Raw genomic sequence first — 230,106 nt, forward strand, 5'->3', positions numbered from 1 at the left:
CTCTTTTGTGTTTTTTCATTGCTAGTAAAATAAATGAAGATATTACTACCAAAGCATTTTGAACTGCAATCATTTTCTGAGAGAAATTGAGCATTACCTGAAAGAATTGCAGGTGTGCCAATACTTTTGGCCAGCACTGTATTTGTACACATTATTCCCTACCTGTTAAATAACTTCACCGAGTCCCCTGTTGCTCCCCAAACACCATATTTGTCTAATTTTTCAAGTAAAATTGAATGATTTATCATGTGGAGAGTCACAATCTGAAAACTGTTGTTTGTAGAAGTTTTTTTATTTCACATTTAAAATGTATATGACACCAAAAAGCATGTTTATTTCATACATCGTTAACTTGTGAAGCAATTCAGTCTCCCGGCCAAGCCGCACGGAAACGGTGCTCCGCTGAGACCGCTCCGTGGGTGAACCGGGAGGATCCAAAATTATGCGCGTTCCCCTCCTGTGTTAACCCTTTGTACTGACTCCCATGTTCCAAAAGTCTGAAGAAGACTCACCGAACACAGGTTGACAATTTATTCGTTGACAGTGGTCAAAAAACAAGGCAAAACAGACAATGGAGAGTAAATTCTGGATCCAGGGTCGTCAAAACAACGACTACATGGAAATGTTACCGAGCAGCGACCGTTTGTTATCTCAGGGTCCAGTCTTTTTGAAAGCTGTGGTGGAGTGAGCCGTGCCGAAGGTGTGGCTGGGTGTTGTCTTGGAATCATCCCTCTGTGGCCGGTTGGGTTCGTGCGTCGTCCTTCGTGGCTAGGACGTGGTTGCCGCAGCGACCGATGCTGGTCTTGACGTCCCAAGCGCCCGCAATCAACTTGTTATCCTGGCTGGGCAAGATGCTACTTGTTTTAGGATAGAGCGCCCCATTCTTTGTCTTGGAGTGGCTGGGAGAACTGATTGCGAGAGTTGGTGCGTCAATCTGGCTCGTGACGCACATGTTAGGCTTCTGTCATAAGATGGCGTTGTGTATCTATTATGCTTCTTTTCATTAAACTATGGTGTAAGTGCTATTTATTTTATATTAGGTGTGTTAGAGTAGTACAAACAGTCCTGCAGTACATATGAGAAACGAAACTATTCCCTGATTGATTATATTAAGTGTGTTAGTGTAATGCAAACAGTTATAGACCCTACTCACATGACGTCACGACCACGCCTCCGCGCCATATTTTCCGTCAGCTTGTCACGTTTACGCATTACCGCTACGTAAATTCCTCCTATTATGGCGTGTTTTTCTGTTCATTAATGTTAATAATCAAAATGGTGAAGTCGTGTGTGGCGGTTGGTAGCAGTAACAGAGAAGATAGACGGAGAGACTTAAAGTTCTACCGTATTCCGAGAGACCCGGAGAGGAGAGCGAGATGGATTGCTGCAATTCGACGAGAAAACTGGGCACCAAACGATCACCACAGACTACGTAGTAGTCATTTTATACCTGGTAAGATGCATTAAATATATATTTTGAGGGTTTTGGGCTGACAACCACAATTAAGATAATTGCGAGGCTAATCGCCGAAAACATAGTTTCAAATTCAAGATGCTTATTTCTTCCACCATCATTATTTTTTGAATAATATTTAGCTGGTAACAAGTGAAAGAAGCTGGCCTCGTCTACGGATCATCAGTTAAACAGGGGTGTCCAAACTTTTTGCAAAGGGGGCCAGATTTGGTGTGGTAAAAATGCATGGGTTACCTTGGCTGATTTACATAGAACAATATTTTTAAACACATTTTAGCAAGCCCTTCTGTGTGTCACATTTGCTTTATTATTTTTTTAAATTCATAATTTCAACAGTCTCGTCTTTGTGGCGTTCTCTTTCGACACACAGGTTCTTGCTAAATACTGCTGCTGTGAAATTAAACTAGCTTCAAGTTGCTATAATTTCTCGCTGCGTATCTTCCTTGTAATGTTGTCGTACATGTCAGCGTGTCTTTGAAAACAGCGACTCTCTGCAAATGAGGCAGACACAGTTGTTGCGTATTGTATTGAAAAAATAGTCCGATATTCACCTATCCTTGAAGCGTCGGCCATCGCAGTCAACTTTTTTTTTAATTGATTGTCGCCATTTTAGAAAATTGAAAGTAAAGGGTCACACGGGGTAATGTTGCTTAGAGTGCTGCTCTTAAAGTTTTTCAAAGTTCCGTGAGAATAGGCTGAGTTTCTGTGGACAACATAGTTGTAGATATCAGGGTAGCAGATGTCAGGCAGAGACGGCGAATACAGCGGGTCGAAAAATATCGATTTAGGCATCAAATATGGATCTGGCGAATGGATAAACTGAAGTTTTTCCACATAACGCCTTTTATGCAACGCATCCAATGAGTTTACAGCGTCTGAAAGCACCCGGGCTTCCGTGAATTGCACTATAAATTGCACGACAAATTGAAACCATTGAGAATACGGATAAACAATGACGGACAATATGGCGGCCGGATACAGCGACACGTCATTCTGTGACGTTGGTGAGTAGGGTCTATATGGTGTGTGCGAGAAAGGTAACTATTCCCTTCACTTGAAATAGCTACCTCCAGGGTACTGCTGACCAAGAAGAGAGCAGGATGGAGGGTGAAAGGCTGTAAGAGCATGAACCAGAAAAACATAATTTTTAAAATTAAAAATCCGATCCTTTTTACCCAATTCCGATCTTCTGAAAAATGGCACGATCGTCCTGATTTCCAATCACGAGATCGGATCGGGACATCCCTAGTTTTAGTCAGTATTAAGAGCTAAAGAGACACCCTGGAGCACCCAGTGTGAGAGGTGTTGTGTAGTGAACAGATCAGCCTCAAAAACCAAACCCACGCCCATTGCATTCCTCCGTAGTGATGTAGTGTACACTGGTGTTCGCAATGTATTCTGTGGAGAAACAAATAAACATTAGGATAAAACAGGTTGTGTAAAAGTTAGCGCTGTCAAATTTATCGTGTTAACGGGCGGTAATTAATTTTTTCAATTAACCACGTAAAATATTTGACGCAATTAACGCATGCACGGAATGACACGTTCCGACTGTGGTTCTCCCAAGGTTTCTCATTTTTTCCAAAGGGTGTTTGGAGTTTTTCCTTGGCGACATGGATGGTCTAAGGATGAGGGATGCCCAGGACTTGGACTTTATTTAATTCATCTACTGTTTCTGACTGTGTATCATATTGGCTCTGCAAAGCCCTTTGAGACAACCTTGTTGTGATATAGGGCTATACAAATAAAATTGAATTAAATGTGTTAGTACAGTACAGACGTGCTTGTGAACGCGACCACCGTGTCCCTCCTTTGCACATTGTGTTGCAGGGACGTTTGTAAAAAATGCCTCTGTGATGCAAATTTGGGACGCCAGTGATGGAGAGCTGCAACCCGCCACATTGATATTGTGACCCGTCACACAAAGATGAATGAATATACCTGCAGTGTTGGGAAAGTTCATTTTCTACATGAACTAGTTCAAATTGCAGTCCACAAATTTTAAAATGAACTGTTCAGTTCATAGTTCATAATTCAAAATTTTGAACTAAAGTTCATGGTTCCAAAAAATGAACTTTTGTAGTTCAGTTCTTTTTGTTCGCCAAAAATTGTTGCAAGCTATTATTGGCAGTGTCCATATAGAACCACAGACAGCAATTCATGTATCCTTTTTAACACTGAAACTATGTGTCAGATTCATCTTCATATTCAATTTCAAATCCTTGTCCAACCAGGGTTAACACTAGCAGTGAGGGGGCAGCCCTCAGGTTACTGGGATTTCCATAATGCTTTGCTGCCACTCATTCAGTCCACACAATAGCAACTCTACAGCTTTTATCTACAGTATATTTTCATAAGCATAAGCAAAACCTTGCTGCTATTGTGCTGCCACAATATACTGCAGAACTAGGTTGTCTAGCTGCGGCTGTGAGAGACAGAAAACGGGGCCACTTTGGTATGCTGTTAGCGGTATTTGGGTGGCAGAGGTACTGCTCTGGCCAACCGTTGCCGTCTCTTTCTTAATCGCACATGCTCGCAGTCGCAGATACAGTGCCTTGCAAAAGTATTCCACCTGTGTGTAATCAAGTCTCCGTATAAATGCACCTGCTCTGTGATAGTCTCAGGGTTCTGTTTAAAGTGCAGAGAGCATTATGAAAACCAAGGAACACACCAGGCAGGTCCGAGATACTGTTGTGGAGAAGTTTAAAGCCGGATTTGGATACAAAAAGATTTCCCAAGCTTTAAACATCTCAAGGAGCACTGTGCAAGCCATCATATTGAAATGGAAGGAGCATCAGGCCACTGCAAATCTACCAAGACCCGGCCGTCCTTCCAAACTTTCTTCTCAAACAAGGAGAAAACTGATCAGAGATGCAGCCAAGAGGCCCATGATCACTCTGGTTGAACTGCAGAGATCTACTGCTGAGGTGGGAGAGTCTGTCCATAGGACAACAATCAGTCGTACACTGCACAAATCTGGCCTTTATGGAAGAGTGGCAAGAAGAAAGCCATTTCTCAAAGATATCCATAAAAAGTCACGTTTAAAGTTTGCCACAAGCCACCTGGGAGACACACCAAACATGTGGAAGAAGGTGCTCTGGTCAGATGAAACCAAAATTGAACTTTTTGGCCACAATGCAAAACGATATGTTTGGCGTAAAAGCAACACAGCTCATCACCCTGAACACACCATCCCCACTGTCAAACATGGTGGTGGCAGCATCATGGTTTCGGCCTGCTTTTCTTCAGCAGGGACAGGGAAGATGGTTAAAATTGAGGGGAAGATGGATGCAGCCAAATACAGGAACATTCTGGAAGAAAACTTGTTTGTATCTGCACAAGACCTGAGACTGGGACGGAGATTTATCTTCCAACAGGACAATGATCCAAAACAAAGTCAAATCTACAATGGAATGGTTCAAAAATAAACGTATCCAGGTGTTAGAATGGCCAAGTCAAAGTCCAGACCTGAATCCAATCGAGAATCTGTGAAAAGAGCTGAAGACTGCTGTTCACAAACACTCTCCATCCAACCTCGCTGAGCTCGAGCTGTTTTGCAAGGAAGAATGGGCAAGAATGTCAGTCTCTCGATGTGCAAAACTGATAGAAACATACCCCAAGTGACTTGCAGCTGTAATTGGAGCAAAAGGTGGCGCTACAAAGTATTAATGCAAGGGGGCCGAATAATATTGCACGCCCCACTTTTCAGTTTTTTGTTAAAAAAGTTTAAATTATCCAATAAATTTTGTTCCACTTCACAAAAAAATTAAAATTTTATATCTTTATGTTTGAAGCCTGAAATGTGGCAAAAGGTTGCAAGGTTCAGGGGGCCGAATACTTTTGCAAGGCACTGTACCTAGCAAGGCTTGTCGCATGCTTTATTTCGATGTGCCGTTTAAGGTTGGCTAAAGACTTACCGACGTACGGACGGTCTTCTTCAATCCAGGTGGACAAAGTTTACAAGTAAACATTATATTTTTGCCATCCGGGTCGGTACTGACTTTTTCGTAAAACTCTTTTAAATGCTGGTACTGTGTAGAAAGTTGCTCTGAGCGGGCCGGGTTTCGAGAGCTGCCAGCTTCTGTGTCCATGCTGCCGTTGTTGTGATGATGTATTTGGTTAAACAATACGGCCGTGACTGGCAGCTTGGGTTGCCAGGTTGGATAATTTTCCGCTATTAAGGTTAATTTTTTTATTGTGTGTTTTTAGCCTATGGCTTTATATGCAGTTTTGTCGGTAAGGCTCTAAATGTGATGAACTCATGAACGAAGTTATGCGCACCGCTCACAACCGCTAGAATGAGCGCGTTCACAGTAACGGTCATGAGACAGAAATATGATGCGTTCAATTCACGTTCGCCCAAAATATGAACGTGTTCATGAACGATCGTTCATTGAACGCGCTCATGCACAACACTGTATACCTGTAACCTCAGGCGTTGCATCTCTATGGGGATGACCCTGAGAATAGGCAGCTGCACCTCAAGAATCTTTGGTTTGCTCCTTACTAGGCAGCCCATTTCCATATCCCAGTCAGCTCCTTCCAAGTACAAACCAGACACAAAAAAGCCTGAAAGAAATGGCACATGAACGCTTTCAAGGAAGGCTCCAATTTAACTGTAGACGCACTAAAGTTGAATTAGTGACACACGATGTGAAGTGTTTCGGACCATTACCCTGCGCAGGTCGGTCAGAGACTTCTTCCTCTTCGCGGTAGCGGGATACTTCAGTGTAAAGTGTGGAAAGATCTAGAGGCCAACCATTTTTTCTGCATGTAGCTTGAACTTGGGCAGTAAGGTAGGATTCTGGGATGTGGAGTCCTGACAACCACATGACCTTTGGCTCTGCTGCCTCCACCTTTGGATAAACAGAATTGTTAAAATGATTTTGTAATGTACACAAATGGTGATAACATCGAAATTCGTCCTCACCCATGATTTATACTGCTCAAATCGCCTCTTGAAATGTATCATCCAGTTGCCCAGGGACTTAAGCGTGTCAGGTGCCAACTTCTTCCAAATATTAGGAATCTTGCCATTGAAAAGGGCCCGAGCAACTTCATCCAACTCACTGCTCATGCCCACTTCCCCAGCCAAGGCCTACACACACCAGTCCATCAAAACCACGGTAAGTACCAACTGTGCGTGCTTCTTTCTCACCCTTTGAAGCTCAGCCAGAGCTCGCTTCATGCGGACCAATAGCTTGTTGAAGCGCCCCAGTTCTTGGAGAAGCACTACAGATGTTGGCGAGATCTCAACACCAAATTTCTTACGGATAACATCCAGGTCAAATATTGCAGGCAATCTGTTCTGAATGTCCTGGGCCACTTGAGTGATGTATTCATCTCTGCTGATGCTTCCACTAGACTCACCTGGGGAAGACAGAAGTGGTGGTGAAATAGCAAGGAGCAATAGATAACACAATTGAGATCTGAGCCATCATACCTGTCTGAGGTTGCAGGTCTATCAGATGCAACCACATGTCTTTAGCCGCTTGTGTGTTGTATCCTATCTCTGCATTGGAATGAAGGCCCATCACCTCCGGGGTGTTTGCCAATGGCAGAGACTCAATTTCATCTGTAACCAGTAAACATTGCTGAGGTCCTAAAACTAAGGGCGCTTTCACACTGTTTGGTCGTTTTAAACGGAGCAGAGTTGTTTTTCTCAGACAGTCCGCTTCGTTTCGCAAGGGCGCTTTCACACTGGACTTAGGCTACGTTCATACTAGAGCAGGGCGGTTAACCGAAAATTTACCGTTACCGAAATTCTTCACGATGACCGACGTAATTCTGACCATGTCGGTAAATTCGGTAATTTAATAAAAGAAGAAAATATAGTCTTTTCATCCCGCTCTGACTCTGTTGTTCGGCTATGTTCATTCCCCTTTAAGAAAGTAGACAGTGTGCTTACGTTTGGAGTCACATGGTTTTCAGGAAGCCAATCAAACAGAAGCCCAGTAGGCTAACGCTAGCTGCTAACGCTAGCGGCTAACGCTACAAGTAAACGGGATGAAGTCGGGCTTAAGTTAGCTTCGCCAAACTTTCACCCGACATTAAGTAAACTCTTGACGGGTTCCAGATAGGGATGGAAAAACCGAGGCTTTCTGAAACAATGAACCACTTTTAAGACAATTGCCCTAAATTGAATCACTGTTTGACACACTGCAAGAGCCCCATCTACTGGATAAATAGTGCACGTTTCTTTTTAAAAGTAAAGTTGACAAATTGCCTCAGCATTACATACAGTATCTTCAATGGAATTAAGTGGATGTCGTCTATTTCAACCAGGAGATCGTGTCGTCATTAAGTGTGATTTACACCATTAAAGTTGACCTCTTTAAGCCTGTGTCATTGCTTATCTGTGAAGATGTGTTCAAAGCAGTATTTGTAATACACGACAGTGCTAGTCTTGTAAGTGGCTCGTCCTAGATGACGGGGAGTAACTATGTATTGTTTATTTTTTGTAAAAATTTACAGTACAGTAAGCACAGTGCTTGGGAACAGGAATATTATTTATTGAATACTGTAAGGATTTCCAAAATCATGAGATGTAAATAATTGAGCCGAATAAAAGAAAGGAAAGGTTTGTGAAACATTTTATTTTTTAATTAAGTATAATTTCTGGGGGGCGAGTGAATGTGTCGTATTTGTATCTATTCTAAATATCTAAACGTATGCCACTATCTAGTGTATAACAATGCGGAATGAATTTAATGAAATTCAAGTGATGATATTTTTCAAGTCATACAAGCTGTTATAAATGTTCACACAAGAATTCTTATTGTTTTCCAAGATTTTTTTAAATACTTAATGTTTAGACTGCATGTGCAATTGTTAAATTGAAAGCTGGTAAATAAATTTAACGAGAAACTGTTAATTTGTATTCCATGCATTGATTCAAATTTTCAAATTATATAACAGTTTGCTTGGGCGAATTTATCGTCATTTATCGTTATCGAGGTAAATCTGCTCAATTTATCGTGATACGTACTTAAGGCCATATCGCCCAGCCCTAGTTCATACTACAGGTCTTAATGCACGAATCCGATTTTTTCTCATATCCGTTTTTTGGGCGTGCCCGTTCAGACTGCCTTTATCCATTGAGACCGTTCAAGTATTACGCATGCGCACTAATTCGCAGTCCGACACGCGCTAAGCAAGAAGAACCGCATGCGCAGAAGCATCAAAACAAATGACACACGTCATCCGTCATTCCAGGGATATCATATTTTGCTTTTCAAAAGGAGGACACAAATAACAAACATAAATAATCCCCGTTTAGGCTTATATTCAAAGTAGGGCTGTCAAAATTATCGCGTTAACGCGCGGTAATTAATTTTTTTTTAATTAATCACGTTAAAATTTTTGACGCAATTAACGCACATGTCCCGCTCAGACAGTATTCTGCCTTTTGGTAAGTTTTACAGCTAGACTTTTTGTGCTGTGTAAAAGCGAACTCTTGTGGTCGCTTTGCGACATGGTTTTTTGTTTTCTTGCCAGTTCAATATGGCTGCAGGACGTCTCGGGCTGACGCCTACGTTGTAATGTTGTGCTTATATGATCCTTGGACAAGATTTGTCCGTAAGTATGGTCATTGTAAAGAATGTACATATTATGTTAGTAAGCGAAATGTTATATTTTTTGTATGAGACGCTTTTTGTTCATGTTTAGTGAAACTGTATAGCGTGCTAAGCTAACGTTGTTGCTAATGCAATGCTTGTGTACTTTTTTTTTTTGTAGTTTTACGACGGTCTATAGAGGACAATGGTTTGAGGCCATTTTATTAATAAATCAGATGAAAAAGGAAGAAGTCTGATTATTAAGGCGTCGTTCACTAGCTGTCTGGCTTTGGAAAAAGTACACGCTTCGGAGTGAGGACAGCATAGACAGACTAAATGACAGTAGAGTGAAATGTTGAATGTATATATCCATCTTGTGTCTTATCTTTCCATTCCAACAATTTATTTTACAGAATATATATAGAATTTACAGAAAAATATGGCATATTTTATAGATGGTTTGAATTGCGATTAATTATGATTAATTAATTTTTAAGCTGTAATTAACTCGATTAAAAATTTTAATCCTTTGACAGCCCTAATTCAAAGTTTATATGGATCGATAGCATGCACGCACTGTCCGTGCACGTCACACACGGGCAGTTTGCCCCGACTCTCTCTCGGCCGTGTAAGCAATGTTGAAATATTGCTCACTTGTAACAGAGAAAACTGAGCATTCTCAGGCTTATCCTCAACCCATTTTTATTTTTTATGACTGTTGTGAAGCCCAGCCCTTCCCCAAAAGCCGTGTTTACTGCAAGCTAGGCGCTAATAACGCACAGGTGCATCGCTACGGTAACGACTCTATCGCTATTTGATGACGTAATTGCTGCATGAAATCCGATTTGCGAGACTGGACAGTACAGACCGCCGCGACAGTCTGGAAAAATGTGGCCCAGATCGGATTTAGACCACATACGAAAGTGACCCAGATCGGATTTGAAATGGTCCCGTTCTATGCGACTTGTCACGTTCAGACCGTCAAGTTAATGCCTCACTCGAGTCGGAAAAACACGAAAAAATTGGATTCGTGCATTAAGACCTGTAGTATGAACGTAGCCTAAGAGGACTAGGGTCCGGTTGGGGAACTACTTCGCAGCAACAGTTGAAAATTAGTTGTTGAAAAAGTTCAGCACTCCCACTGCGCCAACCGAACTTTCCGAGTAGCATCTCGTGGATGAAAGGCGGACTCATTGATTGGGCAAATAGAAGAGGAAATACCTCCTTCCTGGGAGGGGAAGGAGCGTGGAGCTTTACAGTGTGGTGCTGTGACACTGCACGTAATGTAGCATAGCATTATTTTTACATGTTAAACTGTACTTTTTTTTTTTTTTTTTATCACTCTCTTAAAGGGGATGTTGCGGCAAAGGGGGTGTGAGACATCAATAGAAGCGTTATGCGCCAAGATAACAAATATTGATAAAGTTCACAAAAAAATCAATCACATTAATGAGCAATTATCGAAAATAGATCGAAAATGACGAACATTACCGAAAGTGTTCCGGAAACAGCCGAATGGGGCGGCGACGTCACGACAAGTGATTGAAAGTCGAGGCGGAGCTAGGTGCCATTGTTTTTTAACGACGAGAGAGTAGCGTTGGGGTTTGTTTGACCAAAACATCACAACAATGGTTCAAAATTGTTATGCCAACCAGCAAGACTCATGACATAATCACCAAACGTTACAGACACACCTCCTTATTTGTACAAGCAAGGCCGAGCCATCTGTTTAGCGTGCATTTCTCTACACAACTTTTGTTCTGTCATTGAATGCACCCAGAAATTTCTGAAATTAAAACTGCACAGTATTGATCTCTTGCCTCCAGTCTTTATTTTGCAATCCAGTCTAGCCGTCCCACCTGAAAACGAACACGCAGAGGACCTGAAAGACTGCCTCCAACAGCAGGAAGCTGTGCCTTGACTTTAGCCTTTTTACTGTTGGCTCATGATTGTAGCGTTGGTGGCCAGTGTCAGTCTCTTGTCTCAGCTTTTCCTTCTGGGATGCAACTTTCTTCCGGATGCTTGGTGGAGCAATCTCACTAAGTAGGTATAGGTCATCAACCTTTGTAGGCTTCAAGCAGCCAGTGATTGCACGGCAAGCAGAATTTAGCGCTGCATCCATCCTGGTGGCATGGACCGAGATATGTAAGCCAGCAAGCTACTAATATAGCAAATCTCCATTCAAAATTCTACTCTATGCATTTTTTATAAGCAGGTCAAAATTTGAGACCACGCTGCCCTTTGGTCTGTTGTATTCCCTCATACCAAGTGCGAGTCAACCTTCGACTGAGCAAACCAGATCCTCCTCCCATCAGATCGAGGACTAGCAGTTAAAAGAGAGGGATTAAGCCTGTAAATTTGGAGCAAACCAGTCCAAAAGCTGGTTTAAAAAGCCACTTTGCCTAGATTTAATCAGCATACGAAAATAGAGCTTTGGTTTCTTTACATTCGCCAAACCCCATAGATTTACTCACCCTTGGGTTCGATTGAACCCGGGTAAAGAACCACTGGTCTAATATGAAAGTGCCCTTAGGTCAGTGCCTAATTTGTAAATCATAAGGTGCCGGAACGCAAAGTACATATGACAGCGCAGGGATGACGACACGGTCACAGGGCCCGGAACATACACAGAAAACGGTGCTGAAAACAAAACGCAAATGTCCACTTGCCATGCTGAGGGACTTTTTTTTTGTGCTTTTCTGACTCATTTTGAACCATCTTCTTTCTTTTTGAAAAACCATTTGATCCTGGCTGCTTGCTCCCCAGATGCCGCAAATTTCAAAAGTTTTTTTTCCTTCTTATGATAACGATAACAATATTAATAACACATTTTATTTGAAAGCGCCTTTCTCATTTAAAAAACAATTAGACAAAGACTACAAAGAGTAAAAATAAGTATAAAACGTTCAAAACAATAAGAATACTAATGTATGAAAATAATTTGCAGAACAGTAAAACATAAAGAAATCAGGGATTATTATGGATATGCGAGTCTGAACAGGTGAGTTTTGAGTTTGGATTGAAAAAAAGGGGAGTGAGTCTGTGTTCCTGTGTTTCTTATGTCAGGGGCGTGATTTGTTGGTCCAGCTTTTCAGTGCATCAACAAATCTCCGACTCTTTCAAATGACGTTAAATTTTTATAAACAACATGCAATTATTGGGATTTGTTCTGTAAATGAATTTATGCATATTCTTATTTTATTTCATACTGTAATGTCCGTAACTATGTGGAATATTCTGTTTTCCGAGGCACGCTGAAGTGCACACAACGTGAGGCACAGCCTGGCGAGAGCCCCAAGCTGTATTCGTGCTGTTAGCTCCATGTGTTAATAAAGAAAGTTGTCAACACGTCGTGTGTTCGATACCTTTGTCAACAAAAAGCTCAAAACAAGACATTTAAGAGACGCTGGGACTGGAGATCTGTGAGCAGTAGGAAGCGAGGGGGAGACGGGCGAGAAGCAAAAGTTTGCGGTCGAATGTGACGGCAGTCCGCTGTTATTTTGTTTATTGTTTTCTTATTGTTGCCACAATAAAGTTGAGAAAGCCATAAAAAACGCCTCTCCTTCTTTCCCAACGTTTTTTTATCATTATTTTTATTTTCTATGCACGAGAGGTGCCGGATCTGCCCAAATAAGTCCAGGAACACAGGGAGGCCAAAATCAAGAGGTGCCGGATCTTGTTCCGGCATGATCCGGCTCAAATTAACCCCTGCTTTAGGTTATCTAGAACAATGCAAATAAATGCTTACCCGTGTATACTGCCTTTGGTCCGTTTGGTGGAATTTTGTAGTGTACATCATTGTTTTTGAAAAAGTGAAACTGGCAAAAGTCATAAAAGAGGAAGTCTCCAAAATACTCATCCATGTAGACATTGAGGATCCTGCGGTCAAAACTATCAATGACTCGTCCACCGTACATCACCTGTGAAGTGTAAACATTTATAGTATAATATACAAAAAAATATATACGTATATATTTAGTAAGTTTTTCTTTACCTCGCCTATTAGGTACTTGATACTTCTCCAAGGAATGCTGTTCCCTCTTTGTTTGTGAGCTTTGGTCAGGTAGGTGTTCAAGATCTCCAAACACACCTGTTAGGCACAATTTCAATACTGAGGCAATTCAACCCAGTTCCGACAAGTCCAATTCATTTTTAATACCATTTACCGAGAAATCAGATTCGCTGAAGTCATAGGGGACATTCCAGCCAATTTTACCATACTTGCGCCTCTCTTGCACCACAGCGTGGAAGAAAGACAGCACATAGACCAGACTACAAAAGGCAGGGTGTGGGCATCCAGCCATCATTTCATGGGAGATTTTAGAGTAGGTGGCTCTCATGTTGAGTTTGATGCCATTGGGAGCCTCAGTGACAACCTGCAACAGCACATCGTCATATACAATGTATTACAAAAGTGAGTACACCCCTCGCATTTCTGCAGATATTTAAGTATATCTTTTCATGGGATAACACTGACAAAATGACACTTTGACACAATGAAAAGTAGTCTGTGTGCAGCTTATATAGTAGAGGTAATGTATTTTCCCCTCATAATAACTCAAAACATAGCCATTAATATCTAAACCCCTGGCAACAAAAGTGAGTACACCCCTAAGTGAAAGTTGTCAATATTAACAGACAGTACAACATGTCAACTGTCAATATTTTGTGTGGCCACCACTATTATCCAGAACTGCCTTTACTCTCCTAGGCATGGAGTTGACCATAGCTTCACAGGTTGCTGCTCCACGACGACGTTGCGGAGCTGCCGGATATTTGAGACTTTGCGCACCTCCACCTTCTACTTGAGGATCCCCCATAGATGTTCTATTGGGTTCGAGTCTGGAGACATGCTTGGCCAGTCCAATGCCTTTACCCTCAGCCTCTTCTGTAAAGCAGTATTCATCTTGGAGGTGTGTTTGGGGTCATTGTCATGCTGGAACATTGCCCTGCGACCCAGTTTCTGAAGGGAGGGGATCATGCTCTGCTGCAGTATTTCACAGTACATGTTGGAGTTCATGTTTCCCTCAATGGAATGTAACTCTACAACACCCGCAGCAATTATGCAGCCCCAGACCATGACATTCCCACCACCTTGCTTGACTGTAGGCATGACACACTTATCTGTCTACTCTTCACCTGGTCGCCGCCACAGATGCTTGACACGATCGGAACCAAATAAATGAATCTTCATCTCATCAGACCATAGGACATGGTTCCAGTAATCCATGTGCTTTGTTGACATGTCTTTAGCAAACTGTTTGCGGGCTTTCTTGTTGAAGGGAATAGTTACCTTTCTCGCACACACCATATAACTGTTTGCATCACTCTAACACACTTAATATATTCAATCAGGGAATAGTATTGTTTCTCAGATTTCCGGTAGGACTGTTTGCATTACTCTAACACACCTAATATAAAATAAATACCACTTATACAATAGTTTAATGAAACAAAGCAGAACAGAGGGCATAAAAGATACACAACGCCATCTTATTACAGAAGCCCAACGCGTCATGAGCAAGATTGACGCACCAACTCTAGCAATCAGTTCTCAGTTCTCGCGGGCACTCCAGGACAAAGAGCAGGGCGCTCTGTCCTAAAACAAGTAGCATCGGCTCGGATCGGATGCCGACATGGGCAAAAAAAAAGTGCATCGGTATCGGATCGGCCAACACGGAAAAATTCCGATCCAGACTTCGGATCCAGTTTTTTAAAATTTTTTTGCAGCGCACCGATTTACATAATCCATTCCAGTTTTTGCTTCGGTTTCCCTAAACTCCGGTCCGTATTTTACGGCACACCTTCAACACACTACATTTACATTACCGTCTTCCAATTTACCGAGAGACTTTATTGGTAAAAATGTCAGCTGTGTGGGATCATTTCACCTTAAAGGAAGGCGAAGACGAAGACGAAGAGGCAGAGTGCAACATATGCCACAATAAAGTCAAGCGTGGTGGTAAAGCTGTAAGAAATTTTAATACAACCAACCTAATCAAGTATTTAGCGAAATACCACCACAAACAATACAAGAAGTATGTTAAGAAAACCGAAGACAAAAAGAAAGGTCCTACGCAACTAACACTGGCATAAACTTTTGCTATGCGTGACAAATGCGTGACAAATGCGTGGCACTCAACAGTCCGAAAGCCGAGGGAATAACAAGAGTCATTGCCGAAGAATTAATTCTGGATGACGAGCCATTATCTCTCGTGAGTAAAGACGCACCATCCAACACTTCGAACCACGGTACAACATGCCCAGCCGTCATTACATCCTTGAGCGATTCGGCCGTGGAAGATTCGAGAACGATTCACAAACATCCAAATTCCAATTATTGAAATATGTCAAGTAAAGCGGAACTAATACACAGCGCGGACTTCAGGACGCAATGAGAAACGGACCGCATTGCGTCCCGAGAGTAAACATCATGCTTGTCATAGACCCGGGTAATGCCAATGCTCAACTCACGGCTTTAGCTCAACTCATGCCACTGGATAAAAACCACAAGAATACCTGACTGCTGCTGACAGCTGCTACAAACGACGTCAACATCGTTTTACTGTAGATAATAGATATCATATGTATATAGAACTAGATGCATTGAAGTATTGAAAACTAGTTGCGTTAGTAAACAGCCGCTATCTTAAAGCAGGAGACTTCCCTAGTAGGCTGTTGTGAACCTTCCAAGCGAACCTAATTAACTTTTTATCTAAAATACTCCTAAATCGGCAAAATCATGACTTGAATCTATCTTCAAAACAGTTTTAAAACTTTCACATGTCGAAAGTAGACAGAAGGGAAACTATGGAATAATGGCAGCAATTTTAACAACTTTAACAGTTGATTCGCAAAATTAAATGAATTGAATGTAGTTTAAAGCTACTGATACAGAATGGAGACTTGAGTATTTTATTTACTATTTTAAAATGTTCACTTGATACTGAAATAGTCGTTTATTTAAACCTGAGAGGCTTTTTATACAATTTTTGTAACTAATGCACGAAACATTAATAGCATCTAGTAGCTTGGGGGGTTTGTGGGATTTTCCACTGAGGTTGTTTGTGTGTTTTGTTTTTTTAAGACAGTTTACAATATTATTTGCACGTTTTACTGACTGACTATGCCATTTCTGTTTGTTATTTATAAAGTTTTGTGTTTGTCACTGAATAAACAGGTCAGTTTCTTGTTACCAACCGTTGTGTGTTATTCAAACTCACCTAATTCAGCTGGCTAGTTGTTATCAAGAGTACTAAAACCTTTTTCAACATGAGTCTGACAACTAAGTAAGGAGGCTAAATAACTAAACTTTAACAGATGCTCAGATAGGCCGGTATCGGTATCGGCCAGTATCGGTATCGAATCGGAAGTGCAAAAACCTGGATCGGGACATCCCTAATCGGCCGCCCAACCAGGATAACAACTTGATAGCGCGAGCGGCTTGGATGTCAAGACCTGCGTTGGTCGCCGTGGGAACCACATCCCAACCACGAAGGATGACGCACGAACCTGACCTGCCACAGAGGGATGATCCCAAGACAACACCCAGCCACACTTTCAGCCCGGCCCACTCCACCGCAGCTTTCAAAAAGAACTGAACACTTAGATAACAACAGTCGCTGCTCGGGAACATTTCTATGTAGCCATGTTTTGCCGACATTGGATCCAACACTGCCTCCCGTCGTCTGTTTTTGCCTTGTTTTTGACCACTGTCGACGAATAAATTGTCAACCTGTTTTCGGTGAGCCTTCTTCAAACTTTTGAAACATGGAGTCAGTACAAAGGGGGGAGTGAACGAGTGGAACTTGGCCCCCACCGGTTGGCTTGCAGGAGCGGTGCCAGCAGAACAGCATTTCGTTCGGCTGGCGCTGTGTCCGTGGCTTGGCGCGGGGGCCAAATTCCTTCATTGTGTACAGTCTTCAGAAGAGGCTTCCTCCAGGGGTGACGGCCATGCACACCAAGTTGATGTAGAGGGCGGCGTATGGTCTGAGCACTAACAGGCTGACCCCCCACCTCTTCAATCTCTGCAGCAATGGTGACAGCACTCCTGCGACGAGCTTTCAAAGAAAGCATTTGGACGTGACGCTCAGCACGTGCGCGCAGCTTCTTTCGACGACCAACCCGAGGCCTCTTCTGAGTGGACTCTGCTCTTTTAAAACGCTGGGTGATCTTAGCGACTGTGCTGCACCTTAGTTTCAGGGTGTGGCAATCTTCTTGTAGCGCAACAATACGTCTTATAAGATCCTCAGAGAGTTCTTTGCCACGTGGTGGCTTGATGGAACTTTAAGTGACCAGTATGAGAGAGTGTGAGAGCTGCACTACAAATTTGAACACACCTATACACACCTGGACCTAGAAACACTAACGAGTCACATGACATTTTGGAGGGAAAATGACAAGCAGTACTCAATTTGGACACTTAGGGATGTCGTTTCTGAGGGGTGTACTCACTTTTGTTGCCAGAGGTTAGATATTAACAGTGTTGTCAGTAACGTGTTAGTTAGTAACGCGTTACTGTAATCTGATTACTTTTTTCAGTAACGAGTAATCTAACACGTTCATTTTTCTACACCAGTAATCTGATTAAAGTTAGTTTCCTTAGTGTCTCTGCGTTACTATTTTTTCATTGCCTCATAACGTATGTAGAATGAAGAATATTGTAGTCATGTATGAAGAGCATTTTGAATAGAAAATGCTAAAATAAAAGGTTCCCGGTACGTGTTTCCATGACAACCTCTTAGCTATTTCCTGTTTTGGTCTCGCTTCACGTGTTGTGGGACTTGAGGCGGGTGGACATTCGCGGCATGTGTTGAGACGTTGCAAGAGAATGTTGATCTGTGGATATCCATGAATGAAGGTGAGTATTTTTCCTTCATTCTGGAGGGTATCAGCAAAAGGTTGGACCCCCTTCATGCGCGGCCGTTTCGTAGTTTTGCCGTAGCAATGACGGGCAGTCATCGCTCCAAGTTGGCAAGCTTTGTTTACATCATATGCGTGTTGCACATTTATGCCGTGAGGTGTTGTGTTCGTTTGGCATCTGTGGGATGTGTTGTAAGTCCGAGTGAGTGTGAAGTGCTTAGTTGCTGCCACGTTTTGTGGCCAAATTGACCGCGTGTGTGTTGAGAGGAGTACTTCCGGGTTGTTAATGTGCACGGCTGCACGCGCATCCGCGCTTGCCACCACCTTTGTGTTTATTGCACTGTACAATCCACTTGTGTGTTGTTGATTATTGTGCCGTCAGTTTGCATTGTTTTACATTGGCACTGATATGCTGTTAACCATAACCCGAAATTCAGAAGTTTTGACATTACGCTTAATCTTAGAGTTAGCGGGGTTTAATTGGTCGGTGGAGTTGATTTCAACAAATTCCAAGCAGTTTGTCAGATATTTGTTAGTTTCAGGGCTCCGGAGTGGCTAAGCTAGTGCGAAATTCTGATATTCCCCTTTAAATTCAATCATCGGAAAGTCAATTACATGTGATGACATTTTTCTGTTGTCATTCTTATGTTTAGGCGGCAAAGGGAGAAAAATGGGTAAAAAGTAACTGATAGATTACTTTTAAAGTAACTTAGTTACTTTGATAATGAAGTAATCAGTAAAGTAACTAAATTACTTTTTTTAGGCATAATCAGTAATTAAATTACTTTTTCAAGTAATCTGTGACAACACTGGATATTAATGGCTATATTTTGAGTTATTTTGAAGGGAAAATAAATTAACTATTATATAAGCTGCACACAGACTACTTTTCATTGTGTCAAAGTGTCATTTTGTCAGCGTTGTCCCATGAAAAGATAAACTTAAATATCTGCAGAAATGCGAGGGGTGTACTCACTTTTGTGATACACTGTATTGTCTAATGGCTTTACTGTAAGTATAACTTCGAAGTACAGTGTGTAGGTAGGGATGGAAATTTATGTTTCAAGTACAGGTAGTCTTCGGGTTATGAACGAGTTCCGTTCCTATGCTGGCGACGTAACCTGAATTTCTGCGTAAGTCGGAATTAACCCTTTAAGTACCCCTACAAATAACTATCCAATAGTATTGTATTTTGTTTAATGATGGAGGATACACACCCCTCAGGTGGCAGCGTAGGGTCTGGCTGGACTGTTGCCTTATATGACTAAAGACTAGGGCTGTCAAAATTACCGCGTTAACGGGCGGTAATTAATTTTTTTAATTAATCACGTTAAAATATTTGACGCAATTAACGCACATGCCCCGTTCAAACATTAAAATGACAGCAGTGTCATGGCCACTTGTTACTTGTGTTTTTTGTCTCCCTCTGATTGCGCTTTGGTGCGACTGATTTCATGGTTTTAAGCACCATGAGAATTGTGTAATTATTGACATCAACAATGGCGAGCTACTAGTTTATTTTTTGATTGAAAGTTTTACAAATTTCATTAAAACGAAAACATTAAGAGGGGTTTTAATATAAAATATCTATAACTTACTCACATTTATCTTTTAAGAACTACAAGTCTTTCTATCCATGGATCGCTTTAACAGAATTTTAATAATGTTAACGCCATCTTGTTGATTTATTGTTATAATAAACAACTACAGTACTTATGTACAGTATGTTGAATGTATATATCCGTCTTGTGTCTTATCTTTCCATTCCAACAATAATTTACAGAAAAATATGTCATATTTTATAGATGGTTTGAATTGCGATTAATTGTGATTAATACATTTTTAAGCTGTGATTAACTCGATTAAAAAATTTAATAGTTTGACAGCCGTACTAAAGACTGATTTATGCTTCTGTGTTCCTGTGAGGGCGGAGTCATTGCGCATTCAAAGTTCCGGGTCAAGGGAGGGTGTTGCTCTGTAATTCACTGCCATGCCACTAGAGGGGTGTGGCTCTGTCTTTGTACGGTTTTGGGGGACTCTTGTCGAATTCCTTTAGTTTTCCTCCGGTCATTGACAGCAATGGCAACGGAGATGGAACGTGTGTATTTGCAGCTGCAGCTCATCAATATTGCACAACAAATGTTGTTAATACCCACTTTGAAGCGTAGGTGACACAGAAGACGATTGCGAATCTTTGAAAAAGGCGGTGTTGTTGTGCTGAACCGGAAACAACGTTCCGAGCAGACCAATTACAATCCTTCAACGTTGACCTGTTGTCAGGATTTTTTGGAGTTGCACATCAGGCTACAGCGTAGGGTCGTAAATCAGGTCTGCGTTAACGGCGTAGGTCCGCCGTTGCCGCTACGCAGAAGCATAAATCAGCCTTAAGAATCAGACTCAAACATCTGACATGGATTAAGGATAGCTCCGCTCTGGTTTGGCCCACATAAGGCTGTAAGTTGTTTCAGCTATTTATTTTGTCTGCATTTGTAATTGAGTTCACAGCTACAGTTTGGGGAGTTACGTGTGAGCAATTTGCTATGAGAATTATAAATACGTTAGCATTCGTAGCATTTAAGCTAGCGGACTTTTGTTTGGCAAATTTGGCTAATTCAGTCTACTAAAATTACATATTGATCAGACTAGATGGACGTTTGGAAAACCAGTTGCTTTGTGTCTAGTGTTTCATTGTTTGAACATAAGTGTGCGTGTGTATATTTCAGCTTTCAAATTGTCAAAAGTGAAGGAAGTAGAAAGCTTCAAAAAGCACAATGGCCTTGTTTACTGTCTGTACAGCTGAACTACTTCACGTTTAGTAAGAACAGAACATGTCATATTGATAAAGTGAAGTAAAAAATAAGATACTCTGAGGTACAATAAGGTACTGTTTATGCGACTAAAACAAAAAACACTGGAGACAAAATGGCGGACGAAACCTTGGCGGTGTAAAGTCAAAATCGCGTGAGTTGGGTACGTCGTAACTCGGGGACTACCTGGAATTGAAACAAAAGAGATTTGGTTATATCACCTTTAGAGACTTTTGAAGAATGCCTATGGGAAAGTCATCAATAGGGTTGGTTGTCAACCACAGGCGAAAGTTGGGGTGAGGTTTGGTGATCCTCTCTATGCACTTCTCCAGCTCTTTTAACCATTTCACCAGCAGGTGGCAGTTCTGGAGCATCAACCACTGACCACGATTTGCTGCCAGCTCCAGAAGATGCAATGCCACCTTTGAAAGAACAGTCATTTAATATTTTTTTTCATTCCATTTTGGTTGGCAAGGTTTTCGAACAGTGGTTCTTAACCTTGCTCAAGGTACCGAACCCTTCGGAATAGATAATACAGCAATTTTTTTTCAAATTCAAAAAACAAATCAAATCTCAGCAAGCGAGCTAATCATTTTGCAAATTCCCAATCAAAATTCTTCTCATTTTGACAGCATGTACTATAAATAAGTCAAGTTTGAGACCACGCTGCCCATTGGTCTTTTGTATTCGTTCATGCCAAGGGCGAGTCAACCTTCCACTGAGCAAACCGGTTCCTCCTCCCATCAGATCGAGGACTAGCAGTCAAAAGAAATGGATTAGGTCTGTAAACTGGGAGAAAACCAGTCCAAAAACCTGGTCTACAAGGCCACTTTGCCAAGATTTAATCGGCTTACGAAAATAGGGCGCCGCATTTCTTTACCTTCGCCGAACCCCTTAGACTAACTCACCGAATCCCTGAGGTTCGGTCGAACCCAGGTTAAGAACCACTGCTTTAGATAAAGGTGCAAGTTCTTAGGTCAGTTATTGCTGATTGCCATTTCATATACGATAAATCCCTCTCAGAGTGATGAGCCATAGACTTCATAATGTATTGACAATCGCGGTGCCGATTCATAGGGGGCCTATCGCCGTCAAAGCTGAAAGAGTGGAAACACAGACAAAGAGCTATTTACAGTGAGGTAAATAAGTATTTAGTCAACCACTAATTGTCCAAGTTCTCCCACTTGAAAATATTAGAGAGGCCTGTAATTTTCAACATGGGTAAACCTCAACCATGAGAGACAGAATGTGGAAAAAAAAAACAGAAAATTACATTGTTTGATTTTTAAAGAATTTATTTGCAAATCATGGTGGAAAATAAGTATTTGGTCAATACCAAAAATTCACCTCAATACTTTATGTACCCTTTGTTTGCAATAACAGAGGCCAAACGTTTTCTGTGACCCTTCACAAGCTTTTCACACACTTTTGCTGGTATTTTGGCCCATTCCTCCATGCACATCTCCTCTAGAGCAGTGATGTTTTGGGGCTGTCGCTGGGCAACACAGACTTTCAACTCCCTCCTCACCCCGTGGCATCAAAATGATAACAAGAACGGTGAGCAAAAATACCAGAACCACACGGGGGGACCTAGTGGATGACCTACAGAGAGCTGGGACTACAGTAACAAAGGCACACAATGCGCCGCCAGGGACTCAAATCCTGCACTGCCAGACATGTCCCGCTGCTGAAGAAAGTACACGTCCAGGCCCTTCTGCGGTTCGCTAGAGAGCATTTGGATGATCCAGAAGAGGACTGGGAGAATGTGTTATGGTCAGATGAAACCAAAATAGAACCTTTTTGGTAGAAACACAGGTTCTCGCGTTTGGAGGAAAAAGAATACTGAATTGCACCATACCCACTGTGAAGCATGGAGGTGGAAACATCATGCTTTGGGGCTGTTTTTCTGCATACGGACCAGGACGACTGATCTGTGTAAAGGAAAGAATCAATGGGGCTATTATCGAGAGATTTTGAGTGAAAATCTCCTTCCATCAGCAAGGGCATTGAAGATGAGACGTGGCTGGGTCTTTCAGCATGACAATCTCCCCAAACACACAGCGAGGGCAACAAAGGAGTGGCTTCGTAAGAACTATTTCAAGGTCCTGGAGTGGCCTAGCCAGTCTCCAGATAGAAAATCTGTGAAGGGAGTTGAAAGTCCATGTTGCCCAACGACAGCCCCAAAACATCACTGCTCTAGAGGAGATCTGCATGGAGGAATGGATTAAAATACCAGCAACAGTGTGTGAAAAGCTTGTGAAGAGTGACAGAAAACATTTGGGCTCCGTTATTGCCAACAAAGGGTACATAACAAAGTATTGAGATGAACTTTTGGTATTTGGTCAATACTTATTTTCCACCATGATTTGCAAATAAATTCTTTAAAAATCAAACAATGTGATCTTCTGTTTTTTTTCCACATTCTGTCTCTAATGGTTGAGGTTTACCCATGTTGACAATTACAGGCCTCTCTAATATTTTCAAGTGGGAGAACTTGCACAATTAGTGGCTGACTAAATACTTATTTGCCCCACTGTATATGGGCGTAAAAAGTCTCGACTCTTGGTTGAAAGCAAAAAAACCCCCCCCCCAAAAAAAACGGGGAATGTTAGCATTTATTCTCTGTAAATATGTCGAATGTGATGCTAGTCTGTTAGCCAATGTGGCGGCCCCCATAGCACAACAAAGAGCTTTTTGTGTTTAAAATTCTTGTGAATAAATGCTTGTGAATAAATGATTTAGGGCTGCAGCTATCGAATATTTTAGTAATCGAGTAATCGACTGAAAATTCTATCGATTAATCGAGTAATCGGATAAAACAAATATATTTTTGGTGAAGAGCAATTATAAATCTACATGAGAAAACAAGACATTTCATCTAATCTTGAACCATTTTCAGTCAATCAATGTCTTTATTTTCGATGTATATTGTTGAAAACAGCCAACAATTGCATCTCAGATGTAACTAGAATTTAAAAAAAAGACTAATTCACTGATTTCACTCAAAAAACTTTTAGATCTTATTTAAAAAAAAAAAAAAAATATATATATATATATATATATATATATATATATATATATATATATATATATATATATATATATATATATATCTTACCTAAAAATGCCGTTGCGCTTGATAACACACATCACTTAAAAGTTAGGATTTTTTCCCACATGTTTCAATTGAATTTCTCTTTGTGTCAAGCCATTTTTAAGTTCTAGTTAAGTTTTAAGTTTGTCTAAACTGTAAGTCCTGATAGGATTTTGAGTTTTTGCAGTGTTCAAAATAAATGTATGATACAGGCTGTATTGGAGCACATTAGGGACCAGTGCTACTTGGTGTTTTATCCAGCAATGACTACTGAGCTAAAATTGATAGTTAGCATGATTAAGTTTTTATTTTACTCCCTCATCACTCCACAATGCTATGTCATGTTAAAGCCTGTATGTAAGACACGTTAGCCACGCATCGACAGTGGTCATAATTAATTGAAACCTAGCCCTCCGCAGGGCTAACGTTACGTGAGCTAGTAGCGACAGTAACGTTAATCTTATTTATTAGCGCTTAGCGCTCTTTATTAGCGCTTAGCGCTCTACTGCTTTAAGATGGCGGCTGTTTACTAACGCTGCCCAGACGCGGCCGAGTCTGTCATTTGCATCTAGTTCAACATACATGTGATCTCTATGAGACGTATCAGAAGCTACCTGTACCAACGTAGCATCGTGCGGGCTAGTATTTAGCAACGTCGGCGTCGTTTGTGGCGGCTGTTGGCTAAAGTAAGTTTTTTTTTTTCCTTCTTCCTCTCCGCACGTGACAGCGCGTTGTCCCGCATTAAAAGTAGTCCGAGCAAAACGTGATGCTTAGAGCTGTCAAAATAAACGATTACTCGAGGTGAATAAAATTACTCGGATCAGTTTTTAAACTCGAGTTACTCGAGTTGCTCGAGTACTCGTTTCAGCTCTAAAATGCTTAAATCCCTGAATTCTTTATAGATATCGACGTAAAAAGTCTTAATTCTTGGTTAAGAGCAAAAAAAACCGGGCAGTTAGCATTTATTCTCTGTAAATATGTTGAATGTGATGCTAGTCTTTTAGCCAATGCGGCGTCCGCCTTAGCACAACAAATAGCTTTTTGCGTTGAAAATTCTTGTGAATAAATGCTTAACTCCCTGAATTCTTTGTAGATATGGACATAAAACAGTCTCGATTCTTGGTCAAAAGCAAAAAAATGGGCAGTTAGCAGTTATTTTACGTAAATATTGCAAAGTATAACGCCGATGCGGCTAATTCCTCCCATTGATTTATTCACATTTCAAAATGCATTCATATTATGAAAAATATAATAATTACCTCGAACAAATCACTCCTGAGACAATCCTTCCTGTTTTTATGCGGTACAGCTTTAGTACTTTTTCGACCTAAATCCGGCGTTGGGTCGCTGCATGTGTTTGAAAAGAACTAAGACCAACTGCAAATAACGACGAAACGAAAAGGCGTGCCGCAGTGTCTGGGGAATCTGTACCGTCAATACAATTATGAAGTCTATGGATGAGCGGTAAAGTAGATAAAACTACGGTACCTTTTGCTGGCCTTGACCCATAGCGAGGAACTTAAACTTGCCTCCAAAGCCAGTCTTTTCAGCCAGTTTCATTAGGTCAGCACCAGGATCAGAGCCGGGGCTCAGGATGAAGACAATGGGGGAGAATGGAGTGCTTTGCTCATAGATAACGTCTAAACAGATCACGGGAGGTTGAACATATCTGTGAAGAAAGACATGAAAAATGATTGACCAAAACTGCAAGTTACCCCGATTAAAGCGATAAAAAACAGTAGCTGAGTCTTTTCTTCTAGTGTTTAAATTGATAAAATAAAATAAACAGAAGGACACCTCTCCCCCATTGTGACAGTGACATAGTTGGTGATGGCTCTGTAGACTCTGTCAACACGGAAACAGCGAAGCAGTAGCAACTTCTGAAAGGCCGTCATCTTCTCGTCATATTTCATTGGCAGCGGAGATTGTTCTGGTACATCAACATCAAACCACTTTGGAGAAATAAAAGGACAGATAGTTTGTCAATTAAGTAAGTGTCTGTCATACTAAGTAGTCTTATGAAATCCCAAAAGGGTCCGAACTGAATAAATAAAAACAACATTTGGAAATACCATTTTTAATTGTGTCATATGGCCCTTAAATTGTAAAATAAAGCAATATTCAGGCATGAAAATGGGTCAGAGGTTAAAAAGGTGAGAACGGTGTGGAGGACATACAGTATGTTCCAGCGTTTTGCCAAAATGTCTACATCGGCGAAGCGTCCTACTGTATAGACCCTACCCACGTGACGTCACAACTCCTTCCTCCTGACTGGTGCCGCCCAATTGTCCGTCAACACATCATGTTTCCCTGTTACGGCTACGTACATTCCTTCTATTTACGACGTGTTTTTCTGCTCGTTAACATTAATAATCAAAATGGTGAAGGCGTGTGTGGCGGTCGGTTGCAATAACAGAGAAGATAGACGGAGAAGACGGAGAGACTTGAAGTTCTACCGGATTCCGAGAGACCCTGAGAGAAGAGAGCGAGATGGGCTGCTGCAATCCGACGGGAAAACTGGGCTCCAAACGATTACCACAGATTATGTAGTAGTCATTTTATATCTGGTAAGATGCATTTAATATATATTTAGAGGGTTTTGGGCTGACAACCACAATTAAGATCATTGCTAGGCTAATCGCCGACAACATACACGTATGTATGTAGTGAGAGTGCTATCGCTAAACCATATAAACATTAAAAGCCCTAACTCCATTGACAAACGACATGAAATACATTAGACTTGACAGTGGATGTTAGCAATAACAAAAGATTTTGAATTGAAAATTTCGTAACTCACCTTTCCAAGCACAAGGTAGATTCCTGCCGAATTTTCGTGGACGAGGACCTGTTTCAACCAACCAGCAACGAAGTATTTATAAGCCTCCAAGCTCTTAAAGTTTTTCAAACTTTCGTGAGAATAGGCTGATTTTGTGTGGACAAGATAGTTGTACAGTTCAGGGTAGCTAGCAGATGTCAGGCAAATACGGCGGAGACAGCGGGTGGAAAAACATCGATTTAGGCATCAAATATGGATCTGGCGAATGGATAAACTGAAGCTTTACCACATAACGCCTTTTATGCAACGCATCAAGTGAGTTTACGGCATCCGAAAGCACCGGGTCTTCCATGAAATGCATTATAAATTGCTCGATCAATTGAGACCATTGATAATACAAACACAAAATGACGGACAAGTGGGCGGAACCATACAGCGAGCACGTGATTTTGTGACGTCGGTGGGTAGGGTCTATATGAGGCAAATTTGACACCCAAAGTACTACCGTGTGCTCTCAACTTGTTTTGTTTAGATGCATACAGGCAGAACGTACTAAAAAATGCCTTAAGAAAGACTTAGGAATTTACTTAGGAAGGGCCAAACCAGTCAGGCAGGTTTGCAAGGAAGGTTTCGCCCAACCCCCTCCTGAGCCAATGGCTGAATATGCATGTAAAGAGAAAGTAGCTTGACTTAAGAAGGGCCAAACCAGTCAGGCAGGTTTGTATTTGTTTGAATACTCTCTGCATGTTAAAAACATTTTTGAAAAGATCAATTAACAATTTGCTGTGGATATATATTGATTTCCATAGATATTTAGAAATACTACAACTAAGCACACCAAGACACAGTGGTGAAACAAAGAGCACCACACATGAAATTTTTGGGAATAAAATATGCAAGATTAGTAAATACCACTCTTGGTTCAGAAACAAGCTATCATTCAGGTTTCATACAATGGTGTAAATATTACATTGAATTTGAAACCAAATTAAGAAAATTCTACAAAAAGATGGTGGCCATTTGTCACATTGCTTTACGTAACTTACTGATTTCCACTCCGATGAATTCTTGCTAACATCATCAGGCAAAGAGTCAAACTGCGCAGGGAAAAGCTCGGACAGTTTCACTATGTCTTCCCAGCTATGATCAGAAAGCCAGTCGCAAGTCTTTTTGCGTGTGCACTTTTCCATGGACAGATTACCTTTGCAAAGATAAAGAAAGACTATTGTGAATATGGGTGCTAAATGTGTTGCACAGCACCACAACATAGTGGTTCCTCATGTTTATCACCTTTAATGAAAAAATCCAGTTCCTTCTGAGGTACACGACCTTCTGCCTGCTCAATCTTGACCGTCATGTTGAATGAGAAGAGCAGCTTGTGTTTCTCAAAAAGACCTGTGTATAAAAAGTACTTCATTATAATGTGAAATAGTAATGAAATAAAAAGAGTTAAATAGTCAAATAGTTGACCCGTAGACTTCGTAATATATTGACATAACACATTTGGCATTCACTGCATCTCGCCTTCCTGTAGGGGGCTGTACCAAACTCCGCTTCATTGATTAGTAGTCGGTCGCAGTCAAGCCCAAGCCGGATTTAAGCCGGATTTTTCAAACAGTACGAAAGCTGTACCGCATACAAACAGGAAGGATTGTCTCAGGAGTGATTTGTTCGAGGATTCAAGGTAATGATTATATTTTTCGTACCATGCATGCATTTTGAAACGTTGTGGGAAAAAAATCAATAGGAGAAATTAGCCGCCGCAGCATTGGCATTATACCTCGCAATATTTACATAGAACGTGCCAACTGCCCGTTTTTTTGCTTTAAATCAAGAGTCGAGACTGTTTTACATTTATATCTATAAAGAATTCAGGGATTTAAGCATTTATTCACAAGAATTTAACGGAAAAAGCTCTTTGTGTACACATGGCGGGGGCTAATTTTCCTGACTAGCTTCATAATTTGCAATATTTACGCAAAATAAATGCTACCTGCACGTTTTTTTTGCTTTTAACCAAGAATCGAGACTGTTACATCCATATTTAGAAAGAATTCAGTGATTTAAGCATTTATTCACAAGAATTTTCAACGGAAAAAGCTCTTTGTGTACACATGGCGGGGGCCAATTTTCCTAACTGACTAGCTTCATAGTTCGCAATATTTATGCAAAATAAATGCTACCTGCACGTTTCTTTTTTGCTTTTAACCAAGAATCGAGACTGTTTTACATACATATCTAGAAAGCATTTAGAGATTTCAGCATTTATTCACAAGAATTTTCAATGGATATAGCTCTTCCTGAAACAAACGGCGGGGGCAAATTTTCCTAACTGACTAGCCTCATAGTCCGCAATATTTACGCAAAATAAATGGTACCTGCACTTTTTTGTTTTGCTTTTAACCAATAATCAAGACTGTTTTACATCCATATTTATCAAGAATTCAGGGATTTAAGCCTTTATTCACAAGAATTTAACAGAAAAAGCTATGTGTACACATGGCGGGGGCTAATTTTCCTAACTAACTAGCTTCATGGTTCGCAATATTTACGCAAAATAAATGCTACCTGCATGTTTTCTTTCGCTTTTAACCAAGAATCGAGACTGTTAACGTCCATATCTATAAAGAATTCAGTGATTTAAGCATTTATTCACAAGAATTTTCAATGGAAAAAGCTCTTTGTGTACACATGGTTGGGGATAATTTTCCTAACGGACTAGCTTCATAATTCGCATTATTTACGCAAAATAAATGCTACTTGTACGTTTTTTTTTAAATTTTGCTTTTAACCAAGAATCGAGACTGTTTTACGTCCAAATTTAGAAAGAATTCAGTGATTTAAACATTTATTCACAAGAATTTTCAACGCAAAAAGGTATTTGTGTACACATGGCAGGGGCTAATTTTCCTGACTAGCCTCATAGCTGGCAATATTTACGCAAAATAAATGCTACCTGCACATTTTTTTTGCTTTTAACCAAGAATCGAGACTGTTTTACGTCCATATCTATATGAATTCAGGGATTTAAGCATTTATTCACTAGATTTAACTAAAAAAGCTCTTTGTGTACACATGGCGGGGGCTAATTTTCTTAACTGACTAGCTTCATAGTTCGCAATATTTACGCAAAATAAATGCTCCCTGCACGTTTGTTTTTTTTATTTTATTTTTTTTGCTTTTAACCAATTTTCAGCTCTTTGTTGTACTAAGGGGGCGACCACAGTGACTTAATTAGAAGCACATTCGACATATTTACATAAAATAAATGCTAACTGCCTTTTTTTTTTTTTTTTTTTGCTTTTAACCAAAAATCATGACTTTTATGTCAATATCAAAAAGAATTCAGGGAATTAAGCATTTATTCACAAGAATTTTCAATGGAAAAAGCTCTTTGTGTACACATGGCGGGGGCTAATTTTTCTAACTGACTAGCCTCATAGTTCACAATATTTACGCAAAATAAATGCTACCCGCACGTTTTTTTTTTTTTTTTTTTGCTTTTAACCTAACCAATTTTCAGCTCTTTGTTGTACTAAGGGGGCGACCACAGTGACTTAACTCGCAGCACATTCGACATATTTACATAAAATAATTGCTAATGGCCTGTTTTTTTTTTTTTTGCTTTTATCCAAGAATCAAGACTGTTTTACGTCCATATCTATAATGAATTCTGTGATTTAAGCATTTATTAACAAGAATTTTCAACGGAAAAAAGCTTTTTGTGTACGCATGGCCGGGGCTAAATAAGGCCCCGTACGGATTGGCCCTGCGCCCATGTCAATATGTTATGAAGTCTTTGTTTGACTCATACCTGTACAGACATAATTATAAACGTTATACGTCAGACTGTTCATGATGTTATTCAGTCTTTCCGGTAGAACACAGTTTGGTGCCGACTTTTGCAGGGAAAAGTCAAACACTTCCAGGTAAGAGGTGAGAGAATACTGGTACATGCTGTTAACCAAAGCCATTTCCGTCAGTGCAAAGAATAAAATAGCACCGCGCTTGGCAGCAGGTCGGTATGCGTTTCGGAGGACATCAATGTCTACTGATGTTGTGACAGCCAACTTAAGTTTCTCAAATACCTGATGATCACAAAATTCTGAAGTCAAATATGATGACCAAGTTCAATTGACTCATATTTGGTGTTAGGCAAACTGACCTCACTAGATTTGGACTTGGTTTCCTCTAATGTGGAGACCAGCTCTGTGTTATCCAACATGTTGCCCGTGGACGTGGCCAGCTCCCTCAACAGAGTTTCACCAAGGTTTTTCAGCAACTTCTTATTGTCGCTCGTCTCTTGTATCAAAAGCTCACGCTGCTCTTCCAGCTCCTTCTTCTCAAATCCCATTATAACACTGAGCAACTGGTCCTCCAGACCTTTAAGCGTCACTACATGTGCAGTGTTTGATTAAAAAAAAAGCTGTTAGCTGATGACATGAACATTGTGCTTGTCAAAACAAATAGCCTTACCAGTATAGTTGATAACCATGGCTTTTCCGAACACAGATGGGGAAAATTTAGGGTTTCCCAGTTTAGTGTTGAGGTAAAGTCTGAAGTTGGGATCATAGTCCACCTCTTTGTCACCTAGCATGATAACCTGCCTGCCCTGTGCTCCCTTCAAATTTTTCTGCAGGACATGATCAATCACAGGGTCAATGTACTCATCCACATCTTGGAAAAGGAACGGGCATCCATATTTAATGGCCATCTCAAGGTGTTTGAGAAAATCTGGATCATTGAAGGACGAGATCTGAGGAGAAAGAAAGGTTAAACTGAATTAACACGTTTACGCATATCATTTTTGAAGGCTCGTCACACTGTAATTATGACATCAACGTGCCGCAAGTTGGTCTCATTTGATAGTGCGGAAGTTGAAGTCCACGCCCGTTTTAACATTGTTAGGTTTTGTGTTGGTTTTCTCCTAGTGTGACTTGTCCCTGTGATTGCCCATTGATTTCACCTGTTGTACCTGCTCCTAGTGTATCCTCCAAACTGCATCCTCCTGTGCTCACCTGTTCCTCGTTGTGTCGTTACCCCTTGTCTGTGTGTGTACGTATATAAGCTCCCAGTTTCTTTTCACTCCTTGTTGCGTCATTATCAATGTCAATGCCCCTGTGCTCGTCAGCGTTTGTTCTCCGCAGTTTTTGCCCTTCAAGCCCTTGTGTTCCTCAGTAAGTTTTTGATACCCAGTCTTTTGTTAGCAACAGTTTTGTTTGCCTCTGTACTTTCTTTGGATCATCACAGCATTTGTTTTGCACTTTGTTTTTTGATTGCTCTAATTAAACCATTTTTGCATGGTTCATCTGTCTCGCCTCCCTTTCCCTGCATTTGGGTCCACACTACCCGCGTATCGTGACAAACATGGAGTCGGTCGACCAAGTAAAACGGGAGATAATGTCACTTGAATAAATGAAAACGCTGCATGGATCATGTGTAGTATGTCCATATTTCCATTAGTTCTTGTTTTTCAAAACCGAAAGCACCACGAAAAACTACATATCCCAGGAACCATTGATAGGTCACGACTGTAATGTGAAAATTTTTCATAAATGGCCGAGGGAGGCGCCAGCTAAGGAGAGGTAGGAGAGGTGGGCGAGGTAAGGAGCAACGGCCGGTTGGATAGAGCGAGCGACTTTGAAACGTACGGAACGAATCGAACACTAAATTTAGCGCAAGCTAATGTATTATTTCAGTAGGATTTGTCGTTGTTTTCTTCGGATGAGTCGGCGAGTGATCTGTGTGATGTAGTGTGTGACCAGAAACAATCTGGTGCGCTCCAGAAACTATCTGGTAAACATGAGCATTATCTAGCATTTAAGCTAGCCGACGTTTGCTATGAAATTTACCCAATTGCAACAATGCAACAATTGGTTATGAAAATTAGCTAATTGCAACAATGCAACAATTGGCTAACTTGCATAGCAAAGGTCCACTAACTTAAATGCTATATAATGCTAATGTTTACCAGATGGTTTCTTGTGCGCACCAGCTAGTTACTGTTACTGGTGCGCACCAGATTGTTCATCGTGCGCACCAGGTTGTTCCTCGTGCGCACCAGATTGTTCCTCGTGCGCACCAGCTAGTTATTGATGCGCTTGAGAGAGTTCCTTGTGCGCACCAGATTGCTTCTAGTGCGCACCAGATGGTTTCTTGTGCGCACCAGCTAGTTACTGTTACTGGTGCGCACCAGATTGTTCCTCGTGAGCACTAGATTGTTCCTCATGTGCACCAGATAGTTTTTCATGCTCACCAGATTGTTTCTGGTGCTCACAATGTTGCTCCTCGTGCGTGCCAGATAGTGACTGGTGCACACCAGATAGTTACTGGTGCGCACCAGATTGTTCCTCCTGCGTACCAGTTAGTTACTGGTGCGCACCAGATAGTTACTGGTGTGGACCAGATTGTTCCTCGTGCGCACTAGATTGTTCCTCCTGTGCACCAGATAGTTCTTCGTGCGCACCAGATTGTTTTTGGTGCTCACAAGGTTGCACTTTGTGCGTGTCTAACAGTTAGTGGTGCGCACCAGATTGTTTCTAGTATGCACCAGATTGTTCCTCCTGCGCACCAGCTAGTTACTGGTGTGGACCAGATTGTTCCTTGTGCGCACCAGATTGTTTCTAGTACGCACCAGATTGTTCCTCCTGCGCAGCACATAGTTCCTCCTGGTCACCAGACAGTTACTGATGCGCACCAGATAGTTACTGGTGTGGACCAGATTGTTCCTCGTGCGCACTAGATTGTTCCTCCTGTACACCAGATAGTTCTTCGTGCGCACCAGATTGTTTTTGGCGCTCACAAGGTTGCACTTTGTGCGTGTCAAACAGTTAGTGGTGCGCACCAGATTGTTTCTAGTATGCACCAGATTGTTCCTCCTGCGCACCAGCTAGTTACTGGTGTGGACCAGATTGTTCCTCGTGCGGACCAGATTGTTCCTCGCGCGCACCAGATAGTTATTGGTGCGCACCAGATAGTTACTGGTGTAGAACAGATTCTTTCTCGTGTGTACCAGTTAGTTACTAGTACGCACCAGATTGTTCCTCCTGCGCACCAGATTGTTTGTGGTGCTCACCAGATTGTTTCTGGGGCTCAGCAGATTATTTCTGGTACTCGAAAGATTGCTTCTCGTGCGCACCAGATAGTTACTGGTGCGCACCAGAGTGTTTCTAGCACGCACCAGATTATTCTTCGTGCGCACCAGATTGTTTCTGATGCGCACCAGATAGTTACTGGTGCGCACCAGATAGTTACTGGTGTAGAACAGATTCTTTCTCGTGTGTACCAGTTAGTTACTAGTACGCACCAGATTGTTCCTCCTGCGCACCAGATTGTTTGTGGTGCTCACCAGATTGTTTCTGGGGCTCAGCAGATTATTTCTGGTACTCGAAAGATTGCTTCTCGTGCGCACCAGATAGTTACTGGTGCGCACCAGAGTGTTTCTAGCACGCACCAGATTGTTCTTCGTGCGCACCAGATTGTTTCTGATGCGCACCAGACAGTTACTGGTGCGCACCAGACAGTTTCTAGAGCACACCAGATTGCATAAATTTATTTTATTCCTTCCGATGTCCCTTTAGGGGCTCCGTATTTTTATGATTGAAAAGTGTTAAAACATTTTTTGCTTGCTCGCCAGTGCCCAGCTGTGCCCCAGTATTGTATTCGTCTAGTGACGCCCCTGCTGAAACATAACTACTTGTTGAAATTTAGCAGAGCAACCTGCATTACACATACTGTAAGAATAAAGCACCTTTTATTACCTTGAGGTTGTTGTGTGCCTCTTTCTTCTTAATCCAGTTGAGGGCTTGCTGTTGAGGGTCGATACACATTGGGAAACGGCTTCCTCTTGTTGTGAGGATTCCATTCTGCACTGACAGTTCATCTGGGGGCAATCCTTCTGAGCCCCATCTGTAACCCAAGGATGAAAAACAATATAATGCTAAAAAAGGTGGTTTTCCCATCCGTTTTAGCTCCTTCTCACCTGCTGATTTCCACCTCATCTGTTAGTAAATTGTCCACTTTAAAAGGCTGGCTCAAGGGAATGCCTCTCTCCTTTACGTCTTCAACCCATGTTTGGTATACCATCTCATTCCTGAAGTCCCAGCTGAAGGCTCCTTCGTAGCTCAGGAATGCAGCAGAGAGTAGACAATCTCCCAAAAGACGCACACGCCGCTGCTTTAACTCCTCTAAATCGTGCGTCCACCTGCAAACAGAAACCACAAAGATGACTGAAAAAAAAAAAAAAAATATGCATCTCATATGGAGTGATGCTTAGTTTCCATTGCTGTCTCACCTCACATTCTCAGAGCTCAAACCTGAGATAAGTTTGTCAGCAGCTATAAGTCGTCTTTCCATAAGTTCAGCCTCCTCTTGTAGTTTCTGTTTCTCCCAAATAGCAGTTTGATATTTGTCTCTTAGAGCCTTCAGTTCTGTCTGGATATTACTGAGTTCACTTTGAATGAGGTCCAGTTCCTTTTTACTTTGAAAGAAATTCCTTTCAAGACGCGCCACCTGGAAACATGAGCCATATTTACAGTGATATGAATTCCTTCACAGAAAACACACCTTAGAAATTCTCATTACTTTGTCTCTTTTGGGCTTTATCTCTCTGGCAACGTCACAGTAACCAACGACAGCCTCCACAAATTTAAACATTCCTGAACCCGCTTTGCTGATGGCTTGCATTTCTTCAAGGCTGGTTGAAAGGTTCTTCAAGAAGCCTATGAAGCAGAATGTTCAATCAAATCACTGAAGCAGAAAGAATATATAGCAACACAAAGATTTATTGTATTTGGTATAGAGATGTCCCGATCCGATATTTGGATCGGATCGAACACCGATATGAGCAAAAAAATGGGCATTGGTATCATATCGGCCGACGCGGAAAAATTTCAATCCAGACTTCCGATCCATTCCGGTCCGTGTTTTCCAGCGCACCGATTTACATAATCCATTCCAGTTTTTGCTTTGGTTTCTCTAAAATCCGGTCCGCATTTTACAGCACACATTCAACACACTACACGACCGTCTCCCAATTTACCGAGAGACTTTATCGGTAAAAATGTCAGCTGTCTGGGATCATTTCACCTTAAAGGACGACAAAGACGAAGAGGCAGAGTGCAACATATGCCACAATAAAGTCAAGCGTGGTGGTAAAGCTTTAAGAAGTTTTAATACAACCAACCTAATCAAGCATTTAGCGAAATACCACCACAAAGGAGTATGTTAAGAAAACCGAAGACAAAAAGAAAGGTCCTACGCAACTAACACTGGCAGAAACTTTTGCTATGCGTGACAAACTCTGGCTCTCGACAGTCCCAAAGCCCAGGGAATAACAAGAGTCATTGCCGAAGAATTCATTCTGGATGACGAGCCATTATCTCTCGTGAGTAAAGACGCACCATCCAACACTTAGAACCATGGTACAACATGCCCAGCCGTCATTACATCCTTGAGCGATTCGGCCATGGAAGATTCGAGAATGATTCACAAACATCCCAATTACGATTATTGAAATATGTCAAGTAAAGCGGAACTAATACACAGCGCGGTCTCTGGGACGCAATGAGAAATGGACCGCATTGCGTCCCGAGAGTAAACATCATGTTTGTCATAGACCTGGGTAATGCCAATGCTCAACTCACGGCTTTAGCTCAACTCATGCCGCTGGATAAAACACACAAGAATACCTGACTGCTGCTGACAGCCGCTACAAACTACGTCAACATCGTTTTACTGTAGATAATAGATATCATATGTATATAGAACAAGATGCTAAATGACAGACTCGACGGAGTTAGCAACATTGAAGTATTCAAAACTCGATGCGTTAGTAAACAGCCGCCATCTTAAAGCAGGAGACTTCCCTAGTAGGCTGTTGTGAACTTTCCAAGCGAACCTAATTAACTTTTTATCTATAATACTCCTAAATCGGCATAATCTTGACTTGAATCTATCTTCAAAACAGCTTTAAAACTTTCACACGTCAAAAGTAGACAGAAGGGAAATTATGGAATAACGGGAGCAATTTTAACAACGTTAACAGTTGATTCGCAAAATTAAATGAATGTAGTTTAGAGCTGCTGATACAGAATGGGTACTTGAGTATTTTATTTACTGTTTTAAAATGTTAACTTCATACTGAAATAGTCGTTTATTTAAACCTGAGAGGCTTTTTATTCAATTAATGTAACTAATGCACGAAACATTAAAAGCATCTAATAGCTTGAGGGGTTTGTGGGATTTTCCACTGAGGTTGTTTGTGTGTTTTGCTTTTTTAAGACAGTTTACAATATTATTTGCACAATTTACTGACTGACTATGCCATTTCTGTTTGTTATTTATAATGTTTTGTGTTTGTCACTGAATAAACAGGTCAGTTTTTGTTACCAACCGTTGTGTGTTATTCAAACTCACCTAATTCAGCTGGCTAGTTGTTATCAAGAGTACTAAAACCCTTTTCAACATGAATCTGACAACTAAGTAAGGAGGCTAAATAACTTTAAACTTTAATACATGCTCAGATAGGACGGTATCGGTATCGGCCAGTATCGGAATCGGATCGGAAGTGCAAAACAATATCGGTATCGGATCGGAAGTGCAAAAACCTGGATCGGGAACATGCCTAATTTGGTAGATGGGGCTTTCCGAAGCAGAGTCCCAGATAGTAAAATTCCTTTTGACCGACCTTCACCGTTCAATTATCAAAATAAAAGGAATTTTCGCGCCCATAATCGCAGGTTTTATGGTAGAATTTTTTTTTTCTCCAAAATGTATCTAGTCCTACAGTTTTTAACCAAATCACATAATTTACACACATACGGTAGTCTTCATCACCAATTGACGTGACACTTCGTCATTCTTTGCGTAACGCCTTAGCAGAGGGGGCCGAGCTTCATTTAGTGATAGCCAAAGACGGCACACGCTCATATCGGATTCAAGCTCGGATTTTTGAAGAACTACTCAAGCTGTACCGCGTACAATCAGGAACGATTGTCTCAGGAGTGATTTGTTAGAGGATTCAAGGTAAATATATTTTCCGTGCCATGCATGCGTGATTAAAGCATTTATTCGCAGGAATTTTCTTCTCTGTTTACACATGCAGTTAGATAATTTTCGTAACTGACTAGCCTCATAGTTGGCAATATTTACGCGAAATAATTGCTACCTACACATTTTTTATTGCTTTTAACCAAGAATCAAGACTGTTTAAGTCCACATCTATAACGAATTCAGGGATTTAAGCATTTATTCACAAGAATTTCACATGAAAAGCTGTTTACGCCAGGCTGCTGCTAGCAGAGTAGCATTGTACTTCAACAATATACGTAAAATAAACACTAACTGCATGGGTTCTTTGCTTTTAACCATGAATCGAGACTTTTTTACACCCATATCTATGAAGAATTCAGGGATTTAAGCATTTATTCACAAGACTTTTCGCGAGAAAAGCTCCTTTTACGCCAGGCGCTCGCTAGCCTCATTCGCTAACAGAGTAGCATAGTACTTCGACAATATATGTAAAATAAACGCTAACTGCTTGGTTTCTTTGCTTTTTAACCAAGAATCAAGACTGTTTTACATCCATATCTATGAAGAAATTGGGGATTTAAGCAATTATTCACAAGGATTTTTGCCAGAAAAGCTCTGTTTACGTCAGGGGGCCACTAGCCACATTCGCTAACAGTATATAGTGTATAATTTACTATAAAGGGCTTTTCTATTCTATAACAAGTTGTGATTGTATTTAGAATTTATTAATAATCTATTTACATATTATTTATAAATGATTCTGCATGTTTTCCTCAAGTATTAAGTTTCTGATGTTAAATTGAGTGATTTATTAGCTGTTGAAAACTTGCAGTAAATAGAAAAAAAATTGAGTTGGTATTTTGGTCAAAAACTTATATGTTAAATATTGCTGTTGGTCCTAAAAATATAGGTGATTATCTCTGCATTTGGTGATTTTTGTGCATCTATTGTAAAATCTAAGACTTTTATAGCCATTTTAAGTCGTGTTATATAAAAAATAATCGGGATTTTATAAGGGAACGACTTCGAATTTCTTGATGCCGCTGCTCATGTAGACTCATATGTGGCTAAGGTAGGTGCCTGTTTTGGTTTGAAGTCGGTAGCAGCTTTGGTTTTTAAAATATTTGAAGTTTTTTAATATAGGCCCCCTACGAATCAGCCCCGTTTCCCATATCATGTCAATAGGTTATGAAGTCCATGTTACACATAAAAAATTCCAGAAGAGAGCAGAATTTACCAAGAACCTACAGTTCCCCCCTAATTTGGCAAAAACTTGCCCATTCATTTCTAATGGGATGCCATTGATGTTCATGTATGTCCAAATTTCCCATTTATTTTCAATGGCAGGAAAACGTGTGGTTCTGATTTTTGATTATAAACTTATCATTACAACTCATTGACATTCAACTGGTTCACAAGTAAGTCGTTGTAATTGACAGCCATGAATGTCCAAATTTCTCATTCATTTTCAATAGCAAAAAAAAAAACTGTAGTTGTGATTTTTGACAATACACTTACCATTACAGCCCATTGACATTCAACAGGCGCCCACATATACATTCAAATATCAACAGGAAGTGACCTGATATTAACAAAAGGTGAACCAGAAATGCCCCCAAATCAACAGGAGGTGACCTGATATCAACAGGACATGTCCCAGAAATGTCCCCAAATCCACAGGAAGTGACCTGATAGATCTGTATCTACCACAGCAAAGCCCCATCGTAACTTCTCCAGAAATTGCAGTCTCTTGTTATAATGATACTGTGCAACTTTTTATAGTTATTGTTGGATGGGGCTTTGCAAGGTAAAATTCCATTTTCTTTTTTTTTTTTTTTGAATGGCGATCTCCAGCATTCCGCACAGCCAAAACCGTTTGACCAATCGGCACCGTTCAAATATCGAAATGACCGGAATTTTCGTGCAAAGCAGGGAATTTTTGGAATGACCCCCCCAAAAAATTTCCCGTTCGCCCGTAAACTCGGGTTTTTTGAACGATAAAAAATTTCTAAATGTATCTAGTCCTACAATCTATGACCAAATCACATAATTTAATCAAATATTCCAGGACGGTAAGGGGTATACAAGTTGTATACAGAATTTGCCAAAAATGTACGGTTCCCCAAAAATTCGCCAAAAACTTTCCCATTCATTTCTAATGGGATGCCACTGACAGCCATGTACATCCACAGGAAAACTGATTTTTGACTATTTACCATGACAGCCCAGTCGCATTCAAACTGGCACCCAAGTAAGTCAATGCCATGGACAGCCATGCACGTCCATGCCATTGACGGACATGTACGTCCATATTTCCCCATTCATTTCCAATGGCATTTACATTGCATTGACGCCAATGTACACAGATGCCAATGAGGGCTATGCTCGTCCATGCCATTGACGGCCATGTGTGTCCAAATTTCTCATTCATTTTCAATGGCAAAAAACCTGTGTGCCCAAATCTGTAGGAAGTGACCTGATAGCAATAGGACATGCCTCCAAAATGTCCCCAAATCAACAGGAAGTGACCTGATAGATCTGCATCTACCACAGCAAAGCCCCATCGTAATTTCTCCTGAAACCAGCTTCTAGTTACTTGCTAGTGTTATCCATTCATCATGAAATTGACTTACCTTTGACAGTCTTGATCTGGTTTGGACCTATAGCATCACAATCCATCTCCAGCAGTGAACGAAGAAAGCTGGGATCTGACATCATTGCCCTTGCGGCTTGCCAGCTAATTTCTTTTTTCTTGCACAGCACCAGGATGCACTCACACACAACTTGCACCTGTTTAGGTGGCTTGGCAAAGGATCTGAATAAAAGAGCAGCAGATTCAAAGGTGTCGTTTTACCTTATTTTGGAAAAAAATAGATTTTGACAACAAAAGGGTAAAAAAACCCCCCAAAAAACCCAAGAATTTACCTGATTTCAGTAACATCGGATTTATCGAGGTCTTGTAGGGCAATGCGAGCTGCTTCTAAAGCTGGCAGAGCTTCAGCCAGTGATGTTTCTGCTTCTGCCTTTTCAATAGCAATCACTTTGTTTTGCTCTTCAATCTCCTTGGCTTTGTCTTCTGCCAATGTCTTTTTCTCCTCAGCTAGAAGGTGGTGCATTCACCACAAGTGTTACAGTCGAGTTGTAGGCCTATGATGTTTTTTGTTTGTTTTCACTTACCCACAGTGGTATTTGAGGCAATCTCTATCAGCATGGTCTCACAGGCTGCAGATTTTTCAGCGAGGACCACCTTTTGTTCTGCCAGTTTGATGTTCAGCTCATCCAGCTGTATAGTGGCTTCCTTTAGTTTATCCAAACCTCCCTCGAGGTGTTTGCACTGCGCTGGAACCCATAAACAAACTTGTTGTCTTTTTCCCACAGTGAGATGCAACCCTGAACCCCCCTCCATTCTCTTACCCAGAATATACTGGTCCTTTTCCTGTAGAAGGCTCAAATATGCATGAATGAAGTCCAAGTAGTTCTTTGGAGTAACATAATTAGATCGTCTAAGTTTTTGCTGGAATAGTATGCTGTAATCGCCAACTGATTTATGGACCATGCAGACATGTTCTACAACAGCTTGAACATGTTGCTTTGAAACCATTTCACTTTCACCTGAACAAAGTACAACATCACAGAAGCGCTATTAGTAAAAATCACACACGATCAAATTAATAAAACAAGCGGCATAGCAAGTAGACCAGTGTTTTTCAACCGGTGTGCCACGGCACATTAGTGTGCCGTAAGAGATCGTCAGGTGTGCTGTAAGAAATCATCCAATATCGCATTTTTGTAAACGTTGTCAGGCGGAGTAACAGTAGGAAGGAAGGAGTAGGTAGAGTTCTCGGTCGTGTGCAGATGAGCGAGGTATTGCCCGTGTCACGTTCAAGAACTGCTCGGATTTCTGTCCATCGGCCACCTTGCTGTCCGCGACTTACAGTTGTGGTCAAAAGTTTACATACACTTGTGAAGAACATAATGTCGTGGCTCTCTTGAGTTTCCAGTTATTTCTACAACTCTGATTTTTCTCCGATAGAGTGATTGGAACAGATACTTCTTTGTCACAAAAACATTCATCAAGTTTGGTTCTTTTATGACTTTATTATGGGTTAACAGAAAAAGTGATCAAATCTGCTGGGTCAAAAATATATATACATGGATCTGAAAAAGCGAATCATTGACTTGAACAAGTCAGGAAAGTCACTTGGAGCCATTTCAAAGCAGCTGCAGGTCCCAAGAGCAACAGTGCAAACAATTGTTTGTAAGTATAAAGAGCATGGCACTGTTTTGTCACTGCCACGATCAGGAAGAAAACGCAAGCTATCACCTGCTGCTGTGAGAAAATTGGTCAGGAGGGTGAAGATTTGACCGAGAATCACCAAAAAGCAGATCTGCCAAGAATTAGAAGCTGCTGGAACACAGGTGTCAGTGTCCACAGTCAAGCGTGTTTTGCATCTCCATGGACTGAGAAGCTGCCGTGCAAGAAGGAAGCCCTTGCTCCAAAAGCGGCACCTTAAGGCTCGACTGAAGTTTGCTGCTGATCACATTGACAAAGATAAGACCTTCTGGAGGAAAGTTCTGTGTTAAAAATCGAGCTGTTTGGCAACAATGCCCAGCAATATGTTTGGAAGAGAAAAGGTGAGGCCTTTAACCCCAAGTACACCATGCCTACCGTCAAGTACAGTGGTGGTAGTATTATGCTGTGGGGCTGTTTTGCTGCCAATGGAACTGGTGCTTTACAGAAAGTAAATGGGATAATGAAGAAGGAGGATTACCTTCAAATTCTTCAAGATAACCTAACGTCATCAGCCCGAGAGTGTAAAACATTATTTCTGTAACGTTAAATACCATTAGAAAACAATTTAATTTAAAAATATATTATATATTAAAAAAAGGCATGTCCGATATTTTTTTGCCGATTCCGATACTTTGAAAATGACGTGATCGGACCCGATCGATCGGCAGACATCTCTAGTTTTTGGTCATTTAAAACTAAATTTACCGCGGATTGGAACATATTCTCGGCTCTCCCGTTCGCCATCTGTGTTGTTCTGGAGACGACTTCCGACTGGCAAGAGTGACGTTGCTCGTTAAGAACACGTCACGCAAATAAACAAATCTGATTGCATGGATGATTTTGTTCAGGTTTGAGAGGCCATTAAGGTGCTGGGTCCCAGACTCTTCTCACGGTGTTTAAAAAATACAGGGAGAACAGTCTGGCAGTGCCAGGCAAGTCCGTGACAATGTGGACCCCATCACCTTTACCGCTACACCGCTACAGAGTTGATGCAAATGACCCCTACAGGACCCTTCAGGGTACAACTCTCACCAAGCACGGGAAGTTTGGCACAGATATTTGGTATGTCTGACAAGTTATGACTGTTCAGAATTTGTGGCGAGACGAAATGGTGATGGTAATTTTCGCTTTCCTGTTTGGACCCCTCCGCTTCGACGGAACCTCAATACTTTTCATCAAGCACCCAGACATGTCTTAAGGTTTCCCTGAAACAGGTTTGAGGTCAATAGATATTTTTCCCTTGGAGGAGAGGAGCCTGTCTCATAAAAAGGGCATTTCCTGTTCCCACTAGGGGTAATATTTCAATGCAGTCGTGTTCAGGCTGGGATACCTCACATACATGCCAGATATGAAAAAGATTGAAGGTTGTATGAGGAAGTTATTAGTCATTTTCTGAATTTGGTGTTTTGCCCCAAAAAAATGACCGACTTTGGCACCCAGGTCAGGCCTGTGAATGAAAACTCAACAGTTTTGAGAACTTACGATCTCATATGTCTCATGAATATTCTCACCAATTTTGAGGAGGATCCAACTAACACTTTAGGCGCCAAGGTCCAAAACGTGCACCCTGTTAACCGATAAAAATTTCACATTCAATCCAAAATACCTGGTTTCCTGTTGGGTTTATATATGGGAATATGGGTGCAATGGAGTTTTTGGAGCAGTTTTGCACAATGTATCAACTCCTCACATTTCATTGCTCTACATTGAAAAAACTTAAATGGAGAGCCTTTTTTAAACATTCAAGGGGGCAAAACCGAGCCATTTTGTAACATTTTTCGCAATGTTGCAAAATAATTTAAATTTACGCAAAGCCGCACGTATGTGCAAATTTTGGCGAGTTTTCGAGCATGTTCAGGCCTCCAAATTGGGCATTTTGATTTGCCGAGGAGAAGAAATAATAATAAGAATCCTTTGCAGTACAACAGACCTTTCGCACACTTAGTGCTCGGGCCCTAATGACTTATCCAGGTTCATAAACTATCGACATTTTTCTGGATAATGCACTTAAAGAAAATCATACAGACTTCAAAACCGATTATTGCTGCAAGTAAGGAGATCAAACTAAGACAAACATATTACAAAGGTAAAAATGTGTTCTCAACAAACCTAGGAAAAACTCTGCAACAGCGCGCAGTGCCTGTAGAGGCCATGGCATGAACCAGTCTATCACAGTGTTGTTCATCAGTCCTGGAAAAACAAAGCAAACATCAATAAAACTATCATCGTCATTGATGTTAACATTTTTCAATTTTACCTGGGAAGTTTCTGCAACGCGTCCTCAGGGTATCTCCTACAGGAGACATACTTAAAACAATGTGCAAGTTGCTGGCACTTTTGTCGACAAAATACTGCCATAAACTGCCTTTACATGGTGCCGCTCCCATTTTAAGGGCTTCGTCTTGAAGTTGGTTGAGAATCGACTCTTTCTCATCATCAGGAAATAATGCAGGAACGATGCCTATCAGACAATATCATGATCGCAGGTCACTTCTTTCTTAACAGAAGTACTAATATTTTAGTTTATTATACAACCAGACCATAGGCATCATCACTATTGACGTGCCACTTTGTAGTGACGGGATCTGTCGTTCACTTGAGTAAACAAATCCATTCCGGTTCGTTCAATAAAAAGATTCGTTCAAACAAATCGTTCAACGAATCGTTCGCCCCCCTCATCTCCCTCCCCGCCCAAACGAATCGTTCGGTTACTGAACGGGAAGTGACGTTGCCGAACGAATCACCAAAGACCGCTTCGCAGTATAACTGAACGGGAAGTGACATTGCTTGGTCCCTCCCTCTCTTGCACACAGGCACCGCTCGTCGTAGTTTCAGTAATGAGTGACAGGCAATATCATTCTGCTTTCACAGACAGCCTCGTCTCCCTCCCGCTGCTGCAAAAGCGAGGGAGAACTTCCGCGTCGTCTGTCCTAGTTCTGTGGGCTCAAAGTCATGGCTCGTGCTTGCATTTCGATTTAGGACACGGTTAAACATTTTCCTTTTGTGGGGGGAGTGGGGGTTTGGGGTCAGGGGCGCACGGACTTTCTTTAGCATGTTCTTGATCACATATACAATGCTGCCGCTACCAGCCAACGCAGCATGCTTGCTGTCACGAAAATAAAAATAAATCGAAAGTTTAATTTCTAAATATGGAACGAACAACACATCATATTTACCTCTCGCTCTGTTGTATTTTTGTTTTTATTCTCATCACTATTATTTTAGGTCACTATTGTTAAAACTGAAGTGTAAATAGCTAGTTGTCAAATGTGCTGCTCTGAAATAAAAACAATACTACATTTTGATATTCGACAGTTTAATTGCAAATCAGTATTAAGATGATCGTATTGAATTTTTGCACTGGTATTAACAAATAAAATAATCCGGTCAGCTCCCCTGTCGCCCCCTCATCTCAGATCATCAAATGCTGACGAGAAATAATTGTTTGCTCTTTACGATGTTGCCTTTCTACTCTCATTAGTCTGTTAAGAAAAATGTAGACATATTGCGACATCTCCCGTGTCCGCGTGCGTTGTTTTTGAGTAGCACATGATGGACGGATGGACAGTTTGTCAAATCAACCAACACCCGACACGCTGACACGAAAAAAATAAAACAGTCGGAAAAAATTGACATGTATATACAGTTTCATTGCAAATCAGTATTATGGTGATAATACTAAATATTTTTTCTGTGCGCATATGAGGTAAATATCGCTGCCATGAAGCCTCCATATAGTGACAGTTCTCTGCCCCCTTCACTGCCGTGAGTGCCGTCACGCGACCGCAGCCTACTTTTGCTTGCCTCGTAGCTACCTGTGTTTTTTTAAATTTATTATTACCTACCCGTGTTTTAACTACTGTAAATTTGATAGTATGTTGTCAGTCATAGGTAGTCCCGAGTCTGTTGGGAAAAGTAGTACACTAAACCATGCTCGCTAGATTTGTGTGGTGTTTTGTCTGTTTGAGCAGCATTTGATAGGCTCCACATTAACAAATATGTGACAAAGTCATTTCCTTTCATTTTTTGACTCGTTCACCGCATTACTGGAAAGTCAAGTTAGCAGCAAGCTAGGTCAGGAACCGGAGGACCGAGTCACTGAACGGGAAGTGACATAACTCAGTCTTGCCCCCTTGCGTGCACGCTGGCTGCTTATTGGCTACACGTGGAAGTGAGTGACAGACGCCCTGATTCTGTTTCCGCTCCCTCCCCTGCCCGCGATGAGGCTGGCGTCTGATTGGTCGTGTGTGATGTCAGAAGACGCTGCCGCTTGCTCAACGCCCTCCCACGCAGCGAACAAGCCCTAACTTCATAGAACGAATCAGTGCAGATGGTGATTAGTTCGGTCTCGTTCACCCAAACAATTCGTTCAAAAAGACCGAATCGTTCGCGACCGATACAACACTACCACTTTGTCATTTTTTGCGCGATGCCTTATAGGAGGGAGCCAAGCTTCATTTAGTAAAAGTCGAAGACGGCACACGCTCATGTCGGGTTTAAGCTTGGATTTACTTACGATTGGATTTGACTAGAGATGTCCCGATCGATCAGGTCCGATCACGTCATTTTCAAAGTATCGGAATCGGCAAAAAAATATTGGCCATGCCTTTTTTAAATATATATATTTTTTAATTAAATCGTTTAATTAAATCTTTGTATTTCACGTTACAAACATAATATGTTACACTCATCCAGTCTTTAGTTTAGGCTTAAGGTAGGTTTACCAAATTTGTTCCGATAACGGCGGTAATTATTTTTTTTAAAAATGTATCACGTTAAAATATTTAATGCAATTAGTGCATGCGCTGCACGACCCACTCACGCATTGTCGCGCTCAATCTGTAATGGCGCCGTTTTACCTATATAGAGATAAAAGGCAACGTATAATGAGTAGAGTGAATTTTGGCAGCCTTTGGAGCCTTGTTTTAATTGGCTAAAGCCTTACAATCCCTCTCCCCACGATTAGAATTATAAGGGGAAGCAATGTGGGGAAGCAAGGTAGCAATTGATCTTTTTCTTAACACCTTAAGTTATTTCCCAACGCAGAGAAGATATATCAATTGGTAGCACTATGCATGGTTCCACTTCCCATCATGCATTTGGCCATGGCTACAGTATCATTTACTGAAAGCTCAACAAATACACTAGATGGCAATATTTAGTCACAATATACAAAGTCACAAGTCTTTCTATCCATGGATCCCTCTCACAGAAAGAATGTTAATAATGTAAATGCCATCGTGAGGATTTATTGTCATAATAAACAAATACAGTACTAATGTACTGTATGTTGAATGTATATATTCGTCCGAGTTTTATTCATTTTTTTCTTAATGCATTGCCAAAATGTATATGATCGGGAAAAATTATCGGGAATGATTAGAACTGAATCGGGAGCAAAAAAAAGCAATCGGATCGGGAAATATCGGGATCGGCAGATACTCAAACTAAAACGATCGGAATCGGATCGGGAGCAAAAAAACATGATCGGAACAACCCTAGATTTAACTACAAAAGCTGTACCGCATACAAACATGAAGGATTTCAGGAGTGATTTGTTTGAGGATTCAAGGTAAATATTATAATTTTTGTACCATTCATGCGCGATTGAAGCATTTATTCGCAGGAATTTTCTTCTTTGTTTACACATGGAGGCGGCTAATTTTCGTAATTGACTAGCCTCATAGTTTACTTTTAACCAAGAATCGAGAATGTTTCACGACCATATCTATAAAGAAATCACTTATTCACAAGAATTTTCACCACAAAAGCTCTGTTTACACCAGGTGGCCGCTAGCCACATTCGCAAACATAGTAGCATTGTAGTTCGCCAATATATGGCAAATAAACGCTGACTGCACGGTTTCTTTGCTTTTAACCAAGAATCGAGACTGTTTTACGTCCATATCTATGAAGAATTCGGGGATTTAAGCATTTATTCACATGAATTTTTGCCAGAAAAGCTCCTTTTACGCCAGGCGGCCGCGAGACTCTTTCGCTAACATAGTAGCACTGTACTTCGTCAATTTACGCAAAATAAACGCTAACTGCAAGGTTTCTTTGCTTTTAACCAAGAATCGAGACTGTTTTACGTCCATAGCTATGAAAAATTCGGGGGTTTAAGCATTTATTCACAAGAATTTTCACCAGAAAAGCTCCTGTTACGCCAGGCGGCCGCTAGCCTCATTCGCTAACATAGTAGCATTGTACTTTGTCAATATACATAAAATAAACGCTAATTGGCAAGTACGCTAGGGCAAGTACGCAGACATGAGGAGGTTGAAGCCTTCAAAATAAAACAGGAAACGACATGACATGACAAGCATTTATTCACAATAATTTTTACCACTAAAGCTCTGTTTATGCCAGGCGGCCACTAGCCTTATTCGCTAACATAGTAGCATTGTACTTCGTCAATATACATAAAATAAATCGCTAACTGCACGGTTTCTTTGCTTTTAACCAAGAATCAATACTGTTTTACGGCCATATCTGTGACGAATTCGGAGATGTAAGCATTTATTCACAAGAATTTTCGTCCGAAAAGCTCCTGTTACGCCGGGCGGCCGCTAGCCACATTCGCTTACAGTATAGTGTATAATGATAGCAAAGGGCTATTCTATAATAAGTTGTGATTGCATTTAGAATTTATTAATAATCTATTTACATATTACTTATAATTGATTCTGTATGTTTTCCTTAAGTATTAAGTTTCTGATGTTAAATTGAGTGATCTATTAGCTGTTGAAAAGTTGCAGTAAATAGAAAAAAATAAGTTTCTATTTTGGTCAAAAATTTATGATATGTTAAATATTGCTACTGATCCTGAAAATATAGGTGATTATCTCTGCATTTGGTGATTTTTGTGCATCTAGTGAAAAATATGAGACTTTCATAGCCATTCTAACTTGTGTTACTCTTATATAAAAAAAATTAATCAGGATTTTATAAGTGAACGAGTTCAAATTTTTTCATGCCGCTGCTAATGGAGAGTCATATATGGCTAAGGTAGGTGCCTGTTTAGGTGTTAGGTCGGTAGCAACTTTGGTTTTGTAAATATTTGAATTTGAAGTTTTTGAAAATAGGCCCCCTACGAATCAGCCCCGTTTCCCATGTCATGTCAATAGGTTATGAAGTCTATGACCAGACATTAAAAAATACTGAATGTCCAACCTGAAGTAAGCATGTTGTTGATGAGTTCCAAAAATCCTTCCTCGGCAACATGGGCATCCGTGAAGAGAAACAGGATCTTCTTATTTTCAATGCCAAGCTTTAAATATAATGTTTTTAAGTCATCACGAAAGCTTGCCTCGCAATATCCTCTACTGAGCGTTATCTCAAATACCTGAATTAGCAAAGATGAAAAAGCCTGCTGTTAATACTTGAGGGTGTCATTTGAAATGCATCCTAATAGATGTTCGCTTACTATGCTAAACATTTCACACCTTGATTTGAATGATTTCAATTTTTTTAAATATCAAAGTGTTTCACAACCTCGCAGTTAGCAGCAAATGCAGCAAGTTTGGTGATAGACTGCTTGCCTGAGCCTGCCACACCCACTAGCAAAGCGTGACCTCGATCAATACGGATGATACGGTGCACGCGGGTCAGATGTTCCAGGGCGTCATAGAACAGCACCAGATTCATCCTCGGCATTCTATCGTTATATTCCTCAAGAATCTCCTGTGGAATGCAACAGTAGTCATTTTGACTGACGTTCAACGCAAGGGCTTTAGCAACCTTATCTGCATTATATAATGACATCAGTTATATATGTCATTTAGATTGTCTTTCAATATGTCGTAATGAGAGAATAGACCGTACCATTATTAAGTAAAATATTTTCATTATGTTCAAACTAACATGTGAAGGTGCTGGTCCATTTATCCCCCCCTTGATTGGCTGATGACTTGACCCCCCCTCCCACCACACACACACACCCTCAGTTACACAGCCCCGACAGATTCATGTCGACCACACGCCGTATACTCCGCCCCCTTCGAACAGGAGGGATATTACAAGTTTTTTCGGCCAGCAGCAGCCACTCTGAGTAATGTAAAAAGACATCAGTGTTGTAGAGGTGGGGGAAACAGCACTAATTTTGCTACTGAAAGTCCAACCTGAATCAGTTTTAGCATAGCATTAAACTGTGTGAACGTGTGAACCTGCAAAACTACTGCGGTCTGGCCCAAAAAAAAAAAGTGCAAAATGAAATCACACAACAGAATTTCATGTTGTAATTAGGGCTGTTAAAATTATCGCGTTAACGGGCGTTAATTAATTTTTAAAATTAATCACGTTAAAATATTTGACGCAATTAACGCAGATGCCCCGCTCAGAGAGATTTAAATGACAGTACACAGTGAAACGCTCACTTGTTGTGTTTTATGGAGTTTTGCCGCCCTCTGCTGGCGCTTGGGTGCGACTGATTTTATAGGCTTCAGCATCCATGAGCATTGTGTAAGTAATTATTGACATCAACATTGGCGAGCTACTAGTTTATTTTTTGATTGAAAATTTTTACAAATTTTATTAAAACGAAAACATTTAGAGGGGTTTTAATATAAAATTTCTCTAACTTGTACTAATATTTTTCTTTTAAGAACTACAAGTCTTTCTATCCATGGATCGCTTTAACAGAATGTTAATAATGTTAATGTCATCTTGTTGATTTATTGTTATAATAAACAAATAGTCCTTATGTACCGTATGTTGAATGTAAATATCCATGTTGTGTCTTATCTTTCCATTCCAACAATAATTTACAGAAAAATATGGCATATTTTATAGATGGTTTGAATTGCGATTAATTAATTTTTAAGCTGTAATTAACTCGATTAAAAATTTTAATCGTTTGACAGCCCTAGTTGTAATATGAGAATACCGTACCATTATAAGTTGGGATGGTGGGGGCAAAACACTACCGACTTTTCAGGATGCTCAAATGGTCCCCATCAACTTTTAAGCAAACTTATTTGCATTAGAAAACCTGTTCGGTTATATATGTACGGTATTGGCCCAAATATTAGACGGCCCCGATTATAAGACGACCCCCTCTTTTTCAAGACTCAAGTTTGAAAAAAGACTTTTTGAACACCAAATTCATTTTTATACAGAAAATAATTACAGTACATCTGAAACAAATGATTATAACAATATATTTGAGAGAAAACGCATGCTATTTTGCCTCATTCAAATCTTAATATCTGAACATTTAAATACATAAACTAAAGTGCAATCACATTTGCAAATGAATGGCTTCTGGTTTTTGAAATGCAATCTATTGTGATAAAACAACAAAATTGCAATAACTGCATTAACCATCAAAGTGAAGTCTAACTGTAACTGTAGTCTTGAAACAAATCTGAATAAGGAAAAACATTGCAATAAAATAATGCAAACTGGTTAAACTTGAAAGTAGCTGAGATCTGTCAAGGCAGAACATCGCTTGAATGATAATCTGGCGCCATCTAGCGTCGTGAATGGGTATAATGTCCAGACCGCGAATATAAGGCGGCCCCCGCTTTTTCAGTCTTATTTCAATGCAAAAAACACCGTCTTATATTCGGGCCAATACGGTAATTTAGATTATCCTCACAACATATGGGAAGACAAACTAGACAGTACCATTTTTAAGTGAAACATTTTAATTATGTTCAGACTTATATTCATCCCTTTTCACTTGCTGAATGTGCTGGTCCATTTTTTCCTCAAATGCACATTTGATTGGCTGATGACTTGACCCCCCCCGCTACCCAGACACACACAGCTCCGATAGATTCATGTCGACCACATGCCGCCTGCTTTGCCCCCTTCGAAGAGGAGGGATATTTTTTCAGCCAGCAGCAGCCACTATAAGTAAGGTGAGACAAGTCAATGTTGTGGAAGTGGGTGAAACACCACTAATTTTTCTACTGAAAGTCCGACCTGCATCAGAGTTAGCATAACATTAAACTGTGTGAACGTGCTAACCTGCAAAAGAGCTAGGAACATTATTAAAGACTCTTCCCATCCTGCCCATCACCTGTTTGAACTGTTGCCCTCTGCCAGGAGATATAGGGCGATGAGGTCACGTAAGACTAGACTCAGAGATAGTTTTTTTCCTAGGGCCATCCGCGTTCTTAATACTGAACAGCACTAATTTCCTCATGATGCTGCTATGTAGCGACTTTTGCACAATAATTTATTCTTGTCTTTTATTCAGTGATATATTTTAGTTGTGTGTTATTTTATAGTCTTGTGTTTTATGGTCCCACGGAGTAGCTTTCCAATTTCGTTGTTTGCTCTGCTTGCAATGACAATAAAGGAATTGAATTGAAACTACTGCGGTCAGGGCAAAAAAATAAAAATCTGTGAAATGAAATCACACATCAGAATTTCGTAGTGTAATGTGAGAATTTTTTTCTCCCTCAAAGGAACGTTTGATTAGCTCAAGACTTGATCCCCCCTCCAAGACACACACACACATCCATAGCCCCGACATCTCGCCCACATGCCACCTCCTAAGCTTCCTTCGAAGAGGAGGGATTTTAGAAGTTTTATTCGGCCAGCCACCGTAAGTAATGTAAAAAGACGTCATTGTTGTGGAGGTGGGGGAAACACCACAAATTTTGCCACTGAAAGTCCGTCCTGCATCAGATTTAGCTTAACATTAAACTGTGTGAACTTGCTAACCTGCATAACTACTGCGGTGAGGCCAGTTTCAACAAGGAACAACGAAGTCAAGCTAGCTGTCCATCATTTGGAACATTTATTTGCATTATCTGCATCACGTTAATGCAACACAGTGGCTTCAGAGTGCAGGTACCTTTATTTTAAAAAAACCCCAAAACACGTGAAGCTATCCGGGAATTGGTCCACTTTAGGGGGGCACTGACATGAACATGAACTGACACCAAAAAAAAAAAAAATCTGTGTACCGGTAATTAAATTACACATCAGAATTTCATGAAAGTACTTTGGTTCGAAATTTTTTACATTATTTTTTTCCCAAATCACTTTTAAATTACAATACTTTAGTTTAAGTCTCGGGGTGCACGAGGTTCCCCCAGAAGTGGACCCATTCTTGGACAGCTCCCCGTTTTTTTTTTTTAATGTTTAATGTTATGCTAAATCTGATACCCGTCGGACTTTCAGTAGCAAAATTATGGGTGTTTCCCCCACCTCCGCAACATTGACGTCTTTTTACATTACTTACGGTGGCTGCTGCTGGCCGAAAAAAAAACGCCTAATATCCCTCCTCTTCGAAGGAGGCTTACGAGGTGGCATGTGGTTGAGATGTCCCGTTTTTTTGCACTGCAAAATGTTTCTCTAGTAGTTGTGGGGTGGCGTGGCTCAGTGGTAGAGTAGTTGTCCCCCAACCCAGAGGTTGTGGGTTCAAGTCTCCGCCCTGATGAACTTATCTAAGTGTCCTTGAGCGAGACACTGAACCCCACATTGCTCCTGGTGCTGTGTCACCAGTAGGTGAATGGCGAGATAGTGTAAAGCGCCTTGAAAGGTGGAAAAGCGCTACATAAGTATAACACCATTTAGTTTTGGAAAAGAAAGGTTTGAATCGAACTTATCACCTGAACCAACACACATGAAACTTAGTGTAAGTCAATACAGATTTATTTTGCATTGATCATTTAGCCTATGAACTAATTAGGTTCATATTGGTGAGAAATGTAGCCCTGACCCCCTTTCACCCAGTCTGTTTGGTCTTATACATGTCTTGTCCCCAGCAAAAAGTGTACATGCAGGTTATGCTGTTATATCATCCCTACCAATGTTGAGACAAAAACCTACGCCCTTTGCTCAATGTCTTACTAAAAAGAACATGAATGTGAAGATAGCACAGTCATACCTGAAATAGGGCTTTACAGGCTTCATAGTCCAGTAAGTCCTCATATACTCTTGTTTCTGTCTCACTCATAGCTGATCTGTAGTCTCCAAATAGAACTGGGTCTCTCATAATATCCTCCATGTTGTCCTTAAAATGGGTCTCAACTAACTTTCTTATAAGGCCCTGAACCTGAGGGATTAAAAAATACAAAGATAAATAAGAGCGTGATATCACTGAATTTTATCTTGGTTAACAGATGAAATTTGTTATATTGCATGGTGACCATATTTTGATTTCCAACAAAGAGCACACTTGGCCTGCTTAAGTTTGACTCGAAGTTCACTTTACTTTGCTATGCAAGTTAGCCAATTACAATGGCTAACTTGCATAGCAAAGGTCCGCGAGCTTAAATGCTGTATAATACTAATGTTTACAACAATTGGCTAACTTGCGTAGAAAAAGTCTGCTATCTTAAATGCTATATAATGCTAATGTTTACGAGAAACGACTTTAATCTCGTTGTCCTTTTTCTTTCTTCCTTAATTTGGCCCTAAAACTCCGTCGTAGACGACAAAACTGCTCAGACATCTTTTTATCTGTTACTGGCCACAGCAGAAGCAACCACTGGCAGCGCAGGACAGTACTATTTTGTGCAAAACGTCAGTCAATTTCAACACACGCTAACGGGTCCCGTGAAAAATAATGAAAACTGAACACTTTCATGAATTTATAAAACCCCGTCGGACGCCCTAGACAAGATCTAAAAAGTGGACATGTCGGTCGACATGCACAAAAGGATGTTTGGTCACCCTATTATATTGTAAATAATATGTATTTGATTTCAATTACTGTGGTAAATACAAAACAAGTCAATGATTATTTACCAAATTCTTGTCTTTTTCTTCAATGAGTCTATCGTGGAAAATCCTCAGACACTCATTTCGCCAAACCCGAACAAATATAGACACTGATGAAAATCTGTTATAATGAAATGAGGTAATTATTAAACACAGACAGAAACCCCCAGGGAAACATACACTACTGTTCAAAAGTTGGGGTCACTTAGAAATTTCCTCCTTTTTGAAAGAAAAGCACAGTTTTTTTTCGATGGAAATAACATTAAACTAATCCGAAAAAACACTATACATTATTAATGTGGTAAATGACTATTCTAGCTGGAAACGTCTGGTTTTAATGCAATATCTACGTAGTTTTGTAAAGAGGCCCATTTACAGCAAACCACTTCAGTGTTCTAATGGTACATCGTGCTTGCTAGTTGCCTTAGAACAAGCATGTCCAAAGTGCGGCCCGGGGGCCAAATGCGGCCCGTGGTATAATTTCATCCGGCCCCCAGCCTCTGTCATAAGATCAATAACGTCTGGCCCGCACACAGACTTAATAACTAGACTGTGTGGGTATGCGGCCCAAACGGAGGGGAACACACCACGGTTGAACTATTCATGTGATAGTTTGCGTCAGTTCAAGTCAAGCAATATTTACTTATGGAGTTTTACCCTTTTTTTTAAAAAAAAAAAAAACATTTAAGTCACTTCTCCTATACTCGGGGCCGGCCCAGGGTATACGCAGACTATGCAGCTGCTTAAGGCCCCTCACCACTAGGGTGCCCCCATCTGGCAATTGTTTAATTTATATTCTATTTTGTTTACTACAATTTGCTTTATTTGACTTTTGTGAGTTTTGAGACTTGATTACAAGCTTTAAAAAAAAATAAAAGTTCCTTAACTTCTTTCTTTCCTCTTTTAGAAAAAGGTTTGGCGCTATCTGTACTGACAATCATTTGGGGTGAGAAGTTTGAAGTATGCAGTGCAACAAAATCTGAATAATATACAAAATATGGACGTATGGGTTGGATTTCATGTATGGGTTTCACAGTACACTGTGACGAAATGGTGGGCCAATAATATGGGTCCCTTTGCATTATTTTGCTTAGGGCCCCCAAATGGCCTGGGCCGGCCCTGCCTATACTCCACACACAAAAACAGAAAAAAAATGGCCCAAATGTGTATTTTAAATCCATGATCCATGCCCCTGATTCGGTCCTTCTAAACTATAAACACAACTCATGCTTTACATTTAAATTGCAGTTCTTAAACACTTTTTTTTTCAAAGCAATGTACACATCTGGGCAATTTTTCTGTTTTTTTTTTGTGCGTGGAGTATAGGAGAAGTGAGTTAAAAAATGTGTAAAAAGTGTAAAACTCTATAAATAAATGTAACTTCACTTGAACTGACACAAACAATCACATGAAAAATGCAACTGTGGTGTGTTCCCTTCCGTTTGAGCCACATACTACTACAATTTATGTCTAGTGGTTGCATTTACACATGAATGGTTGCCGTCTGTCGGACAATGACTTGCTAATTCAAAAGCACTTGGGTCATTTTGGCCACCTCTCTGTTTTCCGGAGGAGAGGCCAAATTGGCCATTGCTTGGGAATATTAGGAGTATTTGTCTTGAGAAAGGCCGAGTCGGCCTCTGCTGGGTTTTCTAGTGTGAAAGAGTTAGGCGGTTTTACCAAACAAGACACGCTGACATGTACGACAAGATTACAGGGAAGATACGCAGCGAGAAATTGAAGCAACTTGAAGCTAGTTTGATTTCACTGCAGCAGTATTTCGCAAGATCTCGAGAGTCGAAAGAGAACGCCACAAAGGCTAGTTGCGAGATTGTTGAAATTATTAATTAAAAAATAATAATAAAGCAAATGTGACACACAGAATGGCTTGCTAAAAGTTGCTTAAATATATTGTTCTACATTAAGGCCGTCAGCCAAGGTCGGCCCCTCACATTTTTGCCACACCAAATCTGGCCCCCTTTGCAAAAAGTTTGGACACCCCTGCCTTAGAAGGATAATAGATGATTTGAAAACCTTGTGCAATTATGTTGGCATAGCTCAAAACAGTTTAGGTGGTTAGAGAAGCTATAAAACTGATCTTCCTTTGAGCTAGTTGGGCGGCTGGAGCATCACCTTTGTGGGTTTGATTAAACTCTCAAAATGGCCAGAAAAAGACAACTTCACGTGAAACTCAACAATCTGTTCTTAGAAATGAAGGCTATTCCATCAGAGAAATTGAAGATTTCCTATAACGCTCTGTACCACTCCCTTCAGAGAACAGCACAAACAAAATCTAACCAGAGTAGAAAGAGAAGCGGGAGGCCCCGCTGCACAACCGAGCAAGAAGACAAGTGCACAAGAGTCTCTAGTTTGAGAAATAGATGCTTCGCAGGTCATCATCTAGCAGCTTCATTAAATAGTACCCGTAAGACGCCAGTGTCAAAGTCGACAGTGAAGAGAAGACTCCGGGATGCTGGCCTTCAGGGAACCGTGGCAAAGAAAAAAGCCATATCTGAAACAAGCTAATAAAAGGAAACGATTAATATAGGCAAAAGAACACAGACCTTGGACAGAGGAAGATTGGAAAAAAGTGTTATGGACAAACGAATCATAGTTTGAGGTGTTTGAACTTTGGAACAAAGAGAAGAACATTTGTGAGATGCAGAACAACTGAAAAGATGCTGGAAGAGTGCCTGATGTCATCTGTCAACAATGGTGATGGTCTGGGGTTGCTTTGTGCTGATAAAGTGGGAGATTTGTACATGAGCAACGGGATTTTAAATAAAGAAGGCTATCACTCCATTTTGCAATGCCATGCCATACCCTGTGGACAACACTTGATCACAATTTCATCCTACAACATGACAATGATCCATAGCACACCTCCAAATTATGCAAGAACTATTTAGGAAAGAAGCAGGGAGCTGGTATTCTATCTGTAATGGAGTGGCCAACACAGTCAACATATCTCAAACCCATTGAGCTGTTGTTGGAGCAGCTTGACCGTATGGTACGCAAGAAGTGCCCACCAAGCCAATCCAACTTGTGGGAGGTGCTTCTGGAAGTGTGGTGTGAAATTTCTCCAGATTCCCTCAACAAATTAACAGCTAGTACACCATAGGTCTGTAAAGCTGTAATTATTGCAAAAGGTGCATTCTTTGATAAAAGCAACTCATTTGAAAAATACAAGTATGACTTTTGAAGGAAAACACAAAATTGACCTTTGAACGGTAATTGTCGAGATAATTCATTAGCTTGATCAGACCTATCAGGCAGAGTGAGCGTCAGCCCGTTGTACACCTTCGACAAGTCTCGCAGGTTAAAGATGTAGTGGAACTTTGCTGGAGTAGGTGGCAAGTCTTTGACAAGGTTGTTGTACAGTTGCAGAGTGCAAAAGGTGATCTCATCACAAATCTTCTGCACTGAATCCGCAAAGTGCTAAAAGTTGAATTCACAATCACATATGAGATGAGATAGACTGAGACCAGCATAATCTTCAAGAAAAAAAAAATCCTCACTTTGGTGTGGCCTTTGATAATGGAGGAATATATCAGGTGGAGAGACTCTACAGCAGGGAATGGAATACTGAAGACACTGAAGAGTGAAATGAAGCGGGGATCCACTTCATTCCTCCCGCCTCCTGCCTTCCCCATAGCAGCAATGAAGCCAAGGTCCTTGAGGGTTTTGTAGGTGAGCTCCTTCCCTCTGTCATAAATGCCTCCCCTGTCCAACAACAGCTTCAGCAGAGCAATAGGCTGCTGTGTGCCACAGCTATCCACCTGGACACAAAGGAAAAAAAAAAGAAGTAGTTCCCCGGGTTACAAACTAGTTCCGTTCCTACCATAGGCGGAGTTTGACTTTTGGGGCAGGGAGTGCACGAAATGTTGATGACCCATTAACTTACAAGAATTTATATAATAATAAGTTGAAAATGGGCGTTTTTTTGTTTCCCATCATTCTTGACGGGAATTCTAAATCAGGCTGCTTAGGACAGCTATACTTTTGGCCAAGATCGTCGTCCATTGAATTTAGTACTCCCGGCGCTGTCGTGCCAATGTATTTACCCTCGTCAAAAATTGCGCTGCACGGATTTGCTTGATTTCCATGTTTTGGTGGTGTCTTTATCTACAAGGTTTTAAAACATGGCCCATCCATCCCAAAAAAAAAGAAATTGTTTTTTTTCTTCTGTTGTATAAAAAACATACGCACGAAACAAAAAAAAAGGCAAAGTTTTTGTAAGATAAGCTTATCTGTATGACACTTATTACGCCAGTTGTACAAGTATGCTCTCCCATAACTACTCCCAAGCCATGACGCGAATGATAGCTAAACACTGTAAAAATGCATACTCACGCGGAGTGACTAATGTACATGTTTGTACTCCCCCAACCACATTGTGTGCGAGTGTGTGTGTGTTCAAAACAAAGTTGCTATCTTCACTTAAAGGTACGCGGCAAATCACAAATTGCCGTCACAATGACGCCTTGCAACTGATGTAATGCATGACTGTGTTGTGTAACCATAACAACGACTCCCTAATAAAAGACAGCAGAATGAGGAGCTTTGGGAGAGACTTCAGTGAAACTCCGATTTGGCACGTTGCGCTCTCTCCGACCTCTCCCCAAGCGGCCGTCTGGTATAATCTCACTCTCCGTCTCCTGTCTCAGTTATTTACGTCCTCTCTTGGGTTACTTTGCAGAATAGTACACAGTTTAGACCCAACAGTTTTACTTTTTTACTTGTAGGATGACCTATAACGGTTACTACTGTAATTCAAGTCCTGTATGGAGTTTCTCCATTTTAATAAACTTCAATGTCAAAAATATATAACTGTGGTTCTTTTCTGTCGTAAATTATAAGTGGACATAACTCATAACTAATGTATGTGTGTGCCAGTGGACATAACTCATAACTAATGTGTGCGTGTGCCAAGAAACCGATGGTGGCTCTGTTGTACAATTAGAATCTATAGTGGGGCAAACTGAAACTCCGCTCACCGTTTTGGCGGTGCTCTCTGGCGGTTCGTGGTCCATACTTTCAATCCTTGGTTCTTGCTTAGTTGTTGTCGCTTTTGAAAGCTTAGGTTTGAAAAAAAAAAAAAACGTGTTGCCTCTTCGGTCCTCGGGTGGTTTTGGCTAAGCAAAGTAAATGACCGTCTAAGGTGCTAGTCACATTATCAGTTCGAAAAATAATTTTGTGAGGATTTGCACCCAGTGTAGCTAAAGAAGTGATGCATGCACAGCGAGTCCATTTCTCTTATCCAATAGTTTATTTTGGCGGCGTCTTGTAAACTCAAATGCTCTTTATCCAAATAAAAGTAACACACCAAAAGAATCAAAAACGTATTCACAACGGCATAAACAAAATGAGAACATTGCTTTCGAGCACAATGCACTAAGCCACGGTCAAAAACTGTTTTGCCCTCCTAACTGCCAAACCTTTTGTCATGATTAGCTGTCATTTTAAGTGTACCGGGGCTGACTCCAGGTCAGTGCAAAGAAACATTTGGCGGACTCTTGTGGCAAGCAGTAAAATTATAATAATAACACAAATCGGGTAGATGGCTTATACAAATTTTGACCAATTATAAAAGTATCTTTTTTTGTTCATTTCATTCATTTTTGTTGTTTTATTGCTTTACAACTTTTATATACCATTTTTACTGGAAAACTTAATTTTAAAATCATATATATGAAAGTCAATTACATGCAATGACACTTTTCGGCCACCAGGGGGGCCTGGCCCCCTCGGCCCCCCTGCAAACTCCGCTTATGGTTCCTACGCTGGCGACATAACCCGAATTTCTGCGTAAATAGGAATGAACCTTGTGGATCAGTTGATACAAATCACTTTCGTAACCAGAGAAGGATCATTTGACCCTAATCCGCATCATCTTTTGTGAGCACTATGGTCCTCATTAGTCATTCCCATCCACAGGGTTGAATTCCTCCAATTAACATCTTGAGTGATTGCAGGGCAGGGCTGCCTTGGCTTTGTCGGACAGACAATCGGGTGGACAACCTTTTTACAGCTTCCAAAACCTGCAGTTTGCCTGGTATGTACTGTATATTGAAGCTTGGGTTTGCTGTGACAAATCAGCTGTTTGAGCTGCTGTGGAAATTTCTTTGATCATTGTGTGCTTCAACATAATCAATGAACCCTGACAACTGAATGTCGGACTTGTCAAGATAAAGTAAAAGTTGCTTGATCCGATTTATCCCAGATGTTCTAACACTCGATTTTCTAAAATGTAGACAGTCTGGTTTAGCTACAGTTCTGGTTTCTAGTCGTAGTTTCATGCTACATGGCCCTCTCATCATTTTTACACTAACCCAGGAGTTAACAAGTCTGGAATTGCAAATATTCAAGATGCTAATTGCAGCTATCCAGACTGAAACCCCGCCTTCACACCTAGGCTGTTTGATTGCTTGTTTGAGTGGTCTATTGTTTGACAAAGTAGTCAGTTTGGTATCAGGGTCATTTGACACCTTTCTGGAATTTCTTTATAGCCAAAAAGACCCCGGTAGTTCCAGTGTTAAGTGGACCTAAATCTCAAAATAACTATGAAAAAGTCCAAAAGTATTGTACAGCGATCCCTTGCTACTTCGCGTTTCAAACTTTGCGCCCATAGTCCATCACAGATTTTTTTCAATTAAAAGAAAAAAAAAATCAAACACAAATGAGCCGCCCTGAGCCGATCATGTCTCAAGCCCGAAGTTATGCTTCCGCGGCAGACCTGCGCCGTCAAGGAAAACCCGATTTACAACCCTCCACCGAACCTCGCTGTTCCTTCACAATTTTCTGACTTCGCGTCGCGTCACCGCGTGTGACGTGGTGGAAATGGACTGCGATTGGTCCACTCAGACTGTTGTTTCCGGTTCAGCGCGAAATCGCCATTGTCAAACCTGATTTTATATTTATTTTACACGCAAAAATGGACCAAGCTGACAAGAGTATCAACAAAGAGCAAGTACGACAACTTCTACAATGTCTCACAAGACATTATGAAGATTGCCAAATGGCAAGCAATTCGTGGGAGGAGATTGCTGAAAATACGGGGCTGGAGGTCAGCCAGCGTTTGAATAAAAAAAAAAAAAAATGGAAGAACTACCGAGACAAGTATGTGTAAGTTCGGAATCGAATGGCCACACGAAGCGGTGACCCAGTCGGTCAAAAACGGCCAGCTCTTTATCATTTTATGTCGTATTTTTGGTTGATGCACGGCATCATTTATTGTGTACATATATTTGCTGTGAGTCTGTGACTTATTTATGTGTCACACTTCAAGTATATGAAGAATAAAGCACAGGTTTGGTGTCGAATGAGTTGTTTTGATGTTTAATTTTCAACTAAACAGTTCACACACTTGATACATCATCACTGATTGAGAGTGCCTCGGTGCTTTTAATGATAACGTGTTTACAAACAAGGCTTACAACGCAGTTTGGGAAGTTCCATAGCCGCCAGAAATCTGCTATGGCTTCCCACTGGCTGGTTGTAGGACAGGGCAAAAAAAAACGGGCTGAAGGGCTGTCGACATTTCTTTGCAGACCTCGGACAAAACGCTGGACACAGTGCTCGACGCCAGTTTGAAGCTAGCCGCCACAGCCTGCTAGCTTCCACCCGAGGCTAGAATTCGTAATGTGACGGCATCAACAGTCCGACAGACCACCTCCGAAACAGTCTTCTGAGTCGCCTGTGCCTCAACATTTGTTGTTCAATGTTGATGAGCTGAAGATCCACATTCATGCGTTTTATCTCAATTAGCATTGTAGCATAGCAGTGTAACCGGAGGAAAACTAAGTCAAGTTCCCCCAAACCGTACAAACAAAACGCCACACCCTTCTAGTGGATTGGCGGTGAATTACACAGCAACGCGCTCCCTTGCCGCAGAACCATCGACCAGCGATAGACGCCGTAGTCGCTTCGCCATCACCGCAACGCAGTAGCATAACTCAGGCTTAAGTGTATGTATGCGTTACAGCTTTACAAATTGTCAAAAGTGTAGTAAAAAGCTTCAAAAACCACAATTGCTTTGTCTGCTCTCTGTAAATCTGAACAACTTCATGTTTCGCGAGGACAAAACACGTCTTATTAATAAAGTAAAGTAAAAAATAAGATACAGTGAGGTACAATAAGGTACTGTTTACGCGACTAAGAAAAAAAACGACTGGAGACAAAATGGCTGAAATCACGTAATTCGAGTAGGTCGTAACCCGGGGACTACCTGTACATCCAAATACAGTTGATAGTCGAAGTTTGTACAAGTCCAAATGTGTTGGAAATACCTTCGGCATGTTCAGGTCATCTATATAGACCAACAGTTTCTTGCCCACTGGTGGACCATAGATGTCTTTGGTTCTTTTTTCAATACTGGCCTCAAGGTTCTTCTGGAGGTCAGTTGATGTTGTTCTGGATGAAAGGTTGATGGTCAAGGTGATCTGTTGGAAAATATCAACAGCATTAAAATCATAGACTGTAATAAATGCAGCAGTTCTTGCTCACAAAACTCACATTTGTGTCGTCATTACGGTTCTTCAGAAAGTTATGAACTGTAGCGGTTTTGCAGGTTCCAGGTTCTCCAACCAACAGGACAGACCTTTTTATCTTCACCATCTGTTCCAGGATCCAGCTGGTTTTTGTGGTGTCGACTGTTGGAACTGAGGTAAGGACCGAGCGATTCAGAAGAAGAAGAAGAAGAAGAACCTTGATTGTTCAAAATCTACTTGTTGTGATGACAAATAAAGCTAATCTGACAATGGTCTTACCTAGAATATCAGCAAACTTCATTTCATGATTATGGATGTATTTGGTGACCAGATTATTCCAGGGCACCCACTTCTGCAGTGTTCCATCAAAATGGAAATCATAGAGAGTGTTCAAGTAGCCTAAATCAGTGATACAAAAATAAATAATCTTTGATACAGTACTGATAATAAAATTTGAATATTCGTTGTTCCATTCGATTTTAGCAACGCCGGTGGACAAAAGCGGCAGTGTTTTGCATTAAGGAAGACTGTTTCCAATGAGGACCAGCACACACCCGCACAGCGTTGTAAAATCATGATCTCCCGGTCGCCTGCAGATGGATTAAACAATATTTCTGTTTACAGCGGCTGTGTAAAGGATTAATAGTAAGAAGGTAATAAATCCAGTTGTGGCTAAGCAATAGCATAGGACTGTTAGCAACTGTGTGGCTAACCCCCCCCCAACCACACCCTAACTCTGCAGCGCTGAGGCTAAAAAAAGGCTCCAAAGGCTGACAAAATTCACTCTACTCATTTTACGCTGCCTTTTATCTCTCTATATAGGTAAAACAGCGCCATTACAGATTGAGCGCGACACTGCGTGAGTGGGTCGTGCAGCGCATGCATTAATTGCGTTAAATATTTTAATGTGATACATTTTTTTAAAAATTGATTACCGCCGTTATTGGGATAAATTTGATAACCCTACCTTAAGCCTAAACTAAAGACTCTAGATAAGTGTAACATATTATGTCTGTAACGTTAAATACAATTAGAAAACGATTTAATTAAAAAATTATAGATATATTAAAAAAAGGCATGTCCGATATTTTTTTGCTGATTCCGATACTTTGAAAATGACGTGATCGATCGGGACATCTCTGGTTATTAGGTAACAAATTATTTGACAGCGGTGTCATAAGCCTGCCATTAGACTGTCATAATTATGACAAGACATTATCATGAGCATTGATGTATGCTTATGACGGATGTCATTAAGTGTCATCTGGCATATTATGTCACTAACTCCATTTATTTCCAGCTCGGATCTTTTACATCTATTCGAAAGTGAGATAATTTGCCAGATAACACTAAATGACATCTGTTATAAACATTAATAAATGCTCATGACAGTGTCATGTCATAATTATGATGGTCTTATGACAGTTTTATGGCGCCACTGTCAAATAAAGTTTTACCAAATACCAGAGCTAGCAATTAATGTAACAACTAGAACAGTAACTGAGGAAATAATTAGCACACAACAAGAATTTTGATTTGTTATTTACATCTGTAGCGCTGCAATGCATGCTAGGAGGCATGTTGGATGACAACAATGTTGACAGCAGGCCTCAGAGGTTGACTATCTCCCCCGAGAGAACGGTGATGGAACAATGAAGCTTTGCAGCCAATTGGTTCAACGCTTCATGGTGGTTTATTTGGTTTCATGACAATCTCATGATGCCGCTGTCAAATAGAGTGTTACCGGTTGATATCTTTTGGTGTAAATATCCCATAATACAGTGAGGACAGCTGCGGCTTATAGTCCAGTGCAGCTTATCTATGAACAAATGCCATTTTTGTGTCAAATTTGGTGGGTGGCTGCTTATAGTCAGGTGCGCCTTATAGTGCGAAAATTACGGTAGTTTACTTGTCTAAACTTCAGCAGAGTAAGAAAATGAAATATCAGTTCAAAACATTCATCTTTTACCTGGGATCTCACCAGGTCCGGCCAGTGTTTTGTCATCATTCACAATGAATAAGCCAGAATGTTTTTTGACTAAATAATCAAATTTCTCCCTTTCATTGTCCAGCAATGTGGCACCAAGAGACAATAAAAGTGCTTCCACAAAGTAGCACTCCAACACTGCAGCACTTTGATTCTCGGTTTCAAGTAGGGCATCAAGTGTCATGCAGAGCTGGGACACCTGAACATTTCACCAACATAGTCAGAATTTAGATTTTCGATGCATTTTTGCAAGAATTGAGAATAAAACTATAGAACAGCCTCCTACCATATTCAAATCTGTTTGAGGGACAACAGTCTTAAAAATCTGTACTTGTTTTCGATCAGCAAGCCCTTGCACGATCACGTCAATCAATCTGTACACATATTTTTCGAAGAGATTGTCCAGCACTTGTTGTTCCTGTAATACCGCAAATAAAGGTCAAGGAATGTCCCAATGCCACCATTTGCATTGCGTAGTTATAGCACTTTAAAGGGAATGTACTTTTATGGGTCTCTCTGTCAGCCACTTTTGCCAGTATGGGGTGTAACGCAGGTTTTGGGGATCTACAAAAACCATTCCACAGCGAGAGACAGTAGCAGGGGAAGCATACTGCAGATCTCCAACCTGCAATGACAAAAAATAAATAAATAAAATAATGTACAATATGATATTAACACATACTAGACAGCAGGCTAAAATGTATGTTTTTGTCTTTTTTTTTTTTTTTTTTTGCATTGCTCACAGCCTGCATCGTCATCAGACCACAAAACCATGACTGGCCCAATGCACACATATATCTTGTTCAAGATTAAACCTGCTTAGTTGCATTAACCTTTACCGTGCAGTTGCTGTCATGGTTACATCTCAAGATTCCCAACCAAAAAAATGCCACATACCAAAATCCATTTTGCCACATGGCAAAAAAATGCCACATGGCAAAATCAATTTTGCCACATACCAAAAAAATACCACATGCCAAAATCCATTTTGCCACACACCAAAGAAAATGTCGCATGACATGAAACGCCACATGCCAAAATCCATTTTGCCACATGGCAAAATCAATATTGCCGCATACCCAAAAAAATGTCATTCCAAAAAAAATGCCACATGCTACACATACCAAAAAATGCCACATGGCAAAAAAAATGCCACATGCCAAAATCCATTTTGCCACATACCAAAAAAATGTCACATGAAAAAAATGCCACATGCCAAAATACATTTTGCCACATCGCAAAATCAATTTTTCCACATACCAAAAAAATACCACATGCCAAAATCCATTTTGCCACACACCAAAGAAAATGCAACATGGCAAAAGAATGCCACATGCAAAAATCCATTTTGCCACACATCAAAAGAATACCAAATGCCAAAATATATGTTGCCACATGGCAAAATCAATTTTGACACATACCCAAAAAAATTCCACATACCCAAAAAATGCCACATGCCAAAATCCAATTTGCAACATACCAAAAAATGAAACATGAAAAAAAAAATGCCACATGCCAAAATACATTTTGCCACGTGGCAAAATCAATTTTGCCGCATACCCCAAAAAATGTCACATCCGCAAAAATGCCACAAGCCGAAATCCATTTTGCCACATACCAAAACAATGGCACATGGCAAAAAAGGCCATATGGTAAAATTAATTTTGCCACATACCAATAAAAATCCACATACCCAAAAAATGCCACCTGCCACAATCTATTTTGCCACATACCAAAAAAATACCACATGCCAAAATCCATTTTGCCACACAACAAAGAAAATGTCGCATGACAAATAGGCCACATGCCAAAATACATTTTGCCACATACCAAAAAAACGGCATAATCCAAAATACATTTTGCCACATGGCAAAATCAATTTTGCCGCACACCCAAAAAATGTCACATGGCAAAATCAATTTTGCCGCACACCCAAAAAATGTCACATGGCAAAATCAATTTTGCCACATGGCAAAATCAATTTTGCCGCACACCCAAAAAATGTCACATGGCAAAATCAATTTTGCCACTTGGCAAAAAAAATGTCACATGGCAAAATCAATTTTGCCACATGGCAAATACCACTTTTGTTTCTCGCTGTCTCTCGGTTTATTTATGTACATAACTTCTACAGACCTCAAACAGCAGGGCGCAGTGAGCTTGTAAACGTATTCGTTCCCCATTAGCCAGAGTGAGGAGCTTGTTGTCGTCCATTACCGAATTCATGTTCTCAACCCACAGAGCATCCACATCGCCATCAAACAGGATATATCTGTGAGTTTCAAGAATTGTGTACAAGATTACTAACATTGATGATTTATATGTGGCATATGTTAATGTGATTTATGACCTGCTCTTTATGATTTTTACCTCCTTTCTTGTTTGTCCGTAGGTTTGTTGATGTCACGGAAGATGTTGGATAACAGCCCATCCGTCCAGTCTCGCGTGTCAGGATCCAGGATACCATACAGTTCAATGACACTCACAGCTTTGGGGTTCAAGGGATATAATTTGGTATGTAATCCCAATCTGGTGGTAAAATAGAGAATCAATGACCGTAATTTATATACTTTGTATGCAACAACAAGGCAGAAGTATAAAATAAGGTTATCTGAAAAAGACTGACTTGGTTTGAGCTTGACATAAGGTACTGATTACAACCGATTTGCCTCCACCAGTCGGACCCACTATCATAGTTGTGTGTCGTGTCATCATTGTTTCATACATTTGCACCACTTTATCCACCTGAAAGCACAGATACCAGTTTTGGAAACTCAGTTACAAATTGTTATTTGTTGATAAAAGGTAGATCATTTTTAGCTTCACACATTGTAAATGTATACTATGACCAGAGGTGGGTAGTAACTCGTTACATGTACTCTGGTACATTTACTTGAGTAAATTTTTTAGAACAATCTACGTACTTCTATGAGTAGTTTTACGAAGCTATAATTTTTACTTGAGTAGATTTGTGAAGAAAAAAAGATATTCTTACTCCGCTACTTTGGGCTACACAAGAGTCGTTACATTTTTCCTCTTTATTCTACATATTAGATTTATTTATTTATTTATTTTTTGCCAGCGATGCTAAGAGACGTGCCTGGTGTATTACCGGGGTAGCCCTACCAATTTCACCAATGAGACGTCGCAACAATAATCACATGACTCCATTATGCCAATCAGATGCAAGCATGCCAGTCCATCTTCAGCCTTTTTAATCATGTGGTGACTTGAAAGCACCGTAAAAAATGAAATATTTGATATAGAGCGCCGCCTTCAACATGACTCAAAAGCGTGGATTTTAACCTCTCTCACAGTTTTTATTTGACACTGATTGACTATGGAAAACCGAAGATATGATCATTTTAATTTCAAAATAGTAATTATGAAGGAACGCTTCAAACTTGGAACTATTTTCTCCAACAGAGGGCAATCATGCTCTTTGGACGACTAATTCTTCATTTATTTATTTATTTTTTTCTCTCTTCGAAATTCAATGATTTATTTAAATATATATATTTTTGTATATATTTGGCTAAATGTGTTTATGTAATGGGTTATTGCACAGTATCATTATAACAATAGTACGATCATTAAAAAAAATAAAAAACATTGTTTAAAAAAAAAATATATATATATATATATATATATAAGTAGTTACTCACAATGTTACGCATTACTTGAGCATTCTTTTCACCAAATACTTTTTTACTTTTTACTACTACTTTTTACTACTTTGTACTTTAGTACATTTATGAATGACTACTTTTCCTTTTACTTTTGTAATATTTTGAAGTAACGCTACTCTTACTTGAGTAAAAATTTGGTTACTCTTCCCACCTCTGACTATGACTCTGTAAATGACACATTATACCTGGATCGGTAGGAGGACGTATTTGTTCTCTTGCAGGACCTCTTCAACAGCATCAGTGAAGTTGGGATAGCGTACGCGAGGGCATTCCAGTCCGGGAAACAGGTCTGAGATCAGGCCAAGGAATAGAGGAACATCCTCAAACACAAACTTTGGCAGGTTCATGTCCCTCAAAGCTCGCATAAGTACCAAATCCTGGGAAGAACGGGAAAAAAATTATTGCATTAAAATGCTCGTCTTTTGTTTAAGGCAGTACTTCTCAAATGGTGGGGCACGTAGAGTGTGGCATCTGGAAAAAGAAAAACACCATGTTGAGTTGATTGTACCTCAGGAATGTCTGGTGAGCCTCTCTTCAGTTCTCCAGCCATCACAAGAACGGATTTCAAAGCTCTTAGGCCAAAGTCATAATGAGACTGCTTGGACAACTGCTCTCGAGACAACTTATAGAGCACAGTCATCTTCTTTGCAAGGACCTAAATGAAACAAAAGTGGACATTTTCAGTTCTTGAGAAGCAAATGTCTCAGTTAATGTTTTGCAATGTAAACTTTTTTGCTACACATGCATATTGAAATGTGAGCACAATTATCACCTTTGCCTTTAGGAATCCCTCTGAAAAAAGCATGATCTCACAAATTTGTTGCAAATCGGGCACAATCACTACCACAGGCCTGAAGAGAGCTTTGATGGACTCGGGCAGTTCGGTGCGCCCTGCATAGCCCGGATTCATGGTGATGAAGACACCAATTCGATTATCCAGGGTAATCTCATGACCTTCAAACTGATGTCCAAAATGACAAGGCGTTAGTTGGCGAACGTACAGAGCAACAACTCTTGGGAATAGAGGAGCAACAATTGAAAATTTTCACAATTTTCAGACATCTTACTATCTAATCTAGCTTCTTAATAAGGCTGCAACAATGAATCGATTAAAATCGATGAATGAATTAGTTGTAGGGCTGTCAAAATTAACGCGTTAACGAGCGGTAATTAATTTTCTAAATTAATCACGTTAAAATATTTAACGCAATTAACGCATGCGCGGAACGACCCACTCAAGCATTGCCGTGAACAGACTACAATGGCGCCGTTCGAAGTATATTGTGAGCTAAGGGCAGAGACAAGCAAATGGAGTGGATGCAGATGTCACCGGTACCCGCTGTTATTTTCAATGTGACCGGCATTGTCAGATTGAGCAGTGAGGAAGAAAGTGGTCGAGCGAGAGAGGGAGCGAGAGAGTAGAGAAAGTGCGCAGTTAGCGTAGGCTCAAGTGCTGCATCCCCTACATGCTTTTGTTTTGTTAATAAAAGTACCCACTAAAAGCCATCCAATGCCTCTCGGCGTTTATAAGTACGCCGCTGTCTTCCTCGGGAGGAAATCAGACGAACCGAGCCAACCGACGACAACGAGCCAACATGAATCGCCGGTCCATAGCACCGCCAATTATCAAGAAGAGCGAATTGGTAACACAGGCATTTATTGGAGCCACGCTATTTAATGGAATAAGCGGTGGCATCTCTTCCACAACTTTTATAACTATAATGGCAAGTGACATGGGGAAGAATAACTGGAAATGATCTTTATCTGAACACTATGTATTGTACTCAACGCAGAGAAGATATACCATTTGCAGCAACCTCTGTGACTCATGGTTGCTCAAATTCCCATCATGCATTTGGGCAGTTAAGAACATTTAAGTTACTATAGTACAGGGGTGGGCAAACTATTCCACAAAGGGCCGCAGTGGGTGCGGGATTTTGTTCCAACCCATCATGAGGGTAGCCTTTCACCAATCTGGTGTTTTACAAGTGCAATCAGTTGATTGCAATCAGGTGCTTCTTGTTTCTGCTCAAACCTCATTGGTTTTAACTGTCTGTGCTGAATCAGCTGGAACAAAGACCAGGACCCACTGCAGCCCTCGAGGACCGGTTTGCCCACCCCTGCTATAGTATCATTTAGTGAAAGCACAACAAAAATAATTTTCCTATCTCTCAAAAATAAAATAATGTTCACAAAAAGAAAAGCGCTCAATGCAAAGAGCTCTGGCATTCCCAATCAAAATAGCTATGCAAAATAATACTCTTTTGAAACATTAAGTTTAGCTCAACAAATACACTAGATCAGACATGTCCAAAGTCCTGCCCGGGGGCCAAATGCGGCCCGTGGTCAAATTTCATCCGGCCCCCAGCCTCTGTCCTAAAATCAATAACGTCTGGCCCACACGCAGACTTAATCTTCGTCTCATCAGGCCATAGGGCATGGTTTCAGTCATCCATATGCTTTGTTCACAAGTCTTCAGCAAACTGTTTGCGGGCTTCCTTGTGTAAAGTCTTCAGAAGAGGCTTCCTCCAGGGGTGACAGCCATGCACACCAATTTGATGTCGAGTGCGGCGTATGGTCTGAGCACTAACAGGCTGACCCCCCACCTCTTCAATCTCTCCAGAACTCTATTAACTATATTATATAAGCTGCACGCAGACTACTTTTCATTGTGTCAAAGTGTCACTTTGTCAGTGTTGTCCCATGAAAAGATCTACTTAAATATCTGCAGAAATGCGAGGGGTGTTCTCACTTTTGTGATACACTGTAGATTGGTTAAATTGTCTTTTGTTTCGTTAGATCCAGTGTGCCTCTGTCAGAGGTGAGTAAATGAAGCCAATTGCATTGTTAGTATTCTTTTTTGATGAGACGTCACTACTTATCACCGAGGGCTAAGCTAGTTAGCGGGGGTGGACGTGTTTCACCACTTCTCCTGCGCTCTGCTACCTTTGTCAGTCTAGTCTGTCAGCCTTTTTATTTTTTTTCTATGTGGACCAGCTGCTGTTGACTCCCAACTTGAAATATAGATTTGATAAGTTGGTCCCTCGGTACTATTGACAAGATTTTTTCAACAAGACACGGCGCTCCAGGAGAGCTGTCTTGCCCGTAGGGGACCTTTGCGGTGGGCTACGTGCGGGATTAATGAAACCATTGTAATCCCGCCTGTTTTACAGTCGTATCCGTGGAAGACGTCGAGGATATCTAGCTGATTGGCATGATGGTCGCGGAGGTTTTCCTGTTTGGCTTGGGAGGTGTCTTACTGAACCGGAAGGTTTCCAGGATGGAAGCTTTCAAAGAAATTGGCAAATTGAACACCGATCTAACGGCACTATTCAAGGCTTCGGAAGACTGGTTGGAAGCCCGGATCAGGAACCCATTCCGTAATTGCACGGTCCGGCCCGGGGATGGGAGGTGAAAAGGGGATACCATCGGGCACCAGCTGACGGAGCTGCCTCGTTAGACCACTAATGTTGGTAGGGACCTGGGAGACCTGCGATCCGGACTACGCCTTGATGACTTATTCAAGGTTTCGGAGGACAGGCTGGAAGCCCGGATTGGAAACTCCGGGGAGAGATGGAGACATGTGGATAACATCGGGCTCCAACTGGCGGAACTGACGACACTGACTGCGATAGTGGGAGAGACTTGCGGGAACTGATGTCTGCCCTTCGTCTTGATGAGCGCAACTGACTGAGGACAACTTTTTTGGACATACTAAATTCCGATTCGGCTTAATTTCATCTTAAAATCTCCCTACCTGCCCCCCCTCTGCCCCCCCAGTTCCCTCCTCCTGGAAGAGCCACTCAGATGGTCCTTATCTGACGTCCTTGATCTTTCCTCCCAAGACCAGTCGCAGTGTTCTGTGACTCTTATTTTGTCTGCGTCACACAAATATACTGATATACATTCACACAATCACGCACTCACACATTCCTACCTCCTCCAGTCCACTTCCGTCTTTTCAACCTATCACTGCCCCTCCCACCAGCCATGACTGGGTTAGTTTTCCTGATTGTCATATAAAAAATTGCTGCACGTGACCTGTGCGTCATGTCATAATATCCCTGCTATGTTGTATGATACAGTGCCTTGCAAAAGTATTCGGCCCCCTTGAACCTTGCAACCTTTCGCCACATTTCAGGCTTCAGACATGAAGATATAAAATTTTAATTTTTTGTCAAGAATCAACAAGTGGGACACAATCGTGAAGTGGAACAAAATTTATTGGATAATTTAAACTTTTTTAACAAATAAAAAACTGAAAAGTGGGGCGTGCAATATTATTCGGCCCCCTTGCGTTAATACTTTGTAGCGCCACCTTTTGCTCCAATTACAGCTGCAAGTCGCTTGGGGTATGTTTCTATCAGTTTTGCACATCCAGAGACTGACATTCTTGCCCATTCTTCCTTGCAAAACAGCTCGAGCTCAGTGAGGCTGGATGGAGAGTGTTTGTGAACAGCAGTCTTCAGCTCTTTCCACAGATTCTCGATTGGATTCAGGTCTGGACTTTGACTTGGCCATTCTAACACCTGGATACGTTTATTTTTGAACCATTCCATTGTAGATTTGGCTTTATGTTTTGGATCATTGTCCTGTTGGAAGATAAATCTCCGTCCCAGTCTCAGGTCTTGTGCAGATACCAACAGGTTTTCTTCCAGAATGTTCCTGTATTTGGCTGCATCCATCTTCCCGTCAATTTTAACCATCTTCCCTGTCCCTGCTGAAGAAAAGCAGGCCCAAACCATGATGCAGGGTGATGAGCTGTGTTGCTTTTACGCCAAACATATCGTTTTGCATTGTGGCCAAAAAGTTCAATTTTGGTTTCATCTGACCAGAGCACCTTCTTCCACATGTTTGGTGTGTCTCCCAGGTGGCTTGTGGCAAACTTTAAACCAGACTTTTTATGGATATCTTTGAGAAATGGCTTTCTTCTTGCCACTCTTCCATAAAGGCCAGATTTGTGCAGTGTACGACTGATTGTTGTCCTATGGACAGACTCTCCCACCTCAGCTGTAGATCTCTGCAGTTCATCCAGAGTGATCATGGGCCTCTTGGCTGCATCTCTGATCAGTTTTCTCCTTGTTTGAGAAGAAAGTTTGGAAGGACGGCCGGGTCTTGGTAGATTTGCAGTGGTCTGATGCTCCTTCCATTTCAATATGATGGCTTGCACAGTGCTCCTTGAGATGTTTAAAGCTTGGGAAATCTTTTTGTATCCAAATCCGGCTTTAAACCTCTCCACAACAGTATCTCGGACCTGCCTGGTGTGTTCCTTGGTTTTCATAATGCTCTCTGCACTTTAAACAGAACCCTGAGACTATCACAGAGCAGGTGCATTTATACGGAGACTTGATTACACACAGGTGGATTCTATTTATCATCATCGGTCATTTAGGACAACATTGGATGATTCAGAGATCCTCACTGAACCTCTGGAGTGAGTTTGCTGCACTGAAAGTAAGGGGGCCGAATAATATTGCACGCCCCACTTTTCAGTTTTTTATTTGTTAAAAAAGTTTAAATTATCCAATAAATGTTGTTCCACTTCACGATTGTGTCCCACTTGTTGTTGATTCTTGACAACAAAATTAAATTTCATATCTTTATGTTTGAAGCCTGAAATGTGGCGAAAGGTTGCAAGATTCAAGGGGGCCGAATACTTTTGCAAGGCACTGTATATGTGTGTTCACTGTAACTTGCCTGTATCTGCTCTGTTATTTCTGAAGAAGAGAAAGAAAGTTGGCTGCGTGGTTCATCTGCAGCGGCCCGATGCTCACTCATCGAACGTAATTTCGTTGTCATGTCTGCGTGTCAATGACTATTACAGCTCTGTATTCCTGTAGTGTCCTAACCGTCGGTTTGTATTTCGTTTGGAGAAGCAGATTAGTGCTTGAGTTATTGTTAGATTGAAAAGTTGATAGTAAATTTCTTTTTATAAAGAATCCACACACATAAACCCATTCCTATAACAGCTTAGAGCAGTGGTTTGGTTCCCACAAGTTTGACATGTGGATTCACCGAACCCTTTGGAATTAGATAATAAAGCTTTTTTTTTTTTCCAAATTCAAAACCGATATATTTACGCTTGCAAGCTAATAATTTTGCAAATCCCTGTTCAAAAATTTTCCAAAATTAAAAACAGGTGAAAACTTGAGCCCATGTTGCCCATTGGTCTGTTGTATTCCCTCATATCAACTGCGAGTCAACCTCCCACTGAGCAAAGCAGTACATCCTCCCATCAGATCGAGGACTAGCAGTCAAAAGAAATGGATTTATGGTCCCCCTTTTTCAATTCAAACTCAAAACTCACCTGTTCCGACTGGCCTGTCAATAATAATCCCTAATTTGTTTGTGTTTTAGTTTTCTGCTACTTATTTTCTATCTGTTAGTATTTTTTCTAGACCCCTAAGGTCGTCTGGAACCGGTCTTCTGCATGTTCCAAGAACAAGAACCAAGCAGGGTGAGGCAGCATTTAGTTACTATGCTCCTCACCTCTGGAACAAGTTACCCGAACAGCTGAAGTATGCTCAAACCGTTAGCTCTTTTAAATCAGGGCTAAAAACGCTATTGTTTAGCACTGCATATCCATAACTGTCTATATATTTCAATCTACCTGCTTTCTATTCCTCTTGTGCTTATCTCCATTGCTGATTTCAATTATTATTAGGAGTAGTAGTTTTTTGTTTTATTTTTTATTTTTGTTTTATTTGTATTTATTTTTATTCTGTGATTAAGTGCGATCTATTGTCTTGGTTTTTACGTTGTATTGATTTAAATGTGATTTTTATGATCTCCATGTGATGTAAAGCACTTTGAATTGCCTAGTGTTGAATTGTGCTATATAAATAAATTTGCCTTGCCTTGCCTTTTACCGTTTTTACATTTGTTTTTAGTATTTTAAATTTGCCCTAAATGTTCTATACTTTATTATTTTTACTGTTTTCAATCTTAAATTTTTTAAAATGTTTTTTTTTCAATGATTGCCAGAAAGGCGCCTTCAAATAAAATGTATTATTATCATTATTAAGCCTGTAAATTGGGAGCAAACAAGTCCAAAACCTGGTCTAAAAAGCCACTTTGCCTAGATTTAATAAATGTCGGGCTCTGCGTTTCTTTACCTTCGCCGAACCCCTTAGACATACTCACCGAACCCCTGGGGTTCTGTTGAGGTAATTATCGAGGTTTGGTTGATTAAATATTTGCTTGATTGAATATTTTCTTGTGCTCATATATACCATAAATAATACATATTGCCATATTTTTCTTACTAATATAACCAATAAATGATTATTGCTTGCTATACCAGGTTGTAGTATAATGCTTAAAGTGTTACAAAGAGTAAAAGAGGGTCGGGATGACACCTGCCTTGCTTCATGGCCGCATCATTGCGTAACTAGACCTTTCGAGGCATCTTCAGCACCTGGCATCTGGACTTTCGTCCAGACCTTCGAGGACAATTTTCCATCCGAGGACATCTTCCATGGCCGCAGCGTTGCATAACTGAAGTGTCTGGATTATTTTGACTGTTTACATGATTGTTTTGACTGTTTACATGAGCCCTTGCTTACACAAGTGTATTTACTTAGTTCCACCTACATGCACACACATATCCAATCGAAAACCACATGGGTGTCTCGAACTTGCTCTCCCCTCCCTCAGGGCGACATCCAAATTTTAGGACAAACCCCTAAATAAAATACCAAGGAGGAGTTTTTTTTCTTGAGATCAATTTTGGTGACTGTCCTAGTCACTTTTTGCTCTCCTTGGCCAAGAAAACTGAGTGTCTTCTCTCCTTATTTCTGGGTAATTTTACAAATGTCCACCTAAGGATCTATTTATGAAAGTTTTTAACTTGACAGGTTCGATCGAACCCAGGTTAAGAACAACTGGCTTACAGTCTCAACACAAACCCTCATTCAAACTAAATTGTCATCCAAGAGAGTGTGCTTTGAAATTGGAATTTGTCTTCATTGTTACTTACAACATGCCTCAACTTAAACTGTGAAGGTAATTGAAAAAAATGAAATTTATCCGATTAATCGTTTGATCAATTGGCCGATTCATCGATAATAATCGTTCGTTGCAGCCCTACTTGGGAACCGAATATTACATGGTATGATAATAAAGAAATTGAAAGACTTACATTAAATACTTTGAGGTAAAGAATGAGAGCATTGCGGATAGTCTGGATTTGGGAAGAGATAACTGAAAGGACTGAGGCATCGATACGGTTGAATTCATCAAAGCACCCCCAGGCCCCACATTGGGCCAGGCCAGACAGGATCTTTCCCACAGCCTGCACAGAGAAGAAAAATATGTTAGGAAAATACAAAAGACTTTTTGAGAAACTCGGTTTTCCGGGATGGACTCAGGATTGAGCCGCTACTCCTCCACGTTTAGAGGAGCCAGCTGAGGCGGCTCGGGCATCTGGTTTCGATGCCTCCTCCTGGACACCCCCTGGAGAGGTGTTCCGGGAATGTCCCACTGGCGGGAAGCCCCAGGGACGACTGAGGACACCCTGGAGAGTCTCTCGGCTGGCCTGGGAACACCTTGGGATCCCACTGGACGAGCTGGTTGAAGTGGCTGGGGAGAGGGAAGTCTGGGATTCCCTGATAAAGCTGCTGCCCCCGCAACCCAACCCTGGATTTACCGGTACATAATGGATGGATGGGCAAAACACTTTTTTGCTAACTGGAGACAATTGGAAACTTGGATTTAGGGATACAGCTATGAATTATTTCAGTAATTAATCAATCAATAAGTCAGTTTGAATAATCGAGTAATCGGATTATGAAAATTAAATGCGTTGCAGAATAAATTTTAGGATATGTAAAACAAACAAGTGTAGAAATAAATTGAAATAACTGTAAATTTAAAAAACTGAAAAAAAGGAGGATTTAAGTACAACAAAAGAACAATTGGCTCACTTGCGTAGCAATAGTCCGCCATTTTAAATGCCATAAAACGCTAGCATTTTATTTACGATGCTCTTAACAAATCATTCAAACACATATTCCCACAAAAACTGCTCAACTAAATAACGAATGCATAAACAAACATATTAGCTCAAACAAACGCATACCTTATGTTGGTCTTAACGTGGAGCAGCTGGATTTAGCCACGTTAAACAAGCCCAATTACCATATGGCCATATAAATATGGCATATTCACTGTTGCCAATAGAGGGCAGTGTTTTCACCCAAATCAATAAAACTCATTGCAACACTTTCAAAACGAAGCATTATAACGCCACTCTAATTAAACAGATCCTCGAAGGAGCAAAATTTGTTTTGAAGCTTTTTTTTGTAATCAAATTACTCGAGTTAATCAATTAATTGTTGCAACACTACTTGGATCATAATTTATTCAAGATTCTTCTTACCTTGTAGTCCATGCCTTCACCACAGTTTGTAACCACACAGAGCAGGCCCAAAGCTTTGGCCAAATCTTTGGTGGACTCTGTCTTACCAGTACCGGCAGGTCCAGCAGGAGCACCACCCAGGAACATGGAGAGAGCCTTCAACACAAATGCACACTCAATCTCAATACGTTAACAACTGCGTAATGTGTTTTGTTACCAAACCTGTGTTAGGGTGAGGTAGATTCTGTCAGTCAGAGGAGTAATAACCAATCGGCCATTCAACCCCATGTATTCATAGCCGTAAAAGAAAGATGCACTGCACTGGCGCACAACAAGATTGCCTTCTTCCTGGACCCAGTAGAATCGTAATTGGCTTTCCCACTCAAACTCCTCGGCATCTGTTATGCTGCATGAAAAAAACAGCACCTACCTTGAAAATTTCGAACTCGCCCATCATATCTAAGTGAGAGAACTTGCAAAATTGCAGGGTGTTCAAATACTTATTTTCCTCACTCTATGTAATTTACAAAGGCTACAATGACTGCCAGTATCCATGCCACGAATTATGAAAGCCGTACCTGTTCAGTAAAAAGCTGTCCACAATGTCTCTAGCATGGACATCTATGATAAGGACAGTGTTGATCTTTCGTCGATCATTTTTCTTCATGGGCTGTGTTATACGTGTCACCAACTCATCAATTTGTTGGTGCAGTTTCGTCACATAATTTTTCAGTGCATGTTTATCTCCTTTTTTCAAGTTGTTAAAAACATCTTCCACCTCCCATGTCCACCAAACTTGATTTGTAGCCAATACTACCATGCCCTGGAACAGCAACATCCAATCCACCCTAAATGACAAGGAGACTCATGACAGACATGTAGTGGATAAACAATGTGAACATCTATACACACCTGCTTCGGTCTTCACAGTAACGAAAGATTGCTTCTTTAGTAAGTAGTCGATTACTGCGCCTCATCTCATGTAAGACTCCAGTCATCCATTCCTCCACCCTTCCTTTGACTTGGACAGGCTTCTGAAACTCCATAACTTCACCTTCAGCAGACACCATAGCATCAACTGATGTCTCCCCTTTACTCTCCGTGTCAAAACGCAGAGATGCGATGTTATCATACATCTTGTAAAACAAAAGTGAAATAGTGTGTAAGATGTTTCACAAGTCTTATTTTACATACCTTGGCAGAGAACAACTGGGGAAGCTTAGTAATGCTTGAAAGTAAGGCTGCAACAACTAATCGATTAAATCGAATAATTAAATTTGGGTGTTTGCGTGTAATGTAAGGGTCCGCACACGTTTCAGTGGTTAGAGCAATGGTTCTTAACCTGGGTTCAATCGAACCCCTGGGGTTCGGTGAGTCAGTCTCAGGGGTTCGGTGAAGGTTTGGCCACTCACGGACTTATTTTTGGACGCTGACTATATCGAGGCAAAGTGACGTTTTAGACCAGGTTTTGGACTGTTGTTTATTGTATTTGTGAGAATTTTTTTTTTTTCCAAACATAATGACTGTGTACAAATTTGGGAATCATTCCAGCAGGGCTGAGAACGAAAAGTGGTATTTGGTATGTGGCAAAATTGATTTTGCCATGTCGCATTTTTTTTTTTGGGCATGTGGCATTTTTTTACCATCTGGCATTTTTTTAGTATGTGGCAAAATACATTTTGGCATGTGGCATTTTTTTTCATGTGGCTTTTTTTTTTTTTTTTGTACGTGCCAAAACTGATTTTGGCATGATTTTGGGGATGTGACATTTTTTGGGGGTATGTGGCAAAATTGATTTTACCGTGTTGCATTTTTTTGGTATGTGGCAAAATGTATTTTTGGCATGTGGCATTTTTTTGGGTATGTGGATTTTGCCATGTGGCATTTTTTTTCATGTGGCATTTTTTTGGTATGTGGTATGTGCTGCAGACTTGAAAGAAATTGTCAATTTGTGTCTTGAAACCTTTTTCCAGGTTTTAAAATGGAGTCAGTACAAGGGGTTAAGACTTAAGTTAAACACGCTGAGTTTGGCCTTTTGGCCAGGTTGTTGGGATTTCCGCCAGCCCGGGTCGTTGGAATTGCGCTAGTGCGGTTCCAGCGGTTCTGATGGTGTGATTCCGGCAATCTGGCTATAAGGTCAGATTCCTTCAAACTGAAAAAAGTGATATTTATCACATTAATCGTTTAATTAAACGTCAAATTAATCAATTGTAAAAATAATTGTTAGTTGCAGCCCTACTTGAAAGAATGACAACTTTTCTCTTACCTTTATCATATGCTCTTGCACACACTCATGGTGACTACTTCCCAAAATACTGAGCAGTTCATCATCAGAGATGAAGAAGAACCGAGGGAAAGCATCCCGTTTAGAATCTAAATAATCGTTGAGACTCTTCTGACACCTTTCTAGGTTCTCACTGAGGTTCTGCAGGTCTGTTAGCCGGTTAGGGACCAGACAACACTGCTTAATGTTTGGGTTTCTCTGTGCTTCATTCATTATCTAGACAAAAATGACGAGTAAATAATCAACAGCTCATTTACATAATGTAATAAAGTGTGGTCAACACTCACTTCTTTAAACGTTTTGTCGATTATGTCAAATTTTTTTGCTTCCTGTGGCAGCTGCGAGGAAATATCGCCACCGATGAAGATGCTCTCCAAATACATCCATTTCCGTTGTACCAACAACCAAACCTGTGCAGAATATTATTCTATGAAGTCTATTCAAATTCATCTAGACTTTAAAACTACAGTCCCTGACAAAAGTCTTGCCGCTTATCCATTTTGTATAAACAATTGCTAATAACCTGACTTTTAATTATTCAATTGGTTTCAGAAATGGCTCATATGAAACCCAAGACCCTCCCAAATGATGTTGAATGTACAAAAATATATTTATTTCACTGAAAAAAGATTTATCATTTAATGAAGACATGAAGGTCGAATTTTGGCAAGACAAAACTTTTGTCGCCTACAGAAAGTAGTGTGAAAATTGAACAAAAAATGTACTTCAAATACAAAAATATGTTACATAACATGTAACATGTTTTGTGAGATGTGAGATCCAAATTTAATATTTTGTACGACTTCCATGGGCTTGAAGGACTGCATCCATGCGGTTCGGCAAGGATTCATACAATTTATTGATGAAGTTATCAGGAACATCAATGAAAGCAGTCTTGCATGCCTCCCAGAGTTCATCAACATTCTTGAGTTTCGTCTTCCATGCTTCCTCTTTCATCCTACCCCAGAAATGCTTAATGATGTTCATGTCCGGTGACTGGGCTGGCCAGTCCTGGAGGATCTTGATCTTCTTTCCCTTGAGGAACTTTGAGGTAGACATTGAAGTATGCGATGGAGCACCGTCCTGCTGCAGAATTTGTCCCTTTTTATGGTTAGGAATGTAAGAAGCAACTAAGATTTGTTGATATTTCAGACTATTTATGTTGCCTTCCACCCTGCAGATCTCTCGCACACCCCCATACTGGATGTAACCCCAGACCATGATTTTGCCATCACCAAACTTCATTGTTTTCTGAGTGAATCTCGGATCCATGCAGGCTCCAGTAGGTCTCCTGCAATATTTCCGGCGACTGTGGTGTAAGTCAATGGAAGATTCATCTGAAAAATCCACCTTTTGCCACTTTTCCAGTGACTATCCTTTTGAATTGTCTGCACCCTGAGAGATCTGCAGGGTGGAAGGCAACATAAATAGTCTGAAATATCAACAAATCTTAGCTGCCTCTTACATTCCTAACCATAAAAAGGGACAAATTCTGCAGCAGGATGGTGCTCCATCGGATAATTCAATCTCTACCTCAAAGTTCCTCAAGGCAAAGAAGATCAAGATCCTCCAGGATTGGCCAGCCCAGTCACCAGGCATGAACAGGATGAAAGAGGAAGCATGGAAAACGAAACCCAAGAATGTTGATGCACTCTGGGAGGCATGCAAGACTGCTTTCATTGATGTTCCTGATGACTTCATCAATGAATTGTATGAATCCTTGCCGGACTGCATGGATGCAGTCCTTCAAGTCCATGGAAGTCATAGAAAATATTACATTTGGATCTCACAGCACCACTACTTAATTCGCTTATGTTATGTAACATATTTTTGAATTTGAAGTTCATTTTTTGTTCATTTTTCACACTACTTTCTGTAAGCGACAAAACTTTTGTCTTGCCAAAAGTTGACCTTTATGTCTTTATTAGATGATAAATCTTTTTTCAGTGAAACAAATATATTTTTGTACATTCAACATCATTTGGGAGGGTCTTAGCTTTCATTTGAGCCATTTCTGAAACCAATCGAATAACTAAAAGTCAGGTTATAGACCCTACCCACCGACGTCACAAAGTCACGTGATCGCTGTATTGTTCCGCCCCCTTGTCCGTCATTTTGTGTCTGTATTATCAATGGTCTCAATTGATCGAGCAATTTATAATGCATTTCATGGAAGACCCGGTGCTTTCGGATGCCGTAAACTCACTTGATGCGTTGCATAAAAGGTGTTATGTGGAAAAGCTTCAGTTTATCCATTCGCCAGATCCATATTTGATGCCTAAATCGATGTTTTTCGATCCGCTGTCTTCGCCGTATTTGCCTAACATCTGCTAGCTACCCTGATATTTACAACTACCTTGTCCACACAAAATCAGCCTATTCTCACGAAAGTTTGAAAAACTTTAAGAGCTTGGAGGCTTATAAATACTTTGTTGCTGGTTGGGTGAAACAGGTCCTCGTCCACGAAAATTCGGCAGGAATCTATCTTGTGCTTGGAAAGGTGAGTTACGAAATTTTCAATTCAAAATCTTTTGTTCTTGCTAACATCCACTGTCAAGTCTAATGTATTTCATGTCATTTGTCAATGGAGCTAGGGCTTTTAATGTTTATAGGGTTTAGCGATAGCACTCTCACTACAAAATATATAATATGTAATAAATATGGAGTGCGATAGCACTACTCCAGATTGTCCCTAGTTGAATTTATTTTTTGGCTTTTGACCTCAATAGTGAAATTGTAAATTAATTGTATGACAACTGTCTGATTATCCCCTTATAATTATATATTTTCAGGTAGTTCATTCACAACGTCTGAGTGTATGTTGTCGGCGATTAGCCTAGCAATGATCTTAATTGTGGTTGTCAGCCCAAAACCCTCTAAATATATATTAAATGCATCTTACCAGATATAAAATGACTACTACATAATCTGTGGTAGTCGTTTGGAGCCCAGTTTTCTCGTCGAATTGCAGCAGCCCATCTCGCTCTCTCCTCTCCGGGTCTCTCGGAATCCGGTAGAACTTCAAGTCTCTCCGTCTATCTTCTCTGTTATTGCAACCGACCGCCACACACGCGTTCACCATTTTGATTATTAATGTTAACGAGCAGAAAAACACGCCGTAAATAGGAGGAATGTACGTAGCCGTAACAGGTAAACACGATGTGTTGACGGACAATTGGGCGGCACCAGTCAGGAGGGTGGAGTTGTGACGTCACGTGGGTAGGGTCTATTAGCAATTGTTTCTACAAAACGGATAAGCGACAAGACTTTTGTTAGGGACTGTATATTCTCTGACCTCTATGATTTCACTGATAATAGAAAGGTCTTTCTCCCATTGTTGTATGGTGCTGAGGAAAGGTCCCACAAAACGGCTTCCTGCCATGCTTTGCAAATTCATGGCATCGTTGTCCACATTCAACAGAATCTCATCCACGGCACCCAAGACATAACACTGTTGATTGGCGCGTTTACTATAGGGTTGTACAATGAATTTAATGTTTTCCCAGGTCTCCACCACCTCCTTCACACTCTGAGTGGCACATAGAGACATTTTTATGAGTTATCTTTCTTTGTTTTAACTTCTAACTTGAATATGAGATCATCTATAGTGAGACGGGCTTACCTTTTCAATACCAAGCTCTTTTACAGCTGAGGTGACAATGTCATCTATAACGTCTGCATATTTATGAAGATCCATTGCAAACATGTTTTCCAAAGTGAAGCTGCGTGTGTTCATCTCAAAGCTTGTACCAGTCCTTTTCATCAATTCCTTCCAGTGTCTATTGGAGAAAGTTAAAAACATTTATTTTTAATGTTCCATCCATCTATTCAATATCTGCCGCTTCATCCGGGTGCGGGTCGTGGGGCAGCAGCTTTAGCAGGGAAGCCCGGACTTCCCTCTTTACTTCAATCAACTCGGGGTGATCCCAAGGCGTTCCCAGGCCAGCTGAGAGACAGTCTGTCCAACGTGTCCTGTGTCGTCCCTGGGGCCTCCTGCCGGTGGGACATGCCCGGAACACCTCTCTAGGGAGGCATCAAGGAGCCATCCGAACCAGATGCCCGAGCCACCTCAGCTGGCTCCTCACAACGCGGAGGAGTATCGGCTATGACCGAGCTTCTCACCCTATCTCTAAGGGAGAGCCATTTCAGCCGCTAGTATCCAGGATCTTGTTCTTTCAGTCACGACCTGCAGCTCGTGACCATAGGTGAGGGTAGGAACGTAGATCGACTGGTAAATCAAGAGCTTCACCTTTTGGCTCAGCTCCTTCACCACCACAACGTACTGGTGCAGAGTCCGCATCACTGCAGACGCTGCACCGATCCGACTGTCAATCTCCCGCTCCCTCCTACCCTCACTCGTGAACAAGACCCCAAGATACTTAAACTCCTTCACTTGGGGCGGGATCTCATCTCTCAACCCGGAGAGGGCACGCCACCCTTTTCCGAAAGAGGACCATGGTCTCGGATTTGGAGGTGCTGATCTTCATTCCGACCGCTTCACACTAGAGCAGGGCGGTAAACCGAAAATTTACCGTCACCGAAATTCTTCACGATGACCGACGTAATTTTGACCATGTCGGTAAATTCGGTAATTTAATAAAACAAGAAAATATAGTCTTTTCATCCCACTTTGACTCTGTGTTGTTCGGCTATGTTCATTCCCCTTTAAGAAAGCAGACAGTGTGCTTACGTAAGGAGTCACGTGGTTTTCAGGAAGCCAAACAAACAGAAGCCCAGTAGGCTAACGCTAACGACTAACGCTACAAGTAAACAGGATGGAGTCGGGCTTAAGTTAGCTTCGCCAAACTTTCACCCGACATTAAGTAAACTCTTGGCGCGTTCCAAACGGGCTTTCACCCGCTGATCTCCCTGGTTCGCACGATTTCAGGAGAGGATGCTTTCAGTGCTTTCTTCTGGTAGCCAAGCCACAGGCTAACGCCAGCGGCTAACAGCGGCTACAAACGAACGTGATGGAGTCATAGCGGCTCTAACCTTGTCGAAACGGCTGAAATTAACGAGTGGACTGCATGGACTTCATGTAGCAATCATTATGTTGCGTTATTTGGCATCTGTGTGATTTCTCTGAAAGCTTTCATGATGGTAAAGCACTCTTCATAAAGTATAAATCCAGCAGTGAAGCCTATATATATGACAGTTTAATGGCGACAGCTATTTTTCTATTTGTGTTTGCTTTATTCTGCCATCTTAAAACCTTAAATGTTTCATTGGCATCAGAGCAATACAGCTTCAATCTGGTTGTGTCTGTGTGGGGGGTGCATGTATTAAAAAATGTTTCGGGAAAAAAAAAAAAAACTAAAACCTTGACGTAAACACTTGTGTTGAATAATTATGTCACAGCAGCCATTACCAATAAGTTGTCTGAAGTGTACTGTTAAAGCTGCAAGTCATTTGTGTTAGAATGACATGTTTGCACAGTCGTCATATTGATTTTTATAATGTTGTACATTTTTCAAGTCATACAAGCTGTTATAAATGTTCACACTAGAATTCTTATTGTTTACAAGATTTTTTTTTCATACTTAATGTTTAGACTGCGTGTGCAATTGTTGAATTGAAAGCTGGTTAAATAAATTTAACGAGAAACGGTTAATTTGTATTCCATGCATTGATTCAAATTTTCAAATGATATAACAGTCCGCTTGGGCGAATTTATCGTCATTTATCGTTATCGAGGTAAATCTGCTCAATTTATCGTGATACGTACTTAAGGCCATATCGCCCAGCCCTACTTCACACGGCTGCGAACCGCTCCAGTGAGAGTTGGAGATCGCGGCTTGATGAAGCCAACAGGACCACATCATCTGCGAAAAGCAGAGATGCAGTGCTGATGCCACCAAACCGGACGCCCTCAACGCTTTGGCTGTGCCTAGAAATTCTGTCCATAAAAGTTATGAACAGAATCGGTGACAAAGGGCAACCTTGGTGGAGTCTAACTCTCACTGGGAACGATTTCGACTTACTGCCGGGAATGCGGACCAAACTCTGACACCAGTTGTACAGAGACAAAACAGGCCTTACCAAGGGGGTCGGTACCCCATACTCCCGAAGCATGCCCCACAGAATTCCGTGAGGGACACAGTTGAACGCCTTTTCGTCCGTGTGGTGCTGTGATGCTGCATGTAATGTAGCTTAGCATTATTTATAAATGTTAATCTGTATATTATTATTATTATTATTATTATTATTTATGATTGTCTTTTATTTTACAATGATAATATAACCGTGCATCTGTATGTGTCACTTTATGTCAATTGACTGAAGCAGAAGTTTGTATATATATATAAGTTTGAGTTCGAAAAAAAAAAAAAACCTAACCCGAGCAAATTGGAGTATATAAAAATGCATCGGGGAAAATTAAACCACGAAAAGGGAACCATGTGGTACCCCAAGTCACAAAGGCGTGCGACCGCTCTCAATTTCGTGAATTTTTGGACTGTCAAATTGTCACAACTACCAGGAGAGCGAGACTTACCAAACAGCCGCTCCGAGAGGCTCCATCTGTCTAGGCTTCTGTCACTCTTACACCAGTGTTTTTTTTTTACCTGTTCTGAGCCACGTCACGTTTTTACATTGGAAAATCTCGCGGGACACCACAAACCAAAAATGTTCCAAAATTACTTTCCGCACAGTATACTGATTTATAAAATAGTTTCTCAATATTTATACTTACTCAGTGTGAAACTTGAGCCTGTTTAGATGAACCCAAAGCTGATATCCTGGCAGGAATCTTCATCAACAGCTCTCAGTCTCTTGTTTTTATTTTTTTATAGCAGTTAGGCTTGAAAAGCTCAGAATTATCAGACAGGTCGACTTTAGCAATGTCTTGACCTGCATCAAGGCCAAGCAGCTCGCTAACAATAGCTTTGCGGGCAGGTAGTATTAAGGTCTCTGCCACAGTGTGGGACTTTGGATTTAGCAACAAGTTCAGCAACAAGGTCTTTAGGGACTTTCTCGTTTACCTTTGCAGCTTTTCTCAATAAAGTTGCCAGTTTCTCTGTGTTTTCACAAAGGCGAACAAAATAGTCCATCAACTTGTTTTGAAGCGACGAGTGTTTCGTTTGGGGATGACGTTTAGGATAGCTGTTCGTGTCGCATTCAAGAATTGCTCAGATTTCTAGCCGTCAGCCACCTTGCTGCCCTTGACAATGTGTTGGAATAAAACACGGGGAGGATTGACTGTCGTCACATATGGATAAAATGGAAAGGACGCTTTCCTGAATATTGACTCTTGGCGAGTCTAATCAAATGATGTACAGTACAGTAGACGTGCTAGGGTCCACATTGTCGCTGACAACAAGGTAGCTGATGGTTAGAAATCCGAGCAGTTATTGAACACGACAAGAGCAATACCTTGCTCATCTGCACACGACTGCAAATCTGTACCTCCTCTGCAACTCCGCCCGACGACGGATTTTTAAAAAATTTAAAATACGACATTGGATAATTTCTCGCGGCACACCGGTTGAAAAACACTGTCTTACACGGTACGCAACAGCATTCCTGATTCCGAGTATCAAATGCAACTGCTTGGCGCAGCACAATCACAAGATTTGGCCATAGCTAATCATATGTCATCTTGCCATTGTTGATTTTGAATAGCATGCGCGCTGTACTTCCGCTACCGAGGATGCTCTACGTGTACCGTCACAGCTTGGAGCATCACAGCTCCACGCTGTAATCCTGCTCATAAAGTAGCAAAAGCGCACCCTTTTCCGGTTGCATTCACAAGGGAAGCAGGGTGCGCTTAAAGTGGACCGAAAACCACGATTTTTGATCGGACCAGAGTTCGTTTGTTTGGTCCTGAAGGGAATAGTTACTTTTCTCGCAGACACCATATAACTCTTTGCATTTGTCTAACACATTTATTATAGTAAGGCACTTAACCATAGTTTAAAGAAACAAGCTCCATGCCCTAGTAAAGTGGACGAGCTTATCAGCCCTCGCCTGATAGGTGAAGGGAAAAGATACCGTCATCGCACACACCATATAATTGTTTGCATTAGTCTAACACATTCATCTAACTATTGTTTAAGCAGACTCCACTACATGCCCTTTGACACAGTAAAGGGAATCACCTTATCCGGGCTAATGAGGGGGAGATGAGAAAGAATGGTACAGGTTCTCGTAGGCACCGTCTAACTGTTTGCATTACTCTAACACATGTAATATAATTTCTCAGGAAATAGTATCATTTTCATATTTACGGTTGGACTGCACTACTAATATAAAATAAATAGCAAACCATTGTTTAATGAGAAGAAATAGAAGAGATACACAATGCCGTCTTATCACAGAAGCCCAACGCGTGCGTCACGCACAAGATTGACTCACCAACTCTTGCAATCAGCTCCCCCAGCAAACTCCAAGGACAAAGCGCTTTGTCCTAAAACAAGTACAAGCCAGCCCGGACAACGAAGTTGATAGCGGGCGTCCCATCCGCACACGAACCTAAGCCGCCCAAAACCGGCCACAGAGGGGAAGACCCAAAAGCAATGCCCAGACACACCTTCGGACACACCTTCAGCACGGCCCGCTTCATCAAGGACTTTAAAAAGACTGGACACTGAGATAACACAGATTTTTGCTGCTCGGAAACATGTAGCCTTGTTTTGGATCCAGAATTGTCCCTCCGTCGTGTTTTTTGCCTTGTGTTTGACCATTGTCGACGAATAAATTGTCAACCTGCTTTCGGCGAGTCTTTTTCAAACTTTTGGAACATGGAGTCTGTACAATGGGTTAATGTCAGAGAGAACGCGTGAAGTTCTGCCTTCCCGGTTGGCGCGCGCGTGGGCAGCATCAGCCGAGCGGCACTTGTTTTGGCTGTCGCTGTTTCCGTGCGTCTTGGCCGGGGGGGGGCGAATTTCTACATAGGCGAAGAAAAAGCATTATCAGTGCTCCGGTAGGAGTCAGGATGCTCCTGCCCTACCAACAACTTGATAGCATGGACACCTGGGACGTCAAGACCTGCGTCGGTCGCCGTGGCAACCACGTCCCAGCCACGAAGGACAACGCACGAACTTCACCGCCCAAACCTGCCACAGAGGGATGATCCCAAGACGACACCCAGCCACGCTACCACAGCTTTCAAAAGGGTTGAACACTTAGATAACAACTGTCGCTTCTCGGGAACATTTCTATGTGCCCGTTGTTTTCCCGACCCTGGATCCAGCATTGTCCCTCCGTCGTCTGTTTTGCCTTGTTTTTTGACCACTGACAACGAATAAATTGTCAACCTTTTTTCGGTGAGCCTTCTTCAAACTTTTGGAACTTGGGAGTCAGTGCAAAGGGTTAGCACCGGAGTGAACGCGCGGAATTTGACGTGTGGGAGCGGTGCCAGCTGAACACCATTTCCGTTCGGCTGTCGCTGTTCCCGCGGCTTGGCCGGAGGGGCCGAATTCCTTCAGTCTGAACTAGAGTTCGGATGCGCGTTCACATTTCCAAAAGGAAGTGGACTATCTGAGAAAAAAAACTCTGGTCCGTTCAAAACGGACCAAACAGCGCTAGTGTGAAAGCGCTCTTAATGTGCAAAAGAAAAATTCTAGCTGTATTTCAACTGGTATTAAGATTAAGATCTGGATGTCAGACTGTAATTACCCTGTTGAAGTTAGAACGTAACAGACCTTTCTCTGAGTGCTTCATTCTTCAGGTCCATCAGAAGTGGAAGAGAATCTCTGAATTCCTTCATTCTGGCCTCAACAAAGCAAGCCACAGGAAGGGCTCGTACGTCTTTGGGCAGTTTCCTCAAATCTTGCACGAAGGATTCAACCCCTTCCTGAAGCAAGTGGATATCCAAGTCTATCCACAAGGTCTGAGACCACTTTGTCTTTGCAACCTGAGAAATAATAGCCAGCTGATATGTATAGAAAATCTGATGTGTCTTAGTAGTTTTATGTTATCGTGATATTACAAGCTCTTTTAAAGCTGACCTTTTGATTGTGGTATATATCATAAATCTGCTTGAAGCTATCCATGTCTTTTTGTATGCTGACAATCTCTGGATATGCAAGGACAGGGAGGTCCAATAGTTTCTCAGCATTAGCTACCTCCTGCCGTCCCTCCACCATTTTGGCAAGCTCTGCTTCGTATGATTCCATTATTGATAGTCCTAAGAGTGGGAAAAAAAAACTGATGGATGACGCAGTGGTTAAATCTAACTAGTTTTTGGTTATAAAGATTTCCAGCAGCTGTATACCTTTATCCAAATCATTTCCAACAGCTCCAGGACCGTGCATATTGAAGCTTTCGACAAAGATGGACAACTCCTCCCGAAACTCTTCTGCCATTTTTTGGGTGGTCTTTATTTAAATCAGGTGATAAAGAAAGAACCGTACAAGTAAGTTTCTATTGCAATGACTTTGTTAGTTTTAACAGGATAACATGTGTTGCAAAAAAAGTTTAATATTCTAACCTCTTTGAATGAAATCTTTATATCTGTCAGACTCAGATCCACTTGTTTGGATTCTGCGTAGAGTTCCCTCCAATTCCGGTTGATATTTTCTACGAGTTCCAGCTCATCTTTTTCAATCTAAACATTAAATATATAGCTCAATAGTATGGAACCCCAAAAGGGTTGATAGCTCTGTAAAATATTGAATGATAACAAAAACAAACAAAAAAACAAAACAAAACACTAAACTACAGTCCCTGACAAAAGTCTTGTCGCTTATCCATTTTGTAGAAACAATTGCTAATAACCTGACTTTTAATGATTCAATTGGTTTCAGAAATGGCTCAAATGAAAGCTAAGACCCTCCCAAATGATGTTGAATGTACAAAAATATATTTGTTTCACTGAAAAAAGATTGATCATTAATGAAGACATAAAGCTCAAATTTTGGCAAGACAAAAGTTTTGTCGCCTACAGAAAGTAGTGTGAAAATTGAACAAAAAATGTACTTTAAATACAAAAATATGTTACATAACATAAGCGAATAAGGTAGTTGTGCTGTGAAATCCAAATTGAATATTTTGTATGACTTGCATGGGCTCCGGCAAAGATTCATACATTTATTGATGAAGGAACATCAAAGAAAGCAGTCTTGCGTGCCTCCCAGAGTTCATCAACATTCTTGGGTTTCGTCTTCCATGCTTCCTCTTTCATCCTACCCCAGACATGCTCAATGATGTTCATGTCTGGTGACTGGGCTGGCCAGTCCTGGAGGATCTTGATTGAAGTATGCGATGGAGCACCATCCTGCTGCAGAATTTGTCCCTTTTTATGGTTAGGAATGTAAGAGGCAGCTAAGATTTGTTCATATTTCAGACTATTTATGTTGCCTTCCACCCTGCAGATCTCTCGCAAACCCCCAAACTGGATGTAACCCCAGACCATGATTTTGCCACCACCAAACCACTGTTTTCTGAGTGAATCTCGGATCTATGCGGGCTCCAGTAGGTCTCCTGCAATATTTACGGCGGCTGTGGTGTAATTCAATGGAAGATTCACCTGAAAAATCCACCTTTTGCCACTTTTCCAGCGTCCATCCTTGTGACAGGCTGTGGGCCCTGGCAAATGCCACACAGTTTTTTAATTGTCTGCACCCTGAAATATCAACAAATCTTAGCTGCCTCCTACATTCCTAACCATAAAAAGGGACAAATTCTGCAGCAGGATGGTGCTCCATTGCATATTTCAATCTCTAACTCAAAGTTTCTCAAGGCAAAGAAGATCAAGATCCTCCAGGACTGGCCAGCCCGGTCACCAGACATGAACAGGATTAAAGAGGAAGCATGGAAGATGAAACCCAAGAATGTTGATGAACTCTGGGAGGCATGCAAGACTGCTTTCTTTGATGTTCCTGATGACTTCATCAATAAATTGTATGAATCCTTGCCGAAGCCCATGGAAGTCATACATAATATTAAATTTAGATCTCACAGCACCACTACTTAATTCGCTTATGTTATTCAACATATTTTTTGTTCAATTTTCACACTACTTTCTGTAGGCGACAAAACTTTTGTCTTGCCATAATTTGACCTTTATTTCTTCATCAAATGATAAATATTTTTTCTGTGAAACAAATATATTTTTGTACATTCAACATCATTTGGGTGGGTCTTAGCTTTCATATGAGCCATTTCTGAAACCAATTGAATCATTAAAAGTCAGGTTATTAGTAGGGCTGTCAAAATTATCGCGTTAACGGGCGCCAATTAATTTTTTAAATGAATCACGTTAAAATATTTGACGCATTTAACGCACATGCCCCGCTCAAACAGATTAAAATGACAGCACAGTGTAATGTCCACTTGTTACTGTGTGTTTTTTGTGTTTTGTCGCCCTCTGCTGGCGCTTGGGTGCGACTGATTTTATGGGTTTCAGCACCATGAGCAGTGTGTAATTATTAACATCAACAATGGCGAGCTACTAGTTAGTTTTTTGATTGAAAATTTTACAAATTTTATTAAAACAAAAATATTAATAGGGTTTTAATATATCATTTCTATAACTTGTACTAACATTTATCTTTTAAGAATTACAAGTCTTTCTATCCATGGATCGCTTTAAGAGAATGTTAATAATGTTAATGGCATCTTGTTGATTTATTGTTATAATAAACAAACACAGTACTTATGTACAGTATGTTGGATGTATATATCCGTCTTGTGTCTTATCTTTCCATTCCAACAATAATTTACAGAAAAATAAGGCATATTTTATGGATGGTTTGAATTGCGATTAATTACGATTAATTAATTTTCAAGCTGTAATTAACGATTAAAATTTTTAATCGTTTGACAGCCGTAGTTATTAGCAATTGTTTCTACAAAATGGATAAGCGACAAGACTTTTGTCAGGGACTGTACATTACCTCCACTTTGTACATAGCCATTGTTCTATATCTCTCCTGAATATCTCTGATGCTTAGCTCCACATTAAGAGACATGTCTCTAACATTTGAGACGGTCCCAAGGACATTTTTCAAGTTCTCAAAAGTGTCAGGGCTCTGTTTAAGCTTCTTGGAAAGTTGCTGTGGAAAACACATGATTATAAAATGAATTACAGTTGGTAATAAAAGTTACTAAAATTTAGACACATATTTGGAGACATTCACGTTACCACGAGTTCATCTCTTAAATTGAAGAGTTCCTCTTTGGCTGATTTGTTGAGCAAACTTCCAAGAGAACTGATCCATGACTCTGCCATCTCCTGCACAGTGTGGCAAAGTGGCTCCAGGTTTAGTTGGACAATGTTCACGTTGACAAACAAAGGCTCCAGGGTCACCTTCTGAGTTATATGAGCATAGAACTGCAGCCTCTGATCGTACATAGCGCACGTTGGGTCTTTAGCGGCAAACTTTTCACAGACTGTGGCTTTGTCTCTTTCCCATAGAGGCTTGTACTGTTTCCAGTGATTAAGGTATTGGTCTGCAGAAAGCAGCAACTGCTGAATATTTTGGGACACCGCAAGCGCACGTTCATTGATTTGAGGATGATAAGATACGTTGTCAAAGAAGCTAAAAACCACCAAGTCGTCACCATCTACGTGTTGTGGTGGGCACTCAATGCACGTTCCGTTCATCCAACGCGCAAATTCCTGGAAGAGAGGTTAAAGGTGGACAGATCTCAATCAGAAAGCAATGTCTAAATTTTGCGGAATACGAAATAACGGTCCTACTTTGGTGGTCTCGACACAATCTCGGATACACTGCGTAAGCAACTGGTAAATCTCGGTTATTTTTGGTTGCAATAATATCTTGGGGGCGGAGAGGATGGCATCAACGCGGAAAAGAGGTTTACTCCCCAAAAGCACAGTATTGAAAGCCTCGATGTTTCTAAATGTGCCAAACAAAAAAATGCATGTTTTAGAGGTAGCCGTTATTATGATAGTCGGGAAAAATTGCCTCAGCACTAGATGTTACCTCAGCACCATGTTAATTAGACAATTGTGGACCTTGCGTTCCCAGTATGCGTAGTAACTTGACATACATTTAGACTTGCCAGTGTTTGTTTCCATAATCAAATGTTCCACCTTGGTAAGGACGGGGCCAATGTCCGTGTATTTGCTTTTCAACAAATGTACAGTTTTGGCCATCTCTCTATCAATACAGTCGCAAAACTCCCTGACACCTGAAAAAAATTAACAAAATTGTCATTAGACAATTGATTAAAATACAGTCCCTGACAAAAGTTATGTCGCTTATCCATTTTGTAGAAACAATTGCTAATAACCTGACTTTTAATGATTCAATTGGTTTCAGAAATGGCTTATATGAACGCTAAGACCCTCCCAAATGATGTTGAATGTACAAAAATATATTTGCTTCACTGAAAAAAGATTGATCATTTAATGAAGACATAAAGATCAAATTTTGGCGAGACAAAAGTTTTGTCGCCTACAGAAAGTAGGGTGACAATTGAACAAAAAATGTACTTTAAATTAGGGCTGTCAAAATTATCGCATTAACGTAATAGGGTTGTTCCCGATCATGTTTTTTTGCTCCCGATCCGATCCCGATCGTTTTAGTTTGAGTATCTGACAATCCCGATATTTCCCGATCCGATTGCTTTTTTTTTGCTCCCGATTCAATTCCAATCATTCCCGGTAATTTTTCCCGATCATATACATTTTGGCAATGCATTAAGAAAAAAATGAATAAAACTCGGACGAATATATACATTCAACATACAGTACAAAAGTACTGTATTTGTTTATTATGACAATAAATCCTCAAGATGGCATTTACATTATTAACATTCTTTCTGTGAGAGGGATCCACGGATAGAAAGACTTGTAATTCTTAAAGGATACATGTGACTTTGTATATTGTGACTAAATACTGCCATCCAGTGTATTTGTTGAGCTTTCAGTAAATGATACTGTAGCCATTTAACTTCTGCCCCAATGCATGATGGGAAGCGCAACCATGACGGTGCGTCGTGGTACCAATTGTTATATCTTCTCTGCGTTGCGAAATAATATAGGGTGTTAAAAAAAGATCTATCTGTCTTCCCCACATCACTTCCCACAACTATTCTAATTATTGAGAGAGGGATTTTAAGGCTTTAGCCTTTTAGAAATGGCTCCAAAGGCTGCCAAAGTTCTCTCTACTCACTTTACCCTGGCTTTAAGCTCTATACACTATGTGGGTAAAATGGCGCCATTATAGATTGAACTCGTCAATGCGTTAGTGGGTCGTGCAGCGCATGCGTTAATATTGTAACGTGATAAATGTATTTAATATTAATTCTCGCTGTTAATGCGATAAATTTGATAACCCTACCTTAAGCTTAAACTAAAGACTATGGATGAGTGTAACACATTATGTCTGTAACATTAAATACAATTAGAAATCGATTAAAGAATATATATATATTAAAAGAAAGGCATGTCCGATATTTTTTTGCCGATGCCGATACTTTGAAACTGACGTGATTGGACCCGATCGATCGGCATCTCTGGGCGGTAATTAATTTTTTAAATTAATCACGTGAAAATATTTGACGCAATTAACGCACATGCCCCGCTCAAACAGATTAAAATGACAGCACAGTGCAATGCCAACTTGTTACTTGTGTTTTTGGTAGTTTTGTCGTCCTCTGCTGGCGCTTGGGTGCAACTGATTTTATGGGCTTAAGCACCCATGAGCATTGTGTAATTATTGACATCAACAATGGCGGGCTACTAGTTTATTTTTTGATTGAAAATTTTAAAAATTTTATTAAAACGAAAACATTAAGAGGGGTTTTAATATAAAATTTCTATAACTTGCAGTTCTTAAAAGATAAATGTTAGTACAAGTCTTTCTATCCATGGATCACTTTAACAGAATGTTAATAATGTTAATGCCATCTTGTTGATTTATTGTTATAATAAACAAATACAGTCCTTATGTACCGTATGTTGAATGTATATATCCATCTTGTGTCTTATCTTTCCATTCCAAGAATTTATTTTACAGAACATATATATAATTTACAGAAAAGTATGGCATATTTTATAGATGGTTTGAATTGCGATTAATTGCGATTAATTACGATTAATTAATTTTTAAGCTGTAATTAACTCGATTAAAAATTTTAATCGTTTGACAGCCCTAGTTATTAGCAATTGTTTCAACAAAATGGATAAGGGACAAGACTTTTGTCAGGGACTATATGTATTTATATGTATTAATCGTGCGTACTTGGTAAAAGGTCAGTCTTTTCTGGAGCGGGACATTTCAAGAGGTTTGCCAACATTATGGACTGCAACTTGGCTTCAATATCAAGCTCGTTGTTCTCGATTTGACTGACGATTGACTCAAACTTTGAGAGTTCCTGATTAGCCTCACTGATGAAATCTGCAATTGCTAAATTAAAAAAAATACAAACAAAACCTTCATTTGTCATACACATGAATGAAGTCAACACAAGATTATAGAATCATACCCAAAGAGTTCCAGTTTAGTCTTTTGCAGCCTGATAAAAACAGCGTTTCAACCCTTTTGATGTTTGGTGACAACATGGAGAGCTTTGCGTCACTCAGACTATCAATTGTAGCGTTGTAGCGATTGACAAGTTTATGTAGCTCTTCACTGTACCTACATCCAATGTGAAAGGTTAAGGTTAAGTGACTTTGACGTAATCTTATCCTCGGCGAGTGCCACTACCTTATGAAGTTGAATTCCTGCAGAGTCACATTTTGAGCAACCTCAGGTATAGAGTAGGACATTGAAATCAAGTTTTTTGACTCTGAAATTATTGTCATGATCTCTGGTGGAAAATTTGCACGGTATCGCTTAATCTGCTGAGAACAGATTAAAGGTGAGGCTGGAATGACCTTTTAAAACGATTCAATTCAAAATAGTGCATATTTTCTTAACCCTTAGATGCATAAGTGGATCAAAAATGACCCGGTGAGGTTGTTTTCTTGAGATATCGGTAACACTTTATAATAACTATCCGTTTTACTAGTTAATAGATCATTAGTAAACTGTTGATAAATGATTTATTGTTTATTTGTGAAGTATTTGTTAACAGTTTGTTAAGCATATACTGTATAGGGTGTTCTTAACCTGAAACACAGTTTGTGTAGAACCGTTTCAAGTTTTTGTGTGTAACGTTTGGCATTTCTATCTTTTCAGGTTAAGAAATGCCGTTCACTTCAAAAGAAAAGGCATTTTGCTAAGGCATTTTGCAGGCAGCGCTCATGTTGCACATTTATGAAAATCTGCCATAGAACCAACAAATATTTGTACTTTTCTTTGCATATTTAACCAATAAAACCTATGACCTTCAACATAAAGTGTATATAGTTTTATTAAGATCCATCAACTAGCATGGGCATTTAGAATGGGTCAACCATATTGGAACACCCTGTAAATGCTTATCAAACTGTTAACAAATACATTACAAATCAACAATAAATCATTTATAAACAGTTTACTAATGATCTATTAACTAGTAAAACGGATAGTTATTATAAAGTGTTATCGAGATATCTTCAGAATGAATAATTGTTATCAATTCATGTTCCAGGTATTCCTCAAAAAACATGTTTTTGATATAATGCCATTCAAATTTTTGATGAAGTTTTTATACATTTGAAGAAATTGTGATTTTTGTATTACTACCCTAAGCTTCCACAAGTGGGTCAAAAATGACCCACATGGATTTTCTATGGAATCCAATCGGAATCTTTCATTCTTACCAACTTTGGCTGTCAGGAGTAAATTTATCCTGGACTACACAGATTAGGTATGTAAAAAGTGACGTCCCTTAAGAAGATTATTTTACACAGCACGAGCTGATACGTGTACTGTAAGTATTATGTCCATAGAGTATTTTGTGTGTGTGTTTTTCATGACTCTTTATTATTATTTATCAACAAATTAACCTACTTCATAACTAGCTAGCTAACTAAGGCTCGGTTCATACCGCTGGTCCTAATGCACAATTTAGATTTTTTTTGTCATCTGTTTTTTTGGCGTAACAGACTGCCTTTGTCCATTGAATGGCACTTTCTGTCAACTTATTGAATGCCTCAACGATATAAAGTCGTGGCTCTCATGTAATTTTTTAAGTTTGAATGACAGTAAGTCTGAAGTCATGGTGTTCAAACCGAGTAGCCAGGCCTCCCTGAATGTTGACCTCGGTTCATTGTCTCCGTTTCTTAAGAATTATGTCAAAAATCTAGGGGTCCAATTTGATGCTGATTTTAAATTTGAGAAGCAGATTTCTTGTGTTGTTCGGGACTGTTTTTATCAGCTTCGCCAGATTGCTAAGGTGAAATCTATTGTTTCACGCTCTGATATGGAAAAATTGATTCATGCTTTTGTCACAACTCGGCTGGATTACGGTAATTCTTTGTATGCAGGTGTCGGTCAGGCGGCACTGGCCCGTCTGCAACTTGTACAAAACTCTGCTGCTCGACTCCTAACTGGAACCCGCAGGCGTGAACATATCACCCCAATTTTAGCATCTCTTCACTGGCTCCCGGTACATTACCGAATACATTTTAAGATATTATTATTTGTTTTTAAATGTTTGAATAATCTTGCGCCGCCATATCTGTCAGAACTGCTTCAGCCTTACAGTCCAACCAGAACCCTCAGATCAGCTGACCACCTGCTTCTAGTAGTCCCAAGATCAAGGCTGAAGCTTAGGGGTGACCGTGCATTTGCGGTGATGGCGCCCAGGCTGTGGAACCAATTACCACTTACTATTAGACAGGCCCCCTCACTTACGGATTTTAAATCACGTCTTAAAACATTTTATTTTTCTTCAGCTTTTAATGTGCAATGACAGTTTATGACCTCGTCTTTTATTTATTTTATTTTATGTGTTTGTTTTATCTTTCAAAGTTGACTTATTTTGCTGTGTTTTGCTATGTAAAGCACTTTGGTCTCCTTGGCGGATTTTTAAATGTGCTATACAAATAAAGTTGATTGATTGATTGATTGATTGAGCCTGTTCAAGTATCACACATGCGCTCTAATTCGCAGTCCGAGATGCGCTGAGCAAACTGGCCCACATGCGCAAGAGCATTGGAGCAGAGAGAAAACCGAGCATTGTCAGGCTTATTCTCAACTTATTTTATTTTTTTATGACTGTTGTCAAGCCCGCTCCTTCCTCAAAAGCCGCGTTCAAGCTAGGCGCTAACGCTAATGGACGGCTGCACTGCTACCGCAGCACCCTGTCGCTCTCGCTCTTTGCTGATGTTAATTCAGTACTTCTCAAATAGTGGGGCGCGCCCCCCCCGGGGGGGGGGAGCACAGAGCGATGCCAGGGGGGGCGCATGTGACCTCGGAACCTGTATTTTTTTTGTTTTGTTTTTTGCCGTACTGGAATAAAGTGTACTTGCACATCCACTCAGTAGGTGGCAGTGGCGCTCTCATTTTCAGAGTGCGCGCAGTATTTTTGAACTAAGGAAGAGCACTCAGCACACACAGACAACAGATATGAAGAGCAGTGTGCCGCCGCCGTTTTCGAAAGCCGTTTTCCGACCGGACTCACTCACGCAGCGACCCACTGTCTTGTCCGGTTCTCACGTCGCCGCCCGAGAAGTGCCATTTTCGGCTTGGGATCGTCACGACGACCGCCTTCACCTACGGTTCTACCTCAGCCGCCGTGAATGTGCTTTTTTCGTGCCGTTTGCCTTTTAGCTTTGACTTTTAATACAGTGGGTGATGATGAAAGACCACTGTTTGCTGTGTCTAAAAATAATTATAGCAGACAGCCAGAAGCCAAATCAATTAAGACGCCACTTAAAGACATTAGACCCCAATCTCATTGTTAAGCCGCTTGATTTTTTCAGTGAAAACGTGCCGAATATTGCCAACAATCGTCCTGCTTTGTCAATGTTATATCAGTAAACCAGTCAGCATTGTTAGCATGCTCATTGCAAAATAACTCCACACCATTGCAAAGGAGGTTAATACTGTGAACAGCAAAAATAAAAACTGTCCTGTCCAAGGACACTTTTTTTTTTCTTTTATTCAGTTTTGTTTTTTCGGTCAGATTTTTTGGCATATTATCCTCATGAGTGAATGTTCCTAATCAATTTTAATTTGTTATTATTTACTTATTTTATTACATTTTATTTTTCTGTTTCAAATGGTCAAAAATGTACCTTGAGTGTATTTTTTAGTTTGGATGTGAATTTTTTTTTTTTTTAATTCAGGCAAATTGATGCACGTCAAGTCTTCTCTGTTACAAACAAAACAATGTTAATAAAGTTATACTTTACTATAAGTTGATCTACGTTACTTTTTTTCTTTATTAGAAAAAAAAGGACACAATGTTAGGCAGATGCGTATTTATAATAGTAATTTTATAGACAAATGATACTATTTACAGTGGCGGCAGAGAGTTTGGGGCGGGCGCGAAACATTTACGTCTTCCTTGGGGGGGGCGTGACAGAAAATAATTGAGAAGCACTGTGTTAATTGATGCATGAATTCCAATTTGGGGGACTTGACAGTTCGGACCGCAGCCACATTCTGGAAAAATGTGGCCCGGATGGGATTTTAACTAATACAAAAGTGACCTTGATCGAATTTGAAAATGGTCCACTTTTATGCGACTTTTCCTGTTCAGTCGAGTCGGAAAAACACGAAAAAAATCGGATTTGTGCTAGATTTACAGCTGAAATGGTCCTACAGATGTTGGATGATGGAGAGGCAGTGACGGGGTTGGACTCAAGTGTCCGAAATATCTGATGATGAGGACCCAGACTATTGTCCAGGTGGCAGTGGCAGTTGTCCACCTGGAAATCCAACTGAACAGGATGAATCTGACTCATAAGATTCCACTTATGTGTCCTCTGAAGAAGAAAGTGTCAAAATCATTGGCCAACAGAATGAGTTGGTAGGGCTCTTAATAGAGAGAATTACCTCCCACCCAGGGCAGAACACAGAGCCACAATATCCTCAGAAATCGGTCAGTGCCTCCACAAGGGCTTAGCACTGCTGTCTTACCAAAAAGATGCATGGGAGCTCTTCATCATTGATGATAAAATACAAGGAAGGATGAAGTCTATTGCTTTTTTTTTTTTTTAAATGTTAATTGAATCATATAGCTATTTCAAGCATGAAATCATTCTTGTGTGGCCCTAAATATCATAGTAATTAATATACAAGTGATTATTCTTCACCAAAATGACATAAAAACACATTGGTTCTAGAATGGGTCATTTTTGACCCACTTATGGAAGAGTGTAGGGTCCAGTAACTTGTGCATCTAAGGGTTAACTTTTTATGCTATGTTGATGTACCACCGATACATACCAACTCTCCCTGAAATTGACTTTCATTCACAATTATGTCCAAAACGGGTGTCTTCAACAACACTGGCAAGTTACATTCGGTGTCAGCTATCCAAGACTTATATTTCTTCATGGCGTAGTCGCTCATTTTTTTCGCCAATTCCAAGTATTTGTTTTTTGCCTAAAAGAAGAAATCCCAAGAGACACGATCATTTAAAATAAATTTATCACAGTAATACGGAGCCTCAAAAGGGACAGCGACAGAAATAAAATAAGTTTAAGCAATCTGATGCACACCAGATAATTTCTGGTGCGCACAGGAAACAATCCGGTAAAAATTAGCATTACAGTCAGCCCTCGCTACTTCGCGCCCTCAGTCCATTGCGGATCTTTTTCAATTAAGAAAAAAAAAATACAGGAGAGCTGTCCTGAGCCAATCACATAGTCTCACTCTCACATCTTTCCTCCTTCCCTCTCCCTGCTCTTTGTTAGTCAGGCAGTGCAATGGAGTTGCTTATTAAAGTTAACGATTATTGACAGATGTTTATGTTTGCTCTTGCCAGAGTTGTGAACTTCAATAGCGCCGCATGCATCAATCATCGTTTAACTTTTTAAACAGTTGCTGTGGCAACTCATTGTTTGTAACTGATCAGCTTGAGCGGATTTGAGTAGACTCACTCAATGAAGCATTTTATAAAGCCAAGCATTTTTTTACTACTTTAATCTTGTTTCAAAAAAAATTGGTAGGACAGCAACATGTTAAAAACTTATCATAATTATTACACTTGAAGTGCCTAAAAAACATTTAAATATGTACATATATCAGGGCTGTCAAAATTATCGCGTTAACGGGCATTAATTAATTTTTTTAATTAATCACGTTAAAATATTTGACGCATTTAACGCACATGCCCCGCTCAAACAGATTAAAATGACAGCACAGTGTCATGTCAACTTGTTCCTTATGTTTTTTGGTGTTTTGTCGCCCTGTAATGGCGCTTGGGTGCGACTGACTTTATTGGTTTCAGCACCATGAGCATTGTGTAATTATTGACATCAACAACGGCGAGCTACGAGTTTATTTTTTGATTGAAAATTTTAACAAATTTTATTAAAACATTAAGAGGGGTTTTAATATAAAATTTCTATAACTTGTACTAACATTTATCTTTTAAGAACTACAAGCCTTTCTATCCATGGATCGCTTAAACAGAATGTAAATAATGTTAATGCCATCTTGTTGATTTAGTGTTATAATAAACAAATACAGTACTTATGTACAGTATGTTGGATGTATTTATCAGTCTTGTGTCTTATCTTTCCATTCCAACAATAATTTACAGAAAAAAATGGCATATTTTATAGATGGTTTGAATTGCGATTAATTACGATTAATTAATTTTTAAGCTGTGATTAACTCGATTAAAAATTCTAATCGTTTGACAGCCCTAATATGTATACATTTTTTAAAAAATTATAGTTTGGGGAAAAAAAGTGAAAAAAACGTCTTATATGTATCTCTTTCCTATGCTAAATCTGAATAAATACATCGAACACACACACACACACAAAACTAATCCGTTTTGGGGAAGGGGGTGTGCTACTTCGCGGTTTTTCACTTATCGCGGCGGGTTCTGGTCCCCATTAACCGTGAAAAACGAGGAATCACTGTATATAGCATTTAAGCTAGCGGACTTTTGGTAAGCCAATTGTTGCATTGTTGCCATTGGCTAACTTGCATAGCAAAAGTCCGCTAGCTTACATGCTATATAATGCTAATGTTTCAACAATTAGCTAACTTGCATATCAAAAGTCCACTAGTTTAAACGCTATATAATGCTAATGTTTACAATAATTGGCTACCGAGCATATCAAAAGTCCCCTAGTTTAAATGCTATATAACGCTAATTTTTACAACAATTAGCTCACTTGCATAACAAAAGTCGTTTTGGGGAAGGGGGTGTGCTACTTCACGGTTTTTCACTTATCGCGGCGGGTTCTGGTCCCCATTAACCGTGAAAAACGAGGAATCACTGTATATAGCATTTAAGCTAGCGGACTTTTGGTAAGCCAATTGTTGCATTGTTGCCATTGGCTAACTTGCATAGCAAAAGTCCGCTAGCTTACATGCTATATAATGCTAATGTTTCAACAATTAGCTAACTTGCATATCAAAAGTCCACTAGTTTAAACGCTATATAATGCTAATGTTTACAATAATTGGCTACCTAGCATATCAAAATTCCCCTAGTTTAAATGCTATATAACGCTAATTTTTACAACAATTAGCTCACTTGCATAGCAAAAGTCCGCTAGTTTAAATGCTATATAATGCTAATGTTTACCACATTGTTTCTGGTGTGCTTGAATTTATTTTATTTCAATGTCCCTTTAGGGCTCCGTACCACCTTTTACTAATAATACAAAACTCACCACTTGGCCCATTTCACTCCCCAGTAAATCTGGCATTGTGAGGAGAGGAACCATTCCTTCTTTTGCATGGTGAAAAAGGGTACGCGTCCACCTGATACTGCCTGCCACAGGAGGCTCATTCTTATTCATGTTTGGTTCGTTTTTCTTTTCCTCAAAGATTTCATTTATACTGTCAACCTATATAAAATATCAGTCAATATTTATCCTTACAATATTAAGCCTAAAAACATACATAATTAAAATTACATACATAATTAATTACAACATTTTAGAACATTACAAAACATGCGGTATCCTTTTAACTGAATCCTGACACCAGCGATGCTTTACAAACCTCTTTGCAAAACTGAGACAGAAGCTCATTACTCTTCTTCATCAAATGATTGTTGATGGTGGGTCGAGAGCGAACGTCTTTATATTTCACAAGCATGTTAAAGGCAGCGGTCGAAGACCGCAATGCCTTGAAGGACTGGTCAATGAAGGCAATGACTTCTCTCTCATTGGCCTGAACAAATATATATAAGTGGTACGTAGAAATTACATTTGTGAAAATAAGCAAGTATTGTATGTTGAGAATAGTTTTGAATTGTAAACTTACATAAACACCACTGTTGAAGTTTTGCATGATGATTTTCCAGCTGCTCATCTTGCAGATATTGAAAGGATCAAAAGTTATTCCCTCAAAAGGTACAATAAGGTTGTCCACCTTGGCCAGCATCTCATCAAAATGTCTTGGGTCCAAGGTCACACTTTTTAACTCTGGGCTGAAGATGTTGAAATACCCATCCAAATTCTATGCAAAACATTACAAAAATAATTAAATAGTGAGCATGTTCTGTCCTCAAACATCTATGAAGCCCCCAAAGGGCTCATTCTGAAGGCTGAGCTCAAGCTGTGCAGTCGCATACAAGCCAGCTCCGTGAAGGACACGCTCCTATCTTCGCTGATAAGCGCAGGCCTGAAAATACAGCCTGAAAACAGCTCGGCTATGGGCACCAGAAAGGCTCAGGCCCCAAAACAAGAGGATTTTGAAGAACTTAGAGCCTCCATCCAGAAAATGGAGACGAAAATGGAGGCCGCCCTGGCCGCCTTGACCAATCTTGTGGAGAAGGAGGTTATGAAAGAGATACAGCTGCTGAGGGCTGAAACCCGCCAAAACCGCGATGAATTCCTGAAGCTCAAGCAAGAGAGTGAGGAAAAGGATGCGCGCATAAAAAGGCTGGAATACTTGGCTGATGAACTCGACCAAGGAAGACGCGCAAATGATCTCATCGTTTCTGGATTACAACTGGTGCCCCGATCATATGCCGAGGCGGCTAGTCCATCTGTGGCTCAACAAGCAATTGAAAAGCTGAAAGAAGCAGGATTAACCGTGGAAGAGGAACACATCACCCACTGCTTTCTGCTCCCGGCTGGGGGCAAGGGCCCTGCGGCGGTGGTCGTGAAGCTAACTGACCACAAGAGCAAGGCTGCCCTGCTTGCGCAGCGTCGCCGCCTGAAGGGTACGAAGATCTTTCTGAATGATAACCTGACTCGCCGGAATGCTCAAGTAGCAAAAAAAGCGCGTCAGCTCAAAAAAGAGGGGAAAATAACCAACACCTGGGTCTCTGACTGCAAGATTCTCATCAAGACACAAGACATGAAGATAAGAGTTGTGAGAAGCTTGGAGGAGCTGACACCATTCGAATAAATAATGATGACGTCCACAAATTTTCTGGATGTCCAGATGGATGAAACTTATGATGACCCTAGTGACAGTCTAGATCCGGACCTCAACTTCTACAATAACATGCCGAACAGTTGTAAGTACTACACCACAGACCAATACAACAACTCTATGGATAATGACGGCAAGCTAAAACTAATCCATTTCAACGCCAGGAGTCTTTACAAAAATATGGAAAGCATCGATGAGTATCTACAAAGCTTCAAGAATAAGTTTGATGTTATCGCCGTCTCCGAAACATGGCTTAATGATAACAAAGGACTTGACCTCAACTTGCTTGGATACAACGTAGCACAAGTAAATCGGACAGCTAAGGGAGGTGGGGGTGTTGCAATTTTTATCAGAAATGTGTTCAACTTTGATGTCCTGCAAGGCAGGTCAATCGCTATCGAAGATTTGATGGAATGTGTATCAATTGAGCTAAGTATACCTAACTGTAAAAGCATTACCATCTGTTGTGTTTATCGTGCACCTGACTCAAATGTACAACTTTTTACTCAGCACATGGAAGGCATACTGTCTAAAATGAACAATAAGCATGTGATTTGCTGTGGGGACATGAATCTGGACATCCTGAATCCCAAAAAAAATCCTCACATAGATAACTTTGTTGCATCCATGTATTCTCAAGGCCTACGGCCCCTGATTACGCAACCAACCCGTATAACGGCACACTGCGCGACTCTCATTGATAATATTTTCACAAACATTTTAGAGCAGACTCAAAGTGGCCTGCTAATCTGTGATATTACAGACCATTTGCCTATCTTTACTGAATTCCCTTTAAGCTATTCCTGCGCAAATAAAACCAAGATTGTATACAGAAGACTGAGAAGTGAATCAAATATTGAAAACATGAAAAAAGAACTTTTGAACCACAAATGGGATGATGTGTACAATGCAACAGATGTGAATACTGCTTATCAGTACCTTCTGAATACAATCCAACACCTCTATGATAAGTGCTGCCCGGTCAAGCAGTTTCCTGTGAGAAAAGCTATAAACAAGCCTTGGTTAACGAAGTCTCTTATCAATTCCTGCCTCAAAAGGACCAGGCTGTACAGGGAGTTCATCTCAAACAGGACAACAGAAAATGAAAACAAATTCAAAAAGTACCGAAACAAACTCAACTCCATTTTGCGTTCCTGTAAAAAACAATACTATTGCAACTTACTGGAAGACAATAAAAACTACACCTCCAAACTATGGAAAATTCTAAATGATATCATAAGAAGAAACAGGGAGTCAGGTAGCTCTTATCCTGAGTTCTTCTACGGGGAAAACAGTCAAATGAGAAACAAAACTGAGATTGCAAACAAATTCAACGAATTCTTTGCAACTGTGGGCTCCAACCTGGCAAAAAAAATCCCCCCGGTTGATACACATATGAACCCTGACCCCATTTTAAATTCAATGTTTCTTGAACCAATTCTCCCAACTGAGGTAAAGAGTTTGATTATGCAATGCGAAAACAAAAACTCTACTGACTTTCATGAAATTGATATGAAAATCATCAAAAGCATCCATAATGAAATTCTGCTACCAATAACCCATATCTTCAACCTATCTTTTGAATCAGGAATTTTCCCTGATGAAATGAAAATTGCTAAAGTTATACCAATATTCAAAGGCGGGAACCCACATGAGCTCAACAACTACAGACCTATTTCCATCCTCCCCCAACTTTCTAAAATACTTGAAAAGCTTTTTAACAACCGACTTGACAAATTCATAACAAAGCATCATTTATTATACGACAGTCAATATGGATTTAGAAAAAACCATTCCACTGTGCAGGCCCTAGCTGAGTCAATGGAACTGATTACGGGTGCTCTCGACCAAAAAAAATACTCTGTGGGAATCTTCCTAGACTTGAAAAAAGCCTTCGATACAGTCAACCACGACATCCTACTGGACAAACTACAGAGACTCGGTTTGAGAGGCAACGCTCTAAATTGGATAAGAAGCTATCTGGAGAGGCGCTGGCAATATGTATCATATGAAGGGTGCAGATCAACAACTCGTCCAATTACATGTGGAGTGCCCCAGGGCTCCGTCCTGGGGCCGAAACTTTTCATCCTATACATAAATGACCTGCATCTAGCTTCTAATCTCAAAATGGTGCTTTTTGCGGATGACACAAACATCTTCTGTTCCGGAAAAGACCCCCAGAGTCTATTTAAACAAATAAATGTGGAATTAGCTAGATTGCAAAAATGGTTCGATGCAAACAAATTAACTCTTAACCTCGAGAAAACTAAATACATAGTATTTGGAAGAAAAAATTTGGATCCGAACCTAAAGATACTAATAAATAATGTAGAGATACAAAGGGTACAACAGCACAAAGTGCTAGGCATAATTATTGATCAACGCCTAAACTGGAAGCCTCATATAGATAGACTGAGAAACAAAATTGCTCGGAGCATCTCAATTCTCTATAGAGCACAAAACATGCTAGACACGAGGGCTCTCCAAACCCTATACTGCGCACTCGTCCTTCCACATTTCAGTTACTGCTTGGAGATCTGGGGACGAACTTATGAAACGCACCTCAACCCACTCTGTGTTCTCCAAAAGAAAGCCATTAGAATTATTCATGGAGCTTCCTACAGAGCACACACCAACGAGCTTTTCATCAAGTCCAAAACGCTGAAATTTCATGACTTGGTCGACTACAAAATCGCTCAAATGATGTATAAAGCCAACACATACAGTCTTCCAGCAAATTTGCAAGCTTTATTCTGCATTAAAGAATCCTCCTACAATCTGAGAGTATCCCGAACTTTTTCCTACCAGTCCATTAGGACTAAAATGAAAACTTTTTCCGTTGTAAACACTGGGGCTCGACTATGGAATACATGTGATGCAGCACTAACGAATATAAACTCGTTACACTTCTTCAAAATAATGTATAAGAAAAGCAAAATAAGCCAGTACATCGCCCAGACATAACAATAACAGCACACACTATACAGATAAGAATGTCCTCACACCAAACCAGGCTTAAGGCCAGGGACAACTAGTAATGATATAACAATCTGGGACGCGCCCCGCATCTAAATCACATTACGGACTCTGCTTCTGCAACGTACAAGCTGAGCTTCCTCCGGAGGAAATTATGGAACTGGTTAACTGGGCCCTGAGTTCAATGGATGGAATATTCTCTACTATGCGACCCTCCTCTGGACAAAGACCTTGCCCGGTCACCACCTTCACGTCTGGATATGTGGAGGACGCTTGGGGTAAATGGAGACCGCTATGCCTAACGTCCCTCCTGATAGAAGACGCTGAAGATGTGTACATCTTTGGCACACTGCTGGCGCTTGCCTTCCTGATGCTACTGGCTGCTCTCTGGGTTCGTCGCTTCTCGATCAGGATGAAAAACCAACTCCACGACGCAGCTGAGATTGTTCGACGCAACGGCGACCAGTTGGCCCAGTTAATGAAGGAACAGGCGATGCTAAGCGACGCTGCCACACGACTGGCCGCAAAGATTGACGTGGAGCTGCGTGATCAAGAGAGATTCGCTCGTGCCAACCGGGCCAGAGATGACGATGACTAAACTCCTAAGGGGATGCTGACAACAAATCAACGTGGACGCAACTCAGGCGGGCCTCCACAACACCCCTAGCTGTCACCACTCACCAATCAAGGACATGGACTGATTGAAGTTACATAAATTTAATTGTGAAATTGCCATGCAAATTAATGACTTTTTGAACAATAGGCGCTAGACTGTCATTGGACTGATCATGAGCTGTTGCTTGTGCGACCTTGGTGGAAGGGGGACGGGTCCCGATAAGCTTTGGCTTTTTTTCCGTTCCCTTTGTCATGTCTCTTTTCATCTTCTGGGAGAAACAATATTTTTTATCTTTTTTTCTTCCTTTCATTTCTTCCCTTATTACATGATTTAATGCTGATGATGATGATGTTGATGTGATGATGATGATGACAAATGACAATGACAATAAATTCAAATTCAAGGGTCAGAATTAAATAAATAAAAACAACATTTTGAAATACAGTGGTATGAAAAAGTACCTTTAGGAATTTCTCACAATTCTGCATAAAATCACCATCTTTGTCAAAATCACACGGATGAAAAAAAAGTGTCTGCTTTAACTAAAACCACCCAAATATTTATAGGTCTTCATATTTTAATGGAGAATAGTATGCATGCTGAAAATTAAATTTTCACACATTTAGCACCACACAGAGTTCAAATGTGGTGTGAAGTTTGAACGCCCCTTTTTTTCTTTGCACATTTGCAACTTTAGCAATTTAAATATGTATTTTTCAAGAATAAATCTTTAAATTCAGAAATATTTAATTTAAATCTAAAATATAAATCCTAAATCAATATACTAAATATAGATATAAATCTTACAGATATAATTCCTTCAACTAAATGTTAAATCTAAATCTTAACTCTAAATCCTAAATATACTGTATATCCTAAATATAAGTCTATATCTTAAATCTTAAATATATACACAGGTTGGCCCTTGTTTACGATGCACCCGACTTTACGATTTCACTTTACCACGCGCGTCTCGTCCGTTGTTTTTTGTCTGTTTGTGTTTTTTGTCGCGTAACAGTGTCTCGTCCGCCACCTCTCAGCATTGATGGTAAGTACAGTATATTATTTGTCGTTTAATTTTGTTATTTATAAGGTGTTATTAATCTAAATGGTGACATGAAAAAAAAGGACTTTGGTAAAAAACGCACTTTATCTTGTAAAATCTCATTGAGCTGAAAAACGACACTATGAAGGCAAGCACTAGCTAGCAAGACTTTTAACAGGAACCAATAGAAGAGAGCACATCACCCCTGTGCTCCAGGCCCTTCACTGGCTTCCAATCGAGTTTAGAATTCAATTTAAAATCCTCCTTCTTACATTTAAGAACATTAATGGGTTGGGGCCATCTTATCTCGCCGATGCTCTGGTTCCATAACGCCCCAACAGAACACTCCGCTCTCAGAATGCAGGCTTACTGGTAGTTCCCAGGGTTTCTAAAAGTACTGTCGGAGCTAGACCCTTTAGCCACCAAGCCCGTTTTATGGACTCAGCTTCCAGCTAATATTAAAGAAGCCGAGACAGTCTGCACATTTAAGATTCGATTAAAAACGTTCCTATTCAACAAAACTTATGGTCAGGCTAGTTGACGTCAGAGTAGACTCAAAGTTTAGTCTAAGCTGCACTAGAAGCTATAAAGCTGGGGAAAGTACAGCCACTGAGTTCTATCTCCATTTTCTCACTCTACCTACCACTTATCTTACTTTATTTCTATTTTCCAATGCTAATATCTAGTTGCCTAGTCTCTTCATCACTCGTCACTCGGTGTCCCCTTTCCCCCCACCCCTCTGGGGAGGAGCTATTTTTCAGCTGCAGCCTCCTGACTGTCCGGACCCCTGGCTGGATGGACGTCCTCGTTGCTACCCCGTCTCATCTGGCTAGATGGACCTCTTCTTGTTCCTTTACACCACTGCATCTTTACAGACTGTAACTTCGCCTGCTAATTCCCATTAGCGGTCCTGGGGCTTAATGTCTATCCGTCCTGGGAGTGGATCTCTCCTGACTGTGGTACTCCCCAAGGTTTCTCATTTTCTCCCAAAGACTGGAGTTTTTGGAGTTTTTCCCTGCTGACATGGAGGGTCTAAGGATGGGGGATAACCAGAACTTGAATTTATTTATTCAGCTTTGTTGCTTCATTTGCTGTGTCTGATTGTGTATCATATTGCCTCTGCAAAGCCCTTTGAGACAACGTTGTTGTGATCCAGGGCTATACAAATAAAATTGAATTGAAATAAAAAAAGCTATTGTGGAAAAAGGGATTATGAAATTTTAAAAAATGCTTTGTAGAAAATGTCAATCAAAATATTTTACAATTTAAGGGCCATTTTACGCATTTTTTCTTTTATTTTTCAAAATGTTTTTAATTTATTTAATTTTGACCCTTTTTGGGGTTCCATGAACATCAAGTGAAAATGTGTGTATGAAACTAACCTGCAAAACACAAGACAAGTCTTGACAGATGGCAGCCATATAATCAGTTTTCTCAAAGAGCTTTCTCGTATCAAACTCCCAGCGTTTTCCAGTGCCTGCTTGTTCAATTTCAGCACGCACTTCGAAGTAAGAGGACTTCCACAGTTCTAGAACTTGTTTAGCATCATCCACCTTGGATTTTGCCACTTCTCTTTCATCTCTGGTAAAGAAATCGAACCAGACTTTAATGACAGAAAAATAGACGAGGTTCCGTATGTTTAGGGTTTAACATCGCATACTTGAAAAGCACATGGATATCAATGACTTGAGCCACCCGTTCAGACAGTTGCCAAACAATGCGTTCCATCAAAGGGACCATGCGTTCATTGTTGTTGTAGTAGGAGGATATTAACCAGACAATTTGCAGGCTGTTCATTAGAGGTGGGATGGTCTCCAGAAAAACACTGAAGTTTGTTCCTGTAGCCAAATTCTATAACAGAAAACACTCGATGAGTGCAGTGGAAACATTTGACCATAGACTTCACTATCAGTTGACGAGACAGTTCCTACAGTCATTGCGCCATGACTTCCCATAGGGGGCTGGGCCAGGCAAAGCGTTGTGGCAGCTTTCACTGCGATAAACACGTTGCGTTTTAACTCCGAAGTTAGGTGGAAACAGGACGAAAGTTTTAGAGCATACAACCAGGCAGGAGTGTCTCAAGAGTGATTTGGTCGAGTATTCAAGGTAATTATTATATATAAGAGTAGGGTTGTTCCGATGATGTTTTTTGCTCCCGATCTGATCGATTTAGTTTGACTATCTGCCGATCCCGATATTTCCCGATCCGATTGCTTTTTTTTTTTGCTCCCGATTCAATTCCAATCATTCCCGATAATTTTTCCCGATCATATACATTTTGGCAATGCATTAAGAAATAAATGAATAAAACTCGGACGATTATATACATTCAACATACAATACATAAGTACTGTATTTGTTTATTATGACAATAAATCCTCAAGATGGCATTTACATTATTAACATTCTTTCTGTGAGAAGGATCCATGGATAGAAAGACTTGTAATTCTTAAAGGATAAATGTGACTTTGTATATTGTGACTAAATATTGCCATTTAGTGTATTTGTCGAGCTTTCAGTAAATGATACTGTAGCCATTTAACTTCTGCCCAAATGCATGATGGGAAGTGCAACCATGACTGTGCGTATTGGCACCAATTGATATATCATCTCTGCGTTGTGAAATAACACAGGGTGTAAAGAAAAAGATCAATTACTACCTCTCTTCCCCACAGTGATTTCCAACAATATTTCTAATTATTGAGAGACGAATTTTAAGGTTTTAGCCAATTTAAAAAAGGTGCCAAAGGCTGCCAAAATTCACTCTACCCATTTCACGCTGCCTTTTAGCTCTATATATAGGTAAACAGGCGCCATTATAGATTGAACGCGACAATGCCTGATTGGGATGCCGATCGATCGGGACATCTTTAATAGTTACGTAAAATAAATGCTAACTGCCCGGTTCTTTGCTCTTTTAACAAGAATCCAGACTGTTTTACATCCATATCTGTAAAGAATTCAGTGATTTAAGCATTTATCCACAAGAATTTCATCAAGTATTAAGTTTCTGATGTGAAAATTGAGTGATTTATTATCTGTTGAAAACTTGCAGTAAATAAAAAAAAAAAAAAAACGTTGCTAAAGGCTGCCAAAATTCACTACTCATTTCACGCTGCCTTTTAGTTCTATATATAGGTAAACAGGCGCCATTATAGATTGAACGCGATCATGCGTGAGTGGGTTGTGTAGCGCATGCGTTAATTGCGTTACATATTTTAACATGATTAATTGAAAATAAATTAATTATAGCCCTAATTTAAGCCAAAACTAAAGACTCTGGATGAGTGTAAGACATTTTGTCTGTAACGTTAAATACAATTAGAAAACGATTTAATTAAAAAAAATATATATACTGTATATATTAAAAAAAGGCACGTCCGATATTTTTTTGCCGATTCCGATACTTTGAAAATGACGTGATCGGACCCGATCGATCGGGACGCCAATCGATCGGGACATCTTTATATAAGAGCAATATGCATGCTCTTTGAAACGTTTGAATGAATGGAAAAAATAATCGTAATTTTAGCTTGAAATATTTACGTAAAATGAATGATAACTGCCTGTTTTTTTTTTTTGTTTTCAACCAAGAATCTAGAATGTTTTACAATCATATTTATAGAAATTCAGGGATTTACGCATTTATTTACAAGAATATTCAACTTGAAAAGCTCTTTGTTTTGTGATGACCGTTAGATTTTGTATCAAAAGCGTGACTTTACGTTCAAATAATCAGGCAATTTTTGGTAAACTGCCCATTTCTGGCCAAAAAATAAATAAATAAATAAAAAATCGGCTTTTACGTGTTTTATTTCATGTAACATTTCAATCTAAAAACGACCAGGCCAGATAGCCGGCAAGACATGCTAAGGCAATCGTGACATCGGAATTCAACCTAGAAAAATGAAAAATGTGCTTTTGTTGAGTAAAATTAAGATGATTCTGTATGCCTTTCTCAAGTATTACGTTTCTGATGTCAAAATTTTGTGATTTATTAGCTGTTGAAACTAAATTAAATTAAAAAAAATTAATAAGTCGTTATTTCGGGGGAAAACTTACATATGATATTTGTGGAATTTTTTGATGCCGCTGCTCATGAAGACTCATACAGTGGGGAGAACAAGTATTTGATACACAGTCAATGGGAAAACCCATTGGCAGTGTATCAAATACTTGTTCTCCCCACTGTATATGCCTGAGAGAGGTGCCTGTTTTGGTTCTAGGTTACTAGCGGCTTTGTTTTTGAAAATATTAGATTTAAGTTTTTGAAAATAGGCCCCCTACGGAGCAGCCCCGCGCCCCGTCAAAAGACAGTGAAGTCTATGATTTAACATTTATATTTTACAATATTTTTCGAACAAAGGTATTGCTCACTTTGAAATGCCTTTCCAATGTTTGAAGGAAGCGTACATTTTCCTCTGCCTCTGAGCAGTATTTAACAAGTTTGTCTATTGTCGCGTCCATTGTGGTAATCACACCTGCTTGCGCTTTCTTCAATAAAAGTAGAATCTTCTTTACCACAGGTTTATTAAGCTTCATTCTCACAGCGCTAAGGGTGTAGGACCTTTCCTGCCAGAAAACAATTTCAGCCATCGGACTAGGTGTCTGTGGCTTCTTTTTTTCTTGCTCCTCAATTAGAACAGTAAGCTGAGTCTGCCAGTTCATTACACACTGCTCCAACTTTTCTACCACCGTTGGATTGGTCAGCAGATCACTGACCTCTGGCTCCAGATCGAGCTCTGGGATGTTCAGAGCAATTTCATCTGGAGAAGGAAAAAAATGTTATTTTAATCAAAACAAATTTCTTTTAGTGGTCAGTAGAACTCAAAATTGGAGGTCGACAAATATGGGTTTTTAAAATGCCGAGGCCGATATCTAAAAAATTTTCATTCGGTTTCCGATATCCAAAGCCGTTTTCGATTACAACCCCTAGCAAAAAGTACTGAGTCACCAGTCTCGGACGAGCATTCACTCATTTATCAAGTAGAACAAACTTAGATAAAAAACTTGAAAAAATAATGAATTAGTTCAAAAGTGGAACTCTTTAGCAATCAGAAACACTAAAAGAAATGAATAAAAAAAACATTGTGGTAAATGTTAATTTTACAGAGCAAGTGCAGGGAAATACAGTGCCTTGCAAAAGTATTCGGCCCCCTTGAAGCTTGCAACCTTTCGCCACATTTCAGGCTTCAAACATAAAGATATAAAATTTTAATTGTTTGTCAAGAATCAACAACAAGTGGGACACAATCGTGAAGTGGAACAACATTTATTGGATAATTTAAACTTTTTTAACAAATAAAAAACTGAAAAGTGGGGCGTGCAATGTTATTCGGCCCCCTTGCGTTAATACTTTGTAGCGCCACCTTTTGCTCCAATTACAGCTGCAAGTCGCTTGGGGTATGTTTCTATCAGTTTTGCACATCGAGAGACTGACATTCTTGCCCATTCTTCCTTGCAAAACAGCTCGAGCTCAGTGAGGTTGGATGGAGAGTGTTTGTGAACAGCAGTCTTCAGCTCTTTCCACAGATTCTCCATTGGATTCAGGTCTGGACTTTGACTTGGCCATTCTAACACCTGGATATGTTTATTTTTGAACCATTCCATTGTAGATTTGGCTTTATGTTTTGGATCATTGTCCTGTTGGAAGATAAATCTCCGTCCCAGTCTCAGGTCTTGTGCAGATACCAACAGGTTTTCTTCCAGAATGTTCCTGTATTTGGCTGCATCCATCTTCCCGTCAATTTTAACCATCTTCCCTGTCCCTGCTGAAGAAAAGCAGGCCCAAACCATGATGCTGCCACCACCATGTTTGACAGTGAGGATGGTGTGTTCAGTGTGATGAGCTGTGTTGCTTTTACGCCAAACATATCGTTTTGTTTTGCATTGTGGCCAAAAAGTTCAATTTTGGTTTCATCTGACCAGAGCACCTTCTTCCACATGTTTGGTGTGTCTCCCAGGTGGCTTGTGGCAAACTTTAAACGAGACTTTTTATGGATATCTTTGAGAAATGGCTTTCTTCTTGCCACTCTTTCATAAAGGCCAGATTTGTGCAGTGTACGACTGATTGTTGTCCTATGGACAGACTGTCCCACCTCAGCTGTAGATCTCTGCAGTTCATCCAGAGTGATCATGGGCCTCTTGGCTGCATCTCTGATCAGTTTTCTCCTTGTTTGAGAAGAAAGTTTGGAAGGACGGCCGGGTCTTGGTAGATTTGCAGTGGTCTGATGCTCCTTCCATTTCAATATGATGGCTTGCACAGTGCTCCTTGAGATGTTTAAAGCTTGGGAAATCTTTTTGTATCCAAATCCGGCTTTAAACTTCTCCACAACAGTATCTCGGACCTGCCTGGTGTGTTCCTTGGTTTTCATAATGCTCTCTGCACTTTAAACAGAACCCTGAGACTATCACAGAGCAGGTGCATTTATACGGAGACTTGATTACACACAGGTGGATTCTATTTATCATCATCGGTCATTTAGGACAACATTGGATCATTCAGAGATCCTCACTGAACTTCTGGAGTGAGTTTGCTGCACTGAAAGTAAAGGGGCAAAATAATATTGCACGCCCCACCTTTCAGTTTTTTATTTGTTAAAAAAGTTTAAATTATCCAATAAATGTCTTTCCAATTCACGATTGTGTCCCACTTGTTGTTGATTCTTGACAAAAAAATTAAATTTTATATCTTTATGTTTGAAGCCTGAAATGTGGCGAAAGGTTGCAAGATTCAAGGGGGCCGAATACTTTTGCAAGGCACTGTATATATGGAACCACTTCATTCTGAGGAAAAAAATATGGAATCATGAGAAACAAACAAAGAAAAAACAATCAAAACATCTCTAGTATTTAGTAGCACCACCTCTGGCTTTTATGACAGCTTGCAGTCTCTGAGGCATGGACTTGATGAGTATTCTTCATCACTTTGGTGCCAATTCTCTTTGATTGCAGTTGCCAGATCAGCCTTGTATGTCGGAGCCTTTCTGTGGACCATTTTATTTTTTTCAATTTCCACGACCAGGGTTTGGATCTGGGCTATTTGCAGGCCATGACATTGACTAGATGAGTCTTTCTTCAAGGAATGCCGCAACAGTTTTAGCTCTGTGGCATGATGCATTGTCATCTTGGAAAATGACAAACATATTTTCAACTGAAGGGATAAGAAAGTTGTCTAAAATTTCAATGTAAACTTGTGCATTCATTGAAGATTTAACCACAGCCATCTCCCCAGTGCCTTTGCCTGACATGCAGCCCCATATCATCAAGGACTGAGGGAATTTTGATGTCTGCTTCAGGTTGTCATCTTTGTAAATCTCACTGGAACAGCACCAAACAAACGTTCCAGCATCATCACCTTGTCAAGAGTCAAGAATCTGCATTGGACAAAGTTCCAGCATCATCACCTTGTCAAGAGTCAAGAATCTGCAGTGGACAAGGTGATGGTGCTGGAACTTTGGTTTGGTGCTGTTCCAGTGAGATTTACAAAGATGACTGCCTGAAGAAAACATCAAAATTCCCTCAGTCCTTGATGAACTGGGGCTGCATTTCAGGCAAAGGCACTGGGGAGATGGCTGTGGTTAAATCATGGGTGTCCAAACCTGTCCTCAAGGGCCGCTGTGGGTCCTAGTTTTTGTTCCTACCAATCGAGCACAGACAATTTAACCAATGAAGTTTGTGCTAAAACAAGCAGCACCTGACTGCAATCAACTGATTACACTTGTGAGACACCAGATCGGTGAAAAGATGTCGTCTTGTTTTGTTGGAATGAAATCCAGCCCCCACTGCGACCCTATGTGGAATAGTTTGGACACCACTGGGTTAAATCTTCAATAAATGCTTACAGTTAAATTTACATTGAAATTTTAGACCGCTTTCTTATCTCTTCAATTGAAAATATGTTTGGGGATAATGACATCATTTTCCAAGATGACAATGCATCATGCCTCAGAGCTAAAACCGTTAAAGCATTCCTTGGAGAACGACTCATCCAGTCAAAGTCTTGGCCTGCAAATACCCCAGATCTCAACCCTATTGATAACCTGTGGTGGAAATTGAAAAAAAAGGTCCACATTAATGCGCCAACCAGCAAGGATGATCTGGCAGCTGCAACCAAATAGAGTTGGCACCAAATTGATGAAGAATACTCATCAAGTCCATGCAAGGCCGGCCCAGCCTATACGCAAACTATGCAGCTGCTTAGGGCCCCTGACCACTAGGGGGCCCCCAATCTGGCAACCTCATTTTATACGTTGTTAATAGAGCATCGTGAATAATGTGGCGCAAATTGCCGTTTATCTATGCAAACATCCATTTTCTTGTCATTACAATCTGGCAACCTGGGGAGTGACGTTGAACCTGCTTCGCGATGATTGGTGCTCAAACTTGCTTGGAAAATAGATGCATGAATATGTCGAAGAGAATTTATCCTTCTGGAGCAGAGAAATGAAAAATCTGATTTATATACAAAATATGGACGTAGGCGTTGGATTGCATGTATGGGTTTCACAGTACACTGTGACGAAATGTTGGGCCAAAAATATGGGCCCCTTGGCATTATTTTGCTTAGGGCCCCCAAATGGCCTGGACCGGCCCTGAGTCCATGCCTCAGAGAGTGCAAGCTGTCATAAAAGCCAGAGGTGGTGCTGCTAAATACTAGAGATGTTTTGATTGTTATTTCTTTGTTTGTTTCTCATTATTCCATATTTTTTCCTCAGAATGGAATAGTTCCATATATGTTTCCCTGCACTTGCTCTATAAATGTAACATTTACTGACCACCACAATGTTTTTATTAATTTCTTTTAGTGTTTCTGGATGCTAAAGAGTTGCACTTTTGAACAAATTCCTTACTTTGTCAAGCTTTTCATCAGAGTTTGTTTTACATGATAAAATGCCTGAGTGAGTGCTTGTCCGAGACTGGTGATTCCATACTTTTTGCTATGGGTTGTATATTTTCTATTCATTTTGAAACTCATTTTAAAAATAAAAGTGTGACTTTTGAAGGAAAACACAAAATCGTCTGGGTGACCCCAAACTTTTGAACGGTAGTGTATATACTAGGGCTGTCAAAATTATCACATTAACGGGCGTTAATTAATTTTTTAAATTAATCACGTTAAAATATTTGACGCAATTAACGCAGATGCCCCGCTCAGAGAGATTTAAATGACAGTACACAGTGAAACACTCACTTGTTGTGTTTTATGGAGTTTTGCCGCCCTCTGCTGGCGCTTGGGTGCGACTGATTTTATAGGCTTCAGCACCCATGAGCATTGTGTAAGTAATTATTGACATCAACAATGGCGGGCTACTACTAATTTTTTGATAGAAAATTTTACAAATTTTATTAAAACGAAAACATTAAGAGGGGTTTTAATATAAAATTTCTCTAACTTGCACTAACATTTTTCTTTTAAGAACTACAAGTCTTTCTATCCATGGATCGCTTTAACAGAATGTTAATAATGTTAATGCCATCTTGTTGATTTATTGTTATAATAAACAAATAGTCCTTATGTACCGTATGTTGAATGTATATATCCATCTTGAGTCTTATCTTTCCATTCCAACAATAATTTACAGAAAAATATGGCATATTTTATAGATGGTTTGAATTGCGATTAATTGCGATTAATTACGATTAATTAATTTTTAAGCCGTAATTAACTCGATTAAAAATTTTAATCGTTTGACAGTCCTAGTATATACTGTTGTCTCATCTGAATAATGAGTAGAAATTGGTATTCATGATTTTGCAAAGAAACCTTGAGCTTGAAGCTGTTGAATTGTTGAGTTGACCAAAGCCAAAAACTTGTGAGTGCTGTTGAGTAAATCATTGCGAACTGATGCTTGGTCACTCGGCTTGGTTGGAGTCTCTCTTCCACCACTGAATTCTTCAGAAAGAGAACCTGCTGCAGCTTCATGGCCTACATTAGGATTTTTTATCTGATGGGTAGTCATTAGTGGAATATAGATCTAGAAAAAACAACAAAACAAGACACAATTGCAACCGAACTCAAAAAGTGGGTGTTTTTTATGGAGGTAGATTTGTGTCTTTATTATTCAATCAAAAAAAAGTTGCTTCAATCAAAATATTTATTTTCAATCAAAGAAAAAGTCACTTGAATTAAAAAAAAAAAAAAAAAAAGTGTTTCAATGCAAAAATAAATTTGAAACTCGAAAAAAATGTATTTGGAACTTATTTTTCTTTGATTTAATTTTTTAAATTTTTTTTTTATTTAAATCAAGTTTTTTTTTTTTGATTGAAACTTTTTGATATACGTAATGTAGTTATGCATTTGGACCACATTTTGGTGACATTTATGTCTTTTTTATTCATTTAAAAAATAAGTTGTTTAAAAATATATACATATATTTTCAAAAGAAAAATCAATTTAATCAAAAAAAAAAAAAAAAAAAAAAAAAAAAAGCTTCAATCATCGAAAAAAATTTTTGAATGTGAAAAATTATTTGAGACTCAGAAATTCGCATTTGAACACTTATTTTATTTTTATTTTTGTGTGTGTGTGTGTGTGTTTGAGCCATATTATGGGTAGGACATTTGTGTCTAAATCATTCAATCCAAATAAAAGTTACTTCAATCAAAAAAACTTTTTTTAATCAAAGAAAAATAATTACAAAAATGTTTCTTTTGAAAATATTTTTTCCTTTGAATTTTTTTTTTTTTTTTTATTGAAGTGTAACTTTTTTTGAAAAGCAAAACATTTTAACCCCTTTTTTTTTTTTTTTAAGTGTAAAAAGTTTTGGACGCACTTTTTTTTTTTTGAAGTGGAAAAAGTTTTGAAGGGACTTTTTTTCGATTGAATCATTTTGACACAAAGATCCAACTTCAACGCTACTTCTGACATGTTTGAGTGGCAGGTGACTACGCCAATGGCTTAAAAGCATGGAGCAAGAATAATGACCACCAGGGCTCCATCCAGCCTTCGGACTCTGCTGGAGTCTAAGCCGAAAATAGGGCACCGGTACGGGGATGCGACATCAGGATCTCACCAGAGTGCCCGCGACGGTACGGTGCCCTGTGGCGCACACACCCCAGGCGCGGAGGCTGGCTGTCAAGTGGACGGCCCACGACTGACACGACACTCCTTCAAAGCTGAAGCGACGGGGCTCCCGGCGCGGACGTTTCAATCAAAGAAAACAGTTTCAATGAAAAATTAAGTGTTCAAATGTGAATTTCTGAGTCTTAAATAATTTTTCACATTCAAAAACTTTTTTCTACGATTGAATTTTTAAAATTTTTGATTGAAGTGATTTTTCTCTTGAAAATATATATTTTTTTGTTTGAAGCATTATTTTTTGATTGAATTATAAAGACACAAATGTCCTAGCCAAAATGTGGTCCAAACGCAAGACTACATAACGTCAATCAAAAAAGTTGTTTCAATCAAGAAAAACTTGATTTAAAGCAAAAAAAAAAAAATTTTCAATCAAAGAAAAATAGGTTACAAATGGCGGAAAACACAGACAAGACTGAAAAAGCAGTTTCTGCTCTTGCACTCCTCTTTAAAAGAAACTGCTGTATTTTAAGCTAAAACAACTGTTGTGTTTGATAGAACAATATGTCTATATGCTGCCATAGCAGATTCATGGCACATGAAGCCCCCGAACTATTTTTAATTTGTATGTTTTACCCTGAAAACCCCCGTTTACAGACGTCGCGCAACCGCTTTTGTTTCAACCCAGCCATAAAACAAAGGTAATTAATAGAGATGTCCCGATCGATCACATCATTTTCAAAGTATCGGAATCGGCAAAAAAATATCGGCCATGCCTTTTTTTAAATCTTTTTTTTTTAAATTTTTTTAATTAAATCGTTTTCGAATTGCATTTAACATTACAGACATAATATGTTACACTCATCCAGAGTCTTTAGTTTAGGCTTAAGGTAAGGTCATCAAATTTATCCCAATAACGGCGGTAATTAATTTTTTTTAAAAAAGTATCACGTTAAAATATTTAACGCAATTAATGCATGCACTGCACAACCTACTCACACATTGTCGCACTCAATCTGTAATGGTGCCGTTTTACCTATTTAGAGAGATAAAAGACAGCAAAAAATGAGTACAGTGAATTTTGGCAGCCTTTGGAGCCTTTTTTTAATTGGCTAAAGCCTTACTATTCCTCTCCCTATGATTGGAAATATCATGGGAAGCAATGTGGGTCAACAAGGTAGCAGTTGATATTTGTCTTAACACCTTATGTTATTGCCCAACGCAGAGAAGATATATAAATTGGTAGCACTACACACAGTCATGGTTCCATTTCCCAACATGCATTTGGGTTGAATGGCTGCAGTATCATTTACTGAAAGCTCAACAAATACACTAGATGGCAATATTTAGTCACAATATACAAAGTCACAAGTCTTTCTATCCGTGGATCCCTCTCACAGAAAGAATGTTAATAATGTAAATGCCATCTTGAGGATGTATTGTCATAATATTAATATTATGTACTGTATGTTGAATGTATATATTCGTCCGAGTTTTATTCATTTTTTTCTTAATGCATTGCCAGCATGTATATGATCGGGAAAAATTATCGGGAATGATTGGAATTGAATCGGGAGCAAAAAAAAAGCAATCAGATCAGGAACTATCGGGATCGGCAGATACTCAAACTAAAACGATCGGGAGCGGATCGGGAGCAAAAAAACATGATCGGAACAACCCTAGTAATTAATTTTATTTATCATTCAAAATGTCTCTTTTTTAGCTTAGAATCATTCATTGATGTCTCATATTTCATTGAAAAAAAAAAACGACTTAAAAAAAATTATTCACTCACATATTTTAAACTTTTAAATTATGTCACGATGAAAAAAATGGCGTCTGTAAAAAAGTCACGGATATCTACCTCATAACTATCAATACATTGTATTTTTTTTTTGCTACTGTCGCATTTTCTCCGATACGTTAGATGATAAATAATCGATCCAAACAAAGAAAAATTGAAAAAAAAAAAAAAAAAAACGTTTAAAGGGGCAAATATGTGAAAAAGAAAATCTCGACCACTCCTTGATGTCTGCGATTTCTACATCGCGACCCTTGTTATATTACCATGTTTCACCCATAAAATCCCCAAAAAATCCAGCTGTGGCCATTCACAGCTGTGTCTTGACACTTAGTGATACATGGGAGTTTTGGGATCAAAACAAAGTAGGTACGCGATAATATCTCTTTAAAGTCATGGCGTCTGTAATTCTGTTCTCGCTTGCTCTCATCTCCAGATAGGGTTTTGCTGTTTAAAAAAAAAAAAATTTTTTAAATGTCCTCCTGCTCAAAATTTTTCTTTCCCCAGAAAGTTGACATTTTAAGCTTTCCAATGATGTATCACACATGCATATCGGACAATTTTGAAAGTTGGCTAAATTGGGGGTCTCAGAGCGGAACTGCAAGTCACTTGAGTGTTTTCCGCCATAATAGGTTACAAATACATTTTTTTGAGTTTCAAATTTACTTTTTTTTTTTTTGATTGAAGCAACTTTTGATTTGATTGAATAATAAAGACACAAATCTACCGCCATAGTTTTTTCCCGGTCATGTTGTTTTCAGCTCCGGGAGTAAGCCATACTTACATGTACAAGTTTTTTCTGCAGAGTTTGCAGGTTGTGTCCATTATGCAAACCGGTCTCAAAGAATTTGGGCATCATCTTATTGGCTTCTATCATGTCGAGTGGCTCTACAATGGACTCTAGAACATGATGCACAAACACCAATCCATTGTTTTTTTTTTCCCCGACTAAAGCATCAGAATTGCCATAATCTTAAAATTATTCTTACCCTTAGTGGTCCTGAGGAAATATAAAACTCGAGATTTGGCGAATCGCTCTGGCACTCGGTTTATTGCCATGTGGAGCTCAGTGTGATAGACAAGTTGAATAGTCTGAGAATACAAAATTGATTAATTTGGTCCATCATTAATAAACACCAAAAAGTTAGCAGAATTTTCGGACTGTCATAAGACCGTTATAATTATGACATGACACTATCTTGGGCATTACTGAATCATAGACATCATCACTATTGACGTGTCACTTCGTCATTCTTTGCGCGACGCCTTATCAGAGGGGGCCGAGCTTCATTTAGTAATAGCCGAAGACAGCACACGCTCATGTCGGATTTAAGCTTGGATTTACTTACGATTGAATTTAACTACGAAAGTTGTACCGCATACAAACAGGAAGGATTGTCTCAGGAATGATTTGTTCGAGGATTCAAGGTAAATATATTTTTCATACCATGCATGCGTGATTGAAGCATTTATTCACAGGAATTTTCCTCTTTGTTTACACATAGAGGGGGCTAATTTTCCCAACTGACTAGCCATATAGTTTACTTTTAACCAAGAATCGAGACTGTTTTACGTCTATATCTATGAAGAATTCAGGGTTTTAAGCATTTATTCACAAGAATTTTTGCCTCAAAAGTTTTTTTTTATGCCAGGTGGCCGCTAGCCTCATTCGCTAACATAGTAGCATGGTACATCGTAGATATATACGTAAAATAAACCCTAACTGTACGTTTTCTTTGCTTTTAACCAAGAATAGAGACAGTTTTACTTCCATATCTATAAAGAATTCAGGGATTTAAGCATTTATTCACAAGAATTTTAGCCAGAAAAGCTCTTTTAACGCCAGGCGGCCGCTAGCCTCTTCCTCTAACATAGTAGCATGGTATTTCGTCAATATACAGTACGTAAAATAAACACTAACTGTACACTTTCTTTGCTTTTAACCAAGAATCAAGAATATTTTACATCCATACCTATGAAGATTTGGGGGATTTAAGCATTTATTCACATGAATTTTCGCCAGAAAAGCTCCTTTTACGCCAGGCGGCCACTAACCTCATTCGCTAACAGTATTTAGTGTATAATGATCATAAAGGGATATTCTATTCTATAATAAGTTGTGACTGAATATACAGTGGGGCAAATAAGTATTTAGTCAACCACTAATCGTGCAAGTTCTCCCACTTGAAAATATTAGCGAGGCCTGTAATTGGCAACATTGTTAAACCTCAACCATGAGAGAAAGAATGTGGGGGAAAAAAACAAGAAAATTACATTGTTTGATTTTTAAATAATTTATTTGCAAATCATGGTGGAAAATAAGTATTTGGTCAATACCAAATGTTCATCTCAATACTTTGTTATGTATCCTTTGTTGGCAATAACAGAGGCCAAACATTTTCTGTAACTCTTCACAAGCTTTTTACACAACTGTTGCTGGTATTTTGGCCCATTCCTCCATGCAGATCTTCTCTAGAGCAGTGATGTTTTGGGGCTGTTGTCGGGCAACACGGACTTTCAACTCCCTCCGCAGATTTTCTATGGGGTTGAGACCTGGAGACTGGCTAGGCCACTCCAGGACCTTGAAATGCTTCTTACGAAGCCACTCCTTTGTTGCCCTGGCTGTGTGTTTGGGATCATTGTCATGCTGAAAGACCCAGCCACATATCATCTTCAATGCCCTTGCTGATGGAAGGAGATTTTCACTCAAAATCTTTCGATACATGGCCCGATTCATTCTTTCCTTTACACAGATCAGTCGTCCTGGTCCCTATGCAGAAAAACAGCCCCAAAGCATGATGTTTCCACCCCCATGCTTCAAAGTGGGTATGGTGTTCTTCGGATGCAATTCAGTATTCTTTCTCCTCCAAACACGAGAACCTGTGTTTCTACCAAAAACTTCTATTTTGGTTTCATCTGACCATAACACATTCTCCCAGTCCTCTTCTGGATCATCCAAATGCTCTCTAGCGAACCGCAGACTGGCCCAGACGTGTACTTTCTTCAGCAGGGGGACACGTCTGGCAGTGCAGGATTTGAGTCCCTGGCGGTGCATTGTGTTACTGATAGTAGCCTTTGTTACTGTGGTCCCAGCTCTCTGTAGGTCATTCACTAGGTCCCCCCGTGTGGTCCTGGGATTTTTGCTCCCCGTTCTTATTATCATTTTGATGCCACGGGGTGAGGAGGGAGTTGAAAGTCTGTGTTGCCCAACGACAGCCCCAAAACATCATTGCCCTAGAGGAGATCTGCACGGAGGAATGGGCCAAAATACCAGCAACAGTGTATGAAAAGCTTGTGAAGGGTTACAGAAAACGTTTGGCCTCCGTTATTGCCCACAAAGGGTACTAAATACTTATTTGCCCCACGGTAGAATGTATTAATAATCCATTTACATATTGGTTATGATTGATTCTGCATGTTTTCCTCAAGTATTAAGTTTCTGATGTTAAATTGAGTGATTTATTAGCTGTTGAATACTTGCAGTAAATAAAAAAAAAAGTTGCTATTTTGGTCTAAAACTAAAACTAAAAATATATTAAATAATGCTATTGATCCTGAAAATATGGGTGATTATCTCTGCACTTGGTGATTTTTGTGCATCTAGTGTAAAATCTGATACTTTTACGGACATTTTAAGTTGTGTTATACTTACTATATAGAAAATAATTCATTGGGATTTTATAAGGGAATGACTTTGAATTTTTTGATGCCGCTGCTCATGGAGACTCAGATATGGCTAAGGTAGGTGCCTGTTTAGGTTTTAGATCAGTAGCAGCTTTGGTTTTGTAAATACTTTAACGTGAAATTTTTGAAAATAGGCCCCCTACGAATCTGCCCCGTTTCCCGTGTTATGAAGTCTATGACTGAATTATGTCACTAACTCCATTTATGTCCATTTTGGATCTTTTACATCCATTCAAAAGTGAGACAATTTGATGGATAACACTAAATGGCATGTGTCATCATTGTTGACAGTGTCATGTCATAATTATGATCGTTTAATGTCAAATAAAGTGTTACCAAATACCATAACTAGCAATTAATGAAACAAGTGGAACAGTAACTGAAGAAATGATTAGCACAGAACATGAATTTTGATTGTTTTTTACATCTGTAGCGCTGCAATGCATGCTAGGAGGCACGTAGGACAACAACAGTGTTGACAGCAGGTGGCAGCAGTTTGACTGTCTCCCCCAAGGGAGCAGTGATGGCCAAATGAAGCTTTTTGAACCAATTTGCTGCACAGCTTTATGGTGGTTCATTTGGTCTCATGACAGTCTTGTGTTGCTGCTGTCAAATAATGTGTTACCGGTTCATATCTTTTGGTGTAAATATCCCATAATACATTGAAGACCGCTGTCCAGTGAGGCTTATCTATGAACAAATGCTGTTTTTGTGCCAAATTTGGTGGGTGGCGGCTTATAGTCAGGTGTGCCTTAGAGTGTGAAAATTACAGGATTTTAAAAAACTCACATGACTTGGTTGTTCAGACGTCTTTTGTCCATGTTGGATCCTTGACTTCCCCTGGTTCAAAGAGTCATCAGAATTGCCGTTTTCTAATGATGAAGCTGAAATGGTAACATTAATCCTTAGTTCCACTCATTCACTGCCAATCGAGGTCACAGAGTATGTGTTGTTGTAGCCAGCAAAATAGGGAAATTGATATTAAAAACCACCTATTGACGGCAATAGACATCCGAACCGCAAAGTTCTTAACTTTTGACTTCAAAAGGATATTGGCGGGACACATTCCCCAGACACTGTGCCATGCCTTTCAGTAGGGGGCCGTCCCACACTCCGCTTCAGTCGGTCGAAGTCGGTCGCAGTTATTCTCAAACACATGCAGCGATCCAACGCCGGATTTAGGTTGAAAAAGTATGACAGCTGTCCCGCATACAAACAGGAAGGATTGTCTCAGAAGCGATTAGTTCGAGGATTCAAGGTAATTATTATATTTTTCGTACCATGCATGCATTTTGAAACATTGTGAAAAAAATCAATGGGAGAAATTAACCGCTACGGCATTGGCGTCATAATTCGTAATATTTACTAATTGTCAAACAATTAAAATTTTTAATCGAGTTAATTACAGCTTAAAAATGAATTAATCGTAATTAATCGCAATTAATCGCAATTCAAACCATCTGTAAAATATGCCATATTTTTCTGTAAATTATTGTTGGAATGGAAAGATAAGACACAAGATGGATATATACATTCAACATACAGTACATAAGGACTGTATTTGTTTATTATAAGATGGCATTAGCATTATTAACATTCTGTTAAAGGGATCCATGGATAGAAAGACTTGTAGTTCTTAAAAGGTAAATGTTAGTACACGTTATAGAAATTTTATTTTAAAACCCCTCTTAATGTTTTCGTTTTAAAATTTATAAAAATTTCAATCAAAAAAATAAACTAATAGCCCGCTATTGTTGATGTCAATAATTATTTACACAATGCTCATGGGTGCTGAAGCCTATAAAATCAGTCGCACCCAAGCGCCAGCAGAGGGCGGCAAAACTCCATGAAACACAATTAACATGTGGTCATTTCACTGTACTGTCATTTAAATCTGAGCGGGGCATGTGCGTTAATTGCGTCAAATATTTTAACGTGATTAATTTAAAAAATTAATTACCGCCCATTAACGCGATAATTTTGACATTTACGTAAAATAAATGCTACCTGCCTGTTTTTTTTCCTCTTTTAACCAAAAATTGAGACTGCTTTACGTCCATATCTATAAAGAATTCAGGGATATAAGCATTTATTCACAAGAACAATCGGACAATTTTGAAATTTGGCCAATTGGGGGTCTCAGAGCGGAACTTCAAGTCACCTGAGTGTTTTCATACATATATATTTATATATATATATATTTTTTTTTTTTTACCTCGATTATGATTAATGAATCATTTTCATTTTTTGAGCGAGTTTGGCTGTGCTTGTGGACAAAAACAGAAGTGTTTTATCTTGAAGGAAAGCTGAATTTTTATTTATTTTTGTTATACCCTGACTAAGAAGTTTTTTTCAGTAATATTTATTTTAGGGCTGTCAAAATTATCGCGTTAACGGGCGGTAATTATTATTATTTTTTAAATTTATCACGTTAAAATATTTGACGCAATTAACGCACATGCCCCGCTAAGACAGATTTAAATGACAGTACAGTGAAAAGCCCACTTGTTAATTGTGTTTTATGGCGTTTTTCCGCCCTCTGCTGGCGCTTGGGTGCGACTGATTTTAAAGGCTTCAGCACCCATGAGCATTGTGTAAGTAATAATTGACATCAACAATGGCGGGCTACTAGTTTATTTTTTGACTGAAGATTTTACAAATGTTATTAAAACGAAAACATTAAGAGGGGTTTTAATATAAAATTTCTATAACTTGTACTAACATTTATCTTTTAACAATTACAAGTCTTTCTATCCATGGATCGCTTTAACAGAATGTTAATGTTAATGCCATCTTGTTGATTTATTGTTATAATAAACAAATACAGTCCTTATGTACCGTATGTTGAATGTATATATCCATCTTGTGTCTTATCTTTCCATTCCAACAATATTTTACAGAAAAATATGACATATTTTATAGATGGTTTGAATTGCGATTAATTGTGATTAATTACGATTAATTAATTTTTAAGATGTAATTAACTCGATTAAAAATTTTAATCGTTTGGCAGCCCTAATTTATACATATATATTTATATGGCGGAAAACACTCAGGTGACTTGAAGTTCCGCAAATTCAAAAATTGTCCGAAATGCATGTGTGATACATCATTGGAAAGCTTAAAATCTCAAAATCATTCCTCATGATAGGGGTAAACTGCCAACAAAAACAAGAAGAATTACTACTTCCCTCCATTCTCGTAGGAGCCATGTCAACTGCTGCCACCCAGCGGTCGGAGGGATTCTCTTCAAATTGGTCCCGTGAAAAATCATTTAAAAAATCATAAAAACCGGACATTTTTATGAATTTATAAAACCCGTCCGGACCACGAGGACACTACGTGAAAGTAGGACTTGTCCGGGCAAAAGAGGACGTTAAAATTACATATCATCTCATTGCCCATCGCAAAATACGTGCAGGCAACAAATTGCATTTCAGATATGGGCCGTAGGTTTGAAACCCCGGTCTAACGGAATGTAATAAAGAAAAATCATAATTCGTGCATGAAAAGGTTAAAATACAGCATGTAATAAACATTGTCTTCACCTTGAGGAATCCTCACTTCAATCTCCTCCTCCCGGACAGTTTTCATGAACAGAAGGCAGCAAGCGGTGTTTTCTTCAAGAACGCCATTCAAATAGCGAATTAGTTCCACCTCCTGTACTCCATCATTGCGACTCAGAAGTTCGTCGAAACATGCATTGTCAGCTAAATTGAAACAAACACGAACTCGCTGTCGTATCCACTCCACCCGTGTATCGTCGTGCGCCATGACTACAAATTGTTGTTTCTCATCATTGCGTTTTTTTTGTGTGTGTGTGTGTTTTTTTCTAAATTTACGTGTATGGACTCGGATTGCCGTTAGCGCGTCGTCTAGTAAGTTGCTAGTAGCAACCGACAAACTGAGGGACTTCCTGGAAGGGAAAGCTCCCTGCTTCATTAGAAACCTGTTCTATAAAATGGACAAATGTTTACTGTTGTTCCGTGGCGCCTCCAGAAATTTTTCATAGGGGTGGCCAGATGGGGCCACTTAAAATCTTGGGTTGGCCAAAACTAAAAGCCATAATTTCAGGTTTTCATTATATTATTGCAGTAAAAAAGGTCAGGGGAAAACTATCAGAAAGACTTAAGGACACGGCTACTGATATACTTTGGTGTATTGTGTAATATTTGATGTTACTAATGATTTAATGTGCATAGTCCATAACTGTCCTGTCAACATTTTGAGTTCCACAACAATTCTATTTTATTGTGTTATGTATATATTAGGCATAAGGTGTACATTTAACTAAGGCTGTCAAACGAATAAAAATTTTAATCGAGTTAATCACAGTTTAAAAATTAATTAATCGTAATTAATCCCAATTCAAACCATCTCTAAAATATGCCATATTTTTCTGTAAATTATTGTTGGAATGGAAATATAAGATACAGTATATACATTCAACATACTGTACATAAGTACTGTATTTGTTTATTATAACAATAAATCCACAAGATGGCATGAACATTATTAACATTCTTTCTGTGAAAGGGATCCACGGCTAGAAAGACTTGTAATTCTTAAAGGATAAATGTGAGTTTGTATATTGTGACTAAATATTGCCATCTAGTGTATTTGTTGAGCGTTCAGTAAATGATACTGTAGCGACTTAACTGTTCTGCCCAAATGCATGATGGGAAGTGGTGCAACCATGACTGTGTGTGGTGGCTGCAAATGTTATATCTTCTCTGCGTTGAGTACACTACAAGGGATTAAGAAAAAGATCAACTCCTGTCATTCTTCCCCACGTCGCTTCCCACAATATTTATAGTTGCTGTGGGAGAGATGACAAAGCTTTTGCCAATTAAAAGCACGGCCCCAATGAATGCTTGTATCTGCTCCACTCACTTGACACTGCCTCTTATCTCTGTATATAAGTAAAACGGCGCCATTGTAGGCTGTTTGCGGCAATGCGTGAATGATTCGTACTGCGAATGCGTTAATTGCGATTGATTAATTAAAAAAAAATAATTAATTACCGCCCGTTAACGCGATAAATTGACAGCCCTACATTTAACAAAACAAAATAAATGCGTTCATTTGGGATGAAATGCATAACTGATGCTACAACAATCTAACAATATACTGGCAAGCGGGGTGGCCAGTGGGGTGGCCAACCAATTTATAGGGGTGGCCGTGGCCACCCCTGGCCACCCCCTGGTGGCACCACTGCTGTTGTTCATTTCGACGCATTAGTGAAATCATAAACTATTTCACAAAGAGAATAATAATAATAACACTTTAACACACAGTAACACTTAAAATCATTGACCAATCAATCCAATGAGGCACACTTGCTGTCTAATCAATTCAAACGAGATTGAAGTCAGCTGTGACTGGCTCAGTGGCACATTAACAAACAAAATAACTAAAGTGTTTATTCTGATGGGTAAAATAGTTTGAAGGTGGTAAAAAAAAGTAAAATTGTTCAAATGTGTGTCTAACTCAGGGGTGTCCAAACTTTTTGCAAAAGGGGCCAGATTGGGTGTGGCAAAAATGTGGGGGGCCGACCTTGGCTGACATCCTTTACGTTGAACAATATACAGTATTTAAGCAAATTTTAGCTAGCCATTCTGTGTGTCACATTCGCTTTCTTATTATTTTATAATTAATAATTTCAACAATCTCGCAACTCGCCTTTGTGGCGTTCTCGCTCGACTCTCGGGCTCTTGCGAAATACTGGTGCTGTGAAATTAAACTAGCTTCAAGTTGCTTCAATTTCTCGCTGTCTATCTTCCCTATAATTTTGTCGTACATGTCAGCGTGTCTTGTTTGGTAATATCGCCTCACATTGAACTCAACAGCGACTGTCTCTTTGCAAATAAGGCAGGCACAGTTGTTGCGTATTTTAGTGAAGAAATAGTCCAATTTCCATCTATCCTTGAAGCGTCGGCCATCACAGTCAACTTTCTTTTTTTTGTTTTGTTAATTGTCGCCATTTTAGAAAATTGGAAGTAAAGGGTCACACAGGGTAATGTTGCTTAGAGTGCTGCTGCCTTTGGGTAAATAAGGAGCAGCATTTAGTTTTTAAGCTACTTCATATGCTGGTAGCAGTACTACTGACCAATTTATTAAGTCTGTGTGCGGGCCAGACGTTATTGATTTTATGACAGAAGCTGGGGGCCGGATGAAATTTGACCACGGGCCGCATTTGGCCCCCGGGCCGGACTTTGGACATGTCTGGTCTAACTGGATTACAATAAAATAAAACAAATGAAAAAAATAGGAAAGTATGTGCCATTTGTATTTTACTGCACAACCATAGACTTCAAAATACCTTGACAGGTCACATTAGGTATTCTCTGCGCAGTGGCGCCACCAGGGGGTGGCCCTATAAATTGGTTGGCCACCCCACTGGCCACCCGGCTTGCCAGTATATCGTTAGATTGTTGTAGCATCAGTTATGCATTTCATCCCAAATAAATACATTTATTTTCTTTTGTTAAATGTTGGGCTGTCAAATTTATCGCGTTAACGGGCGGTAATTATTTTTTTTAATCACATGAAAATATTTATCGCAATTAACGCATTCGCAGTACGACTCACTCACGCATTGCCGCAAACAGCCTACAATGGCACCGTTTTACTTATATACAGAGATAAGAGGCAGTATCAAGTGAGTGGAGTAGATACAAGCATTCATCGGGGCCGTGCTTTTAATTGGCAAAAGCTTTGTCATCTCTCCCACAGTAACTATGAATATTGTTGGAAGCGACGTAGGGACGAATGACAGGAGTTGATCTTTTTCTTAACGCCCTGTAGTGTACCCAACGCAGAGAAGATATAGCATTTGCAGCCACCACACACAGTCATGGTTGCACCACTTCATATCGTGCATTTGGGCAGAACAGTTAAGTCGCTACAGTATCATTTACTGAAAGCTAAAAAAATAGACTAGATGACAATATTTAGTCACAATATACAAAACTAACTCACATTTATCCTATAAGAATCACAAGTCTTTCTATCCGTTGATCACTTTCACAGAAAGAATGTTAATAATGTTAATGCCATCTTGTGGATTTATTGTTATAATAAACAAATACAGTACTTATGTACAGTATGTTGAATGTATATATCCGTCTTGTCTTATCTTTCCATTCCAACAATCATTTACAGAAAAATATGGCATATTTTAGAGATGGTTTGAATCGCGATTAATTACGATACTCATTTTTAAGATGTGATTCACTCAATTAAAAATTTTAATCGTTTGACAGCCCTAGTTAAATGTACACCTTATGCCTAATATATACATAACACAATAAAACCGAATTGTTGTGGAACTCAAAATATGGCATATTTTAGAGATGGTTTAAATTGCGATTAATTACGATAAACTCATTTTTAAGATGTGATTCACTCAATTAAAAATTTTAATCGTTTGATAGCCCTAGTTAAATGTACACCTTATGCCTAATTTATACATAACACAATAAAGCCGAATTGTTGTGGAACTCAAAATGTTGACTCGACAGTTATGGACTATGCACATTAAATATTACACAATACACCAAAGTATATCAGTTACCGTGTCCTTAAGTCTTTCTGATAGTTTTCCCCTGACCTTTTTACTGCAATAATATATTGAAAACCTGAAATTATGGCTTTTAGTTTTGGCCACCCCAAGATTTTAAGTGGCCCCATCTGCTCTTTGGTTCTCCCATACTTCTCATATTGTGTTGAAGTCTGGGGAAACACTTATCAGAGCACGATAAATCCTTTAGTTACCTTACAGAAACGGGCCGTGCGGATCATCCATAAGGTCGGGTTTTTGGATCATACACATAATTTGTTTATTCAATCAAAGCTGCTAAAATTTAACGATCTTGTAAATTATAATACCTCAATAATCCTCTATAAAGCATTCAATAAATTATTACCAATTAAATTGCAAAACTTTTTTACAATGAAAGAGAGAACTCATAACTTGAGAGGATATGGAGACTTCAGAATACCAAAAATTCGAACAACTCGTAAAAGCTTTTGTGTGTCTGTGTGTGGAGTGAAACTTTGGAATAATTTGGGAATGCAACACAAGCAATGCCAAACCATCTACAAATTTAAAAGGTTATACAAACTTATGGTCTGGTCACAGTATACCGAAATAAGGTCTTAATTACATCAATAAATTGTCTTGGAATGAGTGCTGGTTGTTTTTTACCATTGCTGGTATATTGTCCGTGACCGTTGTTGGTATAGTTATTGTTGCCATTTATAATTTGTTGTCCTGTGTCTGTGGCCTTTACCATTGTTGGTATGGTTTTACTTTCATTTACCATGTTGGTATGAAATTGTTTTTGGTTTGGGTGTTGCCTGTGGTAACTTCATCACAAGGGACAAAATTTGGTACAAAACTGTTTGGACTGATTTTTTGGTGGCCTACATTTTTGGAAGGAAGTAGCAAGAATTTTTTGTTCTTAATTAGATAAGAATAGGGGTGGGATTAAATAAGTTTTCTTCTTCCCACTCCTTTTCAGGCATGTAGTTGATGTTGTAATGTTACTCAGCTTTGCTGCTCTTTTTTGTTACTTTATTATATGAGCTGTATATATTTGTTGTCTTGACAAGGAATAATGGCCTGAAATAAACGAATGAAATGAAATGAATGAATGAAATCTGGCCACCCCTATGAAAAATTTCTGGAGGCGCCACTGTCATACAATCAAGCATATCTTACATATAGTTTCCCTCCTTCTCCTTACAGGCTTTTCAACTAAATCGAGTGCCTTCTCTCCTTATTTTGGGTAATATTATAAATGTCTACTTAAGGATTCCTATTTCAACTTGACAGCCATTTTCGTGCCAAATTTTGTGGGTGGTGGCTTATAGTCAGGTGCGTCTTACAGTGCGAAAATTACAGTATCCATTTGCAAACAATCACAGTTGTCACATTTAAAAAACAAACAAACAAACAAAGACCTATTACAAGGGGTGCAAAAATAAGTTTAATAAATCCTCCTAATTAAGTGAAATGATTGAAAGTCTAGCTATCTTCCTTCGGTCCTTTTGTATTAGAGCATGTCAAAATGATAGTCTTGCACTATATGGCCAAATATGGTGATGAATATTCAAGATGGAGTGTTTTTACCTACAATATTTATTTAAAAAAAAAAAAAAAAAGAGGCAAGAAAAATTTGGCATTAAAAGCTATAACAGCACTGCTTCCAAAGAAAATGGTAAAAAAAAAAAACACCTGTCAAAACTGTGGTATTATATTACAACTACCAGAGAACATGGTAGAACAATTAAGGGTAAATAAACAAAATTAGCCCTTAGTAATTCTGGAGGTCAGGTATTGTGCTTGGAACAAAGAACATAGTGCCCGACTTCACTTCATAATCACATTTGGTAAAGTGCTGCTCTGTGACTGTTTAATGTTCATTGATGTGTTTCTAACCAGAAAGAACTGAATTCAAATATCCATGTTTGCAATGCTAGATTACGCGGTAGCTAGCAAAGCTAAAGGCGACATTGTAACTCTTAAAAAAAAATTCAACTGTACATTCGTCTAATTCTGAAACATTCTAAAAGTGAATAAATAAAAATACGATCCTGACCACGTATAAACGTTTCATTTTCCTCTTGTAAGACCCAATCTTTTCATTTACAAACCAGGAAAATATATCACATCATATGCAGTGTTTTGGGATGAGAAGTCAACACCACAAGGATAACTGAAGTTATTCGGTCATACTGTATTAAGGCAAGCAGTAAATGCTTAGGTATTGAAGGGAACCTCGGACTTAAAGACTTGTAGGCTCTAATAAGCCACAACTTTTCTCTTTTACTAAAATATGTTATTAGAAACACGTCTTTCCTATTTATTTAGCTTTTGCTGCTGGTTTGGTGAAATATCGACAGCTCTGTGATGCTCATTAATGTTCCTCTCTGATTCAAATTGAAAGGGTTTATGTTCTGGAGTATTAGGGCCCAAATACATGATCGCTCCTGTTCCGGTCCAACTCAGTGTTTGTCAAAAACAGGCAAATCATACCGGCTGCGGTCCGCCAACTCCGTTCCCTCGTGAGCGCTCGCGTGATCGCGCGCTATAAAGTGCCATTTAAAACTACGAAAAACACACGGAGTCTATACTCATCAGTGAAGCAGAGCAAGAGCACATTTTTTCTTTGCATATTGACATTTTAGTTATGTCTGTCTCTTAATTCCAGATTGTCTGCATCATGTTGAGATCAGGGCTCCATGTGTTGGGGGTAGGGGGGCAGAGCTCTATTTTGCCCTTGGTTGTGTCGGTGGGTTTATATCTTTGGGCACATTTAAAATTCATGGCACATAACATCTCATAGAACTGTTATAAAAAATGTTAAATAAGCTGTAATATTTATAAACTGGATAGCGAATTATATACTACATGAACTAAAAAACCGCGTACTTGGAATTGGTGTCTCAACACTGCAGATTCCTGTGCCCCAGCGCAAACTGTTGGTTTTTCAATGAAAAGTCAAGTAAAATGTAGAAAAGAAAGAGAATCTTCTTGAATAGACCACCAGGTCGAAACTTGTGGGTGTCTATTCTCTTTCGTACTTTTCCCCCTCAACTCTGTACACAAACCGACATTGTGTGTGCGCCGGGCACGAGAATTTCTGCAGTGGAACCACTTCCAGATACGCTTTTTTTTTTTCGCTTAAAGTTGTCAGCACGTCGTGTGTTTGATATCATTGCCAGAAAAACACATAATAGGACACCTTGCAGCTTCCTTTTTTATATTGTCCTTATAGAAAGGATCTGCTGCATCATAAATGATTTTGTGGGTTTCCACCTCCATGATGAAACGTTCTTCGTCCATGTTCGCTGGTGTTTAAACCGTGAATAAGCAACCGGGCTGTTACGTCCAGGTCCAGCTCCGCCCATTTTGTCAGATGCGTGTCCGGCAAAAATAGAAAATAGCCTATACCATCCGGATGGCTTCGGCATGCTGGAGATGGCCCGCAGTCAATCCGGAGCACTGGCGCGGCCGGTATACGTTGAACAATAGGATATAATGGAAACGGATTGGCTCCGGCGCTATTTTTTCACCGGAGTCGGACCGGAACCGCAACAATCATGCATCTGGTGTATTTGGGCCCTTACTTTGGAAATCCGGCAGAGTAACCATGTGACGTCACCGCCCTGCGTCGTCGACAATAATGGCAACCTACTAGTTAAACTAATTTTACAAGTCTTATAAAAACCAAAACATCAAGAGAGGTTTCAATATCAAATTATTTTAACTCATAACGTTTATCTTTTAAGAACTACAAGTCTTTCTATCCGTGGATCCCTTTAAATAGTAGCTTACTCTCTACGAGGTGTATGGAAAACAAATCTGCCAAAATTGTTATTTGGGAAAAGATTAATTGTTGCGTAAAACCGAAAGGGATGGATGGACAAATAAAAAAAAAAAAATTTGAAACTAGGGTACCTAATAAGAAATGTGTGGGAGGAAATGCAAAAAATGGTTGTTTTAGTACAAATCCTACAAGAAAAAAAAAGATTAACTGCACACAAAAAAATCTGTTTTTTACAATTTCTGCTCATTAATTTTCAACTTGATATGTTTTCTCATATCTGAAATAAAGAACCACTTAGGGCGCTTTCACACTAGAGCAGGGGTCGGGCCATTCCAACCATGTTTCCACAGAAAATGTCAAATGTGAACTGGAGTGAACCACGTAGTACACCAAGTCAAACAATCGCTTTCACTTTCTTGACGCTTTGGACCTTCAAATTGTCGCCAACTTCCAGGAGAGTGAGACTCACGAAACAGCCGCCCCGAGAGGCTCTGCCTATTTACACAGTTGGCCAAAAATATTGGCACCCGTGCAATTCTGTCAGATAATGCTCAATTTCTCAAAGAAAATGATTGCAATTACAAATGCTTTGGTAGTAACATCTTCATTTATTTTGCTTGAAATTAAAAAAACAGAAGAGACAAAAGAGAACAAAAGAGAATAAAAAAAAAAAACATTTTTCACAAAACTCCAAAAATGGGCCGTACAAAAGTATTGGCACTCTTTGAAAAATCATGTGATGCTTCTCTAATTTGTGTAATTAACAGCACCTGTTACTTCCCTGTGGCACATAACAGGTGGTGGCAATAACTAAGTCACACTTGCAGCCAGTTAAAATGGATTAAAGTTGACTCAATCTCTGTCCTGTGTCCTTGTACCACATTGAGCATGGAGAAAAGAAAGAAGACAAAAGAACTGTCTGAGGATTTAAGAAAAAAAACTGTGAGGAAGCATGGGCAATCTCAAGGCTACAAGTCCATCTTCAAACACCTGAATGTTCCTGTGTCTACTGTGCGCAGTGTCATCAATAAGTGTAAAGCCCAAGGCACTGTGGCTAACCTCCCTAGATGTGGACGGAAAAGAAAAATTGACAAGAGATTTCAACGAAAGATTGCGCGGATGGTGGATAAAGAACCTCGACTAACATCCAAACAAGTTTAAGCTATCCTGCAGTCCGAAGGAACAACAGTGTCAACCCGTACTATTCGTCGGTGTCTGAATGAAAAGGGACTCTAAGGTAGGATACCCAGGAAGACCCCACTTCTGACCCAGAGACATAAAAAAGCCAGGCTGAAGTTTGCCAAAACGTACCTGAGAAAGCCAAAAACGTTTTGGAAGAATGTTCTCTGGTCAGATGAGACAAAAGTAGAGCTTTTTGGGAAAAGGCATCAACATAGTGTTTACAAGGAAAAAAACAAGGCCGTCAAAGAAAAGAACACGGTCCCCACAGCCATCATGGCGGAGGTTCACTGATGTTTTGGGGTTGCTTTGCTATCTCTGGCACTGGACTGCTTGACCGTGTGCATGGCATTATGAAGTCTGAAGACTACCAACAATTTTTGCAGCATAATGTAGGTCCCAGTGTGAGAAAGGTGGGTCTCCTTCAGAGGTCATGGGTCTTCCCGCAGGACAATGACCTAAAGCACACTTCAAAAAGCACTAAAAAATGGTTGGAGAGAAAGCACTGGAGACTTCTAAAATGAGCCCAGACCTGAATCCAATAGAACATCTTTGGATAGATCTGAAAATGGCAGTTGGGAGAAGGCACCCTTCATATCTCAGAGACCTGGAGCAGTTGGCCAAAGAACAATGGTCTAAAATTCCAAAAGAGCATTGTAAGAATCTCATTGATGGATACCGGAAGCGGTTGTTTGCAGTTATTTTGTCTAAAGGTTGTGCTACCAAGTATTAGATTGAGGGTGCCAATAATTTTGTACGGCCCATTTTTGGAGTTTTGTGTAAAATCATAATGATTACATTTTTTTTTCATTGTCTTCTGTGTTTTTTCATTGCATGTAAAGTAAATGAAGATATAACGACCAAAGCATTTGGAATTGCAATCAGTTTCTGGGAGAAATTGAGCATTTTCTACCAGAATTCCTCGGGTGCCAATGCTTTTGGCCAGCAGTGTATGGCACGGTCATTTTCACACAGTATGTTCAGCAACAGCATGCAAAACACAACCGCCACAGTAGAACCTGATTCTGTGTATTGAACGGACCAGGATTCGGTTTTTTGGTCCGAACTAGAGTTCGGATGCGCGTTCGCATTTACAAAACCAAGCGGAAAATCTGAGGAAAAAGAACTCTGGTCCGTTTAACATTGACCTTAACACTGCTAGGTGAAAGCGCCCTCAGTCACGACAAGAAAAATCAAGGTTTCCACCATAAACTTCATAATTGTATTGACGGGTCACATCGGTCAGCCACTGCGCAAAGCCTTCAAGCCGGGAGCCATCCCACAATCCGCTTCAGTTATTTGCAGTCGGTCGCAGCGACACATGTAGTGATCCAACGCTGGATTTAGGTTGAAAAAGTCCAAAAGCTGTACCGCATACAAACAGGAAGGGTCGTCTCAGGAGTGATTTGTTCGAGGATTCAAGTTAATCATGATATTTTTCGTACCATGCAGGCATTTTGAAACGTTGTGAAAAAAAATCAATTGGAGAAATTAACCGCTACAGACGGGCATCTTTCTTCGACATATTTACGTAAAATAAACGCAAACTGCCCGTTTTTTTTTTTTTTTAACCAAGAATCGAGACTGTTTTACGTCCATGTCTAAAAAGAATTTAGGTATTTAAGCATTTAGTCAAGAATTTTCACCGGAAAAGCTCTTTTTACATATGGCGGCCCCCACATCGACTAACAGATGACCATCGTACTCCGACATATTTACGTAAAAATAAATGCAAACTGCAAGTTTTTTTTTTTTTTTTTTTTTTTTTTTTTGGTTTTAACCAAGAATCGAGACAGTTTTGCGTCCATATCGATGAATTCAGGGATTTAAGCATTTATTCACCAGAATTTTCACCGGAAAAGCTGTTTACATATGGCGGCCACTAATCTCCTTACAGACTAGCCTCATAGTTCGCAATATTTACGTAAAATAAATGCTACCTGCACGGTGTTCTTGTTTTTAACTAAGAATCGAGACTTTTACACTCATATCTAAAAAAATTCAGGGATTTAAGCATTTATTCACAAGAATTTTCACGAGAAAAGCTGTTTACATTTGGCGGCCCCCACATTGACTAACAGACTAGCATTGTAGTTCGACATATTTCCGTAAAAATAAATGCGACCTGCAAGTTTTTTTTTTTGTTTTGTTTTGCTTTTAACCAAGAATCGAGACTGTTTTGCGTCCATATCTAGAAAAAATTCAGGGCTTTAGGCATTTATTCACAAGAATTTTCAACGAAAATACATATGGCGGAAGCTAATTTCCTTACAGACTACCCTCATAGTTCGCAATATTTACGTTTTTTTTAATTATTTTAAACAAGAATCAAAACTGCTTTACATCCATATCTATATAGAATTCAGGGATTTAAGCATTTATTCACAAGAATTTTAGCCAGAAAAGCTCTGTTTACATATGGCGGCCGCTAATTTCCTTACAGACTAGCGTCATAGTTCGCAATATTTACGTAAAATAAATGCTACATGCACAATTTTTTTTGCTTTTAACCAAGAATCGAGACTGTTTTACGTCCATTTCCATAAAGAATTCAGGGATTTAAGCATTTATTCACAAGCATTTTCACCAGAAAAGCTCTGTTTACATAAGGCGACAGCTACATTGACTAAAAGACTAGCATTGTACGTCAACATATTTACGTCAAAATAAATGCTAACTGCACGTTTTTTGTTGTTGTTGTTGCTCTTAACCAAGAATCAAGACTGTTTTACATCCATATCTATAAAGAATTCGCGGATTTAAGCATATATTCACAAGAATTTTCGCGGGAAAGGCTCTGTTCACACATGGCGGCCGCTAATTTCTTTACAGGCTAGTCTCATAGTTCGCAATATTTACGTTTTTTTTTGTTTTGCTTTTAATTAAGAATCGAGACTGTTTTACGTACATATCTATAGAAAATTCAGGGACTTAAGCAGTTATTCACAAGAATTTTCACCGGAAAAGCTCTGTTTACATATGGCGGCCGGTAATCTCCTTACAGACTAGCCTCGTAGTTCGTAATATTTATGTAAAATAAATGCTACCTGCACATTTTTTTTGTTTTTTTAACCAAGAATCGAGACTGTTTTACATCCATATCTATAAAGAACTCAGGGATTTAAGCATTTATTCATAAGAATTTTCACCGGAAAAGCTCTTTTTACATATAGCTGCCGCCATATTGTCTAACAGACTAGCATCGTACTTCGACATATTTACGTAAAATAAATGCTAACTGCACGTTTTTTTTTTTTTTTAATTTGCTTTAGACCAAGAACCGAGACTGTTTTACATCCGTGTCTATAAAGAACTCAGGGATTTAAGAATTTATTCACAAGAATTTTCACTGCAAAATCTCTGTTTACATATGGCGGCCGCTAATTTCCTGACAGACTGGCATCATAGTTTGCAATATTTACATGAAATAAATGCTACCTGCACTTTTTTTTTTGCTTTTAACCAAGAATCGAGACTGTTTTACATCCATAACTATAAAAAATTCAGGGATTTGAGCATTTATTCACAAGAATTTTTACCGGAAAAGCTCTGTTTACATATGGCGGCCCCCACATGCTAACTGCACTTTTTTTTTTTTTTTGCTTTTAACCAAGAATAGAGACTGTTTTGCGTCCATATCTATAAAGAATTCAGGGATTTAAGCATTTATTCACAACATTTTTCAACGAAAAAAAGCTCTTTGTCTGAGCTTTGACAGCCACGTCAACAATGCAGGCCCCCTATTAATCGGCCCCGCGCCCCTTCAATATAATTATGAAATCTATGGTTCCACATAAAATATTTCACTTACCTCCGAAGTGAAACAGTATACTGATTGTGGTAGAAAACAATCTTTGATATTTACTATACAAATATAAATAGAACAACAGCAGTTTTGGTATATCTCATTCTGGCAGTGTTCTTAAATGCGATCGGTTGATGTGGCCCCCTTTTCAGTTCAGCACACATGGTGAAAGGGGTGAGATCAAATGAAATCACTGGAATAATCACAGTTTGGCATTAAATAACCCAAGAAAATGTCCTTTACTTCACAGTAAACCTTCTTGTTCAAAGTTGGAGGGAAGGAGAGAGAAAGAAAAGGGATAAAACTTTACTCCTGTTCCACGGTAGAACTTATTCTGAAACTCCACCCTGAGGAGAAATGAGATTCATATTAAAATGTGCGAGTAAAATCTGTCAGCAGATTGTGGCTTCTTACCAGTGCAGTCGAAGGGCATGTAGGAAAGCGGACAGGCCTTCCATCACCAGCAGGATGGACACGGTGAGAACGGCAAACAGGCCAAACACTGGCACCAAGAATAAAACCCCGAGAAATGATTCCATTCGTAGTCCCACTCGCATCACCATGGCCCACAACACCTCAGATAGCTCTGTGTGCAGAAAAAAAAACGTCTACTTATAAAAATGTGAAATGGCAATTCTCTAGCCAAAAGTATTGGCACCCCTGCAATTCTGTCAGATAATGCTCAACTTCTGCCAGAAAATGATTGTAATTACAAATGCTTTGGTAGTAATATCTTCATTTATTTTGCTTGCAATGAAAAAAAAACAAAAGACAATTGGAAAAAAAAAAAGTATTGATTATCATTTTACACAAAACTCCAAAAATGGGCCATACAAAACTTGGCACCCTCAGCCTAATACTTGGTAGCACAACCTTTAGACAAAATAACTGCGAACAACCGCTTCTGGTATCCATCAATGAGTTTCTTACAATGCTCTGCTGGAATTTTAGACCAGGGGTCCCCAACGACCGGGCCGCGGACCGGTACCGGTCCGTGGCGCATTTGGTACCGGGCCGCGCGGAAATAATAAATAATTTATTAACGACTGCATTCTGGCCAATTGACTTTGGCCTGTGCCGCTTAACATACCAATATCCCTGTCTACTCTAGATATACAACTACAGGATAGGAGGTCGTCATAGAAATGCATTGATTGGGCTGTTAGCACTAAATCTCGTTTTGTATATCTATGCACGCTTGGACTCGATAATAACGTATGACGTAGGTCGTCGCCAATCACATTTCTTCCCGGAAATAATTAGCCCCCACACTAGAATGACTGAATAACAGACGTCTTTGGACAGACTTTTTAGGGGGAAAAGGGAACCTGACGAGCCAGAAGATGTGCCTACAACCTCGAAGAAAACAAAATTCATGCTACTTCCCAATCACTAAAGACCCATGAACTGCGAAGGAGTGAATTCGTGACCCGTATGTGAATAAACAGAGTGATTCGAGCATGTCTGTGCAACAGGAATATCAGCTTGTAGAGATCGCAAATCACGGCGACCTTAAACGTACATTTGAGACAACAACTCTACCGAAGTTCTGGATTAAAGTCATTTCGGAATATCCTGACATCGCTAGGAGCGCGCTGAAAACTGTGCTACAATTTCCAACATCGTGTATTTGTGATGCTAGCTTCTCTCACTCTCCCATCTCGGGACCATCTCGTCTCAACGAAACAAACTCAGCCCTCCCACTGATTCAGCGGGTGAATTGTATTTTTTCCCTGCACTTAACACGACGGGGCAAAAAACAAATACTATTTTATATTTGCTGTATTTTTCTGCTGCACATTGCCGGTGTTCCGACAAAGTTGGCATGCGCGTAACGTTAAAAAGGACCGCGAATGCAGCGATTCCAAAGTACGCACTACAAACTTTCTTTAAAGAAAGAAATATTAACTTACGTTTGCCATGTTAGGTGCACACAACAACTCCACGTAGCCCTCTCACTTAACGACTTCGCCGTGTTGTTAAGCATGAATTTACGCCATTTCCGTGTTGCACATGTATGTTTATGATGTATAGTTTTTTAGTTTATAACATTGAGAGTCCAACTGAATATAAAAGAGGGCTTTTTCCACCACCACAAAAGCTTTGGGAGCAAAATTTTATAAGGGTGCAAAATTTGACAGGACACCGGTCTGTGAAAAAAAAGACCCAAATCACACCGGTCCGTGGTGCAAAAAAGGTTGGGGACCCCTGTTTAAGACCATTCTTCTTTGGCCAACTGCTCCAGGTCTCTGAGATTTGAAGGGTGCGATTTTCAGATCTCTCCACAGGTGTTGTATGGGATTCAGGTCTGGACTAATTGCTTGCCACTTTAGAAGTCTCCAGTGCTTTCTCTGAAACAATTTTCTGTGCTTTTTGAAGTGTGTTTTGGGTCATTGTCCTGCTGGAACACCCATGACCTCTAAGGGAGATCCAGCTTTCTCAAACTGGGTCCTACATTATGCTACAAAATTTGTTGGTAGTCTTCAGACTTTATAATGCCATGCAGATGGTCAATAGTCCAGTGCCAGAGGTAGCAAAGCAACCCCAAAACATCAGCGAACTTCCGCCATGTTTGACTGTGGGGACTGTGTTCTTTTCTTTAAAGCAGGGGTGTCCAAACTTTTTGCAAAGGGGGCCAGATTTGGTGTGGTAAAAATGTGGGGGGCCGACCTTGGCTGACGTCCTTTACGCAGAACAATATATTCAAGCAAATTTTAGCAAGCCACTCTGTGTGTCACATTTGCTTTATTATTATTTTTTAATTAATAATTTCAAAAATCTCGCAACTAGCGTTCTCTTTTGACTCTCGGGCTCTTGCGAAATACTGCTGCTGTGAAATTAAACTAGCTTCAAAAGTTGCTTCAATTTCTCGCTGCGTATCTTCCCTGTAATCTTGTTGTACATGTCAGTTTGTCTTGTTTGGTAATATCGCCTCACATTGAATTATTTAAAAACAGCGACTGTCTCTTTGCAAATGAGGCAGACACAGTTGTTGCGTATTTTATTGAAGAAATAGTCCAATTTCCACCTATCCTTGAAGCGTCAGCCGTCGCAGTCAACTTTTTTTGTTGTTGATTGTCGCCATTTTAGAAAATTGGAAGTAAAGGGTCACACAGGGTAATGTTGCTTAGAGTGCTGCTGCCTTTTAGTGGGTAAATGAGGAGCAGCATTTAGTGTGTAAGCTACTTCATATGCTGGTAGCAGTACTGCTGACCAATTTATTAAGTCTGTGTGCGGGCCAGACGTTACTGATCTTATGACAGAGGCTGGGGGCCGGATGAAATTTGACCACGGGCCGCATTTGGCCCCCGCGCCGCACTTTGGACATATTTGCTTTAAAGGCCTCGTTTTTTCCCCTGCAAACTCTCTATGTTGATGCCTTTTCCCATAAAGCTCTACTTTTGTCGTCTCATCTGACCACAGAACATTCTTCCAAAACGTTTTGGGCTTTCTCAGGTATGTTTTGGCAAACTCCAGCCTGGCTTTTTTTATGTCTCTGGGTCAGAAATGGGGTCTTCCTGGGTATCCTACCAAAGAGTCCCTTTTCATTCAGACTCGGACAGATAGTACGGGTTGACACTATTGTACCCTCGGACTGCAGGACAGCTTGAACTTGTTTGGATGTCAGTCGAGGTTCTTTATCCACCAACCGCACAATCTTTTGTTGAAATCTCTCAACAATTTTTCTTTTCCGTCCACATCTAGGGAGGTTAGCCACAGTGCCACGGGCTTAGGGCTGCAGGTATCGAATATTTTAGTAGTCAATTAATCGATGGACTAGTTTGTTCGAATAATCGAGTAATCGGATAAGGAACATGAAAAATTAAAACACCTGAGCTGAGCCTCAAACGATATAATTTTTTTTAAAAAATGTGGCTCTGTGTACAACAAAAGAACAATTGGCTAACTTGGATAGAAAAAGTGCTAGCTTAAATACTATAAAATGGTAAAGTTTTTTTTTTTACAATGCTCTTAACAAGTGGTTCAGACACATATTCCAACAAAAAACGGCTAAATATAACTACAAACTAAATTAAGAATGCATTAAAAAAACAATCGCTCAAACAAAAACTTATCTTATGTTGGTCTTAACAGGGAGCAGTTGGATTCAGCCATGTGAAAAGAGGCAGACCAGAGGGCATTGTATCCACCCTCATCAGTAAAATGAAATGCAAACACTTTTAAAATCAACCATTACAATGCCACTTCAATTAAACGAATACTCGAAGCAACAAAATTTAGTTCAAATATTTTTTTTCTAATCGAATGCTCGAGTTAATCGATTAATCGTTGCAGCACTACACGGGCTTTAAACGTATTGATGACTCTGCGCACGGTAGACACAGGAACATTCAGGTTTTTGGATATGGACTTGTAGCCTTGAGATTGCCCATGCTTCCTCAAAATTTTGCTTCTGAAGTCCTCAGACAGTTCTTTGGTCTTTTTTCTCCAGCCTCAATGTGGTCAAGGACACAGGACAGAGGTTGAGTCAATTTTAATCCATTTTAACTGGCTGCACGTGTGATTTAGTTAATACCACTACCTGTTATGTGATACAGGTAAGTAACAGGTGCTGTTAATTACACTAATTCGAGAAGCATCACATGATTTTTCAAAGGGTGCCAATACTTTTATCCGGCCCAATTTTGGAGTTTTGTGTAAAATGATAATGATTTAATTATTTTTCTATTATCTTTTGTGTTTTTTCATTGCAAGCAAATTAAATGATGATATTAATGCCACAGCATTTGTAATTGCAATCATTTCCTGGGAGAAATTGAGCATTATCTGAAAGAATTGCAGGGGTGCCCATACTTTTGACCAGAAGTGTATATATATTTTAATAAATGTTCTTTAAGCATTTCAAAAGTCATAATTATGATGAAGTTTCAAACATGTTGCTATCCCACCAAGTTATTTTTTAAACAAGAATAACATTTAAAAAAATATTTTCTTTATGAAATGCTTTATTGAGTGAGTCCACTGAAATCCGCTCTGGCTGTTCACTTACAATGAGTTGCCATATAAACTGTTTAACAAGCTAAACAATGATTAACGCATGCCGCGCTTTGAAGTTTCGGCTTCCAAGTACGAGTGTGACAATATCTCGATACAGCGATATATTTTGCAACCCGATCGGTTATCGATATGCTCCCGCCAAGTATCGATACTTTTATTTGACATATTGGCCATACAATGGAGTATGGATGCTGTAAACTCCTCAATGTTTGTTGAGCAATCCCTTGGCGGTCCACTAGGGGCGCTCAACAGTGGCGGTTAAGGTGAAGTGCGCACAAGTCGCCTAGAGAAGAAGAGCGGCCCCAAGTGGTTGAAAAAAATAAAAAAGCTTCGTGAGAACGGTGGAGGAAAAAGAAAAATATTGCTGAAAATCACACATGTGGACACACTTTGGATTTTACACCAACAATAAAGGAAGTAAGGTGAACAAGGACTTTGCTGTATGCAAGAATTGTCTAATAAAATAAGGTTCGCTGGCAGCTGGTGACACCGGATTTCTATGGAGCATTACTTGAGGTAAGAAAGTTTTGCAATTCATTCATTCATTCATTCATTTTCCATGCCGCTTTTCCTCACGAGGGTCACGGAGGTGCCGGAGCCTATCCCAGCCAACTACGGGCAGTAGGCAGGGGACACCCTGAATGTACTAGTAATTGATTTTTTAATTTAAATGTATTATTTTGATGACATTTGGTGTTGAATGACACAAAATCAACCAGGACCCTAAACTGGATGAAAATGAATAGCGTATAATCATACATGAATTTACTGATTTGATATTATTTGAGAACCACTTTCCATCTAGTTTACTACATAAACTGTTATGACTGCCATTTTGATACAATAAGCTATAAAAACGGTTTGAATAGCTTCCAAGATATATAAGGTGACATGCATGATAATTAATGTAGCCTACGTATTATAAATAGGTAATTAGTGCATTTTTAATTTCTATATATTCAATTCATATTTTTTTTAATTCACTCAAGACTTCCAACACACACAAAAAAATCAGGATTTCAACTCAAAAGTTATTGAGTAGCTAATATTTTTTATTTATTTTGTTATTTTTAAGGTGAGGAAGAATGTAACTGACTGAGTCTGACATCTCAAATGCTGAAGCAGATGGTGGAAGTGCTCAAACCATTGCTTTTGACAACAAAGGTCATATACAAAGAAAAGACCCACCAATTTTATCATTGCCCCACTCCAAGCTCAACTGCTGACTGACACTTACAGCACTGTTAAACATTTTCAAAAGATTTAAAACTTAAGAAATTAAGGGTGCCATTCATAATGATTTCTCCAAGAAATATCAGTGGTTGTGGTTTATTTCCTCTATACAGTATGTGCAGGTACACAATTATCAGTAGATTTATATTTTACAGCAATGTTGCACTGAAAAGGTTTCACTGTTTAAAAAATGACAAACAGTATTTTTTCTATTTTGAAATATATATTTTTTCGTGTTAACAATTGTATCGTAGAATATCATGTATCAAATTTCTGACCGATATATCGATATTTGCTGTATCGTGATATCGTGAGATAATCGTTATCGTGAGCCTTGTATCGCGTATCGTATCGTATCGTGAGGTGCCTTGAGGTTCCCACTCCTACTTCCAAGCATCTCTGGCAAATTCAAACCTTAACGTCTGTCAATCATTGTTAACTTTAACAAGCACCTTCAGACCACTGCCTGCCCAAGAAAAGCAGCAGGAGGGAGAGTGAGACTACGTGATCGGGGCAGCTTATTTATATTTATTTAGTTTACAATTGGAAAAAAAACTCTGCGATGGACTTAGGTGGCGAAATTTGAAGGGCGAAGTAGCGAGGGATCACTGTATTAGCTGAAACAACTTACAGCCTGAAGTGGCCCAAACCAGAGCGCAGCTATCCTTTATCCATTTCAGACGTCTGAGTCTGCTTCTCAGTCATACAAGGTGACAGTCCAGCCAGACCCAACACTGCCACCAGAGGGGAGTGTATTCGCCATCATTAAACAAAATTAGTGCTGCAACGATTAATCGATTAACTCGAGTATTCGATTAGAAAAAAAAAAATCGAATTAAATTTTGCTGAGTCGAGTATTAGTTTATATAAAGTGATGTTGTAATGGTTTATTTTGAAAGTGTTTGCATTTAGTTTTATTGATTTGGGTGGATACAGTGCCTTCTAGTCTGCCTCATTTCACATGGCTGAATCCAGGTGCTCCCTGTTAAGAGTAAATAAGCTAAAATAAGCTCAATTTTGTTTAAGCTAATGTTTTTTTTTGCATTTACATTTTTATGCATTTGTAATTTAGTTTATAGGTAGCCTATATATAGCCTATTTTTGTGGGAATATGTGTCTGAACCATTTGTTAAGAGCATTGTAAAAAAGTTAGCATTAGCAAGTTAGCACCAATTTTTCTTTGGTTGTACATAGATCCACATTTATTTATCTTTTTATACCGTTTGAGGCTCAGCTCAGGTAATTTAATTTTTCATGTTCCTTATCCAATTACTCGATTATTCGAACTAATGGTTTATCGATTAATCGACTACTAAAATAATCAATAGCTGCAGCCCTAAACAAAATACAATACCTTTAGACTTTTTGAATTGTTTTAGCAGTAGATTTAGCAGTATTTAAAGAGTTCATTCCGACTTACACGGAAATTCGGGTTACGTAGCCAGTGTAGGAACGGAACTCGTTCGTAAACCAGAGACTACTTGTATTTTGTACTTACGGGCATGTGCAAGACTCAGAGCCCAAAGCCTGAGGTATGAGGCTGTATTGGAAATGCACCCCAAGCAATACTCTATCGTGTGAATGGCCTGATGTAGAAACTCATCTGCAAAATCAAACTGTTTCAACAAAAACAAAATCAAGTTTATTGGTTCAGTCAATGTTTTGTTAGGCTACAACGACGGACTATGCTGACCTCCTCTGTGTGCTGCTCTCCGCTAGAGGAGAGGTCATTGTGATTGCTGCCCTCCTCCATGTCATGAGTCCGCAACAAGAAGAGCTCCTCTTCACTGTTGTGACGTACACGCTCATAACCCTGAGAAAGGATATGACACCAAGTCCCTTGCTTATACATCAATGCAGGCATTTTTTGGGGCAAAGAAGCTCTTTACTCACCCTGTACATTTTCACCCGATGGCTTCCGTTATGAAGCCAATATAGGTAGAGTGGTTTCCCGAGGAGCAAGACAGGAACAGAGAGAACAGCGATGACTACCAGAAAAATCTGCAATCCACTCTGTAAACACAAACCATATTCATTTTTAGACTGCTTGGCGGGAGGTCTCAGAAACCTACCGGTACTTATTTTGTTCTTGTTCTTAGGGAGGACATTAATGAAAATCGGTACTCCTCTGTTATTTGTGAAAGGATCGGAATTAAATTTTGTAGTTATATCTTAGGGATGTATACATATCCATTGTTGGAGCCTACTTTTTGACTTTGTATGTCTCGGGGCTGATAAATTGGATTATTTGGAGGCTTAAAATTTACGCCGCCTCCAGTAGTCCTATCAGAACAAAATGTGGTGGGTATATTCAAGGAATGTATATGCATTGGCCCTCAGAGTCCTATTTCTAATTTGTTTTTGTCTCAGGGCTGATTATTTACGATCATTAATTGTAGACTTATTGTTGCCTGTAGGTTTCAACTTGGCCCGCAGAGGGAGCCAAATGGTCGTAGTTCACTTTGAACTTGTTTCCACGTGCAAAATGAGTGATATGCTTTCTCATTCTTTGTAGGAACAGTATTATATGGGGCTGTAACTAATTATTTTTACGATCGATTAATCAGGCGATTAATTAAACGATTAATCGAGAAATGTTAGTCAAATTCAATTTCCTTTATAATTTAACCCATTTCAACCCGCCGGTCACAATAGTGACCAGAAAACAATAATAGTTTTTTAAATTATTTTTTTCTTTATTATTGATTAATGAAAGGGGGCAACCCGGTTTGGTAGTTTGCATGTCTGGGGAAAATTCGGGATAAAATGGGTTAACTTGAAGTTGTTTTAGGCATGTTGTAAGCAGTGGTGGAATGTAACGAAGTAAAAGTACTTCTTTAAGTACATTTTTGCGTATCTGTACTTGAGAACAAATACGAAGAGGTACGTTTTACTTTTACTTCACTACATTTTACTTCAGGTACAGTGGAATGAAAAAGTATCTGAAAACTATTGTAATTTATCACATTTCTGCATAAAATCATCAAATGTGATCAAGATCTTTGTCAAAATCACACAGATGAAAAAAGTGTCTGCTTTAACTAAAACAACCCAAACATTTATAGGTTTTAATTTTGACAGCCCTAATGATCGCGTTAACGGGCGGTAATTAATTTTTTAAATTAATCACGTTAAAATATTTGACGCAATTAACGCACATGTCCTGCTCAAACAGATTTAAATGACAGTAGAGTGAAATGCCCACTTGTTAATTGTGTTTTATGGAGTTTTGCCGCCCTCTGCTGGCGCTTGGGTGTGACTGATTTTGTAGGCTTCAGCACCCATGAGCATTGCGTAAGTAATTATTGACATCAACAATGGTGGGCTACTAGTTTATTTTTTTATTTAAAAATGTTGAGGTAATTATCGAGGTTTGATTGATTAAATATTTGCTTGGTTGGTTGATTGAATATTTGCTTGTGCTCATATAAATCATAAATAATACATATTGCCATATTTTTCTTACTTATATAACAAGTAAATGATTATTGCTTGCAATACCAGGATGTAGTATAATGCTTAAGTGTTACAAAGAGTAAAAAGAGGGTCGGGGTGACAACTGTTTTGCTTCATGGCCGCATCATTGCGTAACTAGACCTTCCGAGGCATCCTCAGCACCTGGCGTCTGGACTTTCGTCTAGACCTCCAAGGACAATTTTCCATCCGAGGACATCTTCCATGGCCGCAGCGTTGCATAACTGAAGTGTCTGGATTATTTTGACTGTTTATATGATTATTTTGACTGTTTCCATGTTTGTTTACATAAGCTCTTGCTTCCACACGTTGTATTCACTTAGTTCCACCTACATGCACACACATATCCAATCGAAAACCACATGGGTGTCGCCAGCTTGCTTTCCCCTTCCCTCAGGGCGGCATCAATCTTGTTCAGGGAAAACTCCTAAATAAAATACCAAGGAGGTTTTTTGTCCTTTAGATCAATTTTGGTGACTCACGAGTCACATTTTTGTTCTCCTTGGCCAAGAAAACTGAGTGTCTTCTCTCCTTATTTTTGGGTAATTTTACAATGTCTACCTAAGGATCTATTTTTGAACTTGACAAAAAATTGTACAAATTTTATTAAAACGAAAAAAAAACATTAAGAGGGGTTTTAATATAAAATTTCTATAACTTGTACTAACATTTATCTTTTAAGAACTACAAGTCTCTCTATCCATGGATCGCTTTAACAGAATGTTAATAATGTTAATGCCATCTTGTTGATTTATTGTTATAATCAACAAATACAGTCCTTATGTACCGTATGCTGAATGTATATATCCATCTTGTGTCTTATATTTCCATTCCAACAATTTATTTTACAGAATATATACATAATTTACAGAAAAATATGGCATATTTTATAGATGGTTTGAATTGCGATTAATTGCGATTAATTTCGATTAATTAATTTTTAAGCTGTAATTAACTCGATTAAAAATTTTAATCGTTTGACAGCTCTAGTTTTCATATTTTAATGAAGATAGTATGCAAACAATGACAGAAGGGGGGAAAATAAGTAAGTGAACCATCACATTTGATATTTTGTGACCCCCCCCCCTCCCATTTGGCAGCAATAATTACAATCAGGCGCTTCTTGGAGCTGCAAGATCAGTCTGGCACATCGATCAGGACTATAGTTGGCCCATTCTTCTCTACAAAACTGCTGTAATTCAGTCAGATTCCTGGGATGTCTGGCATGAATCGCTGTCTTTCGGTCATGCCACAGCATCTCAATGGGGTTCAAGTCTGGACTTGGCCACTCCAGGACATGTATTTTGTTCCACTGAAACCATTTTGAAGTTGATTTACTTCTGTGTTTTGGATCATTGTCTTGTTGCAGCATCCACCGTCTTTTAGTTTCAACTGTCTGACAGACAGCCTCAGGTATTAATGCAAAACATCCTGATAAACATTTGAATTCATTCTTCCATTAATGATTGCAAGTTGTCCAGACTCTGAGGCATTAAAACAGCCCCAAATCATGATGCTCCCTCCACCATGCTTCCCTGTGGAGATGAGGTGTTGAAGTTGGTGAGCTGTTCCATTTTTCCTCCACACATGACGTTTTGTGTTACTCCCAAACAATTCAACTTTGGTTTCATCAGTCCACAATTTTTTCTGCCAAAACTTCAGTGGAGTGTCCACGTGCCTTTTTGCAAACATTAAACGAGCAACAATGTTTTTTTAGACAGCAGTGGCTTCCCCCGTGGAGTCCTCCCATGAACACCATTCTAGGGCCTCGTTTTACATATAGTTGATGTGTGAACATAGATATTGGACTGTGCCAGTAATTTCTGTGAGTCTTTAGCAGACACACGTGGGGTTCTTTTTTTACCTCTCTGAGTATTCTGCGCTGAACTCTTGACAAAGTCATTGATGGACAGCCACTCCTTGGGAGAGAATCAACAGTGCCAAACTCTCTCCATTTGCAGACAACATCTCTGACTGTCCATTGATGAACATCCCGACTTTTAGAGATGGTTTTGCATCCTTTCCCAGCTTTATACAAATCATCAATCCTTGATCGCAGGTCTTCAGACAGCTGTTTTGACTGAGCCACGATGCATATCAACAATGCTTCACATCAAGACAATTCTTACCAGGTGTGTGTTTTATAGTGGGCAGGGCAGCTTTAAACCACTCATCAGTGATTGGGCACACACCTGACTTAAATTGTCTGGTAAAAATTGATTTCAATTGCTCTGGTTCACTTACTTATTTTCCCCCTTCTGTCATTGTTTGCATACTATCCTCATTAAAATATGAAAACTTATACATGTTTGGGTGGTTTTAGTTAAAGCAGACACTGTTTTTTCATCTGTGTGGTTTTGACAAAGATCAGATCACATTTGATGGTGATTTTATGCAAAAATGTGAACAATTCCAAAAGGTTCAGATACTTTTTCATACCACTGTTTAGCGTTAACTGAGATACTACAACGGTGGAAGATGTTTTCAGTTCCTTATTTATTTGTTTATTTTTTTAAAACATTGATACTTTTTAAAATGATATCTCACTTCCTGGCATGAGTTTATCGATAACCTTTTGGGATGTAAAGTATCACGATATCTCACCATTTCAAAATTTTTGTCACACCCCTATTGCAATCCACAATTAAAGTTTTTGAGCTTGCTAAACTTTTGCTTACAGCGCAGGCAATTTTGTTGCTTGTTTTTTCCATTCTACTGAGCAGTCAATGAATTTGACTTTCAATATATATACTGTACATTTGGTTCCTCACCTGTCCAGGGAAGAGGGGCTGTACTGAGTCACTCTGCATGAGGAACATGTTGATGAAATGAATGAGGATGCTAGGAGCCTCTCTGGAATTTTTAGCAGAGAAGAAAAGCCACTTGTAGAGAATCATGAACACCAGGTATCCAAAAAGGCACAGCAGGAACAGAATCTCAGGGAGAAAGACCAAGTACAAATTGTACTTTCTCCTGAAGTGCCTGTTTTCGTAAATAAAAGGTCGACAAAAATGAAATCCTGTCATTATTTCTCACCTGATATAGTTTATGATACAATACTTACAAGTGATTTAAAGTGCTGAGGATTACCCCAAAGCTCATGTGAATTATTCCTAATATTACTGACATCTTCATCTTATAGGAGTTCAGGAATGTAAGACGATTCGTTGCCAAGTTCCAGATCTTAGATAAGAGAAACATATCTATGTATTATACACAAGTAGCAGGCAGAACAAAACAGTTATGATGAAAAAAATATTACCCTCATTTTTGGACTATATACCGCACCCTTCCAATTTCACAAGAGATTACGATTAGTTCATACATAGTCCACATTGGACTATAAACCGCAGGTTTCCGTATTGTATTCTAGGATAACTATATGAACGATAGATGCAGCTTGTAAAAATCCATAAACAAGCCGTTATGGAATATAAACCACTGAAGTCAAAGCAGGGTGAAAAAAGTGGCTGCTTATAGTCCGAAGAATACAGTAAATGTCATTTCTCATGTACCTAAATTTTACAGATAAATGTTTTTGCATTACCAACAGTACTAAAATTAGTCAGGTTTTGATTAAAACCATATCAGTTCAGCTGGTTTTAGTCAAATGTATATCAATAATACATGACAACAACGAATAATAGCAATCATTTTTACTAGCACCAACAAAGCAGTATATCATAAGTGTTTTTTGTTGTTGTTAAGGTACCATGAATTCAATATTCTATTACCATCATGACATGATACTGTGAGATATACATATACTGTCCAATAGTGCTTTAGTGTGTGCTGAGGAAAAAAAATCTAAAATAATATGGGCTTTTTTTTTTTTTTTTATCACAATATTGATAAGACACGATATAATACATTTAAAATGTATTTTAAATAATGAGAGAATACATTTGAAAAATTAATTTTGAAAAAAAAATTATTTTAATTTTTGGGTGAAAAATACAAAAACTACAAACTGCAATTTCTGGAGAAATTACTCTGGGTCTTTACTATGTGGAGATACAGAACTTAGCCCCACCCAGGTTGGTTTGGGGACATTTCGGGGACCAATAGAATCGACAAACATGATCGTCAATGGCATTAAACAAGGTAAATGCCAATGAAAATGAATGGGAAATATGTCCTTTCCATGGCCGTCAATGGCATTGACATCCATATGCGGCAATGGAATCCATGTACATTGACATCAATAGAATAGACAAACATGGCCATCAATGGCATTAAACAAAGTAAATGCCATTGAAAATGAATGGGAAATTTGGACGTCCATGGCCGTCATTGGCATCGACATCCATTTACGTCAATGGAATGCAAGTACATTGGCATCAATAGATTTGACATAGATGGCCGTCAATGGCATCTGTCTAAATTAGCCTCAATGCAATGTTAATGCCATTGGAAGTGAATGGGAAATTTGGACGTCTATGGCTGTCAATGGCATCGACTTCCATATGCGTCAGTGGAATCTGGGACATTTGGGGGACACGTCCTATTGCCATCTGGTCGGTTCCTGTTGATTTGGGGACATTATTTCTTTTCCCATTGAAAATGAATGGGAAATTTGGGCGTCCATGGCCGTCAATGGCATTGACTTACATATGTGTCAATGGAATCCAAGTACACTGGCATCAACAGATTTCACATTCATGGCCGTCAATTGCATTAATGCACTATAAATTCAATTGGAAATTCCATTGGAAGTGAATGGGAAATTTGAACCAGCGTTGCATCCCATTAAAAATGAATGGGAAAGTTTTCGGCAAATTTCTGGGGAACCGTAATTTTTTTCCCAAATTCTGTATAGAACTTTTATGCCCCTCACCGTCCCAGAATTTTTGATGTCCAAATTATGTGATTTGGTCAAAAATTGTAGGAACAGATACATTTTCAAAATTTGTGTTTTTTCTCCAAAATCTGTAAAAAATTGGCGTTTACGGGTGAACGCAAAATTTTTCGGGGTCGTTCAAAAAAATTCCCTGTGTCGCGTGAAAATTCCGGTCGTTTCGATATTTGAACGGTGCCGATTGGTCAAACGGTTCGGGCTGTGCGGGGCGCTGAAAAAAATCCCATTCAAAAAGAAAAAAAAAAGAATAATACTATGTGGGTCTTTTTCAAAGACCCAGATAATTATGACCCCTCAATCCCTACTCGCTTTAATTACCTTGGTCTTTCTGAAAGAAAGAACAAGGTATTGTTATTGTGCAACTTTATTATTATTACCTGGGTCTTTCCTATGGAAAGTCCAGGTAGTGCTGTTCTGCAACTTTATTCGTCTTATTATTACCTTGGTCTTTCCAAGGGAAAGAACAAGGTAATGCTGTTCTGCAACTTTATCGTACTTATTTTTATTATTATTACCTTGGTCTTTCCAAGGGAAAGAACAAGGTTATGTTGTTGTACAACTTTATTGTACTTCTTTATTATTATTCTTTATTATTATTATTATTCAATAATTGTTGACGTTTTTTTCGGCGCGCCGCGCAGCCCGAACCATAGCACCGATCGGCACCGTTCAAGTATCGACACGACCGGAATTTTCGTGCGACGATGGGAATTTTTCAAACGACCCCGAAATTTTTTCCGTTCGGCCGTAAACGCCGATTTTCCAATTTTTTAAAAAAATTTCAAAACGCTACTTGTCCTACAATTTTTGAGCAAATCACATAATTTGGACATCAAAAATTCCGGGACGGTGGGGGGCATAAAGATTGTATACAGAATTTGGAAAAAATTTACGGTTCTCCGGATATTTGCCAAAAACTATCCCATTCATTTCCAATGGGAAAAGTTCCCATTCACTTTCAATAGTATTTCCAGTGGACTTTACATTGCATTGATGCCATTGACGGCCATGCATGTCGAATCTCTTGATGCCAATGTACTTGGATTCATTTGACTATATGGATGTCGATGCCATTGACGGCCATGGACGTCCAAAATTTTTCCCATTCATTTTCAATGGGGAAAAAACTCAATTTCCCCAAATCAACAGAAAATGACCAGATATTAATAGGACGTATACCCCAAACGTTCCCAACTCCATTGACGCTTATGGGGGGTGCTGCCATTGACGTCCATGGACGTCCAAAATTTTTCCCATTCATTTTCAATGGGGAAAAAACTAAATTTCCCCAAATCATCAGAAAATGACCAGTTATCAATAGTAGGTCTCCCCCAAACGTTCTGAACTCCATTGACGCTTATAGGGGGTGCTGCCATTGACGTCCATGGACGTCCAAAAATTTTCCCATTCATTTTCAATGGGGAAAAAACTAAATTTCCCCAAATTAACAGAAAATGACCAGATATTAATAGGACGTATACCCCAAACGTCCCCAATTCCATTTACGCTTATGGAGGGTGATGCCATTGACGTCCATGGACGTCCAAACTTCCCATTCATTTCCAATGGCATTTCTTCATGTTTGTTCATTCTATTGATGCCAATGTACTTGGATTCCATTGACGCTTATGTAAGTTGATACCATTGACGTCCATGGACGTCCAAAATTTTTCCCATTCATTTTCAATGGGAATTTTTTTTTTTTCCCCAAATCAACAGAAAATGACTAGATATCAATAGGACGTGTCGCCCAAATGTCCCCGATTGCATTGCCTCTTATGGAGGGTGATGCCATTGACGTCCACGGACGTCCAAACTTCCCATTAATTTCCAATGACATTTCTTCATGTTTGTTCATTCTATTGATGCCAATGTACTTGGATTCCATTGACACTTATGTAAGTTGATACCATTGACGTCCATGGACGTCCAAATATTTTCCCATTCATTTTCAATGGGATTTTTTTTTTTCCCCAAATAAACAGAAAATGACTAGATATCAAAAGGACGTGTACCCCAAATGTCCCCGATTGCATTGCCGCTTATGGAGGGTGATGCAATTGACGTCCATGGACGTCCAATTCTCCAAATCATTTCAAATGGCTTTTACTTTGTTTTGTGCCATTGTTTGCCATTATGATCCATTCTATTGATAGACCTGAGTGGGGCTAAGATCTGTATCTCCACAGAGGAAAGACCAAGGTGTAATTTCTCCCGAAATTGCAGTTTCTAGTTATTACCTTGGTCTTTCTGAAAGAAAGAACAAGGTATTGTTATTGTGCAACTTTATTATTATTATTATTATTATTATTATTCAATAATTCTCCGCGTTTTTTTGAGCCAACGCACAGCCCAAACCGTAGCACCGATCGGCACCGTTGAAGTATCGGCACGACCGGATTTTTCGCGTGACGATGGGAATTTTTCAAACCGCCACGAAAAATTTTCCGTTCGCCCGTAAACGGCAATTTTCCGAAAAATAAAAAAAGTTTCAAAATGTATCTAGTCCTACAATTTTTGACCAAATCACATAATTTGGGCATCAAAAATTCCGGGACGGTGAGGGGCATAAAAGTTGTATACAGAATTTGGCAAAAATTTACGGTTCCCCGGAAATTTGCCAAAAACTTTCTTATTCATTTTGAATGGAAAAAAAACGCGCGCTTCACAGCCCGAACCGTTAGACCGATCGGCACCGTTCAAGTATCGGCACGACCGGAATTTTCGCGTGACACAGGAAACTTTACAAATGGCCCCGAAAATTTTTCCGTTCGTCCGTAAACGGCAATTTTCCGTGAAAAAATAAAAAGTTTCAAAATGTATCTAGTCCTACAATTTTTGACCAAATCACATAATTTGGGCATCAAAAATTCCGGGACGGTGAGGGGCATAAAAGTTGTATACAGAATTTGGAAAAAAATTACGCTTCCTCGGAAATTTGCCAAAAACTATCCCATTCATTTCGAATGGGAAAAGTCCCATTCACTTCCAATGGGATTTCCAATGGAATTTACATTGCATTGATGCCATTGACGGCCATGCATGTCGAATCTACTGATGCCAATGTACTTGGATTCAATTGATTATATGGATGTCGATGCCATTGACTGCCATGGACGTCCAAAATTTTTCCCATTCATTTTCAATGGGGAAAAAACAAAATTACCCCAAATCAACAGAAAATGACCAGATATCAATAGGACGTGTCCCCCAAACTTCCCCAATTCCATTGACGCTTATGAAGGGTACCGCCATTGACTTACATGGACGTCCAAAATTTTTCCCATTCATTTTCAATGGGGAAAAAACGAAATTTCTCCAAATCAACAGAAAATGACCAGATATCAATAGGACGTATATCCCAAACGTCCCCAATTCCATTGACGCTTATGGGGGGTGCTGCCATGGACGTCCATGGACGTCCAAAATTTTACCCATTCATTTTCAATGGGAAATTTTTTTTTTTCCCCAAATCAACAGAAAATGACTAGATATCAATAGGACCTGTCCCCCAAATGTCCCCGATTGCATTGCTGCTTATGGAGGGTGATGCCATTGACGTCCAGGGACGTCCAAACTTCCCATTCATTTCCAATGGCATTTCTTCATGTTTGTTCATTCTTTTGATGCCAATGTACTTGGATTCCATTGACGCTTATGTAAGTTGATACCATTGACGTCCATGGACGTCCAAAATTTTTCCCATTCATTTTCAATGGGAATTTTTTTTTTTTTCCCCAAATCAACAGAAAATGACTAGATATCAATAGGACGTTTCCCCCAAATGTGCCCGATTGCATTGCTGCTTATGGAGGGTGATGCCATTGACGTCCATGGACGTCCAAACTTCCCATTAATTTCCAATGGCATTTCTTCATGTTTGTTCATTCTATTGATGCCAATGTACTTGGATTCCATTGACGCTTATGTAAGTTGATACCATTGACGTCCATGGACGTCCAAAATTTTTCCCATTCATTTTCAATGGGAATTTTTTTTTTTTCCCCAAATCAACAGAAAATGACTAGATATCATTAGGACGTGTCCCCCAAATGTCCCCGATTGCATTGCCGCTTATGGGGGGTGATGCCATTGACGTTCATGGACGTCCAAACTTCCCATTCATTTCCAAAGGCATTTCTTCATGTTTGTTCATTCTATTGATGCCAATGTACTTGGATTCCATTGACGCTTATGTAAGTTGATACCATTGACGTCCATGGACGTCCAAAATTTTTCCCATTCATTTTCAATGGGAATTTTTTTTTTTCCCCAAATCAACAGAAAATGACTAGATATCATTAGGACGTGTCCCCCAAATGTCCCCGATTGCATTGCCGCTTATGGGGGGTGATGCCATTGACGTCCATGGACGTCCAAACTTCCCATTCATTTCCAATGGCATTTCTTCATGTTTGTTCATTCTATTGATGCCAATGTACTTGGATTCCATTGACGCTTATGTAAGTTGATACCATTGACGTCCATGGACGTCCAAAATTTTTCCCATTCATTTTCAATGGGATTTTTTTTTTTTTCCCCAAATCAACAGAAAATGACTAGATATCATTAGGACGTGTCCCCCAAATGTCCCCGATTGCATTGCCGCTTATGGAGGGTGATGCCATTGACGTTCATGGACGTCCAAACTTCCCATTCATTTCCAATGGCATTTTTTCATGTTTGTTCATTTTATTGATGCCAATGTACTTAGTATCCATTGACGCTTATGTAAGTTGATACCATTGACGTCCATGGACGTCCAAAATTTTTCCATTCATTTTCAATGGGAATTTTTTTTTTTTTCCCAAATCAACAGAAAATGACTAGATATCATTAGGACGTGTCCCCCAAACTTCCCCGATTCCATTAACAATTATGAAAGGTGCCGCCATTGACGTCCATGGACGTCCAATTCTCCCATTCATTTCTAACGGCTTTTACTTTGTTTTTTGCCAATGACTGGCATTATGATCCATTCTATTGATAGACCTGAGTGGGGCTAAGATCTGTATCTCCACAGAGGAAAGACCAAGGTGTGTAATTTCTCCCGAAATTGCAGTTTCTAGTTACCTTGGTCTTTCTGAAAGAAAGAACAAGGTATTGTTATTGTGCAACTTTATTATTATTATTATTATTATTCAATAATTCTCCGCGTTTTTTTGAGCCAACGCACAGCCCAAACCGTAGCACCGATCGGCACCGTTGAAGTATCGGCACGACCGGATTTTTTGCGTGACGATGGGAATTTTTCAAACCGCCACGAAAAATTTTCCGTTCGCCCGTAAACGGCAATTTTCCGAAAAATAAAAAAAGTTTAAAAATGTATCTAGTCCTACAATTTTTGACCAAATCGCATAATTTGGGCATCAAAAATTCCGGGACATTGAGGGGCATAAAAGTTGTATACAGAATTTGGCAAAAATTTACGGTTCCCCGGAAATTTGCCAAAAACTTTCCTATTCATTTTGAATGGAAAAAAAACGCGCGCTTCACAGCCCGAACCGTGAGACCGATCGGCACCGTTCAAGTATCGGCACGACCGGAATTTTCGCGTGACACAGGAAACTTTACAAATGGCCCCGAAAATTTTTCCGTTCGTCCGTAAACGGCAATTTTCCGTGAAAAAAAAAAAAGTTTCAAAATGTATCTAGTCCTACAATTTTTGACCAAATCACATAATTTGGGCATCAAAAATTCCGGGACGGTGAGGGGCATAAAAGTTGTATACAGAATTTGGAAAAAAATTACGCTTCCTTGGAAATTTGCCAAAAACTATCCCATTCATTTCGAATGGGAAAAGTTCCCATTCACTTCCAATGGGATTTCCAACGGAATTTACATTGCATTGATGCCATTGACGGCCATGCATGTCGAATCTACTGATGCCAATGTACTTGGATTCAATTGACTATATGGATGTCGATGCCATTGACGGCCATGGACGTCCAAAATTTTTCCCATTCATTTTCAATGGGGAAAAAACTACATTTCCCCAAATCAACAGAATATGACCAGATATCAATAGGACGTGTCCCCCAAACGTCCCCAACTCCATTGAGGCTTATAGGGGGTGCTGCCATTGTCGTCCATGGACGTCCAAAATTTTTGCCATTCATTTTCAATGGGGAAAAAACTAAATTTCCCCAAATCAACAGAAAATGACCAGATATCAATAGGACGTGTCCCCCAAACGTCCCCAACTCCATTGACGCTTATGGGGGGTGCTGCCATTGACGTCCATGGACGTCCAAAAATTTTCCCATTCATTTTCAATGGGAAATTTTTTTTTTTCCCCAAATCAACAGAAAATGACTAGATATCATTAGGACGTGTCCCCCAAATGTCCCCGATTGCATTGCCGCTTATGGAGGGTGATTCCATTGACGTCCATGGACGTCCAAACTTCCCATTCATTTCCAATGGCATTTCTTCATGTTTGTTCATTCTATTGATGCCAATGTACTTGGATTCCATTGACGCTTATGTAAGTTGATACCATTGACGTCCATGGACGTCCAAAATTTTTCCCATTCATTTTCAATGGGAATTTTTTTTTTTTTCCCCAAATCAACAGAAAATGACTAGATATCAATAGGACGTGTCCCCCAAATGTCCTCGATTGCATTGCCTCTTATGGAGGGTGATGCCATTGACGGCCACGGACGTCCAAACTTCCCTTTTATTTCCAATGGCATTTCTTCATGTTTGTTCATTCTATTGATGCAAATGTACTTGGATTCCATTGACGCTTATGTAAGTTGATACCACTGACGTCCATGGACGTCCAAAATTTTTCCCATTCATTTTCAATGGGAATTTTTTTTTTTTCCCCAAATCAACAGAAAATGACTAGATATCATTAGGACGTGTCCCCCAAATGTTCCCGATTGGATTGCTGCTTATGGAGGGTGATGCCATTGACGTCCACGGACGTCCAAACTTTCCATTCATTTCCAATGGCATTTCTTCATGTTTGTTCATTCTATTGATGCCAATGTACTTGGATTCCATTGACGTTTATGTAAGTTGATACCATTGACGTCCATGGACGTCCAAAATTTTCCCATTCATTTTCAATGGGAATTTTTTTTTTTCCCCAAATCAACAGAAAATGACTAGATATCATTAGGACGTGTCCCCCAAATGTCCCCGATTGCATTGCCGCTTATGGAGGGTGATGCCATTGACGTTCATGGACGTCCAAACTTCCCATTAAATCCCAATGGCATTTCTTCATGTTTGTTCATTCTATTGATGCCAATGTACTTGGATTCCATTGACGCTTTTGTAAGTTGATACCATTGACGTCCATAGACGTCCAAAATTTTTCCCATTCATTTTCAATGGGAAATTTTTTTTTTTCCCCAAATCAACAGAAAATTACTAGATATCATTAGGACGTGTCCCCCAAATGTCCCCGATTGCATTGCTGCTTATGGAGGGTGATGCCATTGACGTTCATGGACGTCCAAACTTCCCATTAAATCCCAATGGCATTTCTTCATGTTTGTTCATTCTATTGATGCCAATGTACTTGGATTCCATTGACGCTTATGTAAGTTGATACCATTGACGTCCATGGACGTCCAAAAATTTTCCCATTCATTTTCAATGGGAATTTTTTTTTTCCCCCAAATCAACAGAAAATGACTAGATATCAATAGGACGTGTCCCCCAAATGTCCCCGATTGCATTGCCTCTTATGGAGGGTGATGCCATTGACGGCCACGGACGTCCAAACTTCCCATTCATTTCCAATGGCATTTCTTCATGTTTGTTCACTCTATTGATGCCAATGTACTTGGATTCCATTGACGCTTATGTAAATTGATACCATTGACGTCCATGGACGTCCAAAATTTTTCCCATTCATTTTCAATGGGAATTTTTTTTTTTTCACCAAATCAACAGAAAATGACTAGATATCATTAGGACGTGTCCCCCAAATGTCCCTGATTGGATTGCCGCTTATGGAGGGTGATGCCATTGACGGCCATGGACGTCCAATTCTCCCAATCTTTTCTAATGGCTTTTACTTTGTTTAGTGCCATTGACTGGCATTATGGTCCATTCTATTGATAGACCTGAGTGGGGCTAAGATCTGTATCTCCACAGAGGAAAGACCAAGGTGTGTAATTTCTCCCGAAATTGCAGTTTCTAGTTATTATTACCTTGGTCTTTCTGAAAGAAAGAACAAGGTATTGTTATTGTGCAACTTTATTGTACTTATTATTTATTCATCTTATTCTCCGCGTTTTTTTGAGCCAACGCACAGCCCAAACCGTAGCACCGATCGGCACAGTTCAAGTATCGGCACGACCGGAATTTTCGCGTGACGATGGGAATTTTTCAAACCGCCACGAAAAATTTTCCGTTCGCCCGTAAACGGCAATTTTCCGAAAAATAAAAAAAGTTTCAAAATGTATCTAGTCCTACAATTTTTGACCAAATCACATAATTTGGGCATCAAAAATTCCGGGACGGTGAGGGGCATAAAAGTTGTATACAGAATTTGGCAAAAATTTACGGTTCCCCGGAAATTTGCCAAAAACTTTCCTATTCATTTTGAATGGAAAAAAAACGCGCGCTTCACAGCCCGAACCGTTAGACCGATCGGCACCGTTCAAGTATCGGCACGACCGGAATTTTCGCGTGACACAGGAAACTTTACAAATGGCCCCGAAAAATTTTCCGTTCGTCCGTAAACGGCAATTTTCCGTGAAAAAAAAAAAAGTTTCAAAATGTATCTAGTCCTACAATTTTTGACCAAATCACATAATTTGGGCATCAAAAATTCCGGGACGGTGAGGGGCATAAAAGTTGTATACAGAATTTGGAAAAAAATTACGCTTCCTCGGAAATTTGCCAAAAACTATCCCATTCATTTCGAATGGGAAAAATCCCATTCACTTCCAATGGGATTTCCAATGGAATTTACATTGCATTGATGCCATTGACGGCCATGCATGTCGAATCTACTGATGCCAATGTACTTGGATTCAATTGACTATATGGATGTCGATGCCATTGACTGCCACGGACGTCCAAAATTTTTCCCATTCATTTTCAATGGGGAAAAAACAAAATTTCCCCAAATAAACAGAAAATGGCCAGATATCAATAGGACGTGTCCCCCAAACTTCCCCAATTCCATTGACGCTTATGGGGGGTGCTGCCATTGACTTCCATGGACGTCCAAAATTTTCCCCATTCATTTTCAATGGGGAAAAAACTAAATTTCTCCAAATCGACAGAAAATGACCAGATATCAATAGGACGTATACCCTAAACGTCCCCAACTCCATTGACGCTTATGGGGGGTGCTGCCATTGACATCCATGGACGTCCAAAAATTTTCCCATTCATTTTCAATGGGAAATTTTTTTTTTCCCCCAAATCAACAGAAAATGACTAGATATCAATAGGACGTGTCCCCCAAATGTCCCCGATTGCATTGCTGCTTATGGAGGGTGATGCCATTGACGTCCAGGGACGTCCAAACTTCCCATACATTTCCAATGGCATTTCTTCATGTTTGTTCATTCTATTGATGCCAATGTACTTGGATTCCATTGACGCTTATGTAAGTTGACACCATTGACGTCCATGGACGTCCAAAATTTTTCCCATTCATTTTCAATGGGAAATTTTTTTTCTTCTCCCAAATCAAAAGAAAATGACTAAATATCAATAGGACGTGTCCCCCAAATGTCCCCGATTGTATTGCTGCTTATGGAGGGTGATGCCATTGACGTCCATGGACGTCCAAACTTCCCATTAATTTCTAATGGCATTTCTTCATGTTTGTTCATTCTATTGATGCCAATGTACTTGGTATCCATTGACGCTTATGTAAGTTGATACCATTGACGTCCATGGACGTCCAAAATTTTTCCCATTCATTTTCAATGGGAATTTTTTTTTTTCCCCAAATCAACAAAAAATGACCAGATATCAATAGGACGTGTACCCCAAATGTCCCCGATTGTATTGCTGCTTATGGAGGGTGATGCCATTGACGGCCATGGACGTCCAAACTTCCCATTAATTTCTAATGGCATTTCTTCATGTTTGTTCATTCTATTGATGCCAATGTACTTGGTATTCAATGACGCTTATGTAAGTTGATACCATTGACGTCCATGGACGTCCAAAATTTTTCCCATTCATTTTCAATGGGAATTTTTTTTTTTTTTCCCAAATCAACAAAAAATGACCATATATCAATAGGACATGTACCCCAAATGTCCCCGATTGTATTGCTGCTTATGGAGGGTGATGCCATTGACGTCTATGGACGTCCAAACTTCCCATTAATTTCTAATGGCATTTCTTCATGTTTGTTCATTCTATTGATGCCAATGTACTTGGTATCCATTGACGCTTATGTAAGTTGATACAATTGACGTCCATGGACGTCCAAAATTTTTCCCATTCATTTTCAATGGGAATTTTTTTTTTTTCCCCAAATCAACAGAAAATGACTAGATATCATTAGGACGTGTCCCCCAAATGTCCCCGATTGCATTGCCGCTTATGGGGGGTGATGCCATTGACGTCCATGGACGTCCAAACTTCCCATTCATTTCCAATGGCATTTCTTCATGTTTGTTCATTCTATTGATGCCAATGTACTTGGATTCCATTGACGCTTATGTAAGTTGATACCATTGACGTCCATGGACGTCCAAAAATTTTCCCATTCATTTTCAATGGGATTTTTTTTTTTTCCCAAAATCAACAGAAAATGACTAGATATCATTAGGACGTGTCCCCCAAACTTCCCCGATTCCATTAACAATTATGAAAGGTGCCGCCATTGACGTCCATGGACGTCCAATTCTCCCATTCATTTCTAACGGCTTTTACTTTGTTTTTTGCCAATGACTGGCATTATGATCCATTCTATTGATAGACCTGAGTGGGGCTAAGATCTGTATCTCCACAGAGGAAAGACCAAGGTGTGTAATTTCTCCCGAAATTGCAGTTTCTAGTTGTACTTATTATTACCTTGGTCTTTCTGAAAGAAAGAACAAGGTATTGTTATTGTGCAACTTTATTGTACTTATTATTTATTCATCTTATTCTCCGCGTTTTTTTGAGCCAACGCACAGCCCAAACCGTAGCACCGATCGGCACAGTTCAAGTATCGGCACGACCGGAATTTTCGCGTGACGATGGGAATTTTTCAAACCGCCACGAAAAATTTTCCGTTCGCCCGTAAACGGCAATTTTCCGAAAAATAAAAAAAGTTTCAAAATGTATCTAGTCCTACAATTTTTGACCAAATCACATAATTTGGGCATCAAAAATTCCGGGACGGTGAGGGGCATAAAAGTTGTATACAGAATTTGGCAAAAATTTACGGTTCCCCGGAAATTTGCCAAAAACTTTCCTATTCATTTTGAATGGAAAAAAAACGCGCGCTTCACAGCCCGAACCGTTAGACCGATCGGCACCGTTCAAGTATCGGCACGACCGGAATTTTCGCGTGACACAGGAAACTTTACAAATGGCCCCGAAAAATTTTCCGTTCGTCCGTAAACGGCAATTTTCCGTGAAAAAAAAAAAAGTTTCAAAATGTATCTAGTCCTACAATTTTTGACCAAATCACATAATTTGGGCATCAAAAATTCCGGGACGGTGAGGGGCATAAAAGTTGTATACAGAATTTGGAAAAAATTTACGGTTCCCCGGATATTTGCCAAAAACTATCCCATTCATTTCTAATGGGAAAAGTTCCCATTCACTTTCAATAGGATTTCCAATGGACTTTACATTGCATTGCCATTGACGGCCATGCATGTCGAATCTATTGATGCCAATGTTCTTGGATTCAATTGACTATATGGATATCGATGCCATTGACGGCCATGGACGTCCAAAATTTTTCCCATTCATTTTCAATGGGAATTTTTTTTTTTTCCCCAAATCAACAGAAAATGACTGGATATCAATAGGACGTGTCCCCCAAATGTCCCCGATTGCATTGCTGCTTATGGAGGGTGATGCCATTGACGTTCATGGACGTCCAAACTTCCCATTCATTTCCAATGGCATTTCTTCATGTTTGTTCATTCTATTGATGCCAATGTACTTGGTATCCATTGACGCTTATGTAAGTTGATACCATTGACGTCCATGGACGTCCAAAATTTTTCCCATTCATTTTCAATGGGAATTTTTTTTTTTTCCCCAAATCAACAAAAAATGACCAGATATCAATAGGACGTGTCCCCCAAACTTCCCCAATTCCATTGACGCTTATGGAGGGTGCCGCCATTGACGGCTATGGAAGTCCAAATTTCCCATTCATTTCTAATGGCATTTAATTATGTTTTTTCATTCTATTGATGCCGATGTACTTGGATTCCATTGACGCCTATGTAAGTTGATACCATTGACGTGCATGGACGTCCAAAAATTTTCCCATTCATTTTCAATGGGAATTTTTTTTTTTTTTCCCAAATCAACAAAAAATGACCAGATATCAATAGGACGTGTCCCCCCAAACTTCTCCAATTCTATTGAGGCTCATGAGTGGTGCCGCCATTGACGTCCACGGACGTCCAATTCTCCCAATCATTTCTAATGGCTTTTACTTTGTTTAGTGCCAATGACTGGCATTATGATCCATTCTATTGATAGACCTGAGTGGGGCTAAGATCTGTATCTCCACAGAGGAAAGACCAAGGTGTGTAATTTCTCCCGAAATTGCAGTTTCTAGTTATTATTATTATTATTCAATAATTCTCCGCGTTTTTTTGAGCCAACGCACAGCCCAAACCGTAGCACCGATCGGCACCGTTGAAGTATCGGCACGACCGGATTTTTCGCGTGACGATGGGAATTTTTCAAACCGCCACGAAAAATTTTCCGTTCGCCCGTAAACGGCAATTTTCCGAAAAATAAAAAAAGTTTCAAAATGTATCTAGTCCTACAATTTTTGACCAAATCACATAATTTGGGCATCAAAAATTCCGGGACGGTGAGGGGCATAAAAGTTGTATACAGAATTTGGCAAAAATTTACGGTTCCCCGGAAATTTGCCAAAAACTTTCCTATTCATTTTGAATGGAAAAAAAACGCGCGCTTCACAGCCCGAACCGTTAGACCGATCGGCACCGTTCAAGTATCGGCACGACCGGAATTTTCGCGTGACACAGGAAACTTTACAAATGGCCCCGAAAATTTTTCCGTTTGTCCGTAAACGGCAATTTTCCGTGAAAAAAAAAAAAGTTTCAAAATGTATCTAGTCCTACAATTTTTGACCAAATCACATAATTTGGGCATCAAAAATTCCGGGACGGTGAGGGGCATAAAAGTTGTATACAGAATTTGGAAAAAAATTACGCTTCCTCGGAAATTTGCCAAAAACTATCCCATTCATTTCGAATGGGAAAAGTCCCATTCACTTCCAATGGGATTTCCAATGGAATTTACATTGCATTGATGCCATTGACGGCCATGCATGTCGAATCTACTGATGCCAATGTACTTGGATTCAATTGATTATATGGATGTCGATGCCATTGACTGCCATGGACGTCCAAAATTTTTCCCATTCATTTTCAATGGGGAAAAAACAAAATTACCCCAAATCAACAGAAAATGACCAGATATCAATAGGACGTGTCCCCCAAACTTCCCCAATTCCATTGACGCTTATGAAGGGTGCCGCCATTGACTTCCATGGACGTCCAAAATTTTTCCCATTCATTTTCAATGGGGAAAAAACTACATTTCTCCAAATCAACAGAAAATGACCAGATATCAATAGGACGTATACCCCAAACGTCCCCAACTCCATTGACGCTTATGGGGGGTGCTGCCATTGACGTCCATGGACGTCCAAAATTTTACCCATTCATTTTCAATGGGAAATTTTTTTTTTTCCCCAAATCAACAGAAAATGACTAGATATCAATAGGACGTGTCCCCCAAATGTCCCCAATCGCATTGCTGCTTATGGAGGGTGATGCCATTGACGTCCAGGGACGTCCAAACTTCCCATTTATTCCAATGGCATTTCTTCATGTTTGTTCATTCTATTGATGCCAATGTACTTAGATTCCATTGACGCTTATGTAAGTTGATACCATTGACGTCCATAGACGTCCAAAATTTTTCCCATTCATTTTCAATGGGAATTTTTTTTTTTTTTTCCCCAAATCAACAGAAAATGACTAGATATCAATAGGACCTGTCCCCCAAATGTCCCCGATTGCATTGCTGCTTATGGAGGGTGATGCCATTGTGTCCAGGGACGTCCAAACTTCCCATTCATTTCCAATGGCATTTCTTCATGTTTGTTCAGTCTTTTGATGCCAATGTACTTGGATTCCATTGACGGTTATGTAAGTTGATACCATTGACGTCCATGGACGTCCAAAATTTTTCCCATTCATTTTCAATGGGAAATTTTTTTTTTTCCCCAAATCAACAGAAAATGACTAGATATCATTAGGACGTGTCCCCCAAATGTCCCCGATTGCATTACTGCTTATGGGGGGTGATGCCATTGACGTCCATGGACGTCCAAACTTCCCATTTTTTTCCAAAGGCATTTCTTCATGTTTGTTCATTCTATTGATGCCAATGTACTTGGATTCCATTGACGCTTATGTAAGTTTATACCATTGACGTCCATGGACGTCCAAAATTTTTCCCATTCATTTTCAATGGGAATTTTTTTTTTTTTCCCAAATCATCAGAAAATGACTAGATATCATTAGGACGTGTCCCCCAAATGTCCCCGATTGCATTGCCCCTTATGGAGGGTGATGCCATTGACGTCCATGGACGTCCAAACTTCCCATTCATTTCCAATGGCATTTCTTCATGTTTGTTCATTTTATTGATGCCAATGTACTTGGATTCCATTGACGCTTATGTAAGTTGATACCATTGACGTCCATGGACGTCCAAAAATTTTCCCATTCATTTTCAATGGGAATTTTTTTTTTTTTCCCAAATCAACAGAAAATGACTAGATATCATTAGGACGTGTCCCCCAAACTTCCCCGATTCCATTAACAATTATGAAAGGTGCCGCCATTGACGTCCATGGACGTCCAATTCTCCCATTCATTTCTAACGGCTTTTACTTTGTTTTTTGCCAATGACTGGCATTATGATCCATTCTATTGATAGACCTGAGTGGGGCTAAGATCTGTATCTCCACAGAGGAAAGACCAAGGTGTGTAATTTCTCCCGAAATTGCAGTTTCTAGTTATTATTATTATTCAATAATTCTCCGCGTTTTTTTGAGCCAACGCACAGCCCAAACCGTAGCACCGATCGGCACCGTTGAAGTATCGGCACGACCGGATTTTTCGCGTGACGATGGGAATTTTTCAAACCGCCACGAAAAATTTTCCGTTCGCCCGTAAACGGCAATTTTCCGAAAAATAAAAAAAGTTTCAAAATGTATCTAGTCCTACAATTTTTGACCAAATCACATAATTTGGGCATCAAAAATTCCGGGACGGTGAGGGGCATAAAAGTTGTATACAGAATTTGGCAAAAATTTACGGTTCCCCGGAAATTTGCCAAAAACTTTCCTATTCATTTTGAATGGAAAAAAAACGCGCGCTTCACAGCCCGAACCGTTAGACCGATCGGCACCGTTCAAGTATCGGCACGACCGGAATTTTCGCGTGACACAGGAAACTTTACAAATGGCCCCGAAAATTTTTCCGTTCGTCCGTAAACGGCAATTTTCCGTGAAAAAAAAAAAAGTTTCAAAATGTATCTAGTCCTACAATTTTTGACCAAATCACATAATTTGGGCATCAAAAATTCCGGGACGGTGAGGGGCATAAAAGTTGTATACAGAATTTGGAAAAAAATTACGCTTCCTCGGAAATTTGCCAAAAACTATCCCATTCATTTCGAATGGGAAAAGTCCCATTCACTTCCAGTGGGATTTCCAATGGAATTTACATTGCATTGATGCCATTGACGGCCATGCATGTCGAATCTACTGATGCCAATGTACTTGGATTCAATTGATTATATGGATGTCGATGCCATTGACTGCCATGGACGTCCAAAATTTTTCCCATTCATTTTCAATGGGGAAAAAACAAAATTACCCCAAATCAACAGAAAATGACCAGATATCAATAGGACGTGTCCCCCAAACTTCCCCAATTCCATTGACGCTTATGAAGGGTGCCGCCATTGACTTACATGGACGTCCAAAATTTTTCCCATTCATTTTCAATGGGGAAAAAACTAAATTTCTCCAAATCAACAGAAAATGACCAGATATCAATAGGACGTATATCCCAAACGTCCCCAATTCCATTGACGCTTATGGGGGGTGCTGCCATTGACGTCCATGGACGTCCAAAATTTTACCCATTCATTTTCAATGGGAATTTTTTTTTTTTCCCCAAATCAACAGAAAATGACTACATATCAATAGGACCTGTCCCCCAAATGTCCCCGATTGAATTGCTGCTTATGGAGGGTGATGCCATTGACGTCCAGGGACGTCCAAACTTCCCATTCATTTCCAATGGCATTTCTTCATGTTTGTTCATTCTTTTGATGCCAATGTACTTGGATTCCATTGACGCTTATGTAAGTTTATACCATTGACGTCCATGGACGTCCAAAATTTTTCCCATTCATTTTCAATGGGAATTTTTTTTTTTTCCCCAAATCAACAGAAAATGACTAGATATCAATAGGACGTTTCCCCCAAATGTGCCCGATTGCATTGCTGCTTATGGAGGGTGATGCCATTGACGTCCACGGACGTCCAAACTTCCCATTCATTTCCAATGGCATTTCTTCATGTTTGTTCATTCTATTGATGCCAATGTACTTGGATTCCATTGACGCTTATGTAAGTTGATACCATTGACGTCCATGGACGTCCAAAATTTTTCCCATTCATTTTCAATGGGAATTTTTTTTTTTTCCCCAAATCAACAGAAAATGACTAGATATCATTAGGACGTGTCCCCCAAATGTCCCCGATTGCATTGCCGCTTATGGGGGGTGATGCCATTGACGTCCATGGACGTCCAAACTTCCCATTAAATACCAATGGCATTTCTTCATGTTTGTTCATTCTTTTGATGCCAATGTACTTGGATTCCATTGACGCTTATGTAAGTTTATACCATTGACGTCCATGGACGTCCAAAATTTTTCCCATTCATTTTCAATGGGAATTTTTTTTTTTTCCCCAAATCAACAGAAAATGACTAGATATCAATAGGACGTTTCCCCCAAATGTGCCCGATTGCATTGCTGCTTATGGAGGGTGATGCCATTGACGTCCACGGACGTCCAAACTTCCCATTAATTTCCAATGGCATTTCTTCATGTTTGTTCATTCTATTGATGCCAATGTACTTGGATTCCATTGACGCTTATGTAAGTTGATACCATTGACGTCCATGGACGTCCAAAATTTTTCCCATTCATTTTCAATGGGAATTTTTTTTTTTTTCCCCAAATCAACAGAAAATGACTAGATATCATTAGGACGTGTCCCCCAAATGTCCCCGATTGCATTGCCGCTTATGGGGGGTGATGCCATTGACGTCCATGGACGTCCAAACTTCCCATTCATTTCCAAAGGCATTTCTTCATGTTTGTTCATTCTATTGATGCCAATGTACTTGGATTCCATTCACGCTTATGTAAGTTGATACCATTGACGTCCATGGACGTCCAAAATTTTTCCCATTCATTTTCAATGGGATTTTTTTTTTTTTCCCCAAATCAACAGAAAATGACTAGATATCATTAGGACGTGTCCCCCAAATGTCCCCGATTGCATTGCCGCTTATGGAGGGTGATGCCATTGACGTTCATGGACGTCCAAACTTCCCATTCATTTCCAATGGCATTTCTTCATGTTTGTTCATTTTATTGATGCCAATGTACTTGGATTCCATTGACGCTTATGTAAGTTGATACCATTGACGTCCATGGACGTCCAAAATTTTTCCCATTCATTTTCAATGGGAATTTTTTTTTTTTCCCAAATCAACAGAAAATGACTAGATATCAATAGGACGTGTCCCCCAAACTTCCCCAATTCCATTAACAATTATGGAGGGTGCTGCCATTGACGGACATGGACGTCCAATTCTCCCAATCTTTTCTAATGGCTTTAACTATGTTTAGTGCCAATGACTGGCATTATGATCCATTCTATTGATAGACCTGAGTGGGGCTAAGATCTGTATCTCCACAGAGGAAAGACCAAGGTGTGTAATTTCTCCCGAAATTGCAGTTTCTAGTTGTACTTATTATTTATTCATCTTATTCTCCGCGTTTTTTTGAGCCAACGCACAGCCCAAACCGTAGCACCGATCGGCACAGTTCAAGTATCGGCACGACCGGAATTTTCGCGTGACGATGGGAATTTTTCAAACCGCCACGAAAAATTTTCCGTTCGCCCGTAAACGGCAATTTTCCGAAAAATAAAAAAAGTTTCAAAATGTATCTAGTCCTACAATTTTTGACCAAATCACATAATTTGGGCATCAAAAATTCCGGGACGGTGAGGGGCATAAAAGTTGTATACAGAATTTGGCAAAAATTTACGGTTCCCCGGAAATTTGCCAAAAACTTTCCTATTCATTTTGAATGGAAAAAAAACGCGCGCTTCACAGCCCGAACCGTTAGACCGATCGGCACCGTTCAAGTATCGGCACGACCGGAATTTTCGCGTGACACAGGAAACTTTACAAATGGCCCGGAAAATTTTTCCGTTCGTCCGTAAACGGCAATTTTCCGTGAAAAAAAAAAAAGTTTCAAAATGTATCTAGTCCTACAATTTTTGACCAAATCACATAATTTGGGCATCAAAAATTCCGGGACGGTGAGGGGCATAAAAGTTGTATACAGAATTTGGAAAAAAATTACGCTTCCTCGGAAATTTGCCAAAAACTATCCCATTCATTTCGAATGGGAAAAGTCCCATTCACTTCCAATGGGATTTCCAATGGAATTTACATTGCATTGATGCCATTGACGGCCATGCATGTCGAATCTACTGATGCCAATGTACTTGGATTCAATTGATTATATGGATGTCGATGCCATTGACTGCCATGGACGTCCAAAATTTTTCCCATTCATTTTCAATGGGGAAAAAACAAAATTACCCCAAATCAACAGAAAATGACCAGATATCAATAGGACGTGTCCCCCAAACTTCCCCAATTCCATTGACGCTTATGAAGCGTGCCGCCATTGACTTCCATGGACGTCCAAAATTTTTCCCATTCATTTTCAATGGGGAAAAAACTAAATTTCTCCAAATCAACAGAAAATGACCAGATATCAATAGGACGTATACCCCAAACGTCCCCAACTCCATTGACGCTTATGGGGGGTGCTGCCATTGACGTCCATGGACGTCCAAAATTTTACCCATTCATTTTCAATGGGAATTTTTTTTTTTTCCCCAAATCAACAGAAAATGACTAGATATCAATAGGACCTGTCCCCCAAATGTCCCCGATTGCATTGCCGCTTATGGAGGGTGATGCCATTGACGGCCATGGACGTCCAATTCTCCCAATCTTTTCTAATGGCTTTTACTTTGTTTAGTGCCATTGACTGGCATTATGGTCCATTCTATTGATAGACCTGAGTGGGGCTAAGATCTGTATCTCCACAGAGGAAAGACCAAGGTGTGTAATTTCTCCCGAAATTGCAGTTTCTAGTTATTATTATTATTCATCTTATTCTCCGCGTTTTTTTGAGCCAACGCACAGCCCAAACCGTAGCCCCGATCGGCACCGTTCAAGTATCGGCATGACCGGAATTATCGCGTGACGATGGGAATTTTTCAAAACGCCACGAAAAATTTTCCGTTCGCCCGTAAACGGCAATTTTCCGAAAAAAAAAAAAAGTTTAAAAATGTATCTAGTCCTACAATTTTTGACCAAATCACATAATTTGGGTATCAAAAATTCCGGGACGGTGAGGGGCATAAAAGTTGTATACAGAATTTGGAAAAAATTTACGGTTCCCCGGAAATTTGCCAAAAACTCTCCCATTCATTTCTAATGGGAAAAGTTCCCATTCACTTCAATGGGATTTCAATGGAATTTACATTGCATTGATGCCATTGACGGCCATGCATGTCGAATCTATTGATGCCAATGTACTTGGATTCAATTGGCTATATGGATGTCGATGCCATTGACGGCCATGGACGTCCAAAATTTTTCCCATTCATTTTCAATGGGGAAAAAACTACATTTCCCCAAATCAACAGAAAATGACCAGATATCAATAGGACGTGTCCCCCAAACTTCCCCAATTCCATTTACGCTTATGGAGGGTGATGCCAATGACGTCCATGGACGTCCAAAATTTTACCCATTCATTTTCAATGGGAATTTTTTTTTTTTCCCCAAATCAACAGAAAATGACTAGATATCATTAGGACGTGTCCCCCAAATGTCCCCGATTGCATTGCCGCTTATGGAGGGTAATGCCATTGACGTCCATGGACGTCCAAAATTTTACCCATTCATTTTCAATGGGAATTTTTTTTTTTCCCCAAATCAACAGAAAATGACTAGATATCAATAGGACGTGTCCCCCAAATGTCCCCAATTGCATTACTGCTTATGGAGGGTGATGCCATTGACGTCCAGGGACGTCCAAACTTCCCATTTATTCCAATGGCATTTCTTCATGTTTGTTCATTCTATTGATGCCAATGTACTTAGATTCCATTGACGCTTATGTAAGTTGATACCATTGACGTCCATAGACGTCCAAAATTTTTCCCATTCATTTTCAATGGGAAATTTTTTTTTTTCCCCAAATCAACAGAAAATGACTAGATATCATTAGGACGTGTCCCCCAAATGTCACCGATTGCATTGCCGCTTATGGAGGGTGATGCCATTGACGTTCATGGACGTCCAAACTTCCCATTAAATCCCAATGGCATTTCTTCATGTTTGTTCATTCTATTGATGCCAATGTACTTGGATTCCATTGACGCTTATGTAAGTTGATACCATTGACGTCCATGGACGTCCAAAATTTTTCCCATTCATTTTCAATGGGAATTTTTTTTTTTTCCCCAAATCAACAGAAAATGACTAGATATCAATAGGACGTGTCCCCCAAATGTCCCCGATTGCATTGCCTCTTATGGAGGGTGATGCCATTGACGGCCACGGACGTCCAAACTTCCCATTCATTTCCAATGGCATTTCTTCATGTTTGTTCATTCTATTGATGCCAATGTACTTGGATTCCATTGACGCTTATGTAAGTTGATACCATTGACGTCCATGGACGTCCAAAATTTTTCCCATTCATTTTCAATGGGAATTTTTTTTTTTTCCCCAAATCAACAGAAAATGACTAGATATCAATAGGACGTGTCCCCCAAATGTCCCCGATTGGATTGCCGCTTATGGAGGGTGATGCCATTGACGGCCATGGACGTCCAATTCTCCCAATCTTTTCTAATGGCTTTTACTTTGTTTAGTGCCATTGACTGGCATTATGGTCCATTCTATTGATAGACCTGAGTGGGGCTAAGATCTGTATCTCCACTGAGGAAAGACCAAGGTGTGTAATTTCTCCCGAAATTGCAGTTTCTAGTTATTATTATTATGCAATGGTTTCTCCGCGTTTTTTCGGCGCGCCGCGCAGCCCGAACCGTACCACCGATCGGCACCGTTCAAGTATCGACATGACCGGAATTTTCGCGCGACGATGGGAATTTTTCAAACGACCCCGAAAAATTTTTCGTTCGCCCGTAAACGGCAATTTTCCGATTTTTTACAACTTTTTCAAAACGCTACTTGTCCTACAATTTTTGACCAAATCACATAATTTGGACATCAAAAATTCCGGGACGGTGGGGGGCATAAAGATTGTATACAGAATTTGGAAAAAATTTACGGTTCTCCGGATATTTGCCAAAAACTATCCCATTCATTTCCAATGGGAAAAGTTCCCATTCACTTTCAATAGTATTTCCAGTGGACTTTACATTGCATTGATGCCATTGACGGCCATGCATGTCGAATCTCTTGATGCCAATGTACTTGGATTCATTTGACTATATGGATGTCGATGCCATTGACGGCCATGGACGTCCAAAATTTTTCCCATTCATTTTCAATGGGGAAAAAACTCAATTTCCCCAAATCAACAGAAAATGACCAGATATTAATAGGACGTATACCCCAAACGTTCCCAACTCCATTGACGCTTATGGGGGGTGCTGCCATTGACGTCCATGGACGTCCAAAATTTTTCCCATTCATTTTCAATGGGGAAAAAACTAAATTTCCCCAAATCATCAGAAAATGACCAGTTATCAATAGTAGGTCTCCCCCAAACGTTCTGAACTCCATTGACGCTTATAGGGGGTGCTGCCATTGACGTCCATGGACGTCCAAAAATTTTCCCATTCATTTTCAATGGGGAAAAAACTAAATTTCCCCAAATTAACAGAAAATGACCAGATATTAATAGGACGTATACCCCAAACGTCCCCAATTCCATTTACGCTTATGGAGGGTGATGCCATTGACGTCCATGGACGTCCAAACTTCCCATTCATTTCCAATGGCATTTCTTCATGTTTGTTCATTCTATTGATGCCAATGTACTTGGATTCCATTGACGCTTATGTAAGTTGATACCATTGACGTCCATGGACGTCCAAAATTTTTCCCATTCATTTTCAATGGGAATTTTTTTTTTTTCCCCAAATCAACAGAAAATGACTAGATATCAATAGGACGTGTCGCCCAAATGTCCCCGATTGCATTGCCTCTTATGGAGGGTGATGCCATTGACGTCCATGGACGTCCAAACTTCCCATTCATTTCCAATGGCATTTCTTCATGTTTGTTCATTCTATTGATGCCAATGTACTTGGATTCCATTGACGCTTATGTAAGTTGATACCATTGACGTCCATGGACGTCCAAAAATTTTCCCATTCATTTTCAGTGGGAATTTTTTTTTTTCCCCAAATCAACAGAAAATGACTAGGTATCAATAGGACGTTTCCACCAAATGTCCCCGATTGCATTGCTGCTTATGGAGGGTGATGCCATTGACGTCCACGGACGTCCAAACTTCCCATTAATTTCCAATGACATTTCTTCATGTTTGTTCATTCTATTGATGCCAATGTACTTGGATTCCATTGACACTTATGTAAGTTGATACCATTGACGTCCATGGACGTCCAAATATTTTCCCATTCATTTTCAATGGGATTTTTTTTTTTCCCCAAATAAACAGAAAATGACTAGATATCAAAAGGACGTGTACCCCAAATGTCCCCGATTGCATTGCCGCTTATGGAGGGTGATGCAATTGACGTCCATGGACGTCCAATTCTCCAAATCATTTCAAATGGCTTTTACTTTGTTTTGTGCCATTGTTTGCCATTATGATCCATTCTATTGATAGACCTGAGTGGGGCTAAGATCTGTATCTCCACAGAGGAAAGACCAAGGTGTAATTTCTCCCGAAATTGCAGTTTCTAGTTATTATTATTATTATGCAATGGTTTCTCCGCGTTTTTTCGGCGCGCCGCGCAGCCCGAACCGTACCACCGATCGGCACCGTTCAAGTATCGACACGACCGGAATTTTCGCGCGACGATGGGAATTTTTCAAACGACCCCGAAAAATTTTTCGTTCGCCCGTAAACGGCAATTTTCCGATTTTTTACAACTTTTTCAAAACGCTACTTGTCCTACAATTTTTGACCAAATCACATAATTTGGACATCAAAAATTCCGGGACGGTGGGGGGCATAAAGATTGTATACAGAATTTGGAAAAAATTTACGGTTCTCCGGATATTTGCCAAAAACTATCCCATTCATTTCCAATGGGAAAAGTTCCCATTCACTTTCAATAGTATTTCCAATGGACTTTACATTGCATTGATGCCATTGACGGCCATGCATGTCGAATCTATTGATGCCAATGTACTTGGATTCATTTGACTATATGGATGTCGATGCCATTGACGGCCACGGACGTCCAAAATTTTTCCCATTCATTTTCAATGGGGAAAAAACTAAATTTCCCCAAATCAACAGAAAATGACCAGATATTAATAGGACGTATACCCCAAACGTCCCCAACTCCATTGACGCTTATGGGGGGTGCTGCCATTGACGTCCATGGACGTCCAAAATTTTTCCCATTCATTTTCAATGGGGAAAAAACTAAATTTCCCCAAATCATCAGAAAATGACCAGTTATCAATAGTACGTCTCCCCCAAACGTTCCGAACTCCATTGACGCTTATAGGGGTGCTGCCATTGACGTCCATGGACGTCCAAAAATTTTCCCATTCATTTTCAATGGGGAAAAAACTAAATTTCCCCAAATCAACAGAAAATGACCAGATATTAATAGGACGTATACCCCAAACGTCCCCAATTCCATTTACGCTTATGGAGGGTGATGCCATTGACGTTCATGGACGTCCAAACTTCCCATTCATTTCCAATGGCATTTCTTCATGTTTGTTCATTCTATTGATGCCAATGTACTTGGATTCCATTGACGCCTATGTAAGTTGATACCATTGACGTCCATGGACGTCCAAAATTTTTCCCATTCATTTTCAATGGGAATTTTTTTTTTTTTCCCCAAAATCAACAAAAAATGACTAGATATCATTAGGACGTGTCCCCCAAATGTCCCCGATTGCATTGCCGCTTATGGAGGGTGATGCCATTGACGTCCATGGACGTCCAAAATTTCCATTCATTTCCAATGGCATTTCTTCATGTTTGTTCATTCTATTGATGCCAATGTACTTGGATTCCATTGACGCTTATGTAAGTTGATACCATTGACGTCCATGGACGTCCAAAATTTTTCCCATTCATTTTCAATGGGAATTTTTTTTTTTTCCCCAAATCAACAGAAAATGACTGGATATCATTAGGACGTGTCCCCCAAATGTCCCCGATTGCATTGCCGCTTACGGAGGGTGATGCCATTGACGTTCATGGACGTCCAAACTTCCCATTTATTTCCAATGGCATTTCTTCATGTTTGTTCATTCTATTGATGCCAATGTACTTGGATTCCATTGACGCTTATGTAAGTTGATACCATTGACGTCCATGGACGTCCAAAATTTTTCCCATTCATTTTCAATGGGAATTTTTTTTTTTTTCCCCAAATCAACAGAAAATGACTAGATATCAATAGGACGTTTCCCCCAAATGTGCCCGATTGCATTGCTGCTTATGGAGGGTGATGCCATTGACGTCCACGGACGTCCAAACTTCCCATTAATTTCCAATGGCATTTCTTCATGTTTGTTCATTCTATTGATGCCAATGTACTTGGATTCCATTGACGCTTATGTAAGTTGATACCATTGACGTCCATGGACGTCCAAAATTTTTCCCATTCATTTTCAATGGGAAATTTTTTTTTTTCCTCAAATCAACAGAAAATGACTAGATATCATTAGGACGTGTCCCCCAAATGTCCCCGATTGCATTGCCGCTTATGGGGGGTGATGCCATTGACGTCCATGGACGTCCAAACTTCCCATTCATTTCCAAAGGCATTTCTTCATGTTTGTTCATTCTATTGATGCCAATGTACTTGGATTCCATTGACGCTTATGTAAGTTGATACCATTGACGTCCATGGACGTCCAAAATTTTTCCCATTCATTTTCAATGGGATTTTTTTTTTTTCCCAAATCAACAGAAAATGACTAGATATCATTAGGACGTGTCCCCCAAATGTCCCCGATTGCATTGCCGCTTATGGAGGGTGATGCCATTGACGTTCATGGACGTCCAAACTTCCCATTCATTTCCAATGGCATTTCTTCATGTTTGTTCATTTTATTGATGCCAATGTACTTGGATTCCATTGACGCTTATGTAAGTTGATACCATTGACGTCCATGGACGTCCAAAATTTTTCCCATTCATTTTCAATGGGAAATTTTTTTTTTTTCCCAAATCAACAGAAAATGACTACATATCAATAGGACTTCCCCGATTCCATTAACAATTATGGAGGGTGCTGCCATTGACGGACATGGACGTCCAATTCTCCCAATCTTTTCTAATGGCTTTAACTTTGTTTAGTGCCAATGACTGGCATTATGGTCCATTCTATTGATAGACCTGAGTGGGGCTAAGATTTGTATCTCCACAGAGGAAAGACCAAGGTGTTTAATTTCTCCCGAAATTGCAGTTTCTAGTTATTCTTTATTATTATTATTATTCAATAATTGTTGACGTTTTTTTCGGCGCGCCGCGCAGCCCGAACCGTAACACCGATCGGCACCGTTCAAGTATCGGCACGACCGGAATTTTCGCGCGACGATGGGAATTTTTCAAACGGCCCCGAAAAATTTTCCGTTCGCCCGTAAACGGCAAATTTCCGAAAAAAAAAAAAAGTTTCAAAACGCTACTTGTCCTACAATTTTTGACCAAATCACATAATTTGGGTATCAAAAATTCCGGGACGGTGAGGGGCATAAAAGTTGTATACAGAATTTGACAAAAATTTACGGTTCCCCGGAAATTTGCCAAAAACTTTCCTATTCATTTTGAATGGAAAAAAAACGTGCGCTTCACAGCCCGAACCATAGCACCGATCGCCATCGTTCAAGTTTTGGCATGACCGGAATTTTCGTGCGACGCAGGGTCTTTTTCAAACGGCCCCGAAAAATTTTCCGTTTGCCCGTAAACGGCAATTTTCCGTAAAAAAAACAAAAGTTTCAAAACGCTACTTGTCCTACAATTTTTGACCAAATCACATAAATTGGACATCAAAAATTCCGGGACGGTGGGGGGCATAAAGATTGTATACAGAATTTGGAAAAAAATTACGGTTCCCCGGATATTTGCCAAAAACTATCCCATTCATTTCTAATGGGAAAATTTCCCATTCACTTCCAATGGGATTTCCATTGGAATTTACATCATTGATGCCATTGACGGCCATGCATGTCGAATCTATTGATGCCAATGTACTTGGATTCAATTGACTATATGGATGTCGATGCCAATGACGGCCATGGACGTCCAAAATTTTTCCCATTCATTTTCAATGGGGAAAAAACTACATTTCCCCAAATCAACAGAAAATGACCAGATATCAATAGGACGTGTCCCCCAAACGTCCCCAACTCCATTGACGCTTATAGGGGGTTCTGCCATTGACGGCCATGGACGTCCAAAATTTTTCCCATTCATTTTCAATGGGGAAAAAACTAAATTTCCCCAAATCATCAGAAAATGACCAGATATTAATAGGACGTATACCCCAAACGTTCCGAACTCCATTGACGCTTATAGGGGGTGCTGCCATTGACGTCCATGGACGTCCAAAAATTTTCCCATTCATTTTCAATGGGGAAAAAACTAAATTTCCCCAAATCAACAGAAAATGACCAGATATTAATAGGACGTATACCCCAAACGTCCCCAACTCCATTGACGCTTATGGGGGGTGCTGCCATTGACGTCCATGGACGTCCAAAAATTTTCCCATTCATTTTCAATGGGAAATTTTTTTTTTTCCCCAAATTAACAGAAAATGACTAGACATCATTAGGACGTGTCCCCCAAATGTCCCCGATTGCATTGCTGCTTATGGAGGGTGATGCCATTGACGTTCATGGACGTCCAAACTTCCCATTCATTTCCAATGGCATTTCTTCATGTTTGTTCATTCTATTGATGCCAATGTACTTGGATTCCATTGACGCTTATGTAAGTTGATACCATTGACGTCCATGGACGTCCAAAATTTTTCCCATTCATTTTCAATGGGAATTTTTTTTTTTTCCCCAAATCAACAAAAAATGACCAGATATCAATAGGACGTGTCCCCCAAATGTCCCCGATTGGATTGGCGCTTATGGAGGGTGATGCCATTGACGTCCATGGACGTCCAAACTTCCCATTCATTTCCAATGGCATTTCTTCATGTTTGTTCATTCTATTGATGCCAATGTACTTGGATTCCATTGACGCTTATGTAAGTTGATACCATTGACGTCCATGGACGTCCAAAATTTTTCCCATTCATTTTCAATGGGAATTTTTTTTTTTTCCCCAAATCAACAAAAAATGACCAGATATCAATAGGACGTGTCCCCCAAACTTCTCCAATTCCATTGACGCTTATGAAGGGTGCCGCCATTGACGGCCATGGACGTCCAATTCTCCCAATCTTTTCTAATGGCTTTTACTTTGTTTAGTGCCATTGACTGGCATTATGGTCCATTCTATTGATAGACCTGAGTGGGGCTAAGATTTGTATCTCCACAGAGGAAAGACCAAGGTGTAATTTCTCCCGAAATTGCAGTTTCTAGTTATTACCTTGGTCTTTCTGAAAGAAAGAACAAGGTATTGTTATTGTGCAACTTTATTGTTCTTATTATTATTATTACCTTGGTCTTTCTGAAAGAAAGAACAAGGTTATGTTATTCTACAACTTTATTATTATTATTATTATGCAATGGTTTCTCCGCGTTTTTTCGGCGCGCCGCGCAGCCCGAACCGTACCACCGATCGGCACCGTTCAAGTATCGACACGACCGGAATTTTCGCGCGACGATGGGAATTTTTCAAACGACCCCGAAAATTTTTTCGTTCGCCCGTAAACGGCAATTTTCCGATTTTTTACAACTTTTTCAAAACGCTACTTGTCCTACAATTTTTGACCAAATCACATAATTTGGACATCAAAAATTCCGGGACGGTGGGGGGCATAAAGATTGTATACAGAATTTGGAAAAAATTTACGGTTCTCCGGATATTTGCCAAAAACTATCCCATTCATTTCCAATGGGAAAAGTTCCCATTCACTTTCAATAGTATTTCCAATGGACTTTACATTGCATTGATGCCATTGACGGCCATGCATGTCGAATCTATTGATGCCAATGTACTTGGATTCATTTGACTATATGGATGTCGATGCCATTGACGGCCATGGACGTCCAAAATTTTTCCCATTCATTTTCAATGGGGAAAAAACTAAATTTCCCCAAATCAACAGAAAATGACCAGATATTAATAGGACGTATACCCCAAACGTCCCCAACTCCATTGACGCTTATGGGGGGTGCTGCCATTGACGTCCATGGACGTCCAAAATTTTTCCCATTCATTTTCAATGGGGAAAAAACTAAATTTCCCCAAATCATCAGAAAATGACCAGTTATCAATAGTACGTCTCCCCCAAACGTTCCGAACTCCATTGATGCTTATAGGGGGTGCTGCCATTGACGTCCATGGACGTCCAAAAATTTTCCCATTCATTTTCAATGGGGAAAAAACTAAATTTCCCCAAATCAACAGAAAATGACCAGATATTAATAGGACGTATACCCCAAACGTCCCCAATTCCATTTACGCTTATGGAGGGTGATGCCATTGACGTTCATGGACGTCCAAACTTCCCATTCATTTCCAATGGCATTTCTTCATGTTTGTTCATTCTATTGATGCCAATGTACTTGGATTCCATTGACGCCTATGTAAGTTGATACCATTGACGTCCATGGACGTCCAAAATTTTTCCCATTCATTTTCAATGGGAATTTTTTTTTTTCCCCCAAAATCAACAAAAAATGACTAGATATCATTAGGACGTGTCCCCCAAATGTCCCCGATTGCATTGCCGCTTATGGAGGGTGATGCCATTGACGTCCATGGACGTCCAAAATTTCCATTCATTTCCAATGGCATTTCTTCATGTTTGTTCATTCTATTGATGCCAATGTACTTGGATTCCATTGACGCTTATGTAAGTTGATACCATTGACGTCCATGGACGTCCAAAATTTTTCCCATTCATTTTCAATGGGGATTTTTTTTTTTTTCCCAAATCAACAGAAAATGACTACATATCAATAGGACGTGTCCCCCAAACTTCCCCGATTCCATTAACAATTATGGAGGGTGCTGCCATTGACGGACATGGACGTCCAATTCTCCCAATCTTTTCTAATGGCTTTAACTTTGTTTAGTGCCAATGACTGGCATTATGGTCCATTCTATTGATAGACCTGAGTGGGGCTAAGATTTGTATCTCCACAGAGGAAAGACCAAGGTGTGTAATTTCTCCCGAAATTGCAGTTTCTAGTTACCTTGGTCTTTCTGAAGGAAAGAACAAGGTTATGTTGTTGTGCAACTTTATTGTACTTATTATTTATTCATCTTATTCTCCGCGTTTTTTTGAGCCAACGCACAGCCCAAACCGTAGCACCGATCGGCACAGTTCAAGTATCGGCACGACCGGAATTTTCGCGTGACGATGGGAATTTTTCAAACCGCCACGAAAAATTTTCCGTTCGCCCGTAAACGGCAATTTTCCGAAAAACAAAAAAAGTTTCAAAATGTATCTAGTCCTACAATTTTTGACCAAATCACATAATTTGGGCATCAAAAATTCCGGGACGGTGAGGGGCATAAAAGTTGTATACAGAATTTGGCAAAAATTTACGGTTCCCCGGAAATTTGCCAAAAACTTTCCTATTCATTTTGAATGGAAAAAAAACGCGCGCTTCACAGCCCGAACCGTTAGACCGATCGGCACCGTTCAAGTATCGGCACGACCGGAATTTTAGCGTGACACAGGAAACTTTACAAATGGCCCCGAAAATTTTTCCGTTCGTCCGTAAACGGCAATTTTCCGTGAAAAAAAAAAAACTTTCAAAATGTATCTAGTCCTACAATTTTTGACCAAATCACATAATTTGGCCATCAAAAATTCCGGGACGGTGAGGGGCATAAAAGTTGTATACAGAATTTGGAAAAAAATTACGCTTCCTCGGAAATTTGCCAAAAACTATCCCATTCATTTCGAATGGGAAAAGTTCCCATTCACTTCCAATGGGATTTCCAATGGAATTTACATTGCATTGATGCCATTGACGGCCATGCATGTCGAATCTACTGATGCCAATGTACTTGGATTCAATTGACTATATGGATGTCGATGCCATTGACGGCCATGGACGTCCAAAATTTTTCCCATTCATTTTCAATGGGGAAAAAACAAAATTTCCCCAAATCAACAGAAAATGACCAGATATCAATAGGACGTGTCCCCCAAACTTCCCCAATTCCATTGACGCTTATGAAGGGTGCCACCATTGACTTCCATGGACGTCCAAAAATTTTCCCATTCATTTTCAATGGGGAAAAAACTAAATTTCTCCAAATCAACAGAAAATGACCAGATATCAATAGGACGTATATCCCAAACGTCCCCAACTCCATTGACGCTTATGGAGGGTGCTGCCATTGACGTCCATGGACGTCCAAAATTTTTCCCATTCATTTTCAATGGGAAATTTTTTTTTTTCCCCATATCAACAGAAAATGACTAGATATCAATAGGACGTGTCCCCCAAATGTCCCCGATTGCATTGCTGCTTATGGAGGGTGATGCCATTGACGTCCAGGGACGTCCAAACTTCCCATTCATTTCCAATGGCATTTCTTCATGTTTGTTCATTCTTTTGATGCCAATGTACTTGGATTCCATTGACGCTTAAGTAAGTTGACACCATTGACGTCCATGGACGTCCAAAATTTTTCCCATTCATTTTCAATGGGAAATTTTTTTTTTCCCCCAAATCAACAGAAAATGACTAGATATCAATAGGACGTTTCCCCCAAAATGTGCCCGATTGCATTGCTGCTTATGGAGGGTGATGCCATTGACGTCCACGGACGTCCAAACTTCCCATTAATTTCCAATGGCATTTCTTCATGTTTGTTCATTCTATTGATGCCAATGTACTTGGATTCCATTGACGCTTATGTAAGTTGATACCATTGACGTCCATGGACGTCCAAAATTTTTCCCATTCATTTTCAATGGGAAATTTTTTTTTTCCCCAAATCAACAGAAAATGACTAGATATCATTAGGACGTGTCCCCCAAATGTCCCCGATTGCATTGCCGCTTATGGGGGGTGATGCCATTGACGTCCATGGACGTCCAAACTTCCCATTCATTTCCAAAGGCATTTCTTCATGTTTGTTCATTCTATTGATGCCAATGTACTTGGATTCCATTGACGCTTATGTAAGTTGATACCATTGACGTCCATGGACGTCAAAAATTTTTCCCATTCATTTTCAATGGGATTTTTTTTTTTTTTCCCAAATCAACAGAAAATGACTAGATATCATTAGGACGTGTCCCCCAAATGTCCCCGATTGCATTGCCGCTTATGGAGGGTGATGCCATTGACGTTCATGGACGTCCAAACTTCCCATTCATTTCCAATGGCATTTCTTCATGTTTGTTCATTTTATTGATGCCAATGTACTTGGATTCCATTGACGCTTATGTCAGTTGATACCATTGACGTCCATGGACGTCCAAAATTTTTCCCATTCATATTCAATGGGAATTTTTTTTTTTTCCCCAAATCAACAGAAAATGACTAGATATCATTAGGACGTGTCCCCCAAATGTCCCCGATTGCATTGCCGCTTATGGAGGGTGATGCCATTGACGTTCATGGACGTCCAAACTTCCCATTAATTCCAATGGCATTTCTTCATGTTTGTTCATTCTATTGATGCCAATGTACTTGGATTCCATTGACGCTTATGTAAGTTGATACCATTGACGTCCATGGACGTCCAAAATTTTTCCCATTCATTTTCAATGGGAATTTTTTTTTTTTTTCCCAAATCAACAGAAAATGACTAAATATCATTAGGACGTGTCCCCCAAATGTCCCTGATTGGATTGCCGCTTATGGAGGGTGATGCCATTGACGGCCATGGACGTCCAATTCTCCCAATCTTTTCTAATGGCTTTTACTTTGTTTAGTGCCATTGACTGGCATTATGGTCCATTCTATTGATAGACCTGAGTGGGGCTAAGATTTGTATCTCCACAGAGGAAAGACCAAGGTGTGTAATTTCTCCCGAAATTGCAGTTTCTAGTTATTATTATTATTATTCAATAATTCTCCGCGTTTTTTTGAGCCAACGCACAGCCCAAACCGTAGCACCGATCGGCACCGTTGAAGTATCGGCACGACCGGATTTTTCGCGTGACGATGGGAATTTTTCAAACCGCCACGAAAAATTTTCCGTTCGCCCGTAAACGGCAATTTTCCGAAAAATAAAAAAAGTTTCAAAATGTATCTAGTCCTACAATTTTTGACCAAATCACATAATTTGGGCATCAAAAATTCCGGGACGGTGAGGGGCATAAAAGTTGTATACAGAATTTGGCAAAAATTTACGGTTCCCCGGAAATTTGCCAAAAACTTTCCTATTCATTTTGAATGGAAAAAAAACGCGCGCTTCACAGCCCGAACCGTTAGACCGATCGGCACCGTTCAAGTATCGGCACGACCGGAATTTTCGCGTGACACAGGAAACTTTACAAATGGCCCCGAAAATTTTTCCGTTCGTCCGTAAACGGCAATTTTCCGTGAAAAAAAAAAAAGTTTCAAAATGTATCTAGTCCTACAATTTTTGACCAAATCACATAATTTGGGCATCAAAAATTCCGGGACGGTGAGGGCCATAAAAGTTGTATACAGAATTTGGAAAAAAATTACGCTTCCTCGGAAATTTGCCAAAAACTATCCCATTCATTTCGAATGGGAAAAGTCCCATTCACTTCCAATGGGATTTCCAATGGAATTTACATTGCATTGATGCCATTGACGGCCATGCATGTCAAATCTACTGATGCCAATGTACTTGGATTCAACTGATTATATAGATGTCGATGCCATTGACTGCCATGGACGTCCAAAATTTTTCCCATTCATTTTCAATGGGGAAAAAACAAAATTACCCCAAATCAACAGAAAATGACCAGATATCAATAGGACGTGTCCCCCAAACTTCCCCAATTCCATTGACGCTTATGAAGGGTGCCGCCATTGACTTACATGGACGTCCAAAATTTTTCCCATTCATTTTCAATGGGGAAAAAACTACATTTCTCCAAATCAACAGAAAATGACCAGATATCAATAGGACGTATATCCCAAACGTCCCCAATTCCATTGACGCTTATGGGGGGTGCTGCCATTGACGTCCATGGACGTCCAAAATTTTACCCATTCATTTTCAATGGGAAATTTTTTTTTTTCCCCAAATCAACAGAAAATGACTAGATATCAATAGGACCTGTCCCCCAAATGTCCCCGATTGCATTGCTACTTATGGAGGGTGATGCCATTGACGTCCAGGGACGTCCAAACTTCCCATTCATTTCCAATGGCATTTCTTCATGTTTGTTCATTCTTTTGATGCCAATGTACTTGGATTCCATTGACGGTTATGTAAGTTGATACCATTGACGTCCATGGACGTCCAAAATTTTTCCCATTCATTTTCAATGGGAATTTTTTTTTTTCCCCAAATCAACAGAAAATGACTAGATATCATTAGGACGTGTCCCCCAAATGTCCCCGATTGCATTACCGCTTATGGGGGGTGATGCCATTGACGTCCATGGACGTCCAAACTTCCCAATCATTTCCAAAGCCATTTCTTCATGTTTGTTCATTTTATTGATGCCAATGTACTTGGATTCCATTGACGCTTATGTAAGTTGATACCATTGACGTCCATGGACGTCCAAAATTTTTCCCATTCATTTTCAATGGGATTTTTTTTTTTTTTTCCCAAATCAACAGAAAATGACTAGATATCATTAGGACGTTTCCCCCAAATGTCCCCGATTGCATTGCCGCTTATGGAGGGTGATGCCATTGACGTTCATGGACGTCTAAACTTCCCATTCATTTCCAATGGCATTTCTTCATGTGTGTTCATTTTATTGATGCCAATGTACTTGGATTCCATTGACGCTTATGTAAGTTGATACCATTGACGTCCATGGACGTCCAAAATTTTTCCCATTCATTTTCAATGGGAAATTTTTTTTTTTCCCCAAATCAACAGAAAATGACTAGATATCAATAGGACCTGTCCCCCAAATGTCCCCGATTGCATTGCTACTTATGGAGGGTGATGCCATTGACGTCCAGGGACGTCCAAACTTCCCATTCATTTCCAATGGCATTTCTTCATGTTTGTTCATTCTTTTGATGCCAATGTACTTGGATTCCATTGACGGTTATGTAAGTTGATACCATTGACGTCCATGGACGTCCAAAATTTTTCCCATTCATTTTCAATGGGAATTTTTTTTTTTCCCCAAATCAACAGAAAATGACTAGATATCATTAGGACGTGTCCCCCAAATGTCCCCGATTGCATTACCGCTTATAGGGGGTGATGCCATTGACGTCCATGGACGTCCAAACTTCCCAATCATTTCCAAAGCCATTTCTTCATGTTTGTTCATTTTATTGATGCCAATGTACTTGGATTCCATTGACGCTTATGTAAGTTGATACCATTGACGTCCATGGACGTCCAAAATTTTTCCCATTCATTTTCAATGGGATTTTTTTTTTTTTTTCCCAAATCAACAGAAAATGACTAGATATCATTAGGACGTTTCCCCCAAATGTCCCCGATTGCATTGCCGCTTATGGAGGGTGATGCCATTGACGTTCATGGACGTCTAAACTTCCCATTCATTTCCAATGGCATTTCTTCATGTTTGTTCATTTTATTGATGCCAATGTACTTGGATTCCATTGACGCTTATGTAAGTTGATACCATTGACGTCCATGGACGTCCAAAATTTTTCCCATTCATTTTCAATGGGAATTTTTTTTTTTTCCCCAAATCAACAGAAAATGACTAGATATCATTAGGACGTGTCCCCCAAACTTCCCCGATTCCATTAACAATTATGAAAGGTGCCGCCATTGACGTCCATGGACGTCCAATTCTCCCATTCATTTCTAACGGCTTTTACTTTGTTTTTTGCCAATGACTGGCATTATGATCCATTCTATTGATAGACCTGAGTGGGGCTAAGATCTGTGTCTCCACAGAGGAAAGACCAAGGTGTGTAATTTCTCCCGAAATTGCAGTTTCTAGTTTTGAATTGCCATTACACTGACCTGCCACAAATGTAAAATGAGTCAGGTAGTGCTGCAACATAAAACTATCCATTGTAAACAGAATCAGTATAGCAGCATACACATTATTGCTCAAATCTGAAGATATCTAATTATCTACAAATACTTGAGAGTGGCTTTGACCTTTCACATTGTATTAAGTTAGTATAATATTATTTACCCACTGAATCCAATGATCATGCCGATGTAATCAATCATGTGGTGGCACCATTAGACCACGGAAAAAACGGAGATTAGATTGTTTTAATTTGATGGTTGAAAATATGTTTATCCTTGCATGATCGCGCACTAGAAGGCATTCATTCTCTTTGGACAGGACGATTGACACTTCACGTCTGTATATTTTTCCAGTTGTAATTTGATGATTTTTCGTGTATTAATGTGCAATAGCATTGTGCTGAGAAAAAATATACCAACTAAGATACACAAAGCATGTTAAACATTTGTACATGGTATATGAATGAATGAATGAATATAGATACAAAATAAGAATTTTTTTTTGGCAAAAAAACACCAAAAAAAGGTTCAGGACCTTGAGGGTTAGTCATACATAAATACGTAATTATTGGTCCGTTTTCTGTGCGAATTACCTAAATTTTCGGACTATTAGCAGCCACCCACCAAATATGACACGAAAATGACATTTGTTCATAGATAAGCTGCACTGGACTATAAGCCGCAACTGTCCTCACTGTATTATGGGTTATATACACTAAAAGATATTAACTGGTCAAACTTTATTTGACAGCGGCATCATAAGACTGTGTAAGACCAAATGAACCACAATGAAGCTTTGCAACCAATTGGTTCCAAGCTTCATGGTTAAAGAAGCGTCATCACTGCTCACTTAGGGGAGACAGTCAACTTCTGCTGCCACCTGCCGTCAACACTGTTGTCATCCAACATGCCTCCTAGCATACATTGCAGCGGTTCAGATGTATATATGAATCAAAATTCATGTTCTGTGCTAATTAACGCATTGGCCCGAATATAAGACGGCCCTGATTATAAGACGACCCTCTCTTTTTCAAGACTCAAGTTTGAAAAAATGACTTTTTGAACACCAAATTAATACATAAACCAATTACAGTGCATCCGAAACAAATGATTATAACATATATTTGAGAGAAAAAGCATGTTATTTTGCCTCATTCAAATTTAATATCTGAACATTTAAATATGTAAACTAAATTGCAATCACATTGTAAATGAATGGCTTCTGGTTTTTGAAATGTAAAAATAAACCAATCCATTGTGATAAAACAACAAAATTGCAATAACTGCATTAACCATCAAAGTGAAATCTAACTGTAACTGCAGTCTTGAAACAAATCTGAATAAGGAAAAACATTGCAATAAAATAATGCAAACTGGTTAAACTAGTAGCTGAGATCTGTCATGACAGAACATCGCTTCAATGATATCTGGTGCCATCTAGCGTCGTGAATGGGTATGTCTAGACCGCGAATATAAGACGAACCCCTCTTTTTCCGCCTTATTTCAATGCAAAAAACAGCGTCTTATATTCGGGCCAATACGGTATTTCTTCAGTTCCTGTTCCGGTTGTTTCATTAATTGCTAGCTATGGTATATGGCAACACTTTATTTGACAGTGGCACCATTAAACTGTCATAAGACCATCATGATTATGACATGTCACTGCCATGAGCATTAATGAATGCTTATGACAAATGTCATTTTGTGTCATTTGGCAAATTATCTCACTTTTGAACGGATGTAAAAGATCTGAGCTGGACATACGTAAATGGAATTGAGTGACATAATTTGCCAGATGATACTGAATGACATCTGTCATAAGCATTCATTCATGCCCATGATAGTGTCATGTCATAATGATGACGGTCTTATGGTAGTTTTATGAAGCCGCCGTCAAATTAAGTGTTACCTATTAACCCAAATAAATCAACAAATAAATCGCAATGGACTATAAACCACAGGATTCAAAATGAGGGGAAAAAGTAGCGGCTTATAGTCCGAAAATTACGGTATATGCCTTGCTCTGTTTAAATACACTTACTTTTAATTGTCTTGCATGCATTACTCATATACGTTTGACAGGGAAAGCCAATTGGCCAATTCCCAAAAGGGACCTCACTACTAAGTGGCGATAGGGACATCTTGAGGCGGATACGTGGTACTAATTTGCTAATTTGGCATATTTAATCCCATTAATACAGACTGCAAATCGATATAAGTAGGTCTATACTCTATTGTTTGTAGATAGCGATAACAACGATAGACAACTAAAATGCCAATATAAAGTTTTATATTGTTTTGGCAATATATTTCATGAAATCGTACAGCACTACTGTCACCTACTGGGTCAATTCCAACAGGATATGGTCCACTGAACACTCCAGTGACATTTGGATCCAGAGTAAGAAGGCCATTCCCTTTGACAACCGTGTCACTAATTGGAGAACATTGAACAACCATTATGAGTTAATAGCAGAATATTTAAAATTTTTCAACATATCATACAAGCTTTCCACAGTACGTTATTGCCTAAGTGAAACACCTACTTCCATGCCTTTGCTGTGAACATAGCCTTGACACTCCATCCTGAGCCAAAGATGTTAATGGACTTGGAGAAGCAATCATTGTATATCAGGCCGGTGTACACAGAGAAGAGGCCCATCATTAGGATGATGTACCGACCCTCAAAAAACGTGTTCCAGATCTGCATGTGACCACCGAATCACTTAATTACATGCCACTGTTATCTGGATGCTAGCACAGGTTTAAAAGCAACTTACCTCATTCCTGGTGTTCTTTAATTTGCGGTTATTTTCACACAACACCATCCAAAACGCAAAGGCAGCCATAAGAAGACCATGACCCATATCTCCAAACATCACGGCAAACAGAAAAGGGAATGTAATGATTGTAAAAGGAGCTACAAAAACAGGAAGGCAGAATTAGGAAGAACAGCAATACATGTAGTAATTGTAATACATCTTAAAAGGAACCATGGACAAAAAGACGTCATAGACTTCATGATATTTACGCGTCACATCGGTCAAACACTGCGCCACGCCTTCAAGTAGGGGGCCTGCCCACATCAAGATGAGTCACACACACGCACGCAGCGATCTAACGCCGGATTTAGGTTGAAAAAGAACGAAATCTGTACCGCATACAAACAGGAAGGATTGTCTCAGGAGTGATTTGTTCGAGGATTGAAGGTACCGTATTTTTTGGACTAAGTCGCACCAGCCAAAAAATGCGCAATGAAAAGGAAAAAAACATAAGTCGCACCGGAGTATAAATGGCATTTTTGGTGGAAATTTATTTGATAGAATCCAGCACCAAGAACAGACATGTCATCTTGAAAGGCAATTTGAAATAAAAATACAGTAGAGAACAACAGGCTGAATAAGTGTACGGTATGCTAACATGACATGACGCATAAACAACGAACTGAGAACCTGCCTGGTATGTTAATGTAACAGAGTTAATGAGATAACTATAGCATACAGAACATGCTAACAAGCAACAATTATACAATAATGTGTTAATAATTTCACACATAAGTCACTCCAGAGTATCAGACGCACCCCCTGCCAAACTATGAAAAAAATTGCAACTTATAGTCCGAAAAATACGGTAATTATTATATTTTTCGTAACATGCATGCATTTTGAAACGTGAAAAAAATCAATGGGAGAAATTAACTGCGACGGCATTGGTGTCATAGCTTGCAATATTTACGTAAAATAAATGCTAGCTGCCCTGTTTTTTGCTTTTAACCAAAAATCGAGACTGTTTTACGTCCGTATCTATAAAAAATTCAGGGATTTATGCATTTATTCACAAGAATTTTCAACATAAAAAGCTCTTTGTTTTAAGGCTGCCACCATATTGTCTAACAGACTAGCATCATTCTTTGACATATTTACGTAAAATAAATGCTAACTGCCTGTTTTTGGTTTTTTTGTTTTTCTTTTTGCTTTTAACCAAGAATCGAGACTGTTTTACATCCATACCTATAAAGAATTCAGGGATTAAAGCATTTATTCACAAGATGTTCAACGTAAATGGTGTTATACTTGTATTGCGCTTTTCTACCGCTAAAGTACTCAAAGCGCTTTACACTACATTGCCATCTACCTACTGGTGACACAGCACCAGGAGCAATGCGGGGTTCAGTATCTTGCTCAAGGATACTTAGGAGAGTTCATCAGTGTGGAGAATCAAACCCACAACCTCTGGGTTGGGGGACAACTACTGTACCACTGAGCCACGCCATCCCCAGCCACGCCACTCCCACCGTAAAAAGCTCTTTGTTGTGGTAAGGCGGCGCCACAGTGACTTAAAGACTAGCATCACATTCGACATATTTACGTAATATAAATGCTAAGTGCCCGTTTTTTTTTGTTTTGTTTTTGTTGCTTTTAACCAAGAATTGACAGTTTTACATCCATATCTATAAAGAATTCAAGGATTTAAGCATGTATTCACAAGAATTTTCAACATAAAAAGCTCTCTGTCTGCGTTTCCACTCGGTCAGCTTTGACGGAGCTAGGCCCCCAATTAATTGGCCCCACGCCATGACTTTAATGAGATATTATCGCATACTTACCTTGTTTCGATCCAAAAACTCCATGTATCATGTATCACTAAGTGTCAAGACACAGCTGTGAATGGCCACAGCTGGATTTTTGGGGGGATTTTATGAGTGAAACATGGTAATATAACAAAGGTCGTGATGCAGAAATCGCAGACATCAAGGAGTGGTCGAGATTTTCTTTTTCATATATTTATCCTGTTAAATGTTTTTTTTTTTCCCTCAATTTTTCTTTCGATTTCGATTATTTATCATCTAACATATCGGAGAAAATGCGACAGTAACAAAAAAAAATACAATCAAGCGATAGTTATAAGGTAGATATCCGTGACTTTTTTACAGACCCCATTTTTTCATTTGTTTAAAAGTTTAAAATATGCGAGTGAATAATTTTTTAAAGTCATTTTTAGGGCTGTCAAAATTATCGCGTTAACGGGCGGTACTGAATTTTTTCAATTAATCACGTTAAAATATTTGACGCAATTAACGCACATGACCCGCTCAAACAGATTAAAATGACAGCAGCAGTGCAATGTCCACTTGTTACTTGTGTTTTTTGGAGTTTATCGCCCTCTGCTGGCGCTTGGGTGCGACTGATTTTATGGGCTTCAGCACCCATGAACATTGTGTAATTATTGTCATCAACAATGACGGGCTACTAGTTTATTTTTTGATTGAAAATTTTACAAATTTTATTAAAACAAAAACATTAAGAGGGTTTTTAATATAAAATTTCTATAACTTGTACTAACATTTATCTTTTTAGAACTACAAGTCTTTCTATCCATGGAGCGCTTTAACAGAATGTCAATAATGTTAATGCCATCTTGTTGATTTATTGTTATAATAAACAAATACAGAACTTATGTACCGTACGTTGAATGTATATATCCATCTTGTGTCTTATCTTTCCATTCCAACAATAATTTACAGAAAAATATGGCATATTTTAGAGATGGTTTGAATTGCGATTAATTACGACGAATTAATTTTTAGCTGTAATTAACTCGATTAAAAATTTTAATCGTTTGACAGCCCTAGTCATTTTTTTAAACAAAATATTAGACATCAATTAATGATTCTGAGCTAAAAATGACATTTTGAGTAATAAATTACCTTAGCTTTATGGCTGGGTTAAAACAAACGGGGTTGCGCGATGTCTGTAAACGGCGGTTTTCAGAGTAAAACGGACAAATTAAAAATAGTTTGGGAGCTTAATGCGCCATGAATCTGCTATGGCAGCATATAGACATATTGTTCAATCAAACACAACAGTTGTTTTGGCTTAAAATACAGCAGTTTCTTTTAAAGAGGAGTACAAGAGCAGAAACTGCTTTTTCAGTCTTTTCTGTGTTTTACGCCATAAATGTTTATATATAAAAATTGGTACCAAAAAAAAAAAAAAAAAAAAAAAAATCAATAGGTACCCACTTACCAGGATTGACTTCTCTGTATGTCCCCACTCCATAGGCATCCACAATGTTCTGGAAGCCAACAGTGAACTTATTGGACCTTATCAGTGTTGGTGGGGTTTCATTTGTGGGTATGCGATTAACAAAAGAAGGCACTGTTGAGCCGCCTTTTCTCTGTCAAACAAAACACGTCACGCGCTTAAGGTACATATATCAGATTTTTTCTGAATGCAGGTTATACATTCTTTTTAAAGATAAATTCTGAAAACATACAAACATGTAAACACAATTGTTAAGATACAGGACTCTATTTATTTAGATTGAGCATTTTTGGTTGCATTTTAAGAGACAATAGTAATGTCTCATAAATTGTTCCCGATATGCGCCATTATTGTCAATTTTTTTAACCAATTCAACCACTAATGTAGTGACATTAGATCCTTATATATCACCCATTCAAATGGAATTAATTGGTATTTTTAAATAAAACACAAACTATATTAAAACAATAAATATTACGAAAAACACACACAATGCAGTCATTTGAAAGCTAGCTAAGTACAGAATATGTAATAGGTGAAAAACCCAATGCCATTTTGGTTTTCTGCCAATTAGAGCCCATCAAAAGTGTTCATTGGATCCAAAATGATTGTCATCTTGTCCTGCAAAGTGCACGTTCGCGAATTTGAAGCCAAATTATTAATTGCCAATCAGATTTTTTATCATGAGTGTCATTTTAAAGCTATTTTTATTGTTGAATATGAAGTATTTGAGATTAACTCCTGAAAGCTTTATTTACATGTTTAACATGATGTGCTTTTATTTTGACATGTTAATTGGAAGTACGTTCGCCAAGCCGCTAACCGTAAGCTTTACACTACGTAAAAAAAAAAAAGTGCACTTCTCTTTTCGTCATGCATGTGGTGTCAGTAATCTTGCAAATGCTGTAAACCAGCGAGTTTCTATGTTTGAAGTGTCACCTTTTAACCGCAATTTTGCATTTTGGAGAAGTCTGCCAGTGTTTTATAGCAGGCTAAAGTGGTTTACATTGTGTTTTTTCTGTTAGCTTCAATGTAGCAATGCTAACGTTTTACCCTGTTTAATATAGATGTGTTTCCTTATTTTATATGTCTGAACTTTAATGCTACGACGTCTTGATGACCAATAAACATCTGTGAAAGGAACATGTTAGCATAGCGTACGCGTTAGCATTTAGCGAGGTGAGTGTCATCTTAAACTCTTGGAAAACTTTTTAACATACAGTTCGTGGCATCCATGTAAGTTCAATTAATTGATTTTTTTTTTTCCTGCTGAGTGTATATTATCACAAACATGGTGATGTCCTTGTAGCCTTTACAATTATGTGCTCGTCCGTCAATGTTCATTCTAAAATGTTGCTACCCTTTTATTTACTTATTTAATCATGTACTAAAACTTTTGAAGTTTACAGACGAAAACATTTTGAGTACCGTATTTTTTGGACTATACGTCGCACTGAGTGTAAGTCTCACCAGCAAAAAATTCCCAACGAAGAGGAAAAAAACATACAAGTCGCACCGGAGTATAAATCCCATTTTTGGTAGAAATTTATTTGATAGAATCCAGCACCAAGAACAGACATGTCATCTTGAAAGGCAATTTAGAATAAAAATACAATAGAGAACAACAGGCTGAATAGGTGTACGCTATGCTAACATTACATGACGCTAAAGGTTAGATCGGACCAAAATCCAGCCTGACCCGGCCCGATCAATCAAGTTGATTTGCAGGCCAGAGCCTGAAAAAACCCCAAATTTTATGTTTTTATTTGTACGCGCGAGCCCCCCCCCCCCACCCCCCCCACCCAAAAACCCCCGAAATTTTACGTTTTATTTGTGAGGACTTAGGAGAAGGAATGCGGGGATGCGATGCGTGGTTGCATTTTGTGTGATCACGTTTGTGACATTGCCTGTGCATATATGCATAATTTTTTTAACAAATTCTCCCAGTTTAGCAAGACTGTTAGATGGACATTCAATAAACATTTAAATCTTTTAAATCTTTTCTATTTGTGTGTCTTTTCTAACAGGCGGATAGTGGATTTGACACTTATTTTAATCACTTCGAGTTGGCAGACAAAAAAACGCATGTTTCTAGTGCAAAAAATACGGTAATGGTCGACTTAAACCTGACGAAATTTGTCTGAGTTTTCATCGACTAAAACTGGACGAACACATTTTGAAATGACTAAAATATGACTAAGACAAATAAGTATTTTCATCCAAAGGACTAAAACTAAGACGGAAACTAAAAGGGCTACCAAAAACAACACTGCACAAAAGACAAATTTAATGTGAGTTCTATGACCTTCCTAATTTCACAAACTCAATACAAATTGACCTATAGACTGTAGTAGTTTAGGGTGTCTTTACCGATCCATCTTCAAGTGCTCTTCTCAGGGTGGGAAGCTCATCGACAGGACACCAGACTTCAGCAATCAGACACTTGTTGGTGACGTCAAAACTACACTGATTGAGAATGTAGTAGATAGCTTTCATCTTTTTGACCTGCACGACCCATGTGTAGACCGATTCTGAGGCCTTCATCAGGACCTGTTTCAAGTAATCTTCAGTTCTATGAAGTACCTGCAAAAAAAAAAAAAAACAACAACAACAATCAACCAGGCCTCGAGAGTTGTTTCATGGCATTACCTGCAAATACAGTTTGGATTTTAATGACACACCAATTTCTGCACAAGGTAGATCATTCCAACTACAGAAGAAACGTGCATATTTATATTAGGGCTGTCAAAATTATCGCGTTAACGGGCAGTAATTAATTTAAATTAATCACGTTAAAATATTTGACGCAATTAACGCATTTGCCCTGCTCAAACAGATTAAAATGACAGTACAGAGTAATGTGCGCTTGTTACTTGTTTTTTGGTGTTTGGCGCCCTCTGCTGGCGCTTGGGTCCAACTGATTTTATGGGTTAGTACCATGTGTGAGCATGGTGTAATTATTGACATAAACAATGGCGAGCTACTAGTTTATTTTTTTATTGAAAATGTTACAAATTTTAATAAAACGGAAACATTAAGAGGTGTTTTGATATGAAATTTCTATAACTTGTACTAACATTTAACTTTTAAGAACTACAAGTCTTTCTATCCATGGTTCGCTTTAAGAGAATGTTAATAATGTTAATGCCATCTTGTTGATTTATTGTTATAATAAACAAATAAGGTACTTATATACCGTATGTTGAATGTATATATCCGTCTTGTGTCTTATCTTGCCATTCCAACAATAATTTACAGAAAAATATGGCATATTTTATAGATGGTTTAAATTGCGATTAATTACGGTTAATTAATTTTTAAGCTGTAATTAACTCGATTAAAAATTTTAATTGTTTGACAGCCCTTATTTATATATATATATTTTTAAATTACAGCATATTTTTATATTTTTTAATGAGGGCTTTTATATCTCCCGAGTCCCCCCCTCCATCAGACGCAAATTTATAGGAAAATCATATCATTTTTTTGTGCTGCTATTGTTTTTGAGATATTAACAATTATTGTATAGGTCAATCTGAGGTCAACCAGCCCCCCATTTGATTCAAAATGGCTAAAAATTGTGTCAATCGTTTGTGCTGCCTTTGTGCTGGTTTATTCTGTAAAAATTTCCATTTGTGCCGCTATCGTTTTATAGATATTAAGATATTAATTTCACCATTTTGCAGTAGGTAGGGGGCTTGAGATATTAATTTCGAGTGTTGACGTGACTGGAATGGACCCAAAGGGGTGCCATTCGTTTGTGCTACTTTTAAGCTAGTTGTTGGGACACCCATCTGTTATTGAGAGAGTTGTTACGCTCCGTCAGCCATTGGAGTTAGAAGACGGAATCACTCAAAATTAATATCTCAAAAACGATAGCAACACAAATTTTTTACAGCAGAAAGGATTGACACCATTTTTAGCATTTTTCAATCAAAATGGGGGGCTAATTGACCTCAGATTGACATATTAACGAATTTTTATTATCTCAAAAACGATAGCAACCCAAATGCAATTTTTTTTTCAGCACAAAACAGCATAAACAGATGACATAATTTTTCAATAAACTTGCGTTTGATGGGGACTCAACTTCATGAAGGAGGCTTTTGTCCCCAAAAATACTTTTAGTTGGTGTCAATATTTCAGATTTTTGCAACACATGGTCGGGCCGGGTCCATATGCCATGAATGAATTTGGAACTAAAGACAAACATCTAGAAGGGACAGAGTTCAAATAGGTGTACTGCGCTTGGTAAAAAAAAATGCTAGTCGGGATCTCATGGTGATCATGTGCTACTTGGAGTGAAAGCAATTGGATTTTTCAGTCACACTGGCTTAAAGCTAGCAAACGATTCACGAAGCAGTGACCCCATCCAGAAACACTAACTCAGAGGAAATTGGTTAATCATTCAAAAGAGCCTCTTTGTGGCTCTTTTTCTGTCTATACTGGCATGTGGGGAAGATGTGATGTTCATGCATGGGCCCTCTTAATGTGCTCGTGGTCTGGGCACAGTTATCATCAAGGGACCACACTGAACATGGTTTCAAGGAAAGAAGAAAGGGGTATTTATTTCAATAGCTACATTGAATTTGCCTTTAATTATGTCATTAATGTATTCAAAAGTAATTGCACTTTGAATTGAAAAGAATATGTGTATATTTACCGTAATTTTTGGACAATAAGCCGCTACTTCTTTCCCCTCAATTTGAATCCTGCGGCTTATCGTCCAGTAATTACGACATGACACTGTCATGGGCATTAATGAATGTTTATGACAGATGTCATTACATGTCACTTGGCAAATTATGTCACTAACTCAATTTATGTCCAGCTCAGATCTTTTACATCCATTCATAAGTGAGATAATTTGCCAAATGACACAAAATGGCCTCTGTCATAAGCAGTCATCAATGCTAAAGGCAGTGTCATGTCATAAGTATGATGTTCTTATGACAGTCTTATGGCGCCAGAGTCAGATAGAGTGTTACCAAATACCATAACTTGCAATTAATGAAACAACTAGAACAGTAACTGAAGAAATAAGTAGCACAGAACATGTATTTTGATTCTTTTTTACATCTGTAGTGCTGCAACGCATGCTAGGAAGCATGTTGGACAACAACAGTGTTGACAGCAGGTGGCAGCAGAGGTTGACTGTCTCCCCCAAGGTAGCAGTGATAGCCAAATGAAAATTCTTGAAGCAACTATCGCCGACTTGTAGTCCGAAAAATACGGTAATGCTCTTCCAATTAATATTCATTGGTCAATGACAAACTCTTCTGTGTTGTGTCAATAATGTAACTAGTGCTTGAAAACAAAATGGAGACATACAGTATGCAGGTCCTGAATGCGAGTATTTAGTCCTTGCACAACGCTGTTCCTCTCCTCATTGCTATTGGGATAAGGATACACATGGCAGTGGTAACTAGAGCAGAAAGCAAAACAGGTATGACTTGAAAGTGGACCTTTCTGGAGGAAAACATTGTAGTTGTGTGCAGTATTACCAGTCACAAATCTTCTTTACTTTATGGCCAATCTGTTCTCCCCAGTAGGAGATGAGGAACACCACACTTTTTGTGGGCTCACCCTATAAAAAAATGGGGGAAAAAAATTTCATTAAGAAAATCAGCACAGCAAGGATTAAGAACAAATTAGTTCTGCAACAATTAATCGATCAACTTGAGTAATTCGATTAGAAAAAAGGCTTCGAATCAAATTTTTCTGCTTCGAGGATTCGTTTTAATTACAATGGCGTTGTAATGGTTTGTTTTGAAAGTGTTTGCATTTAGTTTTATTTAGGGCTGTCAAAATTATCGCGTTAACGGGCGGTAATTAATTTTTTAAAATTAATCACGTTAAAATATCTGACGCAATTAACGCACAAATGCCCCGCTCAAACAGATTGAAATGACTGCACAGTGAAATGTGTACTTGTTGTGTTTTTTTGGAGTTTTGTCGCCCTCTGCTGGCGCCTGGGTGCGGAGCATTGTGTAAGTAATTATAGACATCAACAATGGTGGGCTACTAGTTTATTTTTTGATTGAAAATTTTACAGATTTTATTAAAACGAAAACATTAAGAGGGGTTTTAATGTAAAATTTCTATAACTTGTACAAACATTTATCTTTTAAGAACTACAAGTCTTTCTATCCATGGATCGCTTTAACAGAATGTTAATAATGGTAATGCCATCTTGTTGTGATTTATTGTTATAATAAACAAATATAGTACTTATGTAAAGTATGTTGAATGTATATACCCATATTGTGTCTTATCTTTCCATTCCAACAAGAAAATATATACAGAAAAACAGAAAACAGAAAAATATGGCATATTTTATAGATGGTTTGACATGCGATTAATTAATTTTTAAGCTGTAATTAACTCGATTAAAAATTTTAATCGTTTGACACCCCTAGTTTTATTGATTTGGGTGGATACACAGCCTTTTAGTGGCAACAGTGAATATGACTTAACTCACTGAACACGGCTGAATCCAACTGCTCCCTGTTAAGACCAACATAACGTAAGATTTTGTTGAGCTAATGTTTTTCTATGCATTTGTAGTTTAGTTTATAGGTATATTTAGCAATTTTTTGTGGGAATATGTATTTAAATGATTTGTTAAGAGCATTGTTAAAAATGTTAGCATTTTATAGCAGTTAAGCTAGTGGAGTTTTGCTATGCAAACCAGCCAATTGTTTTGTTGTACAGAATTTAGATACTCATTTATTATTATTTTTAATACCGTTTGAGGCTAAGCTCAGGTACTTTGTTTTCAAATACACTGCTGGCCAAAAGTATTGGCACCCCTGCAATTCTGTCAGATAATGCACAATTTCTCCCAGATACGGATTGCAATTTTGGTAGTAATATCTTCATTTATTTCGCTTGCAATGAAAAAACACAAAAGAAAATGGAAAAAAAAAATGAAACTATTATCATTTTACACACAACTCCAAAAGTATTAGCACCCTTTAAAAATCATGTGATGCGTCTCTAATTTGTGTAAATAACAGCACCTGTTACTTACCTGTGGCACATAACATGTGGTGGCAATAACTAAATCACACGTGCAGCCAGTCAAAATGGATTAAAGTTGACTCAACCTCTGTCCTTGTTTGTACCACATTGAGCATGGAAGAAAGAAAGAAGACCAAAGAACTGTCTGAGGACTTTCGAAAGCAATCTCAAGGCTACAAGTCCATCTCCACAGACATGAATGTTTCTGTGTCTACCCTGTGCAGTGTCATCAATAAGTGACCATGGCACTGTGGCTAACCTTCCTAGATGTGGACGGAAAAGAAAAATTGACGAGGGATTTCAACGAGAGATTGTGCAGGTGGTGGATAAAGAACCTTGACTAACATCCAAACAAGTTCAAGCAGTCTGAGGGTAAAACAATGTCAACCCGTACTATCCGTCGGCATTTGAATGGAAAGGGACTCTATGGTAGGATACCCAGGAAGACCCCACTTCTGACCCAAAGACATAAAAAAAGCCAGCCTGAGTTTGCCAAAACATACCTGAGAAAGCCAAAAACCTTTTGGAAGAATGTTCTCTGGTCAGATGAGAAAAAAGTAGAGCTTTTTGGGAAAAGGCATCAACATAGAGTTTACAGGGGGAAAAAAACGAGGCCTTCAAAGAAAGGAACACGGTCCCCACAGTGAAACATGGCGGAGGTTCCCTGATGTTTTGGGGTTGCTTTGCTACCTCTGGCACTGGACTGCTTGACCGTGTGCACGGCATTATGAAGTCTGAAGACGACCAACACATTTTGCAGCATATTGTAGGGCCCAGTGTGAGAAAGCTGGGTCTCCCTCAGATGTCATCGGTCTTCCAGGAGGCCAATGACCCAAAACACATTTCTAAAAGCACTAGAAAATGGTTTGCTCTGGAGACTTCTAAAGTGGCCAGCAATGAGTCCAGACCTGAATCCAATAGAACACCTGTGGAGAGATCTGAAAATGGCACCCTTCAAATCTCAGAGACCTGGAGAAGTTGTCAAAAGAAGAATGGTCTCAAATTCCAGCAGAGCATTGTAAGAAACTCATTGATGGATACTGGAAGCGGTTGTTCGCAGTTATTTTGTCTAAAGGTTGTGCCACCAAGTATTACGGTGAGTATTGGAGTTTTATGTAAAATGATAATGATTTTTTTTTTTTTATTCATTTTCTTTTGTATTTTTTTCATTGCAAGCAAAATAAATGAAGATATCACTACCAAAACATTTGTAATTCCAATCATTTTCTGGGAGCAATTGAGCATTATCTGACAGAATTGCAGGGGTGCCAATACTTTTGGCCAGCAGTTTAAAAGCACAATTCTGCATCGTTTGAAGAAACACCAGTGAATTTTATTTTGTATTTGCATTTAATGCTCTTCAGAATGTGCAATCTTACCAAGCCTGAGATACCAACCCCGAAGCCTCAGAACTGTGAAATAGATGTATTAACCACATTTCCAACGTCCTGTCCAAAGTAATCTTCATCCCCCCCAAAATTGCATTATGATAAAAACATGGTGTATTTCCTACTTTTGTCCCAACGGTTTTTGTCCCTACTTGCCCAAAGCAAACTGTGGCAAACCCAATAGACACATAAGAAAATAAAATCAGTAACCGGATGTTGCCTAAATTATATCATTTGTTCCAATCTAATTGAGGATATTGCAGCGTATAACAGTGTTCAGAGTAGGGCTGCAGCTATCGAATATTTTAGTAATCGAGTAATCGACTGAAAATTATATCGATTAATCGAGTAATCGGATAAAACAAATATATTTTTGGGTGAAGAGAAATTATAAATATACATGAGAAAACAAGACATTTCATCTAATCTTGAACCATTTTCAGTCAATCAATGTCTTTATTTTCGATGTATATTGTTGAAAACAGCCAACAATTGCATCTCAGATGTAACTAGAAAAAAAAAAAAGACTAATTCACTGCTTTCACTCAAAAAACCTTTAGATTAAAAAAACATAAAATAAAAATTTAAAAAAAAAAAAAAAAATATATATATATATATATATATATATATACCTAAAAATGCTGTTACGCTTGATAACACACATCACTTAAAAGTTAGGATTTTTTTCCCACGTGTTTCCATTGAATTTCTATTTGTGACAAGCCATTTTTAAGTTCTAGTTAAGTTTTAAGTTAGTCTAAACTGTATGTCCTGATAGGATTTTGAGTTTTTGCAGTGTTCAAAATAAATGTATGATACAGGCTGTATTGGAGCACATTAGGGACCAGTGCTACTTGGTGTTTTATCCAGCAATGACTACTGAGCTAAAATTGATAGTTAGCATTATTGAGTTTTTATTTTACACCCTCATCACTCCACATCGCTATGTTATGTTAAAGCCTGTATGTAAAACACGTTAGCCAAGCATCGACAGTGGTCATAATTAATAGAAACCTAGCCCTCCGCAGGGCTAACGTTACGTTAATCTTATTTATTTGCGCTTAGCGCTCTTTATTAGCGCTTAGCGCTCTACTGCTTTAAGATGGCGGCTGTTTAGGATGGCGGCTGTTTACTAACGCTGCCCAGACGCGGCCGAGTTTGTCATTTCGCATCTCGTTCAACATACATGTGATCTCTATGAGACTCATCAGACACTACCTGCTACCAACTAGCATCGTGCGGGCTAGTATTTAGCAACGTCGGCGTCGTTTGTAGCGGCTGTCGGCTGCAGTAAGTTTTTTTTCTCTTCTTCTTCTTCCTCTACGTACGTGACATCAGCGCGTCCCGCATTAAAAGTAGTCCGAGCAAAACGTGATGCTTAGAGCTGTCAAAATAAACGATTACTCGAGGTGAATAAAACGACTCGGATCAGTTTTTAAACTCGAGTTACTCGAGTTGCTCGAGTATTCGTTTCAGCTCTAGTTCAGAGCTTGAGAATTTTATCAGATGAAAATCTGAAGGCCAGCGGTTAACAAGTACCACTTTTAAAGAGTATGAAAACACCTGGGGAAATGCTAATATGCCATCATTTATCCAAAAACGCTTGCCTTTTGGATTCATATCATGCCACTTCGTGTACCGTAATTTCCGGACTACAAGCCGCTACTTTTTTCCCTAATTTTGGGTCCTGGGCGTGTGCAATGATGCAGCCAATTTGTGTATTCTTCTGACGGCCGCCAGGGGCGCTCGAGCATGGAATGAGGGAGTGAGACACGTGGAATATATGTGTCGAGGAAGATGCTAGTTTGCACAACTACCGGCAGTTTAACTGTGCATTGTGCATGAATAGAGGTGGCGGACCCTCATCTTTGTGCATGAGTAGAATTGGCAGACCTGCATCATGGAAAATGCTAGAAGAAATTAAATTGGCCATCGGAGTTGTATAAGAAGCTTTGATGACGAGCGGCGAGAGAACGTTTGCCATGACTCGCCGCATGCGAAGAGCACCTTTTGCACAGGTTTGCCGGGGGAGCCTGGCAGCGTGAAGCGCTGTGAAAGAGTCCGCCATCACCAATGGGTTTCGAGAGGCCAGTCTGCTGCGTGACGAGGCGAGGAGGACGGCACAGGCTGGGAGTGAATATGCCTAATTATAGGAGACATTGAAGGCGATGGCGAAAGAGAGACTGAGTAGGTGCGTGGCGAAGTGCATCTGAGCGTCTTCATATCCGACACTGAGGGTGAAGACTTCCATGGTTTGAATGCACAGGAGCATGATGAAGATTGGTAACAAAGACTTTTATGTTTTTATTAACCAGCACAATTAGAGCTGCACAGCCATGCTGATGCTATGTAACGTCCGTGCCGCTGCTATATAACTGCCGTGTTTGCCGGCACTGTTTGGAACGAAAAGTTAAGGTGTGTTATTAAAAGTTTGAAAACTGTATTTCTTTTTCAGTGTCTCTTGTGGGCACATGCGGCTTATAGGCAGGAGAGGCTTATGTAAGTACAAAATGGGTTTTCCTTTAAAAATGTACTGGGTGAGGCTTGTAATCAGGGGCGCCCAATAGTCCAGAAATTACGGTAATTACACACATCGCAACACCAAGAAAATGCTAGAAATTTGGATCGATTGTCAAGCTAAAACGACTGGCGCCCGAGATCGCCTAAACTAGCAGATTGTGTGCAAAACAACGTCACAACTAGGAAACACCCGGCTCAGTGCTTGGGTCCTGAAAAAGTACTGAATGGCGGCGATGATGACGGACAATTTTGTTTCTAGTTGCAGCGACGAATCCGACATAACGAACGTTCTTCTCATAGTGACGAGGAGAGTTATGAACCTTCTTTGGTGTTTTGGGTTATCAATTTGAGCCCAAACGAAAGCCAATGCAGCCTAATGAAACGATCATTGACGGGAGCAATCCAGATCGTGTGGGTAACACTGAATGGTTTGTTTTGCATTTCTTTTTGTGAAGCTGATACACCGTGACCGCAAAAATAAAGTAATATATACAGTGACTTGCAAAAATATTCGGCCCCCTTGAATCTTGTAACCTTTCGCCACATTTCAGGCTTCAAACATGAAGATATGAAATTAAATTTTTTTGTCAAGAATCAACAACAAGTGGGACACAATCGTGAAGTGGAACAACATTTATTGGATAATTTAAACTTTTTTAACAAATAAAAAACTGAAAAATGGGGCGTGCAATATTATTCGGCCCCTTTACTTTCAGTGCAGCAAACTCACTCTAGAAGTTCAGTGAGGATCTCTGAATGATCCAATGTTGTCCTAAATGACCGATGATGATAAATAGAATCCACCTGTGTGTAATCAAGTCTCCGTATAAATGCACCTGCTCTGTGATAGTCTGAGACTTCTGTTTAAAGTGCAGAGAGCATTATGAAAACCAAGGAACACACCAGGCAGGTCCGAGATACTGTTGTGGAGAAGTTTAAAGCCGGATTTGGATACAAAAAGATTTCCCAAGCTTTAAACATTTCAAGGAGCACTGTGCAAGCCATCATATTGAAATGGAAGGAGCATCAGACCACTGCAAATCTACCAAGACCCGGCCGTCCTTCCAAACTTTCTTGTCAAACAAGGAGAAAACTGATCAGAGATGCAGCCAAGAGGCCCATGATCACTCTGGATGAACTGCAGAGATCTACAGCTGAGGTGGGAGAGTCTGTCCATAGGACAACAATCAGTCGTACACTGTACAAATCTGGCCTTTATGGAAGAGTGGCAAGAAGAAAGCCATTTCTCAAAGATATCCATAAAAAGTCTCGTTTAAAGTTTGCCACAAGCCACATGGGAGACACTCCAAACATGTGGAAGAAGGTGCTCTGGTCAGATGAAACCAAAATTGAACTTTTGGGCCACAATGCAAAACGATATGTTTGGCGTAAAAGCAACACAGCTCATCACCCTGAACACACCATCCCCACTGTCAAACATGGTGGTGGCAGCATCATGGTTTGGGCCTGCTTTTCTTCAGCAGGGACAGGGAAGATGGTTAAAATTGACGGGAAGATGGATGCAGCCAAATACAGGAACATTCTGGAAGAAAACCTGTTGGTATCTGCACAAGACCTGAGACTGGGACGGAGATTTATCTTCCAACAGAACAATGATCCAAAACATAAAGCCAAATCTACAATGGAATGGTTCAAAAATAAACGTATCCAGGTGTTAGAATGGCCAAGTCAAAGTCCAGACCTGAATCCAATGGAGAATCTGCGGAAAGAGCTGAAGACTGCTGTTCACACTCTTAATCCAATCTCACTGAGCTCGAGCTGTTTTGCAAGGAAGAATGGGCAAGAATGTCAGTCTCTCGATGTGCAAAACTGATAGAAACATACCCCAAGCGACTTGCAGCTGTAATTGGAGCAAAAGGTGGCGCTACAAAGTATTAACGCAAGGGGGCCGAATAATATTGCACGCCCCACTTTTCAGTTTTTTATTTGTTAAAAAAAGTTTAAATTATTCAATAAATTTTGTTCCACTTCACGATTGTGTCCCACTTGTTGTTGATTCTTGACAAAAAATTAAAATTTTATATCTTTATGTCTGAAGCCTGAAATGTGGCGCAAGGTTCAAGGGGGCCGAATACTTTTGCAAGGCACTGTAGAATAATCATCATTTATTGTGCTATCATAGGTTTTCGCTCTGCCAACAGACACAAATATGAATGGGATTAAGGATTTCTTGTATATATTTTACGAGCGATAATTTATACTAGAGATGCACGATAATATCAGTCACCGATAATTATCGGCCGATAATGGCAATTATGACGTCACACAGATAATCCAGATGAAACGAAATTCAACCGATAATGCCAATCCGATAATTATATACTTGATTTAGCCTACAAACGTGCGCAATCAACAGTTTTGTCCAATTTTGCTACTTTTAACAAGGTGTTTTTGCAGTGTAGTAATGTGATATATGTTAGGAATGGCTTACTTTTAAAGGCATTTTTGTGCAACTTGGGTGTTTACTCTCGAAGTAATTGTTGCCAAAATCTTACCATTACACAATGTCATTGCCATTGTTTGGATGTTGGAATTTATTACTTGTTCACATTTGTAGTGGAAAAAAATAGCACTAATTGCACAGTAACATTTGATCTTTGTATACTTTAAAATTTTACATACATATTTGAATAGAATTATCGGCGTGACATTATCGGTTATCGGGTGGAAGGGGCAGGAAATTATCGGTTATCGAAAGCGGTTGAGAACTGTATTATCGTGCATCACTAATTTATACATGTGTCCAGTCCTATATCCAATGCGTGAGTGATGTTTTTTTATTATAAAAGAGTATTCACTCTGGCCATTCCGAGCTTGGCTGCTCCCCTCCTTTGCTTTGCCTGGGGTGGTCTCATCAGTACCAGTCATCGTCCTCTTTCTTGATATCTCGGGACATTTAGGTGGCTGCGCGTGTATGGTGGGCACCGCATCTGCTTTTAGCAGCAATTTCATAGCAAAACCTGATATAATTTGTCCATAGTTCGAATAGCTTTCAGGTGTAAAATGCACACCACCCAAAACCGTGCCGGAGACCGGGTCTGCAAAATTAGCCCTCTTTGTACGGACGAACTTTACCCATTGTCTGCGTAGTCCAGCTGTTTTTCTCGCATTAGGGAACTCATGGGTACTACATTGCGACAAATGGCTATTTGTACGTTACATAGCACGACAGATTTGAACAATTTTAGCGATTTTTTGATAAAACACGAACGCAACTCTCTCTTCGATAAACAACGATGGCACCTGCCTTGACCTTTTGCTTCCTGGCAAAGCCCCATTCGGCTGTTTCCGGACTACATTCGGAAATGTTCGTAATTTCCTATCTATTTCCTATTTCCTATCTATTTTCGATAATTGCTCATGAATGTGATTTATTTTTTTTGTTAACTTTATTCATATTTGTTATCTTGCCACATAATGGTTCTATTGATATCTCAAAGCCCCTTAGTATTATAATTCTCTTTAAAAACTTACAGTGTCAGGATCTTCAAGATACTCCTCGACTTCAGCATAACTGAGAATGGTGAAGCCTTTACACACTCTCCACAGCATCCGTTCAAACGCCTCGATCTTTGCCCTCTGGATGAGCCCAGAAACAAAACTGTGAGGGGGAATACAAAAACAAAATGAAAAAACAGCCACAAACAATAGTAGAGTTAGTTCTGTATGCTAAGGATCCAACTACCCAGCCACTTATCTATTACGAGTAAGGATAAAAAAATTTTGAGCACACTAGCACAATTGCAAATCGGGCGATGAGATAAATGGGTATCGATCCCTTGCTAGCAGCAAGTCAGTTTTATGAACTACAGGCGTTACATTACAGATTGCATTATTTAATCACAGCATTTATTTTAATAATCATAAATAAACTCATAAATGACAATAAATACTGGTAGTTATGACTGACCCGACTTATGTGATTTCGGAATTCACGACACCTGAGTCTTGTCTTTTTTTTGTTTGTTTGTTTTAAATGTTGACTTTTGCTTTGTGATGCATGCTTATATTGAAGCAGGAAGCGTAAAACAGGAAGCAAGCGCATGTACAGACGTGCCCCCCACACACACAGACAGAGCAGCCGTGACAGCCTGCGCGCACATTTTTTGCTTGTGAAGCATCCAGAGGCGATGGTTGTACAACCCCTAGCAAAAACTACGGAATCACCAGTCTTGGACGAGCACTCACTCAGACATTTTTATTATGTAGAACAAACTCAGATAAAAAGCGTGAAAAAAAAATGAATTAGTCCAAAAGTGCAACTCTTTAGCATTCAGAAACACTAAAAGAAATGAATAAAAAACATTCTGGTCCCATTGTGGCCCTCAATGGGCTGAATTCTAAATCAGAAGAAACCAGGACCCTGCCGAAGTCATCCTCCTGTTGGGGACGCTAGAGCCCGATTAGGGTAGGCGTGGCTAAACAGCACATTAACCCTCAGATGCATAAGTGGGTCAAAAATGTTGTTTTCTTGAAATATCTTCAGAATGAAAAATTGTTATCAATTCATATTTCAGGTATTCCCCCCAAAACATGTTCTTGATATAATGCCATTCAAATTTTTGATGAACTTTTTATACATTTTAAGAAATTGTCATTTTTGTATTAGTACCCCAAGCTTCCACAAGTGGGTCAAAAATGACCCACATGCATTTTCTATGGAATCCAATGGGAATCTTTCATTCTTATCAACTTTGGCTGTCAGGAATAAAATTACCGTGGACCACACAGACTAGGTATGTAAAAAGTGACACCCCTAAAGAAGATTATTTTACACAGCAAGAGAGCTGATACGTGTACTGGAAGTATTATGTCCATATAGTATTTTGTGTGTGTGTCTTTCATGACTATTATTATTTATCAACAAATTAACCTACTTCACAACTAGCTAGCTAACTAAGGCTAGGTTCATACGGCAGGTCCTAATGCACAATTCCGATTTTTTGTCATATCTGTTTTTTTGGCGTACCCATTCAGACTGCCTTCGTCCATTGAGCCTGTTCAAGTATCACACATGCGCTCTAATTTGCAATCCAAGATGCGCTGAGCAAACTGGCCCGCATGCGCAGTAGCATTGGAGTAGACAGAAAACCGAGCATTGTCAGGCTTATTCTGAACCCATTTTATTTTTTTATGACTGCTGTCAAGCCCCCTCCCCCAAAAGCCGTGTTCAAGCTAGGCGATAACGCTAATGCACAACTGCACCGCCACCGTAGCACCTTGTCTCTCTCACTCTTTGCTGATGTTAATTGTTGCATGAATTTCAATTTGGGGGACTTGACAGTTCGGACCGCAGCCACATTCAGGAAAAATGTGGCCCGGATGGGATTTTAACCACATACGAAAGTGACCTGGATCGAATTTGAAAATGGTCCACTTTTATGCGACTTTTCCCGTTAAGTCGAGTTGGAAAAACACGAAAAAAATCGGATTTGTGCTAGATTTACAGCTGAAATGGTCCTACAGATGTTGGATGATGGAGAGGCAGTGACTGGGTTGGACTCAAGTGTCCAAAATTTCTGATGATGAGGACCCAGACTTTTGTCCAGGTGGCAGTGGCAGTTATCCACCTGGAAATCCAAAAGTGTCCAAATCATGGCCCACAGAATGAGTTGGTAGGGTTCTTACTAGAGAGAATTACCTCCCACCCAGGGCAGAACACAGAGCCACAATATCTTCAGAAATCGGTCAGTGCCTTCACAAGGCCTTAGCACCGCTGTCTTACCAAAAAGATGCATGGGAACTCTTCATCATTGATGATAAAATACAAGGAAGGATAAAGTCTATTGCTGTTCTTTTTTTTTTCCCCAAAAAAATTTTAATTGAATCAAAGATATTTCAAGCATGAAATCATTCTTGTGTGGCCCTAAATATCATGCTAATTAATACACAAGGGATTATTGTTCACCAAAATGGCATAAAAACACATTGGTTCTTATATTGGTCATTTTTGACCCACTTATGGGAGAGTGCACGGTCCAGTAACTTGTGCATCTAAGGGTTAAAAGACATCTGCGTCATCGTCATCTGCGCTTTACCAAATTGTTATACATAGTCGAATTGTCTCAAAATATGATTCTAATTCACATAATAATGCTATTTAAGACTTTTTTTTATCCTGTCATACGCACTTTAAAGCCACATATTCTATGCAATATAAATAGGATTTTCATTTTACCCCAGTTTGGCTCCTAGCCCCTGCATGCTGCTGTAATCCATCATTGTGTCTTTTTCTAAGAAAGGAAACTCCTCATATGTGACTTGCACCTGCTCTCTCTGGAGGAAAAGAAACACAAAACCAAAGGACAAAACATAAGGCAGTGTTAATATGCAACAAGTAAAAAAAAGTAAGTGTGGACAGCGCAAACTGCTATAGAGTGTCACTCACTCACCTCAGCACTTCTCTGCACAAAATTACAAGTGATGCGCAGCATATGTGTGTACTCTGTTAGCTCCAATAGATTCTTTTGCAATCTTTCCTTATTCCTCATGACTTCACCTAACTCTACTTCCAGCCTTTGTAGTTGCTCCTGAAAGAACACACATAAATAGAACAATGGAGTACTTCCACTGGTCAAATGTGTAACATACAGGCAGTGAGCCTACCATTATACCCATCACATGCTTCGGTAAAGGAGCTGCAGGATTAACATCGCCTTCTGGCAATGAAATGTCAGCTTTCTTAATTTCCCTCAAGAGATACCCTGTTGACAATGACAAGGGACACTTTTAAACTCTATGTATTACTCAAATGTTATTACAACCCCTAGCAAAAAGTATGGAATCCCCAGTCTCGGACGAGCACTCACTCAGACATTTTGTTAGGTAGAACTAACTCGGATAAAAAGCTTAAAAAAGTAATGAATTCTTTCAAAAGTGCAACTCTTTAGCATTCAGAAACACTATGTGTTTAAAATAAATAAACATAGTGAATAAAAAACATTGTGGTGGTCAGTAAGTGTTAATCTTATAGAGCAAGGGCAGGGAAATATGGAATCACTCATTTCTGAGGAAGACAATATGGAAAATACAGACACACCCAGTCAATTTCCTTTCCTTAATTGGGCCCCTGCCTCAGATTAGATCTGCTCGTTAGTCAGCAGTTAAAAACAGTGCAGTTATCACACCTTGGAGGGTTGCTGGACCGAGTGGATTCACAAGAATCATGGCTCCAACAAGAGAGATGTCTCTTGAGACCTTTCCCCTACATATTAATAATCGTGGCGCTGCGCCACACCAAAATAAAAGCCGCCACACCTTGCAGATGAGATTTTTGTTGTTGTTGTAAAATTCATTCTAATTATTCATTCGTATTATTCAACATGACGTCTACATGAATATAAGCTAATTTTTACGCATTATTTGCTATAAGTCGTCTGAAATAGCACGACAAATACGAATTGTTCCTTTACACATTTTATTTTGAAAAGCACATCAGTTCTCCTATTGAAAGTTTGCGCCTGGAGTACGTCGGCACAAAGATCGAAATGGGGAGAAAAATCCACAGAATGGCATTTGAAGTTAACGAATTTACCTCCAGCTTATACTGTAAAAACGATCTTAATATTGACATTGACGTAAGTTCTTTTTATGGCATCTTTGACCCGAATCGTCGCCTCCTAGCATAGCATTTGCTCGGCGCTAACGTTACTCATTGTAATTTCAGATGAGGATTTCGAAGTACAGTATTTTGGAAACACAAAAGTTCCTGAAGACGAGGGTCCACTAACAAAATGACCATTATTTTTGTGGTGATCTAGACCGTCACGTTTCTAAATATTAAATTAGCATCTGAAGCTAGTTAAATATTTCAAAACGTGAGGCACACGCTCCCCGGTTCCGAAGGTATTGGCTCTCACGTTCTGAGGAGTAGAAATAACCAAATGGTTATGGCAAGCAGTGTATTTTAATGTTTATACAAAGTTTTCAAATGAGTCAAGATCACAGCTGGAGACGCAGATCAGGAAAGCGCACAGTTCAGCGTAGGAGAACTCTCAACAAAGGAAAATAGCAAACAATCTTTAGCATGGACCCAACATGGACAGAAATGGCAAAGTTCAAGTCATGGCTGTACCACACAAGTCAAGGTGAGTGTTAAGAATTCTGCACCTATTATTTTTATTCATCATAAATTCATAATTGTATTATTTTACCTTAAATTCTGGTGTAGAAAAAATTGTCTTTAAGCTATACACATTAATATTATTATTATTGTCTATAACCTAACATATTCCTTATACAAAAAAATTACAAGACAGATCACATATTTACAGTACATTGAAAGAAGTATTTTTCATCTCAATGAAAAAAAAAAAACATATGAATTTGCACTTATAATTAGAAAAGTAACTCCAACAAAGACTTCAGTTCGAACTGAAGTCGGATTGTCTAATGTAAATTAGACATATTTGATTTAAATCCAAATGGGTAAAACATTGAATGTGTTTCAGAATATGGACCAGGCCAGATGTCATGATGTCAAAAATGGCATCACAGACTGATAAATGGGGAGTGCTGCTGACGGCAACGGTCGGCCATTGCGTTGACAGTGCCCATCTCAACAGTGAACTGAGAGAGAGATTTGTCTGCAATGAACAGAGTAAGACATTTAGTCAACTGTACAATGTAAGTTAGAGATGCTTGAGTGTCTTCATTTCCTAGATCTCATTTTTTCTTATTCCTGTGTAGGTGAAGACAGACTTGAGAATCAGGGGGGCCATCTTGCAGCACACCTCACTAAAAATTGACCATTTATTGACGATTTCCCTTTTTATTTATTTATTTTTAGTACAGTAAAATCAAATGTTCGCAGGCAGGATGCAAACTTTGCAAAGGTTAAGGTTCTTAGAAAAAAAATAAATGTTGTGGAAAAAATCTTATTCGTCATGATATTAAACAAATTCGCCGCTGCACAAGATGGGGTTGTCCGACTCGAACATGGCCCACCAACACCACCACAGCTTCAAAAAATCCTAGGGGAAACACTGGAGAGGATTATCAAACTTCTTGTATGTATGTACAGTGCCCTCCATAATTATTGGATTTATTATGTGTTTTTTAGCTTCAAATTATTATTTTTTTCTAAATAATATGGGCCCTTAATGGAAAAAAAGAGAAAAATCCAACCTTCAATACAAGTGCATTTATTCAGTGGGGAAAAAACCCCACATAAAGAAATAATTATTTGACATCAAATAATGTGTGTCACAATTATTAGCACCCCTGGTGTTAACACTTTGTACAACCCCCTTTTGCCAACAAAACAGCATCTAATCTTCTATAATGTTTCTCAAGATGGGAAAAGACAGAAAGAGGGATCTTCAGCCATTTCTCTTTGCAGAATCTCTGGACCTGGATCCTCTCCTCTGTACTCTCCTCTTCAGCTCACCCCACAGGTTTTCAATGGGGTTGAGGTCTGGGGACTGAGATGGCCATTGGAGGAGCTCGATTTTGTGTCTGATGAACCATTTCTGTGTAGATTTGGCCATATGTGTAGGGTCATTGTCTTGCTGAAAGACCCAGTGACAACCCATCTTCAGCTTTCGGGCAGAGGGCAACAGATTTTGATTTAAAATGTCCTGGTATTTCAAAGCATTCATGATGCCATGCACCCTAACAAGGTTCCCAGGGCCTTTGGAAGCGAAACAGCCCCACAGCATCACTGACCCACCCCCATACTTCACAGTGGGTATGAGGTGCTGTCTACACGCCAACAAGCTGTTTGGGAGGTATGCATGGAGAAAACCTTTCCTCACTCACAATCATAAACGCAAACGTCTGGAGTTCGCCAAGCGGTATTGGGGCTTCAACTGGGATCGTGTGCTTTGGTCAGATGAGACCAAGACTGAGGTTTTTTTAGAAGAAAAAAAAATAGAAGCTAAAAAAAAAAACACATAAATATTATAAATCCAATAATTATGGAGGGCACTGTATGTATGTAACACGTATGGTTGCCAAAGATGTGGGCTGTTAAGAGTCAGCTGTATAAAAAATATGGACCAAGTACAAACAACATGGCAAGGTTGTTAAAGTTAAGCGTACTGGAAGACATCCAAGCATCATGACAAACAACTAAAGGTCATATGTCTTGAAAATAGAAGATGTACAACAAGAACAAATGAAGAAAAAATTGGGGGAAGCTGGAGTCTAGGTATGTGACAGAACTGTGCAAAATCACCTAAAGGAAATGGGATTTTCATACAGGAAAGCTAAAAGGAAACCATTATTGACACTCAAAAAGAAAAGAACAAGACTGCAATGGGCTAACGAGAGGCAATCATGGACTGTGAATGAATGGATGAGGCTTATTTTCAGTGATGAGTCAAGAATCTGTATTGGACAAGGTGATGATGCTGGAACTTTTGTTTGGTGCCATTCCAGTGAGATTTACAAAGATGAATGCCTGAAGAAAACATCAAAATTCCCTCATTCCTTGATGATATGGGGCATGTCAGGCAAAGGCACTGGGGAGATGGCTGTGGTTAAATCTTCAAAAAATGCACAAGTTTACATTGAAATTTTAGACAGCTTTCTTATCCCTTCAATTGAAAATATGTTTGGGGATAATGAAATCATTTTTGTCCCTACAAAAAAAAAAAAATCAGCTTTTACGTGTTTTATTTCATGTAACATTTCAATCTAAAAACGACCAGGCCAGATAGCTGGCAAGACGTGCTAAGGCAATAGTTACATCAAAATTCAACCTAGAAAAATGAAAAATTGGCTTTTGTTGAGTAAAATTAAGATTATTCTACATGTCTTTCCCGAGTAGTAAGTTTCTGATGTCAAAATTGAGTGATTTATTAGCTGTTGAAACCTTCAATGTCAAAGTTGCATTTTTTTTTTTTTTTTAAAGTCGCTATTTCGGGCAAAAACCTACATGATATGTTAAATATTGCTATTGATCCTAAAAATATAGGTGATTATCACTGCATTTGTTTCGTGCATTTGTTGATTTTTTTTGATGCCACTGCTCATGGAGACTCCAATGCAGATTCTTAACTCTTGACACCTTGTCCAATGCAGATTCTTGACTCTTGACACGGTGATGATGCTGGATCTTTGGTTTGGTGCCGTTCCAGTGAAATTTACAAAAATGACTGCCTGAAGATAACATCAAAATTCCCTCAGTCCTTGATGATATTGGGCTGCATGTCAGGCAAAGGCACTGGGGAGATGACTGTGGTTAAATCTTCAATAAATGCGCAAGTTTACATTGAAATTTTAGACAGCTTTCTTATCCCTTCAATTGCAAATATGTTTGTCATTTTCCAAGATGACAATGCATCATGCCACAGAGCTAAAACCGTTAAAGCATTCCTTGGAGAAAGACTCATCCAGTCAATGTCAAGGCCTGCAAATAGCCCAGATCTCAACCCTATTGAAAACCTGTGGTGGAAATGGGGGGGGAAAATTGGTCCACAGCAAAACTCCGACCTGTAAGGATGATCTGGCAACTGCAATCAAAGAGAGTTGGCACCAAATTCATGAAGAACACTCATCAAGTCCATGCCTCAGAGACTGCAAGCTGTCATAAAAGCCAGAGGTAGGGCAACTAAACACCAGAGATGCGTTTTGTTATTTCTTTGTTTGTTTCTCATGATTCCATATATTTTTCCTCAGAATGGATACTATATTTATTTCCCTGCACTTGCTCTAAAAAAGTAACATTTACTGACCACCACAATGTTTTTAATTAATTTCTTTTAGTATTTCAGAATGCCAAGGAGTTTCACTTTTGAACTAATTCATTTTTATTCAAGTTTTTTTCAGTGTTTGTCCTACATAATAAAATGTCTGAGTGAGTGCTCGTCCGAGACTGTTTATTCCATACTTTTTGCTAGGGGTTGAAGTAGTGCCAGCCTTCAGAAAGCAGTCACACAAGGAGGTTATTCTCTACTCTGGATTAAGTCAGAGATTTGAATTTAGTTGAAAGCTGTCATATTTAATTCGTTAAACACAGAATGACAATTGCCCCGACTCTAGTCATTGAATTTCCATTGAATTGAATGAGAAGACACGCTATTGTTAATTGTATTACTACTTTCTATGCAATTACAACTTTTTCCAGTCTTCTGCCTTTAACGAAACTACTGCATTACTGTATATTAGTATCATGTGTACAATTTATCAGATTAATCTAATAAAATGGCTATTCACAATCACATCATACTGACTTCATCCCTTTAGTATTCTGTTATAGATCCACGCATACATACCGAGGATCCTCTCCATCTCTTCACATCTTTTGATTTCATTAACATATTTTCGTTGAAATGCATTAACACTGGGATTAAGCTGAAACAAGCACAGGAGACCAAGACATAGTTTAAAATGATGTGTAAATTGCAAAGTATAGTGGCAAAGTCTAGATCAGTGGTTCTTATCCTGGGTTCGACCGAAACCGAGAGGTTCGGTCAAAGTAAAAAAATGCAGAGCCCTATTTCCGTTCGCTGATTAAATCTAGGCAAAGTGGTTTATTAGACCAGGTTTTGGTCTGGTTTGCTCCCAAGTTACAGGCTTAATCCATTTCTTTTAACTGCTTATCCTCTATCTGATGGGAGGAGGAACGTTTTTTTTCCAGTGGAAGGTTGACTCTAGGGCTGCAGCTATTGATTATTTTAGTAGTCGATTAATCTATCAACTATTTAGTTCGAATAATCGGATTAGAAACATTTAATGTGTAGCAAAATCAATTTTAGGAGATGTAAAACATCTCAAAGATTGCACTTCCAAAAGAGCATTAAATGCAAATTCAAATTTAAAAAAATACCTGAGTTTAGCCTCCAACGGTACAAAAAAATAAATAAATTTAAGGTTAAAAAGAAAAGAACAAATTGGCTAACTTGCATAGCAAAATCCCGCTATCTTAAATGCTATAAAATGCTAACTTTTTTGTTTTAACTGCTCTTGACCAATTGTTCAAACATATTCCTACAAAAAAAACAGCTACATATACCTACAAACTAAATGATAAATGCATTAAAAACACATTAGTTCAAACAAAAACATACCTTATGTTGGTCTTAATAGGGAGCAGCTGGATTCAGCCATTTTAAATAACTTCCCAGGTAGCAGACAGACATTGAATAAATGCTGATTTTCCATCAAAATCTTCAGTATGGTTGACATCGAAATTTTCGCTGTCAAGTGACGTTGAAAAAACGTTGCTCTATAGTATGTCAGGCGATGGTTGGGTTAACATTGTTTTATAGTTGATGAACTAATGTTGACAAATAGTTGATTTATGATTGACCGGGAAATATGATTGAAAAGTCATTGAATTATGGATGAGCGGGCATTTTGGTTGAAAACTTAACTAGTGCTGCAACAATTAATCGATTTAACTCGAGTATTCGGTTGGGAAAAAAGATTCGAATTAAATTTTGCTGCTTTGAGTATTCGTTTAATCAAAGTGGCGTTGTAATGGTTTATTTTGGAAGTGTTTGCATTTAGTTTTATTGATCTGAGTGGATACACTGCCCTCTAAACAGCCTCATTTCATAATGCTGAATCCAGCCGCTCCCTGTTAAGACCAACATAAGCAAAGTTTTTGCTTGAGCTAGTTGTTTTGAATGCATTCGTAATGTAGTTTATTGGTATATTTAGCCGTTTTTGTGGGAATATGTGTCTGAACCATTTGTTAAGAGCATTGTAAAAAAAACAGTTTGAAGCTCAGCTGAGGAATTTTAATTTTGCATGTTCCTTATCCGATTACTCGATTTCTCAAACTAACTTTCACCGATTAACCGACTAATAAAATATTCGATAGCTGCACTCTTAAACATAACTTTGATTCAGCGTTGTTCGAATATTATTACTAATCGAAATGAAGTTTAAATTTGTAAGCATTTCAACGCTGAAACAACATTAATTGAGGATGCAAAAGTGACGTTGATTCAACAATATAAGTTCGACAGCAGAATGTTAATCCAACATCTTTTCAACGTCAGTCTGCTATCTGGGTTATGTCATATTCATTGTTGCCACAATAGGGCAGTGTACCAACACAAAAATCAATCAAACTAAATGCAAACACTTTCAAAACAAACCATTACAACACCACTCTAATTAAACCAATAACCGAAGCAGCGACAGTTGATTCGAAGCTTTTTTCTAATCGAATTACTCGAGTTAATTGAGTTATCGTTGCAGCACTAGTTGACTCGCACAAGGAATGAGGGATACAGCAAACCAATGGACAGCCTGGTGTCAAATTTTGACAAAAATGGCTTTATCATCTAATTCCGATGGGTTCGATGAATCTACATGTGAGACTTGTGGGGTTCGGTACCTTTAGCAAGGTTAAGAACCACTGTTCTAGATGTTATCATGAGTTTAAAACAGTTTTGTCGAAAGATAAGTTACCAAACATGAATCCATTTGAAAAAGAGCATATGTTAAGCGTTTCAGGACTTACATCTCGGAATTCCACTATGCCTAGTTCTCCAAGATCCCCGATACAGTCGTATGCCGATCCGGACTGGAGAAATAGTTGGGCCAAACACATTTCTTCTCCCCGCAGCAGAGAGCCCATTTTGACAGCTCGAGATATCCCTTCTCCGCAGAGAGGCTAACGTTAGCAAGTAATAAACTGGTCAACGAGAGTTACCGTTCTTTAAATTCCAGCTTCTTCCCAGCAATTCGCGTCCGGTTCAACCGGTGTCATAGTTTGAATCCTGTGATACCAATACACTTGACTTGCTGAACTTCCTTACGCTATCCATGCACAGCTTCTCTCTGTCGTCATATCAGCTAAAGGCTAAAGGCTATCCGCATTTGTATAATGTTTAAAAAAAAAAAAAAAAAGTTCCCTCCAAATATCAACCAAACACCGAGTATCCTCAATTACTTGAGTCACTATCCACCAACAAGCAATTTGGTGCGCAATTTCTTCATAGTTTGCAAAGTTTTGGCGTAGGTTGCTGGTAGATTCTCCACGTCACTAGACTGTTACGCAGCCTCCAGTACAATGCTGCGTTCGAGGAAGGTGGGAAATCGGAACTTTCCTAACTCCGACCAGGAAAAATGTCATTGGAACACCACTCGAACTGGGAAGTATTATTGGAACAGTGGTTATTAACTCATTTGCTCCCATAAACGTATAAATACTAGAGCTGTCAAACGATTAAAATTTTTAATCGAGTTAATTACAGTTTAAAAATTAATTAATCGTAATTAAATGCAATTCAAACCATCATTGTGTGGACAGGAGTATCCCACGAGTAAGGATGCTGGACAATGAGATCAGGGGTGGGACAAAATAAGTTTTTTCTTCTTCCCACTCCCTTTCGAGTGCAATTATTTTTGTTGAATTATATTGTATGTTTTTGTTCCTTTTGTGTGTGCATGCTCGAAATAAAGAAGTTTCATCATCATCATCAACATCTATAAAATATGCCATATTTTTCTATAAATTATTGTTGGAATGGAAAGATAAGACACAAGATGGATATATACATTCAGCATACGATACATAAGTACTGTATTTGTTTATTATAACAATAAATCAATACGATGGCATTAACATTATTAACATTCTCTTAAAGCGATCCATTGATAGAAAGATTTGTAGTTCTTAAAAGATAAATGTTAGTACAAGTCATAGAAATTTTGTATTAAAACCCCTCTTAATGTTTTCGTTTTATCAAAATTTGTAAAATTTTCAATAAAAAAAATAAACCAGTAGCTCGCCATTGTTGATGTCAATAATTACACCATGCTCACTCATGGTACTAACCCATAAAGTCAGTTGGACCCAAGTGCCAGCAGAGGGCGCCAAACACCAAAAAACAAGCAGACATTACACTGTACTGTCATTTTTACTCTGTTTGAGCGGGGCATGTGCGTTAATTGCGTCAAATATTTAAAGTGATTAATTAAAAAAATTAATTACCGGCCGTTAACGCGATAATTTTCACAGCCCTAATAGACCCTACCCACGTGACGTCACAACTCCTTCCTCCTGACTGGTGCCGCCCAATTGTCCGTCAACCCATCATGTTTACCTGTTACGGCTACGTACATTCCTCCTATTTACGACGTGTTTTTCTGCTCGTTAACATTAATAATCAAAATGGTGAAGGCGTGTGTGGCGGTCGGTTGCAATAACAGAGAAGATAGACGGAGAAGACGGAGAGACTTGAAGTTCTACCGGATTCCGAGAGACCCGGAGAGAAGAGAGCGAGATGGGCTGCTGCAATTCGACGAGAAAACTGGGCTCCAAACGATTACTACAGATTATGTAGTAGTCATTTTATATCTGGTAAGATGCATTTAATATATATTTAGAGGGTTTGGGGCTGACAACCACAATTAAGATCATTGCTAGGCTAATCGCCGACAACATACACGTATGTATGTAGTGAGAGTGCTATCGCTAAACCATATAAACATTAAAAGCCCTAACTCCATTGACAAACGACATGAAATACATTAGACTTGACAGTGGATGTTAGCAATAACAAAAGATTTTGAATTGAAAATTTCGTATCTCACCTTTCCAAGCACAAGATAGATTCCTGCCCAATTTTCATGGACGAGGACCTGTTTCACCCAACCAGCAACAAAGTATTTATAAGCCTCCAAGCTGTTAAAGTTTTTCAAACTTTCGTGAGAATAGGCTGATTTTGTGTGGACAAGATAGTTGTACATATCAGGCTAGCTAGCAGATGTCAGGCAAATACGGCGGAGACAGCAGGTCGAAAAACACCGATTGAGGCATCAAATATGGATCTGGCGAATGGATAAACTGAAGCTTTTCCACATAACGCCTTTTATGCAACGCATCAAGTGAGTTTACGGCATCCGAAAGCACCGGGTCTTCCATGAAATGCATTATAAATTGCTCGATCAATTGAGACTATTGATAATACAGACACAAAATGACGGACAAGGGGGCGGAACCATACAGCGAGCACGGGATTTTGTGACGTCGGTGGGTAGGGTCTATAAATATGTTCTATTTTTAAGTGATTCAGTGTCCCAAAGACGTATTTATACGCCTTTTACGTTTTTTTTTTACAAGAGACATCTTTGGGTTCTGATACAATTTAGCTCCAAAGCACAAAGCTGAAAATCCATTTTGAGGCAATAAAACTGGCCGCTGGAGGGCAGTAGCGCATTTGGGAAGACCCGCAACCCGATTCAACGGTAACGAATGGCCGCGCCATGGGCCGGGGTGCCGGCGGAAGACGACCGAATGGCGTCCAGGATGCCAGGCGCTGGACAACCGAGCAGAACGACTGGGACCACCAGTGCAGCGGACGATGCCGTTGAGTCCGTGCTGCTCGCCGAGTAGACCCCGCAGAGACTCAAAAAAATCCATCTTTATGAGACAGGAGGCGATGAGGGAAATTTTTACCCGGCTGTCGAGGTCACAACAGTGTCATCTCTCAGTTAGTTATGTGTAAATAAATTATTATTTTGATATCAAAACCTCTATTTGTCTTGTTGTTTATGTTATTTTGTAAAATGAAAACATTATTCAGATGTTTGGGATGTAACTAAAGCAAAAAATAGCTGTGTAAAAGTCAAAGCTATGTTTGAAATGTTTTCACAAAAAGCTCAATTTCTCTCTTTTTTTCATCTGAAATTGGAAAATTGCTCAAACTAAGCTATTTTCTAATGCTGATTTCGAAAGAATGGAAAAAGATATGAACTTCATTTTGAATTCTGCGGCTCGTAGTCCAGTGCGGCTTATTTGTTGATATTTGTGTTAATAGGTAACACTTTATTTGACAGCGGCGTCATAACACTGTCATAATTACGACATGACACTATCATGGGCACTACTGAATGCTTATGACAGATGTCAATAAGTGTCATCCTGCAAATTATGTCATTAATTCAATTTATGTCCAGCTTGGCTCTTTTACATCTATTCAAAAGTGTTATAATATGCCAGATAACACTAAATGACATCTGTTATAAGCATTCATAAACGCTCATGACAGTCTCATGTCATAAATATGATTGTCTAAGTAATAATAACAATAATAATAATAATACATTTTATTTAAAGGCGCCTTTCTGGCACTCAAGGTCGCCGTACAATCATTTAAAAACATTAAAAGTGAGAAAATGAAAGTATATAACGTATAAGGAAATTTAAAATACTAAAAGAGATATAGGGGCAGTTAAGAAGACCAGAACTAAGTGATTATTGTGTATAGGCTAGTCTAAACAGGTGAGTTTTGAGTTTTGTTTGAAAAAGGGGGAGGGAATCTGTGTTCCTGAGATCGGGTGGGAGTGAATTCCAAAGTCGGCTCCCCATGGTGCTAAGGCGAGCGGGGGGGACAGACAGTTGTATGGAGGAGGAGGATCTAAGAGCACAGGAGGGAGTAGTAACATGAATGAGATCGGACAGGTATGGAGGGGAGAGGTTATGGATGGCCTTGAATGTGAGGAGGAGAACTTTGAACTGCATTCGAAAGTGGACCGGGAGCCAGTGAAGCTGTTGGAGGACTGGAGTGATGTGGTGGATGGACGGGGTACGGGTTATGATGCGGGCAGCTGAATTCTGGACCAGTTGGAGTTTATGGAGAGTTTTACGAGGGAGGGTGAAGAGGAGGGATTTGCAGTAGTCCAGACGGTAAGTGACAAGGCTGTGAACCAGGATTGCAGCAGAATGTGGTGTGAGGGAAGGGCGGAGGCGACTAATGGTGCGTAGGTGAAAGTGGGCAATCCGGGTAATGTTATTGATGTGCGATTGAAAGGAAAGTGTGTTGTCGAGGATTACTCCTAGGCTCTTGACTAGTAGTACAGTCATGTTGCGCCACTATCAAATGAAGTGTTGCCAAATACCATAACTTGCAATTAATAAAACAACTGGAAGAGTAACTGAAGAAATAATTAGTACAGAACATGAATTTTTAATTGCTATTTATATCTGTAGTGCTGCACTGCATGCTAGGAGGCATGTTGGACAACAGTGTTGACAGCAGGTGGAAGCAGAGGTTGACTGTCTCCCCTAAGGGAGCAGTAATGCCCTAATGAAGCTTCTTGAAGCAATGAGGCTTTGCGGCAAATTGGTTCAAAAATGGTTGTTAATTTGGTCTTATACAGTCCTATAATGCCGCTGTCAAATAAAGTGTTACAGCTTAATATCTTTTGGTATAAATATCTTATAATACATTGAGAACAGCTGCGGCTTATAGTCCCGTGCCGTTTTCGTGCCAAATTTGGTGGGTAGCGGCTTATAGTCAGGTGCGCCTTATAGTGCGAAAATTACGGTACATTTTTCCACATACCAAAAAAATGCCACATGGCAAAAAAA

General features: G+C 39.5%; 2 protein-coding genes across 4 annotated transcripts; both read right to left on the reverse strand.

Annotated features, from left to right (window-relative positions):
• Positions 1-291: 291 nt before the first annotated feature.
• LOC130913269 (dynein axonemal heavy chain 10-like) lies at positions 292-130,917 on the reverse strand. 3 transcript variants are annotated; one of them, XM_057831735.1, is made up of 77 exons: positions 130,437-130,917; positions 127,678-127,772; positions 124,194-124,296; positions 123,989-124,104; positions 120,150-120,360; positions 114,761-115,149; positions 112,044-112,234; positions 111,766-111,964; positions 104,628-104,822; positions 104,364-104,534; positions 104,030-104,206; positions 101,619-101,777; positions 97,002-97,135; positions 96,781-96,932; positions 96,537-96,701; positions 94,272-94,479; positions 94,028-94,184; positions 93,470-93,946; positions 93,222-93,380; positions 90,815-90,931; positions 90,599-90,701; positions 90,333-90,511; positions 90,027-90,238; positions 84,008-84,164; positions 83,681-83,914; positions 80,673-80,795; positions 80,368-80,601; positions 79,014-79,237; positions 78,680-78,949; positions 78,324-78,507; positions 78,123-78,257; positions 76,884-77,036; positions 69,516-69,704; positions 69,252-69,398; positions 68,929-69,120; positions 67,681-67,799; positions 67,425-67,583; positions 67,191-67,326; positions 65,557-65,679; positions 65,341-65,472; positions 65,037-65,253; positions 63,347-63,466; positions 63,093-63,238; positions 62,867-63,019; positions 58,097-58,357; positions 57,844-58,016; positions 54,606-54,699; positions 53,743-53,910; positions 49,392-49,580; positions 49,071-49,242; positions 44,155-44,358; positions 44,007-44,087; positions 41,018-41,215; positions 40,781-40,942; positions 40,529-40,703; positions 40,237-40,418; positions 35,156-35,292; positions 34,866-35,083; positions 34,554-34,775; positions 34,333-34,480; positions 31,049-31,328; positions 30,738-30,967; positions 30,387-30,660; positions 27,863-27,967; positions 27,619-27,773; positions 25,591-25,745; positions 25,282-25,462; positions 20,921-21,121; positions 13,197-13,406; positions 13,025-13,120; positions 12,779-12,950; positions 6,918-7,049; positions 6,633-6,844; positions 6,405-6,572; positions 6,150-6,330; positions 5,898-6,043; positions 292-2,872 (listed from the first exon to the last, which is right to left on the reverse strand). In XM_057831735.1, the coding sequence occupies exons 1-77, from the start codon at positions 130,828-130,830 to the stop codon at positions 2,726-2,728; spliced, it is 13,839 nt and encodes a 4,612-aa protein (XP_057687718.1). In that variant the 5' UTR covers positions 130,831-130,917; the 3' UTR covers positions 292-2,725. The 3 variants fall into 3 exon arrangements, with proteins under 3 accessions (XP_057687718.1, XP_057687717.1, XP_057687719.1); XM_057831734.1 differs by having other exon boundaries at positions 97,002-97,138; XM_057831736.1 differs by lacking the exon at positions 49,392-49,580 and having other exon boundaries at positions 97,002-97,138.
• Positions 130,918-133,931: 3,014 nt separating this feature from the next.
• atp6v0a2b (ATPase H+ transporting V0 subunit a2b) lies at positions 133,932-225,844 on the reverse strand. The gene is made up of 20 exons (XM_057831533.1): positions 225,250-225,844; positions 223,049-223,127; positions 217,437-217,534; positions 217,223-217,360; positions 217,009-217,106; positions 214,305-214,431; positions 205,383-205,465; positions 205,210-205,303; positions 202,249-202,461; positions 199,861-200,011; positions 196,615-196,754; positions 196,381-196,538; positions 196,178-196,268; positions 155,999-156,117; positions 155,706-155,916; positions 151,354-151,473; positions 151,154-151,273; positions 150,959-151,076; positions 143,623-143,794; positions 133,932-143,555 (listed from the first exon to the last, which is right to left on the reverse strand). Exons 1-20 carry the CDS (start codon positions 225,364-225,366, stop codon positions 143,453-143,455), a joined length of 2,550 nt encoding a protein of 849 aa, XP_057687516.1. The 5' UTR covers positions 225,367-225,844; the 3' UTR covers positions 133,932-143,452.
• Between the last annotated feature and the right edge of the window lie 4,262 nt (positions 225,845-230,106).

The sequence above is a fragment of the Corythoichthys intestinalis genome, chromosome 3, assembly GCF_030265065.1.
Source record: "Corythoichthys intestinalis isolate RoL2023-P3 chromosome 3, ASM3026506v1, whole genome shotgun sequence".
In the NCBI taxonomy this organism is placed as follows: domain Eukaryota; kingdom Metazoa; phylum Chordata; class Actinopteri; order Syngnathiformes; family Syngnathidae; genus Corythoichthys; species Corythoichthys intestinalis.

Coding starts and splice junctions, on each gene's coding strand:
- LOC130913269 (XM_057831734.1), bottom strand. CDS start 130,830: ATGAAGCAGGGAGCTTTCCCTTCCAGGAAGTCCCTCAGTTTGTCGGTT. Junction 58,017..58,096: donor TTATCAAAGGCCACACCAAA/GTGAGGATTTTT, acceptor TTCAACTTTTAG/CACTTTGCGGATTCAGTGCA. Junction 41,216..44,006: donor TGTTGCAGAGTTTTTCCTAG/GTTTGTTGAGAA, acceptor TACTTTGTTCAG/GTGAAAGTGAAATGGTTTCA.
- atp6v0a2b (XM_057831533.1), bottom strand. CDS start 225,366: ATGGGCTCTCTGCTGCGGGGAGAAGAAATGTGTTTGGCCCAACTATTT. Junction 217,535..223,048: donor AGAGATGGAGAGGATCCTCG/GTATGTATGCGT, acceptor CATTGTCAACAG/GGTATCTCTTGAGGGAAATT. Junction 151,077..151,153: donor GAGAGCAGCACACAGAGGAG/GTCAGCATAGTC, acceptor TTGTTGAAACAG/TTTGATTTTGCAGATGAGTT.